Genomic DNA, 236,276 nt, shown 5'->3' on the forward strand with positions numbered 1-236,276 from the left:
TGATTGCAATCTCTTTGTGTCGATATCTACCATAAGTTTCTGTTCCTTTTTGTGTTTTGACAGACACTGGCTGTTATTTCACAATCAAACAATACGATACTTTAACGGTGTTATTATTATTTATAAAGTCAACAGTGTTCATTTCAAGTTCGCTGCTGTTCTGAGGCTAGCCCTCACCGAACCTGATGTCACTCTTACAGCAAAGAGCGGAGATGTTGCACGGGGCTGGACACTTGAATTAGAATTCGGTAAAAACACACATCAAAAGTTATATATATATATACCAAAATAATTAGACAACCACAAAATTATTTTTCAATTTCCTAATTTATTTTGTGAAACTCCCCGACGAACCCACCGACCGGTGATTTGCCGGGGTGAAATTGTGTTGCATCATATATGAAGTTCAGAATTCTGGGAAATCGTTTCGCTAATAGAGGTTGCGTTTGATGTTGTTGTACTTTCAATGGCTTATTTTTTGTTTGAGCATGTGTACCGCGTTTTCGCTGTTTTTTTGTTTCGACATTATAACCATGACACATAATGCTTCAATCTCTCTGAGCAATTTAATTCTCAGATTTAGATGATTCTGACACTTTAAAAGCCTAATCTTCAGACCATCGTGCACGAACCACAGGCGTTGCATACATTGCGTGTAAATCATATTGAGCACGAAAACTCGTGGCTTAAATGTGAAAAAGTAGTACAGAGCTGCCAAGCGTCAGTTTAGTATAAAAAACTGAGTACTCAAAACAGAGCGGACGATGGACTGAGCATGAACCCAACCGCAGGTGGGCAGTTTTTCGTGAAAAATCATAGTTTTAAGTGAATCGTAGTACGGGTAACGGCTCTCATCCTCTCGTGCATACGTATGTCAACAGACGTGACATATTACATTCAACAAACGTCACTATATTTAGTGTATGTTTTACGTCCTAATTCTACGTCACCAGTTAGTTGTGTATGATATCAACTGTGATAAATATAAAACATAAAGTAATATAATTATTAATAATAATTTTTTCGATGCAGTTATGATATATACTAGTTGTATTCTCTTATAAATCTCAAAATGAAGAACATAACATAGCTCACCATTTGCAGTTTTAGCAATATAATAAAAACCTAATAAAAGACCAACATATAAAAATAGACCTATTAAAGCCTATGTCGAGGCTAAAGTGACATTGACATCGGTATTGCCCATGCATTTGATTATCAGTTTAGTGGACTGACCTGATTGGTTAATACTCTCCTGTAAATCGCGCCCTCTATTGACGAAGCGATTATATGATTTAAATAAACGACAGGAATGCCAAGCAAAGTGTCGATGTCGCTTTGATGTGTAATCAATAAACAATTTGTTTTTGAGAAATGTCACTGTGTTCTGGATGGCGGACGACTACACAACCGAACACAGTTGTTGATTTTTACGACATTGGCTTCACCAATAAGCGCTCTATCACTGGAGGGCGACATTTTTAGAAATGGAGTGTTAATATTTAAGCTATGCAAAGCTGTATAGTCTTTTGATACACGTTATCGTGTGTTGCATTGCTCAAACAATGTATATGTAGCCCAGGACAATTTTAAATATTGTCAATATCGTCCAAATAAAATAAACACATCGATACCCAGGTAGAATCTGTAATTCTCCATATTATGGAAGCTGAAGCTGGTCAAGGCAGGTGTGGGCAGATTTATTTTATTGTAATGTTATTTATATGATACGCATGTATTTAAGTAACGTGAATCGACTTTCGTTGATTAAAGAAGTTACAGTGGAATTTATTCCAAACGAAACAGTGCTCGCCGTTTTTTATTTTTCTAAAACAAGATACGCGAGATGTTTGTGACGTACAAAACCTGCAGCCCAAGGGTTACAAACTTGTTAATTTTTGGGGATTTTTTTTTCGCCTTCTTTCAAACGTGTTTACTTGCAGTACATGAATGATAAGAGTGTAGAGAGTGCGTTTTTGTAGTACTCAACCACATTTGCTGTTTTTGCATGGAAAAAACCCTGCACACGAAGCTCATTGACATAGAGGCAAACACTTTCTAAGTGTATTAGAAACCAAAAACGTCATTCTAGAGGGAAGCAGAGACGGTCTAACAGTTAAAGAATGATATTCTTTTTATTTATCGAGATTATAATTCCCTGCATACAGGTTGTAGACATAAAAACATACCGAGACAACCGTTAATTAAATAATGAAATATCTTGTGATGGGCCTCCAGACACTGCTCCATTGGATATCTTCGGTGTCAGATTGCCTTTCTTTATATAGCAACGTTTATCATGCGGTATCCATGTCCAAACTGTACATCCGGTTGTTTCCGTACAGTCAACGCAACATAATTCTGGGGTATCTTTTCTATTGTAAAACCCATGTTTAATGATATTTTTCTTATTATTAGTCGGGTAAGTCACACCGATCTCCATGCCACATCCTAAATCTGTGAATGAATAACAAATATTGTTATGCTCGTGTTGAATTTCTCGTTAAAATGTGATGGTCTATGAATAACATATACAATATACAGGAAACGTGATGATACTTTGACACAAACTATTTCGATGCAAACAATACTGTGTACAATCACGTCAACAACATTAATACATGTTAACAACATTATTACATAAACACCTGCTGTATGAATAACTCACATGCTTCGGTAATGGTCTTTTGAAACGCGAACACAATACGACTATATCTTTTTAGTGTATTTTCAAGATATTTATTAGAAAGCTTGATCATTAGAAAATATGACTTTTGTAGTAGAACACACAAAGGGCTTTATATCAATGCAGAAATACGTTCAACGTGAGCAAGTGACGATAAGTACCAATGAGGCAGTGGCTCATCCGAGAAGAAGCAATAATTTATGCATATCTGATACCATTTTGTACTGTTTCAAAATAAGATTTTAAATTTTTTTTCAACATTGGCGCATTTGATTGCATGGGTTATTAGTATTGTGGGGTGCTATAAATTGTCGCCTTCTTGCCAAACACTCCCCACAGGAGAAGGAAAAACAACAATCTGCAAAACTCAAAGCAATCCCAATCAGTGGAAATTATCGTTATTATTATTATTATTATTATTTTAAAATCAAGATTTCAAGGAACAACACAGATATGCAATAAATGAAAGGAAAGGTTTAGGTGAACATAGACAATTATGAGTGTGACTATTGTAAAGCATATAACCTATAAATAGATAGAAGAACCAGAGACTTGAAGGATTGAAAACATTTTTGGTTTCTTAAATGAAAGATATTTGATGTTTACTTTCAAAGTTATATATCAACGTTGAATTAACACGACCGAGAATGCGTTATTGTTAATAAATGTCGTTTAAAATTGCAACTAAATCGATTAAAGAACTAAATGTTATTTGCATCTCACACGAAAGATCAGATGATTACAATCTGAATAGAAAACGTGGTAATATTGTGTGATAGAATCGCGTACCTGTTACTGTTGTTCTTCGTAAAGGAATTTCAGTTGTTACACGAGTTGATACCTCTTCTGTCGGCGTAATCAATATATGGGAAGTTGTTTGTGATGGCGTTGTGGTATAAATATCATTAGTTGATCCATGTTCAGTCGATGAGATCATTAACGAAGTGGTCCTCGTATCTTGGTCCGTTGTTATATCACGTGCTGAGGTTGGGTGCGACGGCGCCGTAGTGGAGACATCACTAGTTGGTTTATGTTCTGTAGATGTAGTTGAACTGGTGATGGCATATTGTTCAGTTGTTTTACCGGATGTTGATTTCCGATACGTTTTTCTAAAAGGAGTCCAATACGGGAAAGAGATGTTTCTGCCTTTTGTCGCAGTGGTCACATCATCTGCAGATAAAGTGTTTGCAATTCAATTGTTGTAGCAACAGCAATTTGTGACGACGTATGTACATTCAGTACTATTGTTTGTGAACCATGGAAAATGGTTGTTACTGTAATAGTGCCAATGTGTTATGTTTTAGTTAGGATATGGTGCGTAATAGTGTTATTTTCTGTCATAACATGTTCCGTAAGAATGGTTGTACCTTCTGCATATATAGTTGTGTCAGAAGTAGGATACATATCTTCAGTCGTTATAGCTTTATTCGGTGTAGAGACAAACTTAGCGGTGGTTACATCAGATTTTGTACTTCTTCCATACGTGGACATACGAAACTTTGTTGGTAATGTGGGTTCTAATGTTGTAGTCGTAATATCAGTTTCACCTGATTGAATTGTAAGTATAATCATGTAATTATAGTAAATCTGTTAACCAGCTCATTCGGCCAGATGCTGAAAATACTTGTTTTATGAAAAGCTAACAACATACAACTAATATAACGTAATAATATAGTGATCTTCGATAACCCACTCTCCCCTCCCCAAATATATACGCACAGTTGTTTTGAAAAGAATTATTAGTCCTAATAATCAAAAGGCAGAGTTGTATATATCATGAGGTTAATATATATCTTGTTGAATGTGTGTCAGTCATCTAAGTTTTGTTTTCAGACCTCTAAATTCCCTTCGATTACTATGAAATTGTTTGCGAGTGGTGTTATTTCCATCACCCTTCCACTAAAACAGTTGATTTTACCGCTATTTCCGTTCATGCTTTCACTTGGCTTTAATAATAATCCAATTAGCACAAGCATTGCGCCGGCCATAACCAGCGAATTAAGCACAGATAATACCATAAATGCTTTTTGAGATGCTGGATTCTGCAAACACAATCTTGGAGTTAATAATATTACAATGTTCTTGTTTAACTTTTTCAGTTTCAACATGCACTAAATAGATTAAAAATGAATATACTGATGCTGTTGTTGACTTAAATTTATTTGTGATTAAATGTACAATGCTCACCGAATCTCTTCCCTTGCTGGTCTTCTGTTGCTGATCCGGGTATCTGGGAAATGTAAAAATATGACTATTGCTACACTATTTGAGAACAAATTGCACATTAATTTATAATCAGGGGAAGTCTATTGACAATGAATCTTAGACGCGCAAGTGTTAGTAAAATCAAATTGTGTCATCATTATTGTAGAAAGTGACTAACAAATATATAAGCCCCTACATTATATTTTGTTGAATTACCTTGAAATTATTTTCTTATTTTGAACAAGCTATTTACAATCAAGTGAGAGAAAACAACAATAATTCATTGAAACATCAGTTATTCTATAATTGAAGATTGATTCCTGGTTAAGAATTAAAAGGAGGTAAATAGGGCAATACCTCAATAACGACATTTCCATGCTCGGCGCTAGAATCGTTTGGACCTTAATTATGTTTATTATTTTCACCACTTACTGCGACGTGCGTTGAACCTGCGTGTCACGTTAAAATTATACTGGACCATGTGTAGATTTATAGAAAAGTAGGATTTTTGTTCATCAATCTCTGTTTTGTCAAGACATTGTTATGACGAACCATTCTTCTTTGCACAATACAGACGGTGGATACAGTATATATGTATACATTTTTGGTAAAGCTATCTAATCTAACTTGAGGGGTAAAATCACAGTTTCACAAATACGCTGCTTTAAGGGTCCGTTTAACCCTCTGAGCCCAGTTCCCTTATCTATATTGCCGTCCTGCTCTGTTCCCTTATCTATATTTTATGATTTTGCCCACTATTGCGGTAATTGATCTCCTCTTTGTGTCCATAACTTAACGTTGTGACAACCACCAAATGCCCTCAAGGTTCACTCGTACCAGAGAAAGTTGCCACCTGTCAAGAGGTGGCATCACCCGAACAAAAGCTCCACTTTGTTGGGACACTTATAACCACCAATTTCAGATGTAAATAATAGATCGAACTGACTTGACAGACATAAATAACCTGTTTGCGCACAATGAAGACCTTTTGTATTTTGGACGACTTTACTGACCCTATCTGCCACTGAAACCAAGTCTATACCCGTGTTCACGCTGAAGGCTATTTGCTACTACCTTCTCCCCCTCCTTGATGTACTTGATGCAGTTGATGCAGTTGATGCTAATATACTATTATCGTGCACTACCATCAAGCATGCCGGTTATACAGATAGATGACATTCGCTTGTATGCTGTAATACGAGGAATCATGACTGAAAGGTGGAGGGGGTGGTCAGGATCCTGATCGTGGCTTACATCGTTTAAAATTACCCATACAGCCGACATGAAACAAGTCCTTGGCCAAGCTATCCTATAACAAACCCATTATATCACATTTGAATCGTGCATAGTAGATATCCACAGTGCCACCCCTCACTATGGTGGACAGGGTCAATACACCCAACTAACTCATGTGCCAGCAGTGTTTATCTCTCTGCTACTGCACTTATTTGCAAAGGGCCATAAGTGGTAGTGCGGTGATCGATGGGTTATTTCAATGATAGATAAAGTATTGGATGATAACCACAATGGCTTCAATTATTAATTACTCGTCGCTGGCCTCCGTCCGTCTGGGAAGACGATGGGTTGCGCCATGATGTGGTTGAACTTGAGCAGCGTCTGCGGTGGCTGTAGAGCCCAATCCTTGAGTGACAGTCCCTGTCACAGTCCCCGCAGATGAAAACTGAGTTGTCGAGTGACCTGGTAGATGCTTTACTCCTCAGTTGCTTCTGTCACTGTCTTTCGTGTCTGTTCTCCTTCGCGCCATGGATGCCTTTGCTGACTGCTTGTCTCCATGAGCGGTCATCTACTGGTTCTCCTATGACTGTGTGTCTATGTGGGTAACATTGAGGTTTCTTTTAGAGACATCAGAGAACCTCAGGCGTGGCCGACCAACTGGGCGTGTTCCTTCCTCTAGTTGACCGTGCAGCAAGTCCTTTGGAAGACGTCCCATGTCCATAAAGCTAACATGACCCAGCCAGCGCAGTTGTCTTTGGCTCAGCATGGCAAACATTGATGTTGTCTTGGCCTTGCTGAGAACTTCACTGTTGGTGATCTTGTCTTCCCAGGTGAGCCGTAATAGTCGACGTAGATACCTCATGTGGTAGGCGTTTACTTTAGCCTCCTGTCTTGTGTAAGTTGTCCATGTTTCACTACTGTATAGAAGAGTGCTGAGAACACATGCGTGGTAGACTTTCAACTTCGTGCTAAGAGTCAGGTTTATGGCAGCCTATGCGCTGAAGAAGGCCGAATAAGCCACTGTAAGGTCAACGAAAGCCAAGTATAGAGGTTGTCGTTTCCCTGCACTTTTCTTGGAGTTGTCTCACAGAGAAGATCATGTCTATAGTGGAGCGACCTGATCTAAAACCACATTGTGATTCTGGATAAACTCGTTCTGCAAGGGCCAGCAGTCTTGTAAGGATAACACACACGAACACTAAGCTTACGATGCTGAGGAGGGATATACCGCGGTAGTTGTTGCAGTCAGAGCGGTCACCTTTGTTCTTGTATAGAAACACTATACATGAAAAGAACAATTATTATAGTCAGGGTTATTCATAAATGGTGTAGCTTTGGATACGAATTTTAATTTGGTTTATTCCATAGATAATGCCGATTACACAATTGAATAAGTGACATTACATCCAGATTTTAAAAGTTGGCTGGGAGAATAGTGTAACATTGTGGCTTCCTATCATCTACCTCTCTACTGTATTTAAAAACAAATGATATTGTCAAGATGGCTGTTTGCTTTGTGTTTTACGCCCCTTTCCCTACATTTGATCAATCCACGTCATGTAACCGCCAAGGTGTACATACAACATTACTGAATATTTGACACTTATACGACTTTAACACTGGGGCATGTTAACGGCCAATGATGTAACTGTTTGTTCCCACTATTTAGCTGTTGGGTCACAAGTTATAAAGCCAATAAAGTATAATATATCGCCTACTGTACACCAACGAGCATATTATTCCGGCGTGAAATAATTCCCAGACAGTATGTCATCATTTGTTCTTCAAACAAATCAAGCGTCAAGCTATCAATCAAGCTACAATATATACAATCTAAGGTATCTAATGAATCTGTACTTCTAACACAACACTTGAATGAAAAAAGGTACATTCCACCATTGTTACACTGAGCAACTTCTTTTCATATAAATATCTGGCATTGCTAGACCTCCTAGATATTTTTTACACATTCCAATGCATACAATCATTCATCACTTTCTGCATTTCCGCACCGATTTAAATGATGCTATCTAGTTATAACCTAATCTTTTGGCACGGGTTAAGTTTCAAGACCTTTCGTGATCTCTGACGAACAACTTGGTATACTCTGTTTTTTTAAAACTCGCGTATATCCTTCAAGAATGAACTGAGATGTGTTCAGATCAATGATGTTACGTAGAACATGACCACTGAACAATGTTGAGGTAACGATTTTTCTTCAGTGGTGTCAATTTGATCAGATCACCTTGATTGTATGCCAAACTTAACCCTGTGTACTCTCTTGTCGTAAGCGATTCAACGACACATGGAGTGGCCTATAATCAGTCACAAGCAGGCCCCCTGTTCCGACTGCAGACAGAGCATGCTATAGTTCCGTTCGCAAACCGATTAAACACAAGCAGATCAGCGTTCGTGTCAAACTTCCCATACAGACAATCAAGCACATGTGATTTAATGACAATGACGCAGGGAAAATGAGTGCTCAAATTTTTCCACCGATTCAGCTTTTGTTTTCAGTACACCAGAAATCACAACAGCTGCCAATAGTCATAATAATTAATGCTAATATCATCGAATTGGTTAAACATAATTTGGTGTTATCTGCTACTTATTTGTTGTTGTTGATGTTGATGTTGCTGCTGTTTAGTATGTGTTTTTTTATTTCATCTATTATATGCATTACTGTTTGTTTTTATCTGATCTACAAGTTGTTGTCTCGAGTGCTGTTGAAATATAAGTGGATGGATGGATGGATAGATAAATAAATAAATAAATAGGTGGGTAGCAATCTGATTAAAATCTGATGTAGTGTACGGGCTTTAATTATTTTGGCTATTTATTTTTATTTTATATTTTATTACTTTTGATTTTGATTTGTTGATTTTTTTAAATTCCGCCCTATGTAACGAGATTTCAACGAGACCCACTATCGACGATTTTAGTCAACGAATCACAGACCTACTTCTATAGCGCACGTTAGCGCCAAAACCGATCGGGAAAACAGCTTTCCGGTGAGTTTACCATTGTCAAATGCAACGAAAGTCATTGTTTTTTATGTTTATATTGTGGCGTGAATGGTTCCAGTTCAGCTCGTTATTTTGCGTAGTTATTCCGGGAGTGACGATTTTTTTCTCACCTGATCGACCGAACAGTCGCTTTCCCTGGAGACGGGTGATGTTTCGTTGACGATGGGGGCCAAATCGTCTAGATACGGTCTTGAAGCCGTGGCTGTAAATATTCATCAAAATGTATCAACATGCTGCACATTATGCACATAATAACTCTTTATTAAAGTAAAGATGATTTGAACTGGAATAAAATATTGTTTATTTAGAACAGATCAGGAAATATGTTTTGCTCCAATTTCTGCGTCGATACCGTGGGTCGGTGACCGTTATACAATTTAAAATCAGTTTGCATTGTTTACTATAGCTGTTTACAGTGTTCTAATAATTACTATTTACTTATTTTTTGCTTCCATTCTAGATAACTATGATCAGTGTTTGATTGAAGTAATGACCGAATAAACGAACATTGGCTGGTGAAGATGCATCGGGAAGTGTACACATTTGTTGGAAGTTAAAAAAATATATTCAATGTAATGACAAAAATTGTAAAGTGCTGTGGAATCTCTTTTGTAAATAAAAAATATACTAGTAATTTTATATTAATGGTTTATTCAAGTGGGCAAAATATAATGTACAAAAATATTGCCCGTAGAGTATCGCTACACTGAAAAGTAAGCAACCGATAGCCTGTATAAAAGGGGGGCTGTGATTGGTTGTTAATTACGCGATATTTGAACGGGACTTACATAGGCAACGGATCAGATTCTTGTTAGCTTTCCCAATTACCAAAACTTCAAAAAAATAAATACTAGATCAAAATAAAATAAAATAAATATGGAAAAAAAAGAACCAAAACTAGGATCTTATTTTAATCAGAGTGAGGTGGGTAGATACTTCACGGAAACAGTATTAGAATATATTAAGATTACAAAGACTGTTATCACGAAAAAATAACCATCTACTCTATCCCAATATATTTATCCCCAGCTATTTATATTTAGCTATTTATTTCGTTAAATACCTTAACAGAGCCAAGTTCTAAAAATGTCTATGACTACTGATCACACCATACATTTGTGTTTCAGTCCTTGGTTGAGGGTGGAGGATGTAGCCAACTCGGTAACCAAGTAGGCTTTGCCATCGCCATTGTTTAAGATGTTATATTACTTAAAACCCCAAATAACAACCAAATGAATACGGTTTGAATGTGTAATGTGATAAAAGGATTAAGTAAATACTATTTTAAATCGTTCTCAATGCATACTATACGACAAACAATAGGTTGACATTCATTATACGAATTGGAGGCAGTTATTACGCTCTTCGAAATCATTGCGAACGTTGCTGTGAATCCGCCGGTGACTTGAATCACATTTTATTTACATCATTCTATTTATTTATTTATTCATTTATTCATTTATTTATTTATTTATTTATTTATTTATTTATTTATTTATTTATTTATTTATTTATTTATTTATTTATTTATTTATTTATTTATTTATTTATTTATTTATTATCAAAATGAAAAATGCAATAAATATTATTAAATAGATGTCTATCATACAATTATTACATTTTGAATTCAATATTTTGTAAAGATTGGCATGTTATTTCACAATAAATACTTACCTGTCCGACTGTTTGTCATTCGAAGCCTCTCCATTTTTGCTAGAAATATTGGTATCACCAGATTCAAAAAACTGCTCTTGGTTTTCAACAGCATTTCTTCCTTCTCCACCATCCTTCATATTTATGTTGCTTATATCCTGGTCCATAAGACTACCATGTTCGCCACTTCTAACTCCATAAATAGTCGATTCTCCTCCCTGCAATCCACCATCACTGAATGCTGTTTGATTGTCAATTACCCTGACATTGAATATACATATACGGTCTGTAGTAATATTACTTGTCCAGATTACAAAATATAACAATAAATGTGTTTATAATAAATATTTACAAACATTAAATTAAATTACTGTGAAATGACAATGACATTGTGTTTTTGCATGTAGTTACTTAAAAATAAAAGTACACAGGTTTCATTATTTACGGGTGTTTCTGGAGTGTGATATTTGAAGGTATTTTAAATCATTCGAATGCACTAATGATATGGCATTAATTGTGCGCCAATCGCTTGATGGTTGGGCCTCACCAGTTGAGACCTGAAGTTCGTATTCCACAGTAGGATTCGTACCTGTCCTCTTTAATTGGATGGAGCAATATTTATGAGTGACTGATTTTTAAAAATCTTCACAATTATTATTACCTTCCCGGTATGGATTCTCCTGCTTCTCCCACTCCGGTATTTCCTCCACTGGACGAATGATCAAATCCCGTGGCCATGTTTGCAATGAGTCAAGAGCCTACCGCCCCATACAATATTCAATGTGTTGCCACACACTAAAAATAAAAGGCAGTTAATCTGAGTGCTGTTTGGTAGAATTACAAATTCTAAGCTTATAAATGGAGCTTACATATAAATTACCTTGGTCAAATTCTCGATACTATAAAAAGTATGTTCACATTTGAAAAATCCGTTGTTTGTTTTGTTAACACAGATGCCAGATATATATATATATATATATATATATATATATATATATATATATATATATATATATATATATATATATATATATATATATATATATATATATATATATACTTCATAGTGGGGTGGGTGGAGTAAAGCTGTGATTATTTTTATTACTTTCTGACCATCTAGTTTGCCATTTACCATGTCCATATAAACTAAAGCTCCAGCCAATATCAGATTTGACTACTTGTTTCAAGCTATGGCACTTGGAAATGAGTGTTGTGACATGTGGCAAATGTCCAACTGTCTTGGTTAATAAGATTGGCTATATTTCAACTAGAAACAGGTAAACCAGTATACCTGTATGTACGAAGCCAGTGAATGTTATTCAAGCCAAAGAAACTGCATCTATTTATATAAATACACATGGACAGAGAATATTTTCTTGGAGCACTAAATGTGACAATTGCCCTACTGTCCGTGATAAATATACCATACCAGCTACATAGTGCCCGACGAGGAGTTGGGTAGGTAGTGAAGAAAAACATTGACTGAAGCCTGGCAGAGGACTGAATTGTTGTCAACAGCAACAAACATACTGGGAAAGTCAAAGACAGTGAAAAAACAAACAAAAAAAACACACAGGCATATAAATACTAACTTTCTAGGATCTTTATTGACTCCAAGTGATCCAGAGTAGAACGAGATGAATCAACGCTATACTCCGCCATCTTTATTTTAATATTAGATGCAACCATTATTCTGTAGGGGACAACGGGTCATAACTTGAGGGGAGTTAACACCCATGATTTTTAAAATGCCTTGATCAATAAGAGTCTAAGTTACAGGGAACATTATTTTCATTTTTCAGTGGACCAATAAATGCATTTGACAGAAAAATAGAAAAACTCTACCACAACAGCAATTAGAACAGCTTGCTGCATTATAAGTATCACTTCCCTGTCAAATTAGTGGTTCATGCTTATTTGAATCTGAACATAACAGGCCAATTCTATCACACCTTGCTAGGCTTGAACTTCCATCCAATCAGAGCATTCCAAATGAACATGATTCTCCACAATACTAGAGGGCGCTCTGACCAAAAAATTGCCATGATCTAAATAAAAAGAACTTATATATATATATATATATATATATATATATGTATTTAATGGCTCTGAACTTATTGCAAACATGGTCACAGGATTTGATCACCCCTCCAGTAGAGGAAATACCGGAGTAGGAGAAACAGGCGAATCCATATCGGGAAGGTAATAAGAATTGTAAAGTATATACCAGGCACAAGTAACTTGTATGCACTTTTTAAATCATTTTCAAAAATCCATAAAATCCTTCATCCATAAATATTCGTACATTCTTTCATCCAATTAAAGAGGGTTGGCACGAATCATTTAGTAACTTTAGAATACGAACTTCAGGTCTCAACTGGTGAGGCTCACCTATCAACCACTGAGCTAACGATTAATAGCATATTATTAGTGCACTCGAATTTAACTATTACACTCCAGAAACATCCGTAAATAATGAAACATGTGTACTGTTATTTTTAAGGGACTAAGTGCAAGAAAAACAATTTCATCGTTATGTAACAGTGATTTAATTTAATTTAATATTTGTAAATATTTTGTATTAACATATGTATTGTCATATTTTGTAATCTGGACTTAAGCAAGCAATATTACTACAGACCGTATATGTATATAGAATGTCAGGGCAATTGACAATCAAACAGCATTCAGTGATGGTGGATTGCAGGGAGGAGAATCATCTATTAATGGAGTTAGAAGTGGCGAACATGGTAGTCTTATGGAGCAGGGTGTAAGCAGCATAAATATGAAGGATAGTAGGAGAGACGAAATGCTGCTGAAAACCAAGAACAGTTTCTTGGATCTTCTGGTGACATACCATAACAGGAGTTTTCCGATTAAGATAACCAAATGGCACCTCAGAGTGCTTGATTTGCATCGCAATGCTATCAGCACGATGATCGTTATAGTGAAAGTTGTTTACTTCAGTGTTAAAATGCGCGGAATTTTTTTTAGTTTCACCAACAATGCGAAAAAGCTTGAAATCTATGCACCAAGAGAGCAAAGGAAATGGTGGCCTTGTTTTGCGCGAAAATGAAATCGCGCTATCGGGCCTTCCTCCTCCATAAATATATAATTAATAATCAAATCATTTCACAGTATACCACTGGAAGCTGCCAGGCTAGAAATTGTCGACATGTTTCGAGACAAGGGTGAAAAAGTTTACTTAATTTATCAGTTACAACTGTATGTTTTTTATTTATTCCGCTTCAGGTATGTACAACCTAGAAAATATGCCATATGCGAGTACCAAGTTGCGAGTCGCAAGTAGCAAAATATGCCATATGCGAGTGGTAAAAACGGCATATGCGAGTGGTAAAATGTATCATTTGCGAGGCAAAAAAGGCCTATACGTTAGAATGCGTACGGGACCTTGGTACTACAGGAATGTCAATATGATCAACGGCTGGATTCGCTTGTGCATAATAACGTACGTTCAAATGCGTTTTATCATGGTAAAATCAAATATTTACCATGATTAGGAAATGGTGCGTACATGGTTGGTTAGATTATTAAGGCATTATGCTGTTAAAGCTTTTATTTTAGGGGCGATTCATATATAAAAATAATGATGGCAAATAGGTGTCAACGCGATCTAGTAGCCTAGGTATCAGCCAGCGAACGCAACCCGGTACTCAACATTACAGTCGGCCAGTGTACGCGGATAACATTGTGAAGGTCGCAAATAAATGAAGCTTGAACTATTTCCATGTAGTGCTTTTTGTTTATTATTCATTTGAGTGTTTATATCAAAAAGTTCGTTCAGTCGTTTGCATAGAATCGATGTTTGCTCTTCACACTGCACAGGAAACATGACAGCACAATAATTTGATAAACGGCCATGAAGGTGTCTTCATGAAACAGCCATCACATTCCACATTAACATGTGAAAATTGTTCTTTGTTTCGGTAAAATTAGTATGAACCCGTGGTCTGCGTTAAAGAATCATAGAATTATAATTGTAGTCAGTAAAAACGGGTGGTCACAGAAGGGTCACGACTATAAAGGGGAATTCTTGTGTCACGCGCCGCCGGTTAAATAAAAACAATGGCAGGCTTCAAAAATAGTCACACCTCGGAGAGGTGTTAAATTTGCTACAAGCCAAATGCAAACTAACACACAATTCCAAGATAATACATCGACACGAATTGATAGTATACGTGAAGAAATAAAGTGCTTGTTGTGTGATGTCCTTTACACATGGAGTGTATTTACACGCAACCCCGATCAAATTAAATTGAAACAAATTGAAACAAAGAAGCGTCTTCAGCGGGATAGAGACAACATTTACGGGTAAATAGAAGACTTATCCTCAATGCCCCAAACACTTCGACCTAACCACTTTACTTGTATAAGTAGTGAAAAGTTGTATGTTTCGTTAAAATAAGAATGGACATGTTAGCGTTGAAATAATCACAGAAGTACAGTTATCATCAGTACAGATAGACTCGCTGAACAGGAACTCACACGCGAGCCAATGAAAACAATGGCTGGATTCAAATTAATTTGTCCCAGACTAGACTTGGACAACAATTAAACTCGTTAATTTCGTGGTATTTCGTGGCCCTCCGCAAAATCCCCCTATATAATGCTGCAGTGTAACGTGGATTCTGTCGACAAATGGGAATGCACGTTTCTACTTCGACCTAGAACGTGCGCCGTTGACTTGAGGAAATCACGACTTGTGTGTTTGATTAAACCATGGACCTTAGAATGATTAAACGTTGATGTAGTTGCGTTCATGGGAGGACAGAACCACGCGAGGCGTTTTTTAAAGATTAGATATTTATCAGTACTTTGAGATATTTATCAGTACCTTCAAATATTCAGCGGAGTCAAATCCACAATAAACAAGTACAAGTAGTCTGCTTTTCAATCGCTCGCTTTTGCGACCGCTTGTTGAATTTGACCGGACAATTTCCGCTTTATTTTCGACCGTGCAAACCCGGAAATATCACCACCCGCTCGCTTGCATTTAAAATTCAGACTACAACAAAATTTCTGGTTTTGATAGATGTTGAACAACCGTCAAAAGTTCAAATACTTTTTGTTTTAACTATCTATAATCATATGCACGCAATCTGACCCTTTGACCTATATTTGGCTGCATGGGATTGAATATTTTATTTTAAACAATATTTTGACGTAACGCACTGCTACAAAATGTATTTCAACAGAAGTACGATATGGTTGTCTGGGTTTCCTTTTAGTCTTTGCAATGTGTTTACGATTTGTATAATTATTGTTGTTTTCCCCCAAGGAGAAGACAAAAGGACCATGAAGTTAAACTGAATAGAAGTCCCACGCATAGACTGAGTGAAAGAAAATATTTCTAAGGCTAAAATAAAACCTAATATTACACTTCTTTGTGTATTTGTCAATTTTGCATATATTTGGTATGACAGTATGTTCGTAAATATCTAGAAAAATCTCGTCTTTCGTTAATAATTTCATTTGTTTGAAATGTCTACCGATCGTGTCCCAATGATTTGTTTGGAATATCGATCCCCGTTGGTTTCTCCAAACGGTCCCAACGTCCGTCATTCAACACAAGCAGCATTAATTCATCGTAATTCATGGGGATCTTCTTTGTCCCGTAATTTGCGGGTTGTAAAACCATATATTTTTTTTACTTCGCGAAACACAGTCCCTGTGCGCGAAACTACAACAGAGAGTTGTCGCAGTGAAACGACCTCTTTGAAATCGATGCAACTTCAACTATCCGTTTCTCATCTTGAAATTAAAAAAATCTAAGAGCATCGGGGGATATATTAATAACCAGTCTTACCAATCGCAAGCTTTATTATCGACACCCATTTGCTACCATTATTTTTATAAATGACTCATTTCACCCCTTGCATACACCCATTTTCCCGGCCTTTGTTTTACCACTCACAAACAACACATTTGACTCCTCGCATAGGCCTTTTCTGCCACTCGCAAATGATACATTTTACCACTCGCATATGCCGTTTTTACCACTCGCATATGGCATATTTTGCTACTTGCGACTCGCAAATTGGTACTCGCATATGTCATATTTTCTAGGTCGTACATACCTCTCCGCTTGCATGGTGAGTGTGTCTGCGTTTTGTCTTTTTTTGTAGTTTGCGATGCTAGTTGATCACGCAGGAAGTCACACAGGAAGTCACACATCGTAGCACCGTCCCGTGGCAAGCAACTCATTTGCATATATTAACAGTGACTTGTCAATTAAAGAGCAACGTAAACAAACTTTCGGTTAAAATAAAATAAAATTTTACATCTAGAACAAGCACACAGAACACGTAACAGTTTAGTTGCTGTCACGATACAAGTGTCATACAACTATTTTAGATTTGAAGTGGCGTTCAGAATTTAATAATAATTGTACCCTATGTTCACACTTTACTATCAAAACCACCATTTAGACTACTCATGTGCCAGTGATCAGTGTTTGGGCGAGCGGTCGGTGTTTTCAATGTGCGAGCGAGCGATTAAAATGCGGTCGGTTTCCGGTCAGACAAGACCGCGTGGTCGGAAATTAAGGGATAAGCGGTCGATGTAAGATTGGGCGGAAGGTTGGGCGAAATGAGTACTGTATGACCATGTTTCTCCATAGAAGGTCTATGGTTTCTCCGACGAAGTCTCGACTGACAGTAATGCTGACAATGGACGATAGATAAACACGCATTGTTTGCGACTGGAAGCTTATCACCCGTTATACCAGATTCGTCAAAAACAGAGTATACAGATAAGATGTTATCATTTAATTCCTTCCAAAGATAAACACTATGCAAATATCCACGAAACGGCAGTTGTAGTCTTTTCTGCTAGTGTTTTAAAACACTAATTTGAGCAACGTTATTTCGCAATTTCGATCTTTTGTACACCTGGGATGATGTATCAAGGTCTAAAGTAACCGTTTTATCAATTTTTGAAAAATCAAGAAAAAAGTGAAATTTTCCCTTCTCGCTACCTTAATCACGTTCGCAGGCTTCGTTTTCCTATACTTTTAAATCATAAGCTCAGCAATTATAACACTATCTAACCAAGACTGTCTGGGTAAAAAAACAATTACTCCGAGTGCCCACAAGCAATATTTTTACGGAATATGGTGACTTATTTCAAAGAATTTGTTGGCTTTTGTCTATCGCCCTCTCTTACGGATCGTGGGTTGTATGGGCAAGGAACAATCGCCGTTTTGTCCAGTCAGAGAACAGCACAGGTACTATTTTAGTTCATCTGAGATCAAGACAGGGATGAACGACGGTCTCGCCTGACACTCATATTCATTAGTCAGCAAACTATCTGGCGTTTCAGTCATGCGTCTTGATCGATTACGTTCATGTCGCGGGATTTTGGCGGACTGGAAATTTCTTCATTAGCCGTTTTTCAGACTTAGCCAATGAGGCTGGGGGTTTGACCTGACTGATCTCTTTGGTCGTTGGCGAGTCTGTGGACGGCTTGTTCTTGAGAGGCATAGCACTAGCATGCAGACAAGACAAGTTTGTTTCACAATCTCTCTTACTTGAGAATCGCAGTTCAAACTAGAATCCGTGATGAGCATTAGTGTTACGACATAGATCCATCTCAATCAACTTTCTCCCACACATCAACTCTTAAAATAGAAAACCCTTACATATATTTTCATATATTTACATATATTTTCGTTTTGGATTTTTGTCTTCCCTCTCAATGGGTCTAGGGTCGAGACGAGAACACCAGTCATAAACAGTAAGTACATTTTACTATATATTTGTTGTTATTGTAAGAACGTTGTGCCCCTTTTTTGAGGACTACCACTGGTCACTTCATTGGAAACCCGGCAGATAAGGTATGACTGAGCACAGAAAAACAATTTATTCCGGGGATAATTTGAAATTTATCATACTTGCCTCGCCCTGACCCACCTTTCGACACCTTTTGTGTCAGTCTTATTTTCTAGCACCCGGGGATGATTATATTATATTTCTGTACTGTCCTATTAGGAAATGTCGTTGACGTAATTAGGGACTTCTGTACACAGTATCATGTCAATGTATTTGCCTAAAATGTTGGTATATCAAATTACTATGGCCGATTGTACGCACGTATATCACACAAATATATACTAAAGATTAACTATAGATAACCTCTAATACAACAAAAAAGATTGTTATAATATTGTTATTTTCTAATATATATATTGATCTAAGCCACAGCAGTACGCACAGTACAGAAATCGATTTATTTTAGAAAGCTTAAAAACGAGCTTTCCTGTCGACGAAGAAGCTATGTGTTAGCATGTAACAATAACGCAGGTTTTTTAGTATGACGTTCACCTCAATATACACGCCCCCACCAATTGGTTGTGCCTACTCTGTTCCAAAAATCATGCACAGTCCCTCTATCATAGACTCATGTCAAGGAGTTAACGGAGGCGATGATGCAAGACAATGTAACACTATGGGCGGGCAGTATTGTTTACAAATCCCATGACTCTCTCGCTTCCAACGAGATCTCGGCGATATTTTGGTCGGTTTTAATTTATATTGAAGCAACCATTTGGGATGTTGGGATCAGTGACGTCATCCCACCAATAGGGTTGTTATAATCTAAGTTCCATCATACAAGTAACAATTTGCTATGTTGACAGGGAAAGTAAACGGTAATTATTGAAGGTTGTTTAGTTTGTTTCCAATGTGTTAACTGGGACAAGTACGTGAACTTTTCCATTAATGTGACAGTAAAACCGGCAATTAGCATAGTAATTCTGGATGGGGAAACATTGTATTTTTCTCGAATTGGTTGGTCTTGATTTATTTTATCTGAGAAAAGATTCCGTGATGACGCGATTAGTGATGTTATTGATCGGCCATATCGTACGTTTTTAATCTGTTAGTTCGAAAATAGGATATATATTTATAAATAGATATAGCCAAACACTACAATCACTCCAATATATAATGGAGTAGTTTGCAAAATATTGGAATAAATTAACTAAACATATCTACCATTCTGAATAAATTCAAAAAAGATGTAATAGGACTAAGCTTTGCCTATTTGAGTATGAATGTATACGAGGGTGCAGGAATTCGAAACAGTTGGAAATATTTCGACTACATTCATGTCAGACCACTATTAAAATCCATTAACGATTGAAATTCAAACAGTCAAACCAACAGTCAAATGGCAAGCCGAAACGGTCGCAACCATTCAGAAGCACTAAAAACAAAATTAGTAATTGACAGAAGTTTTAATTCATTTCACCGTAGATCCAGACAATCGTCATGATATAAAATTTACAATACAGCTATAGGAATGATCTCAGAGTTAAACTTGTTATTGTTATTTGTGTTAAAAACAGAATAAGAATAACTTAGTCCGCCGGGAAAAGCAATTATTCTCTTCATATTCATTCATATTCTAAATCCAGAAATAAAGTGAGAAATCACCAACGTTCAACATATTTCATTGTTAAATGAAATATAGTTGTTATTATCTAAGCTGAGTGGTTGGTCATCTGTAAACATACACTTATACACCGTGACAATAATTTCACCATATCAACGCACTATGTTGCCTTGTGAAGAAATAAAGCGAACAATTAATGTCTGAGGCGAAGACGTACAACACAACAACACCCAATTTATTGAAACTACTGTGTTAATTTTTAATATAGTTGTTTTTACTAAAATATGCAACATCCCAAGTTATTATTATACACTTCCCTCACCCGAAAAATTTATATCACTATTACAATTACAACATGCAGTAATCTTGCCTAACATTTCTAAATTTATTTTTCTCGCCACAAAAAAACGTAATACAAGTATATGTTTTAAATATTTTCTTTTGAGTATGGGAATAAGTGGTACTACTTAATTTTGATGAAGAACATCGTTCCTATAAGTAGCGCCCTCTAGTGTCAAAGCGCTTCTATGACGAACATTGGTGGTGGGGACCCTGTTCTTATCGTTTTGACATGTGACAACCAAAGTGAAAAAAATTGTTTTGAGAGATTGTGGACTACACCCACGTGGTTTTTTCTATTGCATCTACACCAATCTTCATCATTTTGACGTCACATTTATGGCTAGAGAATTCGATTTATTGGAAAGATGTATTGATGTCGCGCATATTAACATCTTCTCAGCTCATGCACGTGTCTGTCATCGCGTTCCTCCTCTTTCCATTTACTCTGTTGGGGAAACGAAGTTATCCGTTAGAAAAGTCATATGACCACCTACATTTAGGAATAATAATGTATATACTGTACGTTTCTTTTCATGAGACTGTCTAGTCCACTTGTGACTCAGTCTTTGAACATGTATGTCTGTACAAGTAGTACAACTGCCACATGTCTAGTGTTTATGCCCTTATTTGTGTTAACACTAACCTCTATAATCTATGCAAGTTGGACAAAAGCACTGTATATATCGGTGACCGCAGCGGCCTGATCCAGAGCAACAGAAATCAATGCTATTCGGATCGCATTCAGCTGGAGCACCCCATGGTAAGAGGAACCCTGGCCCACATCGCTTGTCTGATCTCCATCTTATTCCTCCTGTAATATGGATTGAATATATTAAATATTTATATAATGCATATTCGATAATGCGATATTAATACAAATAAAATATATAATATATATGTATAGTTTACTGTATAGAACCGTCTAATTTGTAATGTTAAAACTTTGTATTGTCACTGTTTTCGATATTTTGTTGTCACAGAATACACAATTATATTCAAAGTTTTCACATTAGGGACTTTAAATGACTCGTCTATTTCATATAAATAATATGCCTTTACAAACAAACAGCTAAAATTGCAGTAGTGACGTTTCAGTTGAGAAATTATCTTATGGCTTGCCACTGTAAGGTAAGGAGAAATTAGCAACAGCGAAATCCTTATTTTTTAATGCGATTTGAAACAAAAACGCATGTTGCCGAAAAATATCGGATTATAGTATTAAGACATTTCATATTACAAACAGTGTTCACAAAGATAATTTGTCTAGTATTTAAACATACATATATCATGTTGAATTAAGTATGCATGATTTGTAGTCTTATTTATCAAAGTATTACCTCCCGTTATAAAATCGCCTTCTGTAGTCGTACCAAATGATCCAGTAGTGCCTAGAGTAAACGAGTATTGACTATGAATATGTATGCGTGAATATCATGTTATAATAATTCAAAAATTATCTAAAATATACATTTGCATAATAGAGCAAATGCAGTATATCACCCGTTAGGGTTTAAATTAGATTCTCACCACTTCCTTTTATTGTTGATTGCTCGTGTATTGTGATGACGTTTAAGGGTGTAACGTTTTCTGTCGTTCTAGGAGGCATCCAAGTTGTCTGTAGTCCTGTCATAAACAAAGGTCAAACGTCGTGTTAATGGCGATATCGAATGTTCATTACAGGCAGCATGAGGGATATTATGAAATGAATACGTCTCTGTGTGATTGTTAAACATCAACAAAGTTCGTAAATCAGGTACGTGATCGTTTTGTGGTTGACCCTCCACACCGCTGAGAGTATTGTATGTCTTACGTAATTTCATTCAACAAATGTGTTGGCGCCAATAATTAAAAATTAGAAAAGGCATGGCTTCCCTTTAAATTTGTGGAATTGTACTAACTCATAATATAGTTGAATTAAATCTGTACGTACTGCCGATTATGTAATCCATTGTCACGAAAAACATAGATACTGCCAATCAATAGTGAAAACAGCGGTTTCTTAGGCATAGTTTGCATAATTTAATTTACTAAGTTGCATTTTGCCACGCTGTTCATAATGCTGAATATTATTGTTTATTATGGTATTTAAATAATACCATGTTACGTTCTTGTGCAATCAAAATCATTAGAAATATATTTAAATTAATCACGTGTCCTTGTTTAATTATAAGTGATCGTGGTAAACATTCTGCATATGACTCATGATATACAACGTTAATAGCAAACATAACTTGCTTTGTCGTAATATTATGCAATACGTTTAGCAAATTACTAATTGCATTAGTTAATATTTATGTAACAACGCTTTACCTATATCGTAAACATATCAATGTTTAAAAAAATAAATCAATGTTTAAAAAACACATAGTCACTTGCCAAACCATCCATATTTGGTTAATTGTCACAGTTTAAAATTACGTAATAATTAAGATACCTGGAATTAGCTGTCACTTTCACCAGACATTAAATTTAAGAAATATTGATGAGATGCAAATCCAAAACATTCGAGGACTTATATTGTGAAATATATTGAGAGAATGAACACTGTGTTTTTAAAATTCCCTATTTTGAATGAAACACTGAACATGTATTTAATGGAAACATATCACACCCTTAATTGACCACACTTTGTGCTGTGTTGCCCGCTCGACTTTAGTATATATAGTGAAAAACTATGCCTCTAGCACATTTGTGTACTTATTCTCATTTTTGCTCTTATTATGTTGTTGCTTGAAACATACTTAAAGTAATACTCCTCTAAGACTACGTTCTGATTAAGGTAGCGAGACTATTATTTGTGTTGAAAATTACGATTTTCACATTTATTTATTAATTGATGAAATGCACTATAAAATTTCATCTGATAAAGTCAACGTAACCTAGAATGTCATGTAAGTTGGTGAAAATGTTGATTTTTTGAAGGAAAACAAGGCAGCCTCAGTAATGTTTTCCAAAATCAACAACTCAGGTTTAATCTGTGTGCCTATAAATTTCAAAGATTAACTCAAGACAAAGCAATGTTAGGATATGTTATTAGTAGCTACCTGACACACAATGAGTGTTTCCAAACATTTGAGTGGTTTGTCTCCGCCCCTGTTTATTTCACAGATTAGTCATTTCCATATGAATGTGTCAGACACAACGTCACACAGCCACTGAAAAAATCATTGATTTTGGTGTTTTTATCTGGCGATTTTATCGAATTATAGCTACCCCATTCCTTTATTTTTTGGTTTCCAATAGCCTTACACATTTGGATGCCCCTACACATGTTAAAACAGACCTTGATGGGAAAACAAATCGCTTGTGCAGATAAACAAGCTTGAAAATCTTTGCTGTGACTTCATCGACGTTTTCTAGGAGTTTATGTTTTTCAAAATACAAGGTCTTTAACAAAAAATAACGTATACTTATTGTCGTCGGATTAACACCAAATTTTCACAGCTTTAAGGTGACAATGAGAGGAACTTGAATGTGTCCAGACAAACTATTTCATGAATTATTTATCAATGTGTTGTGGTTTGAGTTGGGGGCAATGCGACTAAAACAGAAATTAAAATTCAGAATACTACTTTTCAAAACGTGTTGCGTGAATAAAACTGACCAGACACATTCAATTTACCAGGCTATTGAACAACTAGGAAAAGTGAAAAAAAAACTTCTTATCACCAGCATAAATGCGTAATTATTTTTTTTACAAAAAAAGTAATTTTTCACTTTTGATTAAGTAACGCAGCGTAGAATGCAGATACGGGCATGGCAAACACGCCTTTGTAAAGCTTGAAGTCTGGCGATTCTAAAAATATATACTTCCCTGGGTCTATTTGTAGTCATTTGGTCACAATTAGAAGATGAAAATAAGTATGCAAATAATAGTCCCGCTACCTTAAAATACGATTTATAGTTTCGGCTTTAGTACTTAAGTTTATTCTTGTTTGTTAACAGACATAAAACAAAGCATGCATGGCACAGTCCCCGTTAGTTAACAAATTTATAATATATAGTTTTGTTTATAGTAATATATTTGGAACATAAACATGTCAGAGATATGAACCAGAAGCTGATGCTTGATTATGATGAATTTTAACATTAAAATGACATTCAGTCATCTTGTATCTAATCTTCTAATGAGTTACTTGTCCATATTGAAAGATATTACTCTTGAAAAGCATTAACAAAAACAAAATAGCTGATTGTCCATTCTAAATACATTTGTATATCTATGACATTATGTATAATGAATATATAAAACTGAACATATTCAGTCAAAGAATAAGGTCCTAGAACCAAATTCTTTAAAACAAAATGGCCGTCAGTCAGCAATTTTAAATCCGATCTGAAAAACAAAATTACGTTCTTCAAGGCTCCATATAGTCAAATATATGATGAAAAAGACATAAAGTAGCAAGATGTGAAAACTGTCTGACAAAAATTAAACTGAAAATAAATATATTCATATCACAGTATTTGATCATGAAACAGCGACAGCACTCAAAGTCGACCAATTCTCGAATTATTTTCATCTTTTTAAAAAAATCAAAGCGGCCATAACATTTCCTTTCAGTTATGTTTCATGAATTGTAATTGCGGGATTGACACGTGATGGCAGTTTTCAAAAATGACACAAAGTATGCCAGTATTAGATATCTTTATCTTCAGCTAAGCTTCAATTTCAGGCATATGACTTCTGATAAGCCAGATTACCACCTAAACAAATTGCTTTGCAAGTTTGTCTATTACTAGTCTGAGGTTTGTTGCTGTATTATTGACACGTGAGCTACATATTTTATCAGTCTCTGTGATACTGCTAGCAGCTCTAATTCCGGAAACTTTAAACACCGTGACTTTGATTCGGACCTATTGGCCACACAGAGTTTGGCTGCCATCTTGGATTGAATAAAATTTGAAAGAGCCATATTCCTATCCAATGTTTTACATATTAAAAACATTATTCAAGTCAGCTATTTAGTATACAGATGTAATTAAAATTTTGTGTATGTTCTATTTTTCATATTTTTGATTTTTTTGTATTTTCATCAATGACAGAAAAAGGCTACGAAGTCGCTTCGACCCGATGTAAATAGAAATGTCACATTCACAAAACTGTGTTGCTACCTGTTGAATTTGTTAAATCCGTCTCCGGTGCATATACCACTCCAGTCATGCCGACAACAGCGCCAAGACCAACCATGGAAGTCATCAAAGCAACTACGGTTAAAGGTGAAGGTTTAGGGCGTCGCTTTGGCGTCCCACGCCCCGTCTTCCCCGTACCTTTATTAGCAAAAGGTAACCCTTTTTTCTTGTTTTTGCCTTTTCCACGTTTTCCTTTGCCTTTGAATTTCTTTTTAAGTTTGGCCTATGAATAGAACAATGTTTACTCATTAACGTGTGTTATATAACAGTGTTTTAAGATGGCGACTTGCTGAAAATATTGCGAGTGAGTGATAGTATCGATTATGTTCACTCACTATTTTGTCCTTGAGATCCTCAATGACATCACGAGGTTTTTTATCTTTCAAGAGTCTGTTAATGAAATAGAGATTTCGAATAAATATCTTTCTGTCAATATTCTCATTCAAAACATTCATTTTGTGTACATTGTTTGAGAGGAAGATTTGTCATTGTTAGCTTAAACAAATGCTGAACTATGAAATTGAAGATGTTGTATTATTCCTGGTTGAAGTTTACTGCATTAATTGAGTAGATTTTGTTTGAACAATGTTTTCAATTGTTTACAGATTGTTTTCCGACTTGGTAATTCAAAATCATGTGAGAAGACATTGTTTCCGTATCCGAGACAACTCACTATATTTAATATATTGTTAATTCCGAATATTAAAAACGTGGGTCATTTGTCTATAAATTATGATATACAATTCAGTAGAAAGTTACCACTATATATGCATGTACTTTCCCCTTTCATTTTATAAAATAATATTTTTATGTTATACATACTGCAGCGAAACGAATGAGATTTAACATATTTACGACATTTCAACTATACTAGTGCTTTATAATAATATTTTATCATAGTATTAGATTTAATTTTTCATTCTGCATTTATTCACAAAGGGAATTATTTTGATGATTATATGCTCATCTCAGAGAAAGCTAGCCTCAAGTACAGACTTGTAGTTTTGCTTCCTACCGCTGACTACCCCCCCCCCCCACAGTCCTGAGAAGTCGTATAAACCAGGGATTATACACCAGGCTAAACATTTATGGCGGAGAGCCGTTCATGCAATTTCATGATTGTAATCAGCGTTCATGAATACTTTTTCATATGGTCGACAATTTAACCTGCAGCGTTGACGAAAGCTTGGTTTAGGCAATGCAATATTTCTGTATATAAATACGTCAAAACAAGATGGCGGCGTATATTTTCTGTTGACAGATAGGAAAATCTTCTGTAATTTCGTATTTAAAATAATTAGACTATCGACCTGCTGATTATTTTTTAGCTGCAAAGCTGAACGCATCCTAACTCGCCCGAAAACGCCTTTCACATAGTGTCGAATTCCCGGTTTGTACTTTTTCTCAGGACTGTGGGGCCGAGTGGTCAGTGGAAAGAGGCCAACCTACAGGACAGTATTCAGGGCTAAGAGAAAGCGTTTGCTGTTGTGGAACACTTGCGAAACACTTGCAACAATGTTAAACGATCCCATTTTTGACTCGAAATTGTGTTGTTGTGTGCCTCTGTTTTTGTTGAATCCACGATAAAAATAATAATCACGTGGTCAAAATAAATCACGTGATGTTGGCAGAAAACCGTCAGCTGAAACAATTGAACACAATGGATATTAAATGTGTTCATATAATAACATTTAGTATCATTATTAATTTATACAATAAACCACATCTTATTTTAAATGTAGCTATGCCGATATTGCGATAAAACAGAACTGCGTCAACTCAAGTATGAAATTTGCTCATACTATACAATACGTAAATTCATACCAGTATCTTTCATATTAGGTTTAAAATATGAGCGATAAAATGTTTGAGGCAAACAACAGTGTAAACATAAGGACGGGAAAATGAATTTAAATATGTTTCCCGTGTAAACAATAGAAAATACGATAAGTTCTTACTCATCAAAGTCTTCATTATCCAAAATATCTTTTAGCTGATCGCCCGGTGTATCAGGTGCGTCAATGCCGCTTAATGGGTCATCCCCTCCCCCAACCATGCCACCGAGTGAGCCTGATGGAGTACCAGATAACGGTGCTGCCGTACTCGCCAGTGCACCAACATTTGCTCCTGTTGTCCCCACCGGTTCCATATCCAATATATGCTGATCTGCCATGCTATAATAAAAAAGTTAAAATCATTTTTTTCTGTAGTAACTATATTCAACCACAATAAGGTAATCAACATTCACTAAGGATATTAAATCTATAATTCTAATATTCTGAAAGGTATTTCAAACCTGCCTGTAAAACGTTGTCGACGTTACCAAAATGGCTGTTGTTCCGGTATAGAACAAAATAGCTTCATATCATCTGACGTCATCAAATATATCTGCATATAGCATAATTTCCCTGTAATCCTTCTAACTTACCCCACTGCATTTTAAAAATACGCTTTCACCTCAATCCAACTATCGAATTACACCTAACTGATAAATGTAACATGTATATACCGTATAATGAGTATAAATGTATAAACAACTGACCTGATAAAAACAATCAATCGTTTGAAAAAGATTTGTCATTGTGTCTCACAAATCAATGCTGGACTAAGCTAACATGTCTAATACCTAGAAATGGGGTGCATTATCTGTCACAAATGAAGTAGATATTTCCCCATAAATGATGAATCATATGAGCCAGATATACAATTCAATATTACGTTACGACTATATTGTGTATGTATTTTGCCCTTTCCCTTCTATTTTATAAGTTGAAGGGAATGTTAATGTTGCGAATTTAGATAGTTGTCTAATATTGTGTGTATGTGCTGTTAATTAAAATGTATTCGTTGTTGTTGAAATTTGTGTATTCGTTGAACACTAAGGGTTTAATACATGCCTCCCATTGTTCTAAATAAAAACGCCCTCACGCGGATATGGCTACCAACTAAATTGTAGCATCGTGACGTAATATCGTCTGATTAATCCATGACAACGTAGGGGGTATTCACTCAAACATTTCTGGGAAGTCAAAGTTCTCGTTGCCAGAAAACTATTTGGAAATTGAATTTATTCACTGGTCCTGTACAGAGCTGTGTTCCAGAGAGAAAGATGCCAACCCATACCATGGGTGCACACACAGCAAGGACCGACATAATATCCGTGTCTTAAACAAGAAGGTCTAATTTTCTTCAGGCAATACAAGTAAAGTTTCTACGAGGCTAGCTGATTTCCAGAAACCTCAGAGATATTTAGAAACGTGTGCAAATTTAAGAGTATGAATAAGGCGCTGGAGTTTGTAATATCTACAATTTATTTCATAGTCCTGGTCCGTGTACACGAACCATATAAGCAGCAGACGGATGTTTCATTGGGTGAATTTGTGACTTTTTAATTACGCCCAACATGATTGGATGATATATTTCCTCGGATGTAGAACTAATTAAAATAACGGGCGTGAATTCTTTCGTTTGGAAATCCCATTTAACAAACTGATGATCGCAATATACAAATTCATGCGGTGACCTTTTGACAGATCCTTTCAATGCAATTTTGATTCCATAAGAAAAACGTAATAGGAGCATGTAATTGTGGTGAAAGTAGTAAGTTACAGTACCAAGCAAATATGGTAGTAGCTATAACACTTTTATCTCGTTACCTGTCGACATATTACATTTTATAGTTCTAATAGGTCGATAATAATTATATATATTCAATTTCTACTTTAATTGTCAAAATAGACACCAACCAAGGCCAAGGTTTCAAAGGTCTCGACTCATCATATTTGCTTCTAATTTAGGTTACTGCTGCTGTAGAGCCTCGTGCACAAACATTAAAGATACATTCTTTTAAGGGACTGGACAGAAAGTACGGGGGATAGGCCGGTGTTTTTGGAAAGTCGCGTACAAAAAATATATGACCCTTCACAAACACACAGACCTCCCTTTGAATGGTGCATGACAAATTGTGATCTTCTACCTTGTGAGTGAAAGGATAGTACATCTATTACAATTATAATATATACAAAGTAATTGAAGTAGTCACAGCTTAGAACTTTTCTACTTCATTCAGTTACCCCAATCATTGAGACAAGAACATCGTATGATATTGTTTATGTCCCATATTACACACACTGAGTGTTGTGTGTTGAATCCTGTGCTTTCTTAAAAATACGAGATACACATGTTCAATGCCACCACTATTTTTAATATTCTATATTCTTATTACATACTCTAGATATACACCCTTTATATAACAACACTAAGATTCAGCAAAATTTTACTGGTCTAACGAGTTAACGTTCTAGTAATAGTTGCTTAATTATCGAGAAGCCTTTTATTCAAAGCATGTTGGAAGACTTGCCCACCACACAGTATAACAAGCCATGTATGGCACAGTCCCCAATAGTTATTACATTTAAGATAAACAGTTTTGTTTATAGTAATATAGTTGAAACATAAACATGTCAGAGATATGGATCCAGAAGCTGGTGCTTGATTATGATTAAAAGGATTGGCATTCAGTCATCTTTTATCGAGTACTTGCCAATATTAAAATATATTGCTCTGGAACGGCATTAATTAAAACTGAATTACCACCATTTGACCATTTTTGATACATCTATATATTTATAACACGATGTACAGTATAATGAATATGTAAAACGTAAACATAATCAGTCAAAGCATGTCAGAGATATGGCACTAGAGCTGCTTTCATTAAAACATAATGGCCACCAGTCGGCCATTTTGAATCCAATTTGATAAATAAAATGACTTCCAACAAGGTCCCATATTGTCAAATGTATGTACAAATTTGAACAAAATCCATCCCTAAATGTTTAATTTTAATGACTTTTTTCAGCACAAAAATGGCCGTCATTCGGCCATCTTGAATCAGATAGCAAAAAAATTGTATAATATTATGTATGATGTACGTGTGAAGTTTGAATATAATCGGTCCAGGCATGTCTAAGATATAGGTTAATACAATAAATCTGTGAGTTTGAATCCAGCAGTACTCGTACGTAACAATTGCGACCCTCCCCGATGCCTGCACAGATTACTATAACCCTCCCCCCAACAATTGCAGAAAAATCAGTGACCCACCCCCGAAAAACACCAACTTATATACCTGAGAAATCAAGATGATTCAATGGGAAACGTGCACAATATATGACCGGTCAGATGACCGTACGAATTGCAGATCTGACCTCAGGTGGGTAAATAAAACTAACAGAATCACTGAAATACTCAAATAAATGCCACAAATTGTAGAGCACATATTTGTTTTACATATTTCAGACTGTTCCTGCTCATCGTTTATTTTTCTCTTTGCGTGACTGGCGACCTAGGTATAGCAACTAATGTTCATCCCTATTCTTGCGATTGCACCGACGCTACCAACCCAAACTAATAGTAACATCATATATGTTAAGGTAGCAAGACTATTATTTGTGTTGAAAATTACGATTTTCACATTTATTTATTAATTGATGAAATTAATTTCTATGTAATAGAACAGATTTCTATGTAATAATATCATACTTTTGTATATATGTATTTAACACACATGGAGTTTTTATTAAACACACATAAGAAGCTCGGAAAATATAATAAGCTGAAACATTTGAAATTTACGATTTTCACATTTATTTATTAATTGATGAAATGCACTATAAACTTTCATATGATAAAGTCAACATAACATAGAATGTCATGTAAGTTGGTTAAAATGTTGATTTTCTGAAGGGAAGCAAGGTAGCCTCAGTAGTGTCTTCCAAAATCAACAACACAGGTTTAATCTGTGTGTCTATAATTTTCAAAGATTAACTCAAAACAAAGCAATGTTAGGATGTGTTATCAGTAGTTTTATGACACACAGTGAGTGTTTCCAAACACTTGAGTGGGTTGTCACCACCCCTGTTTGTTTCACAGATTAATCATTTGCATATGAATATGTCAGACACAAGGTCACACAGCCACTGAAAAAAAATCATTGATTTTGATGTTCTCATCTGCCGATTTTATCGAAATATAGCTATCCCATTCCTTTATTTTTTCCGGTTTCCAATAGCCTTACACATTTGGATGCCCCCACACATGTTAAAACAGACCTTGAAGTGAAAACAAATCGATTGTGCAGATAAACAAGCTTGAAAATCTTTGCTGCGCTTTCATAGACGTTTTCTAGGAGTTTATTTTTTTTTAAATACAAGGTCTTTAACAAAAATAACGTATACTTATTGTCGTCGGATTACAACCGAATTTTCACAGCTTCAAGGTGACAATGAGAGGAACCTGAATGTGTCCAGACAAACTATTTTGAGTTGGGGGCAATGCGACTAAAACGGAAATTAAAAATCAGCACACTACTTTTAAAACGCATTGCTTGAATAAAACTGACAAGACACATTCAATTTATCAGACTATCGAACAACCAGGAAAAGTGAAAAAATTCTTATCACCAGCAAAAATGTGTGAATTATTTTTTTTACAGGGAAAGTATTTTTTTTTACCTTTGATTGAGTATCGCGTCATAGAATGCAGATACGAGCATAAGAAACACACTTTTGAAAAGCTTGAAGTCTGACAATTCCAAACATGTATACTTTCCTGGACCTTTTTGTAGTCATTTAGTCACAATTAAAAGATGAAAACAAGTATGCAAATAATAGTTACGCTACCTTAAATTAGTCGATGTGATATTACCTTTTTTGTTTGTAAAAACAATATATAAATACCCATACATGTATAACGATGAAAATGGTCAATAAATTCTAAAGGGTCATGAAAAACTATGACGTAGATATCTTTATTTCTGGCGTTAAAATCCTACCTGTGCTCTTTCCATTTAAAACGTGCTAGTGACACTGTGACAAATATATTCTAATGTAAGCGATTATATGGGTACTTCGGATCCAAATACTTCATGCATTACCAGGCAGATGGATACCTCCCATAATTCGCATTTATTTCTGGATCCAGCTCAATGTACCTGCAACATTAACTCTCAATGCTGAGATGTAAAATACAAATATTTTTTCATTCCTGCCTGCAGCATGTCCTTGCATCTTGAAACATCCCATTTTGATCTAAATTGTGTTAAGTGTTAAGTTTGCCACACCATCTTAATTTCAACTGAATGATAATGATTTTAAAATTACGATTATAGATGATTCGTGTTCCTTAATCCTGAATCCACATATATAATTGTTCGGAAAGTTCATGTTCGGAATAACATTCAGATCACCAGTACTAGGTAGAACTAATTACATCAATATAGAAGAAACACGGTATTGTGGAATCTCTTTGTTATGAGGTATATTACTGGCGTTATTATGCACGCACCTCAAGGTTGTATATTTATACATATATACAATAAAAGAAGACTATTGAGCGTACCTTTGGACTTTGTTCATTTCGCTTATTATTTTATGCTACAACATTGAAATGAAACGTAATAGTACAGAACCCTCATATCGGAAATACACTTCCCCCTTGTTATAAGTTAGTATCGATATTTACTGAACGCCTCTACTAATGGCATTGTCTTTGTAATATCTAATAGTGACATACGTTGGAAATCACAATTGGTGCTGTACTGGAATAACTTGATTTTTGTAGCATAAACTTTTAATGACTCTAATTTAATATAACTCTATTTTTATCCTATTGTTTTGTAAGTTATTTTATCTGTACAAATAAATAATAAAATAAATAATATTAATTGTTAGCGTTATGAAAGACAAGAAGTACATCGATTTTAGTTGTCTATTTGTTAAATTTCGCAAATGAATCGTTTCTAGTCCTGCCTATGTGTCCCAAATCAGTGGTTTCCAATCGGCGAAAGAGCATCAGGGCCATAGTCAATACCTATAAAATTGACAGTAAAAAGTAAGTAGAATTATCCTGATTGTGAACGAACAAAAAAACATGCGATAAACAGTGATACATAGTGCATGCATAATATACATAGTGAGGTGGTAACTCAGAGCTATACATGAATCAAATATATATTTATTTGGCAAATGTTTATTGACTACATTCTTGAATGCAATAGTATAGTATTACATGTACTCACCTCCATAATCGATACATGTTTCACATTTACAGTTTCTACGACCCATCCCACAGCGTCCATTAGCACCACAACAATGTCTTCTGGCCGAGGGGTTGCATTGTGCTGGTTCACCACTTGGTAATGGGTAGTTTGGACCACATTGTCCATCATTTCTCCACAATTCTGAAAGATAAAAATTTAAATTACATGATAAGAATTGTTATGCTTATATTTCTTAAACTGAATAGTATATACTGACTTCATAAACTAAAGTTTGGTTCCAAGTGGTAATTGGCATTGGTATTCAAAGATAATTGTCCCCCAATAACTGTAAATCTTATACTAGTATATAAAAAATCAAAATGCATGATAACTCACGTGAACATGTAGTATTGTCTTCATTCAAATAAAAACCTTGTCGACAGTCACATATATAAGAGTCGCCATTATTTATGCAAATGTGTTCACAGCCGCCATTATCGTCTGCACATGGCCGTGTATCTAAGAGGATGAGTATAATTTTAGCACTGAAACACTGTATGATTCCCTATTTCCTATCCCAACATAAACTGGGGAACACAAAACATAGTAGCTAATGCTGTACAACAATACTTGGTAATATTTGTGAAATTAAGAGCGCATGATATGAGAAGTAATTAGGTATACCAGTTTTGCTGTTTGATTTTAATTACCCAATGTATTGTTAATACAATGCAAATTAGGTATTATATTGAAAAACTTTGAAGCACTTCCTTTTTATTGGACAGCTGGTTTCTAATAGTTGTCATCATCATTGTATTAATAGTAGTATCACTCTTAGGTTACAATTACGTCACATACCTGTGCAGCTGTGTTTATCGGCGTCTAAAATATAGCCTTCATCGCATGCACATGCATACCAGCCAAACCTGTTGTAACATATTTGTTCACATCCATCGATATTCAAATCACATTCATCAATATCTGAAATACAAACGACACTTCAGATATTGTGAGTATTGTAACTATATTATGTGAGCATTGTTACTGTATTATGTGAGCATTCGTACTATATAATGTAAGCATTGTAATTGTATAATGTGAGCATTGTAATTGTATTATGTGATCATTGTAATTGTAGTACGTCAGCATTGTAATTGTAGTATGTGAGCATTGTAATTGAAGTATGTGAGCATTGTAGTTGTATTATGTGAGCATTGTAATTATAGCATGTGAGCATTGTAATTGCAGTATGTCAGCATTGTAATTGTAGAATGTGAGCATTGTAATTGTAGTATGTGAGCATTGTAATTGTAGTATGTGAGCATTGTAATTGTAGTATGTGAGCATTGTAATTGTAGTATGTCAGCATTGTAATTATAGTATGCGAGCATTGTAATTGTAGTATGTCAGCATTGTAATTGCAGTATGTGAGCATTGTAATTGTAGTATGTCAGCATTGTAATTGTAGTTTGTGAGCATTGTAATTGTAGTATGTCAGCATTGTAATTGTAGTATGTGAGCATTGTAATTGTAGTATGCGAGCATTGTAATTGTAGTATGTGAGCATTGTAATTGTAGTATGCGAGCATTGTAATTGTAGTATGTCAGCATTGTAATTATAGTATGTGAGCATTGTAATTGTAGTATGTGAGCATTGTAATTGTGGTATGTCAGCATTGTAATTGTAGTATGTCAGCATTGTAATTGTAGTATATCAGCATTGTAATTGTAGTATGTCAGCATTGTAATTGTAGTATGTGAGCATTGTAATTGTAGTATGTGAGCATTGTAACTGTAGTATGTCAGCAATGTAATTGCAGTATGTGAGCATTGTAATTGTAGTATGTGAGCATTGTAATTGTAGTATGTGAGCATTGTAATTGTAGTATGTGAGCATTGTAATTGCAGTATGTGAGCATTGTAATTGTAGTATGTCAGCATTGTAATTGTAGTATGTCAGCATTGTAATTGTAGTATGTGAGCATTGTAATTGTAGTATGTGAGCATTGTAATTATAGTATGCGGGCATTGTAATTGTAGTATGCGAGCATTGTAATTGTAGTATGTCAGCATTGTAATTGTAGTATGCGAGCATTGTAATTGTAGTATGTCAGCATTGTAATTATAGTATGTGAGCATTGTAATCGTAGTATGTGAGCATTGTAATTGTGGTATGTCAGCATTGTAATTGTAGTATGTCAGCATTGTAATTGTAGTATGTCAGCATTGTAATTGTAGTATGTGAGCATTGTAATTGTAGTAGGTCAGCATTGTAATTGTAGTATGTCAGCATTGTAATTGCACTATGTGAGCATTGTAATTGTAGTATGTGAGCATTGTAATTGTAGTATGTGAGCATTGTAATTGCAGTATGTGAGCATTGTAATTGTAGTATGTCAGCATTGTAATTGCAGTATGTCAGCATTGTAATTGTAGTATGTGAGCATTGTAATTGTAGTATGTCAACATTGTAATTGTAGTATGTCAGCATTGTAATTGTAGTATGCGAGCATTGTAATTGTAGTATGTCAGCATTGTAATTGTAGTATGTCAGCATTGTAATTGTAGTATGTGAGCATTGTAATTGTAGTATGTCAGCATTGTAATTGTAGTATGTCAGCATTGTAATTGTAGTATGTCAGCATTGTAATTGTAGTATGTCAGCATTGTAATTGTAGTATGTCAGCATTGTAATTGTAGTATGTCAGCATTGTAATTGTAGTATGTCAGCATTGTAATTGCAGTATGTCAGCATTGTAATTGTAGTATATGAGCATTGTAATTGTAGTATGTGAACATTGTAATTGTAGTATGTCAGCATTGTAATTGTAGTGTGTGAGCATTGTAATTGCAGTATGTCAGCATTGTAATTGCAGTATGTCAGCATTGTAATTGTAGTATGTGAGCATTGTAATTGTAGTATGTGAGCATTGCAATTGTAGTATGTCAGCATTGTAATTGTAGTATGTCAGCATTGTAATTGTAGTATGTGCGCATTGTAATTGTAGTATGTGAGCATTGTAATTGTAGTATGTGAGCATTGTAATTGCAGTATGTGAGCATTGTAATTGCAGTATGTGAGCATTGTAATTGTAGTATGTGAGCATTGTAATTGTAGTATGTGAGCATTGTAATTGTAGTATGTGAGCATTGTAATTATAGTATGCGAGCATTGTAATTGTAGTATGCGAGCATTGTAATTGTAGTATGTCAGCATTGTAATTGTAGTATGTGAGCATTGTAATTGTAGTATGTCAGCATTGCAATTATAGTATGTGAGCATTGTAATTGTAGTATGCGAGCATTGTAATTGTAGTATGTCAGCATTGTAATTGCAGTATGTGAGCATTGTAATTGTAGTATGTCAGCATTGTAATTGCAGTATGTCAGCATTGTAATTGTAGTATGTGAGCATTGTAATTGTAGTATGTCAGCATTGTAATTGTAGTATGTCAGCATTGTAATTGTAGTATGCGAGCATTGTAATTGTAGTATGTCAGCATTGTAATTGCAGTATGTGAGCATTGTAATTGTAGTATGTCAGCATTGTAATTGTAGTATGTCAGCATTGTAATTGTAGTATGTGAGCATTGTAATTGTAGTATGTCAGCATTGTAATTGTAGTATGTCAGCATTGTAATTGTAGTATGCGAGCATTGTAATTGTAGTATGTCAGCATTGTAATTGTAGTATGTGAGCATTGTAATTGTAGTATGTGAGCATTGTAATTTTAGTATGTCAGCATTGTAATTGTAGTATGTGAGCATTGTAATTGTAGTATGTCAGCATTGTAATTGTAGTATGTCAGCATTGTAATTGTAGTATGTCAGCATTGTAATTGTAGTATGTCAGCATTGTAATTGTAGTATGTCAGCATTGTAATTGCAGTATGTCAGCATTGTAATTGTAGTATGTCAGCATTGTAATTGTAGTATGTGAACATTGTAATTGTAGTATGTCAGCATTGTAATTGTAGTATGTCAGCATTGTAATTGCAGTATGTCAGCATTGTAATTGCAGTATCTCAGCATTGTAATTGTAGTATGTCAGCATTGTAATTGTAGTATGTGAGCATTGTAATTGTAGTATGTCAGCATTGTAATTGTAGTATGTGAGCATTGTAATTGTAGTATGTGAGCATTGTAATTGTAGTATGTGAGCATTGTAATTGTAGTATGTGAGCATTGTAATTGCAGTATGTGAGCATTGTAATTGTAGTATGTCAGCATTGTAATTGTAGTATGTGAGCATTGTAATTGTAGTATGTGAGCATTGTAATTATAGCATGCGAGCATTGTAATTGTAGTATGCGAGCATTGTAATTGTAGTATGTGAGCATTGTAATTGTAGTATGTCAGCATTGTAATTGTAGAATGTGAGCTTTGTAATTGTAGTATGTGAGCATTGTAATTGTAGTATGTGAGCATTGTAATTATAGTATGCGAGCATTGTAATTGTAGTATGTGAGCATTGTAATTGCATTATGTGAGCATTGTAATTGTAGTATGTGAGCATTGTAATTGCAGTATGTGAGCATTGTAAATGTAGTATGTGAGCATTGTAATTATAGTATGCGAGCATTGTAATTGTAGTATGTGAGCATTGTAATTGTAGCATGTGAGCATGGTAATTGTAGTATGTGAGCATTGTAATTGTAGTATGTCAGCATTGTAATTGTAGTATGTGAGCATTGTAATTGTAGTATGTGAGCATTGTAATTGCAGTATGTGAGCATTGTAATTGTAGTATGTCAGCATTGTAATTGTAGTATGTCAGCATTGTAATTGTAGTATGTGAGCATTGTAATTGTAGTATGTCAACATTGTAATTGTAGTATGTCAGCATTGTAATTGTAGTATGCGAGCATTGTAATTGTAGTATGTCAGCATTGTAATTGTAGTATGTCAGCATTGTAATTGTAGTATGTCAGCATTGTAATTGTAGTATGTCAGCATTGTAATTGTAGTATGTCAGCATTGTAATTGTAGTATGTCAGCATTGTAATTGTAGTATGTCAGCATTGTAATTGTAGTATGTCAGTATTGTAATTGTAGTATGTCAGCATTGTAATTGTAGTATGTCAGCATTGTAATTGCAGTATGTCAGCATTGTAATTGTAGTATGTGAGCATTGTAATTGTAGTATGTGAACATTGTAATTGTAGTATGTCAGCATTGTAATTGTAGTATGTGAGCATTGTAATTGCAGTATGTCAGCATTGTAATTGCAGTATGTCAGCATTGTAATTGTAGTATGTGAGCATTGTAATTGTAGTATGTGAGCATTGCAATTGTAGTATGTCAGCATTGTAATTGTAGTATGTGAGCATTGTAATTGTAGTATGTGAGCATTGTAATTTTAGTATGTCAGCATTGTAATTGCAGTATGTGCGCATTGTAATTGTAGTATGTGAGCATTGTAATTGTAGTATGTGAGCATTGTAATTGCAGTATGTGAGCATTGTAATTGCAGTATGTGAGCATTGTAATTGTAGTATGTGAGCATTGTAATTGTAGTATGTGAGCATTGTAATTGTAGTATGTCAGCATTGTAATTGTAGTATGTCAGCATTGTAATTGTAGTATGTGAGCATTGTAATTGTAGTATGTGAGCATTGTAATTATAGTATGCGAGCATTGTAATTGTAGTATGCGAGCATTGTAATTGTAGTATGTCAGCATTGTAATTGTAGTATGTGAGCATTGTAATTGTAGTATGTCAGCATTGTAATTATAGTGTGTGAGCATTGTAATTGTAGTATGCGAGCATTGTAATTGTAGTATGTCAGCATTGTAATTGCAGTATGTGAGCATTGTAATTGTAGTATGTCAGCATTGTAATTGCAGTATGTCAGCATTGTAATTGTAGTATGTGAGCATTGTAATTGTAGTATGTCAGCATTGTAATTGTAGTATGTCAGCATTGTAATTGTAGTATGCGAGCATTGTAATTGTAGTATGTCAGCATTGTAATTGCAGTATGTGAGCATTGTAATTGTAGTATGTCAGCATTGTAATTGTAGTATGTCAGCATTGTAATTGTAGTATGTGAGCATTGTAATTGTAGTATGTCAGCATTGTAATTGTAGTATGTCAGCATTGTAATTGTAGTATGCAAGCATTGTAATTGTAGTATGTCAGCATTGTAATTGTAGTATGTGAGCATTGTAATTGTAGTATGTGAGCATTGTAATTGTAGTATGTCAGCATTGTAATTGTAGTATGTGAGCATTGTAATTGTAGTATGTCAGCATTGTAATTGTAGTATGTCAGCATTGTAATTGTAGTATGTCAGCATTGTAATTGTAGTATGTCAGCATTGTAATTGTAGTATGTCAGCATTGTAATTGCAGTATGTTAGCATTGTAATTGTAGTATGTCAGCATTGTAATTGTAGTATGTGAACATTGTAATTGTAGTATGTCAGCATTGTAATTGTAGTATGTCAGCATTGTAATTGCAGTATGTCAGCATTGTAATTGCAGTATCTCAGCATTGTAATTGTAGTATGTCAGCATTGTAATTGTAGTATGTCAGCATTGTAATTGTAGTATGTCAGCATTGTAATTGTAGTATGTCAGCATTGTAATTGTAGTATGTGAGCATTGTAATTGTAGTATGTGAGCATTGTAATTGTAGTATGTGAGCATTGTAATTGCAGTATGTGAGCATTGTAATTGTAGTATGTCAGCATTGTAATTGTAGTATGTCAGCATTGTAATTGTAGTATGTGAGCATTGTAATTGTAGTATGTGAGCATTGTAATTATAGTATGCGAGCATTGTAATTGTAGTATGCGAGCATTGTAATTGTAGTATGTGAGCATTGTAATTGTAGTATGTCAGCATTGTAATTGTAGAATGTGAGCTTTGTAATTGTAGTATGTGAGCATTGTAATTGTAGTATGTGAGCATTGTAATTATAGTATGCGAGCATTGTAATTGTAGTATGTGAGCATTGTAATTGCATTATGTGAGCATTGTAATTGTAGTATGTGAGCATTGTAATTGCAGTATGTGAGCATTGTAAATGTAGTATGTGAGCATTGTAATTATAGTATGCGAGCATTGTAATTGTAGTATGTGAGCATTGTAATTGTAGCATGTGAGCATGGTAATTGTAGTATGTGAGCATTGTAATTGTAGTATGTCAGCATTGTAATTGTAGTATGTGAGCATTGTAATTGTAGTATGTGAGCATTGTAATTGCAGTATGTGAGCATTGTAATTGTAGTATGTCAGCATTGTAATTGTAGTATGTCAGCATTGTAATTGTAGTATGTCAGCATTGTAATTGTAGTATGTCAACATTGTAATTGTAGTATGTCAGCATTGTAATTGTAGTATGCGAGCATTGTAATTGTAGTATGTCAGCATTGTAATTGTAGTATGTCAGCATTGTAATTGTAGTATGTGAGCATTGTAATTGTAGTATGTCAGCATTGTAATTGTAGTATGTCAGCATTGTAATTGTAGTATGTCAGCATTGTAATTGTAGTATGTCAGCATTGTAATTGTAGTATGTCAGCATTGTAATTGTAGTATGTCAGCATTGTAATTGTAGTATGTCAGCATTGTAATTGTAGTATGCAAGCATTGTAATTGTAGTATGTCAGCATTGTAATTGTAGTATGTGAGCATTGTAATTGTAGTATGTGAGCATTGTAATTGTAGTATGTGAGCATTGTAATTTTAGTATGTCAGCATTGTAATTGTAGTATGTGAGCATTGTAATTGTAGTATGTCAGCATTGTAATTGTAGTATGTCAGCATTGTAATTGTAGTATGTCAGCATTGTAATTGTAGTATGTCAGCATTGTAATTGTAGTATGTCAGCATTGTAATTGCAGTATGTCAGCATTGTAATTGTAGTATGTCAGCATTGTAATTGTAGTATGTGAACATTGTAATTGTAGTATGTCAGCATTGTAATTGTAGTATGTCAGCATTGTAATTGCAGTATGTCAGCATTGTAATTGCAGTATGTCAGCATTGTAATTGCAGTATCTCAGCATTGTAATTGTAGTATGTGAGCATTGTAATTGTAGTATGTGAGCATTGTAATTGTAGTATGTCAGCATTGTAATTGTAGTATGTGAGCATTGTAATTGTAGTATGTGAGCATTGTAATTGTAGTATGTGAGCATTGTAATTGTAGTATGTGAGCATTGTAATTGCAGTATGTGAGCATTGTAATTGTAGTATGTCAGCATTGTAATTGTAGTATGTGAGCATTGTAATTGTAGTATGTGAGCATTGTAATTATAGCATGCGAGCATTGTAATTGTAGTATGCGAGCATTGTAATTGTAGTATGTGAGCATTGTAATTGTAGTATGTCAGCATTGTAATTGTAGAATGTGAGCTTTGTAATTGTAGTATGTGAGCATTGTAATTGTAGTATGTGAGCATTGTAATTATAGTATGCGAGCATTGTAATTGTAGTATGTGAGCATTGTAATTGCATTATGTGAGCATTGTAATTGTAGTATGTGAGCATTGTAATTGCAGTATGTGAGCATTGTAAATGTAGTATGTGAGCATTGTAATTATAGTATGCGAGCATTGTAATTGTAGTATGTGAGCATTGTAATTGTAGCATGTGAGCATGGTAATTGTAGTATGTGAGCATTGTAATTGTAGTATGTCAGCATTGTAATTGTAGTATGTGAGCATTGTAATTGTAGTATGTGAGCATTGTAATTGCAGTATGTGAGCATTGTAATTGTAGTATGTCAGCATTGTAATTGTAGTATGTCAGCATTGTAATTGTAGTATGTGAGCATTGTAATTGTAGTATGTCAACATTGTAATTGTAGTATGTCAGCATTGTAATTGTAGTATGCGAGCATTGTAATTGTAGTATGTCAGCATTGTAATTGTAGTATGTCAGCATTGTAATTGTAGTATGTCAGCATTGTAATTGTAGTATGTCAGCATTGTAATTGTAGTATGTCAGCATTGTAATTGTAGTATGTCAGCATTGTAATTGTAGTATGTCAGCATTGTAATTGTAGTATGTCAGTATTGTAATTGTAGTATGTCAGCATTGTAATTGTAGTATGTCAGCATTGTAATTGCAGTATGTCAGCATTGTAATTGTAGTATGTGAGCATTGTAATTGTAGTATGTGAACATTGTAATTGTAGTATGTCAGCATTGTAATTGTAGTATGTGAGCATTGTAATTGCAGTATGTCAGCATTGTAATTGCAGTATGTCAGCATTGTAATTGTAGTATGTGAGCATTGTAATTGTAGTATGTGAGCATTGCAATTGTAGTATGTCAGCATTGTAATTGTAGTATGTGAGCATTGTAATTGTAGTATGTGAGCATTGTAATTTTAGTATGTCAGCATTGTAATTGCAGTATGTGCGCATTGTAATTGTAGTATGTGAGCATTGTAATTGTAGTATGTGAGCATTGTAATTGCAGTATGTGAGCATTGTAATTGCAGTATGTGAGCATTGTAATTGTAGTATGTGAGCATTGTAATTGTAGTATGTGAGCATTGTAATTGTAGTATGTCAGCATTGTAATTGTAGTATGTCAGCATTGTAATTGTAGTATGTGAGCATTGTAATTGTAGTATGTGAGCATTGTAATTATAGTATGCGAGCATTGTAATTGTAGTATGCGAGCATTGTAATTGTAGTATGTCAGCATTGTAATTGTAGTATGTGAGCATTGTAATTGTAGTATGTCAGCATTGTAATTATAGTATGTGAGCATTGTAATTGTAGTATGCGAGCATTGTAATTGTAGTATGTCAGCATTGTAATTGCAGTATGTGAGCATTGTAATTGTAGTATGTCAGCATTGTAATTGCAGTATGTCAGCATTGTAATTGTAGTATGTGAGCATTGTAATTGTAGTATGTCAGCATTGTAATTGTAGTATGTCAGCATTGTAATTGTAGTATGCGAGCATTGTAATTGTAGTATGTCAGCATTGTAATTGCAGTATGTGAGCATTGTAATTGTAGTATGTCAGCATTGTAATTGTAGTATGTCAGCATTGTAATTGTAGTATGTGAGCATTGTAATTGTAGTATGTCAGCATTGTAATTGTAGTATGTCAGCATTGTAATTGTAGTATGCAAGCATTGTAATTGTAGTATGTCAGCATTGTAATTGTAGTATGTGAGCATTGTAATTGTAGTATGTGAGCATTGTAATTGTAGTATGTCAGCATTGTAATTGTAGTATGTGAGCATTGTAATTGTAGTATGTCAGCATTGTAATTGTAGTATGTCAGCATTGTAATTGTAGTATGTCAGCATTGTAATTGTAGTATGTCAGCATTGTAATTGTAGTATGTCAGCATTGTAATTGCAGTATGTTAGCATTGTAATTGTAGTATGTCAGCATTGTAATTGTAGTATGTGAACATTGTAATTGTAGTATGTCAGCATTGTAATTGTAGTATGTCAGCATTGTAATTGCAGTATGTCAGCATTGTAATTGCAGTATCTCAGCATTGTAATTGTAGTATGTCAGCATTGTAATTGTAGTATGTCAGCATTGTAATTGTAGTATGTCAGCATTGTAATTGTAGTATGTCAGCATTGTAATTGTAGTATGTGAGCATTGTAATTGTAGTATGTGAGCATTGTAATTGTAGTATGTGAGCATTGTAATTGCAGTATGTGAGCATTGTAATTGTAGTATGTCAGCATTGTAATTGTAGTATGTCAGCATTGTAATTGTAGTATGTGAGCATTGTAATTGTAGTATGTGAGCATTGTAATTATAGTATGCGAGCATTGTAATTGTAGTATGCGAGCATTGTAATTGTAGTATGTGAGCATTGTAATTGTAGTATGTCAGCATTGTAATTGTAGAATGTGAGCTTTGTAATTGTAGTATGTGAGCATTGTAATTGTAGTATGTGAGCATTGTAATTATAGTATGCGAGCATTGTAATTGTAGTATGTGAGCATTGTAATTGCATTATGTGAGCATTGTAATTGTAGTATGTGAGCATTGTAATTGCAGTATGTGAGCATTGTAAATGTAGTATGTGAGCATTGTAATTATAGTATGCGAGCATTGTAATTGTAGTATGTGAGCATTGTAATTGTAGCATGTGAGCATGGTAATTGTAGTATGTGAGCATTGTAATTGTAGTATGTCAGCATTGTAATTGTAGTATGTGAGCATTGTAATTGTAGTATGTGAGCATTGTAATTGCAGTATGTGAGCATTGTAATTGTAGTATGTCAGCATTGTAATTGTAGTATGTCAGCATTGTAATTGTAGTATGTCAGCATTGTAATTGTAGTATGTCAACATTGTAATTGTAGTATGTCAGCATTGTAATTGTAGTATGCGAGCATTGTAATTGTAGTATGTCAGCATTGTAATTGTAGTATGTCAGCATTGTAATTGTAGTATGTGAGCATTGTAATTGTAGTATGTCAGCATTGTAATTGTAGTATGTCAGCATTGTAATTGTAGTATGTCAGCATTGTAATTGTAGTATGTCAGCATTGTAATTGTAGTATGTCAGCATTGTAATTGTAGTATGTCAGCATTGTAATTGTAGTATGTCAGCATTGTAATTGCAGTATGTCAGCATTGTAATTGTAGTATGTGAGCATTGTAATTGTAGTATGTGAACATTGTAATTGTAGTATGTCAGCATTGTAATTGTAGTATGTGAGCATTGTAATTGCAGTATGTCAGCATTGTAATTGCAGTATGTCAGCATTGTAATTGTAGTATGTGAGCATTGTAATTGTAGTATGTGAGCATTGCAATTGTAGTATGTCAGCATTGTAATTGTAGTATGTGAGCATTGTAATTGTAGTATGTGAGCATTGTAATTTTAGTATGTCAGCATTGTAATTGCAGTATGTGCGCATTGTAATTGTAGTATGTGAGCATTGTAATTGTAGTATGTGAGCATTGTAATTGCAGTATGTGAGCATTGTAATTGCAGTATGTGAGCATTGTAATTGTAGTATGTGAGCATTGTAATTGTAGTATGTGAGCATTGTAATTGTAGTATGTCAGCATTGTAATTGTAGTATGTCAGCATTGTAATTGTAGTATGTGAGCATTGTAATTGTAGTATGTGAGCATTGTAATTATAGTATGCGAGCATTGTAATTGTAGTATGCGAGCATTGTAATTGTAGTATGTCAGCATTGTAATTGTAGTATGTGAGCATTGTAATTGTAGTATGTCAGCATTGTAATTATAGTATGTGAGCATTGTAATTGTAGTATGCGAGCATTGTAATTGTAGTATGTCAGCATTGTAATTGCAGTATGTGAGCATTGTAATTGTAGTATGTCAGCATTGTAATTGCAGTATGTCAGCATTGTAATTGTAGTATGTGAGCATTGTAATTGTAGTATGTCAGCATTGTAATTGTAGTATGTCAGCATTGTAATTGTAGTATGAGAGCATTGTAATTGTAGTATGTCAGCATTGTAATTGCAGTATGTGAGCATTGTAATTGTAGTATGTCAGCATTGTAATTGTAGTATGTCAGCATTGTAATTGTAGTATGTGAGCATTGTAATTGTAGTATGTCAGCATTGTAATTGTAGTATGTCAGCATTGTAATTGTAGTATGCGAGCATTGTAATTGTAGTATGTCAGCATTGTAATTGTAGTATGTGAGCATTGTAATTGTAGTATGTGAGCATTGTAATTGTAGTATGTCAGCATTGTAATTGTAGTATGTGAGCATTGTAATTGTAGTATGTCAGCATTGTAATTGTAGTATGTCAGCATTGTAATTGTAGTATGTGAGCATTGTAATTGTAGTATGTCAGCATTGTAATTGTAGTATGTCAGCATTGTAATTGCAGTATGTCAGCATTGTAATTGTAGTATGTCAGCATTGTAATTGTAGTATGTGAACATTGTAATTGTAGTATGTCAGCATTGTAATTGTAGTATGTCAGCATTGTAATTATAGTATGTGAGCATTGTAATTGTAGTATGTGAGCATTGTAATTGTGGTATGTCAGCATTGTAATTGTAGTATGTCAGCATTGTAATTGTAGTATGTCAGCATTGTAATTGTAGTATGTGAGCATTGTAATTGTAGTATGTCAGCATTGTAATTGTAGTATGTCAGCATTGTAATTGCACTATGTGAGCATTGTAATTGTAGTATGTGAGCATTGTAATTGTAGTATGTGAGCATTGTAATTGCAGTATGTGAGCATTAAAATTGTAGTATGTCAGCATTGTAATTGTAGTATGTCAGCATTGTAATTGTAGTATGTGAGCATTGTAATTGTAGTATGTCAACATTGTAATTGTAGTATGTCAGCATTGTAATTGTAGTATGCGAGCATTGTAATTGTAGTATGTCAGCATTGTAATTGTAGTATGTCAGCATTGTAATTGTAGTATGTGAGCATTGTAATTGTAGTATGTCAGCATTGTAATTGTAGTATGTCAGCATTGTAATTGTAGTATGTCAGCATTGTAATTGTAGTATGTCAGCATTGTAATTGTAGTATGTCAGCATTGTAATTGTAGTATGTCAGCATTGTAATTGTAGTATGTCAGCATTGTAATTGCAGTATGTCAGCATTGTAATTGTAGTATGTGAGCATTGTAATTGTAGTATGTGAACATTGTAATTGTAGTATGTCAGCATTGTAATTGTAGTATGTGAGCATTGTAATTGCAGTATGTCAGCATTGTAATTGCAGTATGTCAGCATTGTAATTGTAGTATGTGAGCATTGTAATTGTAGTATGTGAGCATTGCAATTGTAGTATGTCAGCATTGTAATTGTAGTATGTGAGCATTGTAATTGTAGTATGTGAGCATTGTAATTTTAGTATGTCAGCATTGTAATTGCAGTATGTGCGCATTGTAATTGTAGTATGTGAGCATTGTAATTGTAGTATGTGAGCATTGTAATTGCAGTATGTGAGCATTGTAATTGCAGTATGTGAGCATTGTAATTGTAGTATGTGAGCATTGTAATTGTAGTATGTGAGCATTGTAATTGTAGTATGTCAGCATTGTAATTGTAGTATGTCAGCATTGTAATTGTAGTATGTGAGCATTGTAATTGTAGTATGTGAGCATTGTAATTATAGTATGCGAGCATTGTAATTGTAGTATGCGAGCATTGTAATTGTAGTATGTCAGCATTGTAATTGTAGTATGTGAGCATTGTAATTGTAGTATGTCAGCATTGTAATTATAGTATGTGAGCATTGTAATTGTAGTATGTCAGCATTGTAATTGTAGTATGTGAGCATTGTAATTGTAGTATGTGAGCATTGTAATTGTAGTATGTCAGCATTGTAATTGTAGTATGTGAGCATGGTAATTGTAGTATGCGAGCATTGTAATTGTAGTATGTGAGCATTGTAATTGTAGTATGTGAGCATTGTAATTGTAGTATGTGAGCATTGTAATTATAGTATGTCAGCATTGTAATTGCAGTATGTGAGCATTGTAATTGTAGTATGTGAACATTGTAATTGTAGTATGTCAGCATTGTAATTGCAGTATGTGAGCATTGTAATTGTAGTATGTGAGCATTGTAATTGTAGTATGTGAGCATTGTAATTGTAGTATGTGAGCATTGTAATTGTAGTATGTCAGCATTGTCATTGTAGTATGTGAGCATTGTAATTGTAGTATGTGAGCATTGTAATTGTAGTATGCGAGCATTGTAATTGAAGTATGTGAGCATTGTAATTGTAGTATGTCAGCATTGTAATTGTAGAATGTGAGCTTTGTAATTGTAGTATGTGAGCATTGTAATTGTAGTATGTGAGCATTGTAATTATAGTATGCTAGCATTGTAATTGTAGTATGTCAGCATTGTAATTGCAGTATGTGAGCATTGTAAGTGTAGTATGTCAGCATTGTAATTGTAGTATGTGAGCATTGTAATTGTAGTATGTCAGCATTGTAGTTGCAGTATGTCAGCATTGTAATTGTAGTATGTCAGCATTGTAATTGTAGTATGTCAGCATTGTAATTGTAGTATGCGAGCATTGTAATTGTAGTATGTCAGCATTGTAATTGTAGTATGTCAACATTGTAATTGTAGTATGTCAGCATTGTAATTTTAGTATGTCAGCATTGTAGTTGCAGTATGTGAGCATTGTAATTGTAGTATGTCAGCATTGTAATTGTAGTATGTCAGCATTGTAATTGTAGTATGCGAGCATTGTAATTGTAGTATGTCAGCATTGTAATTGTAGTATGTCAGCATTGTAATTGTAGTATGTGAGCATTGTAATTGTAGTATGTGAGCATTGTAATTGTAGTATGTCAGCATTGTAATTGTAGTATGTGAGCATTGTAATTGTAGTATGTCAGCATTGTAATTGTAGTATGTGAGCATTGTAATTGTAGTATGTCAGCAATGTAATTGTAGCATATGAGCATTGTAATTGTAGTATGTGAGCATTGTAATTGTAGTATGTGAGCATTGTAATTGTAGTATGTCAGCATTGTAATTGTAGTTTGTGAGCATTGTAATTGTAGTATGTCAGCATTGTAATTGTAGTATGCGAGCATTGTAATTGTAGTATGTCAGCATTGTAATTGTAGTATGTCAGCATTGTAATTGTAGTATGTCAGCATTGTAATTGTAGTATGTCAGCATTGTAATTGTAGTATGTGAGCATTGTAATTGTAGTATGTCAGCATTGTAATTGCAGTATGTCAGCATTGTAATTGCAGTATGTGAGCATTGTAATTGTAGTATGTCAGCATTGTAATTGTAGTATGTCAGCATTGTAATTGTAGTATGTGAGCATTGTAATTGTAGTATGTCAGCATTGTAACTGTAGTATGTCAGCATTGTAATTGCAGTATGTGAGCATTGTAATTGTAGTATGTGAGCATTGTAATTGTAGTATGTGAGCATTGTAATTGTAGTATGTGAGCATTGTAATTGCAGTATGTGAGCATTGTAATTGTAGTATGTGAGCATTGTAATTGTAGTATGTGAGCATTGTAATTGTAGTATGTGAGCATTGTAATTGTAGTATGTCAGCATTGTAATTGTAGTATGTGAGCATTGTAATTGTAGTATGTGAGCATTGTAATTATAGTATGCGGGCATTGTAATTGTAGTATGCGAGCATTGTAATTGTAGTATGTCAGCATTGTAATTGTAGTATGCGAGCATTGTAATTGTAGTATGTGAGCATTGTAATTATAGTATGTGAGCATTGTAATTGTAGTATGTGAGCATTGTAATTGTGGTATGTCAGCATTGTAATTGTAGTATGTCAGCATTGTAATTGTAGTATGTCAGCATTGTAATTGTAGTATGTCAGCATTGTAATTGTAGTATGTCAGCATTGTAATTGCAGTATGTCAGCATTGTAATTGTAGTATGTGAGCATTGTAATTGTAGTATGTGAACATTGTAATTGTAGTATGTCAGCATTGTAATTGTAGTATGTGAGCATTGTAATTGCAGTATGTCAGCATTGTAATTGCAGTATGTCAGCATTGTAATTGTAGTATGTGGGCATTGTAATTGTAGTATGTGAGCATTGCAATTGTAGTATGTCAGCATTGTAATTGTAGTATGTGAGCATTGTAATTGTAGTATGTGAGCATTGTAATTTTAGTATGTCAGCATTGTAATTGCAGTATGTGCGCATTGTAATTGTAGTATGTGAGCATTGTAATTGTAGTATGTGAGCATTGTAATTGCAGTATGTGAGCATTGTAATTGCAGTATGTGAGCATTGTAATTGTAGTATGTGAGCATTGTAATTGTAGTATGTGAGCATTGTAATTGTAGTATGTCAGCATTGTAATTGTAGTATGTCAGCATTGTAATTGTAGTATGTGAGCATTGTAATTGTAGTATGTGAGCATTGTAATTATAGTATGCGAGCATTGTAATTGTAGTATGCGAGCATTGTAATTGTAGTATGTCAGCATTGTAATTGTAGTATGTGAGCATTGTAATTGTAGTATGTCAGCATTGTAATTATAGTATGTGAGCATTGTAATTGTAGTATGTCAGCATTGTAATTGTAGTATGTGAGCATTGTAATTGTAGTATGTGAGCATTGTAATTGTAGTATGTCAGCATTGTAATTGTAGTATGTGAGCATGGTAATTGTAGTATGCGAGCATTGTAATTGTAGTATGTGAGCATTGTAATTGTAGTATGTGAGCATTGTAATTGTAGTATGTGAGCATTGTAATTATAGTATGTCAGCATTGTAATTGCAGTATGTGAGCATTGTAATTGTAGTATGTGAACATTGTAATTGTAGTATGTCAGCATTGTAATTGTAGTATGTGAGCATTGTAATTGTAGTATGTGAGCATTGTAATTGTAGTATGTGAGCATTGTAATTGTAGTATGTCAGCATTGTCATTGTAGTATGTGAGCATTGTAATTGTAGTATGTGAGCATTGTAATTATAGTATGCGAGCATTGTAATTGTAGTATGCGAGCATTGTAATTGAAGTATGTGAGCATTGTAATTGTAGTATGTCAGCATTGTAATTGTAGAATGTGAGCATTGTAATTGTAGTATGTGAGCATTGTAATTGTAGTATGTGAGCATTGTAATTATAGTATGCTAGCATTGTAATTGTAGTATGTCAGCATTGTAATTGCAGTATGTGAGCATTGTAAGTGTAGTATGTCAGCATTGTAATTGTAGTATGTGAGCATTGTAATTGTAGTATGTCAGCATTGTAGTTGCAGTATGTCAGCATTGTAATTGTAGTATGTCAGCATTGTAATTGTAGTATGTCAGCATTGTAATTGTAGTATGCGAGCATTGTAATTGTAGTATGTCAGCATTGTAATTGTAGTATGTCAGCATTGTAATTGTAGTATGTCAGCATTGTAATTTTAGTATGTCAGCATTGTAGTTGCAGTATGTGAGCATTGTAATTGTAGTATGTCAGCATTGTAATTGTAGTATGTCAGCATTGTAATTGTAGTATGCGAGCATTGTAATTGTAGTATGTCAGCATTGTAATTGTAGTATGTCAGCATTGTAATTGTAGTATGTGAGCATTGTAATTGTAGTATGTGAGCATTGTAATTGTAGTATGTCAGCATTGTAATTGTAGTATGTGAGCATTGTAATTGTAGTATGTCAGCATTGTAATTGTAGTATGTGAGCATTGTAATTGTAGTATGTCAGCAATGTAATTGTAGCATATGAGCATTGTAATTGTAGTATGTGAGCATTGTAATTGTAGTATGTGAGCATTGTAATTGTAGTATGTCAGCATTGTAATTGTAGTTTGTGAGCATTGTAATTGTAGTATGTCAGCATTGTAATTGTAGTATGCGAGCATTGTAATTGTAGTATGTCAGCATTGTAATTGTAGTATGTCAGCATTGTAATTGTAGTATGTCAGCATTGTAATTGTAGTATGTCAGCATTGTAATTGTAGTATGTGAGCATTGTAATTGTAGTATGTCAGCATTGTAATTGCAGTATGTGAGCATTGTAATTGCAGTATGTGAGCATTGTAATTGTAGTATGTCAGCATTGTAATTGTAGTATGTCAGCATTGTAATTGTAGTATGTGAGCATTGTAATTGTAGTATGTCAGCATTGTAACTGTAGTATGTCAGCATTGTAATTGCAGTATGTGAGCATTGTAATTGTAGTATGTGAGCATTGTAATTGTAGTATGTGAGCATTGTAATTGTAGTATGTGAGCATTGTAATTGCAGTATGTGAGCATTGTAATTGTAGTATGTGAGCATTGTAATTGTAGTATGTGAGCATTGTAATTGTAGTATGTCAGCATTGTAATTGTAGTATGTCAGCATTGTAATTGTAGTATGTGAGCATTGTAATTGTAGTATGTGAGCATTGTAATTATAGTATGCGGGCATTGTAATTGTAGTATGCGAGCATTGTAATTGTAGTATGTCAGCATTGTAATTGTAGTATGCGAGCATTGTAATTGTAGTATGTCAGCATTGTAATTATAGTATGTGAGCATTGTAATTGTAGTATGTGAGCATTGTAATTGTGGTATGTCAGCATTGTAATTGTAGTATGTCAGCATTGTAATTGTAGTATGTCAGCATTGTAATTGTAGTATGTGAGCATTGTAATTGTAGTATGTCAGCATTGTAATTGTAGTATGTCAGCATTGTAATTGCACGATGTGAGCATTGTAATTGTAGTATGTGAGCATTGTAATTGTAGTATGTGAGCATTGTAATTGCAGTATGTGAGCATTGTAATTGTAGTATGTCAGCATTGTAATTGTAGTATGTCAGCATTGTAATTGTAGTATGTGAGCATTGTAATTGTAGTATGCCAACATTGTAATTGTAGTATGTCAGCATTGTAATTGTAGTATGCGAGCATTGTAATTGTAGTATGTCAGCATTGTAATTGTAGTATGTCAGCATTGTAATTGTAGTATGTGAGCATTGTAATTGTAGTATGTCAGCATTGTAATTGTAGTATGTCAGCATTGTAATTGTAGTATGTCAGCATTGTAATTGTAGTATGTCAGCATTGTAATTGTAGTATGTCAGCATTGTAATTGTAGTATGTCAGCATTGTAATTGTAGTATGTCAGCATTGTAATTGCAGTATGTCAGCATTGTAATTGTAGTATGTCAGCATTGTAATTGTAGTATGTGAACATTGTAATTGTAGTATGTCAGCATTGTAATTGTAGTATGTGAGCATTGTAATTGCAGTATGTCAGCATTGTAATTGCAGTATGTCAGCATTGTAATTGTAGTATGTGAGCATTGTAATTGTAGTATGTGAGCATTGCAATTGTAGTATGTCAGCATTGTAATTGTAGTATGTGAGCATTGTAATTGTAGTACGTGAGCATTGTAATTTTAGTATGTCAGCATTGTAATTGCAGTATGTGCGCATTGTAATTGTAGTATGTGAGCATTGTAATTGTAGTATGTGAGCATTGTAATTGCAGTATGTGAGCATTGTAATTGCAGTATGTGAGCATTGTAATTGTAGTATGTGAGCATTGTAATTGTAGTATGTCAGCATTGTAATTGTAGTATGTCAGCATTGTAATTGTAGTATGTCAGCATTGTAATTGTAGTATGTGAGCATTGTAATTGTAGTATGTGAGCATTGTAATTATAGTATGCGAGCATTGTAATTGTAGTATGCGAGCATTGTAATTGTAGTATGTCAGCATTGTAATTGTAGTATGTGAGCATTGTAATTGTAGTATGCCAGCATTGTAATTATAGTATGTGAGCATTGTAATTGTAGTATGCGAGCATTGTAGTTGTAGTATGTCAGCATTGTAATTGCAGTATGTGAGCATAGTAATTGTAGTATGTCAGCATTGTAATTGTAGTATGTGAGCATTGTAATTGTAGTATGTCAGCATTGTAATTGTAGTATGTCAGCATTGTAATTGTAGTATGTCAGCATTGTAATTGTAGTATGTCAGCATTGTAATTGTAGTATGTCAGCATTGTAATTGTAGTATGCCAGCATTGTAATTGTAGTATGTCAGCATTGTAATTGCAGTATGTCAGCATTGTAATTGTAGTATGTCAGCATTGTAATTGTAGTATGTGAACATTGTAATTGTAGTATGTCAGCATTGTAATTGTAGTATGTCAGCATTGTAATTGCAGTATGTCAGCATTGTAATTGCAGTATGTCAGCATTGTAATTGTAGTATGTGAGCATTGTAATTGTAGTATGTGAGCATTGTAATTGTAGTATGTGAGCATTGTAATTGTAGTATGTCAGCATTGTAATTGTAGTATGTGAGCATTGTAATTGTAGTATGTCAGCATTGTAATTGTAGTATGTGAGCATTGTAATTGCAGTATGTGAGCATTGTAATTGTAGTATGTCAGCATTGTAATTGTAGTATGTCAGCATTGTAATTGTAGTATGTGAGCATTGTAATTGTAGTATGTGAGCATTGTAATTATAGTATGCGAGCATTGTAATTGTAGTATGCGAGCATTGTAATTGTAGTATGTGAGCATTGTAATTGTAGTATGTCAGCATTGTAATTGTAGAATGTGAGCTTTGTAATTGTAGTATGTGAGCATTGTAATTGTAGTATGTCAGCATTGTAATTATAGTATGCGAGCATTGTAATTGTAGTATGTGAGCATTGTAATTGCATTATGTGAGCATTGTAATTGTAGTATGTGAGCATTGTAATTGCAGTATGTGAGCATTGTAAATGTAGTATGTGAGCATTGTAATTATAGTATGCGAGCATTGTAATTGTAGTATGTGAGCATTGTAATTGTAGCATGTGAGCATGGTAATTGTAGTATGTGAGCATTGTAATTGTAGTATGTCAGCATTGTAATTGTAGTATGTGAGCATTGTAATTGTAGTATGCGAGCATTGTAATTGTAGTATGTGAGCATTGTAATTGTAGTATGTCAGCATTGTAATTGTAGTATGTGAGCATTGTAATTGTAGTATGTCAGCATTGTAATTATAGTATGTGAGCATTGTAATTGTAGTATGCGAGCATTGTAATTGTAGTATGTCAGCATTGTAATTGCAGTATGTGAGCATTGTAATTGTAGTATGTCAGCATTGTAATTGCAGTATGTCCGCATTGTAATTGTAGTATGTGAGCATTGTAATTGTAGTATGTCAGCATTGTAATTGTAGTATGTCAGCATTGTAATTGTAGTATGCGAGCATTGTAATTGTAGTATGTCAGCATTGTAATTGCAGTATGTGAGCATAGTAATTGTAGTATGTCAGCATTGTAATTGTAGTATGTCAGCATTGTAATTGTAGTATGTGAGCATTGTAATTGTAGTATGTCAGCATTGTAATTGTAGTATGTGAGCATTGTAATTGTAGTATGCGAGCATTGTAATTGTAGTATGTCGGCATTGTAATTGTAGTATGTGAGCATTATAATTGTAGTATGTGAGCATTGTAATTGTAGTATGTCAGCATTGTAATTGTAGTATGTCAGCATTGTAATTGTAGTATGTCAGCATTGTAATTGTAGTATGTCAGCATTGTAATTGTAGTATGTCAGCATTGTAATTGTAGTATTTCAGCATTGTAATTGTAGTATGTCAGCATTGTAATTGCAGTATGTCAGCATTGTAATTGTAGTATGTCAGCATTGTAATTGTAGTATGTGAACATTGTAATTGTAGTATGTCAGCATTGTAATTGTAGTATGTCAGCATTGTAATTGTAGTATGTCAGCATTGTAATTGTAGTATGTGAGCATTGTAATTGTAGTATGTGAGCATTGTAATTATAGTATGCGAGCATTGTAATTGTAGTATGCGAGCATTGTAATTGTAGTATGTGAGCATTGTAATTGTAGTATGTCAGCATTGTAATTGCAGTATGTGAGCATTGTAATTGTAGTATGTCAGCATTGTAATTGTAGTATGTCAGCATTGTAATTGTAGTATGTGAGCATTGTAATTGTAGTATGTCAGCATTGTAATTGTAGTATGTCAGCATTGTAATTGTAGTATGCGAGCATTGTAATTGTAGTATGTCAGCATTGTAATTGTAGTATGTGAGCATTGTAATTGTAGTATGTGAGCATTGTAATTTTAGTATGTCAGCATTGTAATTGTAGTATGTGAGCATTGTAATTGTAGTATGTCAGCATTGTAATTGTAGTATGTCAGCATTGTAATTGTAGTATGTCAGCATTGTAATTGTAGTATGTCAGCATTGTAATTGTAGTATGTCAGCATTGTAATTGCAGAATGTCAGCATTGTAATTGTAGTATGTCAGCATTGTAATTGTAGTATGTGAACATTGTAATTGTAGTATGTGAGCATTGTAATTGTAGTATGTCAGCATTGTAATTGTAGTATGTGAGCATTGTAATTGTAGTATGTGAGCATTGTAATTGTAGTATGTGAGCATTGTAATTGTAGTATGTGAGCATTGTAATTGCAGTATGTGAGCATTGTAATTGTAGTATGTCAGCATTGTAATTGTAGTATGTGAGCATTGTAATTGTAGTATGTGAGCATTGTAATTATAGCATGCGAGCATTGTAATTGTAGTATGCGAGCATTGTAATTGTAGTATGTGAGCATTGTAATTGTAGTATGTCAGCATTGTAATTGTAGAATGTGAGCTTTGTAATTGTAGTATGTGAGCATTGTAATTGTAGTATGTGAGCATTGTAATTATAGTATGCGAGCATTGTAATTGTAGTATGTGAGCATTGTAATTGCATTATGTGAGCATTGTAATTGTAGTATGTGAGCATTGTAATTGCAGTATGTGAGCATTGTAAATGTAGTATGTGAGCATTGTAATTATAGTATGCGAGCATTGTAATTGTAGTATGTGAGCATTGTAATTGTAGCATGTGAGCATGGTAATTGTAGTATGTGAGCATTGTAATTGTAGTATGTCAGCATTGTAATTGTAGTATGTGAGCATTGTAATTGTAGTATGTGAGCATTGTAATTGCAGTATGTGAGCATTGTAATTGTAGTATGTCAGCATTGTAATTGTAGTATGTCAGCATTGTAATTGTAGTATGTGAGCATTGTAATTGTAGTATGTCAACATTGTAATTGTAGTATGTCAGCATTGTAATTGTAGTATGCGAGCATTGTAATTGTAGTATGTCAGCATTGTAATTGTAGTATGTCAGCATTGTAATTGTAGTATGTCAGCATTGTAATTGTAGTATGTCAGCATTGTAATTGTAGTATGTCAGCATTGTAATTGTAGTATGTCAGCATTGTAATTGTAGTATGTCAGCATTGTAATTGTAGTATGTCAGCATTGTAATTGTAGTATGTCAGCATTGTAATTGTAGTATGTCAGCATTGTAATTGCAGTATGTCAGCATTGTAATTGTAGTATGTGAGCATTGTAATTGTAGTATGTGAACATTGTAATTGTAGTATGTCAGCATTGTAATTGTAGTATGTGAGCATTGTAATTGCAGTATGTCAGCATTGTAATTGCAGTATGTCAGCATTGTAATTGTAGTATGTGAGCATTGTAATTGTAGTATGTGAGCATTGCAATTGTAGTATGTCAGCATTGTAATTGTAGTATGTGAGCATTGTAATTGTAGTATGTGAGCATTGTAATTTTAGTATGTCAGCATTGTAATTGCAGTATGTGCGCATTGTAATTGTAGTATGTGAGCATTGTAATTGTAGTATGTGAGCATTGTAATTGCAGTATGTGAGCATTGTAATTGCAGTATGTGAGCATTGTAATTGTAGTATGTGAGCATTGTAATTGTAGTATGTGAGCATTGTAATTGTAGTATGTCAGCATTGTAATTGTAGTATGTCAGCATTGTAATTGTAGTATGTGAGCATTGTAATTGTAGTATGTGAGCATTGTAATTATAGTATGCGAGCATTGTAATTGTAGTATGCGAGCATTGTAATTGTAGTATGTCAGCATTGTAATTGTAGTATGTGAGCATTGTAATTGTAGTATGTCAGCATTGTAATTATAGTATGTGAGCATTGTAATTGTAGTATGCGAGCATTGTAATTGTAGTATGTCAGCATTGTAATTGCAGTATGTGAGCATTGTAATTGTAGTATGTCAGCATTGTAATTGCAGTATGTCAGCATTGTAATTGTAGTATGTGAGCATTGTAATTGTAGTATGTCAGCATTGTAATTGTAGTATGTCAGCATTGTAATTGTAGTATGCGAGCATTGTAATTGTAGTATGTCAGCATTGTAATTGCAGTATGTGAGCATTGTAATTGTAGTATGTCAGCATTGTAATTGTAGTATGTCAGCATTGTAATTGTAGTATGTGAGCATTGTAATTGTAGTATGTCAGCATTGTAATTGTAGTATGTCAGCATTGTAATTGTAGTATGCAAGCATTGTAATTGTAGTATGTCAGCATTGTAATTGTAGTATGTGAGCATTGTAATTGTAGTATGTGAGCATTGTAATTGTAGTATGTCAGCATTGTAATTGTAGTATGTGAGCATTGTAATTGTAGTATGTCAGCATTGTAATTGTAGTATGTCAGCATTGTAATTGTAGTATGTCAGCATTGTAATTGTAGTATGTCAGCATTGTAATTGTAGTATGTCAGCATTGTAATTGCAGTATGTCAGCATTGTAATTGTAGTATGTCAGCATTGTAATTGTAGTATGTGAACATTGTAATTGTAGTATGTCAGCATTGTAATTGTAGTATGTCAGCATTGTAATTGCAGTATGTCAGCATTGTAATTGCAGTATCTCATCATTGTAATTGTAGTATGTCAGCATTGTAATTGTAGTATGTCAGCATTGTAATTGTAGTATGTCAGCATTGTAATTGTAGTATGTCAGCATTGTAATTGTAGTATGTGAGCATTGTAATTGTAGTATGTGAGCATTGTAATTGTAGTATGTGAGCATTGTAATTGCAGTATGTGAGCATTGTAATTGTAGTATGTCAGCATTGTAATTGTAGTATGTCAGCATTGTAATTGTAGTATGTGAGCATTGTAATTGTAGTATGTGAGCATTGTAATTATAGTATGCGAGCATTGTAATTGTAGTATGCGAGCATTGTAATTGTAGTATGTGAGCATTGTAATTGTAGTATGTCAGCATTGTAATTGTAGAATGTGAGCTTTGTAATTGTAGTATGTGAGCATTGTAATTGTAGTATGTGAGCATTGTAATTATAGTATGCGAGCATTGTAATTGTAGTATGTGAGCATTGTAATTGCATTATGTGAGCATTGTAATTGTAGTATGTGAGCATTGTAATTGCAGTATGTGAGCATTGTAAATGTAGTATGTGAGCATTGTAATTATAGTATGCGAGCATTGTAATTGTAGTATGTGAGCATTGTAATTGTAGCATGTGAGCATGGTAATTGTAGTATGTGAGCATTGTAATTGTAGTATGTCAGCATTGTAATTGTAGTATGTGAGCATTGTAATTGTAGTATGTGAGCATTGTAATTGCAGTATGTGAGCATTGTAATTGTAGTATGTCAGCATTGTAATTGTAGTATGTCAGCATTGTAATTGTAGTATGTCAGCATTGTAATTGTAGTATGTCAACATTGTAATTGTAGTATGTCAGCATTGTAATTGTAGTATGCGAGCATTGTAATTGTAGTATGTCAGCATTGTAATTGTAGTATGTCAGCATTGTAATTGTAGTATTTGAGCATTGTAATTGTAGTATGTCAGCATTGTAATTGTAGTATGTGTGCATTGTAATTGTAGTATGTCAGCATTGTAATTGTAGTATGTCAGCATTGTAATTGTAGTATGTCAGCATTGTAATTGTAGTATGTCAGCATTGTAATTGTAGTATGTCAGCATTGTAATTGCAGTATGTCAGCATTGTAATTGTAGTATGTGAGCATTGTAATTGTAGTATGTGAACATTGTAATTGTAGTATGTCAGCATTGTAATTGTAGTATGTGAGCATTGTAATTGCAGTATGTGAGCATTGCAATTGTAGTATGTCAGCATTGTAATTGTAGTATGTGAGCATTGTAATTGTAGTATGTGAGCATTGTAATTTTAGTATGTGAGCATTGTAATTGCAGTATGTGCGCATTGTAATTGTAGTATGTGAGCATTGTAATTGTAGTATGTGAGCATTGTAATTGCAGTATGTGAGCATTGTAATTGCAGTATGTGAGCATTGTAATTGTAGTATGTGAGCATTGTAATTGTAGTATGTGAGCATTGTAATTGTAGTATGTCAGCATTGTAATTGTAGTATGTCAGCATTGTAATTGTAGTATGTGAGCATTGTAATTGTAGTATGTGAGCATTGTAATTATAGTATGCGAGCATTGTAATTGTAGTATGCGAGCATTGTAATTGTAGTATGTCAGCATTGTAATTGTAGTATGTGAGCATTGTAATTGTAGTATGTCAGCATTGTAATTATAGTATGTGAGCATTGTAATTGTAGTATGCGAGCATTGTAATTGTAGTATGTCAGCATTGTAATTGCAGTATGTGAGCATTGTAATTGTAGTATGTCAGCATTGTAATTGCAGTATGTCAGCATTGTAATTGTAGTATGTGAGCATTGTAATTGTAGTATGTCAGCATTGTAATTGTAGTATGTCAGCATTGTAATTGTAGTATGAGAGCATTGTAATTGTAGTATGTCAGCATTGTAATTGCAGTATGTGAGCATTGTAATTGTAGTATGTCAGCATTGTAATTGTAGTATGTCAGCATTGTAATTGTAGTATGTGAGCATTGTAATTGTAGTATGTCAGCATTGTAATTGTAGTATGTCAGCATTGTAATTGTAGTATGCGAGCATTGTAATTGTAGTATGTGAGCATTGTAATTGTAGTATGTGAGCATTGTAATTGTAGTATGTGAGCATTGTAATTGTAGTATGTCAGCATTGTAATTGTAGTATGTGAGCATTGTAATTGTAGTATGTCAGCATTGTAATTGTAGTATGTCAGCATTGTAATTGTAGTATGTGAGCATTGTAATTGTAGTATGTCAGCATTGTAATTGTAGTATGTCAGCATTGTAATTGCAGTATGTCAGCATTGTAATTGTAGTATGTCAGCATTGTAATTGTAGTATGTGAACATTGTAATTGTAGTATGTCAGCATTGTAATTGTAGTATGTCAGCATTGTAATTATAGTATGTGAGCATTGTAATTGTAGTATGTGAGCATTGTAATTGTGGTATGTCAGCATTGTAATTGTAGTATGTCAGCATTGTAATTGTAGTATGTCAGCATTGTAATTGTAGTATGTGAGCATTGTAATTGTAGTATGTCAGCATTGTAATTGTAGTATGTCAGCATTGTAATTGCACTATGTGAGCATTGTAATTGTAGTATGTGAGCATTGTAATTGTAGTATGTGAGCATTGTAATTGCAGTATGTGAGCATTGTAATTGTAGTATGTCAGCATTGTAATTGTAGTATGTCAGCATTGTAATTGTAGTATGTGAGCATTGTAATTGTAGTATGTCAACATTGTAATTGTAGTATGTCAGCATTGTAATTGTAGTATGCGAGCATTGTAATTGTAGTATGTCAGCATTGTAATTGTAGTATGTCAGCATTGTAATTGTAGTATGTGAGCATTGTAATTGTAGTATGTCAGCATTGTAATTGTAGTATGTCAGCATTGTAATTGTAGTATGTCAGCATTGTAATTGTAGTATGTCAGCATTGTAATTGTAGTATGCCAGCATTGTAATTGTAGTATGTCAGCATTGTAATTGCAGTATGTCAGCATTGTAATTGTAGTATGTGAGCATTGTAATTGTAGTATGTGAACATTGTAATTGTAGTATGTCAGCATTGTAATTGTAGTATGTGAGCATTGTAATTGCAGTATGTCAGCATTGTAATTGCAGTATGTCAGCATTGTAATTGTAGTATGTGAGCATTGTAATTGTAGTATGTGAGCATTGCAATTGTAGTATGTCAGCATTGTAATTGTAGTATGTGAGCATTGTAATTGTAGTATGTGAGCATTGTAATTTTAGTATGTCAGCATTGTAATTGCAGTATGTGCGCATTGTAATTGTAGTATGTGAGCATTGTAATTGTAGTATGTGAGCATTGTAATTGCAGTATGTGAGCATTGTAATTGCAGTATGTGAGCATTGTAATTGTAGTATGTGAGCATTGTAATTGTAGTATGTGAGCATTGTAATTGTAGTATGTCAGCATTGTAATTGTAGTATGTCAGCATTGTAATTGTAGTATGTGAGCATTGTAATTGTAGTATGTGAGCATTGTAATTATAGTATGCGAGCATTGTAATTGTAGTATGCGAGCATTGTAATTGTAGTATGTCAGCATTGTAATTGTAGTATGTGAGCATTGTAATTGTAGTATGTCAGCATTGTAATTATAGTATGTGAGCATTGTAATTGTAGTATGTCAGCATTGTAATTGTAGTATGTGAGCATTGTAATTGTAGTATGTGAGCATTGTAATTGTAGTATGTCAGCATTGTAATTGTAGTATGTGAGCATGGTAATTGTAGTATGCGAGCATTGTAATTGTAGTATGTGAGCATTGTAATTGTAGTATGTGAGCATTGTAATTGTAGTATGTGAGCATTGTAATTATAGTATGTCAGCATTGTAATTGCAGTATGTGAGCATTGTAATTGTAGTATGTGAACATTGTAATTGTAGTATGTCAGCATTGTAATTGCAGTATGTGAGCATTGTAATTGTAGTATGTGAGCATTGTAATTGTAGTATGTGAGCATTGTAATTGTAGTATGTGAGCATTGTAATTGTAGTATGTCAGCATTGTCATTGTAGTATGTGAGCATTGTAATTGTAGTATGTGAGCATTGTAATTATAGTATGCGAGCATTGTAATTGTAGTATGCGAGCATTGTAATTGAAGTATGTGAGCATTGTAATTGTAGTATGTCAGCATTGTAATTGTAGAATGTGAGCATTGTAATTGTAGTATGTGAGCATTGTAATTGTAGTATGTGAGCATTGTAATTATAGTATGCTAGCATTGTAATTGTAGTATGTCAGCATTGTAATTGCAGTATGTGAGCATTGTAAGTGTAGTATGTCAGCATTGTAATTGTAGTATGTGAGCATTGTAATTGTAGTATGTCAGCATTGTAGTTGCAGTATGTCAGCATTGTAATTGTAGTATGTCAGCATTGTAATTGTAGTATGTCAGCATTGTAATTGTAGTATGCGAGCATTGTAATTGTAGTATGTCAGCATTGTAATTGTAGTATGTCAACATTGTAATTGTAGTATGTCAGCATTGTAATTTTAGTATGTCAGCATTGTAGTTGCAGTATGTGAGCATTGTAATTGTAGTATGTCAGCATTGTAATTGTAGTATGTCAGCATTGTAATTGTAGTATGCGAGCATTGTAATTGTAGTATGTCAGCATTGTAATTGTAGTATGTCAGCATTGTAATTGTAGTATGTGAGCATTGTAATTGTAGTATGTGAGCATTGTAATTGTAGTATGTCAGCATTGTAATTGTAGTATGTGAGCATTGTAATTGTAGTATGTCAGCATTGTAATTGTAGTATGTGAGCATTGTAATTGTAGTATGTCAGCAATGTAATTGTAGCATATGAGCATTGTAATTGTAGTATGTGAGCATTGTAATTGTAGTATGTGAGCATTGTAATTGTAGTATGTCAGCATTGTAATTGTAGTTTGTGAGCATTGTAATTGTAGTATGTCAGCATTGTAATTGTAGTATGCGTGCATTGTAATTGTAGTATGTCAGCATTGTAATTGTAGTATGTCAGCATTGTAATTGTAGTATGTCAGCATTGTAATTGTAGTATGTCAGCATTGTAATTGTAGTATGTGAGCATTGTAATTGTAGTATGTCAGCATTGTAATTGCAGTATGTCAGCATTGTAATTGCAGTATGTGAGCATTGTAATTGTAGTATGTCAGCATTGTAATTGTAGTATGTCAGCATTGTAATTGTAGTATGTGAGCATTGTAATTGTAGTATGTCAGCATTGTAACTGTAGTATGTCAGCATTGTAATTGCAGTATGTGAGCATTGTAATTGTAGTATGTGAGCATTGTAATTGTAGTATGTGAGCATTGTAATTGTAGTATGTGAGCATTGTAATTGCAGTATGTGAGCATTGTAATTGTAGTATGTGAGCATTGTAATTGTAGTATGTGAGCATTGTAATTGTAGTATGTGAGCATTGTAATTGTAGTATGTCAGCATTGTAATTGTAGTATGTGAGCATTGTAATTGTAGTATGTGAGCATTGTAATTATAGTATGCGGGCATTGTAATTGTAGTATGCGAGCATTGTAATTGTAGTATGTCAGCATTGTAATTGTAGTATGCGAGCATTGTAATTGTAGTATGTCAGCATTGTAATTATAGTATGTGAGCATTGTAATTGTAGTATGTGAGCATTGTAATTGTGGTATGTCAGCATTGTAATTGTAGTATGTCAGCATTGTAATTGTAGTATGTCAGCATTGTAATTGTAGTATGTCAGCATTGTAATTGTAGTATGTCAGCATTGTAATTGCAGTATGTCAGCATTGTAATTGTAGTATGTGAGCATTGTAATTGTAGTATGTGAACATTGTAATTGTAGTATGTCAGCATTGTAATTGTAGTATGTGAGCATTGTAATTGCAGTATGTCAGCATTGTAATTGCAGTATGTCAGCATTGTAATTGTAGTATGTGGGCATTGTAATTGTAGTATGTGAGCATTGCAATTGTAGTATGTCAGCATTGTAATTGTAGTATGTGAGCATTGTAATTGTAGTATGTGAGCATTGTAATTTTAGTATGTCAGCATTGTAATTGCAGTATGTGCGCATTGTAATTGTAGTATGTGAGCATTGTAATTGTAGTATGTGAGCATTGTAATTGCAGTATGTGAGCATTGTAATTGCAGTATGTGAGCATTGTAATTGTAGTATGTGAGCATTGTAATTGTAGTATGTGAGCATTGTAATTGTAGTATGTCAGCATTGTAATTGTAGTATGTCAGCATTGTAATTGTAGTATGTGAGCATTGTAATTGTAGTATGTGAGCATTGTAATTATAGTATGCGAGCATTGTAATTGTAGTATGCGAGCATTGTAATTGTAGTATGTCAGCATTGTAATTGTAGTATGTGAGCATTGTAATTGTAGTATGTCAGCATTGTAATTATAGTATGTGAGCATTGTAATTGTAGTATGTCAGCATTGTAATTGTAGTATGTGAGCATTGTAATTGTAGTATGTGAGCATTGTAATTGTAGTATGTCAGCATTGTAATTGTAGTATGTGAGCATGGTAATTGTAGTATGCGAGCATTGTAATTGTAGTATGTGAGCATTGTAATTGTAGTATGTGAGCATTGTAATTGTAGTATGTGAGCATTGTAATTATAGTATGTCAGCATTGTAATTGCAGTATGTGAGCATTGTAATTGTAGTATGTGAACATTGTAATTGTAGTATGTGAGCATTGTAATTGTAGTATGTGAGCATTGTAATTGTAGTATGTGAGCATTGTAATTGTAGTATGTGAGCATTGTAATTGTAGTATGTCAGCATTGTCATTGTAGTATGTGAGCATTGTCATTGTAGTATGTGAGCATTGTAATTATAGTATGCGAGCATTGTAATTGTAGTATGCGAGCATTGTAATTGAAGTATGTGAGCATTGTAATTGTAGTATGTCAGCATTGTAATTGTAGAATGTGAGCATTGTAATTGTAGTATGTGAGCATTGTAATTGTAGTATGTGAGCATTGTAATTATAGTATGCTAGCATTGTAATTGTAGTATGTCAGCATTGTAATTGCAGTATGTGAGCATTGTAAGTGTAGTATGTCAGCATTGTAATTGTAGTATGTGAGCATTGTAATTGTAGTATGTCAGCATTGTAGTTGCAGTATGTCAGCATTGTAATTGTAGTATGTCAGCATTGTAATTGTAGTATGTCAGCATTGTAATTGTAGTATGCGAGCATTGTAATTGTAGTATGTCAGCATTGTAATTGTAGTATGTCAGCATTGTAATTGTAGTATGTCAGCATTGTAATTTTAGTATGTCAGCATTGTAGTTGCAGTATGTGAGCATTGTAATTGTAGTATGTCAGCATTGTAATTGTAGTATGTCAGCATTGTAATTGTAGTATGCGAGCATTGTAATTGTAGTATGTCAGCATTGTAATTGTAGTATGTCAGCATTGTAATTGTAGTATGTGAGCATTGTATTTGTAGTATGTGAGCATTGTAATTGTAGTATGTCAGCATTGTAATTGTAGTATGTGAGCATTGTAATTGTAGTATGTCAGCATTGTAATTGTAGTATGTGAGCATTGTAATTGTAGTATGTCAGCAATGTAATTGTAGCATATGAGCATTGTAATTGTAGTATGTGAGCATTGTAATTGTAGTATGTGAGCATTGTAATTGTAGTATGTCAGCATTGTAATTGTAGTTTGTGAGCATTGTAATTGTAGTATGTCAGCATTGTAATTGTAGTATGCGAGCATTGTAATTGTAGTATGTCAGCATTGTAATTGTAGTATGTCAGCATTGTAATTGTAGTATGTCAGCATTGTAATTGTAGTATGTCAGCATTGTAATTGTAGTATGTGAGCATTGTAATTGTAGTATGTCAGCATTGTAATTGCAGTATGTCAGTATTGTAATTGCAGTATGTGAGCATTGTAATTGTAGTATGTCAGCATTGTAATTGTAGTATGTCAGCATTGTAATTGTAGTATGTGAGCATTGTAATTGTAGTATGTCAGCATTGTAACTGTAGTATGTCAGCATTGTAATTGCAGTATGTGAGCATTGTAATTGTAGTATGTGAGCATTGTAATTGTAGTATGTGAGCATTGTAATTGTAGTATGTGAGCATTGTAATTGCAGTATGTGAGCATTGTAATTGTAGTATGTGAGCATTGTAATTGTAGTATGTGAGCATTGTAATTGTAGTATGTCAGCATTGTAATTGTAGTATGTCAGCATTGTAATTGTAGTATGTGAGCATTGTAATTGTAGTATGTGAGCATTGTAATTATAGTATGTCAGCATTGTAATTGTAGTATGCGAGCATTGTAATTGTAGTATGTCAGCATTGTAATTGTAGTATGCGAGCATTGTAATTGTAGTATGTCAGCATTGTAATTATAGTATGTGAGCATTGTAATTGTAGTATGTGAGCATTGTAATTGTGGTATGTCAGCATTGTAATTGTAGTATGTCAGCATTGTAATTGTAGTATGTCAGCATTGTAATTGTAGTATGTGAGCATTGTAATTGTAGTATGTCAGCATTGTAATTGTAGTATGTCAGCATTGTAATTGCACGATGTGAGCATTGTAATTGTAGTATGTGAGCATTGTAATTGTAGTATGTGAGCATTGTAATTGTAGTATGTGAGCATTGTAATTGCAGTATGTGAGCATTGTAATTGTAGTATGTCAGCATTGTAATTGTAGTATGTCAGCATTGTAATTGTAGTATGTGAGCATTGTAATTGTAGTATGCCAACATTGTAATTGTAGTATGTCAGCATTGTAATTGTAGTATGCGAGCATTGTAATTGTAGTATGTCAGCATTGTAATTGTAGTATGTCAGCATTGTAATTGTAGTATGTGAGCATTGTAATTGTAGTATGTCAGCATTGTAATTGTAGTATGTCAGCATTGTAATTGTAGTATGTCAGCATTGTAATTGTAGTATGTCAGCATTGTAATTGTAGTATGTCAGCATTGTAATTGTAGTATGTCAGCATTGTAATTGTAGTATGTCAGCATTGTAATTGCAGTATGTCAGCATTGTAATTGTAGTATGTCAGCATTGTAATTGTAGTATGTGAACATTGTAATTGTAGTATGTCAGCATTGTAATTGTAGTATGTGAGCATTGTAATTGCAGTATGTCAGCATTGTAATTGCAGTATGTCAGCATTGTAATTGTAGTATGTGAGCATTGTAATTGTAGTATGTGAGCATTGCAATTGTAGTATGTCAGCATTGTAATTGTAGTATGTGAGCATTGTAATTGTAGTACGTGAGCATTGTAATTTTAGTATGTCAGCATTGTAATTGCAGTATGTGCGCATTGTAATTGTAGTATGTGAGCATTGTAATTGTAGTATGTGAGCATTGTAATTGCAGTATGTGAGCATTGTAATTGCAGTATGTGAGCATTGTAATTGTAGTATGTGAGCATTGTAATTGTAGTATGTCAGCATTGTAATTGTAGTATGTCAGCATTGTAATTGTAGTATGTCAGCATTGTAATTGTAGTATGTGAGCATTGTAATTGTAGTATGTGAGCATTGTAATTATAGTATGCGAGCATTGTAATTGTAGTATGCGAGCATTGTAATTGTAGTATGTCAGCATTGTAATTGTAGTATGTGAGCATTGTAATTGTAGTATGTCAGCATTGTAATTATAGTATGTGAGCATTGTAATTGTAGTATGCGAGCATTGTAGTTGTAGTATGTCAGCATTGTAATTGCAGTATGTGAGCATTGTAATTGTAGTATGTCAGCATTGTAATTGCAGTATGTCAGCATTGTAATTGTAGTATGTGAGCATTGTAATTGTAGTATGTCAGCATTGTAATTGTAGTATGTCAGCATTGTAATTGTAGTATGCGAGCATTGTAATTGTAGTATGTCAGCATTGTAATTGCAGTATGTGAGCATAGTAATTGTAGTATGTCAGCATTGTAATTGTAGTATGTCAGCATTGTAATTGTAGTATGTGAGCATTGTAATTGTAGTATGTCAGCATTGTAATTGTAGTATGTCAGCATTGTAATTGTAGTATGCGAGCATTGTAATTGTAGTATGTCAGCATTGTAATTGTAGTATGTGAGCATTGTAATTGTAGTATGTGAGCATTGTAATTGTAGTATGTCAGCATTGTAATTGTAGTATGTCAGCATTGTAATTGTAGTATGTCAGCATTGTAATTGTAGTATGTCAGCATTGTAATTGTAGTATGTCAGCATTGTAATTGTAGTATGTCAGCATTGTAATTGTAGTATGTCAGCATTGTAATTGCAGTATGTCAGCATTGTAATTGTAGTATGTCAGCATTGTAATTGTAGTATGTGAACATTGTAATTGTAGTATGTCAGCATTGTAATTGTAGTATGTCAGCATTGTAGTATGTCAGCATTGTAATTGTAGTATGTGAGCATTGTAATTGTAGTATGTCAGCATTGTAATTGTAGTATGTGAGCATTGTAATTGCAGTATGTGAGCATTGTAATTGTAGTATGTCAGCATTGTAATTGTAGTATGTCAGCATTGTAATTGTAGTATGTGAGCATTGTAATTGTAGTATGTGAGCATTGTAATTATAGTATGCGAGCATTGTAATTGTAGTATGCGAGCATTGTAATTGTAGTATGTGAGCATTGTAATTGTAGTATGTCAGCATTGTAATTGTAGAATGTGAGCTTTGTAATTGTAGTATGTGAGCATTGTAATTGTAGTATGTCAGCATTGTAATTATAGTATGCGAGCATTGTAATTGTAGTATGTGAGCATTGTAATTGCATTATGTGAGCATTGTAATTGTAGTATGTGAGCATTGTAATTGCAGTATGTGAGCATTGTAAATGTAGTATGTGAGCATTGTAATTATAGTATGCGAGCATTGTAATTGTAGTATGTGAGCATTGTAATTGTAGCATGTGAGCATGGTAATTGTAGTATGTGAGCATTGTAATTGTAGTATGTCAGCATTGTAATTGTAGTATGTGAGCATTGTAATTGTAGTATGCGAGCATTGTAATTGTAGTATGTGAGCATTGTAATTGTAGTATGTCAGCATTGTAATTGTAGTATGTGAGCATTGTAATTGTAGTATGTCAGCATTGTAATTATAGTATGTGAGCATTGTAATTGTAGTATGCGAGCATTGTAATTGTAGTATGTCAGCATTGTAATTGCAGTATGTGAGCATTGTAATTGTAGTATGTCAGCATTGTAATTGCAGTATGTCCGCATTGTAATTGTAGTATGTGAGCATTGTAATTGTAGTATGTCAGCATTGTAATTGTAGTATGTCAGCATTGTAATTGTAGTATGCGAGCATTGTAATTGTAGTATGTCAGCATTGTAATTGCAGTATGTGAGCATAGTAATTGTAGTATGTCAGCATTGTAATTGTAGTATGTCAGCATTGTAATTGTAGTATGTGAGCATTGTAATTGTAGTATGTCAGCATTGTAATTGTAGTATGTGAGCATTGTAATTGTAGTATGCGAGCATTGTAATTGTAGTATGTCGGCATTGTAATTGTAGTATGTGAGCATTATAATTGTAGTATGTGAGCATTGTAATTGTAGTATGTCAGCATTGTAATTGTAGTATGTCAGCATTGTAATTGTAGTATGTCAGCATTGTAATTGTAGTATGTCAGCATTGTAATTGTAGTATGTCAGCATTGTAATTGTAGTATTTCAGCATTGTAATTGTAGTATGTCAGCATTGTAATTGCAGTATGTCAGCATTGTAATTGTAGTATGTCAGCATTGTAATTGTAGTATGTGAACATTGTAATTGTAGTATGTCAGCATTGTAATTGTAGTATGTGAGCATTGTAATTGTAGTATGTCAGCATTGTAATTGTAGTATGTCAGCATTGTAATTGTAGTATGTGAGCATTGTAATTGTAGTATGTGAGCATTGTAATTGCAGTATGTGAGCATTGTAATTGTAGTATGTCAGCATTGTAATTGTAGTATGTCAGCATTGTAATTGTAGTATGTGAGCATTGTAATTGTAGTATGTGAGCATTGTAATTATAGTATGCGAGCATTGTAATTGTAGTATGCGAGCATTGTAATTGTAGTATGTGAGCATTGTAATTGTAGTATGTCAGCATTGTAATTGTAGAATGTGAGCTTTGTAATTGTAGTATGTGAGCATTGTAATTGTAGTATGTGAGCATTGTAATTATAGTATGCGAGCATTGTAATTGTAGTATGTGAGCATTGTAATTGCATTATGTGAGCATTGTAATTGTAGTATGTGAGCATTGTAATTGCAGTATGTGAGCATTGTAAATGTAGTATGTGAGCATTGTAATTATAGTATGCGAGCATTGTAATTGTAGTATGTGAGCATTGTAATTGTAGCATGTGAGCATGGTAATTGTAGTATGTGAGCATTGTAATTGTAGTATGTCAGCATTGTAATTGTAGTATGTGAGCATTGTAATTGTAGTATGCGAGCATTGTAATTGTAGTATGTGAGCATTGTAATTGTAGTATGTGAGCATTGTAATTGTAGTATGTGAGCATTGTAATTTTAGTATGTGAGCATTGTAATTATAGTATGTGAGCATTGTAATTGTAGTATGTGAGCATTGTAATTGTAGTATGTCAGCATTGTAATTGTAGTATGTGAGCATGGTAATTGCAGTATGTGAGCATTGTAATTGTAGTATGTGAACATTGTAATTGTAGTATGTCAGCATTGTAATTGCAGTATGTGAGCATTGTAATTGTAGTATGTGAGCATTGTAATTGTAGTATGTGAGCATTGTAATTGTAGTATGTGAGCATTGTAATTGTAGTATGTCAGCATTGTCATTGTAGTATGTGAGCATTGTAATTGTAGTATGTGAGCATTGTAATTATAGTATGCGAGCATTGTAATTGTAGTATGCGAGCATTGTAATTGAAGTATGTGAGCATTGTAATTGTAGTATGTCAGCATTGTAATTGTAGAATGTGAGCATTGTAATTGTAGTATGAGAGCATTGTAATTGTAGTATGTGAGCATTGTAATTATAGTATGCGAGCATTGTAATTGTAGTATGTCAGCATTGTAATTGCAGTATGTGAGCATTGTAAGTGTAGTATGTCAGCATTGTAATTGTAGTATGTCAGCATTGTAATTGTAGTATGCGAGCATTGTAATTGTAGTATGTGAGCATTGTAATTGTAGTATGTGAGCATTGTAATTGTAGTATGTCAGCATTGTAATTGTAGTATGTCAGCATTGTAATTGTAGTATGTGAGCATTGTAATTGTAGTATGTCAGCATTGTAATTGTAGTATGCGAGCATTGTAATTGTAGTATGTCAGCATTGTAATTGTAGTATGTCAGCATTGTAATTTTAGTATGTCAGCATTGTAGTTGCAGTATGTGAGCATTGTAATTGTAGTATGTCAGCATTGTAATTGCAGTATGTGAGCATTGTAAGTGTAGTATGTCAGCATTGTAATTGTAGTATGTCAGCATTGTAATTGTAGTATGTCAGCATTGTAATTGTAGTATGTGAGCATTGTAATTGTAGTATGTGAGCATTGTAATTATAGTATGCGAGCATTGTAATTGTAGTATGCGAGCATTGTAATTGTAGTATGTGAGCATTGTAATTGTAGTATGTCAGCATTGTAATTGTAGAATGTGAGCTTTGTAATTGTAGTATGTGAGCATTGTAATTGTAGTATGTGAGCATTGTAATTATAGTATGCGAGCATTGTAATTGTAGTATGTGAGCATTGTAATTGCATTATGTGAGCATTGTAATTGTAGTATGTGAGCATTGTAATTGCAGTATGTGAGCATTGTAAATGTAGTATGTGAGCATTGTAATTATAGTATGCGAGCATTGTAATTGTAGTATGTGAGCATTGTAATTGTAGCATGTGAGCATGGTAATTGTAGTATGTGAGCATTGTAATTGTAGTATGTCAGCATTGTAATTGTAGTATGTGAGCATTGTAATTGTAGTATGCGAGCATTGTAATTGTAGTATGTGAGCATTGTAATTGTAGTATGTCAGCATTGTAATTGTAGTATGTGAGCATTGTAATTGTAGTATGTCAGCATTGTAATTATAGTATGTGAGCATTGTAATTGTAGTATGCGAGCATTGTAATTGTAGTATGTCAGCATTGTAATTGCAGTATGTGAGCATTGTAATTGTAGTATGTCAGCATTGTAATTGCAGTATGTCAGCATTGTAATTGTAGTATGTGAGCATTGTAATTGTAGTATGTCAGCATTGTAATTGTAGTATGTCAGCATTGTAATTGTAGTATGCGAGCATTGTAATTGTAGTATGTCAGCATTGTAATTGCAGTATGTGAGCATAGTAATTGTAGTATGTCAGCATTGTAATTGTAGTATGTCAGCATTGTAATTGCAGTATGTCAGCATTGTAATTGCAGTATCTCAGCATTGTAATTGTAGTATGTGAGCATTGTAATTGTAGTATGTGAGCATTGTAATTGTAGTATGTGAGCATTGTAATTGTAGTATGTCAGCATTGTAATTGTAGTATGTGAGCATTGTAATTGTAGTATGTGAGCATTGTAATTGTAGTATGTGAGCATTGTAATTGTAGTATGTGAGCATTGTAATTGCAGTATGTGAGCATTGTAATTGTAGTATGTCAGCATTGTAATTGTAGTATGTGAGCATTGTAATTGTAGTATGTGAGCATTGTAATTATAGCATGCGAGCATTGTAATTGTAGTATGCGAGCATTGTAATTGTAGTATGTGAGCATTGTAATTGTAGTATGTCAGCATTGTAATTGTAGAATGTGAGCTTTGTAATTGTAGTATGTGAGCATTGTAATTGTAGTATGTGAGCATTGTAATTATAGTATGCGAGCATTGTAATTGTAGTATGTGAGCATTGTAATTGCATTATGTGAGCATTGTAATTGTAGTATGTGAGCATTGTAATTGCAGTATGTGAGCATTGTAAATGTAGTATGTGAGCATTGTAATTATAGTATGCGAGCATTGTAATTGTAGTATGTGAGCATTGTAATTGTAGCATGTGAGCATGGTAATTGTAGTATGTGAGCATTGTAATTGTAGTATGTCAGCATTGTAATTGTAGTATGTGAGCATTGTAATTGTAGTATGTGAGCATTGTAATTGCAGTATGTGAGCATTGTAATTGTAGTATGTCAGCATTGTAATTGTAGTATGTCAGCATTGTAATTGTAGTATGTGAGCATTGTAATTGTAGTATGTCAACATTGTAATTGTAGTATGTCAGCATTGTAATTGTAGTATGCGAGCATTGTAATTGTAGTATGTCAGCATTGTAATTGTAGTATGTCAGCATTGTAATTGTAGTATGTCAGCATTGTAATTGTAGTATGTCAGCATTGTAATTGTAGTATGTCAGCATTGTAATTGTAGTATGTCAGCATTGTAATTGTAGTATGTCAGCATTGTAATTGTAGTATTTCAGCATTGTAATTGTAGTATGTCAGCATTGTAATTGCAGTATGTCAGCATTGTAATTGTAGTATGTCAGCATTGTAATTGTAGTATGTGAACATTGTAATTGTAGTATGTCAGCATTGTAATTGTAGTATGTCAGCATTGTAATTGCAGTATGTCAGCATTGTAATTGCAGTATGTCAGCATTGTAATTGTAGTATGTGAGCATTGTAATTGTAGTATGTGAGCATTGTAATTGTAGTATGTGAGCATTGTAATTGTAGTATGTCAGCATTGTAATTGTAGTATGTGAGCATTGTAATTGTAGTATGTGAGCATTGTAATTGTAGTATGTGAGCATTGTAATTGCAGTATGTGAGCATTGTAATTGTAGTATGTCAGCATTGTAATTGTAGTATGTGAGCATTGTAATTGTAGTATGTGAGCATTGTAATTGTAGTATGTGAGCATTGTAATTATAGTATGCGAGCATTGTAATTGTAGTATGCGAGCATTGTAATTGTAGTATGTGAGCATTGTAATTGTAGTATGTCAGCATTGTAATTGTAGAATGTGAGCTTTGTAATTGTAGTATGTGAGCATTGTAATTGTAGTATGTGAGCATTGTAATTGCAGTATGTGAGCATTGTAATTGCATTATGTGAGCATTGTAATTGTAGTATGTGAGCATTGTAATTGCAGTATGTGAGCATTGTAAATGTAGTATGTGAGCATTGTAATTATAGTATGCGAGCATTGTAATTGTAGTATGTGAGCATTGTAATTGTAGCATGTGAGCATGGTAATTGTAGTATGTGAGCATTGTAATTGTAGTATGTCAGCATTGTAATTGTAGTATGTGAGCATTGTAATTGTAGTATGCGAGCATTGTAATTGTAGTATGTGAGCATTGTAATTGTAGTATGTGAGCATTGTAATTGTAGTATGTGAGCATTGTAATTTTAGTATGTGAGCATTGTAATTATAGTATGTGAGCATTGTAATTGTAGTATGTGAGCATTGTAATTGTAGTATGTCAGCATTGTAATTGTAGTATGTGAGCATGGTAATTGCAGTATGTGAGCATTGTAATTGTAGTATGTGAACATTGTAATTGTAGTATGTCAGCATTGTAATTGCAGTATGTGAGCATTGTAATTGTAGTATGTGAGCATTGTAATTGTAGTATGTGAGCATTGTAATTGTAGTATGTGAGCATTGTAATTGTAGTATGTCAGCATTGTCATTGTAGTATGTGAGCATTGTAATTGTAGTATGTGAGCATTGTAATTATAGTATGCGAGCATTGTAATTGTAGTATGCGAGCATTGTAATTGAAGTATGTGAGCATTGTAATTGTAGTATGTCAGCATTGTAATTGTAGAATGTGAGCATTGTAATTGTAGTATGTGAGCATTGTAATTGTAGTATGTGAGCATTGTAATTATAGTATGCGAGCATTGTAATTGTAGTATGTCAGCATTGTAATTGCAGTATGTGAGCATTGTAAGTGTAGTATGTCAGCATTGTAATTGTAGTATGTCAGCATTGTAATTGTAGTATGCGAGCATTGTAATTGTAGTATGTGAGCATTGTAATTGTAGTATGTGAGCATTGTAATTGTAGTATGTCAGCATTGTAATTGTAGTATGTCAGCATTGTAATTGTAGTATGTGAGCATTGTAATTGTAGTATGTCAGCATTGTAATTGTAGTATGCGAGCATTGTAATTGTAGTATGTCAGCATTGTAATTGTAGTATGTCAGCATTGTAATTTTAGTATGTCAGCATTGTAGTTGCAGTATGTGAGCATTGTAATTGTAGTATGTCAGCATTGTAATTGCAGTATGTGAGCATTGTAATTGTAGTCTGTGAGCATTGTAAATGTAGTATATGAGCATTGTAATTATAGTATGCGAGCATTGTAATTGTAGTATGTGAGCATTGTAATTATAGTATGTCAGCATTGTAATTGTAGTATGTGAGCATTGTAATTATAGTATGTCAGCATTGTAATTGTAGTATGTGAGCATTGTAATTTTAGTATGTGAGCATTGTAATTGTAGTATGTGAGCATTGTAATTGTAGTATGTCAGCATTGTAATTGTAGTATGTGAGCATTGTAATTATAGTATGTCAGCATTGTAATTGTAGTATGTGAGCATTGTAATTGTAGTATGTGAGCATTGTAATTATAGTATGTCAGCATTGTAATTGTAGTATGTGAGCATTGTAATTGTAGTATGTGAGCATTGTAATTATAGTATGCGAGCATTGTAATTGTAGTATGTGAGCATTGTAATTGGAGTATGTGAGCAATGTAATTGCAGTATGTGAGCATTGTAAATGTAGTATGTGAGCAATGTAATAGTATGTGAGCATTGTAATTGTAGTATGTGAGCATTGTAATTGTAGTATGTGAGCAATGTAATTGCAGTATGTGAGCATTGTAAATGTAGTATGTGAGCTTTGTAATTGCAGTATGTCAGCATTGTAATTGTAGTATGTGAGCATTGTAATTGTAGTATGTGAGCATTGTAATTGTAGTATGTCAGCATTGTAATTGTAGTATGTGAGCATTGTAATTGTAGTATGTCAGCATTGTAATTGTAGTATGTCAGCAATGTAATTGTAGTATGTGAGCATTGTAATTGTAGTATGTCAGCATTGTAATTGTAGTATGTGAGCATTGTAATTGTAGTATGTCAGCATTGTAATTGTAGTATGTGAGCATTGTAATTGTAGTATGTCAGCATTGTAATTGTAGTATGTCAGCATTGTAATTGTAGTATGTCAGCAATGTAATTGTAGCATGTGAGCATTGTAATTGTAGTATGTGAGCATTGTAATTGTAGTATGTGAGCATTGTAATTGTAGTATGTGAGCATTGTAATTATAGTATGTGAGCATCTTAATTGTAGTATGTGAGCATTGTAATTGTAGTATGTGAGCATTGTAAATGTAGCATGTGAGCATTGTAATTGTAGTATGTGAGCATTGTAATTGTAGTATGTGAGCATTGTAATTATAGTATGTGAGCATCTTAATTGTAGTATGTGAGCATTGTAATTGTAGTATGTGAGCATTGTAAATGTAGCATGTGAGCATTGTAATTGTAGTATGTGAGCATTGTAAATGTAGTATGTGAGCATTGTAATTGTAGTATGCGAGCATTGTAATTGTAGTATGTCGGCATTGTAATTGCAGTATGTCAGCATTGTAATTGTAGTATGTGAGCATTGTAATTGTAGCATGTGAGCATTGTAATTGTAGTATGTGAGCATTGTAATTGTAGTATGTGAGCATTGTAATTGTAGTATGTGAGCATTGTAATTGTAGTATGTGAGCATTGTAATTGTAGTATGTGAGCATTGTAAATGTAGTTTGTGTGCATTGTAATTATAGTATACGAGCATTGTAATTGTAGTATGTGAGCATTGTAATTGTAGTATGTCAGCATTGTAATTGTAGTATGTGAGCATTGTAATTGTAGTATGTGAGCATTGTAAATGTAGTATGTGAGCATTGTAATTATAATATGCGAGCATTGCAATTGTAGTATGTGAGCATTGTAATTATAGTATGTCAGCATTGTAATTGTAGTATGTGAGCATTGTAATTATAGTATGTCAGCATTGTAATTGTAGTATGTGAGCATTGTAATTGTAGTATGTGAGCATTGTAATTGTAGTATGTGAGCATTGTAATTGTAGTATGTCAGCATTGTAATTGTAGTATGTGAGCATTGTAATTATAGTATGTCAGCATTGTAATTGTAGTATGTGAGCATTGTAATTGTAGTATGTGAGCATTGTAATTATAGTATGTCAGCATTGTAATTGTAGTATGTGAGCATTGTAATTGTAGTATGTGAGCATTGTAATTATAGTATGCGAGCATTGTAATTGTAGTATGTGAGCATTGTAATTGTAGTATGTGAGCAATGTAATTGCAGTATGTGAGCATTGTAAATGTAGTATGTGAGCAATGTAATAGTATGTGAGCATTGTAATTGTAGTATGTGAGCAATGTAATTGCAGTATGTGAGCATTGTAAATGTAGTATGTGAGCAATGTAATAGTATGTGAGCATTGTAATTGTAGTATGTGAGCATTGTAATTGTAGTATGTGAGCAATGTAATTGCAGTATGTGAGCATTGTAAATGTAGTATGTGAGCTTTGTAATTGCAGTATGTCAGCATTGTAATTGTAGTATGTGAGCATTGTAATTGTAGTATGTGAGCATTGTAATTGTAGTATGTCAGCATTGTAATTGTAGTATGTGAGCATTGTAATTGTAGTATGTGAGCATTGTAATTTTAGTATGTCAGCATTGTAATTGTAGTATGTGAGCATTGTAATTGTAGTATGTCAGCATTGTAATTGTAGTATGTGAGCATTGTAATTGTAGTATGTCAGCATTGTAATTGTAGTATGTGAGCATTGTAATTGTAGTATGTCAGCATTGTAATTGTAGTATGTCAGCATTGTAATTGTAGTATGTCAGCAATGTAGTTGTAGCATGTGAGCATTGTAATTGTAGTATGTGAGCATTGAAATTGTAGTGTGTGAGCATGAGCATTGTAATTGTAGTATGTCAGCATTGTAATTGTAGTATGTCAGCATTGTAATTGTAGTATGTGAGCATTGTAATTGTAGCATGTGAGCATTGTAATTGTAGTATGTGAGCATTGTAATTGTAGTATGTGAGCATTGTAATTGTAGTATGTCAGCATTGTAATTGTAGTATGTCAGCATTGTAATTGTAGTATGTGAGCATTGTAATTGTAGTATGCGAGCATTGTAATTGTAGTATGTGAGCATTGTAACTGTAGTATGTGAGCATTGTAATTGTAGTATGTGAGCATTGTAATTGCATTATGTGAGCATTGTAATTGTGGTATGTGAGCATTGTAATTGCAGTATGTGAGCATTGTAAATGTAGTATGTGAGCATTGTAATTATAGTATGCGAGCATTGTAATTGTAGTATGTCAGCATTGTAATTGCAGTATGTCAGCATTGTAAATGTAGTATGTGAGCATTGTAATTGCAGTATGTCAGCATTGTAATTGTAGTATGTGAGCATTGTAATTGTAGTATGTGAGCATTGTAATTGTAGTATGTCAGCATTGTAATTGTAGTATGTGAGCATTGTAATTGTAGTATGTGAGCATTGTAATTGTAGTATGTCAGCATTGTAATTGTAGTATGTGAGCATTGTAATTGTAGTATGTCAGCATTGTAATTGTAGTATGTGAGCATTGTAATTGTAGTATGTCAGCAATGTAATTGTAGCATATGAGCATTGTAATTGTAGTATGTGAGCATTGTAATTGTAGTGTGTGAGCATTGTAATTGTAGTATGTCAGCATTGTAATTGTAGTATGTCAGCATTATAATTGTAGTATGTGAGCATTGTAATTGTAGCATGTGAGCATTGTAATTGTAGTATGTGAGCATTGTAATTGTAGTATGTCAGCATTGTAATTGTAGTATGTCAGCATTGTAATTGTAGTATGTCAGCATTGTAATTGTAGTATGTGAGCATTGTAATTGTAGTATGCGAGCATTGTAATTGTAGTATGTGAGCATTGTAACTGTAGTATGTGAGCATTGTAATTGTAGTATGTGAGCATTGTAATTGCATTATGTGAGCATTGTAATTGTGGTATGTGAGCATTGTAATTGCAGTATGTGAGCATTGTAAATGTAGTATGTGAGCATTGTAATTATAGTATGCGAGCATTGTAATTGTAGTATGTCAGCATTGTAATTGCAGTATGTCAGCATTGTAATTGTAGCATGTGAGCATTGTAATTGTAGTATGTGAGCTTTGTAATTGTAGTATGTGAGCACTGTAATTGTAGTATGTGAGCATTGTAATTGTAGTATGTGAGCATTGTAATTGTAGTATGTGAGCATTGTAATTGCAGTATGTGAGCATTGTAATTGTAGTATGTGAGCATTGTAAATGTAGTATGTGAGCATTGTAATTATAGTATGTGAGCATTGTAATTGCAGTATGTGAGCATTGTAAATGTAGTATGTGAGCATTGTAATTGCATTATGTCAGCATTGTAATTGTATTATGTGAGCATTGTAATTGTAGTATGTGAGCATTGTAATTATAGTATGCGAGCATTTTAATTGTAGTATGTCAGCATTGTAATTGCAGTATGTCAGCATTGTAATTGTAGTATGTGAGCATTGTAATTGTAGTATGTGAGCATTGTAATTGTAGTATGTGAGCATTGTAAATGTAGCATGTGAGCATTGTAATTGTAGTATGTGAGCATTGTAAATGTAGTATGTGAGCATTGTAATTGTAGTATGTGAGCATTGTAATTGTAGTATGTGAGCATTGTAATTGCATTATGTGAGCATTGTAATTGTGGTATGTGAGCATTGTAATTGCAGTATGTGAGCATTGTAAATGTAGTATGTGAGCATTGTAATTATAGTATGCGAGCATTGTAATTGTAGTATGTCAGCATTGTAATTGCAGTATGTCAGCATTGTAATTGTAGCATGTAAGCATTGTAATTGTAGTATGTGAGCTTTGTAATTGTAGTATGTGAGCACTGTAATTGTAGTATGTGAGCATTGTAATTGTAGTATGTGAGCATTGTAATTGTAGTATGTGAGCATTGTAATTGCAGTATGTGAGCATTGTAATTGTAGTATGTGAGCATTGTAATTATAGTATGTGAGCATTGTAATTATAGTATGTGAGCATTGTAATTGCAGTATGTGAGCATTGTAATTGTAGTATGTCAGCATTGTAATTGCAGTATGTCAGCATTGTAATTGTAGTATGTGAGCATTGTAATTGTAGTATGTGAGCATTGTAAATGTAGCATGTGAGCATTGTAAATGTAGCATGTGAGCATTGTAATTGTAGTATGTGAGCATTGTAAATGTAGTATGTCAGCATTGTAATTGTAGTATGCGAGCATTGTAATTGTAGTATGTCAGCATTGTAATTGCAGTATGTCAGCATTGTAATTGTAGTATGTCAGCATTGTAATTGCAGTATGTGAGCATTGTAATTGTAGTATGTGAGCATTGTAAATGTAGTATGTGAGCATTGTAATTATAGTATGCGAGCATTGTAATTGTAGTATGTCAGCATTGTAATTGCAGTATGTCAGCATTGTAATTGTAGTATGTGAGCATTGTAATTGTAGTATGTGAGCATTGTAATTATAGTATGTCAGCATTGTAATTGTAGTATGTGAGCATTGTAATTGTAGTATGTGAACATTGTAATTGTAATATGTGAGCATTGTAATTGTAGTATGTGAGCAATGTAATAGTATGTGAGCATTGTAATTGTAGTATGTGAGCATTGTAATTGTAGTATGTCAGCATTGTAATTGCAGTATGTGAGCATTGTAAATGTAGTATGTGAGCATTGTAATTGCATTATGTCAGCATTGTAATTGTATTATGTGAGCATTGTAAATGTAGTATGTCAGCATTGTAATTGTAGTATGTGAGCATTGTAATTGTAGTGTGCGAGCATTGTAATTGTAGTATGTGAGCATTGTAATTGTAGTATGTGAGCATTGTAATTGTAGTATGTGAGCATTGTAATTGCATTATGTGAGCATTGTAATTGTGGTATGTGAGCATTGTAATTGCAGTATGTGAGCATTGTAAATGTAGTATGTGAGCATTGTAATTATAGTATTCGAGCATTGTAATTGTAGTATGTCAGCATTGTAATTGCAGTATGTCAGCATTGTAATTGTAGCATGTGAGCATTGTAATTGTAGTATGTGAGCTTTGTAATTGTAGTATGTGAGCACTGTAATTGTAGTATGTGAGCATTGTAATTGTAGTATGTGAGCATTGTAATTGTAGTATGTGAGCATTGTAATTGCAGTATGTGAGCATTGTAATTGTAGTATGTGAGCATTGTAAATGTAGTATGTGAGCATTGTAATTATAGTATGTGAGCTTTGTAATTGCAGTATGTGAGCATTGTAATTGTAGTATGTGAGCATTGTAATTATAGTATGTGAGCATTGTAATTGCAGTATGTGAGCATTGTAATTGTAGTATGTCAGCATTGTAATTGTAGTATGTGAGCATTGTAATTGTAGCATGTGAGCATTGTAATTGTAGTATGTCAGCATTGTAATTGTAGTATGTGAGCATTGTAAATGTAGTATGTGAGCATTGTAATTATAGTATGTGAGCATTGTAATTGCAGTATGTGAGCATTGTAATTGTAGTATGTGAGCATTGTAATTGTAGTATGTCAGCATTGTAATTGCAGTATGTCAGCATTGTAATTGTAGTATGTGAGCATTGTAATTGTAGTATGTGAGCATTGTAATTGTAGTATGTGAGCATTGTAAATGTAGTATGTGAGCATTGTAATTATAGTATGCGAGCATTTTAATTGTATTATGTCAGCATTGTAATTGCAGTATGTCAGCATTGTAATTGTAGTATGTGAGCATTGTAATTGTAGTATGTGAGCATTGTAATTGTAGTATGTGAGCATTGTAAATGTAGCATGTGAGCATTGTAATTGTAGTATGTGAGCATTGTAAATGTAGTATGTGAGCATTGTAATTGTAGTATGTGAGCATTGTAATTGTAGTATGTGAACATTGTAATTGTAGTATGTGAGCATTGTAATTGTAGTATGTGAGCAATGTAATAGTACGTGAGCATTGTAATTGTAGTATGTGAGCATTGTAATTGTAGTATGTCAGCATTGTAATTGCAGTATGTGAGCATTGTTAATGTAGTATGTGAGCATTGTAATTGCATTATGTCAGCATTGTAATTGTATTATGTCAGCATTGTAATTGTAGTATGTCAGCATTGTAATTGTAGTATGTCAGCATTGTAATTGTAGTATGTCAGCATTGTAATTGTAGTATGTCAGCATTGTAATTGCAGTATGTCAGCATTGTAATTGTAGTATGTCAGCATTGTAATTGTAGTATGTGAGCATTGTAATTGCAGTATGTGAGCATTGTAATTGCAGTATGTCAGCATTGTAATTGTAGTATGTGAGCATTGTAATTGTAGTATGTCAGCAATGTAATTGTAGTATGTCAGCATTGTAATTGCTGTATGTCAGCATTGTAATTGCAGTATGTCAGCATTGTAATTGTAGTATGTGAGCATTGTAATTGTAGTATGTCAGCATTGTAATTGCAGTATGTCAGCATTGTAATTGTAGTATGTCAGTATTGTAATTGTAGTATGTCAGCATTGTAATTGCAGTATGTCAGGATTGTAATTGCAGTATGTCAGCATTGTAATTGTAGTATGTATGCATTGTAATTGTAGTAAGTCAGCATTGTAATTGCAGTATGTCAGCATTGTAATTGTAGTATGTCAGCATTGTAATTGCAGTATGTCAGCATTGTAATTGTAGTATGTCAGCATTGTAAATATAGTATGTGAGCATTGTAATTGCAGTATGTGAGCAATGTAATTGTAGTATGTCAGCATTGTAATTGTAGTATGTAAGCATTGTAATTGTAGTATGTCAGCATTGTAATTGTAGTATGTCAGCATTGTAATTGTAGTATGTGAGCATTGTAAATGTAGTATGTGAGCATTGTAATTGTAGTATGTGAGCATTGTAATTGTAGTATGCGAGCATTGTAATTGTAGTATGTGAGCATTGTATTTGCAGTATGTCAGCATTGTAATTGTAGTATGTCAGCATTGTAATTGCAGTATGTGAGCATTGTAATTGCAGTATGTCAGCATTGTAATTGTAGTATGTGAGCATTGTAATTGTAGTATGTCAGCATTGTAATTGCAGTATGTCAGCATTGTAATTGCAGTATGTCAGCATTGTAATTGTAGTATGTCATCATTGTAATTGTAGTATGTCAGCATTGTAATTGTAGTATGTGAGCATTGTAAATGTAGTATGTGAGCATTGTAATTGTAGTATGTGGGCATTGTAAATGTAGTATGTGAGCATTTTAATTGTAGTATGTGAGCATTGTAATTGTAGTATGTGAGCATTGTAATTGTAGTATGCGAGCATTGTAATTATAGTATGTGAGCATTGTAATTGCAGTATGTCAGCATTGTAATTGTAGTATGTGAGCATTGTAATTGCAGTATGTCAGCATTGTAATTGCAGTATGTCAGCATTGTAATTGTAGTATGTGAGCATAGTAATTGTAGTATGTCAGCATTGTAATTGCAGTATGTCAGCATTGTAATTGTAGTATGTGAGCATTGTAATTGTAGTATGTGAGCATTGTAATTGTAGTATGTCAGCATTGTAATTGTAGTATGTGAGCATTGTAATTGTAGTATGTGAGCATTGTAAATGTAGTAGTGAGCATTGTTATTGTAGTATGTGGGCATTGTAAATGTAGTATGTGAGCATTGTAATTGTAGTATGTGAGCATTGTAATTGTAGTATGCGAGCATAGTAATTGTAGTATGTGAGCATTGTAATTGCAGTACGTCAGCATTGTAATTGTAGTATGTGAGCATTGTAATTGCAGTATGTCAGCATTGTAATTGCAGTATGTCAGCATTGTAATTGTAGTATGTGAGCATTGTAATTGTAGTATGTCAGCATTGTAATTGCAGTATATCAGCATTGTAATTGTAGTATGTGAGCATTGTAATTGTAGTATGTGAGCATTGTAATTGTAGTATGTCAGCATTGTAATTGTAGTATGTGAGCATTGTAATTGTAGTATGTGAGCATTGTAATTGTAGTACGTGAGCCTTGTAATTGTAGTATGTGAGCATTGTAATTGTAGTATGCGAGCATGTAATTGTAGTATGTGAGCATTGTAATTGAAGTATGTGAGCATTGTAATTTTAGTATGTGAGCATTGTAATTGTAGTATGTGAGCATTGTAATTGTAGTATGTGAGCATTGTAATTGTAGTATGTGAGCATTGTAATTGTAGTATGTGAGCATTGTAATTTTAGTATGTGAGCATTGTAATTGTAGCATGTGAGCATTGTAATTTTAGCATGTGAACATTGTAATTGTAGTATGTGAGCATTGTAATTTTAGTATGTGAGCATTGTAATTGTAGTATGTGAGCATTGTAATTGTAGTATGTGAGTATTGTAATTTTAGTATGTGAGCATTGTAATTGTAGTATGTGAGTATTATAATTGTAGTATGTGAGCATTGTAATTGTAGTATGTGGGCACTGTAATTGTAGTATGTGAGCATTGTAATTGCATTATGTGAGCATTGTAATTGGAGTATGTGAGCATTGTAATTGTAGTATGTGAGCATTGTAATTGCATTATGTGAGCATTGTAATTGGAGTATGTGAGCATTGTAATTACAGTATGTGTGCATTGTAATTGAAGCATGTGAGCATTGTAATTATAGTATGTGAGCATTGTAATTGTAGTATGTCAGCATTGTAATTGCAGTATGTCAGCATTGTAATTGTAGTATGTGAGCATTGTAATTGTAGTATGTGAGCATTGTAATTGTAGTATGTGAGCATTGTAAATGTAGCATGTGAGCATTGTAATTGTAGTATGTGAGCATTGTAAATGTAGTATGTGAGCATTGTAATTGTAGTATGCGAGCATTGTAATTGTAGTATGTCAGCATTGTAATTGCAGTATGTCAGCATTGTAATTGTAGTATTTGAGCATTGTAATTGCAGTATGTGAGCATTGTAATTGTAGTATGTGAGCATTGTAAATGTAGTATGTGAGCATTGTAATTATAGTATGCGAGCATTGTAATTGTAGTATGTCAGCATTGTAATTGCAGTATGTCAGCATTGTAATTGTAGTATGTGAGCATTGTAATTGTAGTATGTGAGCATTGTAATTATAGTATGTCAGCATTGTAATTGTAGTATGTGAGCATTGTAATTGTAGTATGTGAACATTGTAATTGTAGTATGTGAGCATTGTAATTGTAGTATGTGAACATTGTAATTGTAGTATGTGAGCATTGTAATTGTAGTATGTGAGCAATGTAATAGTATGTGAGTATTGTAATTGTAGTATGTGAGCATTGTAATTGTAGTATGTCAGCATTGTAATTGCAGTATGTGAGCATTGTTAATGTAGTATGTGAGCATTGTAATTGCATTATGTCAGCATTGTAATTGTATTATGTCAGCATTGTAATTGTAGTATGTCAGCATTGTAATTGTAGTATGTCAGCATTGTAATTGTAGTATGTCAGCATTGTAATTGTAGTATGTCAGCATTGTAATTGCAGTATGTCAGCATTGTAATTGTAGTATGTCAGCATTGTAATTGTAGTATGTAAGCATTGTAATTGCAGTATGTCAGCATTGTAATTGCAGTATGTCAGCATTGTAATTGTAGTATGTGAGCATTGTAATTGTAGTATGTCAGCAATGTAATTGTAGTATGTCAGCATTGTAATTGCTGTATGTCAGCATTGTAATTGCAGTATGTCAGCATTGTAATTGTAGTATGTCAGCATTGTAATTGTAGTATGTCAGCATTGTAATTGCAGTATGTCAGCATTGTAATTGCAGTATGTCAGCATTGTAATTGTAGTATGTGAGCATTGTAATTGTAGTATGTCAGCATTGTAATTGCAGTATATCAGCATTGTAATTGTAGTATGTGAGCATTGTAATTGTAGTATGTCAGCATTGTAATTGTAGTATGTGAGCATTGTAATTGTAGTATGTCAGCATTGTAATTGCAGTATGTGAGCATTGTTAATGTAGTATGTGAGCATTGTAATTGCATTATGTCAGCATTGTAATTGTATTATGTCAGCATTGTAATTGTAGTATGTCAGCATTGTAATTGTAGTATGTCAGCATTGTAATTGTAGTATGTCAGCATTGTAATTGTAGTATGTCAGCATTGTAATTGCAGTATGTCAGCATTGTAATTGTAGTATGTCAGCATTGTAATTGTAGTATGTAAGCATTGTAATTGCAGTATGTCAGCATTGTAATTGTAGTATGTGAGCATTGTAATTGTAGTATGTCAGCATTGTAATTGCAGTATGTCAGCATTGTAATTGCAGTATGTCAGCATTGTAATTGTAGTATGTCATCATTGTAATTGTAGTATGTGAGCATTGTAATTGTAGTATGCGAGCATTGTAATTGTAGTATGTGAGCATTGTAATTGTAGTATGTGAGCATTGTAATTGTAGTATGTGAGCATTGTAATTGCATTATGTGAGCATTGTAATTGTGGTATGTGAGCATTGTAATTGCAGTATGTGAGCATTGTAAATGTAGTATGTGAGCATTGTAATTATAGTATGCGAGCATTGTAATTGTAGTATGTCAGCATTGTAATTGCAGTATGTCAGCATTGTAATTGTAGCATGTGAGCATTGTAATTGTAGTATGTGAGCTTTGTAATTGTAGTATGTGAGCACTGTAATTGTAGTATGTGAGCATTGTAATTGTAGTATGTGAGCATTGTAATTGTAGTATGTGAGCATTGTAATTGCAGTATGTGAGCATTGTAATTGTAGTATGTGAGCATTGTAATTATAGTATGTGAGCATTGTAATTATAGTATGTGAGCATTGTAATTGCAGTATGTGAGCATTGTAATTGTAGTATGTCAGCATTGTAATTGCAGTATGTCAGCATTGTAATTGTAGTATGTGAGCATTGTAATTGTAGTATGTGAGCATTGTAAATGTAGCATGTGAGCATTGTAAATGTAGCATGTGAGCATTGTAATTGTAGTATGTGAGCATTGTAAATGTAGTATGTCAGCATTGTAATTGTAGTATGCGAGCATTGTAATTGTAGTATGTCAGCATTGTAATTGCAGTATGTCAGCATTGTAATTGTAGTATGTCAGCATTGTAATTGCAGTATGTGAGCATTGTAATTGTAGTATGTGAGCATTGTAAATGTAGTATGTGAGCATTGTAATTATAGTATGCGAGCATTGTAATTGTAGTATGTCAGCATTGTAATTGCAGTATGTCAGCATTGTAATTGTAGTATGTGAGCATTGTAATTGTAGTATGTGAGCATTGTAATTATAGTATGTCAGCATTGTAATTGTTTTATGTGAGCATTGTAATTGTAGTATGTGAACATTGTAATTGTAATATGTGAGCATTGTAATTGTAGTATGTGAGCAATGTAATAGTATGTGAGCATTGTAATTGTAGTATGTGAGCATTGTAATTGTAGTATGTCAGCATTGTAATTGCAGTATGTGAGCATTGTAAATGTAGTATGTGAGCATTGTAATTGCATTATGTCAGCATTGTAATTGTATTATGTGAGCATTGTAAATGTAGTATGTCAGCATTGTAATTGTAGTATGTGAGCATTGTAATTGTAGTGTGCGAGCATTGTAATTGTAGTATGTGAGCATTGTAATTGTAGTATGTGAGCATTGTAATTGTAGTATGTGAGCATTGTAATTGCATTATGTGAGCATTGTAATTGTGGTATGTGAGCATTGTAATTGCAGTATGTGAGCATTGTAAATGTAGTATGTGAGCATTGTAATTATAGTATTCGAGCATTGTAATTGTAGTATGTCAGCATTGTAATTGCAGTATGTCAGCATTGTAATTGTAGCATGTGAGCATTGTAATTGTAGTATGTGAGCTTTGTAATTGTAGTATGTGAGCATTGTAATTGCAGTATGTGAGCATTGTAATTGTAGTATGTGAGCATTGTAAATGTAGTATGTGAGCATTGTAACTATAGTATGTGAGCTTTGTAATTGCAGTATGTGAGCATTGTAATTGTAGTATGTGAGCATTGTAATTATAGTATGTGAGCATTGTAATTGCAGTATGTGAGCACTGTAATTGTAGTATGTGAGCATTGTAATTGTAGTATGTGAGCATTGTAATTGTAGTATGTGAGCATTGTAATTGCAGTATGTGAGCATTGTAATTGTAGTATGTGAGCATTGTAATTATAGTATGTGAGCATTGTAATTATAGTATGTGAGCATTGTAATTGCAGTATGTGAGCATTGTAATTGTAGTATGTCAGCATTGTAATTGCAGTATGTCAGCATTGTAATTGTAGTATGTGAGCATTGTAATTGTAGTATGTGAGCATTGTAAATGTAGCATGTGAGCATTGTAAATGTAGCATGTGAGCATTGTAATTGTAGTATGTGAGCATTGTAAATGTAGTATGTCAGCATTGTAATTGTAGTATGCGAGCATTGTAATTGTAGTATGTCAGCATTGTAATTGCAGTATGTCAGCATTGTAATTGTAGTATGTCAGCATTGTAATTGCAGTATGTGAGCATTGTAATTGTAGTATGTGAGCATTGTAAATGTAGTATGTGAGCATTGTAATTATAGTATGCGAGCATTGTAATTGTAGTATGTCAGCATTGTAATTGCAGTATGTCAGCATTGTAATTGTAGTATGTGAGCATTGTAATTGTAGTATGTGAGCATTGTAATTATAGTATGTCAGCATTGTAATTGTAGTATGTGAGCATTGTAATTGTAGTATGTGAACATTGTAATTGTAATATGTGAGCATTGTAATTGTAGTATGTGAGCAATGTAATAGTATGTGAGCATTGTAATTGTAGTATGTGAGCATTGTAATTGTAGTATGTCAGCATTGTAATTGCAGTATGTGAGCATTGTAAATGTAGTATGTGAGCATTGTAATTGCATTATGTCAGCATTGTAATTGTATTATGTGAGCATTGTAAATGTAGTATGTCAGCATTGTAATTGTAGTATGTGAGCATTGTAATTGTAGTGTGCGAGCATTGTAATTGTAGTATGTGAGCATTGTAATTGTAGTATGTGAGCATTGTAATTGTAGTATGTGAGCATTGTAATTGCATTATGTGAGCATTGTAATTGTGGTATGTGAGCATTGTAATTGCAGTATGTGAGCATTGTAAATGTAGTATGTGAGCATTGTAATTATAGTATTCGAGCATTGTAATTGTAGTATGTCAGCATTGTAATTGCAGTATGTCAGCATTGTAATTGTAGCATGTGAGCATTGTAATTGTAGTATGTGAGCTTTGTAATTGTAGTATGTGAGCACTGTAATTGTAGTATGTGAGCATTGTAATTGTAGTATGTGAGCATTGTAATTGTAGTATGTGAGCATTGTAATTGCAGTATGTGAGCATTGTAATTGTAGTATGTGAGCATTGTAAATGTAGTATGTGAGCATTGTAATTATAGTATGTGAGCTTTGTAATTGCAGTATGTGAGCATTGTAATTGTAGTATGTGAGCATTGTAATTATAGTATGTGAGCATTGTAATTGCAGTATGTGAGCATTGTAATTGTAGTATGTCAGCATTGTAATTGTAGTATGTGAGCATTGTAATTGTAGCATGTGAGCATTGTAATTGTAGTATGTCAGCATTGTAATTGTAGTATGTGAGCATTGTAAATGTAGCATGTGAGCATTGTAATTATAGTATGTGAGCATTGTAATTGCAGTATGTGAGCATTGTAATTGTAGTATGTGAGCATTGTAATTGTAGTATGTCAGCATTGTAATTGCAGTATGTCAGCATTGTAATTGTAGTATGTGAGCATTGTAATTGTAGTATGTGAGCATTGTAATTGTAGTATGTGAGCATTGTAAATGTAGTATGTGAGCATTGTAATTATAGTATGCGAGCATTTTAATTGTATTATGTCAGCATTGTAATTGCAGTATGTCAGCATTGTAATTGTAGTATGTGAGCATTGTAATTGTAGTATGTGAGCATTGTAATTGTAGTATGTGAGCATTGTAAATGTAGCATGTGAGCATTGTAATTGTAGTATGTGAGCATTGTAAATGTAGTATGTGAGCATTGTAATTGTAGTATGTGAGCATTGTAATTGTAGTATGTGAACATTGTAATTGTAGTATGTGAGCATTGTAATTGTAGTATGTGAGCAATGTAATAGTACGTGAGCATTGTAATTGTAGTATGTGAGCATTGTAATTGTAGTATGTCAGCATTGTAATTGCAGTATGTGAGCATTGTTAATGTAGTATGTGAGCATTGTAATTGCATTATGTCAGCATTGTAATTGTATTATGTCAGCATTGTAATTGTAGTATGTCAGCATTGTAATTGTAGTATGTCAGCATTGTAATTGTAGTATGTCAGCATTGTAATTGTAGTATGTCAGCATTGTAATTGCAGTATGTCAGCATTGTAATTGTAGTATGTCAGCATTGTAATTGTAGTATGTGAGCATTGTAATTGCAGTATGTGAGCATTGTAATTGCAGTATGTCAGCATTGTAATTGTAGTATGTGAGCATTGTAATTGTAGTATGTCAGCAATGTAATTGTAGTATGTCAGCATTGTAATTGCTGTATGTCAGCATTGTAATTGCAGTATGTCAGCATTGTAATTGTAGTATGTGAGCATTGTAATTGTAGTATGTCAGCATTGTAATTGCAGTATGTCAGCATTGTAATTGTAGTATGTCAGTATTGTAATTGTAGTATGTCAGCATTGTAATTGCAGTATGTCAGGATTGTAATTGCAGTATGTCAGCATTGTAATTGTAGTATGTATGCATTGTAATTGTAGTAAGTCAGCATTGTAATTGCAGTATGTCAGCATTGTAATTGTAGTATGTCAGCATTGTAATTGCAGTATGTCAGCATTGTAATTGTAGTATGTCAGCATTGTAAATATAGTATGTGAGCATTGTAATTGCAGTATGTGAGCAATGTAATTGTAGTATGTCAGCATTGTAATTGTAGTATGTAAGCATTGTAATTGTAGTATGTCAGCATTGTAATTGTAGTATGTCAGCATTGTAATTGTAGTATGTGAGCATTGTAAATGTAGTATGTGAGCATTGTAATTGTAGTATGTGAGCATTGTAATTGTAGTATGCGAGCATTGTAATTGTAGTATGTGAGCATTGTATTTGCAGTATGTCAGCATTGTAATTGTAGTATGTCAGCATTGTAATTGCAGTATGTGAGCATTGTAATTGCAGTATGTCAGCATTGTAATTGTAGTATGTGAGCATTGTAATTGTAGTATGTCAGCATTGTAATTGCAGTATGTCAGCATTGTAATTGCAGTATGTCAGCATTGTAATTGTAGTATGTCATCATTGTAATTGTAGTATGTCAGCATTGTAATTGTAGTATGTGAGCATTGTAAATGTAGTATGTGAGCATTGTAATTGTAGTATGTGGGCATTGTAAATGTAGTATGTGAGCATTTTAATTGTAGTATGTGAGCATTGTAATTGTAGTATGTGAGCATTGTAATTGTAGTATGCGAGCATTGTAATTGTAGTATGTGAGCATTGTAATTGCAGTATGTCAGCATTGTAATTGTAGTATGTGAGCATTGTAATTGCAGTATGTCAGCATTGTAATTGCAGTATGTCAGCATTGTAATTGTAGTATGTGAGCATAGTAATTGTAGTATGTCAGCATTGTAATTGCAGTATGTCAGCATTGTAATTGTAGTATGTGAGCATTGTAATTGTAGTATGTGAGCATTGTAATTGTAGTATGTCAGCATTGTAATTGTAGTATGTGAGCATTGTAATTGTAGTATGTGAGCATTGTAAATGTAGTAGTGAGCATTGTTATTGTAGTATGTGGGCATTGTAAATGTAGTATGTGAGCATTGTAATTGTAGTATGTGAGCATTGTAATTGTAGTATGCGAGCATAGTAATTGTAGTATGTGAGCATTGTAATTGCAGTACGTCAGCATTGTAATTGTAGTATGTGAGCATTGTAATTGCAGTATGTCAGCATTGTAATTGCAGTATGTCAGCATTGTAATTGTAGTATGTGAGCATTGTAATTGTAGTATGTGAGCATTGTAATTGCAGTATATCAGCATTGTAATTGTAGTATGTGAGCATTGTAATTGTAGTATGTCAGCATTGTAATTGTAGTATGTCAGCATTGTAATTGTAGTATGTGAGCATTGTAATTGTAGTATGTGAGCATTGTAATTGTAGTATGTGAGCATTGTAATTGTAGTACGTGAGCCTTGTAATTGTAGTATGTGAGCATTGTAATTGTAGTATGCGAGCATGTAATTGTAGTATGTGAGCATTGTAATTGAAGTATGTGAGCATTGTAATTTTAGTATGTGAGCATTGTAATTGTAGTATGTGAGCATTGTAATTGTAGTATGTGAGCATTGTAATTGTAGTATGTGAGCATTGTAATTGTAGTATGTGAGCATTGTAATTTTAGTATGTGAGCATTGTAATTGTAGCATGTGAGCATTGTAATTTTAGCATGTGAACATTGTAATTGTAGTATGTGAGCATTGTAATTTTAGTATGTGAGCATTGTAATTGTAGTATGTGAGCATTGTAATTGTAGTATGTGAGTATTGTAATTTTAGTATGTGAGCATTGTAATTGTAGTATGTGAGTATTATAATTGTAGTATGTGAGCATTGTAATTGTAGTATGTGGGCACTGTAATTGTAGTATGTGAGCATTGTAATTGTAGTATGTGAGCATTGTAATTGTAGCATGTGAGCATTGTAATTGTAGTATGTGAGCATTGTAATTGCATTATGTGAGCATTGTAATTGGAGTATGTGAGCATTGTAATTGTAGTATGTGAGCATTGTAATTGCATTATGTGAGCATTGTAATTGGAGTATGTGAGCATTGTAATTACAGTATGTGTGCATTGTAATTGAAGCATGTGAGCATTGTAATTATAGTATGTGAGCATTGTAATTGTAGTATGTCAGCATTGTAATTGCAGTATGTCAGCATTGTAATTGTAGTATGTGAGCATTGTAATTGTAGTATGTGAGCATTGTAATTGTAGTATGTGAGCATTGTAAATGTAGCATGTGAGCATTGTAATTGTAGTATGTGAGCATTGTAAATGTAGTATGTGAGCATTGTAATTGTAGTATGCGAGCATTGTAATTGTAGTATGTCAGCATTGTAATTGCAGTATGTCAGCATTGTAATTGTAGTATTTGAGCATTGTAATTGCAGTATGTGAGCATTGTAATTGTAGTATGTGAGCATTGTAAATGTAGTATGTGAGCATTGTAATTATAGTATGCGAGCATTGTAATTGTAGTATGTCAGCATTGTAATTGCAGTATGTCAGCATTGTAATTGTAGTATGTGAGCATTGTAATTGTAGTATGTGAGCATTGTAATTATAGTATGTCAGCATTGTAATTGTAGTATGTGAGCATTGTAATTGTAGTATGTGAACATTGTAATTGTAGTATGTGAGCATTGTAATTGTAGTATGTGAACATTGTAATTGTAGTATGTGAGCATTGTAATTGTAGTATGTGAGCAATGTAATAGTATGTGAGTATTGTAATTGTAGTATGTGAGCATTGTAATTGTAGTATGTCAGCATTGTAATTGCAGTATGTGAGCATTGTTAATGTAGTATGTGAGCATTGTAATTGCATTATGTCAGCATTGTAATTGTATTATGTCAGCATTGTAATTGTAGTATGTCAGCATTGTAATTGTAGTATGTCAGCATTGTAATTGTAGTATGTCAGCATTGTAATTGTAGTATGTCAGCATTGTAATTGCAGTATGTCAGCATTGTAATTGTAGTATGTCAGCATTGTAATTGTAGTATGTAAGCATTGTAATTGCAGTATGTCAGCATTGTAATTGCAGTATGTCAGCATTGTAATTGTAGTATGTCAGCATTGTAATTGTAGTATGTCAGCAATGTAATTGTAGTATGTCAGCATTGTAATTGCTGTATGTCAGCATTGTAATTGCAGTATGTCAGCATTGTAATTGTAGTATGTGAGCATTGTAATTGTAGTATGTCAGCATTGTAATTGCAGTATGTCAGCATTGTAATTGCAGTATGTCAGCATTGTAATTGTAGTATGTGAGCATTGTAATTGTAGTATGTCAGCATTGTAATTGCAGTATATCAGCATTGTAATTGTAGTATGTGAGCATTGTAATTGTAGTATGTCAGCATTGTAATTGTAGTATGTGAGCATTGTAATTGTAGTATGTCAGCATTGTAATTGCAGTATGTGAGCATTGTTAATGTAGTATGTGAGCATTGTAATTGCATTATGTCAGCATTGTAATTGTATTATGTCAGCATTGTAATTGTAGTATGTCAGCATTGTAATTGTAGTATGTCAGCATTGTAATTGTAGTATGTCAGCATTGTAATTGTAGTATGTCAGCATTGTAATTGCAGTATGTCAGCATTGTAATTGTAGTATGTCAGCATTGTAATTGTAGTATGTAAGCATTGTAATTGCAGTATGTCAGCATTGTAATTGCAGTATGTCAGCATTGTAATTGTAGTATGTGAGCATTGTAATTGTAGTATGTCAGCATTGTAATTGCAGTATGTCAGCATTGTAATTGCAGTATGTCAGCATTGTAATTGTAGTATGTCATCATTGTAATTGTAGTATGTCAGCATTGTAATTGTAGTATGTGAGCATTGTAAATGTAGTATGTGAGCATTGTAATTGTAGTATGTGGGCATTGTAAATGTAGTATGTGAGCATTTTAATTGTAGTATGTGAGCATTGTAATTGTAGTATGTGAGCATTGTAATTGTAGTATGCGAGCATTGTAATTGTAGTATGTGAGCATTGTAATTGCAGTATGTCAGCATTGTAATTGTAGTATGTGAGCATTGTAATTGCAGTATGTCAGCATTGTAATTGCAGTATGTCAGCATTGTAATTGTAGTATGTGAGCATAGTAATTGTAGTATGTCAGCATTGTAATTGCAGTATGTCAGCATTGTAATTGTAGTATGTGAGCATTGTCATTGTAGTATGTGAGTATTGTAATTGTAGTATGTCAGCATTGTAATTGTAGTATGTGAGCATTGTAATTGTAGTATGTGAGCATTGTAAATGTAGTAGTGAGCATTGTTATTGTAGTATGTGGGCATTGTAAATGTAGTATGTGAGCATTGTAATTGTAGTATGTGAGCATTGTAATTGTAGTATGTGAGCATTGTAATTGTAGTATGCGAGCATAGTAATTGTAGTATGTGAGCATTGTAATTGCAGTACGTCAGCATTGTAATTGTAGTATGTGAGCATTGTAATTGCAGTATGTCAGCATTGTAATTGCAGTATGTCAGCATTGTAATTGTAGTATGTGAGCATTGTAATTGTAGTATGTCAGCATTGTAATTGCAGTATATCAGCATTGTAATTGTAGTATGTGAGCATTGTAATTGTAGTATGTCAGCATTGTAATTGTAGTATGTCAGCATTGTAATTGTAGTATGTGAGCATTGTAATTGTAGTATGTGAGCATTGTAATTGTAGTATGTGAGCATTGTAATTGTAGTACGTGAGCCTTGTAATTGTAGTATGTGAGCATTGTAATTGTAGTATGCGAGCATTGTAATTGAAGTATGTGAGCATTGTAATTTTAGTATGTGAGCATTGTAATTGTAGTATGTGAGCATTGGTAATTGTAGTATGTGAGCATTGTAATTGTAGTATGTGAGCATTGTAATTGTAGTATGTGAGCATTGTAATTTTAGTATGTGAGCATTGTAATTGTAGCATGTGAGCATTGTAATTTTAGCATGTGAACATTGTAATTGTAGTATGTGAGCATTGTAATTTTAGTATGTGAGCATTGTAATTGTAGTATGTGAGCATTGTAATTGTAGTATGTGTGCATTGTAATTGTAGCATGTGAGCATTGTAATTATAGTATGTGAGCATTGTAATTGTAGTATGTCAGCATTGTAATTGCAGTATGTCAGCATTGTAATTGTAGTATGTGAGCATTGTAATTGTAGTATGTGAGTATTGTAATTGTAGTATGTGAGCATTGTAAATGTAGCATGTGAGCATTGTAATTGTAGTATGTGAGCATTGTAAATGTAGTATGTGAGCATTGTAATTGTAGTATGCGAGCATTGTAATTGTAGTATGTCAGCATCGTAATTGCAGTATGTCAGCATTGTAATTGTAGTATTTGAGCATTGTAATTGCAGTATGTGAGCATTGTAATTGTAGTATGTGAGCATTGTAAATGTAGTATGTGAGCATTGTAATTATAGTATGCGAGCATTGTAATTGTAGTATGTCAGCATTGTAATTGCAGTATGTCAGCATTATAATTGTAGTATGTGAGCATTGTAATTGTAGTATGTGAGCATTGTAATTATAGTATGTCAGCATTGTAATTGTAGTATGTGAGCATTGTAATTGTAGTATGTGAACATTGTAATTGTAGTATGTGAGCATTGTAATTGTAGTATGTGAACATTGTAATTGTAGTATGTGAGCATTGTAATTATAGTATGCGAGCATTGTAATTGTAGTATGTCAGCATTGTAATTGCAGTATGTCAGCATTGTAATTGTAGTATGTGAGCATTGTAATTGTAGTATGTGAGCATTGTAATTATAGTATGTCAGCATTGTAATTGTAGTATGTGAGCATTGTAATTGTAGTATGTGAACATTGTAATTGTAGTATGTGAGCATTGTAATTGTAGTATGTGAACATTGTAATTGTAGTATGTGAGCATTGTAATTGTAGTATGTGAGCAATGTAATAGTATGTGAGTATTGTAATTGTAGTATGTGAGCATTGTAATTGTAGTATGTCAGCATTGTAATTGCAGTATGTGAGCATTGTTAATGTAGTATGTGAGCATTGTAATTGCATTATGTCAGCATTGTAATTGTATTATGTCAGCATTGTAATTGTAGTATGTCAGCATTGTAATTGTAGTATGTCAGCATTGTAATTGTAGTATGTCAGCATTGTAATTGTAGTATGTCAGCATTGTAATTGCAGTATGTCAGCATTGTAATTGTAGTATGTCAGCATTGTAATTGTAGTATGTAAGCATTGTAATTGCAGTATGTCAGCATTGTAATTGCAGTATGTCAGCATTGTAATTGTAGTATGTCAGCATTGTAATTGTAGTATGTCAGCAATGTAATTGTAGTATGTCAGCATTGTAATTGCTGTATGTCAGCATTGTAATTGCAGTATGTCAGCATTGTAATTGTAGTATGTGAGCATTGTAATTGTAGTATGTCAGCATTGTAATTGCAGTATGTCAGCATTGTAATTGCAGTATGTCAGCATTGTAATTGTAGTATGTGAGCATTGTAATTGTAGTATGTCAGCATTGTAATTGCAGTATATCAGCATTGTAATTGTAGTATGTGAGCATTGTAATTGTAGTATGTCAGCATTGTAATTGTAGTATGTGAGCATTGTAATTGTAGTATGTCAGCATTGTAATTGCAGTATGTGAGCATTGTTAATGTAGTATGTGAGCATTGTAATTGCATTATGTCAGCATTGTAATTGTATTATGTCAGCATTGTAATTGTAGTATGTCAGCATTGTAATTGTAGTATGTCAGCATTGTAATTGTAGTATGTCAGCATTGTAATTGTAGTATGTCAGCATTGTAATTGCAGTATGTCAGCATTGTAATTGTAGTATGTCAGCATTGTAATTGTAGTATGTAAGCATTGTAATTGCAGTATGTCAGCATTGTAATTGCAGTATGTCAGCATTGTAATTGTAGTATGTGAGCATTGTAATTGTAGTATGTCAGCATTGTAATTGCAGTATGTCAGCATTGTAATTGCAGTATGTCAGCATTGTAATTGTAGTATGTCATCATTGTAATTGTAGTATGTCAGCATTGTAATTGTAGTATGTGAGCATTGTAAATGTAGTATGTGAGCATTGTAATTGTAGTATGTGGGCATTGTAAATGTAGTATGTGAGCATTTTAATTGTAGTATGTGAGCATTGTAATTGTAGTATGTGAGCATTGTAATTGTAGTATGCGAGCATTGTAATTGTAGTATGTGAGCATTGTAATTGCAGTATGTCAGCATTGTAATTGTAGTATGTGAGCATTGTAATTGCAGTATGTCAGCATTGTAATTGCAGTATGTCAGCATTGTAATTGTAGTATGTGAGCATAGTAATTGTAGTATGTCAGCATTGTAATTGCAGTATGTCAGCATTGTAATTGTAGTATGTGAGCATTGTCATTGTAGTATGTGAGTATTGTAATTGTAGTATGTCAGCATTGTAATTGTAGTATGTGAGCATTGTAATTGTAGTATGTGAGCATTGTAAATGTAGTAGTGAGCATTGTTATTGTAGTATGTGGGCATTGTAAATGTAGTATGTGAGCATTGTAATTGTAGTATGTGAGCATTGTAATTGTAGTATGTGAGCATTGTAATTGTAGTATGCGAGCATAGTAATTGTAGTATGTGAGCATTGTAATTGCAGTACGTCAGCATTGTAATTGTAGTATGTGAGCATTGTAATTGCAGTATGTCAGCATTGTAATTGCAGTATGTCAGCATTGTAATTGTAGTATGTGAGCATTGTAATTGTAGTATGTCAGCATTGTAATTGCAGTATATCAGCATTGTAATTGTAGTATGTGAGCATTGTAATTGTAGTATGTCAGCATTGTAATTGTAGTATGTCAGCATTGTAATTGTAGTATGTGAGCATTGTAATTGTAGTATGTGAGCATTGTAATTGTAGTATGTGAGCATTGTAATTGTAGTACGTGAGCCTTGTAATTGTAGTATGTGAGCATTGTAATTGTAGTATGCGAGCATGTAATTGTAGTATGTGAGCATTGTAATTGAAGTATGTGAGCATTGTAATTTTAGTATGTGAGCATTGTAATTGTAGTATGTGAGCATTGGTAATTGTAGTATGTGAGCATTGTAATTGTAGTATGTGAGCATTGTAATTGTAGTATGTGAGCATTGTAATTTTAGTATGTGAGCATTGTAATTGTAGCATGTGAGCATTGTAATTTTAGCATGTGAACATTGTAATTGTAGTATGTGAGCATTGTAATTTTAGTATGTGAGCATTGTAATTGTAGTATGTGAGCATTGTAATTGTAGTATGTGAGTATTGTAATTTTAGTATGTGAGCATTGTAATTGTAGTATGTGAGTATTATAATTGTAGTATGTGAGCATTGTAATTGTAGTATGTGGGCACTGTAATTGTAGTATGTGAGCATTGTAATTGTAGTATGTGAGCATTGTAATTGTAGCATGTGAGCATTGTAATTGTAGTATGTGAGCATTGTAAATGCATTATGTGAGCATTGTAATTGGAGTATGTGAGCATTGTAATTGTAGTATGTGAGCATTGTAATTGCATTATGTGAGCATTGTAATTGGAGTATGTGAGCATTGTAATTACAGTATGTGTGCATTGTAATTGTAGCATGTGAGCATTGTAATTATAGTATGTGAGCATTGTAATTGTAGTATGTCAGCATTGTAATTGCAGTATGTCAGCATTGTAATTGTAGTATGTGAGCATTGTAATTGTAGTATGTGAGTATTGTAATTGTAGTATGTGAGCATTGTAAATGTAGCATGTGAGCATTGTAATTGTAGTATGTGAGCATTGTAAATGTAGTATGTGAGCATTGTAATTGTAGTATGCGAGCATTGTAATTGTAGTATGTCAGCATTGTAATTGCAGTATGTCAGCATTGTAATTGTAGTATTTGAGCATTGTAATTGCAGTATGTGAGCATTGTAATTGTAGTATGTGAGCATTGTAAATGTAGTATGTGAGCATTGTAATTATAGTATGCGAGCATTGTAATTGTAGTATGTCAGCATTGTAATTGCAGTATGTCAGCATTATAATTGTAGTATGTGAGCATTGTAATTGTAGTATGTGAGCATTGTAATTATAGTATGTCAGCATTGTAATTGTAGTATGTGAGCATTGTAATTGTAGTATGTGAACATTGTAATTGTAGTATGTGAGCATTGTAATTGTAGTATGTGAACATTGTAATTGTAGTATGTGAGCATTGTAATTGTAGTATGTGAGCAATGTAATAGTATGTGAGTATTGTAATTGTAGTATGTGAGCATTGTAATTGTAGTATGTCAGCATTGTAATTGTAGTATGTGAGCATTGTTAATGTAGTATGTGAGCATTGTAATTGCATTATGTCAGCATTGTAATTGTATTATGTCAGCATTGTAATTGTAGTATGTCAGCATTGTAATTGTAGTATGTCAGCATTGTAATTGTAGTATGTCAGCATTGTAATTGTAGTATGTCAGCATTGTAATTGCAGTATGTCAGCATTGTAATTGTAGTATGTCAGCATTGTAATTGTAGTATGTAAGCATTGTAATTGCAGTATGTCAGCATTGTAATTGCAGTATGTCAGCATTGTAATTGTAGTATGTGAGCATTGTAATTGTAGTATGTCAGCAATGTAATTGTAGTATGTCAGCATTGTAATTGCTGTATGTCAGCATTGTAATTGCAGTATGTCAGCATTGTAATTGTAGTATGTGAGCATTGTAATTGTAGTATGTCAGCATTGTAATTGCAGTATGTCAGCATTGTAATTGCAGTATGTCAGCATTGTAATTGTAGTATGTGAGCATTGTAATTGTAGTATGTCAGCATTGTAATTGCAGTATATCAGCATTGTAATTGTAGTATGTGAGCATTGTAATTGTAGTATGTCAGCATTGTAATTGTAGTATGTGAGCATTGTAATTGTAGTATGTCAGCATTGTAATTGCAGTATGTGAGCATTGTTAATGTAGTATGTGAGCATTGTAATTGCATTATGTCAGCATTGTAATTGTATTATGTCAGCATTGTAATTGTAGTATGTCAGCATTGTAATTGTAGTATGTCAGCATTGTAATTGTAGTATGTCAGCATTGTAATTGCAGTATGTCAGCATTGTAATTGTAGTATGTCAGCATTGTAATTGTAGTATGTAAGCATTGTAATTGCAGTATGTCAGCATTGTAATTGCAGTATGTCAGCATTGTAATTGTAGTATGTGAGCATTGTAATTGTAGTATGTCAGCAATGTAATTGTAGTATGTCAGCATTGTAATTGCTGTATGTCAGCATTGTAATTGCAGTATGTCAGCATTGTAATTGTAGTATGTGAGCATTGTAATTGTAGTATGTCAGCATTGTAATTGCAGTATGTCAGCATTGTAATTGCAGTATGTCAGCATTGTAATTGTAGTATGTCAGCATTGTAATTGTAGTATGTGAGCATTGTAATTGCAGTATATCAGCATTGTAATTGTAGTATGTGAGCATTGTAATTGTAGTATGTGAGCATTGTAATTGTAGTATGTCAGCATTGTTATTGTAGTATGTGAGCATTGTAATTGTAGTATGTGAGCATTGTAATTGTAGTATGTGAGCATTGTAATTGTAGTACGTGAGCCTTGTAATTGTAGTATGTGAGCATTGTAATTGTAGTATGTGAGCATTGTAATTGTAGTATGCGAGCATTGTAATTGTAGTATGTGAGCATTGTAATTGAAGTATGTGAGCATTGTAATTGTAGTATGTGAGCATTGTAATTGTAGTATGTGAGCATTGTAATTGTAGTATGTGAGCATTGTAATTGTAGTATGTGAGCATTGTAATTTTAGTGTGTGAGCATTGTAATTGTAGCATGTGAGCATTGTAATTTTAGCATGTGAACATTGTAATTGTAGTATGTGAGCATTGTAATTTTAGTATGTGAGCATTGTAATTGTAGTATGTGAGCATTGTAATTGTAGTATGTGAGTATTGTAATTTTAGTATGTGAGCATTGTAATTGTAGTATGTGAGTATTATAATTGTAGTATGTGAGCATTGTAATTGTAGTATGTGGGCACTGTAATTGTAGTATGTGAGCATTGTACTTGTAGTATGTGAGCATTGTAATTGTAGCATGTGAGCATTGTAATTGCAGTATGTGAGCATTGTAATTGCATTATGTGAGCATTGTAATTGGAGTATGTGAGCATTGTAATTGTAGTATGTGAGCATTGTAATTGCATTATGTGAGCATTGTAATTGGAGTATGTGAGCATTGTAATTACAGTATGTGTGCATTGTAATTGTAGCATGTGAGCATTGTAATTATAGTATGTGAGCATTGTAATTGTAGTATGTGAGTATTGTAATTGTAGTATGTGAGCATTGTAATTGTAGTATGTCAGCATTGTAATTGCAGTATGTCAGCATTGTAATTGTAGTATGTGAGCATTGTAATTGTAGTATGTGAGCATTGTAATTGTAGTATGTGAGCATTGTAAATGTAGCATGTGAGCATTGTAATTGTAGTATGTGAGCATTGTAAATGTAGTATGTGAGCATTGTAATTGTAGTATGCGAGCATTGTAATTGTAGTATGTCAGCATTGTAATTGCAGTATGTCAGCATTGTAATTGTAGTATTTGAGCATTGTAATTGCAGTATGTGAGCATTGTAATTGTAGTATGTGAGCATTGTAAATGTAGTATGTGAGCATTGTAATTATAGTATGCGAGCATTGTAATTGTAGTATGTCAGCATTGTAATTGCAGTATGTCAGCATTGTAATTGTAGTATGTGAGCATTGTAATTGTAGTATGTGAGCATTGTAATTATAGTATGTCAGCATTGTAATTGTAGTATGTGAGCATTGTAATTGTAGTATGTGAACATTGTAATTGTAGTATGTGAGCATTGTAATTGTAGTATGTGAACATTGTAATTGTAGTATGTGAGCATTGTAATTGTAGTATGTGAGCAATGTAATAGTATGTGAGTATTGTAATTGTAGTATGTGAGCATTGTAATTGTAGTATGTCAGCATTGTAATTGCAGTATGTGAGCATTGTTAATGTAGTATGTGAGCATTGTAATTGCATTATGTCAGCATTGTAATTGTATTATGTCAGCATTGTAATTGTAGTATGTCAGCATTGTAATTGTAGTATGTCAGCATTGTAATTGTAGTATGTCAGCATTGTAATTGTAGTATGTCAGCATTGTAATTGCAGTATGTCAGCATTGTAATTGTAGTATGTCAGCATTGTAATTGTAGTATGTAAGCATTGTAATTGCAGTATGTCAGCATTGTAATTGCAGTATGTCAGCATTGTAATTGTAGTATGTGAGCATTGTAATTGTAGTATGTCAGCAATGTAATTGTAGTATGTCAGCATTGTAATTGTAGTATGTGAGCATTGTAATTGTAGTATGTCAGCATTGCAATTGCAGTATGTCAGCATTGTAATTGCAGTATGTCAGCATTGTAATTGTAGTATGTCAGCATTGTAATTGTAGTATGTCAGCATTGTAATTGCAGTATGTCAGGATTGTAATTGCAGTATGTCAGCATTGTAATTGTAGTATGTATGCATTGTATTTGTAGTAAGTCAGCATTGTAATTGCAGTATGTCAGCATTGTAATTGTAGTATGTCAGCATTGTAATTGCAGTATGTCAGCATTGTAATTGTAGTATGTCAGCATTGTAAATATAGTATGTGAGCATTGTAATTGCAGTATGTGAGCAATGTAATTGTAGTATGTCAGCATTGTAATTGTAGTATGTCAGCATTGTAATTGTAGTATGTGAGCATTGTAAATGTAGTATGTGAGCATTGTAATTGTAGTATGTGGGCATTGTAAATGTAGTATGCGAGCATTGTAATTGTAGTATGTGAGCATTGTAATTGTAGTATGTGAGCATTGTAATTGTAGTATGCGAGCATTGTAATTGTAGTATGTGAGCATTGTAATTGCAGTATGTCAGCATTGTAATTGTAGTATGTGAGCATTGTAATTGCAGTATGTGAGCATTGTAATTGCAGTATGTCAGCATTGTAATTGTAGTATGTGAGCATAGTAATTGTAGTATGTCAGCATTGTAATTGCAGTATGTCAGCATTGTAATTGTAGTATGTGAGCATTGTAATTGTAGTATGTGAGCATTGTAATTGTAGTATGTCAGCATTGTAATTGTAGTATGTGAGCATTGTAATTGTAGTATGTGAGCATTGTAAATGTAGTAGTGAGCATTGTTATTGTAGTTTGTGGGCATTGTAAATGTAGTATGTGAGCATTGTAATTGTAGTATGTGAGCATTGTAATTGTAGTATGTGAGCATTGTAATTGTAGTATGCGAGCATAGTAATTGTAGTATGTGAGCATTGTAATTGCAGTACGTCAGCATTGTAATTGTAGTATGTGAGCATTGTAATTGCAGTATGTCAGCATTGTAATTGCAGTATGTCAGCATTGTAATTGTAGTATGTGAGCATTGTAATTGTAGTATGTCAGCATTGTAATTGCAGTATATCAGCATTGTAATTGTAGTATGTGAGCATTGTAATTGTAGTATGTCAGCATTGTAATTGTAGTATGTCAGCATTGTAATTGTAGTATGTCAGCAATGTAATTGTAGTATGTGAGCATTGTAATTGAAGTATGTGAGCATTGTAATTGTAGTACGTGAGCCTTGTAATTGTAGTATGTGAGCATTGTAATTGTAGTATGCGAGCATTGTAATTGTAGTATGTGAGCATTGTAATTGTAGTATGTGAGCATTGTAATTTTAGTATGTGAGCATTGTAATTGTAGTATGTGAGCATTGTAATTGTAGTATGTGAGCATTGTAATTGTAGTATGTGAGCATTGTAATTGTAGTATGTGAGCATTGTAATTTTAGTATGTGAGCATTGTAATTGTAGCATGTGAGCATTGTAATTTTAGCATGTGAGCATTGTAATTGTAGTATGTGAGCATTGTAATTTTAGTATGTGAGCATTGTAATTGTAGTATGTGAGCATTGTAATTGTAGTATGTGAGTATTGTAATTTTAGTATGTGAGCATTGTAATTGTAGTATGTGAGTATTATAATTGTAGTATGTGAGCATTGTAATTGTAGTACGTGGGCACTGTAATTGTAGTATGTCAGCATTGTAATTGCAGTATGTCAGCATTGTAATTGTAGTATGTCAGCATTGTAATTGTAGTATGTCAGCATTGTAATTGTAGTATGTGAGCATTGTAAATGTAGTATGTGAGCATTGTAATTGTAGTATGTGGGCATTGTAAATGTAGTATGTGAGCATTGTAATTGTAGTATGTGAGCATTGTAATTGTAGTATGTGAGCATTGTAATTGTAGTATGCGAGCATTGTAATTGTAGTATGTGAGCATTGTAATTGCAGTATGTCAGCATTGTAATTGTAGTATGTGAGCATTGTAATTGCAGTATGTCAGCATTGTAATTGCAGTATGTCAGCATTGTAATTGTAGTATGTGAGCATAGTAATTGTAGTATGTCAGCATTGTAATTGCAGTATGTCAGCATTGTAATTGTAGTATGTGAGCATTGTAATTGTAGTATGTGAGCATTGTAATTGTAGTATGTCAGCATTGTAATTGTAGTATGTGAGCATTGTAATTGTAGTATGTGAGCATTGTAAATGTAGTAGTGAGCATTGTTATTGTAGTTTGTGGGCATTGTAAATGTAGTATGTGAGCATTGTAATTGTAGTATGTGAGCATTGTAATTTTAGTATGTGAGCATTGTAATTGTAGTATGTGAGCATTGTAATTGTAGTATGTGAGCATTGTAATTGTAGTATGTGAGCATTGTAATTTTAGTATGTGAGCATTGTAATTGTAGCATGTGAGCATTGTAATTTTAGCATGTGAGCATTGTAATTGTAGTATGTGAGCACTGTAATTTTAGTATGTGAGCATTGTAATTGTAGTATGTGAGCATTGTAATTGTAGTATGTGAGTATTGTAATTTTAGTATGTGAGCATTGTAATTGTAGTATGTGAGTATTATAATTGTAGTATGTGAGCATTGTAATTGTAGTACGTGGGCACTGTAATTGTAGTATGTCAGCATTGTAATTGCAGTATGTCAGCATTGTAATTGTAGTATGTCAGCATTGTAATTGTAGTATGTCAGCATTGTAATTGTAGTATGTGAGCATTGTAAATGTAGTATGTGAGCATTGTAATTGTAGTATGTGGGCATTGTAAATGTAGTATGTGAGCATTGTAATTGTAGTATGTGAGCATTGTAATTGTAGTATGTGAGCATTGTAATTGTAGTATGCGAGCATTGTAATTGTAGTATGTCAGCATTGTAATTGCAGTATGTCAGCATTGTAATTGTAGTATGTCAGCATTGTAATTGCAGTATGTGAGCATTGTAATTGCAGTATGTCAGCATTGTAATTGTAGTATGTGAGCATAGTAATTGTAGTATGTCAGCATTGTAATTGCAGTATGTCAGCATTGTAATTGTAGTATGTGAGCATTGTAATTGTAGTATGTGAGCATTGTAATTGTAGTATGTCAGCATTGTAATTGTAGTATGTGAGCATTGTAATTGTAGTATGTGAGCATTGTAAATGTAGTAGTGAGCATTGTTATTGTAGTTTGTGGGCATTGTAAATGTAGTATGTGAGCATTGTAATTGTAGTATGTGAGCATTGTAATTGTAGTATGTGAGCATTGTAATTGTAGTATGCGAGCATAGTAATTGTAGTATGTGAGCATTGTAATTGCAGTACGTCAGCATTGTAATTGTAGTATGTGAGCATTGTAATTGCAGTATGTCAGCATTGTAATTGTAGTATGTGAGCATTGTAATTGTAGTATGTCAGCATTGTAATTGCAGTATATCAGCATTGTAATTGTAGTATGTGAGCATTGTAATTGTAGTATGTCAGCATTGTAATTGTAGTATGTGAGCATTGTAATTGTAGTATGTCAGCATTGTAATTGTAGTATGTGAGCATTGTAATTGTAGTATGTGAGCATTGTAATTGTAGTACGTGAGCCTTGTAATTGTAGTATGTGAGCATTGTAATTGTAGTATGCGAGCATTGTAATTGTAGTATGTGAGCATTGTAATTGTAGTATGTGAGCATTGTAATTGTAGTATGTGAGCATTGTAATTGTAGTATGTGAGCATTGTAATTGTAGTATGTGAGCATTGTAATTGTAGCATGTGAGCATTGTAATTTTAGCATGTGAGCATTGTAATTGTAGTATGTGAGCATTGTAATTTTAGTATGTGAGCATTGTAATTGTAGTATGTGAGCATTGTAATTGTAGTATGTGAGCATTGTAATTGTAGTATGTCAGCATTGTAATTGCAGTATATCAGCATTGTAATTGTAGTATGTGAGCATTGTAATTGTAGTATGTGAGCATTGTAATTGTAGTATGTGAGCATTGTAATTGTAGTATGTCAGCATTGTAATTGTAGTATGTGAGCATTGTAATTGTAGTATGTGAGCATTGTAATTGTAGTACGTGAGCCTTGTAATTGTAGTATGTGAGCATTGTAATTGTAGTATGCGAGCATTGTAATTGTAGTATGTGAGCATTGTAATTGTAGTATGTGAGCATTGTAATTGTAGTATGTGAGCATTGTAATTGTAGTATGTGAGCATTGTAATTGTAGTATGTGAGCATTGTAATTGTAGCATGTGAGCATTGTAATTTTAGCATGTGAGCATTGTAATTGTAGTATGTGAGCATTGTAATTTTAGTATGTGAGCATTGTAATTGTAGTATGTGAGCATTGTAATTGTAGTATGTGAGTATTGTAATTTTAGTATGTGAGCATTGTAATTGTAGTATGTGAGTATTATAATTGTAGTATGTGAGCATTGTAATTGTAGTATGTGGGCACTGTAATTGTAGTATGTGAGCATTGTAATTGTAGTATGTGAGCATTGTAATTGTAGCATGTGAGCATTGTAATTGTAGTATGTGAGCATTGTAATTGCATTATGTGAGCATTGTAATTGCATTATGTGAGCATTGTAATTGGAGTATGTGAGCATTGTAATTGCATTATGTGAGCATTGTAATTGGAGTATGTGAGCATTGTAATTGCAGTATGTGTGCATTGTAATTGTAGCATGTGAGAATTGTAATTATAGTATGTGAGCATTGTAATTGTAGTATGTGAGTATTGTAATTGTAGTATGTCAGCATTGTAATTGTAGTATGTCAGCATTGTAATTGCAGTATGTCAGCATTGTAATTGTAGTATGTGAGCATTGTAATTGTAGTATGTGAGCATTGTAATTGTAGTATGTGAGCATTGTAAATGTAGCATGTGAGCATTGTAATTGTAGTTTGTGAGCATTGTAAATGTAGTATGTGAGCATTGTAATTGTAGTATGCGAGCATTGTAATTGTAGTATGTCAGCATTGTAATTGCAGTATGTCAGCATTGTAATTGTAGTATTTGAGCATTGTAATTGCAGTATGTGAGCATTGTAATTGTAGTATGTGAGCATTGTAAATGTAGTATGTGAGCATTGTAATTATAGTATGCGAGCATTGTAATTGTAGTATGTCAGCATTGTAATTGCAGTATGTCAGCATTGTAATTGTAGTATGTGAGCATTGTAATTGTAGTATGTGAGCATTGTAATTATAGTATGTCAGCATTGTAATTGTAGTATGTGAGCATTGTAATTGTAGTATGTGAACATTGTAATTGTAGTATGTGAGCATTGTAATTGTAGTATGTGAGCAATGTAATAGTATGTGAGCATTGTAATTGTAGTATGTGAGCATTGTAATTGTAGTATGTGAGCATTGTAATTGCAGTATGTGAGCATTGTTAACATAGTATGTGAGCATTGTAATTGCATTATGTCAGCATTGTAATTGTATTATGTCAGCATTGTAATTGTAGTATGTCAGCATTGTAATTGTAGTATGTCAGCATTGTAATTGTAGTATGTCAGCATTGTAATTGCAGTATGTCAGGATTGTAATTGCAGTATGTCAGCATTGTAATTGTAGTATGTATGCATTGTAATTGTAGTAAGTCAGCATTGTAATTGCAGTATGTCAGCATTGTAATTGTAGTATGTCAGCATTGTAATTGCAGTATGACAGCATTGTAATTGTAGTATGTCAGCATTGTAAATATAGTATGTGAGCATTGTAATTGCAGTATGTGAGCATTGTAATTGTAGTATGTCAGCATTGTAATTGTAGTATGTGAGCATTGTAATTGTAGTATGTCAGCATTGCAATTGTAGTATGTCAGCATTGTAATTGTAGTATGTGAGCATTGTAAATGTAGTATGTGAGCATTGTAATTGTAGTATGTGAGCATTGTAATTGTAGTATGCGAGCATTGTAATTGTAGTATGTGAGCATTGTATTTGCAGTATGTCAGCATTGTAAGTGTAGTATGTCAGCATTGTAATTGCAGTATGTGAGCATTGTAATTGCAGTATGTCAGCATTGTAATTGTAGTATGTGAGCATTGTAATTGTAGTATGTCAGCATTGTAATTGCAGTATGTCAGCATTGTAATTGCAGTATGTCAGCATTGTAATTGTAGTATGTCAGCATTGTAATTGTAGTATGTCAGCATTGTAATTGTAGCATGTGAGCATTGTAATTATAGCATGTGAGCATTGTAATTACAGCATTGAGCATTGTAATTGCAGTATATGAGCATTGTAATTATAGCATGTGAGCATTGTAATTATAGCATGTGAGTATTGTAATTGTAGCATGTGAGCATTGTAATTATAGCATGTGAGCATTGTAATTACAGCATTGAGCATTGTAATTGCAGTATATGAGCATTGTAATTATAGTATGTGAGCATTGTAATTATAGCATGTGAGTATTGTAATTGTAGTATGTGCGCATTGTAATTGTAGTATGTGAGCATTGTAATTGTAGTATGTGAGCATTGTAATTGTAGCATGTGAGCATTGTAATTTTAGCATGTGAGCATTGTAATTGTAGTATGTGAGCATTGTAATTCTAGTATGTGAGCATTGTAATTGTAGTATGTGAGCATTGTAATTGTAGTATGTGAGTATTGTAATTTTAGTATGTGAGCATTGTAATTGTAGTATGTGAGTATTATAATTGTAGTATGTGAGCATTGTAATTGTAGTATGTGGGCACTGTAATTGTAGTATGTGAGCACAGTAATTGTAGTATGTGAGCATTGTAATTGTAGCACGTGAGCATTGTAATTGTAGTATGTGAGCATTGTAATTCTAGTATGTGAGCATTGTAATTGTAGTATGTGAGCATTGTAATTGTAGTATGTGAGTATTGTAATTTTAGTATGTGAGCATTGTAATTGTAGTATGTGAGTATTATAATTGTAGTATGTGAGCATTGTAATTGTAGTATGTGGGCACTGTAATTGTAGTATGTGAGCACAGTAATTGTAGTATGTGAGCATTGTAATTGTAGCACGTGAGCATTGTAATTGTAGTATGTGAGCATTGCAATTGCATTATGTGAGCATTGTAATTGGAGTATGTGAGCATTGTAATTGTAGTATGTGAGCATTGTAATTGCATTATGTGAGCATTGTAATTGGAGTATGTGAGCATTGTAATTGCAGTATGTGTGCATTGTAATTGTAGCATGTGAGCATTGTAATTATAGTATGTGAGCATTGTAATTGTAGTATGTGAGTATTGTAATTGTAGTATGTGAGCATTGTAATTGTAGTATGTGAGCATTGTAATTCTAGTATGTGAGTATTGTAATTGTAGTATGTGAGCGTTGTAATTGTAGTATGTCAGCATTGTAATTGTAGTATGTCAGCATTGTAATTGTAGTATGCGAGCATTGTAATTGTAGTATGTCAGCATTGTAATTGTAGTATGTCAGCATTGTAATTGTAGTATGTCAGCATTGTAATTGTAGTATGTGAGCATTGTAATTGTAGTATGCGAGCATTGTAATTGTAGTATGTGAGCATTGTAATTGTAGTATGTGAGCATTGTAATTGTAGTATGTGAGCATTGTAATTGCATTATGTGAGCATTGTAATTGTGGTATGTGAGCATTGTAATTGCAGTATGTGAGCATTGTAAATGTAGTATGTGAGCATTGTAATTATAGTATGCGAGCATTGTAATTGTAGTATGTCAGCATTGTAATTGCAGTATGTCAGCATTGTAATTGTAGCATGTGAGCATTGTAATTGTAGTATGTGAGCTTTGTAATTGTAGTATGTGAGCACTGTAATTGTAGTATGTGAGCATTGTAATTGTAGTATGTGAGCATTGTAATTGTAGTATGTGAGCATTGTAATTGCAGTATGTGAGCATTGTAATTGTAGTATGTGAGCATTGTAAATGTAGTATGTGAGCATTGTAATTATAGTATGTGAGCATTGTAATTGCAGTATGTGAGCATTGTAATTGTAGTATGTCAGCATTGTAATTGCAGTATGTCAGCATTGTAATTGTAGTATGTGAGCATTGTAATTGTAGTATGTGAGCATTGTAATTGTAGTATGTGAGCATTGTAAACGTAGCATGTGAGCATTGTAATTGTAGTATTTGAGCATTGTAATTGCAGTATGTGAGCATTGTAATTGTAGTATGTGAGCATTGTAAATGTAGTATGCGAGCATTGTAATTGTAGTATGTGAGCATTGTAATTGAAGTATGTGAGCATTGTAATTGTAGTATGTGAGCATTGTAATTGTAGTATGTGAGCATTGTAATTGTAGTATGTGAGCATTGTAATTGTAGTATGTGAGCATTGTAATTTTAGTGTGTGAGCATTGTAATTGTAGCATGTGAGCATTGTAATTTTAGCATGTGAACATTGTAATTGTAGTATGTGAGCATTGTAATTTTAGTATGTGAGCATTGTAATTGTAGTATGTGAGCATTGTAATTGTAGTATGTGAGTATTGTAATTTTAGTATGTGAGCATTGTAATTGTAGTATGTGAGTATTATAATTGTAGTATGTGAGCATTGTAATTGTAGTATGTGGGCACTGTAATTGTAGTATGTGAGCATTGTACTTGTAGTATGTGAGCATTGTAATTGTAGCATGTGAGCATTGTAATTGCAGTATGTGAGCATTGTAATTGCATTATGTGAGCATTATAATTGGAGTATGTGAGCATTGTAATTGTAGTATGTGAGCATTGTAATTGCATTATGTGAGCATTGTAATTGGAGTATGTGAGCATTGTAATTACAGTATGTGTGCATTGTAATTGTAGCATGTGAGCATTGTAATTATAGTATGTGAGCATTGTAATTGTAGTATGTGAGTATTGTAATTGTAGTATGTGAGCATTGTAATTGTAGTATGTGAGCATTGTAATTGCAGTATGTCAGCATTGTAATTGTAGTATGTGAGCATTGTAATTGTAGTATGTGAGCATTGTAATTGTAGTATGTGAGCATTGTAAATGTAGCATGTGAGCATTGTAATTGTAGTATGTGAGCATTGTAAATGTAGTATGTGAGCATTGTAATTGTAGTATGCGAGCATTGTAATTGTAGTATGTCAGCATTGTAATTGCAGTATGTCAGCATTGTAATTGTAGTATTTGAGCATTGTAATTGCAGTATGTGAGCATTGTAATTGTAGTATGTGAGCATTGTAAATGTAGTATGTGAGCATTGTAATTATAGTATGCGAGCATTGTAATTGTAGTATGTCAGCATTGTAATTGCAGTATGTCAGCATTGTAATTGTAGTATGTGAGCATTGTAATTGTAGTATGTGAGCATTGTAATTATAGTATGTCAGCATTGTAATTGTAGTATGTGAGCATTGTAATTGTAGTATGTCAGCATTGTAATTGTAGTATGTGAGCATTGTAATTGTAGTATGTGAACATTGTAATTGTAGTATGTGAGCATTGTAATTGTAGTATGTGAGCAATGTAATAGTATGTGAGTATTGTAATTGTAGTATGTGAGCATTGTAATTGTAGTATGTCAGCATTGTAATTGCAGTATGTGAGCATTGTTAATGTAGTATGTGAGCATTGTAATTGCATTATGTCAGCATTGTAATTGTATTATGTCAGCATTGTAATTGTAGTATGTCAGCATTGTAATTGTAGTATGTCAGCATTGTAATTGTAGTATGTCAGCATTGTAATTGTAGTATGTCAGCATTGTAATTGCAGTATGTCAGCATTGTAATTGTAGTATGTCAGCATTGTAATTGTAGTATGTAAGCATTGTAATTGCAGTATGTCAGCATTGTAATTGCAGTATGTCAGCATTGTAATTGTAGTATGTGAGCATTGTAATTGTAGTATGTCAGCAATGTAATTGTAGTATGTCAGCATTGTAATTGCTGTATGTCAGCATTGTAATTGCAGTATGTCAGCATTGTAATTGTAGTATGTGAGCATTGTAATTGTAGTATGCGAGCATTGTAATTGTAGTATGTGAGCATTGTAATTGCAGTATGTCAGCATTGTAATTATAGCATGTGAGCATTGTAATTACAGCATTGAGCATTGTAATTGCAGTATATGAGCATTGTAATTATAGTATGTGAGCATTGTAATTATAGCATGTGAGTATTGTAATTGTAGTATGTGCGCATTGTAATTGTAGTATGTGAGCATTGTAATTGTAGTATGTGAGCATTGTAATTGTAGCATGTGAGCATTGTAATTTTAGCATGTGAGCATTGTAATTGTAGTATGTGAGCATTGTAATTCTAGTATGTGAGCATTGTAATTGTAGTATGTGAGCATTGTAATTGTAGTATGTGAGTATTATAATTGAAGTATGTGAGCATTGTAATTGTAGTATGTGGGCACTGTAATTGTAGTATGTGAGCACAGTAATTGTAGTATGTGAGCATTGTAATTGTAGCACGTGAGCATTGTAATTGTAGTATGTGAGCATTGTAATTATAGTATGTGAGCATTGTAATTGTAGTATGTGAGTATTGTAATTGTAGTATGTGAGCATTGTAATTGTAGTATGTGAGCATTGTAATTCTAGTATGTGAGTATTGTAATTGTAGTATGTGAGCGTTGTAATTGTAGTATGTCAGCATTGTAATTGTAGTATGTCAGCATTGTAATTGTAGTATGCGAGCATTGTAATTGTAGTATGTCAGCATTGTAATTGTAGTATGTCAGCATTGTAATTGTAGTATGTCAGCATTGTAATTGTAGTATGTGAGCATTGTAATTGTAGTATGCGAGCATTGTAATTGTAGTATGTGAGCATTGTAATTGTAGTATGTGAGCATTGTAATTGTAGTATGTGAGCATTGTAATTGCATTATGTGAGCATTGTAATTGTGGTATGTGAGCATTGTAATTGCAGTATGTGAGCATTGTAAATGTAGTATGTGAGCATTGTAATTATAGTATGCGAGCATTGTAATTGTAGTATGTCAGCATTGTAATTGCAGTATGTCAGCATTGTAATTGTAGCATGTGAGCATTGTAATTGTAGTATGTGAGCTTTGTAATTGTAGTATGTGAGCACTGTAATTGTAGTATGTGAGCATTGTAATTGTAGTATGTGAGCATTGTAATTGTAGTATGTGAGCATTGTAATTGCAGTATGTGAGCATTGTAATTGTAGTATGTGAGCATTGTAAATGTAGTATGTGAGCATTGTAATTATAGTATGTGAGCATTGTAATTGCAGTATGTCAGCATTGTAATTGTAGTATGTCAGCATTGTAATTGCAGTATGTCAGCATTGTAATTGTAGTATGTGAGCATTGTAATTGTAGTATGTGAGCATTGTAATTGTAGTATGTGAGCATTGTAAACGTAGCATGTGAGCATTGTAATTGCAGTATGTCAGCATTGTAATTATAGCATGTGAGCATTGTAATTACAGCATTGAGCATTGTAATTGCAGTATATGAGCATTGTAATTATAGTATGTGAGCATTGTAATTATAGCATGTGAGTATTGTAATTGTAGTATGTGCGCATTGTAATTGTAGTATGTGAGCATTGTAATTGTAGTATGTGAGCATTGTAATTGTAGCATGTGAGCATTGTAATTTTAGCATGTGAGCATTGTAATTGTAGTATGTGAGCATTGTAATTCTAGTATGTGAGCATTGTAATTGTAGTATGTGAGCATTGTAATTGTAGTATGTGAGTATTATAATTGAAGTATGTGAGCATTGTAATTGTAGTATGTGGGCACTGTAATTGTAGTATGTGAGCACAGTAATTGTAGTATGTGAGCATTGTAATTGTAGCACGTGAGCATTGTAATTGTAGTATGTGAGCATTGTAATTATAGTATGTGAGCATTGTAATTGTAGTATGTGAGTATTGTAATTGTAGTATGTGAGCATTGTAATTGTAGTATGTGAGCATTGTAATTCTAGTATGTGAGTATTGTAATTGTAGTATGTGAGCGTTGTAATTGTAGTATGTCAGCATTGTAATTGTAGTATGTCAGCATTGTAATTGTAGTATGCGAGCATTGTAATTGTAGTATGTCAGCATTGTAATTGTAGTATGTCAGCATTGTAATTGTAGTATGTCAGCATTGTAATTGTAGTATGTGAGCATTGTAATTGTAGTATGCGAGCATTGTAATTGTAGTATGTGAGCATTGTAATTGTAGTATGTGAGCATTGTAATTGTAGTATGTGAGCATTGTAATTGCATTATGTGAGCATTGTAATTGTGGTATGTGAGCATTGTAATTGCAGTATGTGAGCATTGTAAATGTAGTATGTGAGCATTGTAATTATAGTATGCGAGCATTGTAATTGTAGTATGTCAGCATTGTAATTGCAGTATGTCAGCATTGTAATTGTAGCATGTGAGCATTGTAATTGTAGTATGTGAGCTTTGTAATTGTAGTATGTGAGCACTGTAATTGTAGTATGTGAGCATTGTAATTGTAGTATGTGAGCATTGTAATTGTAGTATGTGAGCATTGTAATTGCAGTATGTGAGCATTGTAATTGTAGTATGTGAGCATTGTAAATGTAGTATGTGAGCATTGTAATTATAGTATGTGAGCATTGTAATTGCAGTATGTCAGCATTGTAATTGTAGTATGTCAGCATTGTAATTGCAGTATGTCAGCATTGTAATTGTAGTATGTGAGCATTGTAATTGTAGTATGTGAGCATTGTAATTGTAGTATGTGAGCATTGTAAACGTAGCATGTGAGCATTGTAATTGTAGTATTTGAGCATTGTAATTGCAGTATGTGAGCATTGTAATTGTAGTATGTGAGCATTGTAAATGTAGTATGCGAGCATTGTAATTGTAGTATGTGAGCATTGTAATTGAAGTATGTGAGCATTGTAATTGTAGTATGTGAGCATTGTAATTGTAGTATGTGAGCATTGTAATTGTAGTATGTGAGCATTGTAATTGTAGTATGTGAGCATTGTAATTTTAGTGTGTGAGCATTGTAATTGTAGCATGTGAGCATTGTAATTTTAGCATGTGAACATTGTAATTGTAGTATGTGAGCATTGTAATTTTAGTATGTGAGCATTGTAATTGTAGTATGTGAGCATTGTAATTGTAGTATGTGAGTATTGTAATTTTAGTATGTGAGCATTGTAATTGTAGTATGTGAGTATTATAATTGTAGTATGTGAGCATTGTAATTGTAGTATGTGGGCACTGTAATTGTAGTATGTGAGCATTGTACTTGTAGTATGTGAGCATTGTAATTGTAGCATGTGAGCATTGTAATTGCAGTATGTGAGCATTGTAATTGCATTATGTGAGCATTATAATTGGAGTATGTGAGCATTGTAATTGTAGTATGTGAGCATTGTAATTGCATTATGTGAGCATTGTAATTGGAGTATGTGAGCATTGTAATTACAGTATGTGTGCATTGTAATTGTAGCATGTGAGCATTGTAATTATAGTATGTGAGCATTGTAATTGTAGTATGTGAGTATTGTAATTGTAGTATGTGAGCATTGTAATTGTAGTATGTGAGCATTGTAATTGCAGTATGTCAGCATTGTAATTGTAGTATGTGAGCATTGTAATTGTAGTATGTGAGCATTGTAATTGTAGTATGTGAGCATTGTAAATGTAGCATGTGAGCATTGTAATTGTAGTATGTGAGCATTGTAAATGTAGTATGTGAGCATTGTAATTGTAGTATGCGAGCATTGTAATTGTAGTATGTCAGCATTGTAATTGCAGTATGTCAGCATTGTAATTGTAGTATTTGAGCATTGTAATTGCAGTATGTGAGCATTGTAATTGTAGTATGTGAGCATTGTAAATGTAGTATGTGAGCATTGTAATTATAGTATGCGAGCATTGTAATTGTAGTATGTCAGCATTGTAATTGCAGTATGTCAGCATTGTAATTGTAGTATGTGAGCATTGTAATTGTAGTATGTGAGCATTGTAATTATAGTATGTCAGCATTGTAATTGTAGTATGTGAGCATTGTAATTGTAGTATGTCAGCATTGTAATTGTAGTATGTGAGCATTGTAATTGTAGTATGTGAACATTGTAATTGTAGTATGTGAGCATTGTAATTGTAGTATGTGAGCAATGTAATAGTATGTGAGTATTGTAATTGTAGTATGTGAGCATTGTAATTGTAGTATGTCAGCATTGTAATTGCAGTATGTGAGCATTGTTAATGTAGTATGTGAGCATTGTAATTGCATTATGTCAGCATTGTAATTGTATTATGTCAGCATTGTAATTGTAGTATGTCAGCATTGTAATTGTAGTATGTCAGCATTGTAATTGTAGTATGTCAGCATTGTAATTGTAGTATGTCAGCATTGTAATTGCAGTATGTCAGCATTGTAATTGTAGTATGTCAGCATTGTAATTGTAGTATGTAAGCATTGTAATTGCAGTATGTCAGCATTGTAATTGCAGTATGTCAGCATTGTAATTGTAGTATGTGAGCATTGTAATTGTAGTATGTCAGCAATGTAATTGTAGTATGTCAGCATTGTAATTGCTGTATGTCAGCATTGTAATTGCAGTATGTCAGCATTGTAATTGTAGTATGTGAGCATTGTAATTGTAGTATGTCAGCATTGTAATTGCAGTATGTCAGCATTGTAATTGCAGTATGTCAGCATTGTAATTGTAGTATGTCAGCATTGTAATTGTAGTATGTCAGCATTGTAATTGCAGTATGTCAGGATTGTAATTGCAGTATGTCAGCATTGTAATTGTAGTATGTATGCATTGTATTTGTAGTAAGTCAGCATTGTAATTGCAGTATGTCAGCATTGTAATTGTAGTATGTCAGCATTGTAATTGCAGTATGTCAGCATTGTAATTGTAGTATGTCAGCATTGTAAATATAGTATGTGAGCATTGTAATTGCAGTATGTGAGCAATGTAATTGTAGTATGTCAGCATTGTAATTGTAGTATGTCAGCATTGTAATTGTAGTATGTGAGCATTGTAAATGTAGTATGTGAGCATTGTAATTGTAGTATGTGGGCATTGTAAATGTAGTATGTGAGCATTGTAATTGTAGTATGTGAGCATTGTAATTGTAGTATGTGAGCATTGTAATTGTAGTATGCGAGCATTGTAATTGTAGTATGTGAGCATTGTAATTGCAGTATGTCAGCATTGTAATTGTAGTATGTGAGCATTGTAATTGCAGTATGTGAGCATTGTAATTGCAGTATGTCAGCATTGTAATTGTAGTATGTGAGCATAGTAATTGTAGTATGTCAGCATTGTAATTGCAGTATGTCAGCATTGTAATTGTAGTATGTGAGCATTGTAATTGTAGTATGTGAGCATTGTAATTGTAGTATGTCAGCATTGTAATTGTAGTATGTGAGCATTGTAATTGTAGTATGTGAGCATTGTAAATGTAGTAGTGAGCATTGTTATTGTAGTTTGTGGGCATTGTAAATGTAGTATGTGAGCATTGTAATTGTAGTATGTGAGCATTGTAATTGTAGTATGTGAGCATTGTAATTGTAGTATGCGAGCATAGTAATTGTAGTATGTGAGCATTGTAATTGCAGTACGTCAGCATTGTAATTGTAGTATGTGAGCATTGTAATTGCAGTATGTCAGCATTGTAATTGCAGTATGTCAGCATTGTAATTGTAGTATGTGAGCATTGTAATTGTAGTATGTCAGCATTGTAATTGCAGTATATCAGCATTGTAATTGTAGTATGTGAGCATTGTAATTGTAGTATGTCAGCATTGTAATTGTAGTATGTCAGCATTGTAATTGTAGTATGTCAGCAATGTAATTGTAGTATGTGAGCATTGTAATTGTAGTATGTGAGCATTGTAATTGTAGTACGTGAGCCTTGTAATTGTAGTATGTGAGCATTGTAATTGTAGTATGCGAGCATTGTAATTGTAGTATGTGAGCATTGTAATTGTAGTATGTGAGCATTGTAATTTTAGTATGTGAGCATTGTAATTGTAGTATGTGAGCATTGTAATTGTAGTATGTGAGCATTGTAATTGTAGTATGTGAGCATTGTAATTGTAGTATGTGAGCATTGTAATTTTAGTATGTGAGCATTGTAATTGTAGCATGTGAGCATTGTAATTTTAGCATGTGAGCATTGTAATTGTAGTATGTGAGCATTGTAATTTTAGTATGTGAGCATTGTAATTGTAGTATGTGAGCATTGTAATTGTAGTATGTGAGTATTGTAATTTTAGTATGTGAGCATTGTAATTGTAGTATGTGAGTATTATAATTGTAGTATGTGAGCATTGTAATTGTAGTACGTGGGCACTGTAATTGTAGTATGTCAGCATTGTAATTGCAGTATGTCAGCATTGTAATTGTAGTATGTCAGCATTGTAATTGTAGTATGTCAGCATTGTAATTGTAGTATGTGAGCATTGTAAATGTAGTATGTGAGCATTGTAATTGTAGTATGTGGGCATTGTAAATGTAGTATGTGAGCATTGTAATTGTAGTATGTGAGCATTGTAATTGTAGTATGTGAGCATTGTAATTGTAGTATGCGAGCATTGTAATTGTAGTATGTGAGCATTGTAATTGCAGTATGTCAGCATTGTAATTGTAGTATGTGAGCATTGTAATTGCAGTATGTCAGCATTGTAATTGCAGTATGTCAGCATTGTAATTGTAGTATGTGAGCATAGTAATTGTAGTATGTCAGCATTGTAATTGCAGTATGTCAGCATTGTAATTGTAGTATGTGAGCATTGTAATTGTAGTATGTGAGCATTGTAATTGTAGTATGTCAGCATTGTAATTGTAGTATGTGAGCATTGTAATTGTAGTATGTGAGCATTGTAAATGTAGTAGTGAGCATTGTTATTGTAGTTTGTGGGCATTGTAAATGTAGTATGTGAGCATTGTAATTGTAGTATGTGAGCATTGTAATTTTAGTATGTGAGCATTGTAATTGTAGTATGTGAGCATTGTAATTGTAGTATGTGAGCATTGTAATTGTAGTATGTGAGCATTGTAATTTTAGTATGTGAGCATTGTAATTGTAGCATGTGAGCATTGTAATTTTAGCATGTGAGCATTGTAATTGTAGTCTGTGAGCACTGTAATTTTAGTATGTGAGAATTGTAATTGTAGTATGTGAGCATTGTAATTGTAGTATGTGAGTATTGTAATTTTAGTATGTGAGCATTGTAATTGTAGTATGTGAGCACTGTAATTTTAGTATGTGAGCATTGTAATTGTAGTATGTGAGCATTGTAATTGTAGTATGTGAGCATTGTAATTGTAGTATGTGGGCATTGTAAATGTAGTATGTGAGCATTGTAATTGTAGTATGTGAGCATTGTAATTGTAGTATGTCAGCATTGTAATTGCAGTATGTCAGCATTGTAATTGTAGTATGTGAGCATTGTAATTGAAGTATGTGAGCATTGTAATTGTAGTATGTCAGCATTGTAATTGTAGTATGTGAGCATTGTAATTGTAGTATGTGAGCATTGTAAATGTAGTAGTGAGCATTGTTATTGTAGTTTGTGGGCATTGTAAGTGTAGTATGTGAGCATTGTAATTGTAGTATGTGAGCATTGTAATTGTAGTATGTGAGCATTGTAATTGTAGTATGCGAGCATAGTAATTGTAGTATGTGAGCATTGTAATTGCAGTACGTCAGCATTGTAATTGTAGTATGTGAGCATTGTAATTGCAGTATGTCAGCATTGTAATTGCAGTATGTCAGCATTGTAATTGTAGTATGTGGGCATTGTAATTGTAGTATGTCAGCATTGTAATTGCAGTATATCAGCATTGTAATTGTAGTATGTGAGCATTGTAATTGTAGTATGTCAGCATTGTAATTGTAGTATGTGAGCATTGTAATTGTAGTATGTGAGCATTGTAATTGTAGTATGTGAGCATTGTAATTGTAGTATGTGAGCATTGTAATTGTAGTACGTGAGCCTTGTAATTGTAGTATGTGAGCATTGTAATTGTAGTATGCGAGCATTGTAATTGTAGTATGTGAGCATTGTAATTGTAGTATGTGAGCATTGTAATTGTAGTATGTGAGCATTGTAATTGTAGTATGTGAGCATTGTAATTGTAGTATGTGAGCATTGTAATTGTAGCATGTGAGCATTGTAATTTTAGCATGTGAGCATTGTAATTGTAGTATGTGAGCATTGTAATTTTAGTATGTGAGCATTGTAATTGTAGTATGTGAGCATTGTAATTGTAGTATGTGAGTATTGTAATTTTAGTATGTGAGCATTGTAATTGTAGTATGTGAGTATTATAATTGTAGTATGTGAGCATTGTAATTGTAGTATGTGGGCACTGTAATTGTAGTATGTGAGCATTGTAATTGTAGTATGTGAGCATTGTAATTGTAGCATGTGAGCATTGTAATTGTAGTATGTGAGCATTGTAATTGCATTATGTGAGCATTGTAATTGCATTATGTGAGCATTGTAATTGGAGTATGTGAGCATTGTAATTGCATTATGTGGGCATTGTAATTGTAGTATGCGAGCATTGTAATTGTAGTATGTGAGCATTGTAATTGTAGTATGTGAGCATTGTAATTGTAGTATGTGAGCATTGTAATTGTAGTATGTGAGCATTGTAATTGTAGTATGTGAGCATTGTAATTGCAGTATGTGTGCATTGTAATTGTAGCATGTGAGAATTGTAATTATAGTATGTGAGCATTGTAATTGTAGTATGTGAGTATTGTAATTGTAGTATGTCAGCATTGTAATTGTAGTATGTCAGCATTGTAATTGCAGTATGTCAGCATTGTAATTGTAGTATGTGTGCATTGTAATTGTAGCATGTGAGAATTGTAATTATAGTATGTGAGCATTGTAATTGTAGTATGTGAGTATTGTAATTGCAGTATGTCAGCATTGTAATTGTAGTATGTGAGCATTGTAATTGTAGTATGTCAGCATTGTAATTGTAGTATGTGAGCATTGTAATTGTAGTATGTGAGCATTGTAATTATAGTATGTCAGCATTGTAATTGTAGTATGTGAGCATTGTAATTGTAGTATGTGAACATTGTAATTGTAGTATGTGAGCATTGTAATTGTAGTATGTGAGCAATGTAATAGTATGTGAGCATTGTAATTGTAGTATGTGAGCATTGTAATTGTAGTATGTCAGCATTGTAATTGCAGTATGTGAGCATTGTTAACGTAGTATGTGAGCATTGTAATTGCATTATGTCAGCATTGTAATTGTATTATGTCAGCATTGTAATTGTAGTATGTCAGCATTGTAATTGTAGTATGTCAGCATTGTAATTGTAGTATGTCAGCATTGTAATTGCAGTATGTCAGGATTGTAATTGCAGTATGTCAGCATTGTAATTGTAGTATGTATGCATTGTAATTGTAGTAAGTCAGCATTGTAATTGCAGTATGTCAGCATTGTAATTGTAGTATGTCAGCATTGTAATTGCAGTATGACAGCATTGTAATTGTAGTATGTCAGCATTATAAATATAGTATGTGAGCATTGTAATTGCAGTATGTGAGCATTGTAATTGTAGTATGTCAGCATTGTAATTGTAGTATGTGAGCATTGTAATTGTAGTATGTCAGCATTGTAATTGTAGTATGTCAGCATTGTAATTGTAGTATGTGAGCATTGTAATTGTAGTATGTGAGTATTATAATTGTAGTATGTGAGCATTGTAATTGTAGTATGTGGGCACTGTAATTGTAGTATGTGAGCATTGTAATTGTAGTATGTGAGCATTGTAATTGTAGCATGTGAGCATTGTAATTGTAGTATGTGAGCATTGTAATTGTAGTATGTGAGTATTGTAATTGCAGTATGTCAGCATTGTAATTGTAGTATGTGAGCATTGTAATTGTAGTATGTCAGCATTGTAATTGTAGTATGTGAGCATTGTAATTGTAGTATGTGAGCATTGTAATTATAGTATGTCAGCATTGTAATTGTAGTATGTGAGCATTGTAATTGTAGTATGTGAACATTGTAATTGTAGTATGTGAGCATTGTAATTGTAGTATGTGAGCAATGTAATAGTATGTGAGCATTGTAATTGTAGTATGTGAGCATTGTAATTGTAGTATGTCAGCATTGTAATTGCAGTATGTGAGCATTGTTAACGTAGTATGTGAGCATTGTAATTGCATTATGTCAGCATTGTAATTGTATTATGTCAGCATTGTAATTGTAGTATGTCAGCATTGTAATTGTAGTATGTCAGCATTGTAATTGTAGTATGTCAGCATTGTAATTGCAGTATGTCAGGATTGTAATTGCAGTATGTCAGCATTGTAATTGTAGTATGTATGCATTGTAATTGTAGTAAGTCAGCATTGTAATTGCAGTATGTCAGCATTGTAATTGTAGTATGTCAGCATTGTAATTGCAGTATGACAGCATTGTAATTGTAGTATGTCAGCATTATAAATATAGTATGTGAGCATTGTAATTGCAGTATGTGAGCATTGTAATTGTAGTATGTCAGCATTGTAATTGTAGTATGTGAGCATTGTAATTGTAGTATGTCAGCATTGTAATTGTAGTATGTCAGCATTGTAATTGTAGTATGTGAGCATTGTAATTGTAGTATGTGAGTATTATAATTGTAGTATGTGAGCATTGTAATTGTAGTATGTGGGCACTGTAATTGTAGTATGTGAGCATTGTAATTGTAGTATGTGAGCATTGTAATTGTAGCATGTGAGCATTGTAATTGTAGTATGTGAGCATTGTAATTGCATTATGTGAGCATTGTAATTGCATTATGTGAGCATTGTAATTGGAGTATGTGAGCATTGTAATTGCATTATGTGGGCATTGTAATTGGAGTATGTGAGCATTGTAATTGCAGTATGTGTGCATTGTAATTGTAGCATGTGAGAATTGTAATTATAGTATGTGAGCATTGTAATTGGAGTATGTGAGTATTGTAATTGTAGTATGTCAGCATTGTAATTGTAGTATGTCAGCATTGTAATTGCAGTATGTCAGCATTGTAATTGTAGTATGTGTGCATTGTAATTGTAGCATGTGAGAATTGTAATTATAGTATGTGAGCATTGTAATTGTAGTATGTGAGTATTGTAATTGCAGTATGTCAGCATTGTAATTGTAGTATGTGAGCATTGTAATTGTAGTATGTCAGCATTGTAATTGTAGTATGTGAGCATTGTAATTGTAGTATGTGAGCATTGTAATTATAGTATGTCAGCATTGTAATTGTAGTATGTGAGCATTGTAATTGTAGTATGTGAACATTGTAATTGTAGTATGTGAGCATTGTAATTGTAGTATGTGAGCAATGTAATAGTATGTGAGCATTGTAATTGTAGTATGTGAGCATTGTAATTGTAGTATGTCAGCATTGTAATTGCAGTATGTGAGCATTGTTAACGTAGTATGTGAGCATTGTAATTGCATTATGTCAGCATTGTAATTGTATTATGTCAGCATTGTAATTGTAGTATGTCAGCATTGTAATTGTAGTATGTCAGCATTGTAATTGTAGTATGTCAGCATTGTAATTGCAGTATGTCAGGATTGTAATTGCAGTATGTCAGCATTGTAATTGTAGTATGTATGCATTGTAATTGTAGTAAGTCAGCATTGTAATTGCAGTATGTCAGCATTGTAATTGTAGTATGTCAGCATTGTAATTGCAGTATGACAGCATTGTAATTGTAGTATGTCAGCATTATAAATATAGTATGTGAGCATTGTAATTGCAGTATGTGAGCATTGTAATTGTAGTATGTCAGCATTGTAATTGTAGTATGTGAGCATTGTAATTGTAGTATGTCAGCATTGTAATTGTAGTATGTCAGCATTGTAATTGTAGTATGTGAGCATTGTAAATGTAGTATGTGAGCATTGTAATTGTAGTATGTGAGCATTGTAATTGTAGTATGCGAGCATTGTAATTGTAGTATGTGAGCATTGTATTTGCAGTATGTCAGCATTGTAAGTGTAGTATGTCAGCATTGTAATTGCAGTATGTGAGCATTGTAATTGCAGTATGTCAGCATTGTAATTGTAGTATGTGAGCATTGTAATTGTAGTATGTCAGCATTGTAATTGCAGTATGTCAGCATTGTAATTGCAGTATGTCAGCATTGTAATTGTAGTATGTCAGCATTGTAATTGTAGTATGTCAGCATTGTAATTGTAGCATGTGAGCATTGTAATTATAGCATGTGAGCATTGTAATTACAGCATTGAGCATTGTAATTGCAGTATATGAGCATTGTAATTATAGCATGTGAGCATTGTAATTATAGCATGTGAGTATTGTAATTGTAGCATGTGAGCATTGTAATTATAGCATGTGAGCATTGTAATTACAGCATTGAGCATTGTAATTGCAGTATATGAGCATTGTAATTATAGTATGTGAGCATTGTAATTATAGCATGTGAGTATTGTAATTGTAGTATGTGCGCATTGTAATTGTAGTATGTGAGCATTGTAATTGTAGTATGTGAGCATTGTAATTGTAGCATGTGAGCATTGTAATTTTAGCATGTGAGCATTGTAATTGTAGTATGTGAGCATTGTAATTTTAGTATGTGAGCATTGTAATTGTAGTATGTGAGCATTGTAATTGTAGTATGTGAGTATTGTAATTTTAGTATGTGAGCATTGTAATTGTAGTATGTGAGTATTATAATTGTAGTATGTGAGCATTGTAATTGTAGTATGTGGGCACTGTAATTGTAGTATGTGAGCACAGTAATTGTAGTATGTGAGCATTGTAATTGTAGCACGTGAGCATTGTAATTGTAGTATGTGAGTATTGCAATTGCATTATGTGAGCATTGTAATTGGAGTATGTGAGCATTGTAATTGTAGTATGTGAGCATTGTAATTGCATTATGTGAGCATTGTAATTGGAGTATGTGAGCATTGTAATTGCAGTATGTGTGCATTGTAATTGTAGCATGTGAGCATTGTAATTATAGTATGTGAGCATTGTAATTGTAGTGTGTGAGTATTGTAATTGTAGTATGTGAGCATTGTAATTGTAGTATGTGAGCATTGTAATTCTAGTATGTGAGTATTGTAATTGTAGTATGTGAGCGTTGTAATTGTAGTATGTCAGCATTGTAATTGTAGTATGTCAGCATTGTAATTGTAGTATGCGAGCATTGTAATTGTAGTATGTCAGCATTGTAATTGTAGTATGTCAGCATTGTAATTGTAGTATGTCAGCATTGTAATTGTAGTATGTGAGCATTGTAATTGTAGTATGCGAGCATTGTAATTGTAGTATGTGAGCATTGTAATTGTAGTATGTGAGCATTGTAATTGTAGTATGTGAGCATTGTAGTTGCATTATGTGAGCATTGTAATTGTGGTATGTGAGCATTGTAATTGCAGTATGTGAGCATTGTAAATGTAGTATGTGAGCATTGTAATTATAGTATGCGAGCATTGTAATTGTAGTATGTCAGCATTGTAATTGCAGTATGTCAGCATTGTAATTGTAGCATGTGAGCATTGTAATTGTAGTATGTGAGCTTTGTAATTGTAGTATGTGAGCACTGTAATTGTAGTATGTGAGCATTGTAATTGTAGTATGTGAGCATTGTAATTGTAGTATGTGAGCATTGTAATTGCAGTATGTGAGCATTGTAATTGTAGTATGTGAGCATTGTAAATGTAGTATGTGAGCATTGTAATTATAGTATGTGAGCATTGTAATTGCAGTATGTGAGCATTGTAATTGTAGTATGTCAGCATTGTAATTGCAGTATGTCAGCATTGTAATTGTAGTATGTGAGCATTGTAATTGTAGTATGTGAGCATTGTAATTGTAGTATGTGAGCATTGTAAACGTAGCATGTGAGCATTGTAATTGTAGTATTTGAGCATTGTAATTGCAGTATGTGAGCATTGTAATTGTAGTATGTGAGCATTGTAAATGTAGTATGTCAGCATTGTAATTGCAGTATGTCAGCATTGTAATTTTAGTATTTGAGCATTGTAATTGCAGTATGTCAGCATTGTAATTGTAGTATGTGAGCATTGTAAATGTAGTATGTGAGCATTGTAATTATAGTATGCGAGCATTGTAATTGTAGTATGTCAGCATTGTAATTGCAGTATGTCAGCATTGTAATTGTAGTATGTGAGCATTGTAATTGTAGTATGTGAGCATTGTAATTATAGTATGTCAGCATTGTAATTGTAGTATGTGAGCATTGTAATTGTTGTATGTGAACATTGTAATTGTAATATGTGAGCATTGTAATTGTAGTATGTGAGCAATGTAATAGTATGTGAGCATTGTAATTGTAGTATGTGAGCATTGTAATTGCATTATGTCAGCATTGTAATTGTATTATGTGAGCATTGTAATTGCAGTATGTGAGCATTGTAATTGTAGTATGTGAGCATTGTAATTGTAGTATGCGAGCATTGTAATTGTAGTATGTGAGCATTGTAATTGTAGTATGTGAGCATTGTAATTGTAGTATGTTAGCATTGTAATTGCATTATGTGAGCATTGTAATTGTGGTATGTGAGCATTGTAATTGCAGTATGTGAGCATTGTAAATGTAGTATGTGAGCATTGTAATTATAGTATGCGAGCATTGTAATTGTAGTATGTCAGCATTGTAATTGCAGTATGTCAGCATTGTAATTGTAGCATGTGAGCATTGTAATTGTAGTATGTGAGCTTTGTAATTGTAGTATGTGAGCACTGTAATTGTAGTATGTGAGCATTGTAATTGTAGTATGTGAGCATTGTAATTATAGTATGTCAGCATTGTAATTGTAGTATGTGAGCATTGTAATTGTAGTATGTGAACATTGTAATTGTAGTATGTGAGCATTGTAATTGTAGTATGTGAGCAATGTAATAGTATGTGAGCATTGTAATTGTAGTATGTGAGCATTGTAATTGTAGTATGTCAGCATTGTAATTGCAGTATGTGAGCATTGTTAACGTAGTATGTGAGCATTGTAATTGCATTATGTCAGCATTGTAATTGTATTATGTCAGCATTGTAATTGTAGTATGTCAGCATTGTAATTGTAGTATGTCAGCATTGTAATTGTAGTATGTCAGCATTGTAATTGCAGTATGTCAGGATTGTAATTGCAGTATGTCAGCATTGTAATTGTAGTATGTATGCATTGTAATTGTAGTAAGTCAGCATTGTAATTGCAGTATGTCAGCATTGTAATTGTAGTATGTCAGCATTGTAATTGCAGTATGTCAGCATTGTAATTGTAGTATGTCAGCATTGTAAATATAGTATGTGAGCATTGTAATTGCAGTATGTGAGCATTGTAATTGTAGTATGTCAGCATTGTAATTGTAGTATGTCAGCATTGTAATTGTAGTATGTCAGCATTGTAATTGTAGTATGTCAGCATTGTAATTGTAGTATGTGAGCATTGTAAATGTAGTATGTGAGCATTGTAATTGTAGTATGTGAGCATTGTAATTGTAGTATGCGAGCATTGTAATTGTAGTATGTCAGCATTGTATTTGCAGTATGTCAGCATTGTAAGTGTAGTATGTCAGCATTGTAATTGCAGTATGTGAGCATTGTAATTGCAGTATGTCAGCATTGTAATTGTAGTATGTGAGCATTGTAATTGTAGTATGTCAGCATTGTAATTGCAGTATGTCAGCATTGTAATTGCAGTATGTCAGCATTGTAATTGTAGTATGTCAGCATTGTAATTGTAGTATGTCAGCATTGTAATTGTAGCATGTGAGCATTGTAATTATAGCATGTGAGCATTGTAATTACAGCATTGAGCATTGTAATTGCAGTATATGAGCATTGTAATTATAGCATGTGAGCATTGTAATTATAGCATGTGAGTATTGTAATTGTAGCATGTGAGCATTGTAATTATAGCATGTGAGCATTGTAATTACAGCATTGAGCATTGTAATTGCAGTATATGAGCATTGTAATTATAGCATGTGAGCATTGTAATTATAGCATGTGAGTATTGTAATTGTAGTATGTGCGCATTGTAATTGTAGTATGTGAGCATTGTAATTGTAGTATGTGAGCATTGTAATTGTAGCATGTGAGCATTGTAATTTTAGCATGTGAGCATTGTAATTGTAGTCTGTGAGCATTGTAATTTTAGTATGTGAGCATTGTATTTGTAGTATGTGAGCATTGTAATTGTAGTATGTGAGTATTGTAATTTTAGTATGTGAGCATTGTAATTGTAGTATGTGAGTATTATAATTGTAGTATGTGAGCATTGTAATTGTAGTATGTGGGCACTGTAATTGTAGTATGTGAGCACAGTAATTGTAGTATGTGAGCATTGTAATTGTAGCACGTGAGCATTGTAATTGTAGTATGTGAGCATTGCAATTGCATTATGTGAGCATTGTAATTGGAGTATGTGAGCATTGTAATTGTAGTATGTGAGCATTGTAATTGCATTATGTGAGCATTGTAATTGGAGTATGTGAGCATTGTAATTGCAGTATGTGTGCATTGTAATTGTAGCATGTGAGCATTGTAATTATAGTATGTGAGCATTGTAATTGTAGTATGTGAGTATTGTAATTGTAGTATGTGAGCATTGTAATTGTAGTATGTGAGCATTGTAATTCTAGTATGTGAGTATTGTAATTGTAGTATGTGAGCATTGTAATTGTAGTATGTCAGCATTGTAATTGTAGTATGTCAGCATTGTAATTGTAGTATGCGAGCATTGTAATTGTAGTATGTCAGCATTGTAATTGTAGTATGTCAGCATTGTAATTGTAGTATGTCAGCATTGTAATTGTAGTATGTGAGCATTGTAATTGTAGTATGCGAGCATTGTAATTGTAGTATGTGAGCATTGTAATTGTAGTATGTGAGCATTGTAATTGTAGTATGTGAGCATTGTAATTGCATTATGTGAGCATTGTAATTGTGGTATGTGAGCATTGTAATTGCAGTATGTGAGCATTGTAAATGTAGTATGTGAGCATTGTAATTATAGTATGCGAGCATTGTAATTGTAGTATGTCAGCATTGTAATTGCAGTATGTCAGCATTGTAATTGTAGCATGTGAGCATTGTAATTGTAGTATGTGAGCTTTGTAATTGTAGTATGTGAGCACTGTAATTGTAGTATGTGAGCATTGTAATTGTAGTATGTGAGCATTGTAATTGTAGTATGTGAGCATTGTAATTGCAGTATGTGAGCATTGTAATTGTAGTATGTGAGCATTGTAAATGTAGTATGTGAGCATTGTAATTATAGTATGTGAGCATTGTAATTGCAGTATGTGAGCATTGTAATTGTAGTATGTCAGCATTGTAATTGCAGTATGTCAGCATTGTAATTGTAGTATGTGAGCATTGTAATTGTAGTATGTGAGCATTGTAATTGTAGTATGTGAGCATTGTAAACGTAGCATGTGAGCATTGTAATTGTAGTATTTGAGCATTGTAATTGCAGTATGTGAGCATTGTAATTGTAGTATGTGAGCATTGTAAATGTAGTATGTCAGCATTGTAATTGCAGTATGTCAGCATTGTAATTGTAGTATTTGAGCATTGTAATTGCAGTATGTCAGCATTGTAATTGTAGTATGTGAGCATTGTAAATGTAGTATGTGAGCATTGTAATTATAGTATGCGAGCATTGTAATTGTAGTATGTCAGCATTGTAATTGCAGTATGTCAGCATTGTAATTGTAGTATGTGAGCATTGTAATTGTAGTATGTGAGCATTGTAATTATAGTATGTCAGCATTGTAATTGTAGTATGTGAGCATTGTAATTGTTGTATGTGAACATTGTAATTGTAATATGTGAGCATTGTAATTGTAGTATGTGAGCAACGTAATAGTATGTGAGCATTGTAATTGTAGTATGTGAGCATTGTAATTGCATTATGTCAGCATTGTAATTGTATTATGTGAGCATTGTAATTGCAGTATGTCAGCATTGTAATTGTAGCATGTGAGCATTGTAATTGTAGTATGCGAGCATTGTAATTGTAGTATGTGAGCATTGTAATTGTAGTATGTGAGCATTGTAATTGTAGTATGTTAGCATTGTAATTGCATTATGTGAGCATTGTAATTGTGGTATGTGAGCATTGTAATTGCAGTATGTGAGCATTGTAAATGTAGTATGTGAGCATTGTAATTATAGTATGCGAGCATTGTAATTGTAGTATGCGAGCATTGTAATTGCAGTATGTCAGCATTGTAATTGTAGCATGTGAGCATTGTAATTGTAGTATGTGAGCTTTGTAATTGTAGTATGTGAGCACTGTAATTGTAGTATGTGAGCATTGTAATTGTAGTATGTGAGCATTGTAATTGTAGTATGTGAGCATTGTAATTGCAGTATGTGAGCATTGTAATTGTAGTATGTGAGCATTGTAAATGTAGTATGTCAGCATTGTAATTGCAGTATGTCAGCATTGTAATTGTAGTATTTGAGCATTGTAATTGCAGTATGTGAGCATTGTAATTGTAGTATGTGAGCATTGTAAATGTAGTATGTGAGCATTGTAATTATAGTATGCGAGCATTGTAATTGTAGTATGTCAGCATTGTAATTGCAGTATGTCAGCATTGTAATTGTAGTATGTGAGCATTGTAATTGTAGTATGTGAGCATTGTAATTATAGTATGTCAGCATTGTAATTGTAGTATGTGAGCATTGTAATTGTAGTATGTGAACATTGTAATTGTAATATGTGAGCATTGTAATTGTAGTATGTGAGCAATGTAATAGTATGTGAGCATTGTAATTGTAGTATGTGAGCATTGCAATTGTAGTATGTCAGCATTGTAATTGCAGTATGTGAGCATTGTAAATGTAGTATGTGAGCATTGTAATTGCATTATGTCAGCATTGTAATTGTATTATGTGAGCATTGTAATTGCAGTATGTCAGCATTGTAATTGTAGTATGTGAGCATTGTAATTGTAGTATGCGAGCATTGTAATTGTAGTATGTGAGCATTGTAATTGTAGTATGTGAGCATTGTAATTGTAGTATGTGAGCATTGTAATTGCATTATGTGAGTATTGTAATTGTGGTATGTGAGCATTGTAATTATAGTATGCGAGCATTGTAATTGTAGTATGTCAGCATTGTAATTGCACTATGTCAGCATTGTAATTGTAGCATGTGAGCATTGTAATTGTAGTATGTGAGCTTTGTAATTGTAGTATGTGAGCACTGTAATTGTAGTATGTGAGTATTGTAATTGTAGTATGTGAGCATTGTAATTGTAGTATGTCAGCATTGTAATTGTAGTATGTCAGCATTGTAATTGTAGTATGCGAGCATTGTAATTGTAGTATGTCAGCATTGTAATTGTAGTATGTCAGCATTGTAATTGCAATATGTCAGCATTGTAATTGTAGTATGTGAGCATTGTAATTGTAGTATGCGAGCATTGTAATTGTAGTATGTGAGCATTGTAATTGTAGTATGTGAGCATTGTAATTGTAGTATGTGAGCATTGTAATTGCATTATGTGAGCATTGTAATTGTGGTATGTGAGCATTGTAATTGCAGTATGTGAGCATTGTAAATGTAGTATGTGAGCATTGTAATTATAGTATGCGAGCATTGTAATTGTAGTATGTCAGCATTGTAATTGCAGTATGTCAGCATTGTAATTGTAGCATGTGAGCATTGTAATTGTAGTATGTGAGCATTGTAATTGTAGTATGTGAGCATTGTAATTGCAGTATGTGAGCATTGTAAATGTAGTATGTGAGCATTGTAATTATAGTATGCGAGCATTGTAATTGTAGTATGTCAGCATTGTAATTGCAGTATGTCAGCATTGTAATTGTAGCATGTGAGCATTGTAATTGTAGTATGTGAGCTTTGTAATTGTAGTATGTGAGCACTGTAATTGTAGTATGTGAGCATTGTAATTGTAGTATGTGAGCATTGTAATTGTAGTATGTGAGCATTGTAATTGCAGTATGTGAGCATTATAATTGTAGTATGTGAGCATTGTAAATGTAGTATGTCAGCATTGTAATTGCAGTATGTCAGTATTGTAATTGTAGTATTTGAGCATTGTAATTGTAGTATGTGAGCATTGTAATTGTAGTATGTGAGCATTGTAAATGTAGTATGTGAGCATTGTAATTATAGTATGCGAGCATTGTAATTGTAGTATGTCAGCATTGTAATTGCAGTATGTCAGCATTGTAATTGTAGTATGTGAGCATTGTAATTGTAGTATGTGAGCATTGTAATTATAGTATGTCAGCATTGTAATTGTAGTATGTGAGCATTGTAATTGTAGTATGTGAACATTGTAATTGTAATATGTGAGCATTGTAATTGTAGTATGTGAGCAATGTAATAGTATGTGAGCATTGTAATTGTAGTATGTGAGCATTGCAATTGTAGTATGTCAGCATTGTAATTGCAGTATGTGAGCATTGTAAATGTAGTATGTGAGCATTGTAATTGCATTATGTCAGCATTGTAATTGTATTATGTGAGCATTGTAATTGCAGTATGTCAGCACTGTAATTGTAGTATGTGAGCATTGTAATTGTAGTATGCGAGCATTGTAATTGTAGTATGTGAGCATTGTAATTGTAGTATGTGAGCATTGTAATTGTAGTATGTGAGCATTGTAATTGCATTATGTGAGTATTGTAATTGTGGTATGTGAGCATTGTAATTGCAGTATGTGAGCATTGTAAATGTAGTATGTGAGCATTGTAATTATAGTATGCGAGCATTGTAATTGTAGTATGTCAGCATTGTAATTGCACTATGTCAGCATTGTAATTGTAGCATGTGAGCATTGTAATTGTAGTATGTGAGCTTTGTAATTGTAGTATGTGAGCACTGTAATTGTAGTATGTGAGTATTGTAATTGTAGTATGTGAGCATTGTAATTGTAGTATGTCAGCATTGTAATTGTAGTATGTCAGCATTGTAATTGTAGTATGCGAGCATTGTAATTGTAGTATGTCAGCATTGTAATTGTAGTATGTCAGCATTGTAATTGCAATATGTCAGCATTGTAATTGTAGTATGTGAGCATTGTAATTGTAGTATGCGAGCATTGTAATTGTAGTATGTGAGCATTGTAATTGTAGTATGTGAGCATTGTAATTGTAGTATGTGAGCATTGTAATTGCATTATGTGAGCATTGTAATTGTGGTATGTGAGCATTGTAATTGCAGTATGTGAGCATTGTAAATGTAGTATGTGAGCATTGTAATTATAGTATGCGAGCATTGTAATTGTAGTATGTCAGCATTGTAATTGCAGTATGTGAGCATTGTAATTGTAGCATGTGAGCATTGTAATTGTAGTATGTGAGCTTTGTAATTGTAGTATGTGAGCACTGTAATTGTAGTATGTGAGCATTGTAATTGTAGTATGTGAGCATTGTAATTGTAGTATGTGAGCATTGTAATTGCAGTATGTGAGCATTGTAATTGTAGTATGTGAGCATTGTAAATGTAGTATGTCAGCATTGTAATTGCAGTATGTCAGCATTGTAATTGTAGTATTTGAGCATTGTAATTGCAGTATGTCAGCATTGTAATTGTAGTATGTGAGCATTGTAAATGTAGTATGTGAGCATTGTAATTATAGTATGCGAGCATTGTAATTGTAGTATGTCAGCATTGTAATTGCAGTATGTCAGCATTGTAATTGTAGTATGTGAGCATTGTAATTGTAGTATGTGAGCATTGTAATTATAGTATGTCAGCATTGTAATTGTAGTATGTGAGCATTGTAATTGTTGTATGTGAACATTGTAATTGTAATATGTGAGCATTGTAATTGTAGTATGTGAGCAATGTAATAGTATGTGAGCATTGTAATTGTAGTATGTGAGCATTGTAATTGCATTATGTCAGCATTGTAATTGTATTATGTGAGCATTGTAATTGCAGTATGTCAGCATTGTAATTGTAGTATGTGAGCATTGTAATTGTAGTATGCGAGCATTGTAATTGTAGTATGTGAGCATTGTAATTGTAGTATGTGAGCATTGTAATTGTAGTATGTTAGCATTGTAATTGCATTATGTGAGCATTGTAATTGTGGTATGTGAGCATTGTAATTGCAGTATGTGAGCATTGTAAAAGTAGTATGTGAGCATTGTAATTATAGTATGCGAGCATTGTAATTGTAGTATGTCAGCATTGTAATTGCAGTATGTCAGCATTGTAATTGTAGCATGTGAGCATTGTAATTGTAGTATGTGAGCTTTGTAATTGTAGTATGTGAGCACTGTAATTGTAGTATGTGAGCATTGTAATTGTAGTATGTGAGCATTGTAATTGTAGTATGTGAGCATTGTAATTGCAGTATGTGAGCATTGTAATTGTAGTATGTGAGCATTGTAAATGTAGTATGTCAGCATTGTAATTGCAGTATGTCAGCATTGTAATTGTAGCATGTGAGCATTGTAATTGTAGTATGTGAGCTTTGTAATTGTAGTATGTGAGCACTGTAATTGTAGTATGTGAGCATTGTAATTGTAGTATGTGAGCATTGTAATTGTAGTATGTGAGCATTGTAATTGCAGTATGTGAGCATTGTAATTGTAGTATGTGAGCATTGTAAATGTAGTATGTCAGCATTGTAATTGCAGTATGTCAGCATTGTAATTGTAGTATTTGAGCATTGTAATTGCAGTATGTCAGCATTGTAATTGTAGTATGTGAGCATTGTAAATGTAGTATGTGAGCATTGTAATTATAGTATGCGAGCATTGTAATTGTAGTATGTCAGCATTGTAATTGCAGTATGTCAGCATTGTAATTGTAGTATGTGAGCATTGTAATTGTAGTATGTGAGCATTGTAATTATAGTATGTCAGCATTGTAATTGTAGTATGTGAGCATTGTAATTGTTGTATGTGAACATTGTAATTGTAATATGTGAGCATTGTAATTGTAGTATGTGAGCAATGTAATAGTATGTGAGCATTGTAATTGTAGTATGTGAGCATTGTAATTGCATTATGTCAGCATTGTAATTGTATTATGTGAGCATTGTAATTGCAGTATGTCAGCATTGTAATTGTAGTATGTGAGCATTGTAATTGTAGTATGCGAGCATTGTAATTGTAGTATGTGAGCATTGTAATTGTAGTATGTGAGCATTGTAATTGTAGTATGTTAGCATTGTAATTGCATTATGTGAGCGTTGTAATTGTGGTATGTGAGCATTGTAATTGCAGTATGTGAGCATTGTAAATGTAGTATGTGAGCATTGTAATTATAGTATGCGAGCATTGTAATTGTAGTATGTCAGCATTGTAATTGCAGTATGTCAGCATTGTAATTGTAGCATGTGAGCATTGTAATTGTAGTATGTGAGCTTTGTAATTGTAGTATGTGAGCACTGTAATTGTAGTATGTGAGCATTGTAATTGTAGTATGTGAGCATTGTAATTGTAGTATGTGAGCATTGTAATTGCAGTATGTGAGCATTGTAATTGTAGTATGTGAGCATTGTAAATGTTGTATGTCAGCATTGTAATTGCAGTATGTCAGCATTGTAATTGTAGTATTTGAGCATTGTAATTGCAGTATGTGAGCATTGTAATTGTAGTATGTGAGCATTGTAAATGTAGTATGTGAGCATTGTAATTATAGTATGCGAGCATTGTAATTGTAGTATGTCAGCATTGTAATTGCAGTATGTCAGCATTGTAATTGTAGTATGTGAGCATTGTAATTGTAGTATGTGAGCATTGTAATTATAGTATGTCAGCATTGTAATTGTAGTATGTGAGCATTGTAATTGTAGTATGTGAACATTGTAATTGTAATATGTGAGCATTGTAATTGTAGTATGTGAGCAATGTAATAGTATGTGAGCATTGTAATTGTAGTATGTGAGCATTGCAATTGTAGTATGTCAGCATTGTAATTGCAGTATGTGAGCATTGTAAATGTAGTATGTGAGCATTGTAATTGCATTATGTCAGCATTGTAATTGTATTATGTGAGCATTGTAATTGCAGTATGTCAGCATTGTAATTGTAGTATGTCAGCATTGTAATTGTAGTATGCGAGCATTGTAATTGTAGTATGTGAGCATTGTAATTGTAGTATGTGAGCATTGTAATTGTAGTATGTGAGCATTGTAATTGCATTATGTGAGTATTGTAATTGTGGTATGTGAGCATTGTAATTGCAGTATGTGAGCATTGTAAATGTAGTATGTGAGCATTGTAATTATAGTATGCGAGCATTGTAATTGTAGTATGTCAGCATTGTAATTGCACTATGTCAGCATTGTAATTGTAGCATGTGAGCATTGTAATTGTAGTATGTGAGCTTTGTAATTGTAGTATGTGAGCACTGTAATTGTAGTATGTGAGTATTGTAATTGTAGTATGTGAGCATTGTAATTGTAGTATGTCAGCATTGTAATTGTAGTATGTCAGCATTGTAATTGTAGTATGCGAGCATTGTAATTGTAGTATGTCAGCATTGTAATTGTAGTATGTCAGCATTGTAATTGCAATATGTCAGCATTGTAATTGTAGTATGTGAGCATTGTAATTGTAGTATGCGAGCATTGTAATTGTAGTATGTGAGCATTGTAATTGTAGTATGTGAGCATTGTAATTGTAGTATGTGAGCATTGTAATTGCATTATGTGAGCATTGTAATTGTGGTATGTGAGCATTGTAATTGCAGTATGTGAGCATTGTAAATGTAGTATGTGAGCATTGTAATTATAGTATGCGAGCATTGTAATTGTAGTATGTCAGCATTGTAATTGCAGTATGTCAGCATTGTAATTGTAGCATGTGAGCATTGTAATTGTAGTATGTGAGCATTGTAATTGTAGTATGTGAGCATTGTAATTGTAGTATGTTAGCATTGTAATTGCATTATGTGAGCATTGTAATTGTGGTATGTGAGCATTGTAATTGCAGTATGTGAGCATTGTAAATGTAGTATGTGAGCATTGTAATTATAGTATGCGAGCATTGTAATTGTAGTATGTCAGCATTGTAATTGCAGTATGTCAGCATTGTAATTGTAGCATGTGAGCATTGTAATTGTAGTATGTGAGCTTTGTAATTGTAGTATGTGAGCACTGTAATTGTAGTATGTGAGCATTGTAATTGTAGTATGTGAGCATTGTAATTGTAGTATGTGAGCATTGTAATTGCAGTATGTGAGCATTATAATTGTAGTATGTGAGCATTGTAAATGTAGTATGTCAGCATTGTAATTGCAGTATGTCAGCATTGTAATTGTAGTATTTGAGCATTGTAATTGCAGTATGTGAGCATTGTAATTGTAGTATGTGAGCATTGTAAATGTAGTATGTGAGCATTGTAATTATAGTATGCGAGCATTGTAATTGTAGTATGTCAGCATTGTAATTGCAGTATGTCAGCATTGTAATTGTAGTATGTGAGCATTGTAATTGTAGTATGTGAGCATTGTAATTATAGTATGTCAGCATTGTAATTGTAGTATGTGAGCATTGTAATTGTAGTATGTGAACATTGTAATTGTAATATGTGAGCATTGTAATTGTAGTATGTGAGCAATGTAATAGTATGTGAGCATTGTAATTGTAGTATGTGAGCATTGCAATTGTAGTATGTCAGCATTGTAATTGCAGTATGTGAGCATTGTAAATGTAGTATGTGAGCATTGTAATTGCATTATGTCAGCATTGTAATTGTATTATGTGAGCATTGTAATTGCAGTATGTGAGCATTGTAATTGTAGTATGTGAGCATTGTAATTGTAGTATGCGAGCATTGTAATTGTAGTATGTGAGCATTGTAATTGTAGTATGTGAGCATTGTAATTGTAGTATGTGAGCATTGTAATTGCATTATGTGAGTATTGTAATTGTGGTATGTGAGCATTGTAATTGCAGTATGTGAGCATTGTAAATGTAGTATGTGAGCATTGTAATTATAGTATGCGAGCATTGTAATTGTAGTATGTCAGCATTGTAATTGCACTATGTCAGCATTGTAATTGTAGCATGTGAGCATTGTAATTGTAGTATGTGAGCTTTGTAATTGTAGTATGTGAGCACTGTAATTGTAGTATGTGAGTATTGTAATTGTAGTATGTGAGCATTGTAATTGTAGTATGTCAGCATTGTAATTGTAGTATGTCAGCATTGTAATTGTAGTATGCGAGCATTGTAATTGTAGTATGCCAGCATTGTAATTGTAGTATGTCAGCATTGTAATTGCAATATGTCAGCATTGTAATTGTAGTATGTGAGCATTGTAATTGTAGTATGCGAGCATTGTAATTGTAGTATGTGAGCATTGTAATTGTAGTATGTGAGCATTGTAATTGTAGTATGTGAGCATTGTAATTGCATTATGTGAGCATTGTAATTGTGGTATGTGAGCATTGTAATTGCAGTATGTGAGCATTGTAAATGTAGTATGTGAGCATTGTAATTATAGTATGCGAGCATTGTAATTGTAGTATGTCAGCATTGTAATTGCAGTATGTCAGCATTGTAATTGTAGCATGTGAGCATTGTAATTGTAGTATGTGAGCTTTGTAATTGTAGTATGTGAGCACTGTAATTGTAGTATGTGAGCATTGTAATTGTAGTATGTGAGCATTGTAATTGTAGTATGTGAGCATTGTAATTGCAGTATGTGAGCATTGTAATTGTAGTATGTGAGCATTGTAAATGTAGTATGTCAGCATTGTAATTGCAGTATGTCAGCATTGTAATTGTAGTATTTGAGCATTGTAATTGCAGTATGTCAGCATTGTAATTGTAGTATGTGAGCATTGTAAATGTAGTATGTGAGCATTGTAATTATAGTATGCGAGCATTGTAATTGTAGTATGTCAGCATTGTAATTGCAGTATGTCAGCATTGTAATTGTAGTATGTGAGCATTGTAATTGTAGTATGTGAGCATTGTAATTATAGTATGTCAGCATTGTAATTGTAGTATGTGAGCATTGTAATTGTTGTATGTGAACATTGTAATTGTAATATGTGAGCATTGTAATTGTAGTATGTGAGCAATGTAATAGTATGTGAGCATTGTAATTGTAGTATGTGAGCATTGTAATTGCATTATGTCAGCATTGTAATTGTATTATGTGAGCATTGTAATTGCAGTATGTCAGCATTGTAATTGTAGTATGTGAGCATTGTAATTGTAGTATGCGAGCATTGTAATTGTAGTATGTGAGCATTGTAATTGTAGTATGTGAGCATTGTAATTGTAGTATGTTAGCATTGTAATTGCATTATGTGAGCATTGTAATTGTGGTATGTGAGCATTGTAATTGCAGTATGTGAGCATTGTAAATGTAGTATGTGGGCATTGTAATTATAGTATGCGAGCATTGTAATTGTAGTATGTCAGCATTGTAATTGCAGTATGTCAGCATTGTAATTGTAGCATGTGAGCATTGTAATTGTAGTATGTGAGCTTTGTAATTGTAGTATGTGAGCACTGTAATTGTAGTATGTGAGCATTGTAATTGTAGTATGTGAGCATTGTAATTGTAGTATGTGAGCATTGTAATTGCAGTATGTGAGCATTGTAATTGTAGTATGTGAGCATTGTAAATGTAGTATGTCAGCATTGTAATTGCAGTATGTCAGCATTGTAATTGTAGCATGTGAGCATTGTAATTGTAGTATGTGAGCTTTGTAATTGTAGTATGTGAGCACTGTAATTGTAGTATGTGAGCATTGTAATTGTAGTATGTGAGCATTGTAATTGTAGTATGTGAGCATTGTAATTGCAGTATGTGAGCATTGTAATTGTAGTATGTGAGCATTGTAAATGTAGTATGTCAGCATTGTAATTGCAGTATGTCAGCATTGTAATTGTAGTATTTGAGCATTGTAATTGCAGTATGTCAGCATTGTAATTGTAGTATGTGAGCATTGTAAATGTAGTATGTGAGCATTGTAATTATAGTATGCGAGCATTGTAATTGTAGTATGTCAGCATTGTAATTGCAGTATGTCAGCATTGTAATTGTAGTATGTGAGCATTGTAATTGTAGTATGTGAGCATTGTAATTATAGTATGTCAGCATTGTAATTGTAGTATGTGAGCATTGTAATTGTTGTATGTGAACATTGTAATTGTAATATGTGAGCATTGTAATTGTAGTATGTGAGCAATGTAATAGTATGTGAGCATTGTAATTGTAGTATGTGAGCATTGTAATTGCATTATGTCAGCATTGTAATTGTATTATGTGAGCATTGTAATTGCAGTATGTCAGCATTGTAATTGTAGTATGTGAGCATTGTAATTGTAGTGTGCGAGCATTGTAATTGTAGTATGTGAGCATTGTAATTGTAGTATGTGAGCATTGTAATTGTAGTATGTTAGCATTGTAATTGCATTATGTGAGCATTGTAATTGTGGTATGTGAGCATTGTAATTGCAGTATGTGAGCATTGTAAATGTAGTATGTGAGCATTGTAATTATAGTATGCGAGCATTGTAATTGTAGTATGTCAGCATTGTAATTGCAGTATGTCAGCATTGTAATTGTAGCATGTGAGCATTGTAATTGTAGTATGTGAGCTTTGTAATTGTAGTATGTGAGCACTGTAATTGTAGTATGTGAGCATTGTAATTGTAGTATGTGAGCATTGTAATTGTAGTATGTGAGCATTGTAATTGCAGTATGTGAGCATTGTAATTGTAGTATGTGAGCATTGTAAATGTAGTATGTCAGCATTGTAATTGCAGTATGTCAGCATTGTAATTGTAGTATTTGAGCATTGTAATTGCAGTATGTGAGCATTGTAATTGTAGTATGTGAGCATTGTAAATGTAGTATGTGAGCATTGTAATTATAGTATGCGAGCATTGTAATTGTAGTATGTCAGCATTGTAATTGCAGTATGTCAGCATTGTAATTGTAGTATGTGAGCATTGTAATTGTAGTATGTGAGCATTGTAATTATAGTATGTCAGCATTGTAATTGTAGTATGTGAGCATTGTAATTGTAGTATGTGAACATTATAATTGTAATATGTGAGCATTGTAATTGTAGTATGTGAGCAATGTAATAGTATGTGAGCATTGTAATTGTAGTATGTGAGCATTGCAATTGTAGTATGTCAGCATTGTAATTGCAGTATGTGAGCATTGTAAATGTAGAATGTGAGCATTGTAATTGCCTTATGTCAGCATTGTAATTGTATTATGTGAGCATTGTAATTGCAGTATGTCAGCATTGTAATTGTAGTATGTGAGCATTGTAATTGTAGTATGCGAGCATTGTAATTGTAGTATGTGAGCATTGTAATTGTAGTATGTGAGCATTGTAATTGTAGTATGTGAGCATTGTAATTGCATTATGTGAGTATTGTAATTGTGGTATGTGAGCATTGTAATTGCAGTATGTGAGCATTGTAAATGTAGTATGTGAGCATTGTAATTATAGTATGCGAGCATTGTAATTGTAGTATGTCAGCATTGTAATTGCACTATGTCAGCATTGTAATTGTGGTATGTGAGCATTGTAATTGCAGTATGTGAGCATTGTAAATGTAGTATGTGAGCATTGTAATTATAGTATGCGAGCATTGTAATTGTAGTATGTCAGCATTGTAATTGCACTATGTCAGCATTGTAATTGTAGCATGTGAGCATTGTAATTGTAGTATGTGAGCTTTGTAATTGTAGTATGTGAGCACTGTAATTGTAGTATGTGAGTATTGTAATTGTAGTATGTGAGCATTGTAATTGTAGTATGTCAGCATTGTAATTGTAGTATGTCAGCATTGTAATTGTAGTATGCGAGCATTGTAATTGTAGTATGTCAGCATTGTAATTGTAGTATGTCAGCATTGTAATTGCAATATGTCAGCATTGTAATTGTAGTATGTGAGCATTGTAATTGTAGTATGCGAGCATTGTAATTGTAGTATGTGAGCATTGTAATTGTAGTATGTGAGCATTGTAATTGTAGTATGTGAGCATTGTAATTGCATTATGTGAGCATTGTAATTGTGGTATGTGAGCATTGTAATTGCAGTATGTGAGCATTGTAAATGTAGTATGTGAGCATTGTAATTATAGTATGCGAGCATTGTAATTGTAGTATGTCAGCATTGTAATTGCAGTATGTCAGCATTGTAATTGTAGCATGTGAGCATTGTAATTGTAGTATGTGAGCTTTGTAATTGTAGTATGTGAGCACTGTAATTGTAGTATGTGAGCATTGTAATTGTAGTATGTGAGCATTGTAATTGTAGTATGTGAGCATTGTAATTGCAGTATGTGAGCATTGTAATTGTAGTATGTGAGCATTGTAAATGTAGTATGTGAGCATTGTAATTATAGTATGTGAGCATTGTAATTGCAGTATGTGAGCATTGTAATTGTAGTATGTCAGCATTGTAATTGCAGTATGTCAGCATTGTAATTGTAGTATGTGAGCATTGTAATTGTAGTATGTGAGCATTGTAATTGTAGTATGTGAGCATTGTAAATGTAGCATGTGAGCATTGTAATTGTAGTATTTGAGCATTGTAATTGCAGTATGTGAGCATTGTAATTGTAGTATGTGAGCATTGTAAATGTAGTATGTCAGCATTGTAATTGCAGTATGTCAGCATTGTAATTGTAGTATTTGAGCATTGTAATTGCAGTATGTGAGCATTGTAATTGTAGTATGTGAGCATTGTAAATGTAGTATGTGAGCATTGTAATTGCAGTATGTCAGCATTGTAATTGTAGTATGTGAGCATTGTAATTGTAGTATGTGAGCATTGTAATTATAGTATGTCAGCATTGTAATTGTAGTATGTGAGCATTGTAATTGTAGTATGTGAACATTGTAATTGTAATATGTGAGCATTGTAATTGTAGTATGTGAGCAATGTAATAGTATGTGAGCATTGTAATTGTAGTATGTGAGCATTGCAATTGTAGTATGTCAGCATTGTAATTGCAGTATGTGAGCATTGTAAATGTAGTATGTGAGCATTGTAATTGCATTATGTCAGCATTGTAATTGTATTATGTGAGCATTGTAATTGCAGTATGTCAGCATTGTAATTGTAGTATGTGAGCATTGTAATTGTAGTATGCGAGCATTGTAATTGTAGTATGTGAGCATTGTAATTGTAGTATGTGAGCATTGTAATTGTAGTATGTGAGCATTGTAATTGCATTATGTGAGTATTGTAATTGTGGTATGTGAGCATTGTAATTGCAGTATGTGAGCATTGTAAATGTAGTATGTGAGCATTGTAATTATAGTATGCGAGCATTGTAATTGTAGTATGTCAGCATTGTAATTGCACTATGTCAGCATTGTAATTGTAGCATGTGAGCATTGTAATTGTAGTATGTGAGCTTTGTAATTGTAGTATGTGAGCACTGTAATTGTAGTATGTGAGTATTGTAATTGTAGTATGTGAGCATTGTAATTGTAGTATGTCAGCATTGTAATTGTAGTATGTCAGCATTGTAATTGTAGTATGCGAGCATTGTAATTGTAGTATGTCAGCATTGTAATTGTAGTATGTCTGCATTGTAATTGCAATATGTCAGCATTGTAATTGTAGTATGTGAGCATTGTAATTGTAGTATGCGAGCATTGTAATTGTAGTATGTGAGCATTGTAATTGTAGTATGTGAGCATTGTAATTGTAGTATGTGAGCATTGTAATTGCATTATGTGAGCATTGTAATTATGGTATGTGAGCATTGTAATTGCAGTATGTGAGCATTGTAAATGTAGTATGTGAGCATTGTAATTATAGTATGCGAGCATTGTAATTGTAGTATGTCAGCATTGTAATTGCAGTATGTCAGCATTGTAATTGTAGCATGTGAGCATTGTAATTGTAGTATGTGAGCTTTGTAATTGTAGTATGTGAGCACTGTAATTGTAGTATATGAGCATTGTAATTGTAGTATGTGAGCATTGTAATTGTAGTATGTGAGCATTGTAATTGCAGTATGTGAGCATTGTAATTGTAGTATGTGAGCATTGTAAATGTAGTATGTGAGCATTGTAATTATAGTATGTGAGCTTTGTAATTGCAGTATGTGAGCATTGTAATTGTAGTATGTCAGCATTGTAATTGCAGTATGTCAGCACTGTAATTGTAGTATGTGAGCATTGTAATTGTAGTATGTGAGCATTGTAATTGTAGTATGTGAGCATTGTAAATGTAGCATGTGAGCATTGTAATTGTAGTATTGAGCATTGTAAATGTAGTATGTGAGCATTGTAATTATAGTATGTGAGCATTGTAATTGCAGTACGTGAGCATTGTAATTGTAGTATGTCAGCATTGTAATTGCAGTATGTCAGCATTGTAATTGTAGTATGTGAGCATTGTAATTGTTGTATGCGAGCATTGTAATTGTAGTATGTGAGCATTGTAAATGTAGTATGTGAGCATTGTAATTATAGTATGTGAGCATTGTAATTGCAGTATGTGAGCATTGTAATTGTAGTATGTGAGCATTGTAATTGTAGTATGTCAGCATTGTAATTGCAGTATGTCAGCATTGTAATTGCAGTATGTGAGCATTGTAATTGTAGTATGTGAGCATTGTAATTGTAGTATGTCAGCATTGTAATTGCAGTATGTCAGCATTGTAATTGTAGTATGTGAGCATTGTAATTGTAGTATGTGAGCATTGTAATTGCAGTATGTCAGCATTGTAATTGTAGTATGTGAGCATTGTAATTGTAGTATGTGAGCATTGTAATTGTAGTATGTGAGCATTGTAAATGTAGCATGTGAGCATTGTAATTGTAGTATGTCAGCATTGTAAATGTAGTATGTGAGCATTGTAATTGTAGTATGCGAGCATTGTAATTGCAGTATGTCAGCATTGTAATTGCAGTATGTCAGCATTGTAATTGTAGTATTTGAGCATTGTAATTGCAGTATGTGAGCATTGTAATTGTAGTATGTGAGCATTGTAAATGTAGTATGTGAGCATTGTAATTATAGTATGCGAGCATTGTAATTGTAGTATGTCAGCATTGTAATTGCAGTATGTCAGCATTGTAATTGTAGTATGTGAGCATTGTAATTGTAGTATGTGAGCATTGTAATTATAGTATGTCAGCATTGTAATTGTAGTATGTGAGCATTGTAATTGTAGTATGTGAACATTGTAATTGTAGTATGTGAGCATTGTAATTTTAGTATGTGAGCAATGTAATAGTATGTGAGCATTGTAATTGTAGTATGTGAGCATTGTAATTGTAGTATGTCAGCATTGTAATTGCAGTATGTGAGCATTGTTAATGTAGTATGTGAGCATTGTAATTGCATTATGTCAGCATTGTAATTGTATTATGTCAGCATTGTAATTGTAGTATGTCAGCATTGTAATTGTAGTATGTCAGCATTGTAATTGTAGTATGTCAGCATTGTAATTGTAGTATGTCAGCATTGTAATTGCAGTATGTCAGCATTGTAATTGTAGTATGTCAGCATTGTAATTGTAGTATGTGAGCATTGTAATTGCAGTATGTCAGCATTGTAATTGCAGTATGTCAGCATTGTAATTGTAGTATGTGAGCATTGTAATTGTAGTATGTCAGCATTGTAATTGCAGTATGTCAGCATTGTAATTGTAGTATGTGAGCATTGTAATTGTAGTATGTCAGCATTGTAATTGCAGTATGTCAGCATTGTAATTGCAGTATGTCAGCATTGTAATTGTAGTATGTCAGCATTGTAATTGTAGTATGTCAGCATTGTAATTGCAGTATGTCAGGATTGTAATTGAAGTATGTCAGCATTGAAATTGTAGTATGTATGCATTGTAATTGTAGTAAGTCAGCATTGTAATTGCAGTATGTCAGCATTGTAATTGTAGTATGTCAGCATTGTAATTGCAGTATGTCAGCATTGTAATTGTAGTATGTCAGCATTGTAAATATAGTATGTGAGCATTGTAATTGCAGTATGTCAGCATTGTAATTGTAGTATGTGAGCATTGTAATTGTAGTATGTCAGCATTGTAATTGTAGTATGTCAGCATTGTAATTGTAGTATGTGAGCATTGTAAATGTAGTATGTGAGCATTGTAATTGTAGTATGTGAGCATTGTAATTGTAGTATGCGAGCATTGTAATTGTAGTATGTGAGCATTGTATTTGCAGTATGTGAGCATTGTAATTGTAGTATGTCAGCATTGTAATTGCAGTATGTGAGCATTGTAATGGCAGTATGTCAGCATTGTAATTGTAGTATGTGAGCATTGTAATTGTAGTATGTCAGCATTGTAATTGTAGTATGTCAGCATTGTAATTGCAGTATGTCAGCATTGTAATTGTAGTATGTCAGCATTGTAATTGTAGTATGTGAGCATTGTAATTGTAGTATGTGAGCATTGTAAATGTAGTATGTGAGCATTGTAATTGTAGTATGTGGGCATTGTAAATGTAGTATGTGAGCATTGTAATTGTAGTATGTGAGCATTGTAATTGTAGTATGTGAGCATTGTAATTGTAGTATGTGAGCATTGTAATTGTAGTATGCGAGCATTGTAATTGCAGTATGTCAGCATTGTAATTGTAGTATGTGAGCATTGTAATTGCAGTATGTCAGCATTGTAATTGCAGTATGTCAGCATTGTAATTGTAGTATGTGAGCATAGTAATTGTAGTATGTCAGCATTGTAATTGCAGTATGTCAGCATTGTAATTGTAGTATGTCAGCATTGTAATTGTAGTATGTGAGCATTGTAATTGTAGTATGTGAGCATTGTAATTGTAGTATGTCAGCATTGTAATTGTAGTATGTGAGCATTGTAATTGTAGTATGTGAGCATTGTAAATGTAGTAGTGAGCATTGTTATTGTAGTATGTGGGCATTGTAAATGTAGTATGTGAGCATTGTAATTGTAGTATGTGAGCATTGTAATTGTAGTATGTGAGCATTGTAATTGTAGTATGCGAGCATAGTAATTGTAGTATGTGAGCATTGTAATTGCAGTACGTCAGCATTGTAATTGTAGTATGTGAGCATTGTAATTGCAGTATGTCAGCATTGTAATTGCAGTATGTCAGCATTGTAATTGTAGTATGTGAGCATTGTAATTGTAGTATGTCAGCATTGTAATTGCAGTATATCAGCATTGTAATTGTAGTATGTGAGCATTGTAATTGTAGTATGTCAGCATTGTAATTGTAGTATGTCAGCATTGTAATTGTAGTATGTGAGCATTGTAATTGTAGTATGTGAGCATTGTAATTGTAGTATGTGAGCATTGTAATTGTAGTACGTGAGCCTTGTAATTGTAGTATGTGAGCATTGTAATTGTAGTATGTGAGCATTGTAATTGTAGTATGCGAGCATTGTAATTGTAGTATGTGAGCATTGTAATTGTAGTATGTGAGCATTGTAATTGTAGTATGTGAGCATTGTAATTTTAGTATGTGAGCATTGCAATTGTAGCATGTGAGCATTGTAATTTTAGCATGTGAGCATTGTAATTGTAGTATGTCAGCATTGTAATTTTAGTATGTGAGCATTGTAATTGTAGTATGTGAGCATTGTAATTGTAGTATGTGAGTATTGTAATTTTAGTATGTGAGCATTGTAATTGTAGTATGTGAGTATTATAATTGTAGTATGTGAGCATTGTAATTGTAGTATGTGGGCACTGTAATTGTAGTATGTGAGCATTGTAATTGTAGTATGTGAGCATTGTAATTGTAGCATGTGAGCATTGTAATTATAGTATGTGAGCATTGTAATTGCATTATGTGAGCATTGTAATTGGAGTATGTGAGCATTGTAATTGTAGTATGTGAGCATTGTAATTGCATTATGTGAGCATTGTAATTGTAGTATGTGAGCATTGTAATTGCAGTATGTGTGCATTGTAATTGTAGCATGTGAGCATTGTAATTATAGTATGTGAGCATTGTAATTGTAGTATGTGAGTATTGTAATTGTAGTATGTGAGCATTGTAATTGTAGTATGTCAGCATTGTAATTGCAGTATGTCAGCATTGTAATTGTAGTATGTGAGCATTGTAATTGTAGTATGTGAGCATTGTAATTGTAGTATGTGAGCATTGTAAATGTAGCATGTGAACATTGTAATTGTAGTATGTGAGCATTGTAAATGTAGTATGTGAGCATTGTAATTGTAGTATGCGAGCATTGTAATTGTAGTATGTCAGCATTGTAATTGCAGTATGTCAGCATTGTAATTGCAGTATGTCAGCATTGTAATTGTAGTATGTGAGCATTGTAATTGTAGTATGTGAGCATTGTAATTATAGTATGTCAGCATTGTAATTGTAGTATGTGAGCATTGTAATTGTTGTATGTGAACATTGTAATTGTAATATGTGAGCATTGTAATTGTAGTATGTGAGCAATGTAATAGTATGTGAGCATTGTAATTGTAGTATGTGAGCATTGTAATTGCATTATGTCAGCATTGTAATTGTATTATGTGAGCATTGTAATTGCAGTATGTCAGCATTGTAATTGTAGTATGTGAGCATTGTAATTGTAGTGTGCGAGCATTGTAATTGTAGTATGTGAGCATTGTAATTGTAGTATGTGAGCATTGTAATTGTAGTATGTTAGCATTGTAATTGCATTATGTGAGCATTGTAATTGTGGTATGTGAGCATTGTAATTGCAGTATGTGAGCATTGTAAATGTAGTATGTGAGCATTGTAATTATAGTATGCGAGCATTGTAATTGTAGTATGTCAGCATTGTAATTGCAGTATGTCAGCATTGTAATTGTAGCATGTGAGCATTGTAATTGTAGTATGTGAGCTTTGTAATTGTAGTATGTGAGCACTGTAATTGTAGTATGTGAGCATTGTAATTGTAGTATGTGAGCATTGTAATTGTAGTATGTGAGCATTGTAATTGCAGTATGTGAGCATTGTAATTGTAGTATGTGAGCATTGTAAATGTAGTATGTCAGCATTGTAATTGCAGTATGTCAGCATTGTAATTGTAGTATTTGAGCATTGTAATTGCAGTATGTGAGCATTGTAATTGTAGTATGTGAGCATTGTAAATGTAGTATGTGAGCATTGTAATTATAGTATGCGAGCATTGTAATTGTAGTATGTCAGCATTGTAATTGCAGTATGTCAGCATTGTAATTGTAGTATGTGAGCATTGTAATTGTAGTATGTGAGCATTGTAATTATAGTATGTCAGCATTGTAATTGTAGTATGTGAGCATTGTAATTGTAGTATGTGAACATTGTAATTGTAATATGTGAGCATTGTAATTGTAGTATGTGAGCAATGTAATAGTATGTGAGCATTGTAATTGTAGTATGTGAGCATTGCAATTGTAGTATGTCAGCATTGTAATTGCAGTATGTGAGCATTGTAAATGTAGAATGTGAGCATTGTAATTGCCTTATGTCAGCATTGTAATTGTATTATGTGAGCATTGTAATTGCAGTATGTCAGCATTGTAATTGTAGTATGTGAGCATTGTAATTGTAGTATGCGAGCATTGTAATTGTAGTATGTGAGCATTGTAATTGTAGTATGTGAGCATTGTAATTGTAGTATGTGAGCATTGTAATTGCATTATGTGAGTATTGTAATTGTGGTATGTGAGCATTGTAATTGCAGTATGTGAGCATTGTAAATGTAGTATGTGAGCATTGTAATTATAGTATGCGAGCATTGTAATTGTAGTATGTCAGCATTGTAATTGCACTATGTCAGCATTGTAATTGTGGTATGTGAGCATTGTAATTGCAGTATGTGAGCATTGTAAATGTAGTATGTGAGCATTGTAATTATAGTATGCGAGCATTGTAATTGTAGTATGTCAGCATTGTAATTGCACTATGTCAGCATTGTAATTGTAGCATGTGAGCATTGTAATTGTAGTATGTGAGCTTTGTAATTGTAGTATGTGAGCACTGTAATTGTAGTATGTGAGTATTGTAATTGTAGTATGTGAGCATTGTAATTGTAGTATGTCAGCATTGTAATTGTAGTATGTCAGCATTGTAATTGTAGTATGCGAGCATTGTAATTGTAGTATGTCAGCATTGTAATTGTAGTATGTCAGCATTGTAATTGCAATATGTCAGCATTGTAATTGTAGTATGTGAGCATTGTAATTGTAGTATGCGAGCATTGTAATTGTAGTATGTGAGCATTGTAATTGTAGTATGTGAGCATTGTAATTGTAGTATGTGAGCATTGTAATTGCATTATGTGAGCATTGTAATTGTGGTATGTGAGCATTGTAATTGCAGTATGTGAGCATTGTAAATGTAGTATGTGAGCATTGTAATTATAGTATGCGAGCATTGTAATTGTAGTATGTCAGCATTGTAATTGCAGTATGTCAGCATTGTAATTGTAGCATGTGAGCATTGTAATTGTAGTATGTGAGCTTTGTAATTGTAGTATGTGAGCACTGTAATTGTAGTATGTGAGCATTGTAATTGTAGTATGTGAGCATTGTAATTGTAGTATGTGAGCATTGTAATTGCAGTATGTGAGCATTGTAATTGTAGTATGTGAGCATTGTAAATGTAGTATGTGAGCATTGTAATTATAGTATGTGAGCATTGTAATTGCAGTATGTGAGCATTGTAATTGTAGTATGTCAGCATTGTAATTGCAGTATGTCAGCATTGTAATTGTAGTATGTGAGCATTGTAATTGTAGTATGTGAGCATTGTAATTGTAGTATGTGAGCATTGTAAATGTAGCATGTGAGCATTGTAATTGTAGTATTTGAGCATTGTAATTGCAGTATGTGAGCATTGTAATTGTAGTATGTGAGCATTGTAAATGTAGTATGTCAGCATTGTAATTGCAGTATGTCAGCATTGTAATTGTAGTATTTGAGCATTGTAATTGCAGTATGTGAGCATTGTAATTGTAGTATGTGAGCATTGTAAATGTAGTATGTGAGCATTGTAATTGCAGTATGTCAGCATTGTAATTGTAGTATGTGAGCATTGTAATTGTAGTATGTGAGCATTGTAATTATAGTATGTCAGCATTGTAATTGTAGTATGTGAGCATTGTAATTGTAGTATGTGAACATTGTAATTGTAATATGTGAGCATTGTAATTGTAGTATGTGAGCAATGTAATAGTATGTGAGCATTGTAATTGTAGTATGTGAGCATTGCAATTGTAGTATGTCAGCATTGTAATTGCAGTATGTGAGCATTGTAAATGTAGTATGTGAGCATTGTAATTGCATTATGTCAGCATTGTAATTGTATTATGTGAGCATTGTAATTGCAGTATGTCAGCATTGTAATTGTAGTATGTGAGCATTGTAATTGTAGTATGCGAGCATTGTAATTGTAGTATGTGAGCATTGTAATTGTAGTATGTGAGCATTGTAATTGTAGTATGTGAGCATTGTAATTGCATTATGTGAGTATTGTAATTGTGGTATGTGAGCATTGTAATTGCAGTATGTGAGCATTGTAAATGTAGTATGTGAGCATTGTAATTATAGTATGCGAGCATTGTAATTGTAGTATGTCAGCATTGTAATTGCACTATGTCAGCATTGTAATTGTAGCATGTGAGCATTGTAATTGTAGTATGTGAGCTTTGTAATTGTAGTATGTGAGCACTGTAATTGTAGTATGTGAGTATTGTAATTGTAGTATGTGAGCATTGTAATTGTAGTATGTCAGCATTGTAATTGTAGTATGTCAGCATTGTAATTGTAGTATGCGAGCATTGTAATTGTAGTATGTCAGCATTGTAATTGTAGTATGTCTGCATTGTAATTGCAATATGTCAGCATTGTAATTGTAGTATGTGAGCATTGTAATTGTAGTATGCGAGCATTGTAATTGTAGTATGTGAGCATTGTAATTGTAGTATGTGAGCATTGTAATTGTAGTATGTGAGCATTGTAATTGCATTATGTGAGCATTGTAATTATGGTATGTGAGCATTGTAATTGCAGTATGTGAGCATTGTAAATGTAGTATGTGAGCATTGTAATTATAGTATGCGAGCATTGTAATTGTAGTATGTCAGCATTGTAATTGCAGTATGTCAGCATTGTAATTGTAGCATGTGAGCATTGTAATTGTAGTATGTGAGCTTTGTAATTGTAGTATGTGAGCACTGTAATTGTAGTATATGAGCATTGTAATTGTAGTATGTGAGCATTGTAATTGTAGTATGTGAGCATTGTAATTGCAGTATGTGAGCATTGTAATTGTAGTATGTGAGCATTGTAAATGTAGTATGTGAGCATTGTAATTATAGTATGTGAGCTTTGTAATTGCAGTATGTGAGCATTGTAATTGTAGTATGTCAGCATTGTAATTGCAGTATGTCAGCACTGTAATTGTAGTATGTGAGCATTGTAATTGTAGTATGTGAGCATTGTAATTGTAGTATGTGAGCATTGTAAATGTAGCATGTGAGCATTGTAATTGTAGTATTGAGCATTGTAAATGTAGTATGTGAGCATTGTAATTATAGTATGTGAGCATTGTAATTGCAGTACGTGAGCATTGTAATTGTAGTATGTCAGCATTGTAATTGCAGTATGTCAGCATTGTAATTGTAGTATGTGAGCATTGTAAATGTAGTATGTGAGCATTGTAATTGCAGTATGTCAGCATTGTAATTGTAGTATGTGAGCATTGTAATTGTAGTATGTGAGCATTGTAATTATAGTATGTCAGCATTGTAATTGTAGTATGTGAGCATTGTAATTGTAGTATGTGAACATTGTAATTGTAATATGTGAGCATTGTAATTGTAGTATGTGAGCAATGTAATAGTATGTGAGCATTGTAATTGTAGTATGTGAGCATTGCAATTGTAGTATGTCAGCATTGTAATTGCAGTATGTGAGCATTGTAAATGTAGTATGTGAGCATTGTAATTGCATTATGTCAGCATTGTAATTGTATTATGTGAGCATTGTAATTGCAGTATGTCAGCATTGTAATTGTAGTATGTGAGCATTGTAATTGTAGTATGCGAGCATTGTAATTGTAGTATGTGAGCATTGTAATTGTAGTATGTGAGCATTGTAATTGTAGTATGTGAGCATTGTAATTGCATTATGTGAGTATTGTAATTGTGGTATGTGAGCATTGTAATTGCAGTATGTGAGCATTGTAAATGTAGTATGTGAGCATTGTAATTATAGTATGCGAGCATTGTAATTGTAGTATGTCAGCATTGTAATTGCACTATGTCAGCATTGTAATTGTAGCATGTGAGCATTGTAATTGTAGTATGTGAGCTTTGTAATTGTAGTATGTGAGCACTGTAATTGTAGTATGTGAGTATTGTAATTGTAGTATGTGAGCATTGTAATTGTAGTATGTCAGCATTGTAATTGTAGTATGTCAGCATTGTAATTGTAGTATGCGAGCATTGTAATTGTAGTATGTCAGCATTGTAATTGTAGTATGTCTGCATTGTAATTGCAATATGTCAGCATTGTAATTGTAGTATGTGAGCATTGTAATTGTAGTATGCGAGCATTGTAATTGTAGTATGTGAGCATTGTAATTGTAGTATGTGAGCATTGTAATTGTAGTATGTGAGCATTGTAATTGCATTATGTGAGCATTGTAATTATGGTATGTGAGCATTGTAATTGCAGTATGTGAGCATTGTAAATGTAGTATGTGAGCATTGTAATTATAGTATGCGAGCATTGTAATTGTAGTATGTCAGCATTGTAATTGCAGTATGTCAGCATTGTAATTGTAGCATGTGAGCATTGTAATTGTAGTATGTGAGCTTTGTAATTGTAGTATGTGAGCACTGTAATTGTAGTATATGAGCATTGTAATTGTAGTATGTGAGCATTGTAATTGTAGTATGTGAGCATTGTAATTGCAGTATGTGAGCATTGTAATTGTAGTATGTGAGCATTGTAAATGTAGTATGTGAGCATTGTAATTATAGTATGTGAGCTTTGTAATTGCAGTATGTGAGCATTGTAATTGTAGTATGTCAGCATTGTAATTGCAGTATGTCAGCACTGTAATTGTAGTATGTCAGCATTGTAATTGTGGTATGTGAGCATTGTAATTGCAGTATGTGAGCATTGTAAATGTAGTATGTGAGCATTGTAATTATAGTATGCGAGCATTGTAATTGTAGTATGTCAGCATTGTAATTGCACTATGTCAGCATTGTAATTGTAGCATGTGAGCATTGTAATTGTAGTATGTGAGCTTTGTAATTGTAGTATGTGAGCACTGTAATTGTAGTATGTGAGTATTGTAATTGTAGTATGTGAGCATTGTAATTGTAGTATGTCAGCATTGTAATTGTAGTATGTCAGCATTGTAATTGTAGTATGCGAGCATTGTAATTGTAGTATGTCAGCATTGTAATTGTAGTATGTCAGCATTGTAATTGCAATATGTCAGCATTGTAATTGTAGTATGTGAGCATTGTAATTGTAGTATGCGAGCATTGTAATTGTAGTATGTGAGCATTGTAATTGTAGTATGTGAGCATTGTAATTGTAGTATGTGAGCATTGTAATTGCATTATGTGAGCATTGTAATTGTGGTATGTGAGCATTGTAATTGCAGTATGTGAGCATTGTAAATGTAGTATGTGAGCATTGTAATTATAGTATGCGAGCATTGTAATTGTAGTATGTCAGCATTGTAATTGCAGTATGTCAGCATTGTAATTGTAGCATGTGAGCATTGTAATTGTAGTATGTGAGCTTTGTAATTGTAGTATGTGAGCACTGTAATTGTAGTATGTGAGCATTGTAATTGTAGTATGTGAGCATTGTAATTGTAGTATGTGAGCATTGTAATTGCAGTATGTGAGCATTGTAATTGTAGTATGTGAGCATTGTAAATGTAGTATGTGAGCATTGTAATTATAGTATGTGAGCATTGTAATTGCAGTATGTGAGCATTGTAATTGTAGTATGTCAGCATTGTAATTGCAGTATGTCAGCATTGTAATTGTAGTATGTGAGCATTGTAATTGTAGTATGTGAGCATTGTAATTGTAGTATGTGAGCATTGTAAATGTAGCATGTGAGCATTGTAATTGTAGTATTTGAGCATTGTAATTGCAGTATGTGAGCATTGTAATTGTAGTATGTGAGCATTGTAAATGTAGTATGTCAGCATTGTAATTGCAGTATGTCAGCATTGTAATTGTAGTATTTGAGCATTGTAATTGCAGTATGTGAGCATTGTAATTGTAGTATGTGAGCATTGTAAATGTAGTATGTGAGCATTGTAATTGCAGTATGTCAGCATTGTAATTGTAGTATGTGAGCATTGTAATTGTAGTATGTGAGCATTGTAATTATAGTATGTCAGCATTGTAATTGTAGTATGTGAGCATTGTAATTGTAGTATGTGAACATTGTAATTGTAATATGTGAGCATTGTAATTGTAGTATGTGAGCAATGTAATAGTATGTGAGCATTGTAATTGTAGTATGTGAGCATTGCAATTGTAGTATGTCAGCATTGTAATTGCAGTATGTGAGCATTGTAAATGTAGTATGTGAGCATTGTAATTGCATTATGTCAGCATTGTAATTGTATTATGTGAGCATTGTAATTGCAGTATGTCAGCATTGTAATTGTAGTATGTGAGCATTGTAATTGTAGTATGCGAGCATTGTAATTGTAGTATGTGAGCATTGTAATTGTAGTATGTGAGCATTGTAATTGTAGTATGTGAGCATTGTAATTGCATTATGTGAGTATTGTAATTGTGGTATGTGAGCATTGTAATTGCAGTATGTGAGCATTGTAAATGTAGTATGTGAGCATTGTAATTATAGTATGCGAGCATTGTAATTGTAGTATGTCAGCATTGTAATTGCACTATGTCAGCATTGTAATTGTAGCATGTGAGCATTGTAATTGTAGTATGTGAGCTTTGTAATTGTAGTATGTGAGCACTGTAATTGTAGTATGTGAGTATTGTAATTGTAGTATGTGAGCATTGTAATTGTAGTATGTCAGCATTGTAATTGTAGTATGTCAGCATTGTAATTGTAGTATGCGAGCATTGTAATTGTAGTATGTCAGCATTGTAATTGTAGTATGTCTGCATTGTAATTGCAATATGTCAGCATTGTAATTGTAGTATGTGAGCATTGTAATTGTAGTATGCGAGCATTGTAATTGTAGTATGTGAGCATTGTAATTGTAGTATGTGAGCATTGTAATTGTAGTATGTGAGCATTGTAATTGCATTATGTGAGCATTGTAATTATGGTATGTGAGCATTGTAATTGCAGTATGTGAGCATTGTAAATGTAGTATGTGAGCATTGTAATTATAGTATGCGAGCATTGTAATTGTAGTATGTCAGCATTGTAATTGCAGTATGTCAGCATTGTAATTGTAGCATGTGAGCATTGTAATTGTAGTATGTGAGCTTTGTAATTGTAGTATGTGAGCACTGTAATTGTAGTATATGAGCATTGTAATTGTAGTATGTGAGCATTGTAATTGTAGTATGTGAGCATTGTAATTGCAGTATGTGAGCATTGTAATTGTAGTATGTGAGCATTGTAAATGTAGTATGTGAGCATTGTAATTATAGTATGTGAGCTTTGTAATTGCAGTATGTGAGCATTGTAATTGTAGTATGTCAGCATTGTAATTGCAGTATGTCAGCACTGTAATTGTAGTATGTGAGCATTGTAATTGTAGTATGTGAGCATTGTAATTGTAGTATGTGAGCATTGTAAATGTAGCATGTGAGCATTGTAATTGTAGTATTGAGCATTGTAAATGTAGTATGTGAGCATTGTAATTATAGTATGTGAGCATTGTAATTGCAGTACGTGAGCATTGTAATTGTAGTATGTCAGCATTGTAATTGCAGTATGTCAGCATTGTAATTGTAGTATGTGAGCATTGTAATTGTTGTATGCGAGCATTGTAATTGTAGTATGTGAGCATTGTAAATGTAGTATGTGAGCATTGTAATTATAGTATGTGAGCATTGTAATTGCAGTATGTGAGCATTGTAATTGTAGTATGTGAGCATTGTAATTGTAGTATGTCAGCATTGTAATTGCAGTATGTCAGCATTGTAATTGCAGTATGTGAGCATTGTAATTGTAGTATGTGAGCATTGTAATTGTAGTATGTCAGCATTGTAATTGCAGTATGTCAGCATTGTAATTGTAGTATGTGAGCATTGTAATTGTAGTATGTGAGCATTGTAATTGCAGTATGTCAGCATTGTAATTGTAGTATGTGAGCATTGTAATTGTAGTATGTGAGCATTGTAATTGTAGTATGTGAGCATTGTAAATGTAGCATGTGAGCATTGTAATTGTAGTATGTCAGCATTGTAAATGTAGTATGTGAGCATTGTAATTGTAGTATGCGAGCATTGTAATTGCAGTATGTCAGCATTGTAATTGCAGTATGTCAGCATTGTAATTGTAGTATTTGAGCATTGTAATTGCAGTATGTGAGCATTGTAATTGTAGTATGTGAGCATTGTAAATGTAGTATGTGAGCATTGTAATTATAGTATGCGAGCATTGTAATTGTAGTATGTCAGCATTGTAATTGCAGTATGTCAGCATTGTAATTGTAGTATGTGAGCATTGTAATTGTAGTATGTGAGCATTGTAATTATAGTATGTCAGCATTGTAATTGTAGTATGTGAGCATTGTAATTGTAGTATGTGAACATTGTAATTGTAGTATGTGAGCATTGTAATTTTAGTATGTGAGCAATGTAATAGTATGTGAGCATTGTAATTGTAGTATGTGAGCATTGTAATTGTAGTATGTCAGCATTGTAATTGCAGTATGTGAGCATTGTTAATGTAGTATGTGAGCATTGTAATTGCATTATGTCAGCATTGTAATTGTATTATGTCAGCATTGTAATTGTAGTATGTCAGCATTGTAATTGTAGTATGTCAGCATTGTAATTGTAGTATGTCAGCATTGTAATTGTAGTATGTCAGCATTGTAATTGCAGTATGTCAGCATTGTAATTGTAGTATGTCAGCATTGTAATTGTAGTATGTGAGCATTGTAATTGCAGTATGTCAGCATTGTAATTGCAGTATGTCAGCATTGTAATTGTAGTATGTGAGCATTGTAATTGTAGTATGTCAGCATTGTAATTGCAGTATGTCAGCATTGTAATTGTAGTATGTGAGCATTGTAATTGTAGTATGTCAGCATTGTAATTGCAGTATGTCAGCATTGTAATTGCAGTATGTCAGCATTGTAATTGTAGTATGTCAGCATTGTAATTGTAGTATGTCAGCATTGTAATTGCAGTATGTCAGGATTGTAATTGAAGTATGTCAGCATTGAAATTGTAGTATGTATGCATTGTAATTGTAGTAAGTCAGCATTGTAATTGCAGTATGTCAGCATTGTAATTGTAGTATGTCAGCATTGTAATTGCAGTATGTCAGCATTGTAATTGTAGTATGTCAGCATTGTAAATATAGTATGTGAGCATTGTAATTGCAGTATGTCAGCATTGTAATTGTAGTATGTGAGCATTGTAATTGTAGTATGTCAGCATTGTAATTGTAGTATGTCAGCATTGTAATTGTAGTATGTGAGCATTGTAAATGTAGTATGTGAGCATTGTAATTGTAGTATGTGAGCATTGTAATTGTAGTATGCGAGCATTGTAATTGTAGTATGTGAGCATTGTATTTGCAGTATGTGAGCATTGTAATTGTAGTATGTCAGCATTGTAATTGCAGTATGTGAGCATTGTAATGGCAGTATGTCAGCATTGTAATTGTAGTATGTGAGCATTGTAATTGTAGTATGTCAGCATTGTAATTGTAGTATGTCAGCATTGTAATTGCAGTATGTCAGCATTGTAATTGTAGTATGTCAGCATTGTAATTGTAGTATGTGAGCATTGTAATTGTAGTATGTGAGCATTGTAAATGTAGTATGTGAGCATTGTAATTGTAGTATGTGGGCATTGTGAATGTAGTATGTGAGCATTGTAATTGTAGTATGTGAGCATTGTAATTGTAGTATGTGAGCATTGTAATTGTAGTATGTGAGCATTGTAATTGTAGTATGCGAGCATTGTAATTGCAGTATGTCAGCATTGTAATTGTAGTATGTGAGCATTGTAATTGCAGTATGTCAGCATTGTAATTGCAGTATGTCAGCATTGTAATTGTAGTATGTGAGCATAGTAATTGTAGTATGTCAGCATTGTAATTGCAGTATGTCAGCATTGTAATTGTAGTATGTCAGCATTGTAATTGTAGTATGTGAGCATTGTAATTGTAGTATGTGAGCATTGTAATTGTAGTATGTCAGCATTGTAATTGTAGTATGTGAGCATTGTAATTGTAGTATGTGAGCATTGTAAATGTAGTAGTGAGCATTGTTATTGTAGTATGTGGGCATTGTAAATGTAGTATGTGAGCATTGTAATTGTAGTATGTGAGCATTGTAATTGTAGTATGTGAGCATTGTAATTGTAGTATGCGAGCATAGTAATTGTAGTATGTGAGCATTGTAATTGCAGTACGTCAGCATTGTAATTGTAGTATGTGAGCATTGTAATTGCAGTATGTCAGCATTGTAATTGCAGTATGTCAGCATTGTAATTGTAGTATGTGAGCATTGTAATTGTAGTATGTGAGCATTGTAATTGCAGTATATCAGCATTGTAATTGTAGTATGTGAGCATTGTAATTGTAGTATGTCAGCATTGTAATTGTAGTATGTCAGCATTGTAATTGTAGTATGTGAGCATTGTAATTGTAGTATGTGAGCATTGTAATTGTAGTATGTGAGCATTGTAATTGTAGTACGTGAGCCTTGTAATTGTAGTATGTGAGCATTGTAATTGTAGTATGTGAGCATTGTAATTGTAGTATGCGAGCATTGTAATTGTAGTATGTGAGCATTGTAATTGTAGTATGTGAGCATTGTAATTGTAGTATGTGAGCATTGTAATTTTAGTATGTGAGCATTGCAATTGTAGCATGTGAGCATTGTAATTTTAGCATGTGAGCATTGTAATTGTAGTATGTCAGCATTGTAATTTTAGTATGTGAGCATTGTAATTGTAGTATGTGAGCATTGTAATTGTAGTATGTGAGTATTGTAATTTTAGTATGTGAGCATTGTAATTGTAGTATGTGAGTATTATAATTGTAGTATGTGAGCATTGTAATTGTAGTATGTGGGCACTGTAATTGTAGTATGTGAGCATTGTAATTGTAGTATGTGAGCATTGTAATTGTAGCATGTGAGCATTGTAATTATAGTATGTGAGCATTGTAATTGCATTATGTGAGCATTGTAATTGGAGTATGTGAGCATTGTAATTGTAGTATGTGAGCATTGTAATTGCATTATGTGAGCATTGTAATTGTAGTATGTGAGCATTGTAATTGCAGTATGTGTGCATTGTAATTGTAGCATGTGAGCATTGTAATTATAGTATGTGAGCATTGTAATTGTAGTATGTGAGTATTGTAATTGTAGTATGTGAGCATTGTAATTGTAGTATGTCAGCATTGTAATTGCAGTATGTCAGCATTGTAATTGTAGTATGTGAGCATTGTAATTGTAGTATGTGAGCATTGTAATTGTAGTATGTGAGCATTGTAAATGTAGCATGTGAACATTGTAATTGTAGTATGTGAGCATTGTAAATGTAGTATGTGAGCATTGTAATTGTAGTATGCGAGCATTGTAATTGTAGTATGTCAGCATTGTAATTGCAGTATGTCAGCATTGTAATTGTAGTATTTGAGCATTGTAATTGCAGTATGTGAGCATTGTAATTGAAGTATGTGAGCATTGTAAATGTAGTATGTGAGCATTGTAATTATAGTATGCGAGCATTGTAATTGTAGTATGTCAGCATTGTAATTGCAGTATGTCAGCATTGTAATTGTAGTATGTGAGCATTGTAATTGTAGTATGTGAGCATTGTAATTATAGTATGTCAGCATTGTAATTGTAGTATGTGAGCATTGTAATTGTAGTATGTGAACATTGTAATTGTAGTATGTGAGCATTGTAATTGTAGTATGTGAGCAATGTAATAGTATGTGAGCATTGTAATTGTAGTATGTGAGCATTGTAATTGTAGTATGTCAGCATTGTAATTGCAGTATGTGAGCATTGTTAATGTAGTATGTGAGCATTGTAATTGCATTATGTCAGCATTGTAATTGTATTATGTCAGCATTGTAATTGTAGTATGTCAGCATTGTAATTGTAGTATGTCAGCATTGTAATTGTAGTATGTCAGCATTGTAATTGCAGTATGTCAGGATTGTAATTGCAGTATGTCAGCATTGTAATTGTAGTATGTATGCATTGTAATTGTAGTAAGTCAGCATTGTAATTGCAGTATGTCAGCATTGTAATTGTAGTATGTCAGCATTGTAATTGCAGTATGTCAGCATTGTAATTGTAGTATGTCAGCATTGTAAATATAGTATGTGAGCATTGTAATTGCAGTATGTGAGCATTGTAATTGTAGTATGTCAGCATTGTAATTGTAGTATGTGAGTATTGTAATTGTAGTATGTGAGCATTGTAATTGTAGTATGTCAGCATTGTAATTGCAGTATGTCAGCATTGTAATTGTAGTATGTGAGCATTGTAATTGTAGTATGTGAGCATTGTAATTGTAGTATGTGAGCATTGTAAATGTAGCATGTGAGCATTGTAATTGTAGTATGTGAGCATTGTAAATGTAGTATGTGAGCATTGTAATTGTAGTATGCGAGCATTGTAATTGTAGTATGTCAGCATTGTAATTGCAGTATGTCAGCATTGTAATTGTAGTATTTGAGCATTGTAATTGCAGTATGTGAGCATTGTAATTGAAGCATGTGAGCATTGTAAATGTAGTATGTGAGCATTGTAATTATAGTATGCGAGCATTGTAATTGTAGTATGTCAGCATTGTAATTGCAGTATGTCAGCATTGTAATTGTAGTATGTGAGCATTGTAATTGTAGTATGTGAGCATTGTAATTATAGTATGTCAGCATTGTAATTGTAGTATGTGAGCATTGTAATTGTAGTATGTGAACATTGTAATTGTAGTATGTGAGCATTGTAATTGTAGTATGTGAGCAATGTAATAGTATGTGAGCATTGTAATTGTAGTATGTGAGCATTGTAATTGTAGTATGTCAGCATTGTAATTGCAGTATGTGAGCATTGTTAATGTAGTATGTGAGCATTGTAATTGCATTATGTCAGCATTGTAATTGTATTATGTCAGCATTGTAATTGTAGTATGTCAGCATTGTAATTGTAGTATGTCAGCATTGTAATTGTAGTATGTCAGCATTGTAATTGCAGTATGTCAGGATTGTAATTGCAGTATGTCAGCATTGTAATTGTAGTATGTATGCATTGTAATTGTAGTAAGTCAGCATTGTAATTGCAGTATGTCAGCATTGTAATTGTAGTATGTCAGCATTGTAATTGCAGTATGTCAGCATTGTAATTGTAGTATGTCAGCATTGTAAATATAGTATGTGAGCATTGTAATTGCAGTATGTGAGCATTGTAATTGTAGTATGTCAGCATTGTAATTGTAGTATGTGAGCATTGTAATTGTAGTATGTCAGCATTGTAATTGTAGTATGTCAGCATTGTAATTGTAGTATGCGAGCATTGTAATTGTAGTATGTGAGCATTGTATTTGCAGTATGTCAGCATTGTAATTGTAGTATGTCAGCATTGTAATTGCAGTATGTGAGCATTGTAATTGCAGTATGTCAGTATTGTAATTGTAGTATGTGAGCATTGTAATTGTAGTATGTCAGCATTGTAATTGCAGTATGTCAGCATTGTAATTGCAGTATGTCAGCATTGTAATTGTAGTATGTCAGCATTGTAATTGTAGTATGTCAGCATTGTAATTGTAGCATGTGAGCATTGTAATTATAGCATGTGAGCATTGTAATTACAGCATTGAGCATTGTAATTGCAGTATATGAGCATTGTAATTATAGCATGTGAGCATTGTAATTATAGCATGTGAGTATTGTAATTGTAGCATGTGAGCATTGTAATTATAGCATGTGAGCATTGTAATTACAGCATTGAGCATTGTAATTGCAGTATATGAGCATTGTAATTATAGCATGTGAGCATTGCAATTATAGCATGTGAGTATTGTAATTGCTGTATGTCAGCGTTGTAATTGCAGTATGTCAGCATTGTAATTGTAGTATGTGAGCATTGTAATTGTAGTATGTCAGCATTGTAATTGCAGTATGTCAGCATTGTAATTGCAGTATGTCAGCATTGTAATTGTAGTATGTCAGCATTGTAATTGCAGTATGTCAGCATTGTAATTGTAGTATGTCAGCATTGTAATTGTAGCATGTGAGCATTGTATTTGTAGTGTGTGAGCATTGTAATTGTAGTATGTGAGTATTGTAATTGTAGTATGTGAGCATTGTAATTGTAGTATGTGAGCATTGTAATTCTAGTATGTGAGTATTGTAATTGTAGTATGTGAGTATTGTAATTGTAGTATGTGAGCATTGTAATTGTAGTATGTGAGCATTGTAATTGTAGCATGTGAGCATTGTAATTATAGCTATAGCATGTGAGTATTGTAATTGTAGCATGTGAGCATTGTAATTGTAGCATGTGAGCATTGTAATTGTAGCATGTGAGCATTGTAATTGTAGCATGTGAGCATTGTAATTGTAGCATGTGAGCATTGTATTTGTAGTGTGTGAGCATTGTAATTATAGCATGTGAGCATTGTAATTATAGCATTGAACATTTTAATTGTAGTATATGAGCATTGTAATTATAGCATGTGAGCCTTGTAATTATAGCTTGTGAGCATTGTAATTATAGCATGTGAGTATTGTAATTGTAGCATGTGAGTACTGTAATTGTTGTACGTGAGCATTGTAATTATAGCATGTGAGCATTGTAATTATAGCATGTGAGCATTGTAATTGTAGCATGTGAGCATTGTAATTGTAGTATGTGAGCATTGTAATTGTATATGTGAGCATTGTAATTGTTGTACATGTGCATTGTAATTATAGCATGTGAGCATTGTAATTATAGCATGTGAGCATCGTAATTATAGCATGTGAGCATAGTAATTGTAGTATATGAGCATTGTAATTGTAGTATGTGAGCATTGTAATTGTAGTATGCGAGCATTGTAATTGTAGTATGTGAGCATTGTATTTGCAGTATGTCAGCATTGTAATTGTAGTATGTCAGCATTGTAATTGCAGTATGTGAGCATTGTAATTGCAGTATGTGAGCATTGTAATTGTAGCATGTGAGCATTGTATTTGTAGTGTGTGAGCATTGTAATTATAGCATGTGAGCATTGTAATTATAGCATTGAACATTTCAATTGTAGTATATGAGCATTGTAATTATAGCATGTGAGCCTTGTAATTATAGCTTGTGAGCATTGTAATTATAGCATGTGAGTATTGTAATTGTAGCATGTGAGTAGTGTAATTGTTGTACGTGAGCATTGTAATTATAGCATGTGAGCATTGTAATTATAGCATGTGAGCATTGTAATTGTAGCATGTGAGCATTGTAATTGTAGTATGTGAGCATTGTAATTGTAGTATGTCAGCATTGTAATTGCAGTATGTCAGCATTGTAATTGCAGTATGTCAGCATTGTAATTGTAGTATGTCAGCATTGTAATTTTAGTATTTCAGCATTGTAATTGTAGTATGTGAGCATTGTAAATGTAGTATGTGAGCATTGTAATTGTAGTATGTGGGCATTGTAAATGTAGTATGTGAGCATTGTAATTGTAGTATGTGAGCATTGTAATTGTAGTATGTGAGCATTGTAATTGTAGTATGCAAGCATTGTAATTGTAGTATGTGAGCATTGTAATTGCAGTATGTCACATTGTAATTGTAGTATGTGAGCATTGTAATTGCAGTATGTCAGCATTGTAATTGCAGTATGTCAGCATTGTAATTGTAGTATGTGAGCATAGTAATTGTAGTATGTCAGCATTGTAATTGCAGTATGTCAGCATTGTAATTGTAGTATGTGAGCATTGTAATTGTAGTATGTGAGCATTGTAATTGTAGTATGTGAGCATTGTAATTGTAGTATGTGAGCATTGTAATTGTAGTATGTGAGCATTGTAATTGTAGTATGTGAGCATTGTAAATGTAGTAGTGAGCATTGTTATTGTAGTATGTGGGCATTGTAAATGTAGTATGTAAGCATTGTAATTGTAGTATGTGAGCATTGTAATTGTAGTATGTGAGCATTGTAATTGTAGTATGCGAGCATAGTAATTGTAGTATGTGAGCATTGTAATTGCAGTACGTCAGCATTGTAATTGTAGTATGTGAGCATTGTAATTGCAGTATGTCAGCATTGTAATTGCAGTATGTCAGCATTGTAATTGTAGTATGTGAGCATTGTAATTGTAGTATGTCAGCATTGTAATTGCAGTATATCAGCATTGTAATTGTAGTATGTGAGCATTGTAATTGTAGTATGTCAGCATTGTAATTGTAGTATGACAGCATTGTAATTGTAGTATGTCAGCATTGTAATTGTAGTATGTGAGCATTGTAATTGTAGTATGTGAGCATTGTAATTGTAGTACGTGAGCCTTGTAATTGTAGTATGTGAGCATTGTAATTGTAGTATGTGAGCATTGTAATTGTAGTATGCGAGCATTGTAATTGTAGTATGTGAGCATTGTAATTGTAGTATGTGAGCATTGTAATTTTAGTATGTGAGCATTGTAATTGTAGCATGTGAGCATTGTAATTTTAGCATGTGAGCATTGTAATTGTAGTATGTGAGCATTGTAATTTTAGTATGTGAGCATTGTAATTGTAGTATGTGAGCATTGTAATTGTAGTATGTGAGTATTGTAATTTTAGTATGTGAGCATTGTAATTGTAGTATGTGAGTATTATAATTGTAGTATGTGAGCATTGTAATTGTAGTGTGTGGGCACTGTAATTGTAGTATGTGAGCATTGTAATTGTAGTATGTGAGCATTGTAATTGTAGCATGTGAGCATTGTAATTGTAGTATGTGAGCATTGTAATTGCATTATGTGAGCATTGTAATTGGAGTATGTGAGCATTGTAATTGTAGTATGTGAGCATTGTAATTACATTATGTGAGCATTGTAATTGGAGTATGTGAGCATTGTAATTGCAGTATGTGTGCATTGTAATTGTAGCATGTGAGCATTGTAATTATAGTATGTGAGCATTGTAATTGTAGTATGTGAGTATTGTAATTGTAGTATGTGAGCATTGTAATTGTAGTATGTGAGCATTGTAATTGTAGTATGTCAGCATTGTAATTGTAGTATGACAGCATTGTAATTGTAGTATGTCAGCATTGTAATTGTAGTATGTGAGCATTGTAATTGTAGTATGTGAGCATTGTAATTGTAGTACGTGAGCCTTGTAATTGTAGTATGTGAGCATTGTAATTGTAGTATGTGAGCATTGTAATTGTAGTATGCGAGCATTGTAATTGTAGTATGTGAGCATTGTAATTGTAGTATGTGAGCATTGTAATTTTAGTATGTGAGCATTGTAATTGTAGCATGTGAGCATTGTAATTTTAGCATGTGAGCATTGTAATTGTAGTATGTGAGCATTGTAATTTTAGTATGTGAGCATTGTAATTGTAGTATGTGAGCATTGTAATTGTAGTATGTGAGTATTGTAATTTTAGTATGTGAGCATTGTAATTGTAGTATGTGAGTATTATAATTGTAGTATGTGAGCATTGTAATTGTAGTGTGTGGGCACTGTAATTGTAGTATGTGAGCATTGTAATTGTAGTATGTGAGCATTGTAATTGTAGCATGTGAGCATTGTAATTGTAGTATGTGAGCATTGTAATTGCATTATGTGAGCATTGTAATTGGAGTATGTGAGCATTGTAATTGTAGTATGTGAGCATTGTAATTACATTATGTGAGCATTGTAATTGGAGTATGTGAGCATTGTAATTGCAGTATGTGTGCATTGTAATTGTAGCATGTGAGCATTGTAATTATAGTATGTGAGCATTGTAATTGTAGTATGTGAGTATTGTAATTGTAGTATGTGAGCATTGTAATTGTAGTATGTGAGCATTGTAATTGTAGTATGTGAGTATTGTAATTATAGTATGTGAGTATTGTAATTGTAGTATGTGAGCATTGTAATTGTAGTATGTGAGCATTGTAATTGTAGCATGTGAGCATTGTAATTATAGCATGTGAGCATTGTAATTACAGCATTGAGCATTGTAATTGCAGTATATGAGCATTGTAATTATAGCATGTGAGCATTGTAATTATAGCATGTGAGTATTGTAATTGTAGCATGTGAGCATTGTAATTGTAGCATGTGAGCATTGTAATTATAGCATGTGAGCATTGTAATTATAGCATGTGAGTATTGTAATTGTAGCATGTGAGCATTGTAATTGTAGCATGTGAGCATTGTAATTGTAGCATGTGAGCATTGTAATTGTAGCATGTGAGCATTGTAATTGTAGCATGTGAGAATTGTAATTGTAGCATGTGCGCATTGTATTTGTAGTGTGTGAGCATTGTAATTATAGCATGTGAGCATTGTAATTATAGTATGTGAGCATTTTAATTGTAGTATATGAGCATTGTAATTGTAGCATGTGAGCATTGTAATTGTAGTATGTGAGCATTGTAATTGTAGTATGCGAGCATTGTAATTGTAGTATGTGAGCATTGTAATTGTAGTATGTGAGCATTGTAATTGTAGTATGTGAGCATTGTAATTTTAGTATGTGAGCATTGTAATTGTAGCATGTGAGCATTGTAATTTTAGCATGTGAGCATTGTAATTGTAGTATGTGAGCATTGTAATTTTAGTATGTGAGCATTGTAATTGTAGTATGTGAGCATTGTAATTGTAGTATGTGAGTATTGTAATTTTAGTATGTGAGCATTGTAATTGTAGTATGTGAGTATTATAATTGTAGTATGTGAGCATTGTAATTGTAGTATGTGGGCACTGTAATTGTAGTATGTGAGCACTGTAATTGTAGTATGTGAGCATTGTAATTGTAGCATGTGAGCATTGTAATTGGAGTATGTGAGCATTGTAATTGCATTATGTGAGCATTGTAATTGGAGTATGTGAGCATTGTAATTGTAGTATGTGAGCATTGTAATTGCATTATGTGAGCATTGTAATTGGAGTATGTGAGCATTGTAATTGCAGTATGTGTGCATTGTAATTGTAGCATGTGAGCATTGTAATTATAGTATGTGAGCATTGTAATTGTAGTATGTGAGTATTGTAATTGTAGTATGTGAGCATTGTAATTGTAGTATGTGAGCATTGTAATTCTAGTATGTGAGTATTGTAATTGTAGTATGTGAGTATTGTAATTGTAGTATGTGAGCATTGTAATTATAGCATGTGAGCATTGTAATTACAGCATTGAGCATTGTAATTGCAGTATATGAGCATTGTAATTATAGCATGTGAGCATTGTAATTATAGCATGTGAGCATTGTAATTATAGCATGTGAGCATTGTAATTACAGCATTGAGCATTGTAATTGCAGTATATTAGCATTGTAATTGTAGCATGTGAGCATTGTAATTGTAGCATGTGAGCATTGTAATTATAGCATGTGAGCATTGTAATTATAGCATGTGAGTATTGTAATTGTAGCATGTGAGCATTGTAATTGTAGCATGTGAGCATTGTAATTGTAGCATGTGAGCATTGTAATTGTAGCATGTGAGCATTGTATTTGTAGCATGTGAGCATTGTAATTGTAGCATGTGAGCATTGTATTTGTAGTGTGTGAGCATTGTAATTATAGCATGTGAGCATTGTAATTATAGCATTGAACATTTTAATTGTAGTATATGAGCATTGTAATTATAGCATGTGAGCCTTGTAATTATAGCTTGTGAGCATTGTAATTATAGCATGTGAGTATTGTAATTGTAGCATGTGAGTAGTGTAATTGTTGTACGTGAGCATTGTAATTATAGCATGTGAGCATTGTAGTTATAGCATGTGAGCATTGTAATTGTAGCATGTGAGCATTGTAATTGTAGTATGTGAGCATTGTAATTGTATATGTGAGCATTGTAATTGTTGTACATGTGCATTTTAATTATAGCATGTGAGCATTGTAATTATAGCATGTGAGCATCGTAATTATAGCATGTGAGCATAGTAATTGTAGTATATGAGCATTGTAATTGTAGTATGTGAGCATTGTAATTTTAGTATGTGAGCATTGTAATTGTTGTATGTGAGCATTGTAATTATAGCATGTGAGCATTGTAATTGTAGTATATGAGCATTGTAATTGTAGTATGTGAGCATTGTAATTATAGCATGTGAGCATTGTAATTATAGCATGTGAGCATTGAAATTATAGCATGTGAGCATTGTAATTATAGCATGTGAGCATTGTAATTGTAGTATATGAGCATTGTAATTGTAGTATGTGAGCATTGTAATTGTATTATGTGAGCATTCGTACCATATAATGTGAGCTGTGTAATTGTATTATGCGAGCATTGTAATTGTAGTATGTGAGCATTGTAATTATAGCATGTGAGCATTGTAATTATAATATGTGAGCATTGCAATTGTAGTGTGTGAGTATTGTAATTGTAGTATGCGAGCATTGTAATTGTAGTATGTGAGCATTGTAATTGTAGCATGTGAGCATTGTAATTGTAGTATGTGAACATTGTAATTGTATTATGTGAGCATTGTAATTGTAGTATGTGTGCATTGTAATTGTAGCATGTGAGCATTGTAATTGTAGTATGTGAGCATTGTAATTGTAGTATGTGAGCATTGTAATTGTAGTATGTGAGCATTGTAATTATAGCATTATGAGCATTGTAATTGTAGTATGTGAGCATTGTAATTGCATTATGTGAGCATTGTAATTGTGTTATGTGAGCATTGGTACCATATAACGTGAGCATTGTAATTGTTGTATGTGAGCATTGTAATTGTAGTATTTGAGCATTGTAATTGTAGTATGTGAGCATTGCAATTGTAGTATGTGAGCATTGTTGCCATATAGTGTGAGTATTGTAATTGTAGTATGTGAGCATTGTAATTGTAGTATGTGAGCATTGTTACCATATAATGTGAGCATTGTAATTGTATTATGTGAGCATTATAATTCTATTATGTGAGTATTGTAATTGTAGTATGTGAGCATTGTTACCATATAATGTGAGCGTTGTAATTGTATTATGTGAGCATTGGTACCATATAATGTGAGCATTGTAAATGTATTATGTGAGCTTTTTTACCATATAATGTGAGCATTGTAACTGTATTATGTGAGAATTTTTACCATATAATGTGAGCATTGTAACTGTATTATGTGAGAATTTTTACCATACAATGTGAGCGTTGTAAATGTATTATGTGAGCTTTTTTGCCATATAATGTGAGCATTGTAACTGCATTATGTGAGCTTTTTTACCATAAAATGTGAGCATTGTAACTGTATTATGTGAACATTTTACCATATAATGTGAGCATTGTAACTGTATTATGTGAGCATTTTCACCATATAATGTGAGCATTGTTACCATATTATATGAGCATTGCAACCGTATTATGTGAGCATTATTACCATACAATGTGAGCGAAAATAATAAGAATTGTGGATGGCGATTATACATACCGAGACAAGTTCTTCCATTACCAGCAAGATAAAAACCGTCATTACATGAACATACAAACGAACCATCTGTATTATCACAGTGTTGACTACATCCCCCAAGCCTATGCGTACACTCGTCGATATCTACAAATATATTAATATATTTGAAAACTGAAATATTTTAAGCCAATAAATCTTATGGTCTAGTTCCGACTGTTCTGAACTGTCAATCATTATCATGATAATATACAACACTTCAGATGCTCTCAATATTATGCACTCACCATCACATGAATGTCCATCTTCATTTAATGTATAACCAACATTACAACCACATTCAAACAGTCTGCCATCAGCAATGCATGTCTGTTCACACATACCATCGCACACGTTGCCTGGAAATATACGAAATGTAGTGAGATAACCATAATGTGTATTTTTACATGAAGAGTAAAGTATCACTTGATTGAAAATGAAAATAACATACCCAGCCGTAGATTTTTAGACAATAATCAAGAAGACAAAACAAACGACTGGCTGAACATTGTGAATTATCAAGTAGAACACCAAATCAGTGAATACGTAAATTTTTTCTTTTATTTCATCAGTGATATTACATAAATCATTTTGACCCACTTTGCCTTGACGAAATAATCAGCTATGGAAATCAAGGGGAAACTACCAGATTTTTCACGTAGTAAATAAATATGGCTGGCCATCCCTAGTTGCAATCTTGTCACTGTTTGAATCCTTTGATCATTGTTTTAGATATAAAATACATTGTGTATAAAGATATAGAATACCTGAAAATATTTATAAACTATATGCGTGGAGCAAGTATATTGCAATATTATGAGATAATATTAACGGCTTGTTTGCATCCGGGTACATAATATGCAACTAGGATTTTACGAGATATCCTTAATGATTATCAACAATTAAGTAGGTCCTGTTTTATTTGTTTTCTGGCAATAATGGCTTTTTGTAAACTGACCAAAGATTACATATATATATTGTTAGCCGTAATCTAATCGATATAACGCGTGTTTGTTTGTGAAAATATTCACTCGAAATTTGAAAGTTTTAATTTTTATTTGTCATTGTGCCAAATGAACGATGTTCTTTATTTTTCTGTAATGAAACCGTGATTGTAGTTGTGCAAAGATAAAAAACAAGTAACATATATCATGTTGTTATATATTATATAAGTGTATTACGGATATTTATTGGTAGCTGGAAAACACTATAACAAATTACAAAACTCGAACACGGACATTAGCTGCCTACCTTCCATTGCTGAGGATGAACCAGTTTCTGTATAAAAAGGCGTAAAAATCGTTATTGGTTATACGTGTCAGCATTTCAACTGTTTTCTGAATGTTGTTGTGAGTGAACTCTATTACCCATAAAACCGTAATTAAAAAAATGCAATGTAAATGAACAGATTTCTATGTAATAATATCATACTTTTGTATATATGTATTTAACACACATGGAGTTTTTATTAAACACACATAAGAAGCTCGGAAAATATAATAAGCTGAAACATTTGAAATTTACGATTTTCACATTTATTTATTAATTGATGAAATGCACTATAAACTTTCATATGATAAAGTCAACATAACATAGAATGTCATGTAAGTTGGTTAAAATGTTGATTTTCTGAAGAAAACAAGGCAGCCTCAGTAGTGTTTTCTAAAATCAACAACACAGGTTTAATCTGTGTGCCTATAAGTTTCAAGGATTAACTCAAGAAATCAATGTTAGGATGTGTTATCAGTAGCTATCTGACACACAATGAGTGTTTCCAAACACAAAGTCACACAGCCACTGAAAAAAAAACATTGATTTTGGTGTTCTCATCTGCCGATTTTATCGAATTATAGCTATCCAGTTCCTTCATTTTTTTGCTTTCCAATAGCTTTACACATTTGGATGCCCCTACACATGTTAAAACAGACCTTGAAGGGAAAACAAATCGATTGTGCTCATAAACAAGCATAACAATCTTTGCTGTGACTTCATGGACGTTTTCTAGCAGTTTATTTTTATTTTTCAAAATACAAGGTCTTTAACAAACGTATACTTAATGTACACAGCTTTAAGGTGACAATGAGAGGAACTTGAGTGTGTCCAGATAAACTATTTCGTGGATTATTTACCAACGTGTTGTGGTTTCAGTTGGGGCAATGCGACTGGAACGGAAATTAAAATTCAGCACACACTTTTTAAAACGCATTGCTTGAATTAAACTGACAAGACACATTCAATTTACCAGACTATTGAGCAACTAGGAAAAGTGAAAAAACATCTTATCACTAGCATGAATGCGTAATTATTTTTTGTACAGAAAAAAGTATTATTTTACCTTTGATTATGTAACGCGTCATAGAATGCAGATACGGGCATGAAAAACACACTTTTGAAAAGCTTGAAGTCTGGCGATTCTTAAAATATATACTTTTCTTTTGTAGTCATTTAGTCACAATTAGAAGATGAAAACAAGGATGCAAATACTAGTCTTGCTACCTTAAGTCGAGGTAAATGCATTTCTATGTAATTTATTTAATTAAACGAGAAACACCTAGAAATACCTAGATCATATTCAAATTCATAGTCATAAAAAATTTGCAAATGAAGGGACACAAAACAAACTTAAGATATTACGTACAGCCAAAGAATAAAGATCTACGATTACAGTTTGATACGTATGTTTTCAGAGCACATGTGGATAATACGTTAAACATGTTATCCAATAGTCAATCTTACCAGCTAATGAAATAGTTGAAGTAACCATTTGATGTACTAATTCATCTGACTAATCAAATGTGTCTTGTAAAGTATAAAATATGCAGGAATATTTTTCAACCCGAACTATACAGTTAAAATACATTTATAACCATGTATGACCCTACATTTATAATGTATTTGAAAAATACTAACCTCTGTAATCGACGCAAGTTGGACAATCACATTGAATATGACTGTGTCCACAGTGTCCAGTGGCTGAACAGCAATGTCTTGCGCTGTCAGGATCACATTCGCCAGGGTCACCATTTGGCAGAGGGTAATCTGGTCCACATCGATTGTCGGACCTCCATGGCGTATCTGTTATTATAGTTATTATATGATAGAAATGTAACTGAAAATATTATTTCAAACATAGATAATATATTCGTAGTTTATTCTATTATGTATCATTTTCTATGTGAGGTGCGCGTCTAATTACAGGAATACTTGCACCCTGAATTACTTATTAAACAAAATATAAACGTGTGGTGTTGACAGATACCTGGATTATATGTAGTCCCACTTGACGTGGATACAACCGTTGATTCAGTAGTCAATATTGTAGTTGGTAGTTCAGTTGTACCTTGTGTTGTACCTATATGAAATGACAATAGCTTAATGGTTTATTCTGACACAAATTGGAGCACGCATAGGTGTGCATAATATGGAAGGCGTAGTTGCTGTGAAAATGATAGGGTCACCATTCGGTAGAGGGTAATCTGGTCCACATCGATTGTCGGACCTCCATGGCGTATCTGTGTTATAAAATAGTTATTGTATGATAGAAATGTAACTGAAAATAGAATTTCAAACATAGATGGGCACCATGCAATATAAACATTACATGAAAAAAACTTAAATAAACAATAATATATTCGTAGTTTATTCTATTATCATCGTCTATGTTTCATTTTCTATGTATCGTAATATGCATTACTTAATACTTACTTTAATTGAACTCGGATGTTTCTCACTGCTAGTGGACATCATGTAACTTGTCCCCAGGAAAAAACTTAACTGAGCAGGTCAGAGTGACCATGACTATTTTTATATGTATGCCGTAGTCTATGCCGGCAAAAGTTCGGCGTACGCGTGTTTATGTAATTACTGTGAGGGCGCGTTTATTAAGACGTTGTTTGGTCGGTGACTGTGGCGTACTGGGTGCGCGTTTACTTACAGAGGTAGGGCGCTATGCCTTGGTCGTGGGCTTGAATAACACGTGTACGTCCGTAATATGCCTTACATACATTAAAGGAACTCAGATGTTTCTCACTGCTGGTGGACATTATGTAACTTGTCCCCAAGGAAAAAACTTTACTGAGTAGGTCAGACAGACCGAACATATCCGGCTTTTCATGTATTTCTCTGTGACGTTATGAACAGTCACCGTGAGAGGAAGTTTATAAGACGTTATTTGGAATAACTCTTTTGAGTAGGTGACTGAGGTGCGCGTCTAATTTCAGAAGCACTTGCATCCTGAATTACTTATTAAACAAAAATTAAATCGCTGAAAAAGTAGACGCACGTGTGGTGTTGACAGATACCTGGATTAAATGTAGTCCCACTTGATGTGGATACGACCGTTGATTCAGTAGTCAATATTGTCGTTGGTAGTTCAGTTGTACCTATATGAAATGACAACAGCGTAATGGTTTATTCGGACACAAATTGGAGCACGCATAGTTGTTCATAATATGGAAGGCGTAGTTGCTGTGAAAATGATAGTATTGCTTAAGTTGAATTATATCAACTATTATTTGCCTGTGTATCATACAAATACCAATGTTATACTACGAAGTCTCTTACTTCCAATGAAACTATAAGCTCATATTTGTTGATTTAGTCAATTAGGTTTGTTTGTCTTCAAATATAAACATACAGATCAATTTAAAATCGATATCAATCCGACACATTTAAGGGCACACTATGTAAGGCATTTTAAAAAATCGACATGCAAAGTCATTGGTTTTGTTATGCGCACCGAAAGATGAGAATTTGTATTATAAACGCATATTTGGTATTTTTACTGTAAGTATTCGATCTGTGTATATGTGTGTAAGTATATCTGTCAGAGTGGCCATATTAACATGCTAATGATAGTATAATGCCTGACTGAATCAAATCGAAAATAATAGATGATTAGTGATGCACTGTAAGAAAAAGACGTACACAGATTTGAATTTAATTTTCTCGTCTCAACTACCTAACCTGGCATTAAGTTTGTACAACATTAACCAAATATATATTCCTTCTAAGATACTTCATTCATATTTATTAGAAGGAATAATCAATGATTTCACCTTACAAGAAAAACGAAGTCGTACACAAAATGATATACCTACAATTTAAACATTTAAAGGCCTAAATCGACCAACAAGGAAGCAGGTGGCATTGTGATTCGTGTGTGTAAGATGGGAACAAAATAAGCATCTTTTAAGTTGTTTTAAATATAGCAACAATAATTCATTTCTCAGGAAGTGTAATCAAGTATGAAGTCAACTCATAACGAAAAATATATTTCTTATTATGAGCAATTGAATTATGATTCAAATCGTAACACAGACACAATACTAAATAACGCTATCAACAATGCATGCACATACCCGGTGTTGTTTGATGAGTTTGAGTTATATCCAAAGGTGGTGGTGTCGTGGAAACAAGAGAAACCCCAGGTATATCAGTATAGGTGAAAGGGTCCGTAACTGTATCTAAAAATGAATTCGAATAGTTTGTTATTCATCATTGTTATACGAGTTCCCAAGTTGTGTTGCAAATTTGTTGCAAAATGTTTGGATAATGCATTTACATACCTGGGCTTGTGGTTTGATCAGTACTTTTCAAAGGTGATTGTGTCGTGGAAACAAGGGAAACGTCAGGCATTTCAGTATAGGTGAAAGGGTCCGTAACTGTATTTAAAATGAATTCGTATAGTTTGTTATTCATCATTGTTATACGAGTTCCCAAGTTGTGGTGCAAATTTGTTGCAAAATGTTTGGATAATGCATTTACATACCTGGGCTTGTGGTTTGATCAGTACTTTTCCAAGGTGATTGTGTCGTGGAAACAAGGGAAACGTCAGGCATTTCAGTATAGGTGAAAAGGTCCGTAACTGAATCTGGAAATTTGTATTGTTTGTTATTCGTCATTGTTATACAAGTTTCCAAATTGTATTGCAAATTCGTTGCATAATTTTATATTATTCTCGACGCATGTAATTTATATGAATGCATTTACATACCTGGGCTCGTGGTTTGATGAGTACTTTTCAAAGGTGGTTTCGTGGAAACAAGAGAAACATCAGGCATGTCAGAAAAGGTGGGGAGGTCCGTAACTGTATCTAGAATTTAAATTCCTATTGTTTGTTATTTGTCATTGTTATACGAGTTCCACGTTGCACTGTAAATTTGTTGCAGCATTTTATATTATTCTTGCTGTCTGTATTTTAGATGAATGCATGTATATATTTGTGTTTGTGGTTTGATGAGTTGATCAGATGTGGTGTTGTCATGGAAGCAAACAACTATTTTGTTTTATCTGTCATTGTTATATAATTTTGCACGTTGTATTAAATTTACTGAATGCAGCAGTTATTTACCTGTGGTGGCTGGTGTCGTAGTGGTCGAGGTCATGCTACCACCTGTTGATATTAATGTCGTTATCCTCGGGGTTTTGGTGCCAGTTGTAATCTTCTGAGTGGTAGATGAGATTGTGTTTGTGTTGACACTCTCTGTTGATGTAGACTGATGAGGACTAGTTGTAGTATCATCCATGGTGGTTAGGGGAAAAGTAGTACTGACGTATTGTGTGGTAGATGCATACGATGAATAATACTTCGTTGTGGGAAGATTATCAACTTCTATTTTGTAATTGCAATTCCATTAAAAAAAAAATGAAATAGATTAAAATAGATATGTTCAGTTCAATGTGTCTGCTATTTATTGACAGCAACAATGTCGTTGACAATAAAATAAAATTGTGTGTCAATTGAAGAGTTATACGAAAAACGATTATTTTCTGAAAGGTTTGAGTCATTCTGACTGAAAAAAATATTTTACTTGCTGTATCATTTAGCCTACTAGTTTTGTCTCGTTGAGATCGAAGACCCCTCGGTGATAGATTATGATATAAGTAGTTTCAAATACTATTATGGAAAGTAATGGGCATTCAACATTGACAATCAACACGGCAATCCCACACTTAAATTTGAATAGTACTAAATATTAATTATATACTTAAATAAATTTAAACGGGATTTCATTACCTATTGGTGGTGTAATGCCTGTCTTATTCACCAAACCACCCAAAGCTACAAAAGCAAAAATAGCTCCCAACGATGTTGCCACAACAACACCTGCTAGCATTGGTTGCGATGCTATTTCCGAGGTCAAGCTTTGTTTCTTTGAACTATCTTTAGTATCACCATCATTATCGTTGTCTCCATCTTCATTACCATCATCATTCTCATCTCCATCTTCATCATCATTATCATCCATATCATTATCATTACCATCATCATTCTCATCCCCGTTATTATCATCCTCATCATTATCATTACCATCATCATTCTCATCTCCGTTATTATCATCCTCATCATTATCATTACCATCATCGTTTTCATCTCCATCATTCTCATCATTACCTTCATCACCATCATTCTCATCTATATCCGCATCATTTACGCCATCCCCCTCGACCTCCCCTGCATCCTCATTGGCTTCACCTCCCTCTTCTCCTTGTTCAGTAACGTCGTCCATTAAACTATAAATACAATTCAAAATGGATACGTTTAAACATAAAGCTCCTGATGAGTGAGGTACTTGTACCTTACGAAACAGTGCTGTCGAGTTTCAATATTTATGTAGTTGTGTATTAATTCCTCTATCACCGTATATATATATATATATATATATATATATATATATATATATATATATATATATATATATATATATATATATATATATATATATATGCAATAATAATAATAATAATGCAATAATGCGGATCGCTGTTGACATGATGCGCTCAACATTGTGTGTTGTCATGGTCTGATCTTACTGTGTGTATCACCAGTACAAGTCATGAATTGTGTTAATAAGGCTTTGGGCGTGATGGTGAATGTTGATTTGCTGTTAAAACAGCTAATGATTTTAGAAATTCGTAGAAATATTACCCTTTTCAGCAATATGTAATAATTTGCTACTCATTAATATTTGTGTCCACATGTGGTATGCAATATCAGTATGAAAGTCGATCCTTGTGCATTGGATGATCTTGATGCAATATTAGGTTGCCGAAATGAACGTTATCTTTGGCAATGTACATTTTAACAAACTTACATACATTTCTAATGATATGCACGACATATCGACTTGCTGAGTTAATACATTTATTAAAATCTCACAAACAATTGTATATTGATATGTGAGTGCTTATCTCACAGATTTTTGAAGCACAACATTGTCTGACAACTAAAAGCAAACCCGCTTCATTTAAAGTGGTTCTTAAAATAATATGGCTCGATTTCATGAAATGGCAGAGGTCAAAAAACACATGAGAAGCAAGAGACAAGATAATTGTGTTTTACCACACAGTTCGCCATTCTTGTAACAACCATTCAGCTACGTTCATGTTTTCTCATGCACTTGGCAATAATACATGGTGGTACATATTTGCTAATTGCAAGAATTATTTAAGTATATTAACCTGCATTTCAAATTACCCAATGTATCTCAATCAATGTATTTGGGTGTATGCTTACGTGCATTTCACTTGTCCTTGAAACAGCGACATTTATATCAGTAAATATAGACTTTGTAAATGTAAATTTAGTACATAAATACGTTAATGTACGTGTGACGTCATCTAGTGTTCAGTTAGCTTTGTAATTAATATACAATATTACCACATTTCAGCTTCGAAACAGTAAGATGTATGTCATATTTAGATTCCAGCAAATAGTTATTTGTATATTAGTATTGTGGGTGAAAATAACCAAAGCAGGATTGAAATATAGCTACAATGTATTATAGAACAGACGATTAAAATTAGATTGGATTGCCGCCATCTTGAATCTCATAGTACGAGTATAGAATATCTCCGAATAAACATTTTACAATTAAGTATCCTTATAATAAATAATGATTCAAGGTTTTATCGAATACTAACAAATATTGTATTTGTCGGATTGGCCGATTTACCCAACAATCTGGAGATTATTTTGGTAAAATAACATACTTATATGAACACGTGATATCATTGATGCCGTACAATGCGTTTGCCGAAATACGTACTACTAACCATACTTCATATTATCTCAATAAATTTAAGTGAATTGAATATACATGTTTTTATTAGTAGTTTAGATTAATATTTGAATTGCACCGACGACGACATATAGAAAAACAAATATACCAAATAGGATTAGTGATCTAGAATATATATTATAGAGTATATTTATATATACGCATCAATAATAAACTGGTAAAACTGAATATGTACACTGAAACACATATCAGCGATTCATACCTATCAGATTGCCCCTGCACACCATCATTTCCTTCACCTGAGTTAGTCTCAGCAATATTATGCACCGACTGCCGGTCGACAGGTATTCCATCACCTGTTTTCCCCTTCTCTACATCCATTTTCCTGTGACTGCTTCGATCCGTTAATCCAAATTCATTCAGGCTGCTGGTAATATTTGAATCAGCCGGTGTGCTACTATTGTTCCTGGTGAAACTGCGCCACCAAATGTCGGAAAAAGCGAGGAAGCGTGAATTCATATTCTAAAAAAACTGTAACAAATCACCGTAAGTAAAAAAGATTTTATGATTTTATAATTGCGTAAAATATTAAGACATAAATAAAATGTTTTTATTCACATCCTTTTTCTGAAACATCGAGATTATTGACCAAACGTCGGACAAAGTAAGCAACGTCATACCTTTAACCTTGCTTAAGAACATAATTGTTATCCAGACAATGTATAGTACAATGGTTTGCCAAATACATTTGCTAAAAGTTTGTTCGATCGTGATTTTACAAAATTTTGATTGAAATTTCGATCTTACTTACCAAATGTTACACAAATTCAAGTGCTTGATCAATATCAAACCACGGCTTTGGTATAGAGTGTTGGTTTGTATTTGTCGCACTATTTTCTTGATGAATAAACTTCACATGGAACACAAAAATGATTGCTGTTGCTTTAGGCATTCAAACAATACTTGTAGCACCGTCAAAAAGAGGTGTACTGTTGAATATCATACATATTATGACAGAATTGTTGCACTGCGTGGCAAGTGATTGCCGGATTCCTGTTTACAGATGTTACCTTCCACAGATATATGCGATTTCACAAACAAAATGACAACATTTTGGAAACAACTTGAAAACTTGTTTTGGTTTCTGTATTTTCCAGTCTGATCGCAAAAGTGATATTTTGAAATACTATTCTTTAACTAGCAAATACTGATTTGAAATTCAAGATATTTCTTCAAACAATTACTGTGGGAATCATTAGAGTAGACACATTCTATATTCTAATTTCTCAATTGATAGAGGTTTTGAAGATTGCAAGACCTGAGATGAATAAACCACAATATAGCGCCCGCCGGTGTTTCCAACTCATAATAAACAATAATAAAACTTCCATAATGTTTCAACTAACTAAGAAATGAAAACTGAACATGCAAATTATCTAGCGTAATATTTTCATATCTCTTTTTCAATTGTTTGAGGCAAAAGTGAAAGTTTAACTTTTCCAGTATTTTTCGATCATTTTTTTTATAATTTTGGACCAATTTCTTGGGTAGTCTTTCCTCAAACTGAATTTTACTTCTGGTCCTCACAGTAGCCTTTTGTTTTCAATTTTCCTCGCACTTACTAATGTCTGCACTTGTCAACTTATCATTTCGTTTGCCTTCCAGTTGGGTTCTGAATTCATGGTTTATCTAGCCCCTGATATGTTTCAAATAATTTTTCATAAACTGAGTCATCCACACATATTTGCCGATAAGCCATACAGTGTAGTATGAAGTATCTATACATGTATGAACAATAGGAAATTGTCTGACAGTTCTATCTATTACCATGCATGTCATTGAAGTACCTGTCATTTGATTGGGTTCTACATATTGGTTTTTACGACAGTCCCACTACATTTTCTACCCCTTATTACCTGAACAATATGGTATACTCTCAGTAGCATTTTTATGCACAGCAAAGTTTAATTTCAAATAACATCTAGGACTGAACTGGTTAAGATGTCACATTTAACATCACACACATTACAACTAATATAGAGCATATGATGTCCTTTCAATCACACACAAAAATATTGTATGAGAGAAAAACAGCAATGTGCTCGTTCATACTAACACAACTATTATAAGTTGGAACACAACATACCTTTCAGTGTTTTTGATATCAACAATTCTAACAAAACACTATCGCAAACTCCGATTACACAAATGCAGGGAGCTCAATGACTTGGCCCAACGAAGAAACCCATAAATAAGAAACTTGCAAAAGTCTACATACGACTATATCCAACGTATATTTTTTTGTTTAAAATATTTATTATTTATATATATGTCATTTTATGTAATATCAATTCTTATTTGTTTATTTAAAAAAAAGAAGTAGCGATGATATTGCCAACCTTACATAGAATAATGTCTTCCGAGAAGCAATGCCAAATATAAGGTACTTTTCTCTAAATGAGGATCAACAAAATCTGCAAACATTTGATGGCAGCTATGCGCTGGAAATAGCATATTATAAATAGACGTAATTTCAGTGATACATGTTATCTCTTCGAACACACGAATGAAAGGTTTAAAAATTGGATTTTTTATATTAGAACTCACAGGCAACTGTGTGTTTTTATTGTAAAATATTACACGAAAACCTGTACATCTAACAGTTGCCTGGGCGTGTGCATTCTGGTTTATTGTAAGTCTAATATTTGGTGGCAGACGTCATCAGATCAATGACTAGGAATTTTGGGCTTTTTGCCCAAAATCTAAAATTGCGGCAGAACCACGTAACTGCCTTCTGCTTTCTGAAGGGATTTAATGAAGAAATACAGCTTGGCAAATGTTAATTAATAAAATAAATGTGGCATTAGTATATAACTACTCCCTGTTTGAATAAAATGCAAGATGGCGGCTAAACCACGTGACCAATCAAAAAGGGTTTTGCCAATTTTAGTGAACGTTATACAAAAATATTAAATTAATGTGTTCAGTAATTCAGTTGAGTAGTGAAAAAGATTTCCAAGAATTTTTTCGGGAAAAAAACATTGCGCGAAGATCACTAGATTGCTTAAGATGTTATTCCCTAGAACATAAGACGTAGTTAACGTGAAAAGGCGTAGTACGTAAAACGGAAAAGTGTATATATATATATATAGTCGACTATGTAGTTATATAGTCGATATTACTACAGTTAAATTTATTCTATCGTGGCCTAATATTTAAATAAATATTATATTTAATAATATTTAAAATCAAAATAGATATATACAACTGTGCTATGAAAATAAGATACATATACCCTCTACGTTTACATATTATATAGCTCAAACAATATTTTCAAAAAGCAATTTTACCTTACATTACATTGTGTTATGGAAACGTGTGCTATTATAATATTCAAATTAGAATAGAGATACTCAAACCTGTTAAAAATCTGACCAGAGAAAATTCGAACAGCCTTGAAAATAACAATTTCAAGGAAATTGGGGTACATATGAAATCAGACTTTATTCAGACTACATTCTGGTTTACATTTATAGGTAAGATAAATAGTCGATGAGATACTATTAGCATTTATTGTCTTTATTTGAGGTACAGCTACATTATTTACAACAAAGATAATTTTGTATAAACAATGTCTAATTTCAACTTTATTTGGTATATAATACTATAAAATTGGATATAGTATGAATACATTAAATATATTTTTTAGAGATTCATAAAACAAAGCAATATTTCAGAATAAAAATAACAATTTCTCAAAAATTAAATGTACATTCTATTTTTACATCGGAGATATTAATTATACATTAAATATGTTTCATTTGATATATCTCATGTTTTGAAGTATGTAGACATATCTGCACCCGAATTTTTAAAACATTTGGACTACTAGCTATTTAGCTATATTGTATTCATGCAGATACTAATCAATAATAACAGAAGTGCAATTCTTTTTCCTGAACTTTATACTACGCTATATCTGTAAAGTGCAGTTTAGTACTGTTTATATTCACATCCATGCGATGTACTTTATTTTGTTATGTACATTATATATTTACGTTTACTGCTGAAAAATGCCCGAGTTGAAAAATGCCCGAAACTTGAATGATCAAGACTAGCCGGCATACAATAATATTTCACACACTGTCATCCCATCCCGGACAGCTATTTTTTGTACGATAACATACATCCCAGTGCAGTCTACGGTTTCCCTAATTTCTACTGGAGCTGGGCTCTGATTGATGGTGAAACAAGTTGGATTGTCCATGATATTCGGCTCACTACCAACACGTACTACAGAATCGGGGAAATGACCTGGTAATAATAAAAATAATATTCGATATTATTGCTCCAGTAATTGACCTACCTCGGAAATTCCAACATGCCAAACCATTTAAAGGGTAAATATGTACGACTGTTTAACAATTTTATCCTGTTATAACTGAACCGCGAAACATCCACAAAAGCAAAATTGCTAAAATGTCATTTAAAAATAGATTTTTGTTTATTTGATGTAAGTTGTAAATAAGAAATCGTGAAAATAAACAGATATTGTGACACAATAAGCATTATTAAATGATAATTATAACGTTTGTGTCGATACTTACGACCATAATCCGGAGAAAGCATAAGGACAATTTCTCTTATCCGATATTCCTTGCCTAGGTTCACCATTAGATACGGGTTCTTTTTGACATTAACTGTTGCACATACTAAATTATCTCCATCGGTTGCAGCATTGGCAGTCAGGGCACCAGTTACTTCTTTCATATATGCCAGATTTACTATGTGTAAAAAAGAATAAATACGATATGAAATATGATTGTAGAACTATTTTTAGAAATGTGATGCAGAAGTTTTAAATTTACCATTTTCTCTATATTTACCTGGCTCTGAAAGAGTAGATTGTGCATACGTTGTACTGGGCATCGTAGTCAATGGTTCACTCACTGGCTTCGCTGTAGTTATACGTGGGGACTGCGTTATATCCGTTGTTGATTCAAAGAGCGTTGTACTCAGCCCGGTAGTCTGGTACTCAGTTGTCAGTGTATACTCAGGTGTGGTAGAATCCAGCAATAAATCCATACTTGTTGTTTTAGTTATTTGTTCTCCATTTGTTGTGGATTCTGTGAATTGGCGATTTGCAAATATCAATTTCTGTTGACTGCTATGTGGTATATTTGTATGCACGTGTTGTTATAGTAGGTGCGGAGAGAGTTGTACTGGAATTGTTGAAGTTTAATTTGAAATGACCTACAAAATCAGATATTCTCTCGAATCATTATTCACATAATTCTTTCACGAATTCGTACATCTTATTTGGTTTATAGTAGGTTTTCAAATGAACTTGTATATTATTTAGCAATAGAAAAAGATGAATCCCGCAGAATACTGGATGGCATCTGACTTGATTAATGACGAATTATTTATGTTTAGAGGCTGGTTTCTGTTTAAATTTTTGAAATACGTATTGTGTTATCGAAAACATAATATGAGGATGATTTAACTCAAATAAAACTAATAATATATTGGCATATTTATTTTGAAGGAATATCCACAAAATATTCACATACCTAACGCTGTAGTTGCTGGCATTGAACGTGTATATATGGATTCAGTGGAAGATGTATTCCCTGTATTCTGTGTGATGGTGCTTGAATCATGTGATGTTATTTGCTCTGAGGCTGTGTTGTCAATGAATGTTGATGTTTGATAAGTCGACCTGTCCATGGTAGGCGTTGCTGTAATTGATGTGATGGTTGTTTCCAGAGTAGTATGCGTATGCGTTGATCTACGATCATATTTTGTATTACTGATAGAATGTGTATCAATTGTCGTTGCAGGAATAGTCGTTCCATGCGATTGAGTGCCGATATTTGTAGAAAGTGGGGCGCTTGTCATCTCTGTCTGATGGCTAGTAGTGGTTAGTTCAGGATACGGTGTAGAAGTAGGTATTTCGCTGTTATGTGATACAACCGTAGTGCTCTGTAAGTCTGTGACATCTGTAAGAATGTCGGTAATCGTTTTATCTGTAAAATAATGCAAGTCTGTAACTTCAGTCTTGTAGTTAGCAGTGGTCTGTTTGGTATTTTTTGGGTTCCATGTAGGAAAAAGTATTCCGGTGGTATGTGAGAATACCGTCGCGTTCTTGAGGTCTGTGACAGCTGTAAAAATGTCGGTACTTGATTGTTGCGTTGGTTCTGATGATGTTATCGTGTTTAATGTTTGTTGATCATTTCCTAAAGAGGTTGAAACAGGTAGAGTTTCTTGTGTAGAGTGGTGCAATTGTGTGACTTCTGTTTTGTAGTTAACAGTGATCTCTTTTGTATTTACGGGGTTCCATGTAGGAGAGAGTATTGCGGTGTTTTGTGATAATACCGTCGTGCTCTGTAAGTTTGTACCATCTGTGAGAATGTCCGTACTTGAATGTTGCGTTGGTTCTGATGATGTTATCGTGTTTAATGATTGTTGATCATTTCCTAAAGTGGTTGAAGCAGGTAGAGTTTCTTGTATAGAATGGTGCATTTGCGTGACTTCTGTGTTGTAGTTAGCAGTGATCTGTTTTGTATTGACGGGGTTCCATGTTGGCGAGAGTATTGCAGTGGTATGTAATGAAACCGTGCTATGTACGTCTGTAGGAATGTCGGTACTTGGTTTTACTGTTGGTTTTAATGTCGTTGTAGTTTTTAACGAGTATTGGTCTGTTTCTGGACTGGTTGGTCCTGGACTTGTAATGGATACTTGTGATGTGATCCATGTGCTTTTTTCAGAAGTTCTTGCAGAAGACAAAGTCGTGGAAATAGTAGTACTGTATTGTTCAGTTGTGCTCCTAACACTAACACTAACACTAGTAGTATTAATATCAGGCACTGTGAAATTCTGTGGATATGTTGTATTAGTATTATCTGTCAAAAAACAAAACACAAAATAATATGTGTTAATATTATGTCAAAATCAGGAAAGAAAATAAAGTCTATCAACAGAAATGCTTATGATATACAAATCAGATATAAGCTTTTAATGGATACACAAATCAGATATACTTACCCGCTGAGTTACTTTGTGCTTTTCGAGTCAGCATTGACACAGCTATAAGGGAAACGACCAAAACAACAGCAACAGATGTCGCTGCAACAGCACTAGCTTGCATAGTAGCCGTCGAAGCACATAATGTGGCCTAAAACAGTATCACATATGTACGTTACTTTCACGAAATAACACGTTTCAATAGGATTCTGTGAGCAATGATGCAAACTCCTGTATTTCTTTCTGTGGATGGTCATACACGTGTATATAATTAACATTAATTCAAGATGACATATATAGTATAACTTTTAATACAGGCAATTTATCACCAACCATAACTTCGTTTCTACAACTGTAGTTAACTAATCGCTAATTTGTGTTCATATGTTGTATATTAAAAAGTATTATTATACATCTGTCAACGTAACGACATAAGTTACAGCGTGCTGTAATTCCGCGGTGCACTGGGTATTTTTATCCTACCATATTAGGAAATGCTGATTCCAAATATGTAATGATTACGCGCGTAAGTCTCCTCTAATAATAAAAAAAAACATAGCTGCCACCTGATTCTACACAGAAGTTGATTCTGTTCTAAACATTTTGGATTTCGGCATTCCTATGATGTATTCCTGGGAGGAAAAGATGTATAATAATAAGGTTATTACGAGAATCCCTCAAAGTATGCAATCAGATATTTACTGTCTCCGTGCATACTTTGAGGTATTCTTGTAATAACCTCATATTGTTTTTATTTTTGTTGTTATTGTCACTGTGCAACTTTTGGATCATAGAGTTCTTTGTATTTTATATCGAATAATTTGGAGCGTTGTGTGTTTTATAGTTTTATAGCATTGGTTTTGACAATTTATATTATGAAGGTCATAACTTTGTACCTCTTATTAGTGCATAGCTATGTTTTTGCCAGTTTCCGTTTTTAAATTGCCCTTTATTTTTTGTATCACTTGTCTTAACTTTGAATGAGCTATAATATAAAAAAATGTGATAATGCCAATTCTGATTCAGGTATTTTATTTGTTTGTAATAAACACGAGGATTGTGACTAGACACTTTGACCGTACATCGGTAACTGTGGAAATGATATCAAAATGTCATAAACACGTTAGTAGCAGCATTTTACCATACACTGCTTGTGCTTTGGACATCACTGTTAATATGTTTGCTAGTATTGACCGAACGGTTCCACTATCCATGGTGATCAGCCTCACAGTTCTAATTATATATAAAAACAATGATTTACCGTTTGAATGTTACAATATAAACAATTTTAATTGGAACCAAATGCAGCGAATGCATGTAAAATTTAGTCAGAGAAGTATTTAAAAAAAATGGTTACTAGTAGCGTGATGTGTGAATGAATAATTGTCAAGCAAAACGTGTACCGGATTGATCAGGTATCTCTTAACACTCATATTAGTTGTATAAATAAGAGGTACAATAGAATTTATACTATAGTAATATATTCTAAAACTACGTGATTTGACGGACGGCAAAGATAACACAGAAGCTTGCATAATATAATTCTTACTAGTTTATCTCTAAACCCCGCAGAAACAGTGCCACTACCTTTTCTGATGGTTCGAAACCTAATAAATAAATAAATAAATAAATAAATAAATAAATAAATAAATAAATAAATAAATAAATAAATAAATACATAAATAAATAAATAAATAAATAAATAAATAAATAAATAAATAAATAAATAAATAAATAAATAAATAAATAAATAAATAAAAAAAAATAAATAAATAAATAAATAAATAAATAAATAAATAAATAAATAAATAAATGAATGAATGAATGAATGAATGAATGAATGAATGAATGAATGAATGAATGAATGAATGAACATTTACAAAAACATTTATTTACCTCTCGCACAATGTCATCTTTTTGGGCGGCTCATTTCCTGATTCTTCTTCGGAACTCATCTTTTATTTGTTGAAAACAGAAGTACAAATATTTGTCCTCAGGAATCTGAAGATATTAAATTTGCAGAAACACATGATTTGTTGTTTATTATACGCAGCGACCACCGTGAGAATAATATAGCAATGGCAGCTTGTGTATGATTTGTCGATTTTGTGTTAACCAGGCATGCAATATGTGATGACTTTTGTCATTTTCTTGTCACGACAATTTTAATGAATGATCATTATGGCATAACTTTATGTTTCATTCTACATTGGAAACCTATATACTACGGGAATAATTACTATTCTTGGGATTACAAAGTTACGTCCTTATTCATTCTTTAAGTGTTTAAAAAAAGGAACGTAACTTTCATGTTGGTGGTGTATCATATTGTTTAGTTAAGTAGTGATTCGCATTTATGAATCTATGCTACCGTTTTTTATGTTTTATATTCGTAATATATAATTAATTTAAGGGATGGGTGTTCATATTCGTTTGTATTATTAATTGCATATCATTTTGTTGTTATTTGTCGAACTGATTCTGTCAGTCGATTCACAAACTGTGAAATTATGAGATAGCTGTCTGTGTCTGTCTTTGTATCCACAACTCTTCTGTGTGTGTTTCTGGCTAACCGATCACGTTCACACTTGACAGGTAAGTCAGTGTCCCCAACGCATTGCTAATCAATCTACCGGCTTGTTTGTTTGTCTGTTTGTGACAAAATGTAACATTATGATATATTAAAGCTCGAATGATATTGTACCCTTAGAACAAAATATCGGGCATTATTGTATAAAGTTTTAGGACAATATTTTAAAATCCGACTTCCTATGATTTCAAACTGACCCTTTAATTCCCACTTGATCTATTGGTGGATTATTGCTATATACTAATATATGTTACGTTGGATATTTAAAAAAATGCATTTAACATAGTAATGATGCGTCAATAACTATATTAAAACACACTAATTCTCAATTTGTAATTTTAATTTTTGTGTATTTTAATTGTTGCGAATATTTCTCAAAAACGTACTATTTATGCGTTTTGTTCCTGTTAAAAACACTTATTACGGATGAGTATATTTTTAGATGAAGTCAAAATGGCGTATAGAATTATACACGTTTCTGTGAACATCATAAAGCTATGTGACCGGAAAATGGCTAACTCTCATATCCCCATGATATACTCAGCAATAACGTTATTCAGTAAATTTCGTATCATGGATCCAATAAATGTGACTGTAATTTTCAAGAAGAGCATAAATCAGTCCTATATATGGCATTTATCAACGATGTGTATACCACCAATCCACCGTACAGAGGGATTACACTCTGTAATGTTGAAGTTAAAAATATAATTCAATACTGACACTACTGGCACACGGCTATCAATTTAATCACGTGTCGGATGATGCTACCAAAAAAGTCTTCGTAGAAGCCACTCTGTATATTATCCACTATATCATTATGTTAAAATCAATCGCTGTAAAATAATAAGGCCAATGCATTGTTGTAAAATTACTGTTTAGATTTCAAATATAAATGTAGCTGATGAACATGTTAACATGCCTATTGGACGGCTAAACGAAAAACACATACCTGGCATTTGTAATTATATGTACGTTTCCGTAATGGTTATATGTCGTTGGAATTTCACAAAATATAATTCACATCACATTTGTCGTTCAAGTACCAATAGTCACGATGTTTGGAGATAAACAACTGACAGTATAACGCATGCGCTCAGTGACGAACGATCAATTCTAATATGTATTATGAACGATCCGACCCTTAGTGTGTGCTGAGGGTAGCGCATACTGGAATATACAAACCCAGATTTCATGCATTTAGTAAATTGATATTGTGAACCCATTGCTGGGGTTTCATTGAATATGTCAACGAATCACTAACTCCATACACAAACAAAGAACATGCTGCCGTCTCGGACTTGGCAGTCTGTCAGCTGCGAAAGAAATATTTACTTTAAATTTGAATTTGAATGTGATAATCTACTGAATCACAATTTTATTGGAATATTCGTGGGAAAACTACATGCAATTCTCACACTAACTGCACGTTTTTTTTATATCTGCATACCAGAAGAAGTCGTCTTGTTTGTCTAAGAACGTCTACTTTCAATGTTATGCGACAAATAATTTGTTTGCATGTTATTTTTGGCTCAGAAACTGACAAACTATCATCTCACGGCAGGATACTTATTATTATTATTATTATACATCTGTCACCGTAGTTACAGCGTGCCGTAATTTCGAGGTATTTTTATCTTACCATATTAATATACCATATTCCATTCTAAATATAATATGATTACACGCGTACGCGTCCTCTAATAATAAAAACAAACATGGCTGTCACCAGGGTTTGACCGGACTCTACACAAAGAAGTTCGCTGATTCTGTTCCAAACTTGTTAGATTTCGGCATTCCCATGATGTACCGTTGGAATGAGGAGATGTATAATAATAAGGTTATTACGAGGATACCTCAAAGTATGCACTCGGACAGTACGCCGTCGCATTGACTTCCGCTGCGAGGAATGACATATATACGTGAAAGAATTTAGGGTTGACATAACTCGCAAAGAATTTAGAGGGTTTCCTGTGTGTGAACAAATAATATATGGCACGCTGTACTTGTATGTCAGGTTATATCTTAATTTATGCATTATCAGTGTGCGTTTGGTCATTTTTAACGCCATTGTGTCTATAATTTTATATGCATATGCGAACAAATCGAGTGTTCTGGTGTTACTATGGTAATGGTAACTAGGGTGCAGGTGTGACACTTGCTCGTGTCAGTTCAGTAAAAGCAGTGGCGTCAACTAAAAACCAAATAGTAAATTTAGACATATGTCCTATAATTTGACTCAAGGATTTGCACGATGATATATATTGCGCAAGCTACAAACAAAATTGAAGTTTCGCCCATTCAGATGACAAAAATAGGATAGAAATTTGGTCAATAATAACCTAGCCCCTCTTTCCAAAATCGTAGATATTTAGAAGGCCGTTTTTGACGAAAAGTTACGCGATGTCAAATTTCGGCAATGACAAATAAATAAAAAAATGAGATATGTTCTACGTTTTTACTCGGAAGAGATATATTTTGCGTGAACGTATTCAAAAATCAGTTTTGGGCTGTTTGCGTGGCAACGGTGGCCGAGAATTGTTTTTTACCACCTGACTAAAATGAAGATGTGAACGAAATTGGTGCACAAAAAATATCACAAAAGAGATGATACGTGAATACGACACGCACAGAAGTGATTAAAAGATAAACTACAGTATATTATCACACGTTCTAATATAACCACCTCTCTGAATTGCTATTCTCGTCTTCTCAAATGATTTTTTGAACATTTTTGACAACTTTCGTCGTATTTATTCAATTTACGTTTCCACAGACGACTCTCCAGTCCTCTAAAACACATTTTCGGACATTTCTTTCAATATGTTAACAATTTAGGCAATTTCAAAAGTCCACAACGCAACGTTTCCGATCTTGCAGTCGATTTTCCAGTTATTTGAAACCAATTTGAGAATAAAATTTAAGAAATACAAATATTCGAAACCATAGACTGACTAACAATAGTCAAGATATATTAATATCAATAATATCAAAGTCTTTATGGGAATTCGGAAACCCCATAAATACCAAAAAGTACCATATCTCTATGACGCTATTGATAATTGATAATTGTAAAATTAATATATGTTGTCTTATAAAGCATAATATTATATGTATTGCGTTACAGATTTCACAGTTGTTTTGTAGTGGAATAACATTGATATTGTCTACAACTGATATGCAAATGAGATAGTTGCTTCTAATATTGAGGTTTCATGGCATTTGTTGAATAACTTAAACTATTAGGACATATTTTGATAGCATATATTCATTGCTTAATGTTATGGGTGTGTAATTTCTGAGGTAACATTCTTTGCACAAACAACCTTATGAGACATGAACAAACTATGCAAATTAGTCGCATGGCCATGGGGGTAAATGTCGATAATGTTGACAGCAAATTCCGAAAACGAGGCTCAATTGGTCTTTAGTCGTCAGGGTGGCATACTTCTACTAAAATTAAAAATACTTATTATTTTGCAGCATCCATGCAAAAATTTCAATATTACAATATCATAGTGATTTATTTCTTTTTGATATTTCTTCATTTTATTCGCGTGTTTCTTCATTGCATCTGTATATGCGACAATTTTATTAGTGAATATACACATATTAACTATTAATCTATGTGTTATTTCATTTGTATTTTATTCATTTCTGGTCATGGGAGTATAGGAGTTATTTTTGCCCGCGATGCGGTGTATCCATGCTGTATTTCAATTTGCTTCGTTCGTTGGCCAGGATCAGACCACAACGTTCTGTTGTAAACTGATATACCTAAATATCAAGTGAATAAGATGATTACGTCATTATTGTAGGCAATTATGCAAATTAGGTGTAGGTAATCTACAACTTGTAAAAGTCAACTGTGAATGTATTGCAACCAGTCCATTTGTGCTCAGATACGTACTATAAATATATGACATGTTCTAATATACAAATAACATTTTTTAAACAAACCGCCATCTTTAAGTTTTTTACATAATGCAATCACGTGCCCAGATTCGTGACAACAAAGCACAATAATGAAAATACAACATGCATGCGTTAGGCTCAGTGAGCAAACAAATATTCATAATGGAACTGACCAATAATTACTGTACTAGATAAGTAAAATATTTTTATTTTCTTCCATTTTTCTACCGACTGTAAATAGAAAAAACACGTAGCCAACCTCTCCTGAATCTACCTGTGACGATGTATGTAGGCATGAACTTGTGCCACTGAAATTATTGTATTAAACGACTGGGCCTTTAATTTTGGAAATATTTAACGAATGTGATTGTATATCGGTATAAGTAACTAAGGTGTGACACAGTGATGTGTAGATATTACGTGCATATCCGGCAACAAAAGTTGTCATTTTGGGCAACGCATTTTAACAAAAACATGAAAATTAAATGTTTTTAATTCATTATATTATACTACTTTGTATTTGATCTAAATAAAGAAAGTCAAGTATTCCTCATGTGGATAGCTGTAACCTCGTATCTTGAAAACTGTGTGTGGTTACACATAGTGAATATAGTTACATGCAATATCTCAAACAATCCCTGTACAATCTTTATTGCACCATTAACTGCCCAACTTGGTCTACAATGTTTTAAATGCATTAGACATTGTAAGAAAAACATCCCTTTTGTTGCTTGAAAAAAAGCTGTTGAAAAGAGATGTTCCTAGGAACTTCAGTTAGATCCATTTTTAAACGCCCTCACCGTCTAACTTACGCTACATTATTTGCTCATTATATACATTGTGAACGGTATTTGATGTTAAATATAATAATCCAGTGTATATACGTTATGTTCCTTGGTATATCAAACATACACATACAATTATTTGAGACGAAACAACTATGTATAAATGTAGATCATGTTTGATACACGTAAATGTCTGCCTTCATTACAACTTTTACAATAGGCGTCTTTATTTAACACAAACGTTTCAGGATCCCAGTAGTTCATTATCTAAATTATCTTCAGAATTTACGTTGTTCTCAAATATTTATTTGAAATCTCTTCTGTTCCCCCGTGGTTGTACCTGTGGCTTAGGCAGATTAAGAATACAGATACATTCACTTTAATCTACAGACTGTTTAACATACTTACGTCTTCAAACACCACATACAGTATATCAATTGATTGCAAAGCACCCAGCAGAAACTGTACAGTGAGCAAGATTATTTCGCTGCTGCAATTATACAACTTGTACATTGTATTGCATACCATTATTTCAGGTCCATGTATATAAAACCCTGCCAGTGGTGGCCATCTTTGATGACGTTTAATGGAAGGCAATTCAAGTTTGATATTGGGTCAAATTTTAAAACAATATTAGAACTAGGCATTTCACACCAACACACGGATAATCTGTATTAAGCTACAGAAGTAGGTTATAGCCGGTGAGTTTAGACTTTGCATTGTTGCAAACACTTGTTTCCGTGATATGAATCTTGACTATTTTAACATAAAGTAGGCTTTCATGATGGCCTTAATCACAGCTTTATCGAATAAAGTTATAATAAATATAACTAATTTTATGGCCCATTTCCTTGTTACTATAGCAACCTATACTTTATCTAAAAGCTTAAATATTGGCGATAACGGTAATCATAAACTGTATCATAGTCTGGTCAATTCATTACATGACAGACACATTTTGTAGGTAAGAAATCTAATTGTGGCTTTACACTATGCCTTTGTTTTCGAATAACAGCCAGTCAAAACCCTAATATATTTGTAGCTGTTTGGTCATAGCTAGTGTGACTTAATGTGACATTTAGTCGGAATTGTAAAAACGCCAATAATGAAAAAGACCCTTAGGTTATCCCTTAGAAAAATATTGGCACGACATATGCACTGCGGTAATCTTCTAGATCCAAGCTTTCAGATAATATATTTTAACTCTTGTTGTTCTACTCTGTTAGAACAAGTATCATCAATGGGTATGAAGGAGCCGACTATGACATATTATTAAATGCAAATGTGATGTACAAACGGATTGTATAACTGCGAACTATCGAATCATTCAATCTCATAATAGGACATAGGATACATAATTTCAGGATAAACTATCTTTATTTTAAAAAGAAATACACCCAACTATCCTTTAACTACAATATTTTATGCTCAGAAGATTATATTAAAACTCTAAGTAACAAATTAAGTTAAAAAACAAAAGCATACACACATCCATACCTACTCTATCTACACCTCCGATATATCGTACACATTAAAATACAAATCACGGCAATAATCAGATTGAAACATGGAAGGCACTAGTTTGACGTCGTTCATGCAATATGAGTGCCTATAGTACTGTAACGTTCAAATCTTCCGAACACAATAACAGATGCAATTTAAATAAAGCATATTAATCTGGTTTGAAACAAAGTCTATTCTATGGAAAGCTATGTATTATTACAGTATTAAATAGAAAATCTGCAAAATTGTTTGGACGTTCTGTGTCAGTTATAATTACTCAACTATGTGAATGTGCATCCCCAGAAAGCGCGGGTATATGTGAATATATATGGTTTCTAAAGATGCACACATTATTCCAGTACCTGGTAGAGTGAAATGTGGTTAAATACGGGCGTGTTCACCTCCAACTTTTATATTATACAGATGTACACGTAGGTCACAGTTTACATTACAACCCATCGTTGGCTACGCTATTCTACAAAATTACTAAACTTCTGACACACCAACAGTAAATTTAGTAACCTCATGTATGAAAAATACTTTGTTACATTATAATTTATATAGAATAAATGAACATACTATACATGTATGCATATATATTTAAGATAAAAACTATATACATCTATTTTCCCTAATCCGATAAATCATTAATACAATGTTTTACAGTTAATCGCAATATTCGAGACACAATTAGTGTTTATCAAACCATGCGTTCAATTAAATATCTTCAAATGATTATAACAATACGGCCATCCATGTTTCCTAATAATGTCCCTGTGTTCCCTGCAAAGAATTAATTAATCAATTAATATTTTGAAACATATTAATAGAATTGTCACATTCACTGAATATATCTTTTCTCACATTCACATCCTAATTTTCAATGCATTTACTTAATACAATTTTAATGTACATAAAGGGATATACATTTTGGCATTTTACCAATCACAAATCCTTGTTAAGATATGAATACATCCTTGATCAACAGCTACGTTACGATTCGGTTAACGAAACAGTTGCAGTGACAGCCATAACAATAACTGAAATGTCTAACTGTAATTAGTCCATGTCAAATAAAAGCTCTGTACACTTTGTCATAATTTGTTTAAACAATTATGAGTAAAACCTATGAAAATGAAAGTGTCCATACATGTCTAAACTGTCTAAAATAATTAATTGTGGTGTACTCAGCATCAGAACATATAGAGAAGTTTGTTGTAATTTAATTTGACTTACCTTATACCGTAGTATATTCTGTAATAACAATTGAGAAATACAATGTTAGTCTTGTATTACAAATAGTGTGTTTATAATTTTAAACATCAATTAAAATATACAGCTAATGATTGAAAGATTCGAATATCAAACTGTAGATTACCTGTAATGTACTCTGTAGTCTGCTCTAAAATTGTAGTTGCAATCCCCGTAGTTGTTTCTGGTGCTACAGTTGTTGCTGGTGATTAAAAAGATAAATAGTGTTACCGTCTTTAAGGTAGAGATACAGTTTACTTGACAGGTATTTTAATTAGTTAATTAGGAAACCAAGATGACCTCCCTTGTCCACAAAACTATATATTTTCGGAAAGTCTATTGTATGAATTTTGAAATTTTGTTAGTATTTTTTTATGAACACTGTAGTTTGAAATATGCACAAAAATGCTTTTTTGGTCAAAAGTGATTTAAAAAAAATTAGCTTCTAAGCTATGCTTCTGTTTCCTGTCAAAATTGGTTTATGGGTACATCTGTTTACTATGAAGAAAGTGCCGTCTTGAAAACTGTCTACCAGTTTTGCAGGGCAGCAGCTCAAATTTTACTACTTCAAATTTATGCATAAATTAACACCCAGGCAGTTGTCTGTACGACTGTTCAACCAACCGAAAACAATGCCCCGACGGCGTTTTGAAGAAAAACACATTGTCAATCATTTGTAAAAATTTCAAAACAAAAAGGTCAAAGCGTCTAGAAGATATTTTTTTAAAGTTCTGGGATGTGCACTAAAAAAAAGCTGAGATAATTGCTAATTTGCATAACAATTCACTCATTGAGAAGTTTGCTAATGCTCATAATTAAAATGACTGTAACAGTTCCAAATTTAAATGCATTATCGTTTTGTTAAAAAGTTAAATATAGTGCATATGGAGATTCCGTCATTTCTTTTTTTTACCATGTTTCTTTTTTATTATTTATGCTCAATCTTGCTAAGCATTCAAAAGAGAGAATGTTTGCACCTATTATCTATATTTTAAAATCGTTTTTTGAGTATGTTCCACTATTCACAATTTTACACAATTTTAACAGTCTATAGCCAAGACTGTTTGGATATTAAAAAGCAAAAATAAGAATTTCACTCCCAAGTGCCCACGAACCTGCATCTCTACCTTAAATGTATTGTGGGGGTATGATAGCAGTTCTATTTTTGGTGATCTTTGACAAATATATTTTTTTAAGATGACGAACATATCATACTGTTGGATGTATTAGACTGAACGCATACTGGAAATATTAATTATTACTATAATTATTTTGAAGAATAAACATTAATGTTTTTAGCCATCAACAATTATACATCACATATCCAATAGAATAAACAGTCTAAGGTCAATATGTTATGATTTTTTTTTATAAAAAAAGAAATCACAACAAATCTGCAGGAAAAGAACAAATCATGTCTGTTGTTTTTTTTCACCATGCTTTAGCTTATGTATATATCTTTCCCTATTGCATTAGTAAATAGCAAATAATAAAATTAACATCAGTTGTCACCAACTCGGACGAAAAAGTGTAGTTTAACTTTTTTCTACCAGTTCTCTATTTCGATCACAAATTCACAAAATATTCTCGTTTAGAGTCTGCACCTTCCTTCAGAAGATTTGAACACAAACAGCAGAATTTGTTTAGTAAAAACTGAAAATTGACTCAAATTCTGTCTGTTGGCTCCAATATTAGGATTCATTCCGGGAGATATTGGAGAATATATAAAAAAAAAAGTTGAGAAAAATTTGGGCGAGAAAATCTATTAGTGAAAAGTTTAAAAGGAGTATTTCATCAAGTTAATCGAATAATGTGGATCCACTCATTTTTAAATTTGTCACAATGCACATCATGTAGATGAAATATGTAAATAATAATACCTGTGATAACATATTGTATTACAAATATATTTCCTGATACTGACAACTGACAGATATCATGCAGATTGCAGCCACTATTATTAATTGGAATCAACATTATACCAGTGGCGGATCCAGAGGGGGGCAGGGGGGCATTGCCCCCTTAAACGCATGATGATTAGTATCATCTGGATTACGCATAGCTTCTCTGCGATTTACGCTCCGTATATCTTAAGCGTAGCTTGGACCCCCCCCCCCCAAATACATTTTGCTGGATCCGCCACTGCATTATACACATATTTTGAATAATATTTCTTTTGCCAGGAAATGTATATTGATTTGTTAATAAACTAAAAATTGCACACAGTTTCATTTGTGTTTACATCCGTTTGAATTGTGGTATCAGTTAGTAATCACAACATACGAGATGTTGACCACATATATGGGTATCACACGACAATCCTTTACTGTATTTTAAAATTCACCCATTTGGTTTGCTTGCCATACTTACTAGAGTTAGTTTCAAGTGCTGGTAGCACTACAAATACTACCAAAAGACCAGCGACTGCTCCTAGAAGTATTAGTACTACAATAATGATAACAATCACTTTCACCGGCTTGGGCCACGTGCTCTAATGAAAAAAGATTACAAACGTATATTTGATGTGAAGCCGTGAATGCAATACGAAGTGGAACACTTATTGTGATGTTTCACATAGAAAATATGACTCATCTAACAACTTACCATCTTCTCCATAGCTTTGTCTTTTATTGCTGGAGCAAGCATAACCCCGCTTTTCACCAATCTTAAGTAAGAGATATAATATTCCATAAATATTTCAAATAAACATGGCACGTAAGGTTCGACGTAATTTTTTTTAAATTAAGACCAACAGTCTACCATTTTTGGTCACAGTACCAAACAAAATGACGTGTAAGTGTACAACATAGCGTGGGTTTCCGAATTAACTCATTTATTACATTATGGCCGAAAACCAACTATTTCTAAATGGTAGATGTTGTGTATGTCTGTACCATACTTGAGTTCATGTAGAAACGTTTAATTTGTCAATATTTAAAATTAAGTGTAAAATCATTTTTGTCAAATGAAAATTCGTTCGTTGGGGCGCGTTATAGTACAAACGTATAATGTGGGTACATCGATACCAGTATAACGAACAGTAGTTTATATTTACATAGTATAGTAAGTAGAATAGATCTCCTGTCAAAATACGTAAATGAATACGTAAATGCACATCGCGTATGCGTCACTAACACAACGCAAACTATTAACTGTTTTTTTTTCAAATTTAAAATGTAGTACATTCGCGGATAATGTTTTAATCAAGATCGCCTTGAAAAAAATAATGTTTGTTGTGCTGTTTGGTCAATTTATTAAATCGTTACATGGATTCGTCAACATGTTTGTTAACGTAGACGTGCAGGAATCCCCACACATTTATATGGCACTGAGGCAGATATTTCCTAATCACGCAACACTCTCTATAAACAAAATGACGTCACCAACCAGCCAATGCAGCGCATAATGCTGAGCCACATTCCCACCCTCAAAAAATATTGCTTTTTCTTAATAATCCGAGAGCTATTGGCACTTACTTTGTCAGTAACGGCTCTGGTTCTTTCTTTCCATCTTTGCCTGCCTCTGCATCTTTTTTTCCAGTTTTTCCTTTGTCTTTCTGAACGAGATTCATGATACCGCCCACGAGAGAAGCAGCGGCAGCAGGCTGGGCTTCTTTGGAGTCCGCACCCTCTGTTGCCTTCGCCTTCTCGTCTTCAAGAAGTGGACTTGTTTGGGTTGGTTCTTCACCCTCCTCTGTTTCTCCCCCTTCAGCAGGCTCCTCTTTTTTAGCGGACATTGCCCCTGCAGCCTCTGTTATTCCATGAAAAATCTCACCAGCTTTTTTTGATGATGCAACTTTTTGGCCAGCTTTGGCAACTGCTTTGAGTGCTGCGTTCATTTTGTGTTAACCTGCAATCAACACAGTATGTCAATGTATGGATGGCCGCCATTTTGAAAACAAATCATGATCAATGAGTAATACACACGTTGTCAGACTTGTGCTGGGTTTGCAGGTTTAAATTCACATCGCGATTGATGAACTCTGATCACCCTAACATTTTTATACATAATCTATACAATGGACTTGACAATATTTACTAGGTTCAGCAATCTGACTAGCACATATATGTAACATTCGCTAATTGCAATAATTATCAAAACTCAACAAAAAATTACTAACCTGAACAGCCTTAAATTACAATATGTGTTTGCAGGATCAGTAAGAATTCCTCTTGTCGGTGTACGTGTCGGCACCCCCTATCACACACGCGAGTAAAGCAGAGAGAGCTGCACGAACAGTAGGATCATACTATTTTGTTTTTAAAAAAAGACTATTTCTATTTATGTATTTAAATATGTTTGAGTTACTCTGCAAAACAGACCAGCATTTCTCAATTCGGGTTGTATGCAAATTTTAAATGTTGGGTGTGTCATCACTAGCGTAGCAGTGCATTTAATCCTCACCATATACTACTGAATACACGCTTTCTTTCTAGCATTTCTAACGAGAACAATGTATGCAATATACTAAACATTATAAAAAGACATTTAAAATTTGTAAAAATAGTATTTGAATGTTTTTATTCAAATATCGATACGTTTAGCATAATCCCTTCATCCTGGGACTAAAGGTGAAAGGGGCAATGTTTCTTCATGTTGAAAACCGATTACATGACACAAAGACAAACCTCATATTCAATACATATAAATGGAGTCACCAATATATAGACACGATTGATACCAAGGCATCGCAGTGTCAGTATCAGGAGTGCTCCGGCATGAAGTCAAAGCTATTAGTGGATGGTCAGATATAATCCGACGTTATCCTGGGGGCAGTACAGTATACATCGTTAATAGCTGATTGATTCGCATTGTTGACTGAATGTCAGTGGCATCTTTAAAGGCAATCATGTATGTGGTGCTGTTTGTGCAATTATTGATATAAACAAATTATATTTAATAATTATACGATTCTTTTTTTATATGTAATAATACAATTGTGTTATAAATGTATATTATAAAGTTATTTACAAACTATTTCGTTCACTGGCTCCGACATATTACTAGTAAAATTTCTGGTTGTGTGTTGAAACTATCTGTTAAGAAATAATTGCTGTATTCGATGTTATTTGAGATAAGAATTTGCATGACGCCGCTCAATTGAGTTGGCCTCTAACCCGTTAAACATCGTGTCGTCACAGGACGCGCTGTCTCTGCATATACGGAGGGCGCCAACCTGCAGCGTTACTAAAGAGGTTAAAATTTCAATTGCAAATACGCATATAAGATTCGTGCAACGCGTACATCTTATCATCCTGAGTGTCGTTTCGCTGAAAGACGTTGCCATTTACCGTAAAATTACCTACTGCAAATAAAGCACTTGTTCACGTGCATTGTATTTTGTTTGCAGATTAGTACAAATTGGATTGCGGGGGGGAAATTTGTTTCATTTCTCGTCAATATTAGACGATGACCTGTGAGGAGACAAAGTTTAACGGGTTAGAGGTCAACTCAAATTCTTAGCTCAAATAATATTAAATACAGCAATTATTTCTTAACAGTTACCTTCAATACACAACAGAATCGTTATTGGTAATATGTTCGAGCCAGTCATTATATACAAACAATTTATACCACAATTGTATTAATACATATAATTTGCATACATCAATAAATGCACAAACAGCACCCCATAATCATGCACATCCATTGATAGAGACAATGTTTTACAACGCTTTACCAGGCAAACTATTATCTTGATTATCCTCTTTTTTGTTTGTAGTGTTACTACCGGCTAGGTCGAATAGATTAGGTTGCTGAGATAAATTCTCGATTTTTTTTCTGGGGATAGCAACACTTTGTGAGTTTACTCACAGGAGGCCTAATTATAAGATTCTCAACGTCTAATACAATCGATCCTAGAAACACATTTTTCACCATCTCCAAGACTCTGATTTAGTATTTTTGAGCAATCCTAGATTACTCCGTACCTACCACCACAGTGTCAGTTGTAATTACATTCAAGACCTTTCCTTTGTCCCCAAATTGTATCATCAACCACAAATTTATCTCACGCTGTAGGCTTTCAGACTACATTTTATAACGTCTATGACTACTATGAAGTAAAAACAGTATTTTTGAAGGCGGTTCGACGACAATAACCAAACAGACACAACCAGTAAAATAAGAAACAGCAACAACGTTTATTACGTAGAGACAACAAAACCTCTAATAAACATAAGATTATACACAGATTACATAGATTAAAACACAGTCCCGTGGTAGAGAAACTGTTGTTAAAATGACCTTCGGTAAATGGTGGGAAAATTGTAATTGCTCCATTAATATCACTGATGATTGGTCAAAATTAACGACCCCTGATTGGTTATTTAGACGGCCTGTCATATCACAAATTGACAACCAGCTGGCTTCTAATTTGCCCACACATTCTCCAAGTTGCCAGTGCCTATTTATTCACTTTGCGGGTTCAGCCATGTCTGAACATTATCCCATAACTAAAACCCGCGATGTGACTTCATTCACGATGAATTGTTGTTCTTCTAGCTGTGGGTCCATAACTCTTCTTGTGTCGGATTTTTGTTATGATATATTAATCATTTTTGATACATTTGGTGTCGCTATTCTTTGTTTTGTTTTGTTTTAAATTTTTATCGACAAAAAAGAGCTATGGTTCCTTCCATAGACTTGTATAACATAAAAGGAATCACAAATAAACGTCGATAAAAGTACACAATTTTCATATTGCACGCAACAGAAACTGTCACCAATCGATAGTATGCTTATTAAACACTCAATATACACTATGCAGCGATAAGTATTTTTAAGCATTACAATCTAATTTCCGTATGCTCTGTCGGCAAGGAACATTTTCTCAAAGTCTGATGGTGGGACTAGTGCCTTATTTATCATCTTCGCATTGCCTCGAATTATTTTCATTTCAACACGTCTCTTTGCAGACTTATGCTAAATCATTACACACAAGCAATCTAGCGATTACGCAATATTGTAGACCATATTTTTTCATTCCAGGAACGGTATAATATAATAAAATGTCGAAAACAATGTGGAACCAGGAAATATTATATATGGACAGCGAATGATTGACATGGAAAAACCCACCACATGGTGAAAGCTATTTCTGTTAAGTCTCACATTACCACCCAGGGCCCCGTGGTTGCATTGCTGTCCAGGGCCCCGTGGTTGCATTTGGGTCAACCCCTGACCTACGTAACGTGACCTTCTAGTCCTGACTGGGTCATCAAGCCTACTTTCATCGGCTATTACTGGTCTTGGTGATACCTCATTTTAAGCTCTTGAGGATGTTGTAGCGTTATCTGTTAAAGCAATATTGGTGTAAATAGGATGTAATCAAAACATTTTATTGTGTAATTGGTTATCAGGTGATGTCTTCACAATCAGAGTAGAGAATATTTCCAAGTAGAGAATAGCTTACTCTAAAACGTTATTGTTTGAGGAGCTTTAAAATTTGACCTCGTGGTACTCGTGGTATTGCTCTAGTCTACAGAACGATTGGGTTGCAATTGGTACAACTCGGTCACGGTAATCTCAGATTAAAATTATTTTAAACTGAGTAGTGTGTCCAGATTTTATGACTTAAGTTTTAGAAAAACAGTTTATATAACACTACTACATGAACATACTTACCATCTATCATGTCTCCCCAACCATCTTTCAACTGGAATATTAACAAGTTGCCTAAGGACTCTAAGGACGGGTAATTTTAACCAAAACGGACTCCCTATTTTATTAGATTTACTATTATCGGATTTATACAATTCTGGTAGAATATCCATTATTTCGGTAGTCGATCTAAATATTAATTCAAACAGGTGAGGTTGTCCAGGTTGTATTAAAACACAAGAGGAAACAAGCGGGAAACATTTACATTAGGGTCAGATGCAGAAAATAGTCACGCGCGCGCCTCTCCCTACGACCCGCAATTGACAAACCCAGCCCAATAGGAGCACGCCCCTTTACCGAATTTCTGAATCCGTCAGTGATAGTAGTGTTGCTCCTTTACAATGAATTAATTGTCGCCTTGCACTCTTGGATACGTGTGGATAAGTAGGTAAATTCGTCATTGTATTGGTAACAAAGGGCAATACGATACTGCCGTAATACTGCCATATTACATTTGGTAGTCCGAGACCTACAAGGCATGCACTAAGATGTCTACCATTATGTTTGCGCATTCAACTATTACGTGTAAAGCAACTGCGTGAACAAGTAGATGCCCTCCGGCCGACCTCATATTCACCTTTTTAACATTAGCATAGGAATGTTGCCCTCAGAATTTCACCACAAATAAAATTCAGATTGTTATACATTGTTTAAAAACACGTACAAGGTGTCTATGACTATAAATGTCTACAGTATATGTACCAATTGTCACTCATACTATTCCCTGTGAATTTTACAAATGCTAATATTTCACGGAATTACATTATTAACAATAATAGCAAAATATAAAATTATCACACAATATTATTATGTGAATATGTGATTGACAAATATAATGGCATGCTTCCACATACTTGCACTGTAGTTGAATTGTGAATTTGTTTACACCATTAACGCATGGAATGATCTATTGATGGTGTGTTTAATTCTATAAATATATTCAATCTCCGTCACAATTATGATGCACGACGGACTCTGTAATAGTGAATGACACATACAATCACCAGTGAGAGGCCGTCACACATTCAACATTTTGCCCAGTACATTACCCTAGATAAGTTCTCCCATTGTTCGCTTGATTGATTTCAATAGACTGCGCCCTCTGGAGACCAGGACGCAAACCCGCGGCCATCGTTTTTTTATTCAATGTAGAACGTCGATGTATATGGTAAATGCCATGCTTTCAGTGACCACATTTTGGCGATGACCGATACAAATTGACACTAATGGAAATATTTTCTTGAAAACAAAAATCGATTTCCGCTCTAAATATCAAGTTGTAAATGAAAATCATCCTGTTGCATGGACACTTTGAGAATGGCGATTGATGATAAAAGGAAGTTATCTATGAAATTCAAAATTATTTATTACATAGCACCAATTACTTTGAGTGTTCTGGTGTCTAGCATCACATCTGATACGCGTGGGCATATTTATTCTATATAAGAAGTAGCCATTAGAAAGTTTTTGAAGACAGATTTTGAAAGAAATTGGTACAGAAAAAAATATATATACAAAAGAAAAAAATATTAATATAACATATGAACAGATAAATTGCCAGAACAATGAAAACAAATACAGCACTATCTCCGTGCATCTAAACTTGGTGTATTTGAAGTGAGGGATAATGAATAATATTGGGTAGGTTTATCGGTCTTTTTCTAAACTTCGGACAGTCAAAGGGCGTGTTCAGAAACTGTTCTGCGACGGTTTCCCGTAAAACCCTGGGCCAAGTCATGTGTGCAGATTCTACGAAAGTGAATCAAAAACTAATAGCATTTTGCTTAGGGCAGGTATAATTACTAACACGGAAACATGAATCATGAATCAAAATGGTTCTCTGTGGAAGACATCCATACTTTCCATCGTAGTCACTGTTCTCTCAATATCAATGTTCCACCTTCAAATGAGTTACTTGTTCACTAAAGTTTTCACTTCATCGTCGCTGGAATAATGTTTGCCTCTCAAACACTTTTCCATGTGGTCGAAGGGATGGATGTCTGGAGGCGCTAAATCTGCTATGAAGGATCCTTATGCTAGTGTTGAGCAATGTCATGCAGAATAAAGATATTTTGATGTCAATTGGGTCTTACTCCTCAGATTTTTGCCCAGAGCCACGCCAGGGTCTCAATGCAGGCCACCCGAGCATTCCTAAGCACTTTCCAGCTAACTTTTACACTCACAATTACCAAATTATCAGCTGTCAGACAACGGACTCACCTGCATACATTACTATAATCTAAAGTATTGTCCTTAAAGACATTGTTTAATCGTCGGTGAATGTTTACAAGAGTCCCCCTCAAACATAAAGAAGGAATTCACTGATTTTGTTTTGGAGGCAGCTATTTTCAATTTTCCTTACAAGTCTAAAAACTCCAAAAGTAAGAAACAAAATATTTCAGAACGTAAATGATATAATCATTTATAACTGAGGGAAATTTCCATTTATTCTTATCAAAAGTTTCACATGAAATAACGAAAAGGGTATTACTTTTTATTTTTTCTCTCATAACTAAACTGTTAAACAACTGGTATACACTTATCATGTTCGTTAATATTTTTCTGTTGGTATTTTATGAATGTTCATAGCATGTAATGATCGTAATCATAGCATATAATGATCGTAATCATAGCATATAATGATCGTAATCATAGCATATACTGATCATAATCATAGCATATAATGATCGTAATCATAGCATATAATGATCGTACTCATAGCATATAATGATTGTAATCATAGCATATAATGATCGTAATCATAGCATATAATGATCGTAATCACAGCATATATTGATCGTAATCAAGTATTTTGTGCCATTCTATGGGTGTGAATTGTACTGTTAGGCGTGGATGATTGTCAATTCGTATCGCACTATGCTATTGTATCTTATATGATACACTTATATGAGTATTATATATTATTGCCCGGATATTGGCGTTTGTGACCGAGCGCAGGTGATCATTTGCCCTCCTAACGTAGGAAAGGGCCAACTTGATGACATTCATTGACCAGAACCAGAAAATGAAGTACTAGACTATAAAAGCACACCAGAAGCAAAGTATACCGTTAAAACCATCGAACGTGATGTCCGTCGCTGTACCGAGTAGTTTCGGGAATTTCTTTGATCATTGAACCTCTCTGTTGCTATTGACGACGGTCCTTACATGGCTCACTGAACCGCAAAAATCCCCGGATCTTCCTATTCTAAAATGTGTGTTTGATTGGCGGTCGGATGAAGGCATATATGTAATAAAACATCAAACCATACTTATTTAGAAATGGGCGTGTTTTAATATTTGTAGTACAGATGTTCAAAACGCCCAAAGGGTAAATGTACTAATTGTATTATGTTATATTTGATCTTCATTATTCACGTTTTCATGTGGGACAGCAGCGGCTGGCACAAATTGAAATGTTATATCTACACGCCCTCTAATTCAAAAACATACATATTGTCAACAAATACACATTGATATAGGTAAACATACATACAAGTGTTGCAATGATAATATTCATAAAAATCAATGTAAGAATATTTCGTACACTAACACCCTATCCCCAGCAAACACATCAACACATAATCTTTCTTTAATTACAATAACCATACTGTTTTTCCAAATTTCGCAAAACTTTCTAAATATATGCAGTGACACATCCGGAACTCAATTCCTCCAATCATTTCAACTGATTTTAACTGGGGGGTTTACTAACTGAAACAACTGGGTAATTCATAAAACGGCTAGAGTAGTCTCGTGTGGCAATACGTCATATTTGACCGATACACAGTAATCGCATGGTTGGAAAGTATCTGTACAACATGAATTATTCATAAAGTGAATTAGAGCGTTACCAGATCGACCATAGCATGAACAACTCGTAAACTGAAAACAGTGAAAATTAACGCCAACATTACGTAAGTAGAACCTGTTTTAATGAATGAATGTTGTTATATGGTGAATGTTGAATATTTATGTTAGATTGTGTCGTAATCACAGACCAGCCACAGTTCAACTTCGCCATATTGTCACCTAAAATCGTGACTGTTTACGTTGACCGAAGCGCAAGTGTTGATGAGTGAAGTACTATTTCCGTGTTAATGCGACCAGAGTAGATGATTTCGCGTATGTAATGCAGGTGACACACATATAAATGTTATTCTGGTGGGAATTTAATTGCGATCTCCAGGATATTAGAGTTATGAAGAAAGGACGTTAGAGAAGATAGTCAAGTAATAATCATATTTCATACTTAAAATCAATCACATATCGTCGCAATCAATATATTCACCCTATAAGTTTAAGCGGCGTATTGCAAACTGTGTTGCCCTTGTTCAATCATATTACGCATGGTAAATTGGTTTAAATTTTGGGTTGTGCCTTGTATTAGCCACGTTTGGTTTAATATGCAATACAATTGATTACTTTTGTACATGTTTATATTTCGTCTATATTTCTTCAGAAATCCGAAGTACAATGTTTGTATGTTAAGAACTACAGTGCAAATAATACATTTTATCTCACGTTGAACCAAAATTCGCAACATTTGAGTCATACGACAAGACGCTACAACTTTCATGTTCACCTTCTTTTGTCATTTGTCTTCAGTGGTTGATCTAAGGGCATATTTTAAACAGACCTTTGACATTTAAACCACACAATATAAATTAAATGTAGCGTAGAAAGCACTCAGTAAGTATCCAGTGATGTAAATGATGTAAATTAATCAACACACTTTAACAAGGAATGAGATAATATCGTACATGTAAACTGATAAATGCGCATGAGAAAGCTGATGCAAAATTATTGTTTGAGATATTTGTTCTGACATAATCGATAGTGTAGTGGCGGTAAATTCAAATGGCAACATATCATGGCAACTTCCTCGCTTTCCATTTATTGTCCGTCTAGTAGCAATCTTTGCAAGCCATTTCCTCTTATCAAGTGTCCACACTATTGACACTTTCTTTTCTCGATGGTAGCTAGCAGTCCTCTTTATATTTTGCAGTATTTAACTCTTCCTGGTTTGCTTCCTGTTTTGTTCATGATATTCGTAATTTCTACAAAAGCTTCAATTTTATTGGATATTGATTCATATAATGTCCATGTCTTAAACCATACTGATCTGTTTAGTGCAAACTGTTACTGTTTTTGTATTGTTCGCATTAATTTTTATCCCATAAAGTTGTACTTCTTTATTTTCTGCACTCAATAAGTCTTTTGAATCCAAGGTATACTCAGTTTGCAATGCTGTTGTGTTATGTGTTGTCTGCGAGTCATCCATCCATCTAGTCGCTGAGAGCGTGTTCATTACAGGCCATTTCGAGCGTACCTTTCTGGGTCAGTTGGTATGGTGCAGTGGTTAGTGCGGTCGCTTCCGAGTTCAAATATTGTATTGTAGTGTCGAGGCGCTACGTGTTGTAATGTTAATTCTCGTGAATATTATTAACGTGTCTGAATATTTTTTCAGTGTATATATTAAAAAGCCTGGTAGATAGTAGACAACTCTATCATACTGCTTTATTTTAATGTAGTTGTTATACCATACTTAGCCGTAACGCAGCCGCCGTAGTCTTTTTGACTTTCTGTTTTTTACTGTCTACTGCATTTCTTTGGACTTTGACTGTTTCTGCAATAGAAATCATACATTACATGAAACCCTATGAACCTAGATAATTATTGAGATTATTGTTTGCATATCAATATCATTTCGTGTTTTTTTTCTTATATATAGCCACGTTCAAAATATAAAGTCCAGTCAGGTATAAATGCTGCTTTATTTGGCGAAATGTGTAAGTATATTTATTTCTCATCAAATCCTATGTCTCATGGTGGCGATTTGCGATGATTACCAATCTCATTATCATCTATATTAGCAACAGATAACGAACACCATCGATTATATGAACCAGTGAATTATTCACGACAACAAGGATGTGGTGATTCGATATATGACACGATAGATGATGTCAGTGACAAGGAACCGACGGAAAAGGTATGATTCAAGTACCAGTAGTAAATACTACTATGAAATAGTAGTATTCGAAATAAAGAAGTTAATAATTGCACAACTATATGTTTGAGACTCTTGTAAAAATGTCATGACATTCTTAATGTCAACAGAATAAACTTTGAATTATTAACAATATTTAGAGTTGTTATATATTTGTATAGATGTTATACGATTGTGTGCATTTTTCTGTAGGCGAAGCCAAGTGTTCCAGTGAAGAATATGGTCAAGATACGACAACATCAATCAGATAAATGCTTGTTTCATGGCAAGGTGATGAAATGTTGAGCAATTTATTAACACTAATACTGCGAATTTTCTGTATATATTATAACCTGTTGAACTAATGTGATTGCAACAACCTCTCTTCTTGACGTATGTAATTATTTAGGTGATACGAACGTTCAAAGGAAATAAGATACAATCGTAAATAATAGTTGCGGCAGTTAAGTTGAAATTACATATGTATTGTTCACAGCTTTGGCTTTAAAATAAGCTAAAAGTTATGATCTTCGTGTTGCCTATAGTAATGCGTTTTGTTTGTTCCTGAGACAGTCACTGGATTGTAGTGTCAGTGATATGTTTATATCCTGAATGATCCTTACACTTGACGCTTTTTCACTCAATACTCGTTTTACTAAAAGTGACAATAGGAACATTGTAGTCTTTTATTATCTGACACATCTTTTGATATACATAATTCGCCATACGCCACAGCTACTCCAGTGTATTGAATTTATAATTCATTTTGCTTCGCATATGCGTGTTTGTTTGTATTTCTGTTTATATATATACAAAACTAGGTTAATAATTTTGTTATATTGTGATCTATGTTGGATAATTGCTACATTGCAGTGTACATCAGCGCATTGATAGACCCATTGAGCTTCCCATCTGGGCAACCATTGCGTACATAATTACGATTATGTCATTATGAAGATCATTTCTTCCCCAGCAGTCACCCCGTTACTCCGACAATCCAATGAAGACAGCCTGTTCTATTGATAAAAGACAACAAATTGCTAGGATATTTCTAGAAACAGAAGAGGAGTATGTAGACAGACTCACGCTGGTCGACCAGGTAAATATTCACTATTAGTACCAACCGTACACTTAGAGACATCTTTAAAAGGAACGCAACGGTTGGGTGATGACATAATACAGGAGTCAAGTTGATTAGGAATACTGACAATGAGGTTAGATTTATCTGCTTGCATTTCAAAATATTCATATAATATTCTACGAGATTTATGCACCAAATAATGCTAATAACCATGGTGATTTTCTTGACTGTTTTCAGTGAAGTAAATTAAGGGAGTGCTACCCTAATAGGTACAACGTGTGTATGTAACCGTCACACGATCGTTCAGGCGGAAACCTTAGAATAACGTTATTCTTATATGTAAGATTTAGAAGCTTTATTTTATATTTGGAGAACCGCTAAACTGTACACGTGGCATCTGATTGTAAAGTAAGGATGTCCTCCAGAACAACATTACATCAGTGACAACTGATTCATTTACAAATAGCGATCAATACATAATTAGCAATTAGTAATTAGTAATTAGTAATTATACCGCAGACGAACGATGTATGTTATATTAACTGTATACAGGAAGTATATTAGTATATTATTCAATAGTATTAACTAATGGGCTCACGAGTTTGCTGAAACTGGTGAGAGGTTGATGCGGGAATTAACTACATACACAATTGTTTAAAATTTAGTATTTAAAAATAAAACCCAAAGAAAATCAGAATTCGCTAATGAGAGTTGAAGGAGAAATAAAGGACACGGAGCAAAATTGATTAGTAATAAAATGGACCACTTTTTGTAACAATTGGATAAAATCTGCTAGTGGAACAATAAGCCAATCAAGATAATAGACTATGTTTGTGTCTGAAATTAATTAATCATGATAAAACAGAAACACGCATGGGATATGGCCGTTATTAGCATGTTCGTATGATGTCGACTTGAATGTATGCAGTGAGGAATTCGGTATGGATGAGTAATAATCTGTTGGTTTCTCGTTATTTGTTCAGATATTTCGTGAAAAAATTAAACACGAAAATGAAAAAAAGCAGTGGTTTGCCAATATTGACAGTATTTTCTTAAATATCAAGGAAATACTAACCTTACACAGTGGTATGTTTCTGCCTGCACTGAGAGAAAAAAATAACAACTGGTGAGTGTAATTGTGCAATTGTATTCACTTACAAGTGATCATCAAACTACGCATTAATATGTATATACTGTATATCACTAATATGCATCCAGTGACGTGTACGTTAAGTGGCGAGTATTTTGCTCATTAAACCACATTTTAACAAGATTGTATGTTTATGCAAATAAGCAAATGTGTTTATACCATAAATAAATTTGCGTTTTTACCTGCATCCAATATCAAATAAGAAGCAGTGAAACATGGCGCAACTATGTTTAGATTTATTTTGTTTTTAAACTCAACAAAGAAAAGAAATATAATTCATAAATATAATACAGTGAAGAAGTGCGTGCTACAGAAACTCAAGCAGCTTTACAATCTTATTAGATCATGGCAAAACCAAACTACCTGCCATATCGAGTTTACTCGATCCTATGATTGTGGGCCCTGGAAGCTACAAACATACAGCTGGCGTTTGTGACTATTTCTGATCCTTCATTATTCAGATACTGACAGATATCAGGATATTACAACAGGGATTTGAGTTCAATGCATAAAAATACAATCACTTTCGCTAAATTAACACAATTTTGAATGAGAACGTGAACGTGCTTTGCCAGTCGCTTAAATGTTTTTCATTTTGTTCACTAAGAATCGGCGGAGTCAAATAAAGAGCAGTTCATCGAACCTGCTATTCAAAATATTAGGTGTCACTCAATGGCTAATCACTCATACTCAATCACTAATAATGTATTGTAAAAAATTCGGGTGAAAATAAAATCAGAAATGATGTTATGAATCTTAAAATATCCGCTGGAGACTCTACTGTAGATAGCGCTGTTCAACATACTCCTACCTTCTTCATGTCGCTGCGGAGAAAAAAACGAATATTTCTTCAAAATTCGCGATTTATCGGATGTAGAAGTGAGTATATGGTTTTATGAATGTCTCATGACCATTTTAGAAAGAGGTGGTGTTTGAAAGACTATTCAATGCTTGTGGATTGCAGGCCCATAGCCAGCAATTTTGAATAGGGGGTTCGAAAACAACAATTATATATTTGATGTGAAATGTGTGAATTTTATAATATTCAAAAAGTGTGTAACAGATTACAGACATTTTTTATATTATCGGTTTTAAATTCAATTGGTTTACTTTGTGTTACGTTGGTAAGATATTTCACATAACATCTTTGAAGGCTACTTACTAGTTTTTTCGCTCTTCGCAGATGTTAGCGCACATAAAAGTGACACGATTTCATGTCGAAACCTGTCATTTTAATATTAGTCAATGTTGTATTATGTAATTTTATTTCTGTACAGGGCCTCAGCCTATTGTACAAAATGTAATGGGTAGAAAAGTGCATAGCACGTTTTAAAAACAATACAACATCCATGTAAACATATGGTACTAAGTTAAGCTGAATTCATATTCATCTCGTCGCTTGAAAACTTTTAAAAAATATAGAGCTATTTGATATATGGTGTGGCAGTTTGTATAGCGACGAAGTAAGCCCAGATTGTCAGTATTTGCATAATTGCATAGGGTTATTGACAAAAGATCAGCCCTTAGATCATTATAAAACGGACATATAAAAACAAAGTGAATTTCATTTTCTACCATGCTAAATTCGAACGCATCACTGCAAAAACTAAAAAAATATTGATCTAACTGTATTGTTATGTGTCTGCCCAATTCAACATCATGTTTATGGCCAAAACAGCGACAACTCGTCAGTATATATTTTAGTCTATAATTGCTTGCCAATAAATCTCCCAGGTTATAATACTACTTTGATTTTTCCAAAAGTACACAGCCTGGATGATTGTGAAATTGAGGCATGCCACTATTTTTTTATTCTTTGAGTAAATATCCCTAAGAAATTTGCAGTATCTCCAACTTGTTTTTCAAACCAGACAATGCCGAAACCATATTTGAACAGGAGATTTTTATGTGGGTTTCCCAAGCAAGTCTGCCGGTCTTGTCTAATCGTTTAAGCATGATATAACATGTTTTGGGGTTTCAGGAATTTTAACCAATATGAGATACAACGCTTGAAATAACCACAGCACAATAGCAGCCTTCCACATTCGTCTAACATCGCTACATTGTTTGTACAACTATTAATACTAAGTACCGGGTAGATATCTGCAAAATGTTATCTGTACCCTCTCGATTTCCGAATTTACTTACCCCCATATCGCTACCATAAGAAATAGCTGGCACAATGATTGCATCAAACAAATTAAATGCACTAACCAATGGCATACTACCAAGTTTCATACAGTATTTAAATATATTTGGTTCACTGTAAATCTGTTTTTAGAGGGTGGTAAAATAATATGCATACAGTGGCAGTTTAGCAGCGGTCTCAATAGACTTCAATGACTACAACTCAATCAATCAATCAAATATTTTATTTTACCTAATAATGTACACTTGTAGTTTACAAAACAACTCCTTTTATGAACCCACTAAAAATATAGTAAATTTTCTGAGATATCAAAAAAACGTGTACAAGAATATGTTTGCAATTTATGATTCAACGCATAGTTTCAGTGCTGAAGCAACACTGTGGGGTAAATTGTTAGCTTCAAGAAGCTCTCCGACCTATAAAACTCGTGATGATAAATCTTCGGCATTATTTTAATGATATGATCAACCCATAGCTGTACACTATTGTCCAATAACACAGGCTACACTTACCAATACAATAAGTTAACTGCATTTGGCTGATACACTTGAAACAAAACAGTAGATATGCCATCATTAACTTGAAGAATACAAAACTAATGAACCAAACTAGGAAAATACAGTGTGGTGTTGTCGTGTCAATCCCGTTCGATCCCTACACTTTACTAACTGAGCGAACATTAGCACAAGACAAACTGCCCTATTCAGGACCATCACATCATTCAGAGAGTGGCTACCATTACATTATTGTTTCAATGTTGTTTTAATATTTAACATCATGTGCTTGAACGCGATCTTAATTACACCATCCCGGAAAAGCCGAATAAAAGCTTGCCTGTTTATAACAACCTGTTTTGGTTGGCTGCTGTTGAGCTGAGACGGCATAACGATTGACATTTATAGCTCGTTGCCACCTAAATGCTCATTACTATGCATTACTCATTACATTACTTTGATAGTTACCTCACGGAGTCAAGTGATTTAAACAATGATAATTATTTTAATTAATACTGTTTGTTTTATTATGTTCATAAATACGATCATAAATATATTCACTTCCAAAATGTAGGGGGTTCGACCAAAGCCTCCGACCCCCCCCCCCAAACTACGGGCCTGGATTGCGATGAATTCTCATCGATGTGAAGACTGTGGCGAGGTGTCTCAACGGGTAGTTTGCTCCCAGGGTGATATTCAACTTTGCCCTGACTGTAATAAAAAACGCTTTGGATCCGGTAATCCTAACAGTGATGGTTTTCTCACGACAGGAGGCGGTCCTAAATGTCTGTCCGCAGATGGCGCAGTAATTAATGAATTGTTGTGTTTCTTGATCAATAAGATCGACATTTTGCCAACCAATCTCATAGTCAAGCTGTGCACAGACCACTTTGATGACGAGGATGTTGAAGGTTCTAAGAAACTGTTGTTTGATTTGTGTTGTAATGATTCTACATCGCGATACATTAAACGTCGACAGGGCCAAAACAAGCGATCCACGAAACGGATGACGAAAATCTGCCGTGTTTTGTTTACTTGGATAAATTACCACCAATTGATCTTACTCATGTGGATGTCTCCGTAATGACTAGGGAAATGAAATCGGTTAGATCAGAAATATTAGAAGCCCTCAGCCGACAGTTGGAATAGCCAGTGTGGATGAATCGTGCGCCATCACAGCGGTTCGCCCTAATCCTCCCTTCATGTTATTATTCGTATCTAGATTAGCACCTACCACAAAGTCTGAGGATATTTGCAGTTACCTGAAGAAGTCGATCAATCTGGAAGTAAAATGTGAAAAACTTAAATCGAAGTTTGATACATATTCCTCGTTTGTTGTCGAATCTAATCGGGAAGTGTCTCATCGACTATTAAGTCCTGCTTCGTGGCCCAATGGGGTATTAATTCAAAGGTATTACTAATAATGAACATGGCAGTCAGACTGGTCACATATATCTGTAGAGGTGTAAAATCATATATTAATGATATTCGAACATTGTATGACTCTCATGACATTGTTTTAATCCAGGAGCATTGGCTCTGTAAAAATGAACTCCCAATAATGTCAAAAATACATAAAGGGTTTTCATCATGTGGAGTTTCCGCTATGAATGACGAATTAGGCATCCGCATGGGGAGGCCATATGGTGGTGTAGCGATAATGTGGCGGGTAATATGGTGAAAATTAAATATTTAAATGACTGTAGATTAATTGCAGTGGAACTTTGCAATGATACAACAAAACTTCTTATTGTATGTTCTTACTAACTTACGTGTGCAAATGACAATTATGACAGCTTTCTTATGTATTTAGGCAAAATTGATTGTATCATTCAAGAATTTGATTCGGCGAATGTCATTGTTCTGGGAGATTTCAACGCTGGAATCGGAACATCATTTGGTCTGGAGCTTGAGCGATTCTCCAGTGAAAACAGCTTATTTATTTCTGATTTTAGTTTGCTGGGCAAAGACAACGATCATTTCACGTTTTATAGTGAAGCCCATGGTAGTACCGCTTGGTTGGACCATTGTGTTAGCACATATTCGGTGCATAATGCTATATCAAGTATAATACTAAGCACGATGTCTTGTCTTCTGACCATTTTCCGATGAGAATGACAGTCGAGTTGGCAGGTCTAGTTCATTTTAGAAATAACGACCAAACGATCAGTGAACACGTGACTTTTCTTAATTGGAACAAAGCGACCGCAAAGAACCTGAACGAATATCGTTTAAAATCAGGTAATCTACTGAGAAATCTCGTCCTCCCCAAGGACGCACTAAGCTGTTGTAACCCGAACTGTATTAATGACAACCATACTGAGGAGTTGTGTAAATTATATACTAATATAGTGACATCAATGGAGCAATAGGCCCAACATTGTATACCAAAATCTAAAACTAGGAAGGATAAAGTAGTTCCGGGGTGGAATGACCAAGTTCGTGATTGTCACCATATTGCGAGAGATTCGTTCAGATTATGGGTGTCGAATGGCAAACCGCGCACTGGTGTAATTTATGAACCAATGCGTAAAACACGTGCGCAGTTTAAATTAGCATTTAGGATGTGCAGGAGGAATGATGAACAAATTAAAGCAAACAAAATGGCTAGTAAATTATATCATGATGACACACGTAATTTCTGGGATTCGGTCCGAACGGTTACTAATAGAGCATGCCCACTGCCTACCACTGTAGACGGATGTAATGGCAATTTGTGCATATGACATGATAGTCACGTCACAGGAAATTGCGCAGGCGGTGAACAGGTTAGAAAAAGGTAAAGCCATGGGTATGGACAATCTGGTCTCTAAACACATGATACATGCCAATTTAAGCCTTTATTCAATTCTTAGTTTGTGTTTTACAGCATTTCTTGTGCACGGGAAACTGCCTGGTAGTTTGACAAATGCACTTATTGTTCCGATCGTCAAGGACAAATCCAAAGATGTATCGTCAAAAGAAAATTATAGACCAGTGGCAATTGTGTCCGTTTTATCTAAAGTTTTAGAATCGTGTTTGCTTACGCGCCTCGAGAAGTATATTCATACCAGTGACTATCAATTTGGCTTTAAGAAGAGGCACTCCACAGATATGTATATTTTTGTACTTAAGGAAATTATAGAATTTTATAAGTGTCACCAGTCGCCGGTATTCGCTTTTTTTATGAACGCATCTAAAGCGTTCGATCGGGTGAATCATTGGACATTGTTCAGTAAGTTAATTAATAGAGGTGTTCAATTGTTTTCTGTGTACGGTGGGCTACGGTGGTTACAAGTGGCTTTAATGTGACTAACGGTGTCCGCCAGGGAAGTATACTGTTACCAAAATTGTTTGCGTTGTATGTAGACGAGCTCAGTGATAAGCTTCGTTTGGCAAAAGTATGATGCCATTTAGCAGGTGTGCCTATAAATCATTTACTTTACGCCGATGACTTGATGTTAATGTCTCCGTCGGTGAAGGCACTTCGTAAATTGGTTGAAATATGTGAGAAGTATGGTACACGCCATGATATTATATTTCATCCAATAAAAACAAAATGTATGGCTTTTTCCCAAAATATTGGAAACAAGCCAGAGTTGCTTCTGTATATTTGTATAACAAACCATTACAATTTGTTGATGATATAAAGTACCTTGGATACATAGTGTCAGCCTCTGGAGATGATGCAAGAGACATGCGTATACAACTCAGGTCAATTTATGCGAGGGCAAATCTTCTTTTGAGGAACTTTGGGAAGTGTTCAGAACATGTGAATTGTACTCTTTTTCGCTCATTTTTATATAGTAACTGTTGCCTAAATGTATGGAGCAATTATACTGTTAAGCAGATGCGTGCTCTGCATGGAGCGTACAACAATGCACTTCGGTTGATTTTTAAATTAGAGAGGTCGAGCAGTGCATTGTGTCATGAGAAATATTTTCATTTTTTCAACACTTCATAGAAAATCATTGTACAATTTTAAACAGCGATTGTTTCAAAGTGACAATAGTATAATTGATAGTTGTATAAATAGTGATTTATTTCTAAGGTCAAGTTTGTGGCGCAATTATAGACGCCTTCTTTATAAATAATGTTATTTCTGTTGTAATTTCTCTTTGGACCTTTGAGTCTGAAATAAAGTATAATAATAAATACATTCTAAATAACAGAATCAGTTTCAAATGAACGATCATCATTATTTCTTCCTAAAACTAGTACCTTGTTACTGACCTTTCTTTGTGTGGAACTGTTTTGTTTTTATTAATTATAGTTATATCCTAGTTGTTGTGCCAGCAAAAACAGTGGCAACCTTTGTTGTTGACATATTCGTTTTTTAATGTGCTGCAATCTTGGTGGTATAGTGTAAGCTTGCAAATCCATTAATTGTGCATGAGTACTACATAATAGGGACATAACATAACATAACGTTATTGGCATTAAAACGTAATATGATGACTCAAGGCAGATTTTTAGTATCACAATTCATTGTCACATTAACATATGAACTGCGATTGACCATGTCAGTCACATACTAACCATGTCAGTTATCATTTTAGGGAAAAGTCGGGAAAACTGGGAGAAAACTTTATTGCATTGAAGCATTGCATTCCTATGTATACAACGTATGTAAAGAAAGTGGAACATGCTATGACTTTTTTAAAAACCGGGATTGATAAATTTCCTGATCTTGCAGATTTAATAAAGCAGATAGAAGTAAGTGGAAATGTCAAGTATGGTCAGTAATGATAACAAATTTATGGGAGTCTATTGAAGAAATAACTATTCACCAAATTGAGATAAAATGTTAACAAGAAATACTATGTAGTTTATGTGAGTACAAAACATACTACAAATTCTACTATTGTAGTACACACTCACAGAAAGCGATACAGTATAATTGTGAATGGTAATAATGATATTTGCATATACAGTAAAACCTGTCAAAACCGACCATGACTGGGACTGGGATCTATGGTCGGTTTTCAGAGGGAGTCGGTTTATTCAGGGTGGGCGTGACTTTGATTGAAACAACAATTACATGTGCTGTAAACACGGGACAAATGAAAGGCATCGGAGTTTGCCTCCGGTGATTCTACATGTATTTACAATGTGCATTTATTGTATTGTTTCAATAAAATAATTTACCAAACAAGACAAAAATATTATGGTATGTACATGACATCAATTAACATTAAAATAACTATTCGAACAGACCGGGTAAGTATTGCGTATCGTAACTGAAGGCGTCCATTTTGGATGACATCACAACGTATGTTCACGTGAGCTACATGTAATTATCATAATTTATGCAGACAGTCGATTTTGCTGTTAAGTCAATCACAGTCCCTCAACAGGGACTTGTGAGTCAATGAATCAAATTACGATGTAAAAAATCATCAAGTTTTGACTACTTTAAAGAACACCTTTTTTTTCAACGATTTTGTTTTCCGTTCGAATTATGAAATTTTGGATATCTGTCAAGTAACTGGAGTCTTTGTTCTGTAATCTTGTCAACATGTCTAGCACATCGCCATGCGTCAAGTCACTGTCGTTGTGGGGGTCAATAATTTGACTGTCGTTGCAATTTATGTCATTGTTGTCTATAGATTCATGGTTTTCTTTGTCTGCAATAAAATTCTCAACAATCTGTTGCTCCCACTCGCCGTCATACATTGCTTCAGTCGGTATACGTTCATCAAAGATCAAAGTGGAGGTATTCTACAACGCTACACTGTGTTTGCGGGTCTGCAACTTGCTAAATAAGGTTTCCGAATTCTTTGTTGTCGTCTGCTTCTTCGTCATCATAAATTTCAATCTTGAAGCCCCCTTTACGGAAACATTCGAAAGCACAAAATTGTCGATCAGAATCGTTATGGAAAGAAGAAAACTCAATGTCTTTTGAGCGTTGAAGAAGTGATAATGCAGTGTGCTTCACCGCAATTGAAGGTGATGACCCCGATCATTTGTTTATATCCGGGGTCATTATACTGTCCAGACACCACGCGATGCGTGGGCGTGTGGTGTGAAAAATGTAATCAGTTGCCATTGTTTTACACGGGACGTTACTTGTAGTGTGAGATTTGGTATTGTTTCTGTGACGTTCGCGGAATTTGGACACAATGCACACTTTTTAGGTCGGGCAGACCGAATTACTAGACAGCGGATGTGGTGCAAATGGTCGGATGGTCGATGTATTCAGTGTGAATATTGGACTTGGGACCGATCAATGCGGTCGGTGTTCGGAGTAAACAGTGGTCGGATTTCACAGGTTGTTTTAACATAGGCGTCTATTGAGAAATTTCGGGGCTACATAAATCGGTCGGTTCTGACAGTAGGTCGGTTTATCCAGGGGTCGGTTTTGACAGGTTTTACTGTATTGGATACAGGAAGAAAGTAGATGGCCTGATGCAACTCTCTCAACTAATCTCTTTCAACCAATAATAAGGATGTGTGTATATGAATTATACATAACAGGTAATAATGCAATTTTTATTTAATTTATTATTATATATTATATACTAATTTTTTCTTCTATTTTTCAATATAACACATGGTGTTAGGATTCCACCTTAATTAAAGTCAGGTGCAACTTAACCATGGTACCATATACCTTCATTCGTCAAGTCTCGTCCGCTTTCTGTCTATACATAATTTAATGTCCGGGTACACAATCTAGTCAAAATAATAAAATACGATTCTATTGTTTTACTTGAAAGAATACAAAATGGAAGTATCGCCTAATATGGATGATGTCAAGGCGACAGGTGGTGAGTGCTATTTATATAATACTTATAAGACGACGGTGAAAAGCAAAATATTCATTTTCAATATATACTATATTATATAGATATAAATGTTATTTAAAACATCGGAAATTTAATATTATTATTATTATTATTATTATAGATGCCTTGAAACTTATGACATCATTGATGGAGAAGTGCAGGGAAAGAAAAAGAAACTGGGTAGGATAGATGTTGTTTAACATTGCATTCTGGGAAATATCCCCTCTCTGTTAATGTGTTTTAAATACTGATGTGGGTAGTATACAATGATAGCATATCCCATCTCATACAGTACGTCCGCATTAATATTAGTAGTTGATTTACCTCAGTCAAACCCACAAAACGTTGAACAAGATTCATTAATTCTCAGGAGTATTATTTGTACATTTTTAATCGACGTGGATATCTCTAAATTATCACAAACGCGAATTGTGGTAAAATATAATAAATGTAATTTGAGATGAAGTCATCATAACTCTTCAAACACTTTCGAGAATTTGAATGTGGTATAATGAGCATCGTAATGTATTAGTTGACCCTCATTTAGATTCAATTCTTGCTAGGAAATTCCCAAAGACGTGCGCAAACTGTTGGCATCGAATGAATTGGAACATGAGAACAATGTTCTGCTGAAAAAAGGGGGGCTTATAAAAGCCGGCAACCCGAACGACATACCAGTATATGCCTACCTGGTAAGATTGGTTGGTTTCATGTCACAAGCTATGAATATGCTGTTATTGTAAAGAAGTGAGGTTTATTCATAGACCTTAGGTCTATGGTTTATTCAAGTAATGTCATTTGACACCAGTTGGTCATTTTAGTGGAAGAAGGTTTTAAACAATGCATAGCGTGGGGTAAATTGACGTAATATTTCATACAAACCTTTGAATTAAATCATCGCCATATACTATGCAACATATACATTTATTGAAATGCAATTGAAATGTAATTGAATAGTTTAATTATAACGCATTTACATACAATTGATAGATATGTCATTCTAAATTAATATATCTTATTCTAGTTCAAGGACATGCTTCTGTACTGTAGGATTCGTAAGCATGTTTTACCGTCCACACCTAAGTTTAAAATAGATGGAATACTATACTTAGCAGATAATATGAAGGTAATTAAACTATATATGAAGTGTGTCTATATATAATATATCTATATATAACAGTATTTTATCGCTTGAATCCGATTCTTTCGGGCAGCGATGGGGATACCGTACCACGTAATTTTATGTCCACCATACCAAAGATTGTTCAAATTTTTCAATTATATATGAACGTTCAAAAACAATAATATTACAATAGTACACGGAGCATGCATAACAAAACATGTATTACCGCTCAATATAGTAACCAAATTATTCTAAAAATATAGGTACGTAAATGTGGTGACTCGCATACATTTGATGTAGTTACTGATGCATTTCCTGTCAAATTGAAATCTGCACATGAATCCCAGCGAGATGAATGGTGCAAGGTACATATCATTGTAAAACATTCATTCGACTATTATTATTATTATTATTATTATTATTATTATTATTATTATTATTATTATTATTATTATTATTATTATTATTATTATTATTATTATTATTTACGTAGAAAAGACTTTTCTGCAAATGATTATTCTTTATTTAACCTTTCAGTCAATTAATGAAACCATTAAGCTGAACATTGGGGTGAGTTATAACAACTAATATGTTTTAGTTTCCAAGGATTTTAATACTAAGGCATAAACGCAGTAACTTGAATGTCAAACTTATCTGAAACATTAAAATGGTCTTCCTGAATCAAAAACCCTTTTTTTTTAAATTTGCTTTGGAATATTCGTGTGTAACAGAATGTAATGTTTCGAATTCAATTATTTGTCAACTCAGATATGAAACACACAATGTACGTCACTATTACGGTGCTCGATGAACGAGACTTTTCTGTTTAGGCAATGGTTCGAAAATCGTTGGGTCGAATTTAATACAAACTATGGCCACATTAACTATTCAGGGTGATCGTGTTTAGTTGTGTGGGTGACATATGACTTATCATTTCCATGAATAACAATACTTGTCTAACATTTGTTGATTTAATACTGAATCACAGAAAAAAAATACGTGTGATTCCTTCAACATGGTCTCGTTGAAGAAGACTGTATGTGACACTGTGTCACCCGTCAAACCTGTGCAACATAAAGCATACGCTGATGATGATGATGATGATATATATGCAGTGCACAGCGTGGATGGAATAGTAAGTGGTTTCGATGCCACAGTAATTATAAAGTCACAATTATGAATTGAAATAAGCATTTCAGACTTATATTATACACGATGAAACTGTGATTATGGCGTGAATTTGTTTCTAAATTAAAATCGCTGTTTATTTTTAGAAACGTAGTAGTCGCTATGGAGAATATGAGAACACGTTATCAGGAGACCTAGATATGTATGTTATTCATAAAGATGGACATCACATTACGGACGCATGGATACCCACACTAGTATGCATTTCCGGTGATACATTGAATGTTTATAGCGGAACAAAGGTATAATGTTAATGAAATAATAATAACCTTGTAATATCAGACATATGTTATGGAATCTGTCTACAAAGTGAACCTTTTTTTTTTGAGGTGCTGTGAGTGGTGAATTCAATACATACCAACTACTGTTCATTTCAGGAATCAAAACCCATTTACTCTTTACGCCTACCCTGCTGCACTATCCATAGTAATCCTGGTGCTGAATGGGCAGATGATAACACATGTTTTAGTCTAACACATAGAGGGACGATCTACTACTTTAATGTCCCTGCAGAAAATACAGTACAAAAAAAACAGTGAGTATTGTTTTTGTACATGCATGCTAATATATATTAATGTTATACGACTTATAAATTAAATAGAGCAGAAACGTTTGGATATGAGAATATCGACTCTCTAATTATATTCTCTAGTTAGCTTCTCTAAAATTCAATCATCTAATTACCATCTCTCATTGGGACATACAGCGTGGTCAAACGGACAGCCTGGCGCATTACAGATCAGATAGGTCTTTGTGATTGTTGGTTTATTGACATTTATTTATATACTGGTCTGCGTGTACACAATCCTTGCGATCAGTGTTGCTCGTAATATGTTCCTGGAATTATGAATTTTGCCTAGTTACTTGTATATTTATATGTGTTGTATGTATTGCTATTGCAGATGGATGGCAACTTTAAATATTGGTTCTCGAAGATAAATCTGAAAAATACTGAGAATCGTAGGAAAAAGAAAAGAAAACTGGCAAAGTCTTAACAATCATAATTCGATATATGTTCTATATTTCAAAGTACAAATATGGGCTTGGTACACATTTTCATTTTCTATTGCACGATCCATGTCAAAGTTATCGTTTGTAATTTGGAAACCCATAATTATGAAAAATTATGTTATTTTTTCGAAAACAATTCGCCCTATATTATACATTAAAATTTGATTTGTACATTGTTTGACTTATCCAATCATTCGAAAATTCCCTTTGTTCTTATCATAGTATAAGGTGAAATGTTTAGATTAATGGACTTCATATCCAGAAGTTACTTTTTTCATTGCCATTGAATTTCCGTTGCTAGTCATTAATTTATTCAAGGCCTTGAAGTAATGATTCTAATAGTTTGATTTCGTGAGAATAAGAAAGTGCATCTAGGCACAATGAGTTTATACGGATTTCTATGTTACTGCCACTGCCATGCGTGACGATGCTTTGCAGTATTGTTTGCGATTTTATATTGCTAGTGTTAGTGATTTTCTGGTTTTGTTTTTGTGAATGCGAACACATTTCCCATTGAGCTAGGGAGACGCCCATTCATTGTCTATAAAGGGGTCGTCAGCACAGTCACTTGGGGCTGAAAATCAATAAATATTAATTTAAAAAAAAATCATCCGCTATACGTATATAAATAAACAAGTTGTGAAACATGGCACCTAGTAAATCGACACCCTGTCGGTTTCAAATTTCGATTTCTTACCTTAAAATGTGAAACAAAAATTTTAGAGGGGATCAGGTGTTACGTTAATAACCATTGTTCATAATCGCTAACTTGGTTTTATTCAAAACTGCACAAATCCCTCGTTTTCGTATGATATCCGACGATTTCATGAACGAAAATGGCCAGCAGCCAGAATCAAGGGGGATTCGCACAGAGCTCTGGGTAAATCAAGAAAATACTCGCTGTTACGGCACGCCTGATTGGCTGAAAATGAGTATGCGCACTTGATTTACCCAGAACTCTGTGCGAATCCCCCTTGATTCTGGCTGCTGGCCATTTTCGTAAAAACCCTTTTTATTTCCCGTAAAACTGTACCAGCTACCCCCCTTGCCTCCCCTCTTTGAGATTGAGGCGTAGCCTCAATACATTCAATTCGTATATAGCCGATCACACAAAGTTTTTAACACGCCATAATGTCTGATTAATTGCCCCCTAATGTCGGGACATAACTCTCATATTTATAGGCGCCACGTTGACTTAACCAACTTCCATAGTCGACCATTATATTCTCATTTACTAATTCCCTAACAAACGAATGAACCTGATCATGACAAGTTAAGAGCAGGTGTGGATTATCCAGGGGTCATCAGTGAAAGTCGCTATAACTGCAAAAAAGCGGCCTCATCTAAACACATGGAAACATAAATCATGACAGTAGCCAAATGTATTTCTTATGGAATTGACTGTGTTCACGAACTGAACTAAAGTGTTGCCTACATATTTTGTAATTATATTGAATTCCTATGATTTGTATTTGCATGACAGTATATTGTAATTGATCAACTACTTTGAGAGGCTAGCATTCCGAATAATTGTATATTTCTATTGAGCTGAGATATTGTAGTGTTTCCGAAGCCACTATTTATTGAACTGAACTGAACTGAACTGAACTGAACTGGAGTTTGTTGTTGTGAAACCCAGTTGTAGTCTTGTGTTGGTATAATATATTCATGGGATGTTCCCGACGCTTGTCCTTAGTTTGTAACGAATTGAATACGGCGTGAATGCCGGTGATATTATGTATATTGTATTTGACCAATATTGAAATTATAGTACTTCATTGTATGTAACTTTTCATATACTGTACAATCCAGTGATACCTCGTGAGCAACACTATATACATTTATACGTATACAATATTTAGTTCTGATAACTTGTTTTTGTGTAGTTTCTTGTTGCGATTCCCTTGTTTGAGTTGGGGTCAACGGAGAGATTAGTGTCTGACCGTCATCCGACTTTCGCTTCAACCTCTGCCGTAACACCGAGTCTAACTTTAGCGCAATTAACTTTTACTGAGAGGCTGAATATGACATTTAAATAATAAATACCAATGTCCGTGGGGTTGTATTCAAAGATTTTCGAATTGCGTTTAGTATTTACATTGTTTATTTGAATCTTGTGCTGTATTTGAATGTTATGTTATTTTTTATTTTAAGTTATTCAGACAAATCTGCATTTGCATAGTTAGAAATTTAATCACATGGCACTTGAACGTATGAAGGATGAGTTGACCACAGAATATCACTACCATTTCGCAAACACAGTTTTATCAGGGTTTATAATTGTTCCTATTCACACTGGCATATTCCACTATAGTCTGTCATTGCAAACCAGACAAAAGTGTTCAATTTCCAGTAAGTTAGTTCTTGTCATGCCTATTAAGACATTTAATTAATTAATTTGCCTATTAATTAATTTGTTACCATGGAAACGGCGGTATTTCAAAAATGTTATATTTTTCCAATAAAAAGAAATGATAATAATTTAATATTTGGTATCGAGTATGTTACATATTAAGCTTTGGTTTTGCTGTCAAATTGCTTGAAACATTAACTATGTTTTTACTTCCATGTTGTTTAAGCTAGTAAATACAGACTAGAATAGAACAAATAATAAGAAATGATAAAATAGAATACAGACACTCTGGAAATGAGGGCGCACTATATTAGACACAGGAGTCTTTGTACAGGAATTGTTATATCATTGCGCCTCCTGCATCAAGCAGAGTAATATCAAGCAAACTGTACTATGATTCATTGCTGTTAATCCTACAATTTTCGCAGTAAATTTATTAGTTTTGCTCTCAACTTTACATACTCCACACGGCATTTTACCATTTTCACAGATTTTATAAGTAACTTTTCCATCATTTTGCACCCATGTTGTCGGACTTTCCATCCAACTTTGTCAACGTGTAGGCTTTTCTACAGATCGTATCTTCTTTGCTATCCAATTTGCAATTGTTGCTTGCAGATTTACAGGCTTGCAACGACATTTTACTATCCTTGCAGACTTTCCACACAACAGTACCGACGTAAAATTCCACGTAAAATTCTAACTTTCCACCAAATTTTAACAGCTTTTCAACCTAACTTTGCAGACTTGCCACATTATGTTTCCATATCTGTACGCAAATGTAACTTTACCAACTTTGCATGCAACTTTAGAGGTAGTGTACCTAATTTTACCAACACTAACTCCGCTGTTAAAAGTTAGAAACAAATAATCAGAAGTCGAGTGAACGCCAACGCATTACCAGACTGCCACAGAGATCTAAATATAATGTTAGGAAAAAGCGTACATTGGTAGATTTGATTGTAAATTATACCTAAGTGCTTGTCATATCTAACCATCAGTTAAAATTTTGAACAAATACGAGTCGAGAGAAAAACTTCTATTAACGAACGCTAAAACAAAAGATCGTATGTTTTGAAATAGCGTTCAAAGTTGTGTAAAGAGATTGAAAAATTGCTTGAGTTTTTGTTAATTTGATCTGAGTATTTTACTTTTCGAAACTTAAAATGCAAATTTCAAAAATGCGATGAAAAGGCTGGTAAACAGCCCTAAAATAATCGAATTACACTGGGCAGCATCATAGGTTAAATCCGAAACATACAAGTGCAATCAGTATTAATTTTGAAGCATTTTCAAACATTAAATAGCGGCCAGTTAGATTCAATCCCAGAAGACCACTTTACAGAGTTGTCATGTGATTGGCCAGTTTTGAATGTTAATCTTATCAGTCGCGCACGCATTAAATGCGTGTTCTTTCTTACTGTGATGACAAAGTTCTATAGAATATATTAAAAATTGACTTTTGTCTGCAAAATGAAAATTGACAGTCTACCAAAAAAAATATGAAAATGTGGACGGATGGTTAATAGTGTTGATTATAGTTGCCAATGATGGCTCACATCCACTGAAAACATTGTACAAAGTCGTGAAAAGCGATTGCAAAGTTGTTAGATGTGTTTTAAAAGTTGATCTAAGTGGTTGTCTAAATTTTTAGCAAACACCGCTAATTAAATTTAGACAAATTGTTCAATATATTGAGTGAAAGCCCAGTATGTATTGCCAGAATGTCGTAAAAGCTCAAAATATGTTAAGAAAAACTCTACAAAATTGTGCAAAGTGATTGAAAAGTTGGTAGATTTGACTGGAAATTCCACTCCAGGTGTTTGTCGTACCAAACCCCGCAGTTGAAAGTTTCAACAAATATTCAAAATAAATACATATATTAACATACGCCTATGGGAACTGAACGTATAATGTTATTAAATAGCGTACAAAGTTGTATTAAGCGATTGCAAAATTGCTAAATTCCTTATGAAGATCTAAGTGCTTTACTTTCCGAAACCCGAAGTGCAAAGTTCGAAAACGCGACGAAAAGCATGTTTAACAGCCCTCACAAAGTCATAGGTCAAATTCGAATCATAAGAGTACAATCAGTATTAATTTTGAAGCATTTCTAATCGTTAAATGCAGACCAAATGGTTTTAATCGCAGAAAAGGGTACTTTAGCAGTGTTGTCATGTGATTGGTCAGTTTTTAATTCTAACAGTCATCGGGCGAGCATGGGAGAACAGTTGAGCCAATCACCTAGTGGAACTATTTTTATAAAATTTTGTATTTGTTACTGTGATGACGTAAATGTCTGTATTCAACACAGTCTACACAGCTGACAAAAACTTGAAATCACTTTCTAATTCTACAACAAATATCTAAAACACGTACCAATTAAAAATACATACAAGCATTATCTCATGAAACAATAAATGTTTCATGTTTAAAATTACTATTATCATTATTATTATTAGCTAGAAGATTTTTTTCAATTTACCACGTAATTCTCAACTTGTTTGCAAAATCACTGCATACCTTTTTTGGCAATAGACCTTTCTTACTTTACAGAATGGGTATATCATATTATAAACAATGTCATAGCTTATAAAAAGAGCTTATTTTAAACAATGATCAGAATCTGCATCCACATTGTTATGATGACTTAATTTGCATGTACTTTAAATAATTAATAAATTACACAGTCAAGTATCCAATAGAACATCATAGTCCAGTTTTACTGGACGGCAAAACAATGGTCACAGAAAATTTCATGACGATTCAAATAACCAATGCAGAAACTTCATTATTCGTCTATCAATATGCAAATTAGAGTAAATCTTCTAATTTTGACAACAAAATGACCAATCGAAGGAGTACTAATCAGCGAGTACACATATCTCTTCAGTCAAGGAAAAAAGTGGGATACCCAACTTAATTTCCCCGTATTAATCATTATGAATATTACTCTCAAATAAACGATGAGTTTGTATCAACTGATTTTTACTTAGTGGGAATTATAATTAGTGTAAGTTTTACTTCATGAAAACCTCTCCTACATCCTTCAATAGCATTGGAGCGTACTAGTATAAAACGGAGAGAAGTAATAGAAGTGTCAATGTTAATATATGAATATAGTAAAAAAAATATTACATATTTAGGTAGCGAGTAGGGTTTGATAACGTTTTTGAATAAAGCATTCTCTGTCTGTTGTCTCATTGAGAACTGTGATTTAGCGTATATATTTCAAAAGTATAGATGAACAAGTTCGCACAAGATTTTTGTTAGCCCCTAATAATTTCATACTTCGTACCTTTAACAGAATATTATTCCGTGACAAAGCATTTGTTTAACAAAGACGTATTTCGTAATTATCTTGTGAACGATAAGTGCGAGTTTGATTTTCCTTGCCGGAACGCACTTGATTTGACGGCGGGCCCAATGAGCCGTACTGAATCAAAACTTTAAGTCAAGAAAAACGCGGAAAAAAGTGCTGGATAATATAACATTGCAGCAGCATTATTATAAACAGACACTAAAAATGATTAAACCTATTAACCACTGATATCATGGAACATATTAGGCGTGTCAGATAACGAATAATTGCAAGTGTGAAAATTGAAGCATGCTGGGTAAGTATCGCTCTGTTAAGGCTTTCTCATAGATTATGATTACCAAGTTGGTTAGACGAAATTTATTTGACTGTGCTATATCAATATTACGTTCTTTTTTGGTCATTAGCAAGCATAATTTAATACGTTCATTACTTCAAACAAAGCGAAAACAAACGTTAATACATCCCTTCATCTGCCCGCCAATCAAACACACACTTTAGAATAGAGACATCCGGGGATTTTTGCGGTCCATTGAGCCATGTACGGACCGTCATCAATAGCAACGAGGCTCCGCAATTCTCCGGTATTCTGGGTTAGCTATGAGGGGAGGCAAGGGGGTAGCTGGTACGGTTTTACGGGAAATAAAAAGGACCTTTCACAATTTACGAGAAAAAAAGACGTTTTTACAGTTTACAGTGTTAACAAATGGAACATTGAATGGTCCGAAGAGCTCTCCGACTCAAATTCTCCGCCATTGCTGTGCCGTGTGAAGAGACGCATGCGCATATTACCCTCGTAATGCTCTTCATTCGGTTAGAGGGTCTTTTACGTCTTGACATTCAATTTTGTAGTGAATTGTGTCATCCAGTTGTTTTACAGTTTCTAAAATGTAATTTCCCTGGATTATTCTTTACGATTTTTTTATTTGGATGTGAATTTTTGTACGTACGAGAAAAATGACACATTTTTACAGTGTACCAACAAAATATTTGATTGATTACGTTGTACGTCTAGGCTGTGATTACAGAATTACGGAATTTATTTTTTCTATTTACGTTTTACGAACAAAAAAATATTGCAATTACGTTGAACGAAAATAACCCTTCCCCCCCCCCCTCAGCTATCGGTACAGCGACGGACATCACGTTCGGTGGTTTTAACGGTACTTTGCTTGGTGTGCTTTTATAAAACCATTCACTTCGCCTGGTACTTCATTTTCTGGTGCTGGTCCAAGAATGTCATCGTGTTGACCCTGTCCTATCGACTGCAACCATAATATTCTGCAGCAGCCATTATCGTCTACAGGTTGTCAAGGGAACCGGTTAACATGATACGTAAATATATCCATCCGCAGTGCCAAACTCATCGATTAACGCGATTGCATGGACAACTATGTTACTGCTTATGTAGAATGTAACTTTTTTACCAATAAAAATTACCTTTAAACATTAAGATATAAACCCTGTATTCCTTATGCTATTAAAGGTATGGAATAAACTATTACAGCCCGAATATGGGCGTTAGTGCCTCCTAACGTCGGGCAAATGATCACCTGCGCCTGGGCACAAACGCCCATATTCGGGCAGTAATATCTAGGCAATCAATACTATTTTTGTAAGAGAAAAAAATGTAAAGCTGTGTGAATAGACTCAACCCACTATTAAACTAAAACGGTAGTGTCAAAGAAAAATTAGATGGGTGCACGTTCTCTGCTTAAACGGAATCGTCTGTCATCGGTGTCTTTGCTTTCTTTCTTTTTCCCCTCATTACGTTAGTAAAATGGTGTTAGTAAAATAGAATATTGACTTGAAATATTATGCTGACAATGGACGTTAGATAAACACATTGTTTGCGACAGGAAGCTTATCTCACGTTATATCAGAATCGTCAACAGGTACAGATAAGACGTTACCATTTAAACCGTATCAAAGATAAATATTATGCAAAAGCAAAGTAACGGTTTTATCAATTTTCGAAAAATCAAGAAAAAAAAAGCAAATGTATTTCCATTCTCGCTACATTGAAACATTGTTGCTATGATTTTTTTCAACATGGCGATTATATACAAAAAATGTTATGTTAATAATAAACAAGTAACATTGAATAATATCTAGTTGCCATTCATTTTATTACTATACTGAGTATACTATTCATCCGAGCAAGCTTTTTTTTTAATGCGATTTGTCATTTTTGACGAGAATGATTAAATTAAGAAGCACAATAAATGTCATGATTTTGTTATAGTAAACATTATTAGTTAGCAAAATAGGAATATAAATTAAGGCAAACTAAATGCGTAAACGGACGTCTCAGAATCGGCAAGCTCCCAGAGAAGCCAAAAAGGAAGGCAGTAACGAGGAAAGCTGTACCAAAGAAAACGTCGACCAAGAAGCCAACACTGAAAGACAAGAAACCCAAGGACAAGAAGGTTACGAAAAAAAAACAAAGTCGGACAGTTAACTATAAAAAAAAATAATGTTTTAAATGTTATTAATGAAAACGTTTGAAAGAATGTTAACATATGTTAGTTTTTTTTTAAAATGAGTAGCATATGTAACTGTCATTTAGAATGTTTAATCAAAGATTAAAATTTACGTAAAATAAATATTAAAAACCACAACATAGTCTAATTATATGAATTGTAAGAAGAGTAGCAAGTAATAAAGTGTTATTGAATATTCAAATAATATATTTCAATTCCCAGCGATTTAACTTCTGTATAATATAATATGTGGGTGTATTTTTGCGCACGGGGTTGCGGCAACAATGTTGACCGATCTGTTAGTAATAATTCGGCATTATAATATGGTTCATTTCTCGCTATCGAAGCGCAACATTCTCATTGGTCGATCAGTACAACGCATAGCCTTTTAAAAGACATTAACAGCTAGGGCAGTGATTGTGCTCGATGTGTGTGTGTGTGGGGGGGGTGTATGTGTGTGTGTGTGTGT

General features: G+C 33.5%; 5 protein-coding genes and 1 long non-coding RNA gene across 9 annotated transcripts; 2 read left to right on the forward strand and 4 right to left on the reverse strand.

Moving 5' to 3' along the window:
- Positions 1-20,434: 20,434 nt before the first annotated feature.
- Positions 20,435-28,069, reverse strand: LOC100375355 (uncharacterized). Of its 2 annotated transcripts, none has more exons than XM_002731521.3 (8): positions 27,996-28,069; positions 27,654-27,869; positions 26,031-26,085; positions 25,678-25,918; positions 22,090-22,185; positions 21,900-21,950; positions 21,206-21,373; positions 20,435-21,007 (listed from the first exon to the last, which is right to left on the reverse strand). In XM_002731521.3, the coding sequence occupies exons 2-8, from the start codon at positions 27,866-27,868 to the stop codon at positions 21,003-21,005; spliced, it is 831 nt and encodes a 276-aa protein (XP_002731567.3). In that variant the 5' UTR covers position 27,869; positions 27,996-28,069; the 3' UTR covers positions 20,435-21,002. The 2 variants fall into 2 exon arrangements, with proteins under 2 accessions (XP_002731567.3, XP_085364214.1); XM_085508088.1 differs by having other exon boundaries at positions 27,992-28,046.
- A 5,028-nt stretch (positions 28,070-33,097) lies between these two features.
- Positions 33,098-182,413, reverse strand: LOC100375032 (uncharacterized). 2 transcript variants are annotated; one of them, XM_085508087.1, is made up of 17 exons: positions 182,228-182,413; positions 179,961-180,457; positions 179,295-179,555; positions 178,938-179,036; positions 178,713-178,814; positions 178,510-178,605; positions 178,303-178,401; positions 177,244-177,324; positions 176,202-176,294; positions 175,853-176,017; positions 174,194-174,220; positions 173,191-173,301; positions 172,928-173,050; positions 34,595-34,717; positions 34,133-34,255; positions 33,776-33,937; positions 33,098-33,567 (listed from the first exon to the last, which is right to left on the reverse strand). In XM_085508087.1, the coding sequence occupies exons 1-17, from the start codon at positions 182,344-182,346 to the stop codon at positions 33,521-33,523; spliced, it is 2,328 nt and encodes a 775-aa protein (XP_085364213.1). In that variant the 5' UTR covers positions 182,347-182,413; the 3' UTR covers positions 33,098-33,520. The 2 variants fall into 2 exon arrangements, with proteins under 2 accessions (XP_085364213.1, XP_085364212.1); XM_085508086.1 differs by having other exon boundaries at positions 178,303-178,407.
- Positions 182,414-185,450: 3,037 nt separating this feature from the next.
- Positions 185,451-192,677, reverse strand: LOC146734646 (uncharacterized). 2 transcript variants are annotated; one of them, XM_085507728.1, is made up of 9 exons: positions 192,534-192,677; positions 192,305-192,417; positions 190,888-190,992; positions 190,541-190,598; positions 189,013-189,142; positions 187,539-188,870; positions 186,852-187,091; positions 186,573-186,749; positions 185,451-186,279 (listed from the first exon to the last, which is right to left on the reverse strand). In XM_085507728.1, the coding sequence occupies exons 3-9, from the start codon at positions 190,944-190,946 to the stop codon at positions 186,080-186,082; spliced, it is 2,196 nt and encodes a 731-aa protein (XP_085363854.1). In that variant the 5' UTR covers positions 190,947-190,992; positions 192,305-192,417; positions 192,534-192,677; the 3' UTR covers positions 185,451-186,079. The 2 variants fall into 2 exon arrangements, with proteins under 2 accessions (XP_085363854.1, XP_085363855.1); XM_085507729.1 differs by lacking the exon at positions 192,305-192,417.
- A 5,732-nt stretch (positions 192,678-198,409) lies between these two features.
- LOC100374732 (uncharacterized) lies at positions 198,410-203,290 on the reverse strand. Its single transcript, XM_006818479.3, has 7 exons — positions 203,156-203,290; positions 202,512-202,884; positions 201,640-201,700; positions 201,406-201,526; positions 199,163-199,237; positions 199,021-199,038; positions 198,410-198,567 (listed from the first exon to the last, which is right to left on the reverse strand). Exons 2-6 carry the CDS (start codon positions 202,871-202,873, stop codon positions 199,022-199,024), a joined length of 636 nt encoding a protein of 211 aa, XP_006818542.1. The 5' UTR covers positions 202,874-202,884; positions 203,156-203,290; the 3' UTR covers positions 198,410-198,567; position 199,021.
- A 7,262-nt stretch (positions 203,291-210,552) lies between these two features.
- LOC146734647 (FYVE, RhoGEF and PH domain-containing protein 4-like) lies at positions 210,553-226,633 on the forward strand. The gene is made up of 15 exons (XM_085507580.1): positions 210,553-210,614; positions 212,432-212,489; positions 212,574-212,692; positions 212,903-212,980; positions 213,666-213,788; positions 214,754-214,896; positions 222,102-222,258; positions 223,932-224,019; positions 224,262-224,312; positions 224,452-224,510; positions 224,894-225,022; positions 225,355-225,456; positions 225,717-225,818; positions 225,991-226,023; positions 226,442-226,633. Exons 2-15 carry the CDS (start codon positions 212,486-212,488, stop codon positions 226,631-226,633), a joined length of 1,380 nt encoding a protein of 459 aa, XP_085363706.1. The 5' UTR covers positions 210,553-210,614; positions 212,432-212,485.
- A 122-nt stretch (positions 226,634-226,755) lies between these two features.
- On the forward strand, positions 226,756-227,830 carry LOC146734648 (uncharacterized). The gene is made up of 3 exons (XR_014931558.1): positions 226,756-226,883; positions 227,019-227,176; positions 227,544-227,830. It is a non-coding gene; the product is annotated as an uncharacterized LOC146734648 (long non-coding RNA).
- Positions 227,831-236,276: the final 8,446 nt, after the last annotated feature.

This window comes from Saccoglossus kowalevskii, chromosome 14, assembly GCF_978046115.1.
Source record: "Saccoglossus kowalevskii chromosome 14, keSacKowa6.1, whole genome shotgun sequence".
In the NCBI taxonomy this organism is placed as follows: Eukaryota; Metazoa; Hemichordata; class Enteropneusta; family Harrimaniidae; genus Saccoglossus; species Saccoglossus kowalevskii.

Excerpts from the sequence above, each read along its gene's own strand:
- LOC100374732 (XM_006818479.3), bottom strand. The coding sequence starts at position 202,873 with ATGAACGCAGCACTCAAAGCAGTTGCCAAAGCTGGCCAAAAAGTTGCA. Across the intron at positions 201,527-201,639 it reads ACAAAGCTATGGAGAAGATG|AGCACGTGGCCCAAGCCGGT; the intron begins GTAAGTTGTTAG and ends TTTTTTCATTAG. Across the intron at positions 199,238-201,405 it reads AGCACTTGAAACTAACTCTA|CAACAACTGTAGCACCAGAA; the intron begins GTAAGTATGGCA and ends TTTAATCACCAG.
- LOC146734646 (XM_085507729.1), bottom strand. The coding sequence starts at position 190,946 with ATGAGTTCCGAAGAAGAATCAGGAAATGAGCCGCCCAAAAAGATGACA. Across the intron at positions 189,143-190,540 it reads CGGGGTTTAGAGATAAACTA|GCCACATTATGTGCTTCGAC; the intron begins GTAAGAATTATA and ends ATACTGTTTTAG. Across the intron at positions 186,750-186,851 it reads ATCTACTCTTTCAGAGCCAG|TAAATCTGGCATATATGAAA; the intron begins GTAAATATAGAG and ends TTTTACACATAG.
- LOC146734647 (XM_085507580.1), top strand. Across the intron at positions 212,981-213,665 it reads AATGCTTGTTTCATGGCAAG|TCACCCCGTTACTCCGACAA; the intron begins GTGATGAAATGT and ends CTTCCCCAGCAG. Across the intron at positions 225,819-225,990 it reads AGCGAGATGAATGGTGCAAG|TCAATTAATGAAACCATTAA; the intron begins GTACATATCATT and ends TTAACCTTTCAG.
- LOC100375355 (XM_002731521.3), bottom strand. The coding sequence starts at position 27,868 with ATGGCAGATCAGCATATATTGGATATGGAACCGGTGGGGACAACAGGA. Across the intron at positions 25,919-26,030 it reads AGGATCTCAAGGACAAAATA|GCCAAACTTAAAAAGAAATT; the intron begins GTGAGTGAACAT and ends TTCTATTCATAG. Across the intron at positions 22,186-25,677 it reads GGATTTAACAAATTCAACAG|GACTACAGACAACTTGGATG; the intron begins GTAGCAACACAG and ends TGTTTATGACAG.
- LOC100375032 (XM_085508086.1), bottom strand. The coding sequence starts at position 182,346 with ATGGATGTAGAGAAGGGGAAAACAGGTGATGGAATACCTGTCGACCGG. Across the intron at positions 179,037-179,294 it reads TACGACACCAGCCACCACAG|ATACAGTTACGGACCTCCCC; the intron begins GTAAATAACTGC and ends TTTAAATTCTAG. Across the intron at positions 176,018-176,201 it reads TGGGACTACATATAATCCAG|ATACGCCATGGAGGTCCGAC; the intron begins GTATCTGTCAAC and ends CTATAATAACAG.